This window comes from Rhyacophila brunnea, unplaced genomic scaffold (assembly GCF_057557595.1).
Source record: "Rhyacophila brunnea isolate RB1 unplaced genomic scaffold, BYU_Rbru_1.0 scaffold_4, whole genome shotgun sequence".
Lineage (NCBI taxonomy): Eukaryota > Metazoa > Arthropoda > Insecta > Trichoptera > Rhyacophilidae > Rhyacophila > Rhyacophila brunnea.
Genome location: NW_028233068.1, coordinates 31,400,103 through 31,646,509, shown reverse-complemented (window position 1 = coordinate 31,646,509; position 246,407 = coordinate 31,400,103). Strand labels below are relative to the sequence as shown.

Here is a 246,407-nt window from a genome sequence, read left to right as displayed (position 1 = left end):
TTTTGAAAAAAGTAAGCCACCCGGCCGGGAATCGAACCCTGCATCTCCACGGGTAAACGCCCCGCCCCAGTCGTCGCATTTATCCAATATGCTACGGTGTGAAATACTAATAGCGACAAATTTTAGCTATTGGTCATTTTAAAACCTACTCATCGGCGTTCTTCGAAATCAAGCTACTTTGGCAATCGATTTTTGTTTATTAAATCAAAGTAGGTAACTATTTACTATTACTTTTGATTACTAACCGACGTCGTGGAATTTCTCCAATATTTTTTAGAAGTAACTACTTGCACTTGCTAATAATTTATAATTAACTATTTCTTTTATTCAAACGAATAATTTACAAGATTTAAGAATATATCATTCTGATTATTGAACATTATATAATTTAGAAAAACACTTTCTGAGAAAGTATATTATATATATATAATATATATATATATATTTTTATCCGACATATTCTATAAAACTTGTCAAACTATATTTCAATAATCAAAGCCTTCAGGAAACGCACATTTTATAATAGTTTATTTAGTTTATCGTTACATTTAAAAATATTTATTTTTTAATGATTTGAAATACGAATTAATTAACTACAATACTTTAAATTGTAATATTTTGTTTTCATTGCCCCTAGTGGCACTCTGTAGTATTTTTTCCAAAAACAATTAAAACAATTATTTCATAATGTGAACCAACACAAAAAAAAATCAATCAAAGAATATTCCGATGACATAACCACTCCCAATATTGCTAACGCTCCACGTATATAAAACTGCCACTTATAGTAGGTAGGTACTGCACTTAACTTGGCAAACATAAGCTAAGCAACATACCGAACTAAAACATTATTGGTCGTTTGATGAATGGCATCAAACTGTGAGTGAAAAACAGATCTCATCAATATATTATTTGAATTAGGTACTTATCAAACAGCCCTAGTACTAATTTTATATTCGTAACTTTTATATTCATATTGCTAGTATAAAAACCACACAAGTCCTGAGTATCTAGAAAATTGTATTACTTTATTGAAATTGAAAAGACCCAATTAACCATATCGGAAATCATCAAAAAGATCACAGGATACATATTGAACTTACTTTGTTTATTGAGAGTCTAAAAATATAGAACAATTTTCTATTTCCAAAGCTACGATTGTAAAAAAAATACGAATCCAATATTCCGCACCACATGGAGATTGGGGCTTGGTCAAATTCAATATTTCACGGATGCGACAGCGGTGATTTATATTAAATACAAGAAAACAAAGTGAGAACCATGCTTTATTTTTTGTATCCATTGGTAGACTATTTTTATTAATATAGATGGGTAGATATTTCATTTGCTCAATTTGACTTTAAAAAAAACGGTTTATACGTATTTGTTGTGTAAAATTGTTCATACTATCTCTTCTTCAGTATCCATATTTTATCTGAATTCTTTTGATCTCCACCTTATATACTTGAAATTCTACTGTGATTGTATTAATAATTAAATAGTATGCACACGAACTTTATAGCTGGGTTTTGCTATTTGTATATTTTTAAATTATTAAAATACAATATTTAGTAAGATAAATAATATAAATGTCATCATACATCAATTAAATAATGATTATACGTAAACACTAATCAATTTTGATATACATTAACTCACGGACTGTCTATTTTAATAATTTATTATTAATATCCGAGTAGACAATAATTAATTATTGAAGATAGGCAGTCATTTGCAATATAGCTCTTATGAATTCTTGGAACGACTCGCTCTTGCTTGTCTTGTACATGAGATTCTTGACAGTGGTGTCTCAAAACTATTACTTGAGGTATTGAGAATTAAACGAGTATAAGTGATGTAATTAAATTATGAGTTCTAGCAATTTTCTTACCAACACATATATATTTGAGGCCCGATACTTTTGATTTTTTTTGTTCGTAAACGACATATACAGTGATTCTATGAATTAATTTTAAAATCTCTATCAAAATGAGATATAATAAATTCATTTAAAAACTGATATCTTTTTATATTACTTATTAGTTTTACTAGCGGCAACATTATTTTTATTCATGTTCAAATAGGGTTGGCATAATTTGTCAACACATTTTAATAAATAAATATAAGTATGTAATAATTTATTCGTTGTCCTTTTTTGTTACTGCACATGTATCACTTTGGAAAAATAACTCTTGATTTTAGTTGTAAGTAGGTATGTAATCTATCAAACGTATACTTTTTATATGTTATGTGTTTGAAGCATAACACTTTTTTCATCCTTATATAAAATCACTTTTTTCAAATGTATGATATCGAACGTCCGAACAGGATTCAAATATTATATAACTCTTTTGTATAAAAATTTCTAACCATTTAATTTCTAACAATCGATTATATCCCACGGATGTGGTGTATAAAATAGAATTGATGTTATATAGGTAACTTATAAGTAAGTATTAGCTAATATGAATGCTTTGGCCTTACGTCTTGTCCTCCTTAAAACGCTGTAAAAATTAACAAAAAGATCGATTGTTTTCTAAAGAATTTAAAAAACGCAATCGCATATTTCAATTATAAGATAAAAACAGAAGATACTTAATCATAATATCATATTCAGAATAAAATTACTATTGAATTTTCGAAACTATGTCATATGTAATACGTAAAAATTAATCTGTCCATATTATCCTGTTTTGTTCAAGATGACCATTCATCATCCATTAGCATATTGGTACAACTTCCTTTCAGTTTCTAATTATAATCCTCCCAATTACATCTTTCTCCCCCTTGTTTATTTTATTACTATGGACTCACAATATGAATTCACCTTCTCTTTTTTCTACCGATTTTGCCAACAATTGCCACTATAGCTTAGTGATTGTTGTATAATAAAATTTAAGTCTTATATTCAAAGATTACAAGGTGGTGCTTCAAAAATGAAAAACTACATGCCTCAGCTTGTAGTATCTTGTTGAAATTGCATCTTGCATGAAAATATGTAGGTACTTTGGTTTATATTTCACCGCAATTGCATTCTTGATCAATTCAGAGAATCCCTTTACTCTAAATACTCTACAACGGTGTTTCTATATCGCGTTGAGTACATATTAATGTATCGAACTTAAATAAGCTTATGAATTTCCTCACGCGGTAAATATTCAAGTACGTTGTTAATACGTCAATGTTATGTACCCATTTTGTGTCGAAAGATCGCGGTGGTTATGCCGCGTTCTGACATGTAGATTTATTTCGTTCAACAGTATGTTGAATGACAGTTAAAACTCTCTTAATAAGTGGGAATCATATTATTATGTAAACCTAATTTGAATAAAACTATGTTGAGGTCCTTTCTAGGTTTAGTCAATTCAACAGTGAATCATTATTCGAGTGAACTGGTTTCCTAGGCAAGTTGCCTACAGTAACCAAGATGCTAAAAACTCGCATCGGTACGTAAAACGTCGATATGACGTGGGAATATACCTATCATATTCTTTTTTCAACATTCAACATAAGTTGAGCAAAAAAAATTGACACGTGAGAATGCGGCATAGGACAACACTTTTAAAAGCATATCAATTTATTAAAACCTAAAAAATCATAGATATTTTAAATGAATGCATACCAAACCATATATTATGATAACTTACTTATTCGATAATGCATAATATTTTATAGTTGAATATTTTACTAGTTTTTATGGTGATTACTGATTACAAATAATCAAACATATTACGTCATATTATTACATCATGGATACCAATTTTCAGCGCCTATTTGAAGTGTTAATTAGGACGCCAGTGAGTGTCAGGGTTGAAATGGAAGCCTAATTTAATTAACTGTTGTCAGGAAATGAACTGAAGTACTTCCGTCGTTCCATTATTAGGATCTACATTAATCTAATCTAAATGGAGGCAATATTTATTACACAGTACATAATATACCTGCAGTAAATGATATAATATCTTTTTGATATTATAAATACATTTAATATTTTTTTAATTTGTACCGTATTTACATCGGGAAAAGTTTATAAGGTTAATGTCCCCATATTCCATTGATGAACAACATTTTAATCGGTTGGTTCAATTTATTCATTTTCTAATATTGTTCGCAGGCCGCAAGGGAACAGATGTGATGAATCACCCGATCATTATCTCCCGAGATCATACATATTACTGAGGTCACTCTGCATTATGTATATAACTCAGTATCAGAAATAGTAAGATTGTTTACACTGTATGCTGGCAACAAACCTTTTAAGATAGGGTGCTTAAAAATGAAAATGAGACAAAAATATACTGTCAGTTTTTTTATAGTCACAGTTTGATGTACATTCATCACTATAATATGCGCTACGCACTAAACCACATCAATATTGGTAATTTGGCATTATAACTAATCGATCACTGTTTTTTTGCAGGAGCGCGTCGATTTGTCACAATGGCGTCATATCCGGTAGGCGGCCGCAAATTGGCGCCACGCGTCGATAGCTAGACCATCGCTGGAGAGCGATGAGTCTCCCGCCGGAAACGGCCGACGGGAGAGGAAGCGACAGAAACAAAAACCCCCCAGACACAGAAGTCAACGGTACACCCAAAACGGACCCGCCAAACAAAAACTCTAGTGACCTGCTAAGGCTGGTCTACGAATTACCAGATGACTTCCAGGAAACCAAATGGGAAACGAAAAGTAAGAAGAGCCCAACGGAAGACGATGAAAGAAAAGATTATAAAAATAAGCTGATATCGGACAATGCAGCAAAGGGAGAAGAGATGCCCAGCAAGGAAAAGACGATAGACGAAGAAAATGCTCTCAATGCCGCAACACTTGATAGAAACAACACCGACGATAAATCGCGGCTAGAAGAAGACAATACAGATGAACAATCAGATAATGTCTTTATTAGCAAAGATGATAAGAACTCTTTAATACCTGGAGGGGCTAGTTTTATAAACAATGGATTTAAAAGTCAGACAATTAGCGTAACTGAATGTCCGAGTCCAATAAGCCTGGATAGTCCAACAAAAATTTCTTTACATAGAAATGCACTTTTACTTAATATGTCTCCAGCAAAATATGCTGACAGAGAAACACCTCAAAGTAACAATGGGAGGCATAGTTTTTCTGGTTCTTCAGCAAATTTTTCTGTTACCCCAAAAGGATGTCCACTAAGTCCTACACCGTACAGAAGTGGATCTTTAAGGCACCATTCTACTAGTCCTGTAGATGTATCTGTTTATCCAAATTCCGATGTGTCCGATGAGGATATGGATGCTTTAAATAAGACTTTACTTGGCAACCCAGATATCTTGGAGAAGTGGTTACGTGAAAAAGCTAGTCCAGAGATTTTGAGACGAGTACACGCCATCTCAGAAGCACCCATTGTGAATTCTGGGTCTAAAAGAACTTCGGTAACATCGGAACTATTCCAGTTATGGCTCGCTTCATCACCGGTAAAGGTTTGTTCATTCTAATATACCTTTGATGCAGAAACGCTTTCTTGTTTAATACACATAATTACACCAACAATATATATATATATAATACAAAATAAAAATAAGTTAATGCACCTTATAGAGGGAATATTACTGTTATAATCTTTGAGGTTAAGATTGTATTTTTAACCATACCTGATACTAAGAATATCATACTATGGGTCTCTACATATTAGAGGTTGTATTAATATTTTTTGATTTACGATAAATGAATGTTAGCCTCTTGCCCAACCCAATATAATAAATTTAATAATTTATAGTGCCATTATTATTTAATACCTATCTAAATTTTCATATTACGTACCACATTTCTAGTCTCCGGATACCACGTGGAAATAGATAAGATATATTATAACCTATGTTAAGTATATAATATGTATAAGTATATAATATGTATTTAGAAAAAAACGTCAAGTAATACTTTAGCTTTAAAAACCAAACCAATCATTACACGATACTCATAGTCATAGTGTATCTACCTAATGATATTATAAAATTTGGTATATTGAATTTTGAAGAAACCTATTAATTCAATGAATAATACAGAAGGATAATAATAATGAGGCATTCTTTATTAAGCAAACATCATTCAGGACACCACATATCAGAAAAAATATGTTATATAATAGGAATGTTTTTGAGGTATTCCGAATTATAATGTGAATGAAGTTATTATACCAAAGGTGTAATATCGAATATTGTTATTCAGCTACGTTTAACGTGATTTTTTTGCAAAAATAATAACGCTGATACGTCCGCATCTATTTTTACAATAATTGATTGTCACTCACGTGATTGGTAGACCAAGGGAAGGCAAGTGGCTAGGAAAGAAAAAAAATGAAATCACCACTGGGGTAAAATATTGTTTCTGGTAAATTTAGGTTTTTGAGTTTTCATTAAGATATTTATTTTTACTTTTATAGGCTATAATAAAATTCAAATAATTATTACTAACTATAGGGAATATACTTACCTCATATTATATGTTGTCATTTTTCAAGCCTGGTTTTAGAGGTTCTTGATATAATAGTATTATTTTATTATTCTGCAATACAAGCGACACACACACATTTTTTTTTTGGGGACAGTTTCGATGCTAAAATGTTGACAATACATTATATTTGCATGATTTATATTACTGTATATTTGTAATGTATTAGCTATATCACCCACTGTGGCCGCGCGGCATAAGCGTTGGACTATCACGCCGTGGGTCTCTGGCTCGAATCCTGGGTATGGCAAGTACACATATTGTTTTTCAATTTGTGTGTGAGTCAGGGTATGGACCTAATAGGTTGAGCAAGTGGCTGACATCCATTTCTCGTAAAAAACAAAATCTGTTAATACAAACCTCTACTCTGTGGAGGCCCATATGATCCTATTAGGATCGGACATGTTAAAAAAAGCTATTTCTCTCTGATGCAAGTACATTTTGATGCGAAAGAATTTGCATCTTTGTTGCGCGATCGCATAAATAAAACGCCCATATTACATCTCTTTCATGCGCGCCGCACGTAATCGCTTACTCACGTATAATACACCGGCTTTATCGAAATAGATACTTACAAACATATATTGATATTCAGAATTACTTTGCTTATGATTTGAAAAATGGTATTATTGGGCGCATTGACAAGAAATTGAAAGACGACACCGCCACCTGGTATTTTTGTCTAGTTTATATATTATAATAATAGAATTAATTTTCAGGCCGTCGATTATCTAGGTACACCCAATTCTCCTTACCGAATCTAACATTATCATAAATTGAGAAAGATTGTATTGGCGGATAAAATATAATAAAACTATTTTTTTACTAGATTTACCATTAGGTACATTTATAAAAAAATTTTAAACTTTTAATATAATAACTATATTTATAAATTTTAAATACAGCAGATGGCTTTTACTAAAAATAGCTGTTTTCCTGAAATATTATCCCATAATAAGTGAAACAAAATAATGGTTAACATAAAAATGAAAATTTTTATTGCAAGTGAGTATTTTATTATACCAGACTATAATAATCCGAAATATTAATTTACAAATAAGCGAATGACGAATGAAAATAACGGGAGAATTTAGTTTTTCGTCTCTATTTAAAATACTGATTATTACAAGTACGACACTACGTTTGGGTCCAGAATCTCCTATATATTATTATCTCCTATATATTATTATCCTACAGCTGTGCCCGTTTTTGCGAGCGATTGTGTGACTTATTCGTCATGTCCAATAGGTTTAAATGAAAAATTCAGTAGAGAAACGTTCTTTATTCAAGTATAAAAGTATGGAATTTGATAAATTTCGTTGCGTTTTAGGGTTTTTTAGGGTTATTTTGACTGTTTTACAATAGATTTTCGATCGGCACGTGACTTTTTTTACAACACATATTAATTAGGGAATTTATTTTTTCGATGTGTTTGCAACACTGAAAATATTATATTTCAAAATGGCGGCTACTCCGTCAATCGTAATGACAATATGATAAATAATGCCTTTGTATTAGAAACAAAAGATGTTTATTTAGGTTTTGGTGACTTTTAGAAACGGATACTACTCTCAATCAAGTGATTTGGCGAATTGTTTATGTTTTAGTGAATTTTTAATCCGGATATTATTCTCAATCAAGCGATTTGGTGCGATCTTAATTAACATAATATTACCCTTTCAGTAGAGGTTAAATAAAACTACCTAATACATGTGTACCTATATTATATTAAAACACTATACTTATCCTAATAATACATTCAATCGTTTGAAGTTGTTATTATAATATTAGATTCATATTACCGGCGAAGTATACCATGTCACATCAATCTGACAGCTGCTGTATGTTTATAATGTGTCACCGTCACCATTCTAATTTAAGTTGTGAAGCAAATACCTATTGTGTATCTACTGTTGATGAAGTTATACGCCAGGTAAGTGCATATGCTCCTGGTTTAAAACATCATTCTGGTTTTCTGGTCATTATGACATTATTTTAATGCAACACTTGACGTATATTATTTACGGTCACATTCATAACTGATATTATATTTTTAGACCGTGAAAAACAATATATCCGTACCAATATGGCAGAAGCATATAAGTCGTATTTTGGCGATTTTGAGATTTGAATGCCAATATATCAAAATATGCCTACTTTATGTTATGGCAAAAGCATATATCTCTAAAACCTATAGATTTCTCGTAAAACGACTTGGAAAAACAATACATGTCATAAAATGTCAAGCTCTAATAAGCCAAAAGCATATATCTCTGACATATACGTTTTTGCAAAATATAAAATTTCAAACTCTAACAAGGCAAAAGCATATATGTCTGACATATACGCTTTTGGCATACAGCTGTCTTTATTGAATTTATAAAATTAGCAATACAGAGGGATTTATTGGTAATGATAATTTCTTTTATTTTGTTAACTGTCAATTCATGGTGGAACTGCATTGTATCGTTGTTTTTATTTAATAAAACGCAATTTTTTTGTAGTACTTATTCCACTTTGATTACAAAAAAATGCGTTTTATTAAATAAAAATAACAAGGTAATGATAATCGTGGAAAACACTATCCCATAAACAAGAAAACAAACGAACGGGAAGAAGTTACTGAACACATAGAAAGCTTTCCTAAACATGAAAGTCATTATTCACGTCGTCGCACATCCAAAGAATACCTGTCTGGGCAGCTAAACATATGCAAAATGTTTGAAATGTATTGTTATATGCAAACGGAAAAAATATGATTTCTGTGTCATATAGTATGTATGCTTCAATTTTAAAAAACACCGGATATATATTTAAAGTACTTTGCAAAAACACATGAAAAACTTGTGATACATACAATATTAAATTAAAATGTGCTACAGATTTAAAAATAAAACAAATATTGGAAACCGACAAGTTTGCAAGTGGCAGATGAAGGCTATGAATAAAAAAAAACGATAAGACCAAAGCTCTCCAATATGAAGGTAAAATTGCTTTTTTAGCATTCGTCCTGCAGCAGTGTTTGCCAACGCCTTCTCTTAACTCAAGTATAGTGTACTATAAAAGGCAATTGTACACATATAATTTGACCGTAAGAAATTGCACATCGAACCAAGCCTCATGTTATATGTGGCACGAGGGAATAGCTGCAAGGGGAGCCAACGAAATAGCGTTTTGTGTGATAAGTCTTCTGAATACCTTAAGTCCAACTGTTGAAAGTGTTATTGCATCCTCTGATTCTTGTCCGGGACAAAATAAAAATAACATAATAACTGCAGCTCTATCTTACTTTGTAAGTACATCACCAACTATCCAGGTCATGGACCATAAATATTTGCTCCCAGGCCATACTCAAATTGAATGTGACACTGACCATTCACGTGTTGAAAAAACCAAGAAAACTTCCAACATAGAAATTAATATTCCCCATGATTGGTATCAGTTTGTTAGAACAGTAAGGGGCAAGAAATTTTTTATTGGTAAAGAGATGTCTCAGGATGAAATTTACAATTATTCAAGACTTCTTTCTAATCAACTGGTGAAGCGAAAAAAAATTAACACAGTTGTAGAAAATGTCGTTTGGAACAAAATTAGATCGTTCAGGTATGAGAAGGAGTTTGGTTTAATAAAATTTGAATATTCATTACATGAAGATGACCCATTTCTTCAACTTGATTTACGCCGTACGACAAGAGGAAGAAGGAACATTGTTAACATTAAGCAATGCTATAACGGTCCTCTGCCAATAAATCAATCTATGAAAGATGACCTCATCAGTTTATTGCATTGATAGATCCAGTTTATCAAACGTTTTATATAAATTTAAATACTTACCTGTTAATTTTTATATATAAATACTATAAGTAATACTCATAAACAACTGTTTACCAATATTATTATCACTGTTAGTTTAATTTTATCATGTTTTCATTTAATTTCCATGCTCTTGTTTTAATTTCATAAGTTTTCCTATAATAAAACATCTATTATTGTAAATGATATGTCAAAATGTTGAAAATATTTTTATGCCAAAACCTCATATGTCATTAAATGCTCAATAACTTATTGAATTACTTGATTTTCTTTTTTATCAAATATATTTTAAAACTATACTAGTTTTTTTATAATAATAACATTAAACTCTCCAATTTCCATCATATCCTGATTTGTGACACTTCTTTAAACCTTAAAAACCTTCTCCTGTAAAATGCGAAAAAATGACTTATATGCTTTTGCCATATAGGTACGGATATGTATTTGTCAGGTCCACGACATTATAAGCCGACATGTTAGCCACTCAGTCATTGTGGGTTTCAAAAACCTGAATCAATCCAAACCTTCATCAAACTGTTCAAGCAAAGTAATTCCATTCCTTTCGTTCACAAATTATGTTATCAAATTTGTGATAATATTTACCTAGGTACCTATTCAATTCATTATTATTATCACCATCATCCTCGATCAATCTACTGTTAGATGAAGTTCTCTCCAACCTAATTCTATTTATCTGGTAATATAGTAATTACGGTGAGTACGTAGATATGTATATATTAATGTATAACGATGGTATTTGAATTTAAATTGTAATGGATTTAATATATAACATATTTTGTGATAGGTACGTTGTCTTGACTTTCAAATTATTAAGTTATTTAAAATAATAATATTATGCACTATTCTGCTCACGTTTTTCAATTATGGTTGATAGTACCGATCAGTGTTACATTTTTCAAACTGTTTGAAATTGGACCCACTGAAGTAAATTTATTTATTATAAGTATTGAGGTCAATTATTCTGTTTCCCCAATTATGAAATGTGGTGATAAAACTAACTATTTTCACTCTCCAGGTTAGGTTTGGTTTGGTCTAAAAAGAAAGTTGTAAAATCTCATGTCCACCTCTGCGGCACATTTACTACAGATTTTTTTATGTTTACGATAAATGGATGTTAGCCACTCGGTTAACCTATTATGTCCATACTGGTACAGTTCGGTTATGAGGAATACAGCGAAAAACACATTTTGAAAATAGCTGAGATACTGGATTATTTGTTAGGTTAACCTAACCAAACCTAACATATCGGCTATTTTCAAAATGTGTTTTCCGCTGAATACCTCATAACAGAACTGTACCGCAGAATCTTATTAATTGCATTTTTCGACATTTATCCGACTGTCATTTATTTTATCAGCTTCACAATAATTCACAATAACAAACATAGACTAAAATATTTTTATTCGAACTTTTATATTCAAAGACAACGTAAACATAATTATTTTTAGGGAGGTAAATTATTAAAAATGACATTTACTATAGGTAATTATTACACAACGTATATAATATTATTTCATTTTATATTGTAAATATTTTATTACATAATATAAGTAAAATGCATGCGTGCGTATAAGCAAATAAAATAGTGAATTATGATAATTTCATACCCTAATCACACTATGAGTCGTCTACGTCGTATTATCCATTATTTCCATTCGCGTGGTTATATAGAAGAATTAATATGTATTACTATGCTTATTCGCATTCCACTACTGGATGAAGGTTTTATCAATAATCCTATTGGTCATATGAACTGCTATATCTATTAAAATTGGTGATATTAAAATTTACCTACCCATTTATATCGTCATTATTATCATGAACCAGGATCAATCCACTGCTCGATGAAGGCCTCTCAAAACTAATTCCATTCCTGTTTCATATATACATTGCTGCATTTATCAAATATTTCAATATAATATATTCATTTCATCGTTATCATCATTAGACCAGGTCAATCCACTGCTGGATGAAGGCTTCTCTAAGCCGATTCTACTCTTTTTGGTCCTATGAATAATCGCTATATAATATACATAATCTACCTATTTATAATGCCATTATCATAATCAGTTTATATCAATACACTGCTGGACGAATTCTTTTCCAACCTAATAATTACTTCCTCTCAGATCTATATGTTTCTTCTTTTATCAACATTTGTTTCGATATGAACGTCCCGCAGCGTGAAACATATTATCGCTAAAATTTTAATTCAAATTTTAATTTTTTTAAATATTATTCTATGGCTGCAAGCATTTTTTTAGACAATGAAACAAAACAACTTAATAGTTTAAATTTATTTTTTATATGGCTAACCTTCTTCTATTACATTATATTCAATCGCAATCAAATTGTCAGGTATTATGCTAGGTCTAGCAGCCTGGGATGGTATCAGATGACATCCTGAAGGCCAAAATCCATAATAGACTATACATATGACGCTAAATTTATATCGACAGTAACGACTTGCAAATTGTAAAAGTAACAAATCAGCGACATGCCAAACGGCGCCGTCTCTGCATACTTCACAATTTTATTAAAATCCAATATCATTTCATTAGGACGCCAAGCTGTCTGCAAGACCTAGCGAGACAGACTGGCGAGAGCCAGCTGGCTCAGCTAGTAATATATAAATGATACGTAGAATAGGTAGATTTAAGGAAACATGTCACAAAAACACTTGTGAAAGTGATACGATATTACTTTTGGCATTTTGTCAACTAAGCATTCATACGAAAAGTGACAAGCAATTATTCTTATCAACATTATTATGTATAACTATTAGGCTACTATTATAGTGATAAATCAGTGGACAAATACTAATTTCGTAAATCACACTGACATCACTAATGTGGTACGAGGCGTTTATTTTATTTTTGGATACACTTTCATTTGTCATATTGTGTTGATCGATCACTGCTGGATTAAGAGCATCCAATATCTCGACGATAATATATGTATTGATACCGAGAAGAAGGGTGGAGAACTCACATGTATGCTGGCAGCATTCTTCACGAGCATCACTTTGATTGAGGGTTGTGTGGACATCAGGACATATAATTCAAGATAAAACACGTCTTTGATTTGACAATTTCCCTGCGCAGGGACGTTTAATTACATTAACTTTTCAGACATTGGTTGGATTACATCATTAATTACACTTGCACAGGAGTCTTAGATTTAGCTATCGCACAGTCATTATATGGGAACACGTGTTTAAACACATTAGCCGAATCGGCGCGAAAGTGTTTTATCGAGGACGCGACACATGGTTCGCTTTATTGGATTCGCGGTTTGCTTTAAGGGCAACTGTATAGATTATTATTCACACGACAACGATAAGGGGTGTCACTTTTTCTAAGATATGATAACTTTTGATTGATTATTTTTAACGCGAGAATCCTAACTTAAACACGCGTTAAAGGTATCCGCCGCGCCGAGGACGGGCGGAGGAATGTTTTTGTCAGCTTCACTACCGGATTGGAACTGGACCTGACTTTCAAAAAAATATCGAAAAAAAATTAACGGCAAGGGGTACTTTCATGCCCTGAGGGCGCGATATCCCAGGGGTGTGGGCGGGTTGTTTGTCACAGCTTTTAACTGTAAATTTTTGGGCGCGCATCGGCCGGAGAGGCCCTTCTTAGAAGTTATCGGTCAAGCCGGGACACTATCCCGCACGGTAGAAGAACCAAACTTTCGGTCGGGGTCCTCCTGACTTTGATTAAATTGCGGATTCGGAATTTGAAATTGTCGCGCCGGGGTCTTTCTTTCGTCTGGTAACAGTATATATATGTAGTCTTTTGGAAATTTATTTAAAGCTGTTTTCATTTTCCTTAGAAGAGTTGAGAAGATCTGAGACTGCGTATGGTTTGCTACTAAGTTCTCTCCATCATTTTCTATGGTATGGTATACGCCAGGAGATGTCACGGAGAGTTGTGAGTTTGTGGTTGTAAAGACTCATCCTCAATATTGGGATACAAATTTCTGCGAATGCGTAGCACCAAAACCAGGAAATTACAGTACCTCGGACACATTATGAAACGACAAAGGTACATCATTGTTCAATATGTTATCAAGAAAAAAATGGTAAACGTATCAGAGAACGATACCGCATTTTGTGGCTTGAGAACCTGCGTCAATAGTACGAATGCAGCTCCACCGAACTGTTTCAGCCTCCGGCTAACAGACGATAGAGCACAGATCTCATATAAACCGAAAAAATAAATTGTAATGGTCAATTATATAAAATGCTATCATTTTTTCAATAGTTTCGATATGTAGAGATTTTACCCAATTCTACAACTGACATGTATATGCTCTAAAATGAGTTTATACAAAAAGCAGACGGAGACGTAAAAAATGTCAGTTACCAAGAGAGCTTCAATATATTATATTATAGACATTACGAGACACTCGTCCTTTCCTAAAATATCAAGTTAAAAGTATTATTATGTACCTGTACGTTTACATCACAGATTAATATACTTGTGTACATCCGGCCATATAATATCACCAGAAGTGTAATAATTGTGCTTTATACAAAATACAAAACGATATAAATGCTCACGCGCGTTTCCTTTTGTAAAGACCCACATAAAATCACATCTAAACGCAACCTGGCTGAACATATAATATTTACGGGGGTAGTCTACAAACACAAAAATGACACCCACCAATAGATATACAAAATAATATGGAGGTCAAAAGACTTATAAAAATGTATACCTATTTCAAAATACTAACCATTGCATTTTATCTTAATTTGACCAAAAACCGCAGATATGAAAATAATATATCTAGCAGACATCGTCATAGAACAGGAGTCACGAGCTTTCCTAAAATGTAGAGGGTCCTCCACATTTCCTCTCTATCAACAATCACACAAAAGATTTTGAAGGATGTCTACTCTGTTCCATGCAGTGATTCCTGTACTATATTAAAAAAAATATCTTTATGTGGCATATTTCAGTATAATTAATACACAATTTTAAACAAAAAATACGCTTTAATTATGTAATATATTTATTGATAAAGCATTTCATGCTTATAACATTTTAAATTGAACAAAAAATATTATTAAATGCGTGATTGAGTAGAACTTGTGTGTGAAATGATTTTTCCTATATAATGCGAGCTCTCACAAAATCTCGTCAAAGAAAATAGAAGGACCAGGGCGCTTTTATGAGTATATATTTCTGCAGACACAAAAAAATCTCTTGAAATTATTTCAGCGCGACGCGATGCACTTCAACGCTATGTTTTTTGTCATTGATTTTTTGAAGATTTATATTGTGTGTATTTTTATAAAGATATCCGTCTTTGTTAAACCTGAAGATATACAACCCACACCTATGTAGCGTTGCTTGCGTATATTTTGTTTTTATTAAGTTACACTCGTCACGAAATGTTCCGTAGTCCACCGGCAGCCAAAAAATACGACCAATAAATTCACGATAATATTATAATAATATGGTTTCTTTAATCTTAACTTCCCATGTAAGTAATAAATTTAGGTAGGTAACTATTTTTTTTTCATTGTTTTTGTACAAATATTCTTTCTATTATATTCTACACGTTTTTGTCATTTTTATACAGAAATTACGATCAATACCAATAGAAATATGGTTACCTAAGCACTTGGCTTCATCAAATCCTCAGTATTTTTTGAATTATTAGTTAGCCAACTTTAATAAATTTATATGAAGTGTATATAAAAAAAAAACAATAATATAATGAAAATATAATACGCGTGTGCCTTCTAAATATTGTATTAAAAATAACGTGTTTATTTGTTCACTTAAAATAGTACATAATAATATTTAAACACAATGTTCAAGCTTGTAGTGTGTGTATGTCGTTCATAATGTCTGTTTTTGTAAGACTTAATAAAATAATACGCAATCAATTTATTATTAATTTCAACATATCGATATGCATACTCACAGTACCTTTTTACAATATTTTTTAAAGAGAATATTATGATGTTACCTTCAAACTATTTGTCAGTGTCTTCGACGGATTTTTTTTCTTTAATGAAATCGAACCGATAAATTAAATATTCACAACATTGTAGATAAATTTCCGGTAAACCAACCAATATTTAAAGAGACACCTAAGGCTTTCCTGAAAAAACCGGGGTCGATATAAAATATAGTCTTCACGCTGTGAAATTAAATTAAGCCAGAAATCTGAAACGGAAGGACTGTGAACGTTTTGTTTGAAATCAATACCTTGAATAACGACTACACATATTTTATTATAAAAATAAACCTTCATCAGACCTTTGCAATCGAATTTTATTTTATTTCTTGTTGATATGGGTTTATTATTTTCACCGAATCAATGATTATAATTATTTAAATATTATAATAAATAACTGGAGTAATATTCTATTTCCACGACATGTCTACGTAGCGTAGAATTATTTCAAATATTTACTTATTATAAACACTATATTAATGTCAATTATTAAGATCTAATAACATATTATTGTTATGTTTCATCTTGTATTGGACAGTATGAAGTACCTAAATGAATTTTATAAACTTTAATATTAAATAAATAGTTAGTTAATTGCAAATAGGATTTAGTCTTGATAAAATCATATTTCGATATCTACATGCCAAAGATTGCATGAATAACCAAATGAAATTGAGATTAATCAAATAATATTATTTATAGATTAACCTATACCTCTTGATTGAATTCTCAATGCATTTCCGCCATGAATTAACAGTTGGCACCGTAAAAGAAATTAGTACTACTTAATAACAACAGTTGGTGTAAGTAAATAAATCATTAAAGATAATAAAACTAAATATAAAATATTTGAAAAAAAATACAATACAATTCCGGTGCATTTAAATAGTAATTATATATTATGTAGCTTCGGAAGGTTCTTTTGAAAGAGGCAAGAGAGCAAAACAGTTTTAATCGATTCTTCTTTTTCTGTCGTATCCGTGTGAGAGATGGGCCTAGATTCTACCAAACCATGCCAAAGCCTCCGTGATAGGCCCCGGTGCAGCTGATTAAAGTGGACAGACCATCACATGTTTTGCAGTTTCCTCGCAGGTTTAAGGAAAATCGGAGTATCCCTACTTCTTTGGTCCTAGTTTCTCAGATTCATATCCGATTCATCGTCCTTAAAACTGCGTGTCCAGGTTACAGCTTCTCTTTGTGGATCGAGGCATTGTAAGAGCCTGCACGTGGTGTCTGCTGACCAATCTTACTATTATCGGTAATACGATGCACTCAATTAATATGATGATTCATAGCTCTACAGAATCGAATCACCGAGTCACTGGAGTCGAAGTGATATCGATTGTATCCATAGCCCCCGCATCCTGAAGCGGCCCCCAGACTAGAATCTTTGACGCCCCCCCCCTCCTACTTATCGCTAATGTTAAAGTCAGTATGGCACTCTACAGCAGCGTTATCTACATGGTGATCGAAGAAATTAAGGGTATTTTTTAGCATTTCTTTACAATAGTAAAAAAAGAGCAAATTTGTGATGTGTATTTATCTCATTTATTTGGTCGATTAGACACGCCGGGCCCCCAGATGACTTTGTTTTAATTAGCTCACCAATATCTAACATATCACATATTGTGAGATGAACAATTGCAATTTAATATATAAGTATAATAAGTAGATAAGTATGTCATTTATTAATGTTTTATTTGAATCAATAATTTCGACACGATGAAATATAATAATATGTCGTTTATGTTACTAATTTTATTAAAATCTGCATTGATTGTGTTCAACACCTCAGTTTAGTGTGAATAATATTTTCAAAGAAAGTGTCTACGATTGTGTAGCGCCGTCAATCTTTATAGCTCTGTGTAGAGGCGTAGAGCCGTAGAGGCGTAGACCATCAGACGTGGGCGACATTTTGCGATGTTGACACAAAGTAGGTGCATGGCACCTTAGTCTAACATAAAAGGATTAAAATGCATTTGTTCAAATTCAAACCCACGTATCTGCATACAAATCATAAACTAACACGTCATACATTCAATGATTTAATGAATATACATATTATAAAGCTATTATAAAACTAGAAAAAATACTAGGTGACAATGCCGTCTATAAACAGTATTGTCGATGCACTCAATAATACTATTCATATAACAATAATATCATAAGCACAACAATAGTTATAGATAGCTAGAGAACACGTTGATTTGAATACTAATTAAGCGTGTAAGTGAAATGCATATTATAGTAACTAAGCGCAGCCTGCATGACAGGAATTCAACATGGGTTTTCCATATATATGATCACGCAACAAAGACACAAACTCATGAAAATTTACGTGCGTCAGAGTGATAGTGATAGATAGACAGAGAGGTAAATTAAGACAAATATTCAACAAAATATTACCTATATTATTAGAAGCAAAATGTAAGTGTAGTTAGTGTCTAGTAGCTTTTCAATTAAGAATGCAACTTATCTAGAACAAGTACATATTGAACGACAATAAAATCTGCTATCATATGATATCACTACGATAAGACATTTAATGCTGTATTACTAGTAAACAGTAGCTACATATCAATTATTGAGGAGGCATTTACTTGGTAAAATTCAATTGTAATATTTACCATCACCGATAAGGATCGGTCCACTGCGAAATGAAGTTATCACATAATTCATTCTACCCTTCTCAATCCTTCAATTTTATCTGCAACTAACATTCGCCAAATTTAGTGGATTCATCGATACAATGGGTTTTATGGAGGTACTGTGGTCGTGAGTTTCCCTTGACAACTGCATTTGTCCAGCTGTTTTACAATCACCTAGTGATATGTCCGGCCCATCGCCATTTCATTTCAGACACGGGCCATTTATCATTTAGCGTACTCTTGCCTGACTCCTCACCACCCATTGGTTTCTTTTGTGGGTCTTTTCGCTTTGTGCCAAATAAGTACTTTTCTATACCACGTTGTTATGTATAATATAATAATATTAAATTCTTCAAATTTAGTTTTTAATCGATAGATGTTTCAGTTGTAACTAACACCTTTGTTAACTATCTATGACTAACGTTGACTTACGAGATAGTTACGCGGCGTCTTACGTGGGCGAAGTCGATGCGAATGCGATAGCGACGCGGTTTGAAGCGATATAAAGCAAAGCGATGCGTAGCGGCTACGTTGTCCTACTTGGCCAATCACCAGTCGTCAATGAGCCGGCATCGCACATTCATCATGGACGCACGCAAGGGCCTTTTATTTGAAAACTCATATTTTAAATACAAAATTTTACAGAAATATCTATCACAAAAAAGTGGAACTAATATTGTATATTTATAAAGATACGTTCATGGAGAATTGCATCATTTATATGAAGATATTCAATGAGTATTCGCAGCGCGCCGCGTTCGTTCACGCAAAAATATCAAACCTAATAGTTTACTAAACTTAATTCAACAAACGAAAACGATTCTGATATATATTTAAATGGAAAGTAGTGTTACATTTATATAACATATATTATTATTAACTATAAATAAATTAAACCTGGGTATCCTGAGGAAAGTTTGCTATCAGGCTAAACAAGTTATAGCCGTACCTGCGAGATGTCACGTGGAATAACAAACCATACTTTTTGATGATAAATCGCGCGTATATAAAACATGTCGACGATCAATCCTAACATGTGCGAGGCTACAATCCCAAAACAAAATAAATTCGCAGAGCCACGTGAATGAAAACACTATACACTCAATTTATAGAAGCATCTTTTTACCTCTAGATAATGAGAAGTGTCTGAATATATCTTGTTTATCGTGATTAAATAACAGTTTATACAGCTATTATGATTTACACACGGTTTATTGATAAATTAAACACTCGGTAAGTATAAGTATGCAAGTCACCAACAAATTAAAAATATAATAATTACAAGATAAAAAGAACTTTTTATATACCTACAACGTTTTAAAATTTTCTGTTGAATCATATAAACTTGACAATTCTATTTATTAATAAATACTTTTTTGTACTTGATAGAAATACTGAATAAATATAGAATACTGAAATGTCATTTTGATATTTCATATTGATTTCCATAGTAACGCATGTAATAATTAATAATTTAGTTGCTAGGACTGGACACACAAGAAAAAATGTATACTGGACAAACAAGAATACGAGCTGATAAAAACGTGGTAAAATGAAAAAGGCAATATAAAAAAACATTATTGACAGTACAGTTATCCAGTTACTATGAATATTTAGAGTAGGTGCAACTTATATCGAAAGAGGAAAGACAACAAAATGGTTCCACTCGATCACTATGATGATCAATTAATTGTTCTGCAGAGGCGAGCCATCGGACGATAGTATTTCTATGAGTACCTACCTAGTTAGTGCTTTTAGTCACGCACTTTCACATAAAAACACGCGATTTATACCTCTATCCGCACCTCACATCACCACTCCACCGCTGTCAACTGACCGCTTTACCCACTCGTGATGATTTTTTGCATTATTGATGAGAAGTTTTATATTGTAACTTTGAAACATTTTTAGACATCGAGATAATACAACTTTATTCAATAGTTGCCAGTGTAGTCAAGGATGTACTAGGATGTACTTACGTGGCAGCAAAAAAACTGGGTGACGAGAAGACTGAAAATGGTTAGAGTTGTCAATTGACACTTAACTGGCTGTCGATGACGATAATGATAAGCAATAGTTTTACACCGTTGACCGTACACTTATGTGGCGAATTGCAAAATGCTGATCACATCCTCTAGGAGTATCTCCATATTATGTCGGTTGAAAGGGAAGAGCTCCTCAAGTCGGTCTGACCCTCAATTGGACCGGTCAACCATTGTGAATTGGTATCTACGAGGGAAATTTTCTCAGCTTTTGAAAAGTTTGCGGCATTTTACGGTGAGCGAGAAGGTTTTTTCTCATCGAGAAAATTGACCGTAAAACATTTTATCAAAGTTGGGATCACGCGCGCTCTAGTGCACCAAGGTCATGGGAAGTTGCTTTTGGAACACTTTCGGCACATAATTTGAAGAGCGGCTAACGTTCGTTATGACACGGTATACGCCTGCACCCACACCCGTGGAGACATCGGGTGGTGGAGGGAAAATCAAGTTATTAGGTATTGCGCCAACGTACACAATATTATTTTTCGTATTTCTCATTCAATCATCACTAAAAACTTTGCACGTGTGATAGTGAAAACACATGATTTTTTTTAGTACTTATTTCACTTTTAATCAATAGATTAGGACTGGTTTTGTCCGCCTCAGAGGGAGATTTTCAACTGAATACATTTTTTTAAAACAATATTTATCAATTATTAAAAATGTTAGCGTTTTATTAAATAAAAACAACAATACAATGCCGTTCCACCATAGTTAACAAAATAAAATAAAATACATGAGGCAGAATATTTACTTAATGTACTTTATTTACTTATTTACTTGTACTTAATTTTAGAGTTTTAAACTGTAATAGTGGGCAATATAAGTGATTATTGTGAAAGTAATTTAAAAGGTCAAAAATATTTCGCGTGATTTACTAATGTTTATATTTTGAAATGTACCATTTGATAAAAATAATTGGGCGTTATAACGATGTACAAAATTGATATTATATCAAATATGACGTAAGCATCAATAATCGTAATATATGTCGTATAAAGCGTAGAGAAAAGAAGTGACGTGCCGACGTGAAAACGAAGACGAACCCTCGAAAAGAGATTTTTACGAAGGGGTATAAACGCAAAGGTCACGTAATATTATGATTGCCACTTAATCAATATCGAGGCTGGGAAGGAAACCCATTAAACCAAATCTACTTCATATCTCTGAATCTTTGGATTCAATGCCGAACCTTTTGCTATCTGTCTATTATTAGCGGTCATTACAAAAAGAAAACATTTTGGTCAACTGCGTACTAGAAGTAATAGTAACTAATTATATCAATAATTATGTTTTTTATTTTTCAGTCGTACGTAATTTGATAAAGAAAAAAGAATGATAATAATCTTTTAATTTATGGTTGAGATTTTTAAAGGAACTGTAATTATTGTATAATTGTAAGATGAGGAGGTCGGATCTAGGGGTGGGGGCGATCGAACAGAGTTGCAGACACTGACCTTTGTGATGATGTATGATGGCTCCGTGGTCTGGTTTCAACTTTCGCTCGCGCGGTATTGTTGTTTTGGTTCACCCGGTTCGTACACTCCCGCACTTTGTGACACAGTTTTATGGATTGTATGTGAGGGTGTATGAATGATGATGATAGATTATGAATGAATCTGTACCTATTGAGTCAATCACTTAAACGACGGAAAGCTATTAGAAGCTCGCACACGCCCGCTGTCGAGATGCAACTGAATTTTCTTTGTAACACCGTCTCTCATCACCCGTAATTGCATATTGACTGTCTGGTGACAGGTGGGTGAGGAGATAAGGAGTGGAATGGGAACATAAATAGCCCAACCAGTAATTCTTTTGCAAATGTTAAAAAAGAAGGATCTTACATTATTATATCAGTGGGTTTCCGTACTGGGCGTTTATTTAGATTTTTTTAAATATATATATTACATTACCTATATTATTAGTAACAGAATATCAGAGGCATTGATACGAAATATAATCTAATAGTTGTCATAATCTATCCATCTACAGATGAACTGTATTCTATATAAGTGCGTTCAAGGGCTGTAATCATCCGTACTTAAATTTACCATGTATCAAGGACGCAGACAATAGTATGCGATGTGATAGAGGTTGCTAAGCAATGTAATGGGCTGGAATTTCGCTCGGCGAGTGGACAACCGCTGTACAAATGCTATCATACAGTGGTACTCAATGGGTACTAAACGCCTACAGGGACGCTCTAAAACCCGCTGGATAGACGAACTCATGATATTCGTGGATAGATGTACGTGGAAGCAAAGAGCTGGGGACTGAGAAAAGTGGAAGAAGCTGGGGGAAGCCTTCATCCAGCAGTGGATCGACCCCTGCGAGTGATGATGAAATATCTGAAATATATTATAATATCGTACATCTGCCGATAAATTACCGTATCGTTTGAAGGTTTTTCATCATTAGTCTACAAGTATATAATTAAAAATCATTTCAAAAAAGTTTTATCTACTCCGTTAAATTGTGTTTTTACAGAGCGTTGGAGCGGACCTTTTTTGAGTTCCTCCGCTCCAGCTCCGCTCTGGGACCTAATACTTGCTCCGGCTCCGCTCCGGTTAAAATGGTTTATCAAGTATTATATGTATAGAAATGTTATGAAAATAAAAAATAAGTAGTCTTAAAATAATCGTCATTTTCATTATTAATTATATTAAACAAACCCGACAGCAAATCGTCTCTCTTGCCTATTCTGTCAACATAGTGAGGTTATTTTTTATCACTGTGCTGCTATATTTCAAATAATTCCAGTGTGGCAAAGTGTCAAAATATACTCTTTTCATCGGATTTTAGGACGAAAATTTAATAATAATAAAAAAAACATCCGGAGCAGTGGACCACTACAAATTTTCGGTGCTCTGGCTCCGCTCCTGCTCCGGGTAAAATCCCATTGCTCCAGTGTTCGTGCTTCTGCTCCGAGCTCCGCTCCGGTTTTTTCTTCTTTCATCCTGTTACGCCTCAGCATTGGGGCATAAGGCAAGCACAATTGCACGCCATTTTTCTCCGTCCATCGCCAAATTTCAATTATATAGTATTATGCTTAATTTGAGATATTTTTAAAAATAAAATTGAAATTTTATCTTTTATGGTTTTTTGTTCGGGATTTCGTTAAATTTTAAAAACTAACTTAGTCTATATTTTTTCATAATTCTCCAATACTGTCACTACGTTCACATTAGCGTATACTTATTAATCATTAGTAACATCATATTATTATCTATTAAGTCCCATAAGTATGACTGACAAGTTAGTATCTATACTTATAACAGGAAAAGTATTTTCATGCGACGATTATATTTATATTCAGCTTTTCAGTAGGAGGCAAAAATTTAACAACATAAACATTCGCAACGTGATCTTTCATACCAATTAATTTGCCAGAATATCGGATTCAAAACATGTTGAACTTTTGATCAGGTAATTAATTAAAAATAACTGCCGATAAAATAAAATTCACACAAATAAAAAAGTCATTTTATATTTAAATTTAACCAAATTTATTTCAACACCTGACTGGTTATTATAAAAGCTCTAATTTGAACAAAATAAACTGTAAATATAAAATAGAGAAATTGTATTAACGCTACTAATTGATTATTAATTTCTTATAGGTCTATAATAAAAACACGAATAATATTATTTATTTCAGTAAGTAAAGTAAATTACCAGTTTTACTCCTGGGCATACACGGAGTGGAGGTTATATCATTAGACATTGTTTTGCAAGTTATGGTTGTTAGCCATTAGCCCAAGTCATTGTATTTTTTAACCGACGACACACTCCTTCAGATACGACTAGGCCACAGTGGATATACAACACTAAATATATTATAGCAGTGTAGCTGATATATATTAAGTAATGTTATGTTTCTAGATTTTTTTTTAATATTTTCCACCCGTGATTGCTGATCAGCCAACGCGTCGAATTATAATGTCGTAGATCCCAGGTTTGAATCCTGGGTCTGGGGTTATTTATCAATGTGTGTTTGGAGTCAGAATATGGACCTACTAAGTTGAGCAAATAGCTAACATCCATTTCTTGTCAAAATAAAAATATGTCAATACAAGCCTCCACTCCGTGGAGGCCCGTAAAATGATCTTCTTAGACTGGGACATGGTAAAAAACAATCTTACGTTACGTTATCAATATTCATGGGATGACCATTTCTTATTAAATAAAATACGGTCTTTCACTACATACAATACAACTATATTTTCTTCTTTCTAATACTACCAGCTTATGTAGGTGTCCGTTCTCTCTAGCATCTAAATCCACTCTATATCTACATCTACGCTGATGTCTTCTAGTTTTGGATGCTCAATGTTTTTAATCCGACTCCACGCTATCTTGTATAAGGTCGCCAGGGTCTTCATGTGCCTTTCAGCTTCAGGAATGTCAGTTTATTTATTATGTGCGACTCGTCTATCAGCTGTGCATGATCTAGCCACTGAATGCAGCCTGGGCTTGATGGACTACACAATATGCGGGCATCGGTACAAAGCTAGTTATTGTATATCCGTGTCTACCCTGATCGTGTCAGTGATGGGTACAAAAATACTATATAGAACGCTCTGCACAAATGAGCTCAGTACTCCTCACATATTTTTGGTCACGTAACAGGTTTCCGAGCCATTATTAGTGTTTATACAAGTTATATTATAAGTATCGGTTCAACGCCTTAGATAAGAACATAATGCATTCTTTGACGAAATGAGGTTTACTGTATCTGAAATTTGGATTTCTAAGCCACTCTCACAATTGATGGGGATCACATAAGTATACAAAACTTTTAACTCTATCAAATTATTTGTTATGCACCCTGAAAGTGTCACAAGTTCCAGTCCCGTCCGGCCTTATAGATATAATCATATATGTGGTTTTCTTAGTGTGCTGATTTGATTTTCAAAATCCACTAAAACTTCCCTGACAGTATTTTCATTCCAGCATATGACTTCACTATTTTCCGCATAGTATGCTGGCATTTGGCGCACTTTGACCAAATATTGGATATAGAAAGATGATTTCTACAAAATAATATCTTCCACAAGAAAAACGTGTTTCCCAATATTTAAAAAAAGTATCACATTATTATTTTCATTGCATACTTAGTATGCCATACTACCACAAGAAAGTAAATTAAACCACAATGACAGAATTATGGCATATCATAAAAATGTATTTTTTCGACTATGTCCTTCTATAATATACGTAGTTACAACACACCAAAATAAAAGGAGAAATTTTATGACAACATTTGGACCTGGAATATATCTACATACACGGTCAAAGATATTTGCATTGGAAAACCAATAAAATATAAAGTCCCTGTAATATCCGACATAAAAATTTATGCCAAAACCACGTAAGTAATATAAAATAGGATGTATTTGTACATGTAACCATTTAGTATACACGAACCTTTTTTGCACGTCGCAGTAACGCATACATTTTACTGTTTTCTAAAATGTATGGGTGGCACTTACAGTATTGGCTCTAGTATTGCGAGTCCCGAAGGTTGCTTAGCTCGTCATTTCTGTAAGTGTATAGCATACTAATTGAACTCGAAAAAGCTCTACTTAGATTGTTTGAAGTGGGTATTGAGCGCAAAACATAAAATGGGAAATGACAACATTTCCTGATCAAGTTACTGATTATTTTATTTTATTCTGACTGGCTTGTCGTTCACTGGCAGTAGTGACAGCGAATGTATTATTCACAATGTAACTCAGTGGCGACTAGGGAATCTAATCCCGAGCCAAAATTTTGATCCCTGGATTTCGGGATTATAATTTGACAATCCCGGGATTGGAATTTTTTTCCATTGTTAATATAAAATTTTTATATTTACAAATAACATTGATAAAATCGGTCAAAAATAAATCTGGTGTAATTTATATTATTTAAGACATTTATTGTTAATAGTGTATACGTTCAAACTTGGAAATACGTAAGTTTAACTGAGTAAATAATATTGTAATATAAATAATAATGTGATTTAATATGATATTGCTGTTTCTGATGGTAAAGACTTAATGAATGGGTTAGCGAGATTTAAAGGCCTTTAGGCTTCATAAATATAATTAGTCAACCAAATATGAAACTGCCGTAAAACGTATGAGATCATGGTGGAATTACTTTGTTAATAGTTCGAAGCAATGTTTTTTTTCAATCTTTCTCATTTTTATTAATTTATGTGAAAAAATAAAATGAATCGGCAACTTACACATGGGTATAAATCAAACTTCATTCAAACACAGTTTATTTCTAATGTAGTTATTTGTTATTAAAAGTATTTTTTCTGTTATATTTTCGTTTTAATTTTATTTTCCATAAAAATTGATAAAAAAATCAATCCCGAAAGTTTCGGGATTATGTTTATCAATCCCGGGATTCATAGGTATCGAAAATAGCTCGGGATCCCGGGATTGGAATCCCTAGTGGCGACTATTCGTTGGAGGCATTCAGGGTATGGATAATCGAAAAAAAGTGCACACTTATGAGAGTTAGTTGAATTTGATCTTCATCATTTTACTGCTTAACATATTAATAAGTAACTACTTACTTTACATTTGTCTTTTCTACATGGTGTAGTTTAGTATTGTATAATGTATATTTAGTATGCTTTTATTCACAATCATTTTTATTTATCAACCGGTCTCAAACCAACCGTTTACAGCAGAATAATAAAACCGCCGTCGTATCAGCTGTTTGTTATTCCCATACAAATCTCATTTTACAAATAAACAGTCTCATTTTTCTAATATGGGGTAAGTTCCTCGATAATAACTTTCTCACAAGTGAAATAGAATATTTATTATTTTTTACCACTAATCATATTCTGTGGTTAATAAATTATCTTAATTAAATCATTTATTTACAATAATATGTGAAGGCAAACGTTACAATTAGTAAGAAGTCTGTGACTGGTGTTACTAACAGTATAATTATTTATACTTACGGTTTATTACATTCGTCGTCGACATCGCTATATAAGTAAATTCAAGTCCTGGTTATTTATCACGCATTTCTCCTGCTGATGCACAATAATTATTCTAACTCACATTTGAAATATTTTTCACAAGTGTTCTTTAAAATTGCCTACTTAAGTTATTTATTATTTGTATAGAAAGAAATTAACATATATTGTACCTGTAGTCTCACTAAAATATGATGTATACATTACATACATATATATAAGAAATAACTGAAGTAAATTATTTCAAAGAACTCCCTTCGTAAATATTTCAAATGTGTATTAGAATAATTCTGCATTCAGCCAGATGATTGTCCAGTGCATTGAGTAAATGCATTAATTTTAGTAACGCTTTTAATGGCACCGAGCTATCTATTGACCATATCTGGTATAAAGGGTAATTTCTTAAAAATATGAAATTAAACAAATTTTAAATAATATAGAATCAATAAAATTTATAGGTATGGCAGATATTATCTAAAACTTTAAATCAAAGCAAAACATACACGAATCTATGAAAAAACCCCTGTTAGATATTTAACTGATCTATTTTTATACCCATGTCATGATTTATTTGTATATATATATATATTGAATAAACCATCGAAATAATAAAATTGAATAACTTTTCAAATATACAGCGAGCAATACAAACGGTTTTTGTAATATTGCATACGTGCAATACAAGTAGTGAGTGAAATTGTGAAAATGGTATGCGGAAAAAAACCAGCTAAAATCTATCTGAAGTTATCTCATATTGGCCCCTGTAAGATAATTGAATGGTCCGATGTCTTATATTAAATTGTTTTATACCACAACACTTCGAAAACTTATCACTATCTCACATTATATGCTACTTTTTCTAGCGGAGTTCCCTCTAAGGTGTTCTTTAGGACTCGTATCTCTCCATCACACGCTGAACATGGCTTGTTTAGTCATAGCGTCAGCCGTTTTATGAAGGCGGAAAGTAAGTTGAGTCTCAGCATCACCGGAATAACCAATCAATCATCGTTATGCTTAAGTATTCATACACCACCACCATACCGAAGGTACTTAAATTAAATTTAGATTAGATTTTTCAAAAGAAAGATAACCTTTTATCCAAAAGCAAAGAGAACGAATGTTATTATTATCATCTGTATAAAAAAACTTAAACTTCCCGACTCCTTCATGAATTATTATAAAATAAAAAGGTATGTTTGAGAAAAAATAAATATATTTTTATATAAAATCTAACGCACGAAAGGCGTAATTGAAATAATATTTTTTATAATGTATATATTCTATAAATAATTTTCCTACTTACATTTTATGAATGCTTTTCTGTAGAAATGGTTATAAAACAAGGTAGAAATTGAAATGGTTAGGAATACAGCCTACGGGCAAGTGAGAAAGCTTTGACTGGTTTGTAAAAATGCTTTGTTATCGAAAGAGCTTTTAGATCCTAAGCTGCTTTGAGCTCACAGTAATAAAGGAATTCATTTTGTATTATCTAGTTATAGACGAAAACCTACATTTTCAATCATAATATTGAAATATATTGTATTTGTCACCTGTCAATAAATCGTTATTTTTTTTAATATTTAATAAATAGTAATTGTCATCGTGACGAAGATAAGTAGTACGTTTAAATTATTAAAAACCTATATTCAGAACGATAGTTATTTGTAAATAGGAAATATTACGGACAGTATTTTTATTCTCTTGTCTGACCTCTAATATTTGAGCCAGAAGATATGAAAAAATTTGTATAGGGCTTCGCCGACCCCAAAATGTTGAGAATCACTAATTTACACCGAAGTAAGCAAAAATAAACTTTTTTTACAATTTCGTACTATTTGTTGATAAGTTCATAATAATAGTCAGTATTATTAATATATCAACATTCTAATTATTGAACATACATAATTTTGAAAACACTATATAATATTATAAAATATATTATAACCAATAGAAAAAATCAAACCTGCATCTCTCGGGTATCGCGCCCAAGCACATATACCACTATGTGACAGACGTGCTCTATAATTTATTTATTTACATGAAAGAAACATTACGATGTTCACAGCGTGCCATGAAAAAATAAATAATCATACAACTTCATAACAAACCGCGTTTTAATAAAGTAATACAAAATTTAAAAAAAAGGTGTGCACTAAGTGAGCTAAGTAGATCCAATTTTATTAATTCATAAAACAATATCTACATATTAAGCTTACACTCGCCCAACTAGTAATATTCAATATCCGAAGCGATTTACTTGAACACAGTTAATGCCCTCCCAATTGACATTACCAATAGCACTTTAATTTCGCTCCTTGGGAAAATTAAGCAAAAGACTTTCCGATTTCTAAGATAGTTCTTGCAGGAACACGGGTAAATGCTACAATGGTAAGGTATTCAAATACACTGCTGTATACATTAGAAAATACGTAGCTAAATAAATATCTCGTCTAACTTTTCACCCACGGATAGTATTCACACAACCTCAAATCAAGTAGCATCAAAACATTTTTTTCAATGCTCTCTATTGTAACTATCGTACCACGGTACTTCATCTGATGCGAGCCCTATACAATCGACAATTCTCAAATCCTCTTCAAACTACTAAGAAATAAGACTCATGAAGAGTCAAAAAGTATCAATAGATACGCAAAACATAATCCAACATATTGTGAAGTACCTTAATACAAAAATTGTATATAATCATATTAGGCGGCCATAGACGGACAGTTCTCGTAAGAGGTTGAACATGCCAGTTAATACGTAATGGCGGCCATACAGTTATCTTTGGTAGATAATCTGCTGCGCCCATAGACGGACACTTTTCGACCTGTCAGATGTGTGGCATGTTCAAACTGCCAGCGACCCCCCACTCCCGTGTTTTTGTAAAACTGTTGGAATTTCAACTAGCCGAAAGTTCTCGAGTGACATTAGATGTCGGTAACGTAAAGTAGAATATACCGCGCGATACAACTACGGCTGGTGTTGCTTGTTATAAAATACAAATTCATTTATTATTAAAAATATAATAATATTATGTACGCGGAGATCGCAAATATTATATTTTATTTATTTTTACGAGAGTAAAACAAAGTTATAGTTATTTATGTAAACATATTATTTTATACAATATAATATAAATGTTAAAATTTTAGAGAGCATTATAAATATTAAGTTATTGTGAAAATATAGACTAATAACTCAGTACTCAAATTTTATTTATTGTATGTAGTGAATATTACAAATTATTAATTTAAGACGTTCACAACATAAATTAATATACCTAATTGTGAATGACAATGTCGCTAAATCTAAATAAAATTTAAGCATATATTTTAATAATATCATAGTAATTCATTATTATACTGATGATTGATGTAAATATAATTTTGTGGCATGTTTAAATTTATTGTATATAAAATCAATACCTTTATAAATATTACCGTTTTCTTACTAAATTAATACTGTCCATTAAAGGGAATAATTTATTCAAAAGAAAAGATTATATTTTATATTATCCACTAGCGAAATCATGATTTATTTTACCAACGTCATAGGTGTGTATTTTATATCAATTTGTTTCTAATAAAAACAATTATAACCATAATAAATTCAAAGTAAAATTATTCGTGTATCATCGTTCAAGTATACCTTACCTAAAACTAATTGAAACAATACTCCTGTGTAATATCTCCGCGAACTTAACCTCCATAGTTTTTGACACTTGCTCTGTCACAGACAATAACTGTACGTACATGGGCACGTCTGTTGACAGTTCGACAGATTTAAATGGGGTAGTTAAACTGATCTGTGGTGTGGCCACTAACGTACAGTTATTGAACAGTTATTGTCTGTGCCATGTTCAACCTGTTACGAGAACTGTCCGTCTGTGGCCGCCTGCCACCATACAAACGTAATGCCAAGATTCACAAAAGATTTTTTTGTTTAAATCTGTGATTAAAACGTAACGTTAACATATTAGGTACTATGCATAAAATAGCTCGAAAATGAAAACGCTTGCTTTGAGAGATCGTAGACAAAGTAACAAAATCTGTAGAGATTTTCAATATAGAAAGTTTAATCTAGTCATAAAATTCTTTTGTATTCAGTCTTGCAAAACTAATCATGTTTTATGGGAGCAGTTTTATTGCGTCAGCTTAAAAATTGAAATGTTTTTTTAAGCGTGCGCCTAGCTGAAATGATACTTTATCTTAAAAAGCACTGAGATCTTAAAAAAGCTGACTATTCTAACTTAAGTGTACTTCCTGGGGGATGAAAAAAGCTTCAAAAAATATACTTACTACCCTTATCTGTCGTTGGGGACTCACTTAGAAAGCAGTTTTCCTGAGTTGAACGAAATGATTCCGTTAACTTATATTCTTTACTGAAATAAAAATGCGATACAAAAGAGTTAGGAAGATAAATATCTCAATTTAAGATTAAATTAAGGAACAAAAATGTAATACACCTATTTCCACTTAGTATGTATTCAAAGTAATCTACCCAACTTTACGGGAATCCTCGCTAAATTCAGCGACGGCTTCCTTGAAGTACAGGATGTGCTCGTTTCGAAAGAAAGTTTTAAATATTATGCATAGTATTTACAAACTACGAATTGTAAGTGTAATATAATAGTTTTATAGTACGAAATATTATATTATTAAATCTTGTGAATTATTGAATTAATAAACAAAAATGTTTAATATTAAAATTTTACTACTTTTTTGGACTGATCCTGACGCCGTCCAGAAATTAAGGTAATCAAATACCAAACCTTGACTCAAAATCAAAAAAGATGGTCGTCAAAAATGAAATTGCCATTCTCTTTGGTGGCTAATTTCGTTGAGATTAGATATAATGCAGGTGGTTTAAATGGTAGACCGCACTGACTAAAACCAAAAAATGTGAAATATTTACTATAATAGATAATATAATTTATGAGGTAATCAAAATTATGTACATGCTGAATTTCGCAAAATTTCTCCAAACCTGTCATAAAATTTGAACGAATATTATATGAAATATATATGATAATATACGGATGTCAATATATTTAATCGAATAAATTGCAAGCTTTAAATATAACCAAATAATATTAAAAATTAAAACGTACTTACATAGTATTTTTTTGGTTTAAAATTTTGATTGATTTTATGTGGGTATATCGTAGGATTCTTCTAATCAGTCAATATCTGTGGCCGTCGCTGAACGAGGCGACTAAAAACTCCTTGATTTGATGCTACAAGCCTTACAAGAAGTTAATTATTGAGATGGACAATCATCTGCAATCAGTAATAAAAGTACGTAAGCTAGACATCAAATCATCATCAAATGATCATCATCTTTGCGGGTCGCGGGTACAAATGACGCATGCCGAACGAAATGTAATTTGTCATATAAATCCATCATGTGTCCATTTAATGTTCTATTAGTAACAATAATAATACATTCATTGACATGTTTTCTTTTTCAAGTAAATGGGTAACGTTTTTAGTCATCTTTAGACGATTTAAGAATTAATACCCCCATCGCCATCACGAAACAAATTAACGTGTTCCCAGCTCGACATTCTCTCTCGATGCCAGCTAGGAACAGTTGTTAGCCATTCGTTTAATCTATTGAAACCTTATCCCGGATCAAATAATATGTATGTTTCGCCACCAGAATTCGAACCCGCACCTACAGCTTCAGAGACAGGCGATATAGCAACTACTCCTTCGTGAGGTCCTACTAATTTAACGTTATATGAATCGCTATCAAGAATTCTTGTACCAAGATGTCGTTAATATTTTAGTAGTTTAATCGTTTTACTCGCACCTCTTTTTACATTCTTTTTTCATGGTATTTTTATCGTAATAATAATGGAATACGACATAAAATGATTTGTACTATGAAGTAATTATACAAAAAATTCAATTGTTCATTTTTTTCGTGCAGAGTTACAATACGGCACTTGTTTATCTCTCACCTACCAATCCGTTCATTTTCGTGACGATCATTTGAGGCGAATGAGTGACAGCTCCTTAGTAAATGGCATAATTCAGGTAACGTCTCATTATTATTGAACATCCAATTTTCTTGCGCCGTAAGTCCCTATACGATCTCTGTTCATGGAGATCGATTGCGGCGTAAGCGATATCCGTTGGACGTCGGTAACGGGCCGCTGAGAGTCGTAACGACTGTCGGTCAGGATGTAACGACCGCGACGCCAGCGGTTACCGCCGTTAACGGCCGCTACTTGCATTATTAACGGACCGAAACGACTCAACGAGACAAACGGACTAAGACGCTGGGAAATGAGTTCGGAACGTAAGCCGAAAGAAACGATTCTTTACTGTAAGCTCATGTACAATGGAAGATAAATTTCTTCATTTCCTGTTTTTTTCGTTGATTGTGTGTTTGATGTATGGCCGCTTTTAAAAGGCCTTCCGTTATATCGTAAAAGAGACTCCCTTAAAAATAATGCACGTGACTCTGTCCATACTAACATACAATTGTATATTTTACAGACCTCTTAAGAACCATTAAAAATCCAGGAATCATAAAATATTGACAATTAAAAAAAAATGAAAAACCTCCGAAGCTTTACCTATTATAAAAATCCTAGAAAACAAGTGAGACAAAGCAGAATTCGACCTCATATCTTTCATTATACGTGTGAGTACTATATATTGTATTGAATATTATTTCTTCATTTGGCGTAAAATTAATCCTACTTAACACTTCTGAGAAAATATATTATAACCAATAGAAAAAATCTTTTTGAAAAAAGTAAGACACCCCACTCCGCAGAAAACGAACCTGCATCTCTCGGGTATCGTGCCCACGTACATAGTCCACTATGCTAAAGGACTAATACTGATATTAACTATTGGCTTTTTAATACTCACTGAAGCGCTTTCCAAATTGAGCTACCATTGGCGATCGGCTTTCGTATTTTAAATCACGTGATCACCGATGTCACGGATAAAGATTTTTTTGTTGTAACTTACTTGAACTTGCTAATAGTATTTAATTAACTATTTTTTTTATTCAATGAATAATAATACACAAGATTGTGTGTTCAATAATTAGAATGTTACATTCTTAAATCTTGTGAATTATTCATTGAATAAAAAAATAATAATTCTATGTTTCTATCGTTACATTACATAATATGGAAAACTATGACATATTTGATTTCTAATAAATCAAACTTTTCATTGCATTCTCTAATATCAACGATTCAATATTGTTCTAATAATTAATCGTCTATATTTCTTTAATTTTTTTTTTCAATTAAAAACTTGCATTTTGTTTATTTATCTGTGTTATTACTTAATCTAATTTTGGTATTTTATTATTATGAGTATGTCATTCTTATTTTTAACTAAAACTATATAAATTGTTACATTAATGTGCATCCGCCGTTTATGAACAAAGAGATAATAATAATTTATATATATTATAAAATATAGTATAATATCACTTTATTATTATATCTCCTTTATCAAATAACGATAAGTATATCAATTTTAAAAAAACACGAACTTTTTATTTTGACATTCCTTCTGAAGTGTTACGTCTCAGAGGCACTGAGCTATAAAACCTTTGTTCGTTGGATATTTACAAACGTAAACGATTCTTAATACACCATTTTATATACTTGTTCACATAAGTATGTATTATTATAAAAAAAAATTAAAAGTTGTCACAAAAAATTATTTTATAAGAAACATAACAACATTTAATATTCTGAACTGAAAGTTCAAGACCTGAAATATGATATACGTGTACTTTTTTAACAAATACGTATCCTCAGTGTTCTTTTATCTGGAAGGCGAGAGTAATATTAAAAGCAATATACGCAAACGTCTTTCAGTGCCAGTAGACAATAAATTTAAAAGAAAACTGACTACGCTTGAAGAAAATTTCAACTCCTTATATATTTAACTTAAGCGCTTCTCTCACTGGGATTTATTTAGTGAAATTGTCGCAAAATGCATTTCGTTCGATCGATCTTAGAATAGAACCCTTAGAATTTTGTTTGATTGTTCTTATTTGTGTATAATATCCGGTCTCTAGTATCCGGTAACTAGTATGTACCAATTATTCTTACCAATTTCGGTTATTATTATATTGTATTATGTATTATAATATATTGTCATTTGATATTTTGTCTCATTTTCCTACCGATTTATCTGCAATAACTCAAAGATTGAAATACTATCGAACTCCTTCCATTTTTATATGGTCCGTGTATATTGTCAACAATGTCCTTGGGTGGTTTTTTATATCTTTAATTATACATACATTATTTATTTTCTTTTATCATTTAGACTGTTTAATTTTCCATATTGACTATTCCACTGTAAGCGTCTATTCTTTTTCAATTTATTTAATTATATATTATATTATAGGATAATTAGTAACCATACTTGACTACTTAGTACTTATATCATACTATTCCAAAATAATTTATTTTAAATACTTTATATTGTGTTATGTAGTTATTATCAACCATAGTCCGCAAAAAGTTAGTTGCCTGTGATTGGTCAAGCGAAAATTTTGACAAACAAAAGCTTTGAAAAACTTTTTTTACTTCTGTCGAAACCATATTGTTTTCATTTAGGGAGGGTTTCTGCAAATTTAAAATAATACTTCAATGGCTCCAATAAACACAAATTACTAATTTAATGTAATCTGTAGATACCTGCTTTCGTTGTTAAAAAAACTTAAAAATATAATAACCTTTATAAACACTTCAACATCGAATGTTTTGAATAACAAGAACAACTGTGCAGTAATCAAATATATAAATAAGAAAGCATTCAAATGTATGATGTTTTAATTAGTTTCTTAAACTCATATATTAAAATCGTTTAAGTAATCTAGTAGCTCATTATTTGTTTTTATTTAAAAATATATTCATTTTTTCTATATATATATTTTAAAACTGCCTTGTGAGGCATAGGCCTAATATTTTATTTTTTCCCAAGAGTAAAAATTCAAGTCCCTATCTTGAGTTAACAGGCGATTGACTCCAGCTTTCAAATTGATTTAAATCGTTTATTTTAAAACATACTGATTTATTCAGAAGGCAAAGATATTTCAAGAAAACGCTGATATGACAGTTCAATCACTTTTTGTACCGAAATACTTAATACGTTAAGACTTTTTACACAAAAACTCACTTTGTTAAAAATACGTAATGATAATATTGTAATAATATTATATTCGTAAAAATGATATCTCAATTTCTCAAGAAAACCGGCTTAGAAGAAAAAATATATAATATCAAAAGATTTTATTACGTTATTACAATGCTATAGATATAAAAATTTAATTGTACTTGCAATTAGGTGTAGGTATGTTATTTTAATACAATCGTCATTGCTACACCGACAGTTAATACGACTAAATATTTCACATGAAAATTATTTATTTATTTTTTCGACAAATTATTTAAAAAACAGTATTATGGCGTGTTATTGACCAATATGCGATACTAATGGCGTTTTAATTATGAAAATTAAACATGATATACCGAAACAATGTTTAATTACTGATTACAATAACATGTATGTAAAACGAAATTAAATAATAATTATAAATTTAACCTGTTTTAACACATCAACAAAAATTAAATAATTTAATAAAAATATATCAATCTGTATGTACAGTGTCATCAAATCGGTTAATCACACGATATACAGCATCATGAAACATTAACACCCATTCTAGCATAAAGTCTACAGACCTGCGAATGATATTGCTAAGAACATTAAAAATAGTACCTACTTGCCAGTATAAACGGGTTGTAAATGACCCCAAAAAGAAGTAAAAATTAATTTTTGCATTGTATTGACAGCATACGCAGAAGAAAACATGTTGGAATTTTTCTTTGATTATCGTTCACAATGAAAGAATCCATAATATGTCTTTAAGTACAAAAATCAAAGAGAATCTAATATGGACCAGATTCAACTTCATTATGTGGACATACCAGTGAGGACTCCATATACTGGCATATTCTAGAATAAAGTGAGTAAAAAATACATTTCCCAGAAATTGGGATGTAGAGCTGTCATGTTGCCGAACTTTCAATTGAAAATCTAATTAAGAATACACATATAATGCGTAAGACGCAGTTTATTTAGCTATACTTTCCGCAAGAACGCTGAGAACTTGAAGAGGATGGTAGTAACAGCTCAAATAGCGAAGATAACGTGAAGGAACCCGACTTAAATCCCTACCGTAATATTGTTATATGTCAATGCATAGAACTTTATATTAAATTAGGCATTTGGTAATTTTATAAATGACCAAAGAAGTTATCCCAAATTATGGACAATGCAATTACAAAAATTCTACCGGTACCTAAAACGGGTAATAAGAGTGTAGTTAAAATTAGATTGTGAATCCCGAAATAGACCAATTTGGACGAACTTCGGACCAATTATCTCGTTAGTGAGTCGGTCAAATTTAATATGGTCAAAGGCATCGTTGTGTGGAGAGCAATGGGGTGCCCACAACTTAGCAATGGGTAAAATTTCATTAATTTTCTTTGTCGCATAAACGAATTACTTCATCATAAACCGAAATATATTTATTTATTAGTATTATGTAGTTATAGCGCAGAAATAAATTGAAATTAGCTCATCCGTATATGACAAATTAACAAAAATTAATGTTGCTAAAATATTATTGTCGAGAAAATAAATACAATGTAAAAGGCAATTGCTATTTTCGTTCATAAATGGATCATATTAGACTCTAAAGCGTGGAGGTCATATGAATTGGCTCTTCACGGGGAATGGCAATTAGTTACTGGCCCAACCCATTGAGAACTTGCTATGGATTTGGAATATATATTATTAACATTTATTTCTTACCAGACACGGAATCGAGCACCCAATATATTCCTCCATAGAGTGAATGATACATATAATAACTTGAGTATTACGACGAACGATTGTTAGCCATTCACCCAACTCATTAGACCATATCAAATGCTCTACCAACTATACCATCGTGAGACCTAATAAAAATAATTGTACACATAGGATCAGGGTAGGTTTCGCATGCCACTGATCGTTTTAAAAAAGGTGTTTTATTTTATTGAAACAAATCAATTAATAGTATGTACTTATGATATAATGATATGTATTTGAAATACTTTATCCTGATGATGGGTCATTATTCCAAAACAGTTAAAAACATCTCCAACTTTAAATATTGTTTTTATCGTATTTTTTACCACCAAAAAAACTCCAATTCAATTAATCAATATTACCTACAATAAGCAGGGAGCCTGATATATGTTAACTTTAAACTTAAAATATTATAATTATAATATAAATATTAAAATATTAACTTTAACTTGTATACACAATTATTTTATTTTATCGATTAGTAAAATATAAAGTATATCTTGTACCAGGAGATGTCGCGGATAATTATAGAGGCTTTCGAGATGTGGCTATATAGACGGACCTTGGACTGACCGGATGACAAATGTTGATGTTCTCAATCGAATAGAAAAGGACCGAAAAGTGCTGCGTAGTATCAAAACCAAAAAACTGCAGTACCTCAGCCACATTATGGGAGGATAAAAAAAGTACAGCCTTCCTCAATTTGTCATTCAAGGGAAAGCTTCAGCGGTAAGCGTTGCAGAGGACAACGCTGTATTTCATGGGTTAAGAACCTCCGTGATTGGTATGAGTGCAGCTCCGTCGAACTGTTCCGGGTTGCAAAATAATAAAGCAAAAATCACCCTGCTGGTAACAGACCTACGTTAAGGGATGGCACGATAAAAATAATTTATCTTCTTTAAGGGGGGAACATGCTCAGCGTAGGTCAAAATGGAGCTTTTATTCTATTTTCAAAGCATGATCCTGGACATACCTTAAACGTTGTGGATAATCTATTTATATAATTTTGAAGCCTTATTATCCTTTATATTTATTTTAAACATTTGATGACTGCATAAAGTAATTTTATTACATAAAATAGTATTCTTTTAAACCTCTCGCTCTAATATTTTAGAATATAGTCATATTTCAGTACATAAATGTGCAGTGGTGTTAAAATTTTTTACATTTATTAATTTTTAAATGCATTTATAAAACCATCGGTATAATTTATATCGACATTATTATAATGAAATATTTACGATAAAAAATTATATTGATAATCTCTGTGATCCCAAATTTGACAAGAATCGGGCATTTTATTATTCAAAAATGGGCAAGATTAACACATTTGAAGATAATTCTAAAGATATTTATTATAAGCTATGTCTTTGACTATTCAAGTGTGATAAACATCCTACGAATAATGATTGCTTTTTAATAATTATTGACCTAAGAATAAGGTAGTGTTTTTTTTGAAATATGCCATTTCTTTTGGCATTCCCCAGTGGTTAAGTTACAACATACGGCCGTAGCCATAAATTGACAAACTATAATTGAAGTAGGGAGTAAAATGATGTTTCCCAGTTTCGCCCTATTATGGACATGCAACCACGATTGTTGCACGGCCGCCTTCTTCCATGACGCAATAAACGCACTTACATGAATATATTCGAGTATCTCACTTCTTTAGTACTTGAAGAAAGAATTTAGAATAATATACTTACAACAAGAAACGCCACGAATGCTCTGAGGGGGTGAAGATTTGCATAAAAGTCAAGTTGATCTGTATCGACATTAGAATAAAAATAAAATTATCACACCAAAATTAATCAATACTGGTATCTTATAGAAATATATAACAAAGCAGCCTATCAATGGCAGTGGTAAACTTTAGTGTAGTGGTTAAAAATTCAACACTAAAGCAAAATATCGAAGGTTCAATTTTCTCTGAATGCAACGAATATTTCTTTCATTAATGTGGACAAGTAATTGTACCATACGCCCAGTCTCATTTATCTTAAAAATACAAACAAATGATTTACCAAATTACTATTTAAAGACCAATAATATATACGTCAAATTGTGCTACTACAGTGGGCAAGGTAAATTTCATTAACATATTTGCAAATTAGTTATTAATAGTGATATGAGTCGTATGGTTCCTATGTACGATAAGTTCACTAATAATATCAATATTGTTCCATTTTTATGTAATATAAAAACCAACGTTAAAATTCTCCACTAAAGTAATTTTATTTGTCATTAACCTGACCCGCATCACACCACACCCCATTTGCTGGCATAGTGAACTGTGTGCTGTATAGCTAGTAAAATTATTAAAAAAAAAATATAACGTTACTATAAAATCACTATATCAAGAGTTATATCGGTAGATTCAACGTAAATAGTACTAATGTAAAAAAAAAACTCCACATGTTCAATCTAAACAAGATAAAATGACCCTGTATTTTTATATAAATAAACGCTTAGTCGCATTCATCCAATACACGTTTGTAAATACCCTGTTCCAAGAAAGTTTAGTTGAGTACAAATTGGATAGGACTTGCTGCGGGCTAAAGGAAACTGACCAACCGCACCCTGTTGTTAAAAATACTCCAGTCTATAGAGTATACTGGGTAAGAGGGTACACAGATAAGATAAACAGAAAGGGATAAGAAAGGGATACTTACCTATTTACATAGTTACTATATCATAGAGTAGAAGAATAGACAATGTATTTTCTCTATATTTCCATAGACAATAAATTTTACATCATCATCTAAGTAGTTACCTAGTTCATTTTAGATAGACAATTAATGATATTAGACTAAAGGTAAAATCACACGAAATATATCTCATTTTCAGATACTTGTAATGGATATACTTGTATAAATGTTAGCCACTTATCTTTTCCCGTTGGTTATTGGTAAAGTTGATACAAGTTAGAGGACGGCAAATAGTTTCATGACATGAGCACGAATATTTCCCATGTATACCTTACAATTTTTCACTCGTACAAAATGCACAATAATTATTATCGTATTTAGGTATGTAGTGCATATGTTATTCCGATTTATTTTTCAATTAATCGTAGCTTGTGTCATTGAAAATATTTTTAATTAAACCAGATTTCAATTTTGTTTCATTGATAAAGGTGTCTGTTTAAATATCAATAAAAATAATAAATTAAATAATGATAAATATACTTACATACGCATTTATATATAAGCCAATCATAACCGCAACGTGAATACATCACCTTATTTACTTGTCACATTAATGACGATTAAATATTGTATAATTATGATATTTTTACTAATTTCTGTTATTATCAATTTTGAAAACTACATCGACCACATCCAAATTTCATCGGTAGAATGGATTTTGACTTGTGTATCTTTGGATGCATAGAAAATCTATGGATAATGTGTAAATTTTTGAACTCAGATCATACCAATATAAAGTAGGTAACTGAAGTGAATATATATAGATAGGCACATAAATAGTTATTTTCTTTACAACCCAGTAACCATCAATAATTGTGAAATGTATAACGAAAATAATTGTATGTATGGTTACTCTCATGGTGCGGCTTCAGTCAAAGGTTAACGGTGAAATTGCAGTACAAATTTCTATCCTGGGCGAATCGTATCTGATCACCATTGGGCGTAGATCCTCATACATAGGTAGTATAATATCCAAGAGAATCCCGTTCTGTCTACTGCCATGCTGCTACATGTCCCTTTATTATGAATTAGTGTACCTATATATTATTTCCTATTGCAAAAAATATGTCCAAAGTAGGCAGTTTTTTTTCCATCGATTGTAGCTTAAATTCTCTTGGTTTATTTCTTCTTTCGACCATGTCCGATCCTAATAGGATCATATGGGCCTCCAAGTAGTGGAGGTTTGTATTAACAGATTTTTTATTTTTACGAGAAATTGATGTCAGCCACTTGCTCAAACTATTAGGTCCATACTCTGACTCATACATAAATTGAAAAACAATTTGTGTACTTGCCAGACCCAGGATTGTCTTGTGGCTTAAGCGCCGGTCTATAGTGTCGTGGGTCCCAGGTGGTTTATTAGAGCATCTTAAAACCTTCTCATTAGTGACGTGAAACCTGAACGTGAGACGTGAACCTATAAAATGTTGTTTTCCGATACATTCATATTTCGAACTCTGTAAGTCCTCTAATGGTCCATTCCTTCAGCGTAGGTATAGGTTTCGATCGCGTAGGACGTAGAGTCTACCGCGTTGACCAACATAGATATAACGTAGCATGTGATTGCTCTACCTCGAGAAGATAATAGAGAATGCGAATATTCACATATTATGTTTTCTTATATAAATATACTTATGTGAGTTGAACCTATAACCATCGCATTCCTGATGATGTGCCTTACAGTTTAAGCTTGCAATTAAGTACTAATTCAGTCACTAATTAAGTCATTGGACGCTAAAGACGCACCTAGCGCGTAACGATCAGGCGGCCATTCGATATAATTAGCATGCTATTCAAATGTGGTAATTAAAAAGTAATTATCTAGTCAGCAGTCAATGTCCAACACAATTTTCTAATAATATGCAATTTTTGATGTTGGTAGATTCATATCACATTCGGTGTATACTTACTACTTATATACTTAAAATCTTAAAATGGATGTTAGTGAGTCGCTCAACCTATTAGGTCCATACTTCCAAACATAAAGTAAAAAACAATATATGTATTTGCTAGACCCATTATTCGAACCTGTGATACCCACGACATTATAAGCCTACGCTTAAGCCATCGTGGGCGTGTTTAGTGTATATAATGTGTATATTTCAAATAAGAAATGTTATCAAATTACATATTTATTGAATAAACAGTGTCACATTCTTTAATATTGAGTGTGTATTGATTTTCATAAAAATACATTTTTGATAAAAAAAAATAAAAAAAACACGTAGGTAGGCAGGTATATTTTGTCAAATGTATTATAAAATCGTAAAATAACGAAGCTATAATAATTATAATACATTACATTTAATTATGAGAATATTAATGAATAAAGCTGCTTTTTATAAATATTCAAAAATTGACTCAATTTGATTTAATTAAATTAATATAATTATTTATCTACAGAGATCGCGTTCACCAAACTCCCGTGCAAGAACACCATCAGGCACTGCGTCCCGCCTCCACCTTCGCCAGCTGGACGAAGGAGAACTCTTCATGGAGCTGATCAGGGATGTGGCGAACGAGCTGGACATCGACGTCCTTTGCCACAAGATCCTCGTCAACGTCGGACTGCTGACACATGCTGACAGAGGAAGCTTGTTCTTGGCAAGAGGTCCTCATCACGCGAGATATCTGGTGGCAAAGCTATTTGACGTCACGCAAGATACCGGTGAGTAATAATAAGAAACTTGTACGTGTGTGTCCATATATTTAGTTAGAAAATAAAAAGCTTCTCAAATTTATTATTTAATATAATAATATGCTATTGTGTGCTTTTTTCTTTTGATCATTTTTGTACTTAATCTTCTGTGATTGATCTTGCTTGTTGACACAAAAAAACAAATAATAATATTACGGAAAATCTACAAAGATACCTACAAATAGTAACATCTCGTTATTCATCACATTTTGAAATAAGATATAACGCTTATAATAATTATTATGGATGCGAAAAATTTATATTTAATAATTCATTCGCGTCGCTGTATTATTTTAACTGTTTTAAGTTTTCAGTATCTCCGTGTATCCAATGCTGTTGTGACATCTGCACATGTAATAAATACGTTAACATTGATGTTATATGGCATCCATTTTGTATTTCATGACACAAAAAACGAATATCATATCCGTTTCAGAAAAGAGCGGCAATATTTTTACTCTCGATTGAACATACTATAATGTACTACCATCGGTGGTAGAAAGTTATGGTTTCTGTATAAAAGTATAATAAATATGTAAAGGAAACATCCTTATATTTATTTATTTTGAATAACAACGCCACCTACTTACATTATAATATTATTCACAGTTGAAATCTAAATGACAATTTATTTCATTATAAAATTTTCCATAATATTGAATGGCGCTTTCTGCACAAAGCCCGTCCAATGAGTTGAATTCACAATGCTAATGCAATTAGTGTTGAATGTTACGCGTAGAATTTCATTTAAATGTTTATCATTTCAATCGACAATTTCAATATTTTTAACTGGAGTATTGAGCGGAAAAAATATACTCCATCATTAGTCGATTTGCATCTCATCGATTACTTTGGTTTAACAAACAGACAAATTTAAAAAGTCTACAATGCGAAATGAATAAAAAACAAATATTTTGATATCACAAGCATAAACTTCATTGTAATTTACATATAACGTCAACAGCTTACGTTTGTACGTATATAATTGTTATTCACACAATTGTATTATTGACTGACTGGTGATTATAATCATCTACGATATCAAATATATCAAAGGAAACCTTCTTGTATAAAAACGTAAACTAAACGCGTGGAAATTTGGGAAAAAGGAACTCTGGGAATATTGCACTGATTTTTATTCACACTCTCAAATGAGAAAGAACTCTTCGCATACACATCAACATCAAACTAAAACTTGCTTCAATGATTGTTATAAAATATTTGATAATCACATATTATATACCATTATACACTAATTACACGTCTACATTGACCTTGAGATACGTAGAAGCAAAGCCTATACCAGAGAAGGCAAATCTTTTTCGACGAATGTGTCAAATTTTATGTAAAAATTTCAAAAACACACGTCAGATTAATAAAATAAAAAAGCCAAAGTACTGATTTTCACGCGATGATTTATTGGAAATGAATCAAAAAAGATTAATAATGTCGTATGTTTTATAAATATTTAGTAAGACATATTAGTTTGTTTGTTGCCTGATGTCAGTTTATTCATTTGAAAACGTTTCGAAGTTGATTGAAGATGCTATTTATACGATCAACTAACATATTATGTTATATTAACACTATCGACCGAAAGTACTTGATGGAATTTGAATTTAAATTCTAATGGATTTAAGTTCAAATTGTTACGAAGGCTATGTTATGTTTTCGATTTGATTCGTTTCATCGACGAAAAAATTCGTTTGTAGTCATATGTTTGCCCAAAGATGGTAAAAATATTGATGTTCAATTTGTTTTATTGCTTATCATATTATTGCATAGCCCGTTTGAGCGCCGATAAGCCAAGCCATAAATTTAAAAAATTCAGTGGATTTTAGATACTTACATTAAGTATTGTGTGCAATATTCGAACTTTGCCCGCGTGTCACAAAAATGTCCCGCCTGTCAATGGCACGTATGTTTTTAGTTCGCCATCTATGGCTAATACCCTTAAATCCGTCATTAATTTTCAAAACAAATTTTATTATAAATCTAAATTCAATTTGTATCGAATATCTCCACCGGAAGTGTTGCAATACTCACGGGTTTTTATTCTATTTACTATACAAGTATTAAAGTTATACCATTCCCTTGTCATTTCTACGAGATATTTCATTAAGTGACCTTAACAAAGGGATTTGGTTAAAAGTTACAACTGAATCGCTTTGACCTTTAAGTTAATGGAATATGAAGCAATAATGTATTATATTATAGATAAAACGTAAACATTGTTGGCGTTTTAGCGTTATAATGTAATGCGGTAGAATAATTATTATTAACCAAAGGATTATTAAAAGCCCTGGAAGCGCTTTTGCTTTGATCTTAAACTCACTTTGTGAAAGCTTTTATTTTACGAATTTTTATCAAGGTGAAATGGAAATTGAATACGTTTTTAAAACAATGTTAATGTAAATTATTATTACCATAGGATAATATTTTTTCAAATCATAAAACAGTTGACTGTCGGTTTACCGTAGATGCGTTAAATGTCCGGCGGATTAACCGTAATTAAAAACGTACCAAACATTTATCATTATAATCGTTTTCGCACCTCAAACTAATAAATTCATAGTAAATGGTGGGAAAGATATCTACGTTTTATGGATTTTAATTATTTTTTTGTTCATGCTAACCCTACCTATTGAGAATCAATAAGTGGCCCACTATTTTACCACGTTTTTCTTAGCTCGTATTCATGTTTGTCCGGTGGTTGTTTATACAATACAAATTTTGCAATCGATTTTTAACTAACTTCCCAACTAGCTAGACATTCGAAACTTTTAGAATATATCAGAACACGATGCTAATGCATTCCTTTAATACTTTTAGCCATATTTAAGTAGAATTGAATTAATTGTCAGATAATTCTGTTTTGTATGAAAAGTTACCTTGGAAGAAATCCGTAATACAATCCACTATTATTGGTTAATAAAGGGGTGGTCCTAGCAGCTAAATTATTAATATATACGTGCGTTACTATGGAAATCAAAATGACATTTCAGTACTCTATATTTGTTTGTTTGTTGCAAAATAGCAAAAAAATGATTTGTTGACAATTTCCTAATTTGTCCTAAATTATTAATACATAGAATTGCCAAGTTTATATGATTCAACAGAAAATTTAAAAACGTGGTATATAAAAAAATTCTTTTTATCTTGTAATTATTTATTATATTTCTGTAAGTACTGTTGGATTTTAATTTGATAACACTTGAGTGAAAATATTATATATATATACCTAATTGTAATTGTACCTAAATTTTCAATAGGCACTTCCATTGATTTTTGCATTCAACGGTAAATCAATTATTTGTGGAATCATGTTTTCCATCCATCACAATAGACTGAATATCAACCGTACACGTGATCGTAATATTGATTCCAGCGTAGGTACACTTTCATTTAAACAGATACGTATATACCTCTGGTGCAGAAAATCATTTCAGCTGATATCTATGACATAATATTATGGTACTAATGTAATAAATTAATTTGTATTGATCAGTGAACTACCAATTATTATCCTATTCATCGATGCTCTAATCTTGCTTTCTAAATCAAACCTTTTAGGAACATCGCTCCGATGTTCCATATGAAGACCGCGCACATATACGCTTATATATAATACGATATAGGTATAGGAATGACCAATTCGTAGCGTGTGCGTATGTATATTGGCGGCTTGGACTAGCAGCTCGAGACGCATGCGATTTGTTGCTAGCAGCACCAATTGTTTTTTTTTTAAATAAAAAGTCATATTCCTCTAACGTACGAAGCTCCATTTGGAAACGTGTGTTTTGTGATGATATCACATCTACGTATTCGACACATTGCAGACGAGACGAGTTTAGATGGGCGAGTCGGCTTAAATTTGAATGACACATACTAGAGCTGCGACTTGCAGGTGTCCTTAAGAACATCGAGGAGTTAAAACGTTTATTAGCATTGTGGAAGATAGTGGAGATCGGTAAGATTGTATTTTTATGACAACATATCGTGGTCGAAATCTTGTTTAATTTAATTTTTTTTAAAAATACATAACACAAAGCAATCAGAAAAAAAACTATTTAATGGTGATTTCTACCCATAATCTACCTCTATAAAGTAAAATCTCTTATCTTACTTTCAGTCAGATTATTTCAATTCTACAAAATGAGAAAAGTCATTGACACATTTAATCTACTTACCTATGCGTGAAACGCTTTTGTAAGCAATTTATAGCAACCCTCATCTTAATGTACATATTGAATAATGCTTCGATTTACGAGATGCTGTTTCGTATAGGTACATTGAACGCATTACGTCGTGGAGAAATTACTAAAGATTTTTCTCTTACTCAATAAATTACATTGTAAAATGTTAAGTGATGAAAATTACCGTAAATATTAAATTTCTGCAACGAAGTAATGAATATAACCTAATTCAAATAAATTTACTTATTTACATAAAGTGAATAGGTAGGAATGTCATATGAAAAATCCACAACCTTATAACATAATATTTTTTAATTATTGATATACATATTCTCTTTAGCACTACAACAAGCCATGAGCCTAATGACAGTGGTATAGTGAAATAGTAGTATATTTATCAATAGAAGATAAAGTAATTACAAATACCTAAGCTTTGAGTAAATCATATAAATATGTTGTCAGTTGTGAACTCGCCGAGAATTGAGCTCGGCGACCCAAGGTGAAAGGCCAGCGTCTTACGCACTATACTATGAGAGTCGTTTATACCTAAACATGTATAACGTATTATATAGGTATTAAAAAAACAACATGATAAGACAAATATAATATATTTATATTATACAAAATCATAAAAAATACTAAGTAGATCCGGCCTTATCTCAAGAATTTATAAAACAAATTTCATTTAAACTCACCTTCACGCAAGTGGAATAAGTATATCATTATCCGAAGTGATTTGGATAAACATAGTTATCGGCGTTATCGCCCTTCGAATTGACATTACCAATGGCAAATTTCTACGCCCTGTGGCAAGGCTCACTATAGTCTTACTATCTCACGAAACTGTAAACTTTGATGGTATTGCTACTTATTGTTCATACAATGCAATATGGTAAACTGCATAAAAATATGATTGATGCATATTGAGATAAATGGTAATAATTTTAACGATATATGCAATCGAATATCTTCATTTATTGCGAACGCATTGAATTTGAAGATAATCAATAACTAGCACTACGATCGTAATTCACAATGCAGTACCACGGTCTAAATCAAAATATAGTCGGTACTGGCCCCGAAGAAACAAAACCGCCGATGATCACGATTTGATTTGTTAGATTATGACAAAGTCAATTATCGAAGAAAATAATGACAAATATTTGAATCGTAGATAACACTATTTTTCAGTATTGTAGTGACCATGTCCGATCCTAATACGATCATATAGACCAGTGTTCCGCAACCGGTGTACCGCAAGACTATGCGAGGTGTGCCGCGGCGCATTGCTCAAAAAAAAATACAAATAATTTTGTATATTATACAATACTTAGGTACTTAAAAGCCAAATTTTCGTACATGACTGGTAATATATTTGAGCACCTGTATTAACTTAATAAAACAATGCAAAGTCAGAATGAAATTATATTGTCGTGCTCTGATAAAGTAGAAGTAGTTCAGACAAGGATGTCTACAAATGTACCAAAGGACCTACCAGACCACCATTGAAAACAAACAATTAATTTTGGATCAAAAACATTTAACTTTGCTGTAAAATAAATTGTATCATTACTTTCATACAATCAATATAACTGGATTCGAAACATATTGCAACCAATGCTGAAAATTCTATAGAAGCGCTTTCTCTATAATTTCGAGAGGAATTGGTTGGATTGAGTAACGACGGGACGCTAAAACTGACCTTCGCCGATGTACCATTGGCTATATTCTGGATTTCGGTTAATAAAGAATATCCCCGGATTTCCGACAAGGCTATCGCAATTCAGCTCGCATTTCCTACGACATATCTAGGGAGATAAACACAAATTACAAATTTGCATTAATAGTAAAAAAAAAATCGCCTGCGCTATTTTACTACGCTACTATTAATATTTTAAAACATGCGATTGTAGGATACAATTTATTATTATTTTGTCAATATTCGATAAATAATAAAATTATTCTCAACCCTACAACTATCCATAATTCAAGTGGATGTATTAAGAAATACAAAAAATCGCTAAACATACAATCAATATCATTAATTTTACCTGGAACACCATTTGAAAAACGCTATTTTAGATTATCACACTGTCTTTAACTTGAATAACACGTATAGCTTAGTGGTCAGTGCACGTAGGCACAAATTCCAGGGGGCGCAGTTTCGAATCCTGCTGGCTGTCGTATTTTTTTCAAAAAGATCTTTTATAGTCGTTATATTTTATATTATAAAAAAATATATTAAAATAATATTATGTTTATCTGCTGTAATATTTTTATGCTAAGGTATCATTTAGTTCTACGCCGTAGTACACCGTAATATGTACGTATCCTAAAACTGTAATACTTTAATACTTCATCCGTTCCAAAAACCATAAAAATATCCCATTTGTAAACCCGACGAATGCTTTAGGAATACTAATAACAACAAAATACTGGTATTCGATGTTCGAATTTTGTTTATCGAGCGATATCGATTTTAGATGTGCGGGCATTCATATTCCGTATGTTTGTTGGTTTCAATCGAATACACGTCGAAATAACAGACACATCTTGTTACCCATTACAATTGGAAAAATAAATTCCACAAATATGTATGTAATTTATAAACAATATTGTCAGCTCGCTCAGGAAATTAAAAAAATATGCTTGTATAATAAATTATTGTTGTAATGAGAATTATGTTAGAAACATAATATTACAATCACGTCACGTGAGCTCACTATAAGCTTGCGTCATAAGCAAAAAGTTTGCAATGTTGTTTTACCTGATATTTAAAATATTATCAGACAGATACTTCCACCCCGTAGAACATTTTAAGCTGAAAACAAATAGTGTCAGTTAGCAAAACCTGACAAAATGTATCAGAGCTTCATGCGTAGTTTTTTTTTAAATTATTTTCTGATGCTGGATACACTCAAGGCCCAAGTCAGACAATTTTTTATGGTTATTGGTGATCACCATTAGCCGTCTACCAGTACAGTATCAGTATTTAACGCATTGAAGGCCGCCAACATTTCGTTGACTTGTGAAGATGACATGAAAATTTACACATTTTCGTGTCACGTCCTATCACGTATGTTTTAGTGGTTTAAAAAGGAGCTACAAATTAAGTGTTATTGACATAATGATAGTTTGTTCTTGTAGATTGTCAGTTTTTATTATTGAATGTTCTGTTAGTTCTAACATTAAAAAATATGATGAGGACAAGTAAGTAAAATAATGAGTTAGGAACAGTTTTCATAAAATCACCACATGTATATTTGTGCGTGAAACAGGATTCAAATACGTAGCTGTTTTGGAAAAAATATTATTTTCATTTTCATAGCAATGTAGCTATTTCTTTTAATTTTCAATAATTACTATAATAATAGTGAAAATAGAAGGAAAGAATGGGATTTCACGACATACACTATTCATATGAGTAGTCTTATCAGCTATTCTCGATTCACATATTATTATGACACATGCAAATTATTCCCAATAACTAGGCTATTTCAGGTTATTTCTACGGAATTTAAAACACCGGCCACACGTTTTCTCACCAATTACATAAGTTATTTTGTCCATATGTTCCTTTCTCGAGCAAGGTGAAGTTTTGTAAAGAAGAAGGTTTGTGAAGTAGGTAAGCACGTGCTAAAATAATTACAAGATAAAAAGAACATTTTATATACAACGTTTTTAAATTTTCTGTTGAATTATTATGCTTAATATGCTCAAACTTGTACTTGATATGAAGTAAATAAAAAACAAACAAATATAGAATACTGAAATGTCATTTTGACATTATTTTCATTTTGATTTCCATTGTAGTGCACGTATATATTAATAATTTTGTTGCTAGGACCCACTTAGCAACCAATAATAGTGAGTAGTAAATATTACTTTTAACGAATTCTTTCCAAAAATAATCCGAAAAATAATTCAATTCTGCTTAAAGATGGCTAAAAGTATTAAAAGAATCCATTGGCATCGTGTTCTGATATATTATAAAAGTTTTAAATGTCTAGCTAGTCGGGAAGTTAGTTAAAAATCGATTGCAAGATTTGTACCGGACAAATAAGAATACGACCTAAGAAAAACGTTGTAATAAAATAGATTTGATTATCGATTTTTTTCTCAGAAGAATCAAAAGGCTCCAAAAAAATTATTATCTTTTGTATATTTTTTTAGATTCACTGTAAATTTTTCCTTGGACGACCTTATTTTTCTAAAAATAAAAATATTTTTCCATCGACGAAAAATGATTGCTCTCGGTTTTTTTTTTTTTAGAAAATCTTGCATTTTTTCAACCAAATATATAATTCTTTTCGTATTACGACAAAAATTGGTAACACTGATCGTGACTAGTTTGAAATACAGTTATTCTTTTTGTGACCTTACTGTCATCTGCCTTTTATATTATATCCTCGGTATAAGGACTGGCTTCCTTAACGAGGGCGCTTCTGCCAATACACCATCCAAAACCATCTGTTCCTCTAAATTTTCTATTCCACTATCATAAATATTAACTTGTTCAAATAATGGTGAATAATCAAAAGACATTTCGTCATTATCAAATGAAGTTCACCGTTCTTACTATGTTGACACTGTTTTCATTTCATTCCATAATGTTATATCCTTCTCAAAACATTTTATCAATTGAAAATTATTGTTGATTTTACATAATGCCTACATGGTTTTAACAAATTTTCAATTCAAAACCTAACAAGGTACGGAGAAAGACACGGTATAGCCATAGCAGTTTTAGAGTATATGTATATGAGTATTTATGATTGTACTTATCTTGTACATCCCTGAGTTCTATACAGGGTGACAGAGTGAATATATAATAAAATTTACTTATTATATTAACACATAACAGAATATTTTTTTCTTTTAATGCCTTCTTCGAGCTTAGAATACTGGCAGTTATTTCATGCTATATGGAGTCTAGATTCTAGTGTCATATTATGTTAGGTATAATTAGAGAATTTTCTTTAAAATAACAACATGAAAATCGTGTAACAACGTGACATATTATTTGTTATTGAAAATAATTTCGATGTTGTAAAGAATATAAATATTAAGATTTCTATTTAAATATGTTGTAAATGACAAACTTTTCATCTTGTAATCTTGAAAATCTGGGCTATGGTCCGTCGTCCATTACGACGGCTAGACGTAACCATAAATCACAGATTTTTTTACTCTGTCAAAAGCAATGAGCCCAAATTTAATAATAGTGGTGTGGTGAAATGGCACACATTATCTACGACATTAAACAATCAGGAAGTAGCGGTCTAGGTGAACATTTCTGAGATGAACATAATATTTTTCAAGGAAGTGGTGCAGGTGTCGCATGCCCAAAATTTTGCAGCGAAATCAAAACGTTGGTATGGTTTCGGGAAATTTATTCACATACACTACATGACATTCATTTTACTGTATAGTTCGTAAATCTTGATAAGAACACAACTAGAGTTTCTTTCAACTTTCAATTAAAATTACAAACAAAACGGACTCTTCATACGGGCCATGGAATTATGCTCTACAGTCTACATCTACTTTGCAATGTTCATCAAGGTCATAGATACTATTATGCTTATCCATTCGTCAGATTTGTGGGTATGTGGAGATCATTTCTTATACAAAAAAAAACAATTCGGTAGTATCTACTTCAACTCAATTCGACTACTGGTATCCTGGCTTTCCTTATGGCTCTAATATGGATGGCGGGGTTTGAATTAAACTTAGAAACTTATATGAATAATGCTGTTTAAAAATAATATTGTGTCACTGAACACCTTGTGGTGTATGAATATAAGCCGGTAGTAAGTATCCAAGCAGCGAACGCATTGAGAACAAATTGTGTTCTGAGTACAAAATTATCGTGTTCTAAAGTCATTGTATACCATTTAGCTCAAACAGGAATTGATCGTCCGCTTGTGTGTTTGGTTCATGCTACTTGTATTGCGCTATTTACCCAACAGAGGCGCATGATGCGGTGTGATTGGATTACTGATTAAAACAACTGGTTGTCGGGAAATGTCAATGTTTTCCCGCCGTTAAATTTGTTCGTTTTATTTATTTACTGCAACACTAGCATATAGGAATTAGATATCTCGTGTTCGCAAATGGAACGTTGAATAATTAGAATTGTTATTCGCAATTAAATTATAGTATTAAAACCATTATTATACTATACAAATATAGCTTTCTAGTATAAAAAGACTTTTGTGTATATCAATATAGCATATTATTATAATAAAATATTGTTTATACCTATCCAGTCTTGAACTAAATTACACGTGCGGCACATTAAAATTTGACGCTGTCTATCTTCTTTTTCTTTTGGCCATATTTGCTTTCGGTTGAAGCACATTAGAAAAATCATAGAAAAAATAGATGAAGCGGGGTTCCAGCCCGTAATTTTTGCTTCCTGGAGAAGGGTTTTTTCTGCTAAGTCACTGACCCAAGATCATTGTTACAGATAGTTAGTTATTCACCCACTTAAGATAGATTTAAAATGAAAAGTGGACCAATATCCAAATTTCATTTTGTACTAAATTTGACAAGGGTTTAATAAAACAACTACAACTTTTTTTGCATGTTTAATATCAATATTTCAAAAACTCTTTCGTATATATTGAAACATTTCAAATTTTAAATCTATAATTAAATTTGAAGTGTTTTAAGAAATATCTAAAAATAATAATTTTTAACAATGATAAGCGGCGCTGAATTGACACCGATTGTCTTCAATGGGTTCTTCTTCTTGGTCGTGCACTCATGGCTGAGGATCGTGACCACATTTAAATTTCGCCATCCTTTGAGCGACCAAGACTTTCTATCCTTCTCGATCTTCCGCTTCTCTCAGGGCAGAATGGATGGTGCCCTTGGTCGCTCAATCGCGCAGACGCTCTTCCTCTGCTTCGCCTTCCCTGGAGGCTACCCAAAACTACCACTCTCTCCAGGTTGTCCGGTCCGCGCCTGACAATATGTCCAAAAAACTGCAGAATTCTTCTCAGACATAATTCGATACACCAGTTCAATAGGGGAACAACTCATAAAACATTGTTCCGAGATAATGGCGTTTGAATTTTTTGCAGTAATTCTTATTTTAATTTTAAAGCCTTGATTTCGATGGAAGTGTATATTTTTTTGTATTTGATTTAGTGGAATTTATTAATGCACAATGAAATTGTACATTTTAATAACGAATTAACAAATAATTTTGATTATATAATGGAATTACTGATTAATCTTAGAAAGGATTATTCGATTTTATGACACATTGAAGAAATTTTTAATTATCTTTTTTGCTGAATTATAAAGAGAAGATCTTTCTACATCAAATGGCATTCTTAACTCAAAACCTTTAAATTTTGAGTTGTTCCCCTATTGAACTGGTGTATCGAATCGTTAGGGTTAATAGCTACGCTATCTAAGATTTTAAATTAAATCACTTTGATTCATATAATAATATATTGTGACCAGTGGCGGCCGGTGATTTTTTGGATTGTAATTTTTGAGGGTGCGCTGGAAAATTTCTTTATTGAAAAATGAAATCAATTCGGCGTTGTTTTTGATTTGACAAAACGTTATTGACATTTGGGAAATTACCTCTATATTTTATATTTTTAATAAAACATGATTCGAGTTACTTACATCTTTATTGGATTAGTTTTAAGAAACGATTGTATCTCTTATAGTAGATAAATACCTCTTACTTTTAATGGAAGCCATCTTATTCTATATAAGTACATTAGGTATCTTTAGCAATTTGTACACTGTATGAATAATGATTATTATGAAACTGCACTTTGTGAAATAGTATTAAGATTTATTAGCTTATCACTAGAATTCATGAATTAATAATTTTCTATATTATAAATAACCGACATCATTTCTCATTTAGTCAACACACAGGATAATGAAATATTAATTTTCCAGAAATGCGGTAGGTAGCAAAATTATTTTTATCTTCACTGATTTAAACTGGAGTACACATAAATCAGAATATCTTACCGTCATTGTATTTCTTACCGATTTTAAATTTAGAAAATAATGAATTCAATTGTTTTTACTTTTACAGGCATTTTACATACGAGATTACTAAATATGATACTAAACATAATTTTACCGTGAACAGTAAGCTACAGCGTCTATAATAAAATAACAAACCATAATTCAAATCTGTAATTGCTCTCTACTCAGACCAATATGATGTCATTTTACCCGGTCGGCGCACGATATTCTGGAAGTTACGCATGGCGAAAACTATTAGCACGGTTTAAGTTGTTTTTTAATGGCTTTAGTTCATACAAAGCTCTGGGTTCATTTTAAGTAAACTAAATATATTGCCCGGGCGCAAATGATTTCAGTGACGATGACGTGTACGGTGCATAGTGACTGTATTATCGCCTATTGACAATATGGGCACATCGATTTATGGTTTGCATTACAATAAGTGAGCGATAATAATATTAAAAACCTATGAAGAAAAAATATGATTTACGATGTTGAACGATGTTTCATATCAATGCAAGCAGTGCAGTGCACTTGTATGATGTTAGACCAGCCGCCGCTGATTGTGACCAGGTTTGCTTATAAACTAATCGGTGCAATCATGCCACCATATCACCGTAAAAATTAAACGAATTTATGTATTTTCACTAGAGTACAATAATATATTTTTTTATATTGTGTACCTATGCTTAAGTAATACAGTCTTGAATAAAAAAAACAATTATAATTAAAATTCAATAGATACTAATTTTGTCAAATACTTCAAACATAATAAAACACCGTATCAAGAGGTGACAATTATTAGCTTCCCTTGCTACGTCATTCTAGCATAGTAACAATGGTCTCTGGTTGAAAAAAAATCTTGAAGGTTAACTCGATATACCTATTCGTTAGATTGTTAGAACCCTGATTAATGCACATCGTCTTCTTGGAACTATAATTATTACGACACTTTTACAGAATATTTCTCCGCAGCAACGACCTCGTCGTCTGTTTTGCATCACTTCTAGTCGCTAATAATTGACGTCTCAATCAATACAATCTGCCATTTTGATTTGTTTACTCGTGTGATTGCTGATTGCTTACACTAATGCTTGGATATTTTCAATAATAAGTTATGGTGAATTTGAAAAAAAAACTACTTCTGATATTTTTAAACTCTCGTTTGACGTACTTAAATCTAAAACAAACGTAGGGTAGATTAAATTACAAATCGGTGCAACATTTTTTGTAGAAAAAAATGTGCTGTCGCATGTAACAAATTTCACTTGACATGGGCCGCAGGTAGAATAGCAAAATATTACATCAGCGGGTGCGCATATGAAGATTTTTGCGAGCAGTCACTCGTTTCAGCTAGCCGCGTGACGTCACGCTCCCGACATAATCCCACCTGTGTGCGCGGAAGAGAGTTGCAACTTTCCCTGATTATATACATTATTACAGTCGAGATGATTTTCTATATGCGACCGGGCTTCATGTATCATGTACAGGTGATAAATAAGTAGACACTGCTAATTCCATTTTAACATAACTTAGTGTGTGAACATTTTCGTCACTTCCAATCCTCACACGAAGATAATTCGTCATCGTCATTCGGATGCTGGCATAAACTATAAGACCTACGAGCTTTCTTCTTTTATAAGTCACAAGCCTTGCGCAGTCACATATTTTCAAAGAATTTACATACTCCATTTATCTTAAAGATTTATTATACAAAATGTGTTTTTGTTCTATGTCGTCTTTTGTGTATGCTTTCAAAGCCTACCTCTTTACCCCTTTATAATACTATGTAAGTTGTATTTTACTGCAAATATTTTCATGAAGTTTAATATTGTCTCCATCTTCAGCATTGAAATAGTGCGTTACACTAGTGATACCAAGGCCTAGGGCTAAAATCCCATCGACTATGTGGAATGAAAAACTTGTTTTTATATTATGTATCTATAATATACCTAATAAATAAAATTGTAATGTATGCTTGTGATTTCGAAATGTTTTGCCTATATTCATGATACATAAGCACAAAAAATAGTCCTGTTCCTTTATAACTGAAAAACTCCTAGATCAATATTAAATTGCACAGTTTATGGAATGCGTTTTTCGTAGAAAATTAGTAGATTTTCATAAAAGGTTTTTTTCTAAACCCCTTCATGGATATCTTGCATTTACTATCAAAGTTTATTTAAGGACTTTGGCACGCAAACTACTCTACTTGATGCTAAGTCAAAGGAAATTTGTGCCGAGAGAGAAAACTGCCTCATTGAAAACAATTCGTTTACCCACGCGGGTATTGTTAATTTGAATTTGGCCAGGGCCTTTGAAACCACTATGAGTAGGTAAAATGGTCAGATAGCAGCGGTGGAGTGGTGAGGTGAGATGCGGCTAGAGAGGTGCGCACATACGTCCAACCGTAGTCTACTATCGCAGGCTTACCACAAGCATTTCAACACCGTTTTAAATTCTCTGAAGTAGTAAATTTTCTAAAATATATTCTTTTTGAAATTTCCAAGGAAACCCCTCAATGTTGAATTTGTAATAAATGTATAGTTTTGTTATATTAATTAATACATATGATTACATTGAACATCTCGAATAGGAAATATGGTCGACACCCCAGAAAAGGATAATATCTTCTTCTTTATAGGTACCATGTCCGATCCTAATAAGACCATAATATGGGCTTCCACAGGGTGGAGGTTTATATTAACAGAATTTTGTTTTTACTAGAAATGGATGTTATACACTTTCTCAACCTATTAGGCCCATAATCTTACTCAAACACAAATTTAAAAACAATATGTATGTTTTCCAGACCCAGGATTCGAACCTTGGACCCACGACGTTAAGGCCGATGCTTAAGTCGCTCGGCCGTCGTGGGGATAATATACATAAGCACATTTATTGAAAATATTTAAATAAAAAACCAGAAACATTGCGTATGGTTTTATTACATAATACTTAAATGTCAAAACACCAGCCAAAGACGGCGGCCATAAAAAATAGTACCCGCTACATATCAACGCGCCAACGTACAGAATAATATTTATTCAACCACACTAAAAAGTTTCAGGATCGTCATCAAATGTAATACTAAAATGTTGTAAGATTTATTCTTTTTACAATGCAAACTCTTTTGTAAATATATTTTTCTTGCTATTAAAAGACTCCGTTTTATACGCTTCGCTTAGAAATATTACTATGCTACAAAAAAGCGACGCCAAAAAGGTTGTGTTTCTTTTCTTGATCGATTATTTAAATATAAATTACGGAATACAGATTCCATTTACTGCCGCCATAAATGAAAGCTCTTAAGATAGGGCTTCGCCATTTCCGTTTTCTCTCTTCTATTTATCTGCAATATCTATTATAAAGCGCTCCTATTAGAATAATATTCAGTTCAGTATTATTTTTGAATTTGGAAAACGAAAAATGAGCATGGCGTTTTATTTTTACGATATATTTACCTAAGGGATATTTCAAAATTTTAACATTCGTATTATTTCGTAATATCTGAAATAGATAGATGTTATTTTGAATGTAACATCGTAAACAAAGTGTGAATTACTTTTATTAGCTCCTATTCATTCGTATGGTCGGGTGATTGATTATGTATTTTATGAATAAGTAAACAGTGACACTGTATCAATCAAGTTTTTCACATACGAATATATCTACATAGAACTCATTTCATCGTTATTATGACAGGTATACTGCCAGAAACATGTTACTTATCATCATTATCATCATCAGGGGTGCGACAACCCGGTGTGGGTCTTGGCCTCCTTCAACAGCTCCTTCCACCTGTCCCTATCCAGTGTGGCCGTTTTCCAATTCGGTACCCTCAGAATACGGCAGTCACTGGCAGCTCCATCCAACCAGCGAATCTTTGGCCTACCTCTTCTTCTACACCCTATTGGATTGCTGTACATCACTCTCTTTGCCGGTTCATTGTCATTCATACGGTGCACATGACCTAGTCATCGCAGTCTCCCAATCTTAATTGATTGAACTGCGCTGCAATCTTCGTACACCCCGTAGAGCTCAGCATTATATTCTCCTCCAATTGGTGCCGTCCCTGATCGGTCCATATATACGGCGGAGAATTTTTTTTCAAAAATGTTCAGGACTCATTCATTTCGCAGAGTTAATGTCCAGGTTTCCCATACATTTGTATAAGTATACCTATGGTTTATAATCATAATCACAATACAGGGATTTGTTAATTTCTGACTGTAAATTTAGAGTTTTCATTATTTTATCCGAAGAAGGGCGATGCAATGAAGTCTCAATATTCTACAGTTTTGAGATTTATAAATAATTAAATTAAGCCAATTTAAATTAAATAAAAAAATGTGTTTGTAATGTAAAAACAATATAGTTAAGATAATATTATATTAGTCAGACCAGCTCAAAATGGAATATTTTACGAACCGGAACGTTCGATAATTTTCAGAAAATATTTACATTGTTATCTAATTTTATGTAGGTATATTAGATTTATTGTTAGATTTTTTTGTTGTATGGCCTATCCATCTCAGATGGTCAAAATAGTTATTTCACGAGACAGAGACACAACATTATTGAATTTTAGGAATTTCATGAACTGGTTCGGCGCTCCGGTGCGCTCCGGTCCATTTCGAGCCCTCAGTTAGAAGTAAAAAAACTTATATGATTACGGTTTTTATTTCTTAGTTCTAGAACCCCCCTCCCAACAGGACATATTTTTTATTATTTAGTTTTATAGATCTATCGTGAAAACGCAATTATAAATTATGAAAGATTTATACTAACCAACAGGATCAATCACAGATGCATAATATAATATTGATGAGTACGAGATACAAAATAAATGAACGAGTAGTGGTCTCAATAACAGTCGTTCAGAGGAAGCATTATTGAATCCAACATTATAGTTATTAAAATAATAGAAATGAAAAATGACTACAAACAATAGTTCCTTATAGATTTCCTCTAAGCATTTGTAGATTTTCAATCGTTTACTTCAAGAAAATATTAAGTCAGCTATAGACGTAACTGCATACTTGAACGGTATATTTTCGCAATTTTATCACAATTAGTATACACGGCGGCCAAATATCCATCACACAGCATAAGGTATACATTACGCTTGAACCATGTCGTCGAATAACGTAAAAAAACCCCCGACTGATTCAGACTTGCGCAAGATTGCTACACACAAACTCAGTTATAACTGCACAAGTATACAGTATAGATAGAAATTCAAGCATTTCGTGTCGCTTGATCCGTCATAAGACACGCTCGTGAATAGGGGGAATGGGACAACTGGACGCCAGGACAATTGGACGCCGCACTGTCGTAGACACGTATACTGAACGTAGACGAGGAATTTTAATCAGTTTCTATCTACAACTTAGTAGTTTTAATTCATTTTACTCCTAACATAATGTTTTTTTATTGCGGATTAAGAATAACCATGCCTAAGGCTTTATATAAAATAAAAAACTCTTTTTTCGTTGGAACTTAAACATATGCACGATTAAATCATTATTTACGTCTGCATATTTCAATTCTCACCAACTATTAAATCATAATATTATAATCATTTAAATATGAATAATAATATTAAATATTTCTTTTAAGTACCTATAAGTACCTAACGTCTATTTATTTTAAAATTTCGTGGCGTCCAGTTGTCCCGGCGCCAAATCGTCCTAGACCCTGTATAGGTACTTGTATTTAAAAATGCGCAAGTATAACACACACCTATGCAGATACGTTTGAGGCAGGCTTTACACAACACAACTACATAATATAATATGTAAAAAATACTAATAAATATATTTTCCTCTTTTCCTCAGAGCTTGACGACGCAATAAGCAGAGCGCGAGCTGAAGAAATCCGAATACCATTCGGGGTAGGAATCGCAGGCTACGTAGCTCAATCAAAAGAGACCATCAACATCAGGGATGCTTACGATGACCCCAGATTCAACGCTGACATTGACGCAAAGACTGGCTACAAGACTAACCTGATTCTATCCATGCCGATCTGCAACTATGAGGGGGATGTCATAGGGGTCGCTCAGATTATCAACAAAACCAATGGCGAGTATATTATTTAAAATTTACTGCAATTCAGTTTTTTTTTAAATTGTGATAGGTACATGAATAATATTCAAGGAGTTCTATAATGTTGTATAAAATAAAAATGGTTTAGTAACAGCATTAAAATAGGAACAGCTATATTAGGGTATTTTTTCATTATATTCAAGTATTTAAAAATTGTACTTAAACACATTATGCCCCAGTGATGACTGCTCTCTTACAATATGAGCACACTTAGAAGTGGCGGGGGGAATCAATGATTTAGACATATTATATATAATCAATCTCTATGCAGAGTAAATAATATGTATACAAAGTTATATTATCATGGACTTTTGTCTCAAATGTATACATGTTTAATATGCATATGTATATAGGAAATATATAGGTAATGAGTAAGGCTCTAGAGCGTAGCACTTGTAGGGTATCAATAAACGGTCAACGTATCAATTACATTTTGTGATGATCACTACTCATTACATCTAGTCGGGATGAAATGATAGAGCTATTGCGTATAGTAGATGTATAAAGCAACATTTGCGGACTGTCAATAAATAAATACCACTAGAATGAAACATTCTCGCAGATAGAACAGGTCTGCTTCAGCTGTGCAGCGTGTTGTAAAACCTTGAAAAATTGCATCTGATTTTGACTATATGTGGTTTGGATGGTTGTGAGAAAAAACTAAAGCATACAGGTCAGCTACGACCTGACTGACACCTATATGGAGATATCATAATATCTCAATGCACAAAAATACGTTTTCGAGATGTGGTGCTGGCGACGACTACTGAGGGTTTCCAGGGTAAAACATATAACCAATGCCTGGATACTGAAAGAGCTGTGAATCAGCAAGAGACTATCCTCTCTGCACTTGCGTCTAGTTTTGAGTTAATTTAATTTGGTCATACTGTAGCAATATGCTTGGATAAAAGGGCAGAGGGTAAACACCGATATAGTGGAGTGGCCATTTTTTTTTTACTAAAAACGATAGTATCCACCACATGGCAGAGTATAGAGAAAACTGGAGAAAGCTGATCCAGAATGTCACAGTGAACAAGCTGACCTTTGCCGCGAACAAGACGGAAGCATTCCTCCTCAGGGGCAGTTCCCGAGTCAACATAATTCGACGGCTAACCACGGTTTGTTTTGGCCAGACCTCAGTGCGTTTCTCCGAAAGGGTTACGTATCTGGGAGTAATTCTTGATGACAAGCAGTCTTTCGTTCACCACGCCAAGATGGCAGTCTCTAAGGCCAATTCGGCCTATCAAAGAATGGCCCGAATGGCGGGCAGCGATTGGGGACTTAAGCCTAGAGCCCTTAAGGTTGCATACGGCGCGATTTTCATGGGTTTGATTGGGACATGGGATTGCCGGTTACGCCTCTAGTGTTTGGCATTCCCGAATAAACTCCTTAATTCACATGAGACGCGCACTACTAAGCGGACAGCGACTTGCGCTGATCTTGCTTACCAAAGCCTACCGCACAACTTCTAATGATGCGCTTGCCGTACTCGCGGGGGTGCTACCCCTCGATTTGCACGTCCAAGTCAGAAGATCGATCAACCTCATCTTGAAGATGATTAGCACCACACTCGCCGGTTTCCATTTGACACCCCCGCAGAGATCCGAGGACGTTCCTTACAGGAAGACTGTAAGCGACATTGTGTGGCATGGCAGGCAAGGTAGACGGCGTCCCCCAAGGGGCGGCACACTTACCGTTTCTGCCCAGATGTATTCTGCAGGTACCAAACTAGAAGACTCTAACCTTCGCACTGGATTAGCCAGTTCCTCACCGGACATGGCAACTTTGCCGCTAAACTCCACGAGTTTGACTTGATAGTAGATGGGCCGGGTTGTACCTGCGGGCATGACCACCAAGACGTTGAACACGTTATCTGGGATTGTCTGTTCATGGAACCTGAACGAGCGGAGCTGTTTGCCAGGGTCCGTCCTCACACGGGCCCAATTGGCCACGCAGATTTGATAGCAACCGAGGCCAACTTTGCGGCATTCGAGAAATTTACAGCGTCGTATGGGGAGCGGGATAGTCTTGATTCATCTGTAGACTCATCCATTTCAACTGGTAACACTCAGTATGCGAATACATAGGGCGCTTAACTTCAGCGGACAGCAGAGCCAGTCCAAAAAGATTTTTTTTTCTTCCTTTCTTAACTTTCTTCTGAAGCACTATGGTGCATGGTTTTAGCATCAGTCCCGTGCGGCTCCGTTTCGGGATGAAATGAGCACTTAAAATTACTTCTTTCAGACACGTTTATAACATCACGGAAGGCGGCCGTGCATATCTACAGCTGTACATACATGACATGGTAGTGGTGGGAAAACAAAGTAGTACCAATTTCGAAGTAATCACAATCATCAATCATGAGGGTTATGACGAAGAAGAGAGTATACCTTGTATAGCAAAAAATCTTTAATTGGTTTATATCTTGATAATATTTACAAAATAATATGCGTCCACGATACTAGATCCGTTTAAGTGTTTTATTTTTGTTTATCGACAGTTAACGGATTTATGTTGTCAACTAATTAACGATAAAAATATTAATTTTACATTGAATTTATTTCTTTAGTAGGGTCAGTGAAGACTCTGGTTAATAATGTTAAGAAGACCCTTAACTTGATTTGTAAAAATCAAATGGATTAATTAATTCTTCTTCTTCTTCGATGGCGCTACAGCTCAAGTCGAGCCCTGGCCTCCTCCACCGCTGTCCTCCAGCCGGAACGGTCCTCCGCACGTATTTTCCAGTTCCTGATTTTTAGTAACTGGTTGGCATCTTTTGTAACATTATCACCCCATCGTGTGCGTGGCTTTCCCACTGGCCTTTTCCCTCCTGGGTTTCCTTCGAGGATCTTCTTCGATATCCGTGACTCAGGTATGCGCTGGACATGGCCTGCCCAGTTTAGTCTCTGGAGTTTTATGAAGGTGGAGAGTTTTGAATCTTGGTATAAGCTTGGTATAAGGATTAATTAATTAATAATGTATAATAGATGTATAAATAAAAAAAATGTATACATGATATAAGTGAAAACGTATAAATCACCACGACATATTCAAAAACGAATACCAGTTTAATATAATGTTATCTACAAAATGAAACAAATATACACGTATAATATAAAAATGGCATTATATAATCATAATGTATGTAATTTATTGTAAATTCGAAAAAAAATATAAATAGGCTTGGATATAGAATTGGTATTTTTATTTATATGGGTTCACCAAAGATTTTATAAAAGATCGGGGTCGTTTTTTTCTGTATGATCCAATAGTATTGAATGTGTACAAAGAGTTATATAAAAATGAATTATGGGTTATTGTGACACTTGAAGTTGATCAATAGAGTAAGTAAATACATGACCCATATTTTTAAAGACCCAATTTAATATAAAAAATACTAATTTTAAAATGTTTTTTATACTCAATAAAAGTCGGCTGTTATCACAAATTTATCAATAATTTCAAATAATTGTATTTTCCGGGCGCAATAATACTTAAGAGAAGGTTGGTACTAAAAACTCCCAAAGTACAATAATATATTATATTATAAAAGCCTTGGCCTTGAACTCTATAAAGCTTTCGATATAATACACACACCAGCATTTTATTTCCTATACAGACTGATTCATCGAATATTAATTTCGTATTTTCGTGATTTTGACATACAAATAATAATAACTTATTTAATGAATTCATATTACATTCTCTGAATACCCACCAATATTGATCCATTATGGCTTGTTGGGACAATAGTTCTAATCTTGGGGAACTATCTTATCCTCTTGCTTCGTAAAAAAAATTATTTTTGCACTTATCTTGGGACGTTGGTCCATCATTCAAGTCATAATAGATTTAGTTGTTTCGGCAGGAATTTCGTAAGGAATATAAATATTTTTGGATGTAAATAATAACATAATAAAGTACAGTAAAAACAAAACAATGGTTCAGTTTGTCGATGGTGTGCGTGCGGATGTTTAGCCTTACTAATGTTACTAATTACCTCGCAGTTGGTGTGCCCATAGCGCTGACTACGGTATAGGTACGTATCCGTACGCATACAATCCACGAACCGAATCACAGTTTTGTTTTTACTGTAAATACACGTAATACTTTACTACAATATATTATTAAGTCGTCTTCCACATAGTGATTTTACTATAAAAATCTCTTAAGGGGGGACATGCTCGTCGTAGGTCAAAATTGAGTTTTTATTGTATTTTCAAACCATGATCCTGGACACTCCTTAAACGTTGTAGATAATCTATTTATATAATTTTGAAGCCTTATTATCCTTTATATTTATTTTAAACATTTGATGACTGCATAAAGTATTTTTGTTACATAAAATAGTATTCTTTTAAACCTCTCGCTCTAATGTTTTAGAATATAGTAATATTTCGGTACATGAATGTGCAGTGGTGTTAAGATTTTTTGCATTTATTAATTTTTAAACGCATTTATAAAACCATTAATATAATTTATGACTTATGACGAGATAATTTTAGTAAAATATTCACGATAAAAAATTATATTGATAATCTCTGTGATCCCAAATTTGACAAGAATTAGGTATTTTATTATTCAAAAAATCGGCAAGATTAACACATTTGAAGATAATTCTAAAGATACTCATTATAAGCTATGTCTTTGACCATTCAATTGTGATAAACCTAACCTAACCTAACCTAACCGATTTTTTTTTTATTTTTTTTAAACGGTACATGTTCAAACACGCGCGTTAACATCATTTTACTCCCTACTTCAATTATAGTTTGTCAATTTATGGCTACGGCCGTATGTTGTAACTTAACCACTGGGGAATGCCAAAAGAAATGGCGTATTTCAAAAAAACTCTACCTTATTCTTATGTCAATAATTATTATAAAGCAATCATTATTCGTAGGATGTTTATCACACTTGAATGGTCAAAGACATATCTTTAAATGAGTATCTTTAGAATTATCTTCAAATGTGTTAATCTTGCCGATTTTTTGAATAATAAAATGCCTAATTCTTATCAAATTTGGGATCACAGAGATTATCAATATAATTTTTTATCGTAAATATTTTACTAAAATTATCTCGTCATAAATTATACTAATGGTTTTATAAATGCGATTAAAAATTAATAAATGTAAAAAATCTTAACACCACTGCACATTCATATACCGAAATATGACTATATTCTAAAACATTAGAGCGAGAGGTTTAAAAGAATACTATTTTATGTAACAAAAATACTTTATGCAGTCATCAAATGCTTAAAATAAATATAAAGGATAATAAGGCTTCAAAATTATATAAATAGATTATCTACAACGTTTAAGGAGTGTCCAGGATCATGGTTTGAAAATACAATAAAAACTCAATTTTGACCTACGACGAGCATGTGGGCCGTTAAGGCAATTTCAGTTGCCGCAAATGCCATTTTTGTATACAAAATTAATATAAACCATGTCAATCTTTTCAGAGGTTGTATGAATAATAGTTGTTAGGTATTTTCTCATAATTGTCATACATTTAAGCTCCTTCTTAATGAGAGAAGGTTTTCTGGAATAAAACCGATTAATAATTAATATCATTTTACTATTTTCAAAATGTAAAACGACTGGTATTATTTCAATTGATTATAAAGCTTTAGTTTTGTATCTAAAATATATATATAAAAATGAATCACTTATTATCAATTAGAGATATTACGATTCTGATCGATAGTTTGCTGGTTCAAAACTCACTTTTATAGTCAAATTTATGTTTTGTTTAAACAATCAACATACTGTGTATTTTGATTCAGGCCTTGACCCATCATCAAAGAGATTAATTATTAATGCTATGGCTAAACACAAATCCGCATAAAAAGAGTCGTTAAGATTTTTGAAAACGGTGAAAGTCCATAACCTCTAACTTTGAGCAGAAATAGCCAAGTTAATGTAATCATATTATAATAATAGTTCTTAAAATATATATGAATTAAATATCTTCCTCTAAAGGCATTTTGTTAGTTCTGTTAGTTAGTTAGTAGATAGATATTTAAATTATTATTGTTTATTGTCTCATATTTAATTAATGTGCTCCTGGGTGAAATCTGTGCTGCATGTTTTGACAGTCTCTGATTCTGCTATAATTAAAGTATCATCTACATAACATAAAATTTTAAGCATTTCTTATACCCTTTCTTCCTCCTACCTCATCAATCTCATTTCTGGCGATAATATCTTGTTCGCTTATTTTATCCATTACATATAGAAATTTAATATATATATAAAACATTGTGTAAGATATGCTACTAAGTTGTGAAGGTTTAGCATAATTAATTATCCACAATGTGAAATGTAACTAAACAGAGTTTTTTTTTTACAATATTATTGATTGTAAACTATTTGCTCAAATCTTATCGAGAGATGGTAATAACGATTCCTATAATTAAAAACACACATACCCTGGGTATAGATATGTACACAGATTAATTGAAAGTTAACAAGGTGTGTAATTCATTAGGCCATCAGGGTTCGAGCCCTGGACGCCTGAATTACTTCTCCTACACTAGTAGTTTTCAAACTTCTTTAGTTTCACTCCACTCTTAATGCATAGAGATTCATTCACTACGCATCAAAAAAATCAACAGTTTATTTTAACTGTGTTCAGTTACCAATTATAAATAAGTATATTTTAACTTCTAAATTAGGTATTTGTCAGCGTTTTTCAACTTTTTTGAAATGTGTAGATTGGCGATTAACCGTTAGTAAGTGTATTCATATATGACTCCATACGAAATGTTTGCGATAAGAAAAGATCAGTTTAAATTTTATTATAACCTTAAAAACATACACCATACCATACAGGTGCTATCATTGTGATCGCGCATAGACTCATTTAATTAAGATTGTTTTGTAAATGTGTATTTTTAACAGCCTACCACACTTTCTCTGGAGATTGATCGAACCGCACACTTTTAATATAACTGGAATTTGGAATGGGTGGTAAAGCTAAACATTTTAATATAATAACAATGAATATCTTGAAGTTTAGATGTTTCATGAATAACATAATCATTAAAATGATTGTAATTTGTATGAAGGTTAATTTTATCAACCTTCAATCTCTTATTGTACAATTTCCTTCGTCTTCTCGTAACAATCTCTTTTTCATCCTGTAGCCCATAATAAGAATACAAAAACATGCCGCCCACTGGCTGATTTTGCTTTTTCAAACTTCCCAGCGTTTTCTCGGTATGGGGTATTTTCTGTACCCATGTACCTACTCGAGAAATCGGCATTTACCCGTGAAGTAAAGTTTTCCACTTATCAGTGATGTTTTCTATGTTCCATCTATTTTTAACGAATAACTATCCATAATAATGCATAATAATATGTTTGTGATAACAATTTTATTCCCTTCAATATTTTTACATTTTTTTCGGATTTTCTGATATTTAAATATTAAATTTTCATTTATTAGATTCTGAAAGTTCACATGCCCACATATTATACGAAAAATTATACGTTTTCACGTTAGTTATATGATAAATAAAACATCACTATATACTTTTCAATGCCAAGGATTCATTCTTTTTCAAATAGTTTAGCCATTGACAATAATATTATATTCCTTCGTTCAGGCATTAATTAACAACATTTTTTTTGTCAAGTCTGACAATTTCACTTATTTATTGTTTATTTAATCCAAGTGTATAACATTTCGATAGTTGGGTTTCTCAGTGGCTGGTTAGAGGTCGTGAATGATTTTGAGTTTCCCACAATAAAAAATAAAATATAAACCATAAATCACATCATTCGACTAAAAATAATTATTATCGAGGATGACACATAATAATATTAGTACCTTATTTTTTTGTGTATAAGTATGCACGTGTCTTCTTGTGTGGGTGTGTTATGGGCCCCCGTTGATGTTAGTTGTAAGAATTCTGTTATTCTTTGAATAATATGTTCTACTAAATTTGTGAGAAAAACGTATCTTTTGAAGATATTGCGTTATTTGTTTAACTACCTAATAGACACCCAAAAACCAACCCGCCTCGCATCACACTTGGTCTTTATCTAACGTATCACGAGGCTCTACGTTTGAATGTGAAGCATCAGCAGTTGTTTGTGCCTGGAAATGTCTCAGGAACAGATGCCCAAGACTGAGGTCACCACGCACTCAAGCGTGCTTTGATTAAGTCTACCGAGACAAAATTTAATCAAAATGCCCATGGAAGAGATGAGTACGGAAAGTTAACCAAAATAAATGATTCTAATTAATTTACATATATCATGTAAGAACAAACCCAAAAGAATACGGACATACTAAACTATGTGAAGATATCTTCACGTCCACAATGAGATTCCGTAAATTTTATTATTTTTAACGGTGTGACAGGTTCGAGCTGTTTCGAGGCCCCCTTTAAAATTTTCTGACGAATTGATTGCGTCATTTGCATCAGAGATAATCGTCCCTGGTTTTATTCTTCTTTTGTAATATAGGTACTGTATAATATCTACTTTCTTTAAATTGTCTAATATATAAATAGTGCGCCACTCTTCATATGCCTGCGTATAATTAAACTCTTTTGCCAAACAAAGTTACCATAATTATAATTACCATTTCAAATACACTCATATTATTATGTATACCTAGTGTTTTATTTTTGTTGCAAATTAGTCATCTTTAACTAACTTACATAAAGCCCATAAATTATTTTTTTATCAATTCAACATTACTAATTATACAGTTGCTTGATTGCTTTAACAATTCAAGTCAATAAAATATAAAGATATGTAATTTTAGTTAAAAGTTTTACTAATCATTCCAATGCATATATGCCAACAGCATTCATATTATATTATAGAATGAAAAAAGCAAAAATAATTTTGTACATTGAGAATTTCTGAGGATATAGAGTAGTTTAAAAATAAGCTGGCTTTGGACATATAAAAAGTGTTCCAACGCTTAGTAATTGTAAGGCAATGGCCATGTGTGTTTTATTTTGTGACATCTTTTCAGAAAGGCATTTCGCCCACAATGTGTTCGTTTACTTTGGTGTCACTACAAAAACAGCGGCGGTAAACATTTCCTCCATCCCGCCCTGTATGCACAGTAAACTATTTTAGGAATCACATATAGGTTAAGAAACGATACAATTCCATTGTGACTAAACCTTTCAGTAATTTATTAATCAATCAATTTTGAGGTTACCGCATAATACAATATACACAACAACGACGTGTCACTAGTGCTGACTCTACTTTAACATTCCCATTTCATTCATAATTTCGCCATATCGATGGATCCTGTATCGAAACCTTCCGACAAAACTGAGATCCGGGTCTTCTTTCAATAATTGAGTATCGTGATACTTCAATATTCATTTTGATAATATAAACAATAACATTGATCACAAATATATGTATATATATATATATCTTCCGACTTTAAAAGTCCCGAAGTTATCTTCCAATGGATGCTAGAGAGCTATGAGTTGTGATTTAATTTCAAGGGTTGGGAATAGTACACGATAACGATGTTATAATATACGACCAAGATGTCGTAGGACGTATTTACTGTATTTCGAAAATTTGTACATTTAAACAAAACCTTAATTACAGACGGTTGAAGTCTCTTCTAATTTATAAACAGCAAAATAGCACATTATAAGTTATTAAAATAAATCCCTTTTTTTCATTATATTAGTGATCACAGCTATTACTGCGAGTGTTATTGGCTGTTAACTCCTGAAAAAACGATGCATATTAGCCGAACCTCTGCGATCGGGTAGGCTTCTATTGGTTTTCAGTCGAATCTTGCTTGCCTCACACCCTAAACACGGCAGTAAATCACCCCACATCCCTTGACGTTGTATATTGTGCTGGCAGTAATATTTACATACCGACATAATATTAAGATAGTTCTCTGCTTACTACTCGGGTCTAGATTTTGATATGTTCAGGCAGCACAAAACATCTATATTTTGTTAGTTTTAATTGTCATATATATATAACTACTTGTGTAATGTATGCATGTTTATTATAAATTTAATTTCCATCAAATTAATATACTCATTCCGTGATAATATTAAGTATTCATATTGTGTTATGCTTATGATTGCACTTTTCGCAAGTCGTGTAACATTTCAATTGTAGTCTCCTAAATAAATTGTTAGTTGGTTCCCTTTTTATTCATCTTCCCAACATGAAAATTTTTCCAAATATCCGCTCGCATGCCAGGAAGTGTTTATTTTCGGTATGGCGGTTCCATATTTGCGGTCTCTATTTATAGATGGCGCCCCGCAAATATTTACAAAACATGAATAGCCCCTCCCCATGTCAACTCGGTATTCGCGCCACTGGGTGAACAGGAACGAATTCCAACCAATAAAAATATGATTTCATTAGCCAACAACACCCATTGATAATAATTAATGAAACAAAGACAAAAAAAAAATCATGTACCTAATTACCAAACGACGTCACGGAAACAACATTTTTGTTGTGACTTACGTGATCTTGCTAATATTTTAATTAACTATTTTTTTAACTTGTAATTAAGGTAATTTAATACCCACCTTGATTTATAATACAAAAGCCGATTGCCAATAGTAACGCAATTTAGAAAGCGCTTCAGCGAGTATTGTAAGAAGCACTAGTTCAAATTCGTCGCAATTATTTGATTTTAATTCGTTATATATTTCTCAGATGTGTTTTCATTTCATTTTGAGGTATTATATATAATATTCAGGCTATACTCGGTATGTTCATATGTTTGGTAAAATTTCGGGATGCAAAGATCGATTAAAATATACTTAACCGTTCCCATTTGACAGACACGAAAAGACACGCATTGATAATAACTGTTAGCATTTCAAGAAGGTCGATTTTTTACCATAAGATAGAAATGGTTTCACAGTAAATAACTGATAAAAATATTATAGTGAAATCTTATATTTCGCCTCAAAAATCAGTGCGATGTAATTGATACTATGCAAAATTGACATCTCAGATCTTCTAATTAGTACATTATTTGGTACATGACTGTGAAAAACACCAACCAAATAGGTTTATTATTGTAACTATCCTTTCGTCACATGAATATAAAAAACAATCAAAAAAACCATTATCCACGTGTCCAGATAGAAATGTTTGTATTACTGTGAACGTAGTGAATCCTTACAAATCGAATTAAAACGAATGATACGGAAAATAGTTTTGCAAAATGTATGTCATTATGAGAATGTGTGTTTTGGTTTTGTGTACAACTAATTAATTGCCCGTGTCATCGACTGCGTGACATTATGAAAATAAAATAATTACAAGATAAAAAGAACTCATTATATACCTACAATGTTTTTAAATTTTCTGTTGAATTATTATGCTCAATATGCTCAAACTTGTACTTAATATGAAGTAAATAAAAAACAAACATACAAAAAATATAGAATACTGAAATGTCATTTTGATTTCCATAGTAACGCACGTATATATTAATAATTTAGTTGCTAGGACCACCCACTTAGCAACCAATAATAGTGGATTGGATTACGGATTTCTTCCGAAATAACTTTTCATACAAAACAGAATTAACTGAAAATGAATTCAATTCTACTTAAAGATGACTAAAAGTATTAAAAGAATGCATTGGCATCGTGTTTTGATATATTCTAAAAGTTTAAAATGTCTAGCTAGTCGAGAAGTTAGTTAAAAATCGATTGCAAGATTTGTACTGGATAAACAACCACCGGACAAATAAGAATACGAGCTAATAAAACCGTTGTAAAATAGATATATATGTACGATATATATATATTATTTTCGATAAATTTTACTTTATTTGTTAATTTAACTTCGGAACTCTTTGAGATATCGAAACGAAAGGCAACTACCTAACCGAATAGAAAAGGGTGTGCAAGTTTGTTCAATACTGCTAAAGCAGTTTTTAAATATAACAGAACAAACAGATAGCCATACAAACAAGACAGGCAGGGGCACTAAATTGCGACTAACGATTGTAGTCTTAGTTATTGATTATTTTTTAATGCGGTGAAGTAACCTGTTCTCAGTAAATGAAGATTTTCGATTGTATGTTTCGTTTGGATCATTAAAACTAACGTATCACCGTGTATTTAAATATGAAATAAGTATCATCATTTTCTACAAACAGTTTATAATAACACAGTATGAGCAATAACTAGCACTATGATGGAAATTTACAGTTTCGTGTTAAAGTAAACATGTTCACGTATATTTAACGTGCACTCATATTAAGGACAATCGGCACGCTTTGTTATCATTGGATTTTGCGCTCTGACCGTCAAGTATCGTACTTCAACACCTTGGTCAATGGCTATGGATTTTAAATTTTATAATTATTAATCTGTTCTGTGGCTATAACGTATTGTGGGCACCAAAAAGCGCAACTGATCATAACGTATTTTTTAAATGGTGTTCAAAGTTTCTTTATGGAATTTTTCGGTTCATTTTTACGGCTCCAGGAGTCCTATCAATTCGGAGGCTCTATTCTACAAACCTTTTTAACCATATTATGGTAAATCTGGTCTGCTTGGAGCATATGTATATCCGTAGGATTTTGAATGATAGAATAGCATGACTACCTGAAATACATTCCGAACAATGTACTCCACAAGCATGGTTTGCACGGTGTTCTTATTGAAAAGGTGTCCGGCGGCATGTGTCTTAAATCCAAGATGGCGACCGCTTCGAACTTGTTCTATGTCAATTTCTAGTAATTTCCAAACTTTTCTTAAATACGTATTATGGATTTTTAAATATTGCTTATGCTTACTATAAGTACGGAAATGGAGATTTTTGAGTATCTTTGGGGTCTAAGCCAAAATAATTTTTAAACTTATATTAATTGATTTAAAATAATAAAATTAATTGTGTGTTTTTTTTTATATGATTACCAAGAATGCTGTTAGTTTAAAAGAATCTTTATCCGATTAATTCTATATAAAATGGCGTAAATTATCAACCCATAATAGTATATTTTTACGTATACTCTTAATCCCATTTGAAACTGAAATATATTTTTTAGACATTTATACTTTTAGTACATAACACGATGAAAACAACATTTGGGGGTTTTGTTTAATCGTTATGAAACTGCATCATTCTTTTTAAATACACTGTATACTATACCGTCAAGTGTTCCCATTTGAGTAGAATACAAACAGTTTTCCGCGACAATTTTCGTAAGAATCGGTGAAAGGGGAAGTGGCGCCGCGTCGAGCCGAGCGCGCGGATCCATTTTTTGCCTTTCGTAATACTTACTGCGTACACTGTTTACTTGCACTATTTGCATACCTATCAGGTACACTTTTGACGTGATGAAGAAATGGAGGTACTCGAATAAAATGTCACATTCAATGAATTGTGTCGATCAACGACTACTTCTCACGACTCAAACGTACAATCGCTTCCATTGAAATAGTTTTATCTATTCAAAAATTTTATCGAACATAAATTCGATTTATTTCCTTTTACATATTGTTACGCGACCTTAAGAATACAAGTTAAATGCTGATGAAAACGGATTATTTCCACAGTTAATATCTACGTACGAAAGAAAGGGGGAGAAAAGGGTAAAAAAAACTTGAAGTAATTTACCGTGTTCGATCCAAATCAGAGCCTAATATGGGCATCCACCGAATGGAGGCTGTAGTAACAGGTTTTTTGTTTTTACGAAAAAAATAGATTTTTGCTACATCATGTTCATTATTCGGTCCATGCTCTAAGTCCAAACAACGTGTAAACTCGCCAGACCCAGAATTCGAACCTGAGATAAGCGACCGTATAAGCCGACAGGTTACCCTTAAAATCAGATAAGTGTGAGCAATTGATTAATATATTGAAAATTACAAATTAAACATAAGGATTTAATTTCTACGGAAGTACGTGGAAATGAAACGCACGGGACTGATACTAGTAAAATCAGCTTGGAGTGACCTTCCTCCAGCAGTAGATATATTCTGACTAATGCTGATGATGGCATAAGGCAATGTCCACACATAAACAAAGTTGTTTTGTTAATACTCAATTTTCTTTTACATCTTCTGAAAAATTCTAATTTTAGACATATGTCCATAATTATTTCGTTCGAGATATTATTACATGTCCATAAGCCATGTAATAATATCTCGAACGAACTATTATGCGTGGTTATAAGAGAAGAATAAATTTTTTAACGATCAACTGGCTTCTAAAATTTTTTTTAATTTGTATTATTTTACTAATTTGTCAATAATAGTGTTAAAATGGTCACTATCGATGATTTTAAAATTAAATTACCAGTTAAAAACACATATATTCCAGAAAGGGGTGCAAAATAAATAAATTCTGCATACCCTTTTCGAATTGACTCGTTAGGCATCATCTAACAATATTTTATAATTGTATAAAATAACCATACATAATATAGCTCAAATATATTTCGCGTCGTTTATTGCCTACCTATATAAATATGACGCACAAACAAAAAAGCTTTTTGCCAAATTCCTTTGTGATCAATCAAAAACATTCTTTGAGTCAAAGAGTAGACACATCAATCATTGACAGTTTCCCATTCTCAAATAAATTTGCCACAACACAAAGTAGACACTTGACCTATTCGGTTTTTGTTGAAATTTGTCACTATGTATAGACTGGAAAACAAAGGAAGTAAGTATGTAACCAATTGTTTATATGTAATACCACGCAGAATAAATAGTTATTGTCATTGTCTTTTTTACTTTTCAGATTTAGCTCCCGTAAAGACTGCTGTAAAGACCAATATTTTAAAATGGTATTTATTTATTAATTAACAAAACATTGTGGATATAACGAATCTAGATTTAAGACGTGAGATTTACATTATAACATATTAATATTACCCTCACAACAGAGAAGAAAAAAATATATATAAAACACACAATTTTACACAGATAAATAAAATTTCAAAAACGAAATAAATAGCACGTTACTGAAAATGTCTATGTCTTTGCGGAGCGCATTGACTAGTCTTGCACCCTTCATGAATGGTGCCTGATAGGCTTAACATGAGGAAACGGTTCTGACCCAAAATAGATCATGGATGTGACCACGTCGATGATAATTGACAGGCGCATGTCTATTCAAATTCTTTAGGGCACCAGGATTGGAAACCATTCCTCGCGATAACTGGCAAAGGTTTCTTAAGAGCTGAACTACAAGATTCGAGAGAGTGAAAAGTAAGCATGCCTTGTAGAAAGGCAGTCGAAAAATAATCATTTGACGAATTATCGAAAGGAAAATAGTTATGTAAATGTTGTATTTAAAATATACAATATGTAGGTACGATTATTAGGGCACCCTTTCCAAATTAATCTCTTGCACGGCGTTACATCCCGGGGTGGGATTTGGCCTCCTCCACAACCGCTTTCCACTCACTCCGGTCTCTCGCCACACTTCTCCAGTTACCGGGTCTTCCTATATGAAGCCAGTCCACTTATACGGCGTCAGCCCATCTCCTTCTTTGACGGCCTCTGGGTCTCTTCCGTTGGGGTAGCCACCAAATTAATACCGGCATATTAATTAATTAAATCACAGTTTTTTAATATCTGGACAATGTCATACTCGATTGACAAAATTTCTACTTCCGATTCAAGATCTTTCCCGACACATAGTGTAATATAAATAAATTTAAATGATTTTTTAATGTTCTGTGACTACATTCACCATTGGCGACAGTGGCAGATATAATAAGCATCCACAAGTTCATAAATATATTTTGCCAACTATTTTGTTTCAAAATTTGAAGAACTTTAAATGATTCAATCACATGAAATGCTGCTTGTTCAATATTTTCGAGTGGAATATTATTTTTTTGTTGTTTATTTTGCGCCTCCTCTAGACGGCGCCCGGTTCCGTCGTATAATCCTACCTCCCTACGGCCGATCCTATCCTTACCGATAATAGGGTGTGACTATTATATAAAATATAAGGATAAACCATGTACCTAGATATTACATTAAATGCTTCAATAGTTATCTTATCGTACTTTCGTAGAACCTCTAAAATATGTAGCCAGACGACAAACATTCATTGGTTGAGACAATTCTAGAGTCGCACTTTGGATATCACGTTTACGCATACATACGAACATGCGATAGTAAAATACCATCATACATATTATATAGATGTTTCGGTACATAATAAAAAAAAATGTGTCAATATTATGATTTCAAACTAGCCACTTAAATTACCACATTTATTTCTTAAACCTAAACTCATATATGTTTGTAACATCTGTGAAGTACCTTCTTCGTAATGAGTAGTAACTACATTTTTTTAAATTAGTTATAATAATAATAATAATAATAATTGGTAGGCTGGGGACTCAAAGGGTACAAATAATAATAAATAAATATGTATTTATGCATGAAATAGATTCACGTGAACTGCATTGTAAGCAAAATTATCAGCAAATCTAATCTGACCATGATAATTAATATTTCCATTACACCAAACTGGAGGTATATAAGTGCAATATTATTCATTAGGTACATCCATAGTATTTGCAAGCCATGTTATGAATAATATTGTTATTTATATAACAACGTACCTATATATTTTGAAAATTTTGGCCAGGAAAATTCTCATCCACGATTGTGTTTGCAAAATTTGATTATAATATATCAATTAAATATGACAAACTTGACATACTAACACTATGTAATTGTAGGATATAACTTAATTTAAATAATGTTTAAAATAATAATGTAAAATTTATAATCACATAATATTTAGCTTTGAAGTCAAATTACATTATATTCGGTTCCTTGATATCCTCGGCGTCTCAATTTACAGTTTTCCTTTAAAAAAAATAGTAGATTTATGGAAAATAATAAGACAAAGTCTCTGAAAACACATATATTTATTGGATTAGGGATGATAAATGGAACGACTTTAAACGTAAAAAAGTTATATGGACGCAAGCCAAATTTTACAGAATATATCCGTTAACCAAACTATTGCTGACTGGGTCAAAGAATCAACGCGATAATATGTAGTTCTGAATAGTTTGGTTTAAATTAAATGAAAACAATTAGTAAAATTTTATCTATGCTCAAGCTTTTCATGTTCATCTTCTACGTAATAATAAGACTCATAGTATGTGTTTTATCCTCTTAATGTAACTGTTATGCACATGTATATTTTTCTGTAAATATTCCCTTCATGTGGTAATAATTATAATAAAGATAACAATGATTAATTCATTCAATCGTATAGCAGACAACATACAATTATTACACATAAATAAAACTACAGGCACAATAACAAAAACACATTGTAAGACATAAATCTCACTAAAGAGGCACCGGAATAGCCTTAATCAACGCCAACACGTCATCAGCTTTATAGATGATAGAAACAGGGAAAACATACAACGCCAGATTTCAACGATATGCTTCAGTGGTTTTTGATTTCTCCGAACTCACGGATATTTGAGGGAGAGTTGGGCAGCTGGAAACTCCACCATGGACTTCATGACCAGACCTTATTTCATGAACAGATTTTCTTTGATACAGGTGACAGAATCGATTCATCAGAAGATTTAAATGGTTACCTCGAAACAGCTTCAACCATTAACAAAACTATCAAATTTTTTTTTTAGACCATGTCCGATCCTAATAGGATCATATGGGCCTCTACAGAGTAGAGGTTTGTATTAACAGATTTTGTTTTTTACGAGAAATGGATGTCAGCCACTTGCTCAACCTATTCGACAGACTCAACCCATCGACAGACACAAATTGAAAAACAATATGTGTACTTGCCAGACCCAGGATTCGAACCTGGGACCCACGGCGTGATAGTCCAACGCTTAAGCCGCGCGGCCACCGTGGGAAATTATACCAATATCTAAAAAGAAAGTATTTCTTACAAATTAAATATCACCCAAAGCAAAAAAAAATCCCTGCTACGAGTACTAACATCAAAGCTGCTCATAATAAACAAATGAGTACCTATCTACTTCTACACAAAAAATAGACTATTATTATTATGTTTATCACTGTCATTCTCAATAATATTTTATTGTCAAATAAAGGATGTGATTTGTGGTTTTAATCGTGGAGGGCTCAAAATCAGTCAGGGAGTCGGCCTTCATTTTCCTAAACCCACAATTGTGCCCACCATTCAAGGTGGCAGACTTCCCTTTTAACTAACGCTTGTCTTACCGTCCAGAAACAGAGCCGAGAGATTATTACATCATACTAAAGTAGGATTTTCAAGTTTTTCTGTAATGCACGTTCAATCTGATAATATATTTAATTCACTTGTACATAATATAATATACGAAGACATTTTTTTCATTGGATACATCATCAAGTAATAAAATTATAAACACTAAAATATTCATGATGAGAAATAGATACTTACTAAATTGATAATGTTCTCAATTGAGGTATAATGGAGGGGATTCAGAATGATATATTCATTGTATGTGATAAATATAAGAAAAGATAATATTTTTTACTCTGGCGTGAAGATGATAAATTAGCTTGCGGGTTTTGGCAGATGCGGTCGATAATATTTTGGATTTTCATACAACTAAATCTGCGGTCCGAAATCACTTGCAGCTAATTTGATTAATAGCATTAATAACATTTTTCAGCTTTACTTTCATATATATAGTTGCAGTAGCGTGTAAAGGGGTGGATTAGCAGGGCAGCCGTCCGGGTTCAGGCAGAAATGGAGTTACGTTGAATGTGATAAAATATTGATTGTCAATTTTGTGTTTTGAGCTAGTCATAATCTTTCAGGGAGATGTGAGATATTTCAGTACCTTCTACTTCAAATCTTTTTAATTATTTCAAATATTATTTCCATAATCCGCCATAATTACAAAGTATGTATCTTCTAATATTTATAGTTGCAAATTTAGTAAATATATATACCTATATATTAAGTCAAGTGTTTAGTATAATCGATATTCAAAGAGAATATCGACGCGCAACTAAATAGTGCTCCCACCATTTCAAGGATTTCGCTCTGACAATTATGTTATACATCCAAAATTGTTCCACAAACATCAGTGCAGTATTCCCAGATCGCGGGAAATTTATAGAATAGAGAGCGGAAAAGGTTTATGGGAAATTACAGCGCGAAATGACCAACGAATGTGAAGAGCGACGATTCTCATGATTATGATATAAAATAATATTTTATTTTAAAAAAATCGCTTACTATATAAAATATTTTTATATAGATAATAATTATAGCTCATTAAATTGTTTAGTACTTATGTTTGGTTGTAATATTTTATGTTGAAAATTCACTGTTACGTATGTACATAGAAGCAGTATATTTGAAAGTTTTGTATTAGGTAACTATATAAGGGATTCATTCTCTGTTTCTGCCCCGGGCGCTAAAATACTTTGCTACGCCCCTGTTTAGTTGGGTTCTGTTTATGTCTATATGACGACGGTTTTCTCCAACCTCGTTAGGTGTATACTTATTTTACCCTCATGCAAGCAATCTTGCACCCTCTGCATTTATTTTGTTCACGTACCCAAATAAAATACTAAAATAATTATTATTTATGATTGTAGTTATTACCTAGTTTCCTCTCACACAAAAATGTTATCGTCATACTATGTATTACACCTTGATGCAATATATCCTAGTTATATAGTTAATGCAGTAGATACAATATGGCGGAAGCTATCTTCCAGCAATGAATGTACACAAACGTCCAAAGAAAACGAAAAGGAACTATAAAAGTTAACCCGTTGTACAAAGAGTTTTAAATTTTACCTTTATATTTTGAAGAAGATTTCAACATCGATCAAAACGGTTTTTAATGACCTTTTTGAGTTACCTACGTAACAGATATTCTTTACAGTCCAAAATGGTACCTAAACATATTTATTGAACGGTCAATATTTCTAATAAATAATAAATCATTGTACCTTTAAAATGTGTTAGCTTAAATAGTTGTAATCCCATATTATATTTTGTATCAATCAACAATGGCACATTAAACCGGATGAAGCCGGTTCTGATTACTATTAAGCTATGTAGAGTAAATACTATTAATGTGTTTTATTTTAATGTCAATGTCTTTCCACTATGAATTAACAGTGAACACCATTAAAAAATAATTATTATCGGAAAAGCAAACATCTTAATACCATTATTATGTTACGAAACTATAATCAGCTAATTCTGGATATATTAAATCTAGTCTTCAGCTCATTTTAGAGTGGGATATAAAAATCAGCCGGTTAATTGAAGAATATAGAAAAAAAATTACTAAAAAGAATATTCTCTCTAATAACACTATTTTAATAAATAATTACACCTTTCATCTAAAGCCGCCTCTTTAGATTGGAAAAAGCATCACGAATTCTGACACCCTCTGATGCGTGTAGAATCACCGACACTGCGTAGAAGTGTAGCTAATATTTTCCGGTCATTGGGCACACGTATGTCACTCTCTAGTCTCTACACACTGGTGACCGCGTAGATTCGTCTTGCTTGGCCCATGATGTGAAGGAGAGCATAATGATATTATGTTTCGATGCAATTGCAGTTAACCTACCATGATGACACCTATCTTTAATATAACATTATTCAGAATAATGCAACTAGGGACTGCAGTCCCGGATGGAATTGTCAATTTCGATCTTATTATTTTAATTGGAATAAATAATGAAATTGTTTCCAAAATTAATATCCAATATTTACACCTATGTAAATATAATTTATTTACCACACTATCATAAGTATGTAAGGAATTTATCAAAGCTTATCGTTCCAATAACAACGATGAGATGGAATAAGACGTTCATTATTTTATTTGATTTATAATTTAAACTGCTTTATAAAATATGGCAAAGTAAAAACAATTTTTCCATTAGTAAAACAGCTATGATACTCGTACATACTAATAATTGTTCTTAAGTATATATTTTAATTCATTATTTAGAATCTAGACACTTTCATCATGCATATATAAGTACCAAATACGTTTATTCCACAAAACATTGTATTTTAAATCTTTTTTTAAATCTGATATAAAATTGTATCTTTAAATCCCGAGATTCGACGTGACAAACCCTAATAGCAACGGTAAATATCAAGGGTCATAATATAGTCAGACCGTGACACGAAACTGTAAACTTTAATGATAGTACTAGTTATTGCTCACACTTTAGATGCAATATTGTAAACTGTAGAAGATGATGATTGTTGCATATTGAAATAAATGGTAAGTAATAGTTTGAATGAAATAATCAAGAATCTCCATTTATTGCGAATGAGTTACCGCATTCAATTCAAAGATAATCAATAACTAGCATTGCCATCGTAATGTCTGAATATTGTCGGCCTTGGGTAATTATTGTTTAAAGCTCACTAATTTCTTACCAAAGCTTACTATTAAAGCAGGATAAATTTTGGTAATTTTTAAAAACATTGTAATATAACGATGTTATTATCATTGTAATAAGAATACATTTCTTGGCACATCTATTCAACTTTGTTTACATCAGACATCGACAAATTATATGATAGTAAAATTTAATTAAACGTTAGATTATGAATAAAGATATTTCATACCCATTTACACATAATGTCTTTTATGTTCAAGATTAATAATTTTTGACAAAAATCTATTGTTTTATTTTCGGAACCATTGAGCAAATCATAAGACCCCAAGCGGTGACTGGGAAGACCGTTTATGGGCAGCGGCATTAGTCCTGCGGGGCTCGCTATTAATTCGGGCTACCCCGTCTGGTCGACGAGAAAGCTCGTATACTTTTTTTTTCATTTAGACCGTAATTAAAATCGTAGCGTATTTTTTTTATTACGGCCGTATGAACAGTTTTACGACCCGGTCATGACGTCACGGATCTAAGGAATGGGGAAATCTTATCTTTATCATTTGAAGCGTAGAGTTTCCCTTATGTTAAAATGAGACATTACCCCTTTTCGGCTAAGTTTTTCTTCCCATAGAAGAAGGCGTTCATAATAATAATGATGCTCCGTTTCACCATCATGTGTAATATAACATACCATAGTATCGTATATTTCAGCTGAAAGCCTCCAAGCTTTTTATCACCACTCATCGTATAAAATGCATGTTGAGTAGGAAGTACTATACATTCGGCGTGATAAAAATATTGACAGCCGAACATGTTGATTTTTAATGACTTCCTCAAATGGGAGAAAAAGAGGTCAAAGAAGAAAAAATCGACTCATTTTTAGTAGGTGCGTATAAATAATAAGTCTATAGTTTTAGATTCACACCGTTAAAGCGAAGTGCAATGGTATTAGAGAGGCATCTAGCGACAAAAAATTAACGATATTATTTAATATATTTTAACGATAATTTAAATATCCAATCAGTGATGTATTTACCTCATCACAAGATTATTCAAAGCATTGGGGTTCAACCAAATAAGAGGCTCTAAATACCAGGTCGATAAATATTGATAATGACATTTCTATTTTATAATAAATTATACCGTTCACAAAAAATATAGATTAAAAATAAAATCGCGCGGTAATCTCAAAAAAATGGAAGGAGAGCTAAAAAATGCTCTCGTCATTGATGTTGGACAGAAAAAAATAGGCGGAAAAGCTGATTATATCGAATAAATTATGGAAGGAAAATTTAAAAAAAAATAACTCTTGATTGCTTATGGTTGATTTTTTTAGAAACACTGATGGGACCCCTTGCATGATATTTGCATATATACTCAACATTTTTAGCTACGCAACTGTGACCAATTAATACATATCTAAAATGAACAATATTTTTTTTAATTCAACGGCAAACTTGTGCATTCGTCGAATAATTCTGTTCTGTTATTAGGTACTTACATATTATTTTATGAATATTTTTATCATTTAAATTTAGTTAAATAAATTCTCTTGGATGTATCGACAATACATATTTTTAAATATTTTATATATTTAATGATTTTTTTAATTAAATACATTTTGAAAATAAAGAAAATAAACATTGTACCTATAACTTTAATTTTTTTTAAATTTAAGTATATCAAATTATCCTTTAGTATTATTCCCATATTACTATATACATTCGAGTGTAGAAAGGAAAAGGGGCGTAACTCTCAGTTTTATTTCATAATAACGCTGTGCACGACTAAATACACGTTGTGTCCTAAGAATGTAAGCTGTAAATGCCGATTTATTATCTAACTTATTATTATTTAGCTAGCAATTAAAAAAAGAAGTAAGTGACGTGTCAAAATTACTTAACATCATTTTTGTAATTTTTTTTTAAATTAACTCAATAATTAATATAAAAACCAAAAAATCACGCACTTCAAGGTTAATTCTATTTTTTATTTTAACTTTGACCAAAAACCTTAACAAAAAACGTTTTTATGCGTCCTGTAAAATTTAATTTGTGTGGATTACTCCATTTTTCCTTTCCAAAATCGAATTATACAACTGACTTCGTTTTGGAAAGCTTACAACAAAATTCACTAAGCAACACATAATCATCAGAAAGAATATTTTTTTTTTAATAAATATTTGTACAACGTTTATAACGAATTCGATAGTCAATAAGGTGTCAACAATTAATTGACTTTTTATTATATATTCAAAATAATTTATTTTAAATGGATTAGTAAGCAACTCTCTAATAGATAGACACCTCAAAAATAATAACATAAGTGTACATAAAACTTTAAAGTACATACAGAACTAAATAATTCCATTGCGAAAAGTAGTCCTGGATTATGTATTATTCTACTATGTAAAGCAATCACATTAATTTTCATTGTATCTTTATCACGTCACATTTAGCTTATTGCCAATTTATATGTATCGTTATTGCGAGAAAATATACGTCCGAATACTTCTTCTAGTCTTTTTATTCGAACAACTCTTTCTCAACCTTTCTTCCGCAGCAATACCTTTGCATAGAAGTACAGTCACGGTCACAAACATACAGCTATAAACTACGATTGTTTACTTCTAGGTCCTAGGGGCGGTTATCCGCGGTCCGATCTGAGCGCCCGAAACCGTGATCCGAGATGACGGTCCAACGCTGCTTATCAATACAATGTCCGCAATCTGAGATTGTTGTGTGGACAAGTGGCTTATATAAATGTGAAGGTTGCTTCATCGGATCGTTACCTCGGACCACAGATTCGGACGTTCCTATCGGACCTGGACAAACGCTCCAAGAATATTGTGATAATCTCAAGAGTGGGGGAACTGTACTGAATATGAGATTTGTTCGTAATATTTGATACTCGACTTTTTAGAGAAAGGCAGTGTCATTCAAGATAGAGTTAATAAAATGCTTACAGTAGTTTCCTAGTAATCTGACTAGCATGCCTTGCGAAAATCTTTGGCTTGAGAAATGGTGTCATGGGATGGTTTAAAAGCATGTTATTTATTCTTGCAAAAATAGTTCCTAATATTATTGGGTATAAGAAGAATCCAATATTAGTGACCATTATCCTCAATTTTTCCAGAGCATGTATGCCTTAAAAATTAAAAACATGTACGATTCTTGTTTACGACTTGATTCATATTAAATCCAATTGTATACTAATAAGGTATGCAGAATTTCAATGTTAAATTTAATAGGTAATATCTCCAGCTTTTTAAAATCATGATTCAACAAGACGTGTCCGGTAATTGGGGCTGTTTCCTTATTAATTGATAATAAAGCATTGGAATATAATGAACAATAATTACACAGCGTAAAAAATAGATTTTACTCTGTATGATACTCGTATCATAAAAACGTAATAGAAATTATATACCGCGGAACCTCGATTTTACGCGCCCGGAATTCATGTTTCCCCGCTATTTGAGTGCAGTCCCATTTTATTTTAATACGATTAATTCCTGGTTGTCTTTATTTTTATTTTATGTCTGAAATATATATTTAAATTCAACTAAAATTTTCACATTCCATTACATATGTAAGTACGTAAATACAAGGCAATCATTGAAATTTTAAGTTGCAGACGCATAACCACATTTTTTTTAATTTAATTTTTATATAAATAGGTCATGAGGCATAATGCGCATTCCTTATTGTATTAACACGGCTGCAGTGTAGGGTATATGCTTCATAACTTTGCACTCCGACTCTATGATGAAAATTGTGTAATATATTCTAAAAATATTTTTTTTACATTTTATTTATTATCCATTTATTTTCTTATTAATACAAGTGAATAATATCATTTGATCTAATTTTATGCGAGGTAATCAGGGAAGGAGGCGTATCAGTGTAGTAAAAAGTGCAAAGTTATAAAACGTAGACTCTACAGTTATACAACTTAGTTTATACAACGTAGTTGATGGGCGATCTTTTATTTTTTTGACTTTAGCCATTGGTACACGTGGTATTTTTTGTCATTTTCCGGTTTTGCTCAAATACTACGGTCGCATTATCCGTTATTATTGTTTGTAGTTTTTACGTTTTGTTTGGTTATTAAATTAATTAAGTTGTTTTGTCTTGTTTTTTCTCATCCGTTCAAATAATATCATAATACAATCTTATTACGGTTTGATAATTAATTTATCAAACCTTAATATCAATTTATAATATTGAGAGAGTTTCACATAAACAGGCAAAACATGTCCACAAACCCCCATTTCCATTTTACCGCTGTTTACGTTGTTTTCAGTAGTACTTAAAAAACGTAAAATCGGGGTTCACTGTACCTGTTTTATGTAATTTCTTAATTATTTTGTGTAATGGTTGAGAACCGCTGTAGTAAAGCATAGACCCCAAAGACATAAAACATGCTTAACCCGGTCCGGCCCGGCATCCGGCCTTGTTTGCATTATGAAAATGTTCAGGACGTCGGGAAATGGACATCGTGGATCGCTTTTAATCAAAGCGACGCATTGAGGAGTGACGGAGGTCCGACAGTCAAATTGGTTTGACCTTTTTATGCCCTCCTTTCCACCTTCCTTCCTTTCTTTCAATAATGCTGTATCGCTGACTGCTGTTGCCAGTCTCAAGACCTGTCCGACGCCATATTAATTTCACATAGGTACACTGAAATCTCGATTCTCAGTGGGTAGATAATCCTTAGAATATACGTAAGTATACATTGCTTCCATCCTTTATAATCATAATTCCATTAAAACTTTTCCAAAACTAAAATAATACTTTTAGTATGAATTAATATCATAACACGCTTGTATAATTTACTCGGCAAAAAAATATATTTTGGAGGGTATATTGGATTTATTGGATGGAAATATATTACATATTATGTTACATAAGTGTAGAAATAAAACAACCATACCAATTATTACCTCCAATAATAAAAGGAAAAACCTTAACTTAATTAACTTATTCATCAAAATATTAACTGATGATTCTATTTACAGACGCTAATACTACGTATTATATTTATAATCAATGTATGTTCATGTATTATTAATAAATATATTGTAAATATTTACAAACAACATAATAATACTTAATATAAAATATTGTTTTTGGATGTTTCGCTTTTAGGGTTTTTGGTAATTCGGGATTTTGGCATTCGGAATTTCGACTTTCGAGATTTAAACTTTCGGGATTTTAGCAGTTATTTGAGATTTTAACTAAAGGGATTTTTGTCATTCGAGATTTTAGGCATTCGGGATTTCGACTAAACACGTCTAATTTATTGAGTTTTAATAAAAGATTGCTTTTAATTTGATAATTAGTATGTACCACTTGCCAGTGACATTGCATGGGGTGACGGTAAGTAAGCTCGTGCGAAAAGCGTATAGGTATAGGTACATGTGTATATTATTATTATACATGTTTCACTATATTGATAAGAAACATAATAAGTTCAGGATTGAAAGTGAAAAAGACAAAAGGAGCAATGTGCAATATTACCGAAGAACAAAATTAAATACAAATTGTGTTGGTTTGCAATATATAAATATTTTACTCCCCATATCAAACAAAATTGGTCATAGAAAAACTCTCAGGACTTTTGAGACGCTGGAAATAAAATTCAGGACAATTTAACCCAATAATATGTAAGTAATTCATTTTCACTCAAACGTCCCTAACAATGATGTATCTAATAAATACACTATCAATGACAAATATCCGCTTATATATTAGTTTGTTCTGCATTGTAAATAAGATTGGTATCTAAAAATTACAGTCCTGCACCATTTAATTAAAACTAAATAACATTTTATTCTAAAATAATCAATGGTGAAGGAGGTATCTTCGATGTATGGTGGCGGTTTTCCGAAAGACGTCACTGCGTAATACTATAAGCAAAATTTAGTAACAATTTAAACGCTCAAGTCATATCCAGTGGTGTAGTTGGGGCAGAGCGTGTGAGATCGGCGCTCTGTGGCTTTTACTTAACATGACAAACATTTAACCTACAATATTAGAATGCACAGAATTATGAATCACATGGACTCGAAATATATTTTTTCTTGTTTTATGGATAGAAAAATTTACGACTTACATAATTATTATATATTTAAAAAAAATATGGTATGAACATGTAAAGTAAAAATAATATGGGAAACTCTTGGTGCGCTATACGATAAAAGTCATAAATGGTAAACACATGACTAACTTATACTTATAAGTAATATTATGACTTTTTCTAAAATTCTACTAATTTTATGGAAAATATTTTTTCTTCTTAAATTGGTCACCAATATTTTTTTCAAATTTATTTGCATCAGATATCGCATACATTTTAGTAAGTATCTAGTAGTGGCGTGCGGTTTGTAGATGCACCGCACTCCGATAAACATTCGGTATAGTATTATGTAGTAATACTATACAGATATTTATTATGCAATCGAATGGTAAATTTTACCTGTATTAACTTCTAAACATTCTATATTAGTAATATTACGCATTTATTTTTAAAATATATCGGACCTACAAGGCTGTAACACCCCATTAATATAAGCCTTCATCAGCTGCTAGCTAGATTAAGTTAGTTACAATAGCATAAGTAGATAATATTATGTATGTAGCAAATAGTATGTATGCGTATTTTTCAACAGCATCCTTGCAAGCAAAGGTCACTGCTCGCCACTGGAATATAGCTATTAAAAAGTTGAATTAATGTGAATTTAAAAGAGAGTTATTGATTAATTTACAATTTCATTAATCAACACTCCGGGACTTTTTTTATTCATTACTACATCACTGGCCATATTCAACTGCATCAATAGACATTGTATGCAATCTAATCATCGTTTTGGTTGTCCAAACTCATGAATGCACTTTAAAACGTCTAGAACAAACTACGGCTACCGTATTATGAGCAGATCGGGTGAGGCAAAACCACTTTTGCAATTTCACAAACTACTCAACTTCGCTTTTATATTATTAAAACTTCAACCAACACCAAAGCAATCTTGAATTTATTTACTAAGTGAAACACATAATATATATATTCGGAAAAAGACGTTCATTTTATAAAAAGTTGATACTTATTTGAAAACAGTATAAGTTTTTTTTATTATTTCATGATACATAATATAAACTATATTTACAGACAGCTTTTGATTGGATACATCATTCATCGATGGGGTAGAAAATAGTTTTAGTCAATTATAGACACTGCACCAATACTAGATACTAAAATAAGGGTTTTTATACACTACCTACAACAGGTCAAAAATTTCAATTACAGTAGATAGTAAAATACATCGGAGAAACGGCCAGGCTTGACAAAATCACATAATATTGTATTGTATTATGACCTCACTGGGAATCAAACCAAATATGAATAATATTCGACTACGAAGATCGCCAAAGCACTGGAAACTTTACACAGATATCCCTGGCCGAGTTTTAAAATACTTACGATTCAAAGGTATCTATATCAAGATTTTATAAAGCATACCTACTACTTTCGAAAAAATCGTATTATATTAAATATGATAACATGTATATTATAAATTATAACGAACATGCTTTGTAACATTATCTATCAGCAAAAAGATATTTTATGTTATAAATAATGACTGAGGTAATAATTATCTTTATATTTTAATAAAAAGCTAAATATGACGATCCTGAGTTTCGCGAAGTGTTTTTATTTAACAATTATATTGCTGGCACGTGTATAATACCTCCCCAAATGACGCCTTAGATGCTTTTAATCCTGTTAGCCATTAAGCTAAGTACATAAAAAGGAATAAATAAAAACTACATAATTAGATCACAGAAGCGTGTTTGACCCATTTCAAGAGGAAATTTCCGCTTATTTTATAATATGTATAAAATATGCACATTATTTTAATTAACTTTTCCTAGAATTAGTATTTTCATTGGGAATGTTATCTAGAAATTATTAGATAAGTTTAAACAATTACCATTTCATCTTGAACTATCACGTTTCATTTGAAATAGGTAATTAATCGTAGTAATTTTTAAGTATTTTTTTTTATTAATAATTATTTTCGACACAGTTCATGGAAGTTGAGCGCACGGAAAATTAACCGCAGATGATATATTTCAATTCCAGAAGATTTCATTTTTGTTTAGTTTATAGCAGTGATTCCCAACGTGGGGCGTACGCCCCACCGGGGGGCAATTTGAATATTTTGGGGAGCAAAAAGGTCATCTTGAAAATCATTTGAAGACGAAGCATAGCACAAGGATCGCACTAATTTTCTTCCGAGTTGTACATGTAACGTAATATACATATTTACTTACGAAAGTTAAATTAAAAATAGTATTGCCTATGTGCATTTTTTATTTCAGAATTAGTTAGGTAATTATAAAGTGTTGATAGGGGGGTATGGAGGTTTTTGAAGCGTTGAAGTGGGGCTTGGCAGAAATAAGGCTGGGAAACACTGGTTTATAGTATTCTGCACTATGCAGGTACAGATAAAATGAAAAAGTTTAAGGAATAAGGGATTTAATTGGCTGTAAACTTTACTGATTCTAAATTTTACAACAATAGCAACAGACTTATCCATAAATAATCCCTATCCCTATAATAATTACTCTTCAATCTCTCGTATAACACACAGACGCTACTTTTTCGATATACTTCGATTTCTAAATATGTACATGAGAAATTTAATCTACAAATTGAATCTAACAGATATTCAAGAAATTTGGTATGCACTTAAAAAGATATCTAATATTAGATACCATCGACTTTTCTATGAAACTTGATAGATTCTGCGACATTTTCCACGCCCTGTCAAAATTGCATTTCGGTGACATTCGACCCTTTCGATACGTCACAGGGAAAATTTGACACCGCTGTTGACCACGTGATTCTGGACAATCGGCGTCAATTTGACACCGATTGTCCTTGATATTTTCTTTAGATATTTCTTTAAACCCAAAAAAAATACCCCCATATTTAAAAAAGAGTATTACAATTTTAAATATTTCGATAAACATACAAGTTTAAAAGAAATATTGAAAATAAACATGTAGGTAGGTAATAAAAAAGTTGTAGCAGTTTTAGTAACCTCTTGTAAAATTTACTACCTACATACGCAATTAATTATGGCTATTCGTTCATCTTTTTTCCTTATATATATCTTTAATGGGTTAACGCAGTGATTGCGAACCTATGGTACGCGTACCACTAGTGGCACGGAAGATTATTTTGCATGACACGCAAATATTTTGTGTTAAAGAGATGTTAGTATTAAAAAATAGTGACGACATAGCTATGCGTGTTTTCTTCGGCTTTTAATAATATTTACCAATCGATCCATAAAAATGACAGATCGCATTGTAGAAAAATAGCAGGCTGATACTATTCAAGAATAAGCATTACGTTTAATTTAAATTGCATAGGCCAGTCTTTACGTGATGTTATCGCAGACACAATATTATCGCAGTGACCGCATCAGGCAGCGGGAGAAGCGGCACCATGAACCTTGTCATTTTGATCGATTTACCAATGCTTGCAACTACTGTTAGCGAGAGAATACGTCATCGGATTTGTGTGTAAAAAACTAAACTAAGTAATACAGAAATACTCAATTATGATTTTTGAACTTTTTAATAGAATTCTTATAACTACTTTTTCCCCTATGAAAAACTGCTCGGCACATCAGACAGTCAAAAAATAATATTTGGGGAATTTAGGCACGCATATGTAAAAAGAACTTTTTATATACCACGTTTTTAAATTTTCCGTTGAATCATAATATTAACTAGACAATTATATGTATTAATAAATACTTTTTTTGTACTTAATAGAAATACTGAATAAATATAGAATACTGAAATGTCATTTTGACATTTCATATTGATTTCCATAGTAACGCACGTATATATTAATAATTTAGTTGCTAGGACCCCCGTATCAACCAATAATAGTGTTTTACTTTTTACGATTTTTTTCCGAAATAACTTTTCATACAAAACAGAGTTAACTGAAAATGAATTCAATTCTGCTTAAAGATGGCTAACAGTATTAAAGGAATGGATTGTCGTCGTGTTCTGATATATTCTAAAAGTTTCAAATGTCTAGCTAGTCGGGAAGTTAGTTAAAATCTTCAATCGTCCAATACAAATCTTGGACAAACAAAAAATTGTACTGGACAAACAAGAATACGAGCTAATAAAAACATGGTAAAATAACTAATTGCAAAGAAAATATAATCTGATAACACTATAATCTGTCAGAGTAATATGAGTATGATTATGTCATTTGTTTTGATTTTTCTGTCCTGTCATTTTATTTTTTAAAATTAAGAAACCTCGATTTATCAAATTTATGAGACATTTCTATAATGATTATATTTTAATCTATGCACATTTATGATTTCACATTATTTATATTTGCGTAACTACATTATGATAGTCAGATAGTACTTATCTATTTTTTGTCAGTTCATTTGTATCACTTACCTCTCTTTACATTCATACATATAGACAAATAAAACCGTTAATTTTGCAATTGTATAGTAATTAGTGAGCATTACCAAATATTATATTTGTTAGGCTACTTTTTTGACTTTCATTATAAAGTTATCGAATAGAATATGTTGTATAAAATGCTTCCCAACTATCTTTAAGATAACACTGGGGCATGATCATGGTCCATGTTTCATGCCGGTCTGCTTGAGCAAGGATTTTCGAAGTAAAATAATTATTTATCATTAAATTTTATTAAATTTAATAACAATTATATTGTCCAGATTTCTAATGTACAATTATCATGTTCGCTTCTATACCAAGCACATACCGCTCCCACTATATAATATAGTTATAATAAAATACATTTTACAACAAATAGTTTGCTCCATTGAAAAAACAAAATACTGCAATACAATTTAAATGTATAAAAAATAAAGCCATCCTCGCAAAAGTGACAAATCAACGAAAAACTCATATCATTCGTCGTAACCATGTTCCCATCTTAAAGAGATACCAAAATTCAAAATTCTCCACTTTCATAAAATGAGTGAAGTTAAACTGTTTAGCTCAAATTCTGGAATAAGGACGCCAGTCAGAAAACCACGGATGAACTGAAAAGAAGAGTAAATAGCAACGCAAAACTTCTTCTCAACATCGATTACTGCTTAGATTAATGATTTCGATGACTGAATAAAGGCTATGAGCTGTGATGCCATCGAAATAATTTAAAAATTAACAATATTTTCATCTTGATGATTTTTCGAATTAAGATTTCAAATAAAAATTGAATTAAATTAATGTTGGCATTTCAAAAATTATCGCTTATTTGAAATCGTCGAGTCGGTAATGTAGAAAATTCAATATGCTCCTCTGCGCTCCTGCCTTCAAATGCAATTTAAAGTTTTCCATGTATAGCGCAGCACAGCGAGACCGCAGGAAAGCCATTTTGATTGCGAAGCGAGAGTGTAAATTATATTTTACTTGGCGAAGAAGCAGAGCACTTGCGCCATAATATAAGATGCTTCGTATCAATTGTTTTCTTGGAGTTTTCAAAGAACAATATGAATATTCAAGAGCTTACAAGGGATAGGATGAATATTTGTTTCCCACCTCACATATACGGTATTATATTATTAAATCATTAAATAGGTAGGTACCTACTTATTCAACTATTCATTAAAAACGAAAAATGTAAGGAAATATATATATATACGCAAAAATAATGGCAAGCTGTTCTTTTAATGTAAAATACGTTCATTTTATTTATATGTTCGACACATACTGTTGTTTTTAATCTTAAGTTTTCTACTAATCCATTTAAGAAGTTTTTTGTGACCCAGGTTTCGTTTTTCACCATCTTATGGTAGATACTATGCGTGCTCACCAATGGTGCACACTTATGATAAATACAGCTAATTCTTGCTTATATAATAAATTAATACAACAAAATAAGGTAAAAACCAAAAAATGTTTAAGTGAAAAAAATGAAAAGTACTTGAAGTGAAACCCGTACCTGATAGATACCTACTCACTATTAATACATTAAATTTAGTAAGCGTATTAATTGTCATTACTGGGAAGATATATCCTAACTAGGGATTCCAATCCCGGGATCCCAAATCCCGGGATCCCGAGCTATTTTCGATACCTATGAATCCCGGGATTAATAAACATAATCCCGAAACTTTTGGGATTAATTTTTTTTATAAATTTTATGTAAAATAAAATAAAAACGAAAATATAACAGAAAAAATACTTTTAATAACAAATAACTACATTAGAAATAAACTGAGTTTGAATGAAGTTTGATTTATACCCATGTATAAGTTACAGATTCATTTTAATTCTTCAAATAAAATTGAGAAAGATTGGAAGAAAACAATGCTTTAAGTAATTCCCCCATGATCTCATACATTTTACGGCAGTTTCATATTTGGCTGACTAATTAGATTTATGAAGCGGAAAGGCCATAAGTACACCATGATTTGCTTTGCTATTTTAAATCTCACTTACCCATTCATTAAGTCTTTACTATCAGAAACAGCAATTTCATATTCAATTCACATTATTATTTATTTTAGAATATTATTTACTCCATTAAACTTATGTATTTCTTAGAGTCAACGTATACAACATTAACAATAAATGTCTTAAATAGCATAAATTATACTAGATTTATTTTTGACCGATTTTATTTGTAAATATAAAAATTTTATAATAACAATGGAAAAAAGTGCCAATCCCCGATTGTCAAATTGTAATCCCGAAATCCCGGGATCAGAATTTTGGCTCGGGATTGGATTCCCTAATCCTAACTATTCTAACCGATTGGTAGTCTTTCAAGAACTAAACAACAACAGTAATTAAAATATTAATTATAAAATTAATATTACGAATAAGGCTTGAAAGTATGTTATTTTTTGGACCTCGAATCAGTTGAAGTACAACTTCTAGACGCAGAGGGTTCCGATGAAATTTCTGAGGCCTACTTGAGTCCGTATGCATACGTGGTTTTATCCAACTGAAATTCTCTAATGTATGATTAGTATTGCATACCATAATTTTAAAGTTAGAAACTATCTTTCTATGGCTACGTACTTTTTCTAACTTGTGCGTGGTCTAAATGCGGTTGATTTATATGACTTTGACAATAGTTTAAGAAATTGGGAACATCAGGTGTTTGTTCAGCCCAGCATAGATCTAATCTGCCATACATGATGCAAATTGGGAGGGTGATAGTGCTATGGTCCAATTAAATTGATTCGGTTATCAATATATTTCACTTACGTGAGGCTAAATTTGGTTATACAATATTTTAAAATATAGTTTATTAGTGTGTAATTTATTTCATGGATTTGGTCCAAATCCATGTGCAGTGCCGCATGCAACGACGCCGAAACTCCTCTTCGGGTTTCTGGTCTGCCCGTCGAGCTGGTGTCCAGATTTAAATACTTGGGTGCCACGGTTGCCGATGATGGTGGTATTTCTAGTGAGCTTGGAATCCGCATGGGTGTGGCGGGCTCTGCGTTCAACCAACTGTATTCTGTGAGGAACTTTACTGTGAGTAAAGCTGTATTCTGTGAGGACCAAATGTCGTTTGTTTAACGCGTGTGTGCTACCTGTGCTCCTGTATGGCTGTGAGACATGGCATCTTACTAAGCTTCAAGAGTCTCGGCTTTTGAGCTTTGAGAATCGATGTCTCCGCCGAATCTTAGGGGTACATTGGTACGACCGCGTTACAAACACCCGAGTTCGTGAGCAGACACAACAGCCTTCGGTGATTGAAGTTATCACGAAGAGAAGATTTACGTGGCTGGGACATGTATTCCGGATGCCGCCAAAGAGTGCGGCACTTCGTACCCTTGTGGCACAGCCTCGAGGGTTCCATCGCCGTGGCCGGCCCTCCCTCACCATGCAGCGATGCTACAAAAGCGACCTACGTGCTGCAGGTCTGACATGGCGGGAGGCGCAGGAGTTGGCGATGGACCGAGAGAAGTGGCGCCAACTTGTGCTTGCCCTATGCCCCAACGTTGGGACGTGACAGGGTGAAAGAAAGAAGAAGAAGAATTTATTTCAACTGTATTTGTCACTAGTATTTTTATGTTTGTGTTACCTCATTTCTCTTTATATTATTTACCACATATAACGTGTATTTTGTTTTGTAAATATTGTATTATGAACGTATTGAACTAATATTTTTTAATGTCATTAAAAATAATTTTTTAAACCGAAATAATCCGTACTATTCATCTTATTTACAGGCTCCATGGAGTTCACAGACCACGACGTGGAAGTTTTCAGACGATATCTGACTTTCTGCGGCATAGGAATCCAAAATGCTCAACTCTTCGAAATGTCAGTGCAGGAGTATAGGAGAAACCAGATTTTGCTCAATCTCGCCAGGAGTATTTTTGAAGAACAGGTCAGTCAACATCTTCTATATTCAATTCATTAACAAGTTCTATATTCCCAACATCATTGAAATTTCCATAAGTATGATGATAATATCTTCAGCCAATCGTATTTTAATGAAAAACATATATCACTAGCTTAAATAATATTAATATAGTAGATGTTTAAATATATTTCCAAAGAATATAAAATGGTTACATTTTTATTTGTAAACAGAATATGACTGGGTTTATCTTGTCAACTATGTAATTAAATGAAACATTACATCAATGCATTTAGTCTTGTATTCAAATCTCAGTTGGGTAAAAAAATAATTATATACCTAGATTTGATCAATACATATTATATATTATAGACCACGTTCATATTAAAAGGTCGATGAAAATGTGTGTTTGCATTTTATTATGCTTCAGGAAAAATATCATTCGTCGGAAAATTATCAGGAAAATAATATAAGTAGTATCACTTCCCTCCATTTTGGTAAGTGAATAGCAAACTGTCACTTTTATTTTGTTGTCTGATTTTTCGTCTGATTCGGGATGGGGAGGTGAACAATAACACACCGGAATTGTTTTGGAAACGGCAAGGTATATTTTACGTTAATATTATATAATAGTTACATTCTTAATAATTTAATTCTACGGAGGACGAAATGTACGTGTTCGCGATTTAGCTGCTTGCAGCGTTCTCCACGCCATCTTGTATTCCGCTTTCAACGGTTTTTTTCAAGGCGACGTTGCAATATCTCCAACGGTCAAAATTATGGCATTGTTGCCAGCAGATATTCAACATTATTTATTTTCGTAATCAGCGCTTTATTATTTGTTGGGTTTGATACCGATTCGGGCCTCTCCAAAAACACAGAGACATCCCCAAATGGGGTCCATACGGGGGTGCCACAGTAGGTATAATATTATGTGGTACTGTTCGGTTATCAGGGATTCAGCGGAAAACACATTTTGAAAATACCCAATATACTGGATTATTTGTTAGTTTGGGTTAGTTTAGGTTACGTTAGGTTGGGTTAGGTTAGGCTAGGTTAGGTTAAGTTGGGTTAATCTAACAAACAATCCAGTTTATCAGCTATTTTCAAAATGTGTTTTCCGCTGTATTCCTAATAACCGAACAGTATCTATGTTTATGAAATAAAATAATTGTTGAAAAAAGCCTTGAATCTATATATAGTAAATATTATGCATTAGTACTTTATAATGTATGTAGTGGAATAAATACCTAAATCTTATTTTAGGTTACTATTAAATAAGTGGAAATTTTTTGAGAAAACCCATAATTGCTTTGTTCAATAAATTACAATTTAAGTTGTAATTTTCCATTAGTGTGCGATTTATTAGACAACCTTATAATACAAGATTAAGGCGTGATTTACTAGTGTTAGATACCGTTATTAAATTGTTTCAAAAATAATAAAGAAATACCTTTTAATTTTGTGGTTGGCAGACTTGTATTATTTATGGGACATTGCATTTCTTAGTTTTTGTAAATATTCTTTTTTCAAATATTTTATACATTATTACTTTGACATTGTTCATCGTTAGCATTCTTATGCCGATCGTAAATCGGTAGATAATCAATTCCATGTTATAACTACCGATTATATAATATTATCATCTTGTGTGACGTTATAAATCATTTAAATATTAAAATGATAACTACACACATATATAAAGAACATTACAAAAAAAAACAAATTATTAAAATTTTAATTTCACAGATTACTTCAGACTTAACAAGTAAAAATAAATTATACTCTTTCCCAGTCGAAAATCGTATTAAACTTAGTGCATTGCTTCTCCGCGAGCGATTACTTAAATACGTCTCTTTTCAAACGGAGCAGTAAAGTTAACCTTCACTCCCCGACGAAAAATGCATCATTTCAGTTTAATACAGTTTTCTTCGGTAGTCCTACACACCAAGAAATTGTTTAATGGCATTGTCGATTTCGTTGCAAAATGTATCATCTTAAAAAATGTATCGCGTAAACATACTAAATTAAATGTTGTTATCTGATATTAATAATATGTTAACTACATTTTTTTCGCCTGTACAATTTACCAGTATTAAACTGTGGCGGTCAACAACCCCAGGCCATGTCAGAAAATATTTTATCAAATAATGCTGTATAGCATTTATTTTAAGAACATTCTTTTATAAAATTTAAGATTTAAAAAATGGACAACGAATGTATATTGGCTCGTATGTTTATATATATATTGTCTTTTATTTCTATTTTTTTTTAATATGGGTAGGAGAGTTCTACAATCAATAATTTTGTTGATTAATTTCTTGCCATTCTCCATTTTGAAATGAGCTGCTGTCATTACAGTGACATAAATATATCTTAATTGCTGTAATTTCCGTAGCTCTACTGATACTATAATATATTGGATTAAAAGAATTTATAACAATAGCACAATTTGAATCTAATTTGCATCAAGTTAAATCGTTTTATACATTTGTGCCAATCTATTGAATTTTTAAAAAATCATCTAGCAGCACTGCTAAACACTATAGAGTTTCATTGATAAAAGGTAATGTCATGTTATTACATTACCTTTTAAAAATACCATTATTAAGAAGTGTTCGTAAACGACATCTATCAAAGATTTTTGATAGCTTATGGGATATGCGATATGGTAAAATAATCGACCTCTTGTAACTCAATATAATACGATTCAGGACTATAATCTAACCGGCATACACACAACATGCATGGTCACATAGCTTCACGGAAACCAGTACCTGCTCCAGTGGCGAGAAGCCGAAGTGAACGATAACATCAACACATTTTACGCTGACCTTGTTGATTTTATATTCCCTAAATAAGTGTGGTGGAATTTTGAAGCTAACATTGTATATTTAATTTCACATTTTTCTGTAGCTTTTATCCAAAATATTTTTTAACTGAGCTCATGTAGACATGTTGGATTTTTTACATCTACGCCTTCCATATATATTTTTTTATATGATTTAATTAAATTATGGTATGTTACCTACTATAATGGAGAGCTACACAAATGCTTTGTATTATCCACCTGAATGCGATTCCAAAACATTTTTAGTATGGTTGAATTGAAAAAAATAAAAAATGTCTCTGCTTTTGTATCATGGGATATATTATTGTCTATAAAAAACATGTTTTCAATATTACATGTGGACTAAGAAGTTATAAAGTTAAAAAAGAGTATGGTATTATATTGGCCTATTCACTGAATAACACTATGCTATCAGAATATTAAGGCACTTCAGCTGAGGCATGGTCTAAAAAGATCGTTACTAGGCGACGCGCGGATTGTGCAAATGCGCGAGCCGAACGAAATATAATTTGTCATAAAAATTCAACATGCTTCCTTTTAATGTTATGTTTATTATTATATTCGTAATAATAATAGTATATTCATTGACATGTTTTCTTATTCAAGTACATGCGGAACGTTTTTTAGTAATCTTTACACGATTTAAGAATATATTCCTCTGGTGCCATCACAAAACAAATTGACGTGCTCACATCTCGACTGTCAGTCTCCGATTGGCGATGACTGCGAAATTTCGTTCCACCTACTGTTGAAAATTACTTGCAGTTTCACTTATATATGCTCTTAAGTTGAATATATGTTAAGATATTATGTTAAGGTAAAAAAAAATCCTAAACACAACGTAAATACGTCCACATCATAGATGAAAGTTATTTTATGCTCATTGCGCAGATAATAAAATGTTTTGTTGACTTTTATTTTTTTAATAATAAAATTGCCAATTAGTTACAAGTTTATTTATTCTAGTATAAAATTCCAGGTTTCCGTTTAAAGAAAATTCAGGAGTGGCCTTCGGTTAGTCGTTATCAACTGAGGAAGGATTCCCAGGATCTTCTTCATCTTCAAAGCTCACGTCCGTAGCACGAACAACCATTACTCACAATACCTACGCTAAAATAATTATTTCGTTTTTTCAAATATATATAAATATACAAAACAGCTGCTATTATTTCTTTAGCAGCCTAGAGCTCTTTAATTTTGTCACTTTAAACTATTCATACAGTGTCAGAATTAGTTTTATAAAATTACAATCATAGTTTATGTTTCTGTATACAGAGAGAAATTAAAGACTTAACTTATTTAATGAAAATTATCATAAATTCACCAAAGGTAGTAGAAGGGTTTCCATTCTACAACTTTTGGTATAACTGAATATTATTTCGACGCGATATTTATGTATGAAACATTTCACAAAAGCCGCGTCCGCTGTCAAAAACCCACCGCCAGAGGCAAACAGAAATTAATTAAAAATTTGAGATTAAAAAATAAGTACATGATCATGGTCCGCTCAACTTAGAATCATATCTCTTTGTTCTTATAAAGAGTTTTCACAAAATCTGGCAGTTTGTATTTTTCTCGCTTCATTAAAAAAGCAATCAAAGAAAATTCTTCGTCCCTTCTGCACGCTGCGTTCGGAATTAAAGTAAACGTTGTACCGGGTGCGCTTACAAAATGCCTGAAATCTCTGAAATACCTAAGAATAAAATACAGACGGCAGCAACTTGCGTCAGGGAAATATAAATTTCAAGAACGTCGCCTTCCGAGGCGAATTGCACAATACATATGGGAAAACTGAAATTTGCATGACTCCACGTTAGTAATGTCACCTTAATTCAAAACGCAAATATCGAATTTTAAAATTCAATTTATATAGCAAATTGGTTATCGAGTGAAATATGTGTATTAGAATCATAATCGGTCCATTTTCAATAAAATCATTTGAAATAATTATGCATGCTTGTAAGGTTATTCAAAATGGTTATTAAAATTTAAAAATTTTGTGTGTACCGATTTAATTTTGATTTTTAATTTATTAATTATTAACTATGTACCTACCTAGTTATCTATATATTATCGTAATTATTTAAAAACATATTTTATATGTAAAACACATCATAAATTCATTATCGTCATATATATGAGAACTTTTACTTTGCATCAGTGTCGAGTAATATGATAAATTTGTGGTATTTTAGATTATCTCAGAATCGAATACAGCTTTAATTTGTATTTAATTAATACTGATCCAGCGAAGAAAAAGAAAATCCTCATCTGAGTGTATTTATTTCTGCATTAATGTTTGGCATTAAAATGAAATCGTAAATTCCGTACGATGAAATCGTAATCGCAACCAAAGAGTAAATATATCTATATTAGCATATTACTTCCCGATTTTTAAATTTTTCCATTCACTAGTTAGTTTTTTTTTAGCTTAAAACTAAAAATATAGATGTTAAAATTTTATTTCATGTTAATTAAAGTCAAAATAAAATCTTTCTAACTTATTGCTGGTGCGATTTACATACATAATAATATTATTTTTTTATAAAGGAAATGATTTTCAATAGTACGAGTTCTGTCCGAGAGACATTTTGCAATCGGCTCGTATATACAAAATAGTAATTATATTTTTTTAGAGATGATTATTTAATACTAAGAAAACTACAAAGCACGAAAGAAAATATGAATGAGTTGGAAGTTATTGATTGTTTCATATTATTAAAAACTTTCTAGATAAATGGAAAGAGGAAACTAATAAAATTATCAATGACGTACATTATTACAGTGGTTCCCAATCAGGTTCCGCGGAATCCTGGAGCTCCGCGAGAATTAGCATAAACTTTTTCGTAATTTAGCCAAAAAAGATACAAGACATATTTTAATGAATATAGAAATAATGAAGTATTTTTTAAATGTAATTTTATTAGATAAATAGCGTCAAAGTATCTCAATTGTAAGAGTTTAATTTTGGAAAGGAAACAAACTATCAGCAACCAAACTAAATGAACGGATAAAAATTAACGAACTGTGGAGCCAGTAATAAGCTTCGCCATTGTTCTGTTCCAACTGTTCATTTAGTTTCTGCGGTATAATGCTAACATTACAGTTATTTGTGAGAGTAAACTCAATGAATATAACCAAATATTCGCCTGCGGCGCTAATATTCTTTAAAAAATTGATGATATGACGTATATTAAGCTGTGTCCACATTAGCAACAAGTTGCTGGCAACCTCATTAAATTTCACGACAATTATCATAATATTAATAATATTAAATTTAATGCCTTTGCCATCAACTTGTTGCCAATGTAGACACGGCTTTATAATGTTAATGAATTCGTATATATGTTGCAGAAATAATAAAATGCAGAATGTAATAAAATTACACATAAATTAAGGTTACAGATAGTATAAGTGTCGCAATTTGATTCCGTTAATGGGAAACATTCTGGTTGGGTATATCACTGCTTACCTACTGATTTCACGTATACGTATATTGTAATTTATGCATCTAAATCTTAATATGTGTAACCCAGATTTTATAAAATGTTCCATGGATTCCGCCAACAAAAATAAAAGTTGAAAATCACTGACGAAGAATCTAAATTATTGTACTTACACTATTTATAGAATATATTATTATATTATAATATATATTACCAACACGGCAATAATAAAATATTTATAATAGTTTAGTACACGTAATTCGTTCGTCGTTCGCTCTTACTTTACAAAATAAATACATATAATATATTTAAACACGCTATTTATATTTTGATTTCTTAAATTTTGTTTCAGAATAACTTAGAATGCCTTGTGACGAAAATCATGACAGAAGCCAGGGACCTCTTGAAATGCGAGCGCTGCTCAGTTTTTCTCCTGGATTTGGATTGTTGTGAAGCTGTAAGTACACATATTATTATAATATTCTGTATATATCTATCTATCATCAACCGGGGTCGATCCACTGCTGAATGAAGGCCTCCCTGTAACTTATTCCACTCTCCTTGGTCTCTAGTTATTTGATTCTACATAAACTCACCAAAATTTATGAGGTCGTCTATCCAGCGGGTTCTAGGATATCCCTGTGGTCGTTCGGTGCCTAATAGTTACTTAAGGCTATCCTTCAGCTGGGGCATGGTCTAAAACTATCGTGACTACGCGACGCGAAGATTGTGCAAATGACGCGTGCAGAACAAAACATAATTTGTCATAAAAAGTCAACATGCGTCCATTTAATATTATGTTTATTGTTCTATTACTAATAATAATAATAATAATAATAATAATATATTCATTGACATGTTTTCTTTTTCAAGTAAATGAGTAACGTTTTTTAGTCATCTTTACACGAGCTAAGAATTAATTCCCCCGTCACCATCACAAAACAAATTGACGTGTTCACAGCTCGACTTTCGCTCTCCGATTGCCAGCCAGTCCGAAATTTCGTCGCACCTGTAGTTTAAAATTATTTGCCGTTTCACTGAAGTACCGTCTTAACAGCTCAGCAGCGATTGTGTTAAAAATTACTTACTATTCGTTTGGTAAAACCAGAACCTGATTAACGTTTTGTTCTTCAAGCATGTCATCGTACATACCACCGTATATTGATATTTCTTTCGTAGTTTAGCATTACTATTGTCTGTGGCTTTCATTTACAAGTCCTGCATTCTATTCTGGAGGTCAACTGAATCGTTCGTGAAGACAACAATGTCGTCTTCAAAGCGCAGGTGACTGGAGTATTCGTCATTAATAGTGATTCCACTGTTTGCCTAGTCAAGTCGCCTGAGTAGATCTTCTAATCTAGAGCAACAGTGAATAATTTAGGTGAGATTGTGTCGCTTTGCCGGACACCATAGCTAAGGCAAACTCAAAACGGAGTTTCTCTGTATTTTATTATATTCTTTAGACAACAGGCCCGCTTATTAAATCGAAGTAAGTGGGCGGCCAAAAAAAGAATTAAAATTATGAAAGGTTGGTAATCGTGTTCCAAAACAAATCTGCCGTGAAACTATAATATAAATTATAATGACATTCACCAAACATACAAATTTGTTCCTGCTTAACACATTCGTAGTACCTAAATATATGTCACACTACGCAGATTTTCTTAGAATATCTGCATAGCTTTCTATCAGGTGATACGACTTACTTCTAACATTTTACATTAGCCCCCACGTGGGTTTGTCAAATGCTACATGTTCCCAATAATTATCATGAGCTCTTAAAATATTCCAAAACTTGTACTTATTCAAATTCAAATCCGTCTATACCCATTTTCATGAACGAACATTAGGTACGAATTGTAACTTTAAGACATTCACAGCTTCAAATACAAAACTTCAAAAAAATTCAAAACACTTAAAAATAATAGACATACCTACTTATAACTCGTATCCGGAAATTTGTACGTAAACAGTTCACCGCAGGACACTTATTCGTGCGCCGCAGTACGTGAAATATGAGTTCGTGTAACATTTAATCTAGTGACGAGTTCTTCGTTGAACATTTCACCGTGGGGTATATTTTTACGTATGCTACAAGATGTGGAGATGTCTTTACTAGATTAGGTTAGATTAGGTTAGGGTTAATCTAATTGGAACAGTACTATTTGCAAAGTATCGCCGCATTTTGTAAAATACGAACGAATGTATTCCACGGTGAAATGTTCAACGAATAACTCGTCATTTCATAAAATGTTACACAAACTCATGTTTCACGTACTGCTGCGCACGAATAAGTATCCCACGATGAACTGCATACGTACAACTTACATGTAATCCTTATAACTAACTCAAAAACATGTGAGGGTATACGTCGTGTCAGCCACCTTAAGAATTTCTAAAACAACTTCCATCTAACTCACCCTAAATAAGCGAAATTATCGAAAACCAAAGAAATTCCATAATATTTACCTACTTTGGTACTAGGACTTGAGGTACTTTGCTGGAAATGGCAAGAAACTGGACATAATCTCGAATCGAAGAGTAGGTAATTGACAACTGGGACTTTATTTTCAAAGAAATATTGTTTCGGTACTAATTAATTAGGTACATATTTGACGAAGCTCATTCATATGATAATTATTATACAATATACGCGATTATCGAAATGATTTTTTTTCTATAAACAGGTTCGAGATAATATATTTTCTCGTCCCGAAAGAAATAAGTTTAGAGAAGTTACATGTTGAATGGAATTCCTGTTCATGATTGCAGGAGTGACGACAGGTCATTGACGTTTTTTATGTAACTCAAACGATGTATGAAATCAAAGACCGTGTTAGTTGTTTTTTCCACAAGGTAGAGCGCGTCTTGCCAAAAACGCGGCAATTTCGGTCACAATTACAAATAATAATACATCGATGCACACGTGTCATCGATCTGCTATTACTATAATAACAGTAAATAGATGATTTAGGAATACTTTTAAAATACATATGACTACTAGATTTCGTACTACTTAGGTACTCCAGGGATTCGTAACTCATGTGTTATGACCTAAAATTGAGACGATAAGACATATTGAGTGGTAATCTTTTTTTTTATCCAATAACTTACAATGCCATTGTTTTAAAAACATTTCAAACAAATGCGTTTAGAAAATAATAACTTCACAGCTTTCGGTATTCGCTAACAGTTTTGTATGGTGATTGGTGAGCCCCCACATACTGTATAAATATATAGATATATAGCACTTCCGTATTGTGACGCGACCTGGTTATACTGTGGCCATTGGTTTGTCACGCTGTTTCAAAACCGAGGTTCACATTTAAAAGATTTTATATTGTTACCAAAATACGATTTTAAACGTCAGTTGTGTTGTGCATTTTGGTCTGTTCGGTTTTTAAACGGCGGTGTATTTAATTAGACCTTAAAAATTATTAGGCTTATTCACCATGCTTAAGTTTATGCTTTTATACAAAAGTGTACGTTTTTAGCAAAACAGAAAAATGAACTATAGTGCCCACCACCACCCGTCATATATGCACAGCCGCTGTCTATCACGCTTTAAACGTGTCTGAAAGACGTGATTTTAAGTCCCGAGACGGTGCCGCATGGACTGATGCTGCAACCATTGGAGGAAGGAAGTAAATGAAAGAGAGGGAAAAACACGATGCAACCCAAAACCACCAAAGATTTCCGCTGAATGCTCAACATAAATAATTGTACCCAGTCAAAAATATACAATTTAGTCAAATTCGTCAGCAATATTAATATTAAATTAACCAAGTCTTTCGCCTTAGTAGACACATATTTTACCCACAATTTAAGTTATTCATAATATATTTTTAGAGTTTCGACACTTTGCGGCTAATGAAGCGTCTTCAGTGTACATTTGCATAATCTCGCGGAGTTGCTACCCCCAACACCTACATCACCCCATACTTCAATACGTCATCGTTATAAAAAAACCTAGTTTTTGGTCTTTCAATATATTTATAAATTTGATAAAAGTGATTTTAAATTGTGTTTTATTGACGATTTAAAACTTATTTCGTGATGTATGACATAATGCATAAATGCATAGCAGCTGACGTTATATAACGAAGCCTAAATAGTGAGAAATTAAGATTAACAAAAAACTACCGAGACAACTATTGATAAAATTAGCTGCATATCTTTTCGCATTACAAAAACAGATCTAGATTTTATTTTCAACGTAGGTCAAAATGGAGATTTTACGCTATTTTCAAAGCATGATCCTGGACATTTCTTAAACGTTGTAGATAATCTATTTATATAATTTGAAGCCTTATCATCCTTTATATTTATTTTAAATAGTTGATGACTGCATAAAGTATTTTTATTACATAAAATAGTATTCTTTTAAACCTCTCGCTCTAATGTTTTAGAATATAGTCATATTTCAGTACATCCATGTGCAGTGGTGTTAAGATTTTCTATATTTATTAATTTTTAAATGCATTTATAAAACCATTAGTAAAATTTATGTCGACATTATTATAGTGAAATATTTACGATAAAGAATTATATTATATATAAAAAATCTTAACACCACTTCACATGGACGTACTGAAATATGACTATATTCTAAAACATTAGAGCGAGAGGTTTAAAATAATACTCTACGTAATAAATTATGTAATAAAAATTCTTTATGCAGTCATCAAATATTTAAAATAAATATAAAGGATAATAAGGCTTCAAAATTATATCAATTGATTATCTACAACGCTTAAGGAATATCTAGGATCATGCTTCGAAAATAGCATAAAATCTCCATTTTGATCTACGCGGCGCACGCCCCCCCTTAAAAACAGTTAATTTTATAAAGTATTAACAGCTTATATTGTCAAAATAATCATTGAAATTTGAATATGAATGGCTTTATTAAAACCTCCTATATATTATTATCCTAAGAGATTTTGGAAAATACACCAACAGCTCATTTAAGCGACATTTTATTGTTATGTTTACATCTTCACTTCGAAATGTGCGCTACCGAATTATCTACCGATTAAATTGACCAAATTTGAGAAATATCCGATGATTTTCCAGAAACGTGACGTTTATAACCGATATTTTCTCATATAGCGTATACAATTCGCCATACTTCTTTTAACGCACAGCAGAATGACGTCTTCGTCGCTTAAGACCTTCTAATCCTTTATTTGACAAACAAAATCGATTATTTTTATTCAAATATCGTAATGTAGGCATTGGCGCACTTTTGTCCGGTGAAAAATCCATAATCTTGGTACAATTCACTACGTATAATATCTTCTGACAGCGGCGTCCGCCACTGTCCGCCATTTCATAGATAACGTTGATTTTTTAAAATACTTCTTTGTGGCTGTTCACTCAATCTTTTTTTATTGAATAATTACCTAGGCTACTAATTTCCATAGATCAGAATATAGTCATATTAAACTAACAAAGTTGCCATTGCAAACAATGAAAGAAATTAATACGAATTGTTATAGTCATCAAAATGTGTGATATTGTATAATATCTACCTATTTTTATCGTCCCTATCATCATCAATCTTGACCTATCCACTGCTGGATGAAGGTCTCCTCAGCCTTATTCTACTCCTTACTTACACATGAATTGTTATATTTATCAAAATCAGTGATATTCTATTATTATCTACCTATCTATATATATTGCCATTATTATCACGAACCTCAATAAATCCACTGCTGGATGAAGGCCTCTCTACGTTGATTGTATTCTTGACAGTATTGAATTTCTATATTTATTAAAAATGCTAATGTTATTTATCTACATATTCATATCTTCATCATCATCATCAATCCACTGCTGGATGAAGGGTTCCGCAACGTGATCCTACTACTATCGGTTGAACGAATTTGTGATATTATACCTAATTCTATCATCCTTATCATTATCGACCTGAACCAATCCGCTGCTGGAAAAAGACCTCCCTAGCCTGATTCTATTCCTTTCTGCCATTTGAATTGCTGTATTTTTCAAAATCCGTGATATTATATTTATCTACATATTTATATAGTCATCATCATCAACCAGGATCAATCCACTGCTGGATGAAGGGTTTCACAACCTGATTCTACTACTAGCGGTTAAACAAATTTGTGATATTATACCTATTTCTAACATCCTCATCATCATCGACTTGAACAATTCCACTGCTGGATAAAGGCCTCCCTAGCTTGATTCTATTCCTTTCTGTCATTTGAATTGCTGTATTTATCAAAATCTGTGATATTATATTTATTTACATATTCATATAGTCATCATCATCATCAACCAGGATCAATCTACTACTAGATGAAGGGTTCCACAACCTGATTCTACTACTAGCGGTTAAACAAATTTGTGATATTATACCTATTTCTATTATTCTCATCATCATCGACCTGAACCAATCCACTGCTGGATAAAGGCCTCCCTAGCCTGATTCTACTCCTTTCTGTCATTTGAATTGCTGTATTTATCAAAATCGGTGATATTATATTTATCTACATATTCATATCGTCATCATAATCATCATCATCATCAATCAGGATCAATCCACTGCTGGATGAAGGGTTCCGCAACCTGATTCTACTACTAGCGGTTAAACGATTGCTATATTTATCAAAATTGTTGATATTATATTTACCCATTCATAATATCGTTTTTATCATCATCAACCAGTATCAATCCACTGCTGGATGAAGGTTATCCCAACCTAATTCTACTCTACTTGGTCATATAAATTGCTATATTTTTTTTTTAATTTGTGATTTTATATACCTACCTATTTATAATACCCAAACCCTACCCAAAATAAATTTTGTTTCAATATGAATGTCCCGCACCGGAAGACTATGTTATTTAAGGTTAAATTTTAATTCAAAATTTGATTTTTTAAATATTATTCAACGGCTGCAAGCATTTATTATTTATATACTGCTAACCTTTTATTATCTAAATGGGTCCCGTGGCAGATTAATATTCATGTTATATTGGATCGCCATTTATAATAATCACATACATTGCTTTATTTCCGAATTTATGAGATGTATAATTATTTATCATATTTAAATGCACGTGTTTTAACGAAACATTTATATAACTATACATATTTTAATCTATTAAAATGTCAATGGTCGCAATCGGCGATTGCAAGCTGTTCTATTTGGCCTATCAGCCTGAGGTGGTGTCGGACGATATTGTGAAGGCCAGACTCTAGAATAAACTACGCATATGACCCCAAATTTATATTGACAGTGACGACTTGAAAATCGTAAAACTGACAAATCAGCCAAATGTCAAACTGTCTTGAGGTGAATGAAAATCAATTCCGAAGGGAAAACTCTATGCATACTTCACAATTATATTAAAATCCAACACCGCCAAGCCGTCTGCAAGACCTAGCGAGACAGACTGGCGACCGCCAGCTGGCTCAGCTAGTATGTACAATTGACAAATTTCAAACACAACGTTCATCTTTTCTGGCGCTACACACCGGCGTAAAACAAGACCACCTCAAGCAGACTCCATTCTGCCCGGTTCTCAGTTTTCATTTCTGTTATGCATCAAGCCACCTTTGTCAGTCATATTTGTTTACATTAAACTAAGAATACAAATTGCAGACAGTTTTTAAAATACACTTGTGGTTCTTCTTTTAAATCGTCGTTAATATTGTCCGATATATTTTTGTCAATATTTATTTTCTAGAAAAAATGCTCGTGGTGTTACGTCTTGTAACAGTTAAACTTCACAAGTTATAAGTGAAATAATTATTTTATATTCTCACTCCGCTGTCCTTTAATTATTTATCTCTGGTGTTTTGCCAAATCTCTATAGGTAATATCATTTTTGGAAAACTTCCAAATAAGCAATGGTTCTACTCGTATTGTAAACCTCAGCATCAAATAAATTATTGTCAAATATATAAATAGTGACATCTTATACAAAATGGTGGAACACTTAATTCTATGACAATTTTACTTTTATTTGTGGTTAACTTTTGATGTTTTTAGTTTTATACAACGACGTTTTCAATTGTGACGTGACCTGGCAGATAAAGACAGATTCAGGTCGGATTATCTTTCGTTTAAGTTACTTCCACAAAGCGAGACAGATGATTTTTCAATTTGTGAAAGTTTCTATGGAAAGTTTTTTTTTTGCTCTATTTTCACTTCTCGCTTTTTGAAAACCGTGACAGTGAGTCCTTCGGCAGAGACGTGGTGAACTATTGGCTGGGCTTAGATATTCAAATTAATTATGTGTCTGTTTCGCTATTTTACAACGTTTTTCTTAGCTCGTATTCTTATTTGTCCGGTACAAATCTTGCAATCGATTTTTAACTAACTTCCCAACTAGCTTGACATTTGAAACTTTTAGAATATATCAGAACACGATGCCAATGCATTTTTTTAAATACTTTTAGCCATCTTTAAGTAGAATTGAATTCATTTTCAGTTAATTCTGTTTTGTATGAAAAGTTATTTCGGAAGAAATTTGTAATCCAATCCACTATTATTGGTTGTTAAGTGGGTGGTCCTAGCAACCAAATTATTAATATATACGTGCGTTACTATGGAAATCAAAATGACATATCAGAATTATTTCTATCAAGTACAATTTTTTTTTTTTGATCGTTTAAGCTAGTCAAGTCAAGTTATATTATGATTCAACAGACAATTTAAAAACGTGGTATATAAAAAGTTCTTTTTATCTTGCAATTATTTTAAACTTTGTTTTAGTTTTTACTTGGTACCATTACGCGCACGTTTACGTTTTCGTTTTTTTTTTCAGTTTTATCTTATCTTCATTCTGTCGAATGAGAGTTATTTCACTTCAATTATTCGATTAATTGGTATGCCCATATTTTTCAATGGCGTGCTTTCTTTATGATGGGCACACTATGAGTAGTAACTTAATCCATCAGTCATGGTTGTTTTTAATCGGAATTTAGCACCTGCGTACTCATTGATTGTGCGTGCTCAGGTAAAACTCGTACGTTTGACAGTATATATACTGTATGTAGTAATCAATAACAATTTTTGTGTATCCAGGAGGCTCTCGTGGCATTGGGCTCTCATCTGGAGGCTCTGGGTTCAGTTCCGATGTGGTCTCAATATATTTATGTGTTTTTTTTTTTTTAGTGTTTATGCGATTGTTTCTATGATGATCTTTAAGGGTTCGATACTACTCCCTATGGAAAAAAATTGGTGTGTCGTAGAACTTGATATTTGGTAGTTATAAATAAAATTGGTATGTATAAGTAAATTTTGATTTGAATAATATATTAATTTAGATTCCCCACTACACACCAGTAAGTATTAATTAATAAAATTCAACATTCCCACTCCACGCCAGTGCGCAATACAAATATAACGGAAAATGCAACATTCGTTTGTTTTCTAAATCATCTGTTATCTGATAATGAGTAGAAATCATTTATTTCCAAAACTGAAATTTGACGTGATATAAAATGTTGAGTCAATAATAATATGTATAAAATTCTTAAAATACCTCTCATGATTTTAATATATATTATGATACCTAGGTACCACTTAAATCAGTTTTCACCCATGTTAAATACCAAGTCGTTTGGATGGTGAATTTCCATCTCCGAAAGTTTTATGTTTGAAGAGCTTCAGAAAGTTGCAAAGATTTTCCGAGGCTGACTGAATGAATATCAAAAGATCCCAAGACACTCAATTTAACTCTGTTTACTCCTTGTGTCGGATTTTCGTTTGTTTTGTGATAGGAAAACTGCCATAGAATATTTACACTCTCTATTGTACCATATATTACCTATTGAATTGTAGTGTAAAGAGTGCTTTACTTATAAGTATATGTATATCACGTTATTATTAAACGTACAACAATTATAAGAAGGTATTGAAGTGAACTAAGCCATGAAACAATAGGGACATGACCCTTTACTACTATTCAATGAGACTTAAATCCCGCTTCATTATAAAGATATAATGGGTCGTATGAATAGGTACCTATAGGTAATTTTCGTATAATATTTCCTTTATGTAATGGTGTGAACGTCTTAAACTTTAAATTTGCAATGTTCACTTCGTGTAAATAAATTTATTTGAATTTCAAACCATTAGACCATCATATGCCGTATATATAATAAGAATAATTTATGAACCACAACGTGCAACATAATATAATGTATATGTCTGGCGTTCGAACAGGAGTAAATTCTGTGTGCGAAAGGGTGACGGTTAAAATCGGAGAGAGAGAAATCTAGATCTATAAGTAATAGTGATTTTTTTACATTATTCGTAAACTTCGATTTCACCACAGGTGATATCATGGTATGATTTCATACTCTTTTTTCTTAACGAAGGTCGGCCACCATCGGGGCGATCATCTGCTACCCAGAATAGTTTGGTGGAACTGCACACGTGCAAATGACTCTTTTCCATTTCCATATTATTAATTTGTACTATCGAATGAACAGACGAATAATAAGGTTGTAGCGGTCCACACGTTACATATTAATGCACGTGCCCTGGATGAAGTCATTATGTCTACATTATCTATACAATAAACACTTCCCTTGCGACTTGCGTCTAGTGGTTCTAGTGTGCGACGGCATTTATTCACTCCTTTGTCAGCCTCACTTTTATAATACATACAAGTTATATCTGTATACATAGAAGAAGGTATTTTCAACATCTTTGTTATATACATAATAATATGTTTGCATTATTTCAGAGTCACCTGGAGCGGATAGTTGAGAGACCAAACAGGGTGATCCAAGAGCACGCGCCGCTCTCCAGGCGACAGAGCAACAATGTCGACGTGCAAGACATTTTGGAACAGCAGGTACTTCAAATACTAATATTTTATAAATTCCTTGTTGTATTACAAGATAAATGATGTTTGGTGACCTCAGCGATGTTTTTTTTGGACGATTGAATAGCAATAATACCTTCTAATATTTTCGGAATAGAAAATAGATTACCTACTACCTACCTATATCTATGAAATATATTTATATACCTACAGTATAAGTAACGCAATGTTGTTTATGGAAACTTTAGAACATAATAGTATACAGTTTAAATTATTAAATAAAAATGTTAAGTTTCGAATTACATCATTTTATCTCAAAGAAAAAACCATTTTAGGCACATCGTAAGAGAGTGATTCAGCTATACACCCACCCACCTTTTCAAGTACCCGCCACCATTCAGAATAATATAATATATATCTGTAATATTACTTTAAATATCACTAATATATTATTAATTGTCTTATTTATTATTTTACAAATAACTAAAGAATCCTATCAATACGATATATTCCAAGGTTCTAGAACAATTAATAACGCCTTATATAACCATAATTAACCTCCCATATAAAAATGAAATTTCTTTAAATAAAATTTAAGTAGTGGAAACAAAAGTTAATTTGACAAAATAAAATAATTCGGCTCGAAAAAATATAGATACAAATTTAAAATGATACTAACATGTAATATGCATATTTTAGAGATAGTGAGGAGTAAAATTAATTACGAAAATATTGAAATCTTCAATAGAAAATGTCGGTACCCACTTAGTTTAAAATTATTATTTGAAACTGTACACACAAAGAAACAATATTTATGAAGCAGGATACAAAAGTTCACCAACGCTAAAGAAACGTGTAGGTGGCAGAATTTAATCCAAACTAACCTAACTTTTAATCCACTTTATCTGCTTCTTATTTATTTCTGTATAAAATATTTAATTTTATCCAGCGATATTTCAAACGGGGAAGTCAATTATCTGGGATGTTTGTATGTTAATATTCGGGAAGTTATTTACATAGGGGAGTTTGTCCGGGGTTATTTAGACTGAGAGATTAATGTCAGGGAGGTTTTTTCCAGGTCATAGTTTCCCTGTTACCATTTTACAATAACAATAAACAATGAAAATCACTTTTGACTTACACGTACGGTGTTACCATACTAACAACATCTTAAAAAAATATTTTAATTATAAAAAATTAAAAATCATAGACATGACCGTACGTTCGATAAAGCTCGATTTAATATGATTAAAAAGGGCTTCAAGATAAATACATTTGTATTAAGCTGTCTTTTAATAAGTAAATTTTTTTCGTTAATTCTAAAGAATTTATTAAACTACTTTTCTATGATAAAAATAAGCATAAAACAATATTTAATAACTAATTATATAAGAGTGTGTTTAATAAACACACATTTAAAACAGTTTTTTTTAATTATCAGTTTGCTTAGGTATTTTTAATTTAAAAAAAAGAATATTATAGTAACGTATCGATCAATTAAAACAATTTAAAATCTAAATGATCATTAACTTTTATTAGATTATACGCTATCTATGGCCGAGCGGCTAACGCCTCGGGTTATAGTGTCGTGGGTCCTAGGTTAGAATTCTAGTTCTGGCAAATACACATATTGTTTTTCAATGTATGTTTGGAGTCATACTATGGCCCTAACAGGTTGAGCATGTCGCTAACATCCATTTTCTCATAAAAAAAAAAAAATATATATAAAACTCCACTCTCATCGGACATGTATAATTATGTTTCGTATTGTATTGCTAGATGTCCCTAATAGTACTATACTTCCCTTTAAACATGCCACCAATAAAAACAGATGAATTTTAACGAACAGAGAAAATAACTTGCAGTAATTGAAGAAAAAACATTGATTGGCAGGTCATTAGCGAAGCGACAAACCCATTGTCGTTCGAGGAAATAAATGTAAAGGTGTTAATAAATGTGGCGTGCTATTAAACGCTGAAAATTCCCTTAGATAATATTATAATCAATATAATCATCATCGTCATATCAGCCATTTCCTTGCCTTTTTTCTATTTGCCTTTTCCTACTTTTCTTGGTCGTCTTCTTCCATTGCCATATACTTCAACTTAACCCGATTATCACATAGGTTCAGCGGACTCTTAATCGCAATGTAGGTCTTTTGGTACAAGCGAATGATGAGATTTGTCCACCAATTATATGTTATTGGATCCCCACTTCGATGTATGTATGCACTGTATTAATATGTCCAATATTTTTGTTTGGTACCTAACGCATTTATTTATTTTTCGATCCCAAGAATTATTTTATGATACATGATTCTTAGTTAGGAATATTTAACTTCTACCGTTACTTAACTATTAGGTACTTTTACCATTACCCTAATAAATGTACCATTTTCATCAAATTACCAAAAGTTTATTTTTTAGTAATTAGTAGATATTATATTAGTAATATTTAAATGACGCGTGTATTAGAGCAGTGGTCCAAGACTTTTTGTCGCCGTGGACCGGTCAACGTTTGATAATTTTACCGCGGCCCGCTGAGGGGGGGACGTTGATTGTTTATGTTTTAGATTATTTTGATTTAATAATTTTAATTTAATTGTATTTAAACATGCCTTCAAAATAAAATACAGTTACACCAAAATATGAATATAAAGTGATTTAATATTTTAACTCACTAGAACGCTAAATCAATGAGAACCCTGAGCTTGTTTCTTTGCAACGAGACGGTTCCATCTGGGGGTAATAGGAGACTATGACACCCGAAGTGTGTTGCTTATGTCCAGTTTATTCCGTTGTTTTGTTTTGGTTCCTGTCATTGCAGAAAACCCCGCTTCACACAGATAGTATGTCGAAAATGGCAATAGCGGCTTTAGGTGACGTCTTTCAACTCCCGGTTAACCTCTCGTCCATGGAAAGTTGCACAAACCCGAGAGAAATACACCACAGTAAATAAAATGGTAATGATAATGTTCCTTGGGCGGCTCGGTACCAGTTGATCCACGAGCCGGGGGTTGGGGACCACTGTATTAGAAGGCTTCAGCTGCATGGGCTAAGGAGCCCTCAGCCCCCACTTTGTACGGGGCAAATACAATACTCCATGTGCGGAAGGTGGGCAGGAGGCGCCAAATAGTCACGAACCAGCCTTTCTTTTACCACTTAATAGTTCTTGTTGGCATAGATAATAAATAATATGCTTACAGGTAATACACACTAGTTTTAGATATATGTAATGAGATATATGTTTTTATTTGGAAAGTGCTTCAGATAGTTTAACTTTGTCGCAATTAGATAAAATAGTACATAATATAGCATAGTGGTCAGTGCACATGGGCGCGAATCCAGAGGGGCGCAGGTTTGAACCTGTTTGAACGGTGTCATATTTTTTCAAGTTATACTTCTTTGGGAGCGTTTGGAAAATCAGATCAGAGTGTATTTCTGGCGTGTGACATGTAACACATAATTTATTTTTTCACTCGAAAAAAATCGCACTAGATTGGATTCGAACCACGATTATTCGGTTATCAGCCAAACGCACTGTCTTTACGCCACAGTATGATAATGCAATCGTGACGATTATACAGTATGATAATATAGTTTTGAATTGTTCCGTTGCCTAGGAAACGAATTTATTATTGTTGGCCAAAATAAAATAAAAACAAAGAGAAATAATTAAATAATTTATTTAGTGATATAAGTTAAAGTGTCTAGAAATAAACTAGCGGCACTCCAATGACTCCACTACATATTTAGTTTATGTGAAAACTATTTTCTAAGTGTTTGAATATTTTTGGTTGATGTGAATTTTGACTAACGCGGTGTGCGATTATTTTATGTTGTTACGTCAACGCGCGTACATAAGTACACAATACACACACCGATTTTTTTTTCAAACAAGATATTTTGTAGTGGTTATATATTTTCTCAGAAGTGTTTGCAATTTATGTAAGTATATGGAGAGTCTTGAAGACGTTATCTAGATACCCAAATGCATTTCAGAATTGAGTAAACTGGTCCCGTAATTAGCGATAACGAACGAGACAACACAAAAATGGATCCCTAAAAAACAATCCACCCCGCACCACACCTAGTCTTAATTGGGCGTGAAGCATAACCTTACGCCTGGAAATGCCTCAAGAGCAGTTTCTTAAGACTGAGGTCGCCACATACCCGTGTGTACTTTGACTGAGTTAACTTAATAGTGCCCATGAGTAAGTGAAGCACTGTGAATAAACAAAGAGTGACAATAAAATTCAAAAAATCTGGCAAACGATAAATATGAAAAGATCACATATTCAGTGTGACGCAGCTTTTTTAAGCAATACAATTGGCCTCGGTGGCAACCAGATTGGATCACCCGATGGAATAAATCGCTGGTCCAACAAAGAGGCAGTAATGGCATAGTATTATCAATATTTTATTCTTCTCAAATCATTTTGAAGTTCGATTCCAACGTCTGCATAATAAGGAAAGCTGTTTCAAATGATTTAAGACAGAGGGGTAGTTGTTTTTAACCACGATGGCACCAACTGCGATACCTAATGAAACACACCACAGAAATACCTACCCAGACTTGAGAAAATAGAATATATTAGAGTATTGTGATTTGGTGTGAGAAGCCATTACCTTATACATTGGTCTACGAGTGCCAATGGGCATAAACCTAATAGGTATATATATATTCGATGTAAATGTAGATTGTTCTACTTCCCACTCATTAAGGTTTTTACTGGACACCATTAGTAGGAAGTGATTGGATAGAAGTGAAAAACAAATGGGATGACGCGAAAACGAAAGGGGGTGGGAAGACTGATTTATTCCCCGGCTGACATTATTATTTTTATGGGAGGTATCCATCCAACAGAGACGGGTCATGTCGTTAAGACTTCTTTTTAAATTAAAAAGCGACTGGCGACCGTTTAATTACTAAACTTTGTTTGTAATTTTCGAAAGATAATAAATTTAAGTTTTCGCGATAAATTTCTTTGTGTTTTTTAAAGAAATAATATGTCAACCTTCCTCTCCGGTTTGCTGATAAATCACATTTGTTTTCGAATTTTCCAACAAACGGTATTATTATTATCAATAATAATAATAGAATCAAAATTTAACACTTACAAATTTTCTCTGTGATTAAAGATTGGTTCTATAAATAAATATTTTTCCCAGTGCTTGAAATATAATGTTTTACGAACTGGAGCGCTCAATAATTTTCCAAAAATATTGTGCTCGATTTTTTTATTTATTATTTCAGATCGTTCAGTTGGTGAATTTAGTAATAACATACAATATATCTACAAACTTAATAGTACGAAATTCTCAACACTGTATGATTAATTATAATATATTATATATTTATATCAGTAATTCATTTTAATTATTGGGATAGACAATGCTTTGGTTACCACGCGTTGATAAAGGAGTATTTTTTTTTTTTGAGGTTCACCCAATTCAAAATAAAGTCTGTTTGCTATAAGCCGAAATTTAATATAAAATCACCTAAAAAAATCTCTCTATAAAAATAACATAAAATCTATTCACTGTTTATAGAAATATGATTTTACAATTTGTCATAAATATTAACCATGCATTCGACAAGTTACATATTTTTTTTTTAATTCTGTAAAGTAAATTAATTTTAATATTTTATCAACAATTCACGGACCGGAATGCAATTTATCGTTTTCACACAAGACGGAGCGACAATCTCGAGGATCCGCTCCGGTCCATTTCAAGCCCTTATTGTTGCCAAACGTAATTGATAGGTTAGACATTAAAAAAAATAGAATTCGTTGAATAAATTCTTTTAAACATCAATGATTCTAAATGAGTTGGATCATTTGCGTTTTAGATACGAAAAATAACAAGCTTAGATCGATGTAACTTAAAAAGACTTATTATTATTCTCATTTTAGATCATTCGGTCTGTGTTATTTAGATTTTTGCAAAAGTCCCATCTATCCATTTCCAGGTAGATCATGTCAGACGATGATGATCAGTGGTTGTTCGTCGTATTAGAAATTCTAATTTCAGATTCTTTGATTCCGAAATTTTCTAATCTTCTATTCTCTTCTCCTTCCCGTCTGACATCACATAATTTAATATTGACCGCTTCTAATGACATTGTCAACACCTATTTCTGCAAATGGATTTTAAATAATCGTGGCAACGTGCACAATATATAACATAATAATAACACTTTTGGTATGTTTGGTAATCAGTACTGAAATTAACTTCTCAACCTATACACCAATTTGACAAAAATTTAAGGATATTCGTTTTATGAGGGCAGAATTGACTTCGGGTGCCAGTGTTTTTTTTTATAACAATATAATCTATGAGAATCAAAATCACGCAATATTCTGCAAGTACAGTAGAATATAAATAAAAAATGATATTGCATCATCACTTGTAAATAAAATTGTGAATTTCGTTACGATAACAATAATTATTATAAATCTTTTTTCATTCAATAACAGTGAATCATAATATTGACACTGCGCACATTATTCGCAAAACGATGTTTGAATACAAATTTTGCCACCATGACCTACATATTTGCAGGAACACTCTTTGAATAATACCTACCTGCACGTAAAAATATTTTTTTTCTCTGCACACTTGAAGCTATAATGTAATATTTACCTGTTGCTTTTCACTCATCGCGCACTTGACGTCGAGCACTGGCTAGAACGATCACAACGTGGTCCGTGAATCCAGTAGTGGTTATAGGTACATGGAGTCCCGACGCTCTGACAGATTTTGAGGCCCCCTTACGAACATTATTTGTTTTTTTTGATAAGCCGTTCTTCTGTCTTAAAAATATTACAATTATTATGAAGCCAGAATCGCCCATCGAAAACGTTTTAACGTTTTAACGTTTAACCTGGTCGCCACCAAGGCCAATTTTATTACATTTAGAAAATTTGTGACGTCATACTATCAATGTAAAGATCCCTTTACGTAGATTGCCCGGAAGCTTTGTAATAGCTTTTGTTATTTACCATATTCTATTTCTAAGTATATGCTCCTGTCTCCCATAGGCATTTTTAACTTAAAGTCATGTAACTTCAGTCAATTAACACCTTAATGCATGGTGACCTAAGTCATGGGTAACTACTCGACATTCCCAGTCGTAAAAAAATGATACTGATGCTTTACATCAAACGTAAGCTCCCGTTACGCCCGATTAAGGCCAGTGGAAATTGATGGGGCCCATATATGTGATTTATTTTCATAGATTGTAAAAAATATTAATATTTATAAGATTTTTTTACTTTCTATTACGTGACCACATGCTTCAGCAAAAATCTCTATTATATGAATCGACTGGAATTGAATATCGCGGCTAGATTAAATAATTACCATGTTGTCTTTTTCATGTACCTATCATTTATTGACAAAAAGTGTACCTATACAGTATACAGAGTATGAACCCGACGGCTTGGTATTAATAACCTAACATAACATACTAACCTAACAGTACATGGGATCTGTATTATTTTTTACAACGTTTTTCTTAACTCGTATTCTTATATTTTGTCCGGTAGTTCTTTGTCCGGTACAAATCTTGCAATCGATTTTTAACTAACTTCCCGACTAGCTAGATATTTGAAACTTTTAGAATATATCAGAACACGATGCCAATGCATTTTTTAATACTTTTAGCCATCTTTAAGTAGAATTGAATTCATTTTCAGTTAATTCTGTTTTGTATGAAAAGTTATTTCGACACCATTATTGGTTGCTAGGGGTCTGGGGTCCTAGCAACTAAAGTATTAATATATACGTGCGTTACTATGGAAATCAATATGACATGTCAAGTACATTTTTTTTTGATCGTTTAAGCTAGTCAAGTCAAGTTTATATTATGGTTCAACAGAATTTAAAAACGTTGTATATAAAAAGTTATTTTTATCTTGAAATTGTTATGATCTACGTTTAAACTATCAACGACTTTTTAGCCAATTTCTTGTACACACAAGTGCAAACGCAGTGACAATATGTACATTTTTTTTAAATTACGACAACAAAAATACGACAACCTCGAACAGGGTATATTATGTCAACGCTGATGAAACACACAAATAAATAAAATGCCCCATCTATGATTATGGTTAGTTTACATTTAAAATGTATTTTAATCATTGTCCAACATATACTTCGATCATAATCGTACATAACATTGTTTCAATGGGAATGGGTAGGTACCTACTATTCGTTCATTATCAGATCAGTAAAAGGCCAGTGTCTTAAAAAAAATCGTTTCATTTAACTTTATTAACTTTGTAGATATTATTTTTTTTGCGTACTAAAATGGGAAATTTTATGTAATTCAATTTACTTTTATTAACTAAACATTAATCACCATAATAAAAAGGCCAGGTTAAAACAGAAGAGATAACCGGTGTTATAAATACTTTTAATTACCGCGATGTTAATTGAAAATTTACATTACAAAGTTAAGACATAAATATAATCACACTTTACCCGCCGGAAAACCTTTTTTCCCACCGCGGATTTTTTCCAGGTGACTTCTTAGAAAATTAGAAAACCGGTAACAATTCAAGCTGTTTCAGTACAAGAACATAAATACGACAACCGCTAGCAAACCTTCTTCGTACGGTTAACCCCGAGTCAGGCCAAGGCATGTAACTATAAATTTAGATTATAGTGCTAGTTATTCCTCATAATTCGAATGCAATATGACAAATTGTATGTAGAAAAATATTATTGTTTTTATTGAAAATAATTACAAGATAAAAAGAACTTTTTATATACAACGTTTTTAAATTTTCTGTTGAATTATTATGCTCAATATGCTCAAACTTGTACTTGATATGAAGTAAATAAAACAAACAATTAAACAAGTATAGTTGGTTAGATTTCCATAGTAACGCGCGTATATATTAATAATTTAGTTGCTAGGACCACCCACTTAGCAACCAATAATAGTGAATTGGATTACGGATTTTTTCCAAAATAACTTTTCATACAAAACAGAATTAACTGAAAATGAATTCAATTCTGCTTAAAGATGGCTAAAGTATTAAACGAATGCATTGGCATCGTGTTCAGATATATTCTAAAAGTTTCAAATGTCTAGCTAGTCAGGAAGTTAGCTAAAAATCGATTGCAAGATTTGTACTGGATAAACAACCACTGGACAAATAAGAATACGAGCTAATAAAAACGTTATAAAATAGTAATACGTTATCTAATTAATATGAATGAAATATGTAATCGAAAATCTTTCTTTACTGCGAACAGGTTACCACAGCGCATTCGAAGCTAATCAATAACTAGCACTACTGTTAGAATTCGCCATTTAGCGCTGTGGCCTTATTATAGACGACCTTGTTTTCAACCTATTGATGTTCATGATGATCGACTTTACAATCCATAACATCGCTAACATGCAGGATTATCTCGAAAAAATCTTACGTTGTTTTTCAAACTGGTTCTGTTATTCACGAGTTCGAAAAGAGATTCGGTGACTTACAAAAAAATAGTCGATTTTAGAGTACACGTATTTCGATTACAATCTCCATCACTGAAGAGTCCAGCGCAGGAAAAGAATCATTCTGGAATTCGCGCCTGGATAACAACTTCTTGATTTGAGTGGTAGACCACGGTATGTTTTGATACTGGGTAGTAGATCATATACTACTTGAAATTGGTAATGTCTACTCTTGACCACTGGTTCCTAATTATTTTTATATTGCGAATCTATCTGTAGTAGTCAAGTAACATGGGCCCATAAAAAGTGAAACTATATATAGAAACCTATTACCAATTTATTTGTAAATAAATTAACCCACTCCACACACAAACTTGTTTGATGAGCAATAATTCTTAGATCTATTCTAGGAAAAAAGCTGAATAAAAATTAATCATAAATCGACAAAGAAAATACATTTCAAAAGTTCTGAGAAATGCTGAACCAATGATAAAAATATTGTATTAAGTATATGTTTACCATTAAAAATCTTGAAAAATAGGTACTCATTTAAATCGTTATTTTATCCTCTTATTTCTGCGTCGTCTTCTAAACAATAATGTTCAAGTGACTTTTTTCTATCATTTAACCAAGGACGCAGCCTTAAAATACATCTTATTTCAGGTCCTTTTTACCCTCTATTTACTCTCTATAGCTATTTTTCATTCTACATGGTGTGGTCAAAGAATTTAAGTTTCCCCACAATAAATGATTCATGAGCTTTTAAGCCTACTTTTTTTTACCACTAGACGGATACTTCTTTTCTTTTTTCTTTTTTCTTTTTGCCTTTTTAATGGTATCTTAAAGAATCATCTATGTATAGAGAAGGCATGACATTTAGTCAACCGTTGCCGTATGTGCAAGATTATCATGAGTGCATATTATTTTAATAAACTGTTTCTTTTATTCAACAAATAATTCACAAGATTTGATAGCGTAACATTCTATATATTGAATATATAAAACTTGAGAACACCGCAAATATATACATACTATAAAAAAGAAATAAAAAAATACGACGTCCGACGCGTCGTTCAATAAAAGCAAGTGCAAGTACCTACGTTATAATTTGGTGAAATCCGAGCGTCGGTTTGTAATTCGGGTAATTAATGATAGTGCCTTAATTTAAAACACAAAAACTGATAGTCAATATTACCGCAATTTGGTAATCATTTCACGTAAGAACTAGGTACCAGTTAAAATCGTCGTAATTAAGTAGGATACCCGTAGCATAATTGGTTAAAGCACATTAGCGTGAATTCAGTGGTTGCAGGCTCAAGTCTCGTTGGACGTCGTATTTTTTTCAAAAAATGTTTTTTCCAGTATTATTCTCATCTTGTCAAATGGAAAATTAATAAGTCTGTCAGATTATATCTAAATAATAGTATAATGTCCAAAACTCCAAAGTACTAGTTTTGTGATTTACAGTTCGATATTTATAACAATGACAGATCTGTAAAGTAAAATAATCATATCCTGTTACTCAGGTCTTAACACGAATGAAACAAATAATCGCGTCGGAATATCTAATGCCTTGTCCACACTGTCAACAAGTTTCTGGCAACCTCATTAAATTTCACAAATTTGTTTGACCAAAATTTATTTAGTTTTAAACACTATATTGTCGTAATAATATTAAACTATCCATGTAGGTAGCTATTTTTTTTATTTTCTTTTATATTATATCGATAATACAGTCACGTCAATTGTTTTCATTATTTTGGGACTATTTTTAATTTGGTATAGAATCGCGCAAGCACCTGCCATTTTCGGCCTTTACGAATATAATCCACGTCGAGGCATAGGTATCGACGTCGATCTGCAGCAAATTTTTTCACGCGTGTCATTGCAACTGTAATAAGTAATACAAAAACATGACTGAAAAGTCTATGCTAGCATTCGCATAGATAACATTCCAATGAATATTTATTAGAGCACACTGCACAGAAATAATTAAAAAATAGCAAACAAAAATTACGATATAAGAAATCAATTAATTTACGTATATCGTTAATTTGACGCCAGTCAATTTAGTCGCCGAGGAGTGAATTCCGATAATTTCGCGACTATTGCACAACCTTAACACATTCTTGGTCCTAGATAAAACAATCATAAAATTTTTATTTTTTTAAAAACACTTAAAACACGAAAAAATATAAAATTATAACCAATAGAAAAAATCTTTTTGAAAAAAGTAAGATACCCGGCAGGAATCGAACCTGCATCTCTTGGGTTTCCGCCCCGCCTCATCCGTGAATTATTCGTTGAATAAAAGAAATAGTTAATTAAAAATTATTAGCAAGTTCGAGTAAGTTACATCATAAAAAAATAATGGAGAAATCCGTGACGTCGGTTAGTAATTGAAGTAGTAGGTACCTACTTTGATTTAATAAACAAAAACCGATTGCCAAAAGTAGCTTGATTTGAAAGAGCGCTAATGAGCAGGTATTAAAAGGCCACTAGTTAAAATTTGTCGCAATTAGTATGTCACCTCGTAGCATAGTGGACAATGCGCAGACGGGACGTAAACCCAAGAGATGCAGGTTCGATTCCTGCCGGGTGTCATTTTTTTCAAAATATTTTTTCTATTGGTTATAATATATTTTCTCAGAAGTGTTTTTCAAAATTGTGTATGTTCAATAATTAGAATGGTACATTCTTAAATATTGTGAATTATTCACTGAATAAAAGATATAGTTAATTAAAAATCATAAAATTATTGATCTACTTACCATATATCGTTTTTAATTACTTTTTCGACAACATTTTGAACAATCATGCATAATAATTATGTACTACGATTTTCAAATTTGAATATCTCAAAGCAAAAGATTTCTTTTAAATAAATAATTAATTAAAGAAAAATTTCCTTGAATAGTATGATGTTATTGTAATGATAGTTAGTTATATATCTCTGTATATACAACGGCGAATTGTTGATTTATGGGCATTGTACATTTAATGAGAAAACATAGTTTTAACCCTAAACCCTTAGTTTAACATGGATGCCTACATATTACATGGAAGTTTTAACATAACTAACGTCATAAAATAAAATAACATGGCCTTCTACTGATTTTCTCACCTAACCTATCCCTACTATATAATTTGGAGAAAATTGACTGAACTAGCAATAAACTTGGTACCATATTCAAAATATATCAAACATATAACATTATTATAGCAATGGCTCCCTGGTCATTGGTGGCATTTAGTCCAATTTATTAAAGACTCGACGGACAGTGGACACACAATCCGATTTTGTCGGGCCATATATAATTGCATTTAGAACCTGAATGCATCAAAGCATTCCGTATACGAATACCTATACATAGTTTGTTTAAAAATATTACTTGACTTGCGACTTCAACGTGGGACCAATATTGTATTTTTCTATAAATTCTGATATACAACAAATTACTAATATCTACAATGGCCGAGCGGCTTTCGCGTCAGCTTATAATGTCGTGGGTCGCAGGTTCGAATCCTGGTTCTGGAAAATTTACATTATATTGTTTTTCAATTTGTGTTTAAAGTCAGAGTGTGGACCTAATAGTTTAAGGCTATACTTCAGCTGAGGCATGGTCTAAAAAGATCGTGACTAGGCGATGCCCGGATTGTGCAAATGACGCGAGCCGAACGAAATATAATTTGTCATAAAAATTCAACATGCGTCCTTTTAATGTTATGTTTATTATTATATTCGTAATAATAATAGTATATTCATTGACATGTTTTCTTTTTCAAGGACATGTGGAACGTTTTTTAGTCATCTTTACACGATTTAAGAATATATTCCTCCGACGCCATCACAAAACAAATTGACGTGCGAACAGGTCGACTATCGCTCTCCGACTGGCAACGCGGCCGAAATTACGTCCCACATACTTACTGTTGAAAATTATTTGCCGTTTCACTTATGTACGCTCTTAAGCAAGTGGCTAACATCCATTTTTCATATAAACAAAATCTCCTAATATAAACCCCCACTCTGTTGATCCCCATAAGATCCAATTAGGATCGGATATAGTCAAAAGAAAGATGAAGATGATATTTTAATCAAGTATTTAAATAGGTTACAATAGGTACAATGATACACTGATTAACAATGTGTTTTCGTTTTCAGAGTGCAAAAGTCCGGTTCACATTGGTGTTTGAACTCGGTGGAGCAGAGAGATCAGCCGTGGTATCCAGACCGTCAGCCGAGGACTTGAAACGCTCCGTGCTGGCACAACTCGCCCTCCATGCAGCGCAGGGCGGAGGAATCCTCAATATCGGAGAGGCCCAAGCTGAAGCAATGCATTGGGAGCCAGGTGCCCCTAAAGCCAGGAACATTCTCTGCATGCCGGTTGTCAATGGGCAGAAAGACGTTATAGGAGTGGCGCAGTTGATTAATAAAGTAAGTAATTTGTACATTATGTGTGTATATAATTAATTAAATTATTTTAGTCGATAAAATACAACACAGTTATTCAAGCAAAACTAAGTAGGTATATAATTACGGTCGAATTACATAAGTCATTCTTACATATTATTATATCAAATATTTTATGAACATAAATCAAAGAATCTTATAACATTCCTTTTCAAATTAATTAATATTAAATTATACAATTTAGAAAAATAATATTTATATAAGTACCTACTACATTTGGGTAAATTACGTTATATTTTCAATTAAAACAATACTTGTCTTAATTTAATGAAAGAAAAACATGCTATTAAATTCGCTCTTAATACTCGTAAGTCACACACCCTTATTCGAACTCAGTATTATTATCATTGGCTCTACAATCCGGCATGGATCTAAGCCGCATCCAGAATATTTATCTACGTCTGATTGTCCAGTTTTAAAGACCCAGAGTACGATGCAGAACCATATTCAGAAGCGCACATCTTAAGATAGGCATTAGCTATCTTTAGAGGGTCGATAATGACATCTCAGATTACGTCGAATAATAACTGTATACGAACATAATAATACACCATATAGAAGGTAGTAAATCTACGAAGAAGGTAGTATCCAGAATGTAGTCAAGACACATAGAACTGTCGAGTTCAATTATCAATTCTGGGTGGTGTTTGTTACTAAGTGCGACGAGATAATCAAGATGGTTTTGAATCGCGCTCCCAGTTACGGTGCGGCGGCTCTATTCAAGCAGTCAAGCCACCATCTCAACTTGGGTATTCCTTTAAATCTTCCGAGTTCGTGATAATTTTAAATAATATTTTTGGTGACTGCGTCTCTTCTACTATCGCGATGTGACATCACAAGTATTCATTATTAGTGGCTCTACAAACATGTGATAGAACTCTGAAATGTACCTACGTCACTCGCCAGACGCCATTTACCTGGGGTGCAAATTTTCTTTTATGATCTTCCTCTTGAATACGTCAAGGGACATGTTATCATTAAATTTATTATATTATTATCTCGATGTTACTAATAATAAAATTGCAAGATTTCGAATGTTTGATTTCCATTTTTCGTAGACGTCAAAATAAACATTTTCATTATAAAATACAGAAATATACAACTCCCTACATATCAAACTTCCCATTATTAATTTGAATAGATGGATGAATAATAAAGCTATGTATCCATACAAGAAGCGATACAATTTATCTATACGTATATTAGAACCATTTAATATTCTTTATAAAGATATGAAGCCTAATAAAAATGCAGTCCTAGTAAATAGTTACGGACCACCCATGGAGATCCATTAGATATAAGTATAACTTAATACTATGGGGGACCACCTACGATAAGCAACTATTCTTTTAATATCAATGAAACTATCTTAATTACTATCTCCGTACATAAGTTTTAAAAGGTACATAAACCAAAATAAAAAATCGATATTCCTAATTATTATCGAAAACGCATAAAAATATACTTTGTATTTCGGATTAGATAGAGCAGTGCTTCGCAACCTTTTCCCACCCACGGCACACCAAAGGTCTTCCCAGAATTCCACGGCTCACCACACGTAAAACAATTTATACACCAAAACATGGACCCCATATCCTGAGATCTTTGGCGAGACCCCCTACCTATCCCTAAGGTTAAAGACAGCGTGATACTCTAAAATAGCGTTTTTCAAATAGTGTTCGAGGTAAAATTAATGGTATTGATTTTATGTTTACCGATTTTTCGTATAATTATATTATATTAATATAATTATAGTTAGTTGTCGGGTTAGGAATAATTATTTGTCGAGTATTTGACACAATAATAATAATTGTATCCTACAATCAGATGTTTTAAAATATTAATACTAACGTAGTAAAATAGCTCCGCAGGCGACTTTTTTTGACTCTACAATGGGAACTGAACTGCGATAGCCTTATCTGAAATCCGAGGATATTTTTTATTAAACGAAATCCAGAAAACAGCCAATGGAACATCGGCGAAGTTCAGTTTTAGCGTCCCGTCATTTATCAATTCAACAAATTCTTCTCGAATTTATAGGAAAAGCGCTTCTATAGAATTTTCGGCATTGGTTGCAAAAGGGTTTTGTCTCCAGTTGCAATTGATTGTATGAATGTCTTGATTGAAATTTATTTGGCAGCAAAGTTAAATGTTTTTGAGACGGATCCAAAATTGATTGCTTGTTTTCAATGGTGGTCTGGTAATTCCTATGGACCATTTGTAAAGATCCTTGTCTTAACTTCTTCTGCCGAAGTTCGAGCTTATTTTTGAATTCTTTTAATTTATCAGAAAACGTCAAGATATTTTCATTCTGACCTTGCATTGTTTTTTTAAGTTCATGCAGGTGCTCAAATATATTACTATCCATGTACGCAAATTTAGCTATTGCATCGCGGCACACCTAACATCGTCTCGCGGCACACCAGTGTGCCACGTCACACCGGTTGCGGAGCACTGAGATAGAGGAATGACATTGGTATTGCGGTCACGACACAATCACTTTGGATTAGTGTCATTTGAAAGTAACGAAACCAACACCTAAGTGAGTAGCCTACACTGCCACAAGAATCTGACACCATTACATCCATAAATGCTTTATAAAAGTAAATAACAGTAAATCTGTAATTTTCCCACTTTTCTACAAAAAATATTTTTAGTTCATGCACCTATTGTCTTTTCAAAGCTATCGTTTATATAAAGTTGAAATCTCTTCATACATTTTCTACAAGTACTTGATACCGTGGATTATTTCAGTTTACTAGTAAATAAAATCCTCAGATATTTTATTTTTTTATTTTTGATCTTCTTTTTTACCACGTTTTTCTTAGGTCGTATTCTTGTTTGTCCGGTGGTTGTTTATCCAGTACAAATCTTGAAATCGATTTTTAACTAACTTCCCGACTAGCTAGATATTTGAAACTTTTAGAATATATCAGAACACGATGCCAATGGATTCTTTTAATACTTTTAGCCATCTTTAAGTAGAATTGAATTCATTTTCAGTTAATTCTGTTTTGTATGAAAAGTTATTTCGAAAGAAATCCGTAATCCAATCCACTATTATTAGTTGCTAAGTGGGTGGTCCTAGCAACTAAATTATTAATATATACGTGCGTTTTACCACATTTTAATGCGTTTCAAATGGTTAGTTTACAGTTTATTAAGCTTAAATTCTGCCACCTGAGCCATTTTTTACGTTGTCTCTGTTTGCCGAAATACTTCCAAAACGGAAAAAAACAGTTAATCTATTGAATAAATTTCACAAATTTTCCGATCCCTGCCATATCTGAGATCTCCAATAGTCTCGTGCAAACACAGCGTATTATATTGGACGGGCGAGTGGATTCCGGAAATTACAAAGTTACTAGACTGGTGTATTGTTTCCGGGAAAATTGTGAAAAATAAATACTCACATTGTGTTGTTTCTATTGTTATTTGGTTTAAAGCTCTGGAAAACTTTTAATGGAAAGTTTTAAGTGAATCGAAAATTTCAAATATTCTCTCTAAGTTTGTTTGTGAAGTTTGTTTTGGAATGAACATTTAAAATTTACTTATACAATTTATTGTAATTAGTTTCGCCATAATAACAATAATATATCTAAAATAATTTAAATTATATTTTTATTATTATTATGTAACACTGAATATAAATTTAAGACGACGACTTTTAAATTTATACTGACTATTTCAGAATACTTCACTTTACTTCTTCTGGAAAGTAACAATGTCCTGAAAAGTTTTTTTTAATAATAATGACCCTAATAATAATGCACGCCACCACTATAAAACTTTTAGTATCATTGTATATCGGCATTAAAATACAATGGTTTGTCTGATACGTATACAAATGTATTTCGCATTATTTGATGACAATGGCTCAATTATTCAGATAAAATGTTAAAAATTAAAAAAAAAACAGCAGAAAATATATAAAAGTATGTGTTTGAATCCAAAGCATTGGCTTTATAGGTTTAATGATATAAATAAAAATGATTTCCTGCTTCACACATTTTTATTTTTTATAAAAAACAATGTTTTTTTAAATAAATATAAAAAATATTAAAAATTTGAATTAGTGGTGTACTACGGGTGTTTTATTTTAATTAACTAAATATTTTACTTTGATAAAATACCTCAAAATGTGTATACCAATAAAAAATATCGAAACCTCTTTTTGTTAAATGTTCACATATCGCGTGTATGCACACAGCCTGAAGGTACAAAATGTAAAACAAAATCCGGACCGACAATAATGATGTACATTTTATGGAAAAATATGTTTGTATAGAAAATAACAATAGATACATTATCAGTTTCTTATAATTGCAATCGAATTATAATATATTGATATTAAGAATAATTAATAATTTTCAGACATAGTTACGTAAAAACATGCAAATCCACATTTTTTCTGGGCACCAAATGTATATATATTCTCCGTTGTCCGTACGAAAACATAAAATTGTTGCCTTCTATAGAATTGCCGAGATGACTATTTGAACTTCAAAGAAATTCAACATTTGATTGTAAAATTTAAAAAAAAAATCGGTGTGTGTACTTATGTATGCGTGTTAGAAGTTATACTTTTTTGGCGTAACAAAACAAAAACTAAACTTGTGATAAACTAGATTCTTTGACTAGCTCTTAATTATCTTGTTAAATTAAATACTCAGGAAAAAGGACCGCTTATTGGAACGCCGTTGGTTTATTTCTATACACTTTAACTTATATTACTGAATTATATAATGGTTTCTAGTTGTTTTTATTTTTTAAGTACCAACTGTCACTCTGACGTTTAATAGTTTGTTTACGTAAGGAATTGCAAATGGCCGACAATAATAAATTCGCTGCCTGGGCAACGGAACAATTCTAAACTAATAATATTATACTGTATAATCGTCACGATTGCAGTATCATACTGTGGCGTAAAGGTAGTGCGTTCGGCTGATAACCGAACAATCGGTGGTTCGAATCCAATCGAGTGCGTTTTTTTTCGTGTAAAAAATATAAATTATGTGTTACATGTCACACGCCAAAAATACACTCTGATCTGATTTCCCAAACGTGCCAAAAGAAGTATAACTTCAATAATTCAAAACAAATAACAGTGATACATAATACACTTTGTGTTAGTAAAAAACGAATAAATTCTTGCATACCTACGCTCAAACAATAAACGATTTTTTTTACTAATCAAAATCTACTAAACTTAGGTACTATTCAATTACTATCCAACTTTGACGTTTCTGCGTTCACAATTCATCAAACCGTGTTATTTCACAGTTTTATTTTTATTTTGAGTTCATTTTACTATTTCATCAGGTTTCAATCAGGTTCGATTTTACTATTTACTATTTTCAAAAAGATTTTTTCTATTGGTTTTAATATATTTTCTCAGAAGTGTTTTCAAAATTAAGTATGTTTAATAATTAATTTTTTTATTTTTCTATCGTGTGCATATAATATATATATTTTCTTCTTCTTGAACTTTTCTTCATGGCTGATGGTCGTGACCACCTTAAAATTCCGTCATCTTCTGAGCAACCAACACTTTGCACCCTTCTCGATCCTCTGCTTCTCTCAATGCAGAGTGAAGGCTTCCCCAGTAAACTTCTTCACTCGGTCGCTCCAACGCGCTGACGCTCTTCCTCTGCTTTACCTACTCTGGAGGCTACCCAAAACCACCAGTCTGTCTGCGCCGAACAATATGCCCAAAAAACTGCAGAATGCATCTCAAACATATTGTCGAGAGCTGTTTCTTTATCTGTAGTCTCTGGATAATTATTGATTGATTCGCCCTGTGCTGTCTTCAATAAATACGAACCATATATAAGATTACAAAAACAGGAATTTACGATGATGATAAAACTTTGGGGTCAATTTTTTTTTTCTAATTTTGTCTACTGTACATTAATACGTTTTTGTGTAACAACGTATAATAAAAAAATGTGTTTGTACTAAGTAATTATTATTGTAATTTATATTGAAAATTACAATTTACTAGTCACTAGTACACTTACCTACTTACAAATTACATTAAAGATTTTATTTATGTATGTTTTAATGTCAATGATTTTGATATATAAAATTGATTATAAACACCTGTAGTGGAATGCATTCACTTATATAGTATTGATCACTGTATAGTGCGGTCGACTAATTTACGACAATTTCAATTCTACACCATCTCTTCCATAAGTTTAACGATTTTCCAACATACCGCATGTTAATAAAATAACAATAAGCCATTCCACCAGATTTCAATAGAACTATTATATAATTAGTAATCAGTAATCACCTACTTTAATGATAGCTATAAAATTTATCTATCGTCATATTCGGTGGAAGATTATCGTGTTGTCAACTTGTCCCTTATTAGGTACGCGTTGGCCATTTCAATAAGTTTAGTAGTCAATAACATAAAGCCTCGATTTAAAAAATAAAACTTTGTCAACATTAAAATATTTGTAGGTTTTACATTATGCTAAAACACAGAATAACAAAAAGAGTAAAAACCGATTTTATTTTTATTTATTTTTTACAATGGCTCTACAATCTGATGTGGATCTTGACTGTCTCCCTAGGAGGTTTCTCAACAACAAACAAAATACGATACCTTAGTATACAATGTGTAACTTATTCAGTTTATGCTCGAAATCCAAATACGCATCACATCACATAAATCACATAAAAAACTCGACAGACGAGGAAGTCGATCCCGCGACCTAATGTTTCAGTTACGAATATTCTGCCATTCGCCCTCTGTTGCCATTTATTTACACATTCTACGTGGCTGAAATTAAATTCATGAAGTGTAATGGGTAATAAAATATGGATGACATTTATCACTTTTATTATTTACATTAGGTACATTATTATTTAGTTGATATATTATTGGATGAATACCCACCCTACATATTGTATCCACTTCTCTCGACCCTTATTCAGAGCTTGGAATGGACCAGAGCGCACCGGAGATCAGCTCCGGTTCGTGGAATGCCCAAATTATCGCTCCGTCTCGTGTAAAAATTAAATATGGTATTCCAGTTCGTGAATTATTTATAATTAATTTAATTAACATACTTTATACTTAATTAGTTATTACTACGAAACTTCTCGGACTCATGGTAAAAAATAATATTTATGACGTGTCATAAACTCTTTAAGACTGTTATTCCATTTCACTGTCTGAGCTAAAGTATATAACAAAAAATTCAAACAGAGTTTTTTATGTAATATACGTACATAAAATTAGATAAATATGTTGATATTTTCTGAAAATTATCGCACGCTCTGGCTCGTAAAATTTTCCATTGCGAGCGCTGCCCGTAGCTTTTTGCTGTCACGTATTTCAGGTGAATTTAATCAATCCAGCCGGCTTTACGGTGGACCTGTGGCAATTGTGTGCCTCCTGGGTGCCACTGTATGACAGCATGTTTCCAGAGCATATCCATTCGCCGAGTAACATATCAATTCAATAGCATTTCAGCGGTTCGGCAACATTCATTATATCGTACCTATATTCTTGTCTAATTCCTTATCCATGGATTGCTGTTGTGATCATATCGTGTTATGGCTAACATGCACTCTACCATATAACGATTCGCTACTTTACATTTTTCAATCTCTCAATTTATCGTCATATCCAGACAATTGTCCCACATTAATATAATAAAATTTAATTGTGTATAGATAACGTCACATTCCACATGCTTTTTGCTATAGATGAATTAGATTATCTCCTTTATAATTGTAAGTAATTATACTTGACAGAGAATTAAATAAGCATCACCCGTGGAATTTTATTTTTATTGACCAGCAACCGTAAAAAATATATAATCTGGATCATTCTATAAAATAGAACATCCCACAGTTAGTACAGATTTTAAATATATAATTCTCATTGTTACAAAGCTGTAGTAAATATTTGTAACGTTCCACGTTTTCGTCATTTAAAAAAAATCCAGTCTCTAAATAAATGGATGACTTGGTCTCTTAGTACAGTTTGTCTCTTCGCTGAAACAAAATTGATTTACAAATGAGATTCGTAAGGTTGATCGAGTTATTGTGTAGCTGTATTTAAATTTTCTTTTTGCCAAGTTTGCTCGCTAGGAGATTTAATTTTCTTCATAATTTTATTAGCGGCGATTTTTTTCGTTTTAAAGTCGCCATTCATTTTGATCCAATTATTCTGGGTCAATTTGAATTAATGCGAAAAATTCTTTTGTTAAATTTTCTCCGAGTAATGAAATGGCCGTGATTTGAATAAAAAAATCTCACAAAAAAACATTTCTGAATTACTTGTACAACTGTACGCATTGCGAATAATAAATTATTCCAGCTCACTCTTAAATCCAACACTTTTTTTATAAATTTCTCATTCGCTAATCAATTTTTAAATATTAAATTCATAGTTACATAAATCTGTCATTCCGTTACCTTAGTATGTTCTACGTTATATTTTATTCAATTGCGTCTCTATGGTATGAAATAATAGAAAGATTGAATCCATAACCGTAAAATACAAATATACCATATAAATTAAATTAAAATAATTTCTCCAAAGAAAAACCGACGTATTAAAGAATTTATTTTCCAATTCAAATTTAAGATTCTTTCAATCCGGAATTCCATCATTCTTACAAAAGTTTAAATTATTTTTTATATTAATAAAATATTGAATAATAAAAGTCTCATACCTTTGAGCTGCAATAAAGTTAATTTTATGGATTGTTTTCAGTTTATTTCTTTTATAACCTTATTTGTTTTTACATTTACAGGCAAACGCCAGTCAGTTTACAGAAAGCGATGTCTCCATCTTTGAAGCGTTTGCTATATTTTGCGGTCTTGGCATCCACAATACGCAAATGTATGAAAACGCTTGTAAGCTGATGGCAAAACAAAAGGTAAGAATTTATCGTAATACATTTCAGTTAAACTTTTATAAAGCGAAGAAATAAATCGGAGTAATTGAAAAAACTGTAATTTCCATATAATTTATCGTTTATATTGTATTTGAAATTTCTCCGAATTTTTCGCCTGTGAAATTTCGTCCTGCGTTGTTTTTACTGAGTCTTGTGCAATTCGCCGATCTAAGATCTTCAGGGAAAAGAAAAAAAAACATTTCACCACCGACTGGACTAACCCAGATTGAATTTCATTCTAAATGTGATTTCTTGTATTTGTTCAGACTGTCTTCCTTTTTATACCACCAATATCAAGTCACGATATCTACACGATTGTTTTATTATTGATTAAATGAGATCTGAACACGTTTAAAGTTAAAATATAGGTGAATTGTATATTATAAACACAGAAACATACATATTAAAAATATCTTAGAAGATAACATTGAACCTTGATAGCATTGGTGGTCAGAGCAGTCGCCCTGCAAGCGAAAGGTTCGAATACCCATTCAGATATTTATGATTATTTATTTCAATAAAAACCTTGAATAAATAAGTGTTTTATGTTGATTTATATTAAATGGAAGCTGTCAAAATATTAACTCGTTTTAACAAAAGATGTCTCCGTGTATCACCCAAATTGATCGTTTAAATTTCGAAATTCGAACATTACTCCCAGAACAAAACTAACATTATTTTTTTTTCCTCTACAAAAGTGTCACGTAACTAAACTTTATACTCGATTTTATTCACTATGGAATTTATACGGCGCTCGACATAATTCAGTGAGTGATTCCGGTGGTAAAAAAACTCTACCGCAACTGACCATTTTAAAGAGTTATTAATTTTATTTATTTGATTACAAAGAAAAAGCACATTAAACCACAATATTTTAAAATGTAAAGAAGAATTCTATTAGCCATTAATTGATTTATATACGTACTCAGTTCACAGCAAAAGGCGAGTATGTCCGTGAATCTTTCAGTGGAATGGTTCCTAAGAACCGAAACTCTGAAATATCAAGTTTATCGCAGTTTAAAAGATTTTACGAGTAAGACAACTTTGGTTGTCTGGAATATTGCATAAATATTTTGTTATTTTTTTACTGGCGCCATTCTACAGTTAACTAAGATAAAGGGGTGAAATAAATCCATACATATCTTCTTTAGCACCCCAATCTTTGATACGAGTATTATTTCATACCCAATAATAAATAATTTATTAGCTCTGTTAAAGAAAAGTTATTGGAAACGTGGTTATTGTATAATATCCGATGTGTATTTAGTTCCAATAAATGTTATGTATAATTTTCTCTCGACTCCCTTTCTCGTTCCACCCCATGAATTAATCAAATGGGTATTTGTTTGAAATAAGTCAAACACCTTGCATTGCGTGACGGCTCTGTACTCCGTCTGGGTTTAAATTTATATGGAAGATGGTGAATACAATTAATAAATAACTTAAATAAATGAACTCGTCACCAAGTTTTCATTGAAGATCTTCTGCGTTTTTTTTTTTAAATTACGGTATCGTTTAACAAAACACTTCCTCAATCATCCTAGATAATATCTAACTTAACTAACTACCGTGGAATTCTACCAATGAATATCAGTAAATAAAATATATCATGTAAAAACTGGCTGGTTTGTTTTTTTTATTTGAAAAAAACTAGAATATTTGTGGTTGTTTTTTTTTCTATTGTAACACTGATACATTGGAATACTATTGGGCAATTCATACCGATACGGGTATTTTAAAAATATGTATAGAATACTGGACGAAGAGCGTGTCATCCAGTGCCAATACCTACTATTCAGCAGCTTATTATTTTAATATATATTCATGGCAATAATGTATACCAGTGGCGAAGGGTGGAGGTAGGCTGTTAAGATCCCACATAAATAGTGCACACTAAACTTTCAATTTAGAATACATATTACCTACCTACAAATGGTATTGATTAGTTTTTAAAATTCAATTAAACCCTGCGTAAACTAAGCCATAATAGATAATAGTCAAAAAAATATTCGTCTATCTTTAAAATGTCTAAAATTATGCCATGAAATCATACATAATTTAGAATATTTTATAAATAGAAGATTTTTTTTTATCTACTGTGGTTTGATTTAGGCAGGACTAAAAAACTAAATAACTAACGCCTGCGGTGGCCACGCGGCCAGGGTCTGGCAAGTACATATATATTGTTTTTCAATTTGTGTGTGTCAGGGTATAAACCTAATAGGTTGAGCAAGTGGCTGACATCCATTTCTCGTAAAAAACAAAATCTGTCAATACAAACCTCTACTCTGTGGAGGCCCATAATATGATCCTATTAGGATCGGACATGGTCGAAAGAAAAGAAGAAGAAAAAACTAATCAACACCATCTTCAGAACAAGAACAAATAAGTATGACTGAAAAGGTATGCACTATTTCTGTTAGATCGCCCATAGCACACCAAAACTATTTCTAAATATTTTGGTTTGATTTAGACTGAGTTAAATTGATTTTTAACTAACCAACACGGTCTGAAAATTGTAGCCTTAGTCCAATAAAAACAAATACGTATGATTGACAAAATTTTGTGTGCACTATTTTATGTCTGATCTTCACAACCTACCTTCACCCTTCACCACTGATGTATACGTACAACTGTATATGAGTCGCTTAGAATCATAACTCACATATTGCAATTTTGTCGTTTTTTAGTTAAATATGCCAAGTGATTCTAAATGAATTAATCTATATACCGAAAAATAGTTGAGTATTAAAAGTCAATTTAAACCATGTGAAAATCGTTGACAAGTTCATTCTTGGTGTAATATGTCGTATATTTCAAAGAATAGAGTTTTGTCACCAACGCCTTCCTAACCAATCGGGGAGCTCTATTTCTCATAGTATGCTGTATGTCTGCAACGTTAGGAGTATTAGGTATACATATTTAAAAAAAAAAGTTATTCGACTCTCTCACTCATTAATATTCTAGGGAGTTCAATACTGTTCTAATTACAAAAAATAGTGCTCTGTTGGTTTTTAGCGATTATCTCAAAACTTGATTTTTGGAATATGTGAGTTATGATTCTAAGCGACTCATATGGACAATGTACATTTAACCATAATTGTAATGTCCACACATGTAAATAAATAAATAAATTATTGAATTGAATGTTTTATACTCGTAGGTAGCGCTGGAGTGTTTGTCTTATCATGCAACCGCAACTGCTGATGACACTGGGAAGCTGTCAAGAGAGACCATACCTTCAGCGGAAAATTTCAACTTATATAGCTTCACATTTCATGGTAAAATATACATATTATATTATCAATAGCATAAATAATCCACTCACTATAAAATGAATATGGAACAAGTGTTGACAGACCGAATATTTAAAAAATAACATTCTATTTTATTTTGACATCTCTAATATATGTTGAACTAACCGTAATCATTACTTATTAAATAATTATATAGGTACGAGGGTGGGTCAATAATTCCTTAGAAAAAAGCATTAAAACAGTTTTTATTATTATTTTTTTTTTTATTTCTCAACATAATCTTCTTGGAGCTCAATACACTTGGTTAGACGTTTCTCAATTTTTTTTAAACCGTCAGAATAATAAGTTTTCGGAAGGTCCTCAAAATAAGCATTTGTCCGATCGATGACTTCTTCATTTGAAAAAAAACGTTGTCCACTTAGCCATTTTTTTAAGTTTGGGAAAAGGAAAAAGTCACTGGGGGCTAAATCTGGCGAATACGGTGGGTGGTCGACCAATTCGAACTTCAATTCTTCAATTTTAGCCATTGATCGTAAACATTTGTGAACACGGGCATTGTCCTGATGAAAGAGGATTTTTTTCCTGTTTAAATGAGGCCGTTTTTCTTCAATTTTGTTTTTTAGCTGGTCCAATAAAGATGCATAATAATCCCGTTATTGTTTTTCCTTTTTCCAAATAGTCAACGAAAATAATTCCACGTGCATCCCAAAATACAGTAGCCATAACCTTACCAGCTGAATTTACGGTTTTCGCCTTCTTTGGACATGGTTCGCCTTTCGCAATCCACTGCTTTGACTGTTCTTTCGTCTCGGGAGTATAGTGGTGTATCCATGTTTCATCTACAGTCACAAAGCGACGAAAAAATTCATCCGGATTGCGTTGCATGAGCGACAACAGGGCTTTAGAGGCCACCACCCTATTGCGTTTATTGTCGACTGTGAGCAAACGCGGCACCCATCTTGCAGAATTTTTTTTCATGCCTAATTTGTCATTTAAAATAGAAATGACGCTACCTTTTGAGATCCCTGTAACCTCAATTATCTCACTCAACTTTAATCTTCGGTCACTTAACACCATATCGTGGATTTTAATGATCATTTCTGGTGTAGTCACCTCTACAGGACGTCCTGAGCGTGGTTCATCCTTTGTTGATGTACGACCACGTTTAAATTCATTTAACCAGTTATAAATAGTTGCAAGTGAAGGAGCAGATGTGCCGTGAACTAAATCCAACTCATTTTTTATTTCCTTTGCTGTTAACCCTTTTATATTAAAATGTTTAATAACAGCTCTAAACTCAATTTTCTCCATTTTCCATTTTTCCATTTTCCACAAGCAAATTTTTTTTTTAAATGTACGAGAAACACACAACAACCCGACCAATCTGATTGAAACTTCGCAGCATACTGAATCGGTAGTGCCGCTGCATGAAAACAAACCGCTTACAGTACTAGTCGCGCCACCTGTCGGCTTTTCTAAGGACTTATTGACCCACCCTCGTAACATTATGATCACAAAATATTTTGAATAACGATGAATATATTATATGATAAAATATAAACTCGTCTTAAATACATCATCATCGTAGAGGAGAACTGTTTCTTTGCGTGTTACAACAGTATCAGGTTAATATAATATTATGAGAAAAATGACATTTATTTCAGAATTTATAAACAATTCTCCACCTTGTAATATTATGTTAAGTAGAATAGATAATCGTCGCCAAGAGAGATTGGGAATTTGGGTTATCCATTCGGATATCTTATCGTCCCAGCAATCAAAATAGACTGGACTAAAACTAGAACTAGAACAGCTCCTGTTCGTGAAATCGTTCGAGATTATTGCTCCGTCTCGTGGAAAAATTAAATATTGCATTCCGGTTCGTAAATTATTCAAATTTATAATTATTTAATAAAAATATATATTTTACATTTTATATGAAACTTATCAGAATCATAGTAAAAAAAATGTTATGACGTGATGTAAACCTCAATTTTCGTCTGCGACGCCGACAACATTATCCTCTGATCTTTCATACCAAAACACTGTTATTTTAATATTAACAGTTGTATAAAAGAAATACAACAACTTACCATAATTAATACACTATACATCTAGTACGTAAAATTGCCCATTTCAAGCGCTGTAATCGTCTAAATCAGGGTATCCCAAACTATGTTCCGCCGAACCTGAATAGGTGTTCCGCGACCATTTGGAAAGGTTTTAAAAACTACAACACATTTAAAGATCTTCTAAGTAGAAGTAAAATAAGTAAAACTAAAATAATTAAAGAATCTACTTCATATTGAAAGGCGTGTGATGATCAATATCCACTGATGTTTATGACGTCAAGTATCTAGATAGGTCATGGCTCCCACAAGAGGGGGCTGACAGGCCTCTAGCCTAGGGGCCTGGGCTTACGGGGGACCCGGCGTGAGAGATCGACCAGCCAAGTGAGATAACAGAGAAACACACATCACAAACATGCACTAATAGTAAAAAAATGTCTGTTTCACTTCAAGCATACTAACATTTACTAATAAGTGGTTTTGCCATACTGACAATTTTTGAATATTGTCGATATTTAACATGTCCATAATTATACATATCAACATAAAAGTGGGTGTATTAAAAATACAAAAAATCGCTAAATATACCCTTAATTTTACCTCGCCACTTTACGCCATTAGGAATATGCAACTATAGACAGTCACATTGCCTTTAACCTTAGCGATAAGTAGGGGGCCGCCAAAGATCCTAGCCTGGGGGCCCGTTTCGGGATGTGGGGGCCATGATCTAGGTACAGGCGGAGGACCATCTTTTCTCACACCGTGCGCATGAAAAAGATGGGGTATATTGTTTTTAACTGACCGGCTGACAAGTCTTGTCAGTTTAACGACAGTTGCCAAAATTGGCAGAACGGTTAGCTACGCTAATAAATAACCTACAAAATATACTAAGTGTTCCGTTAAAATTTCGGGGCTTGCAAAGTGTTCTATTGCGTAAAAAGTTTGGGAAACCCTGGTCTACATAATTGATATCCAACTGCAGCGGTTACCAGTGCACCGCGGAATATTCTAATATTTTCACTGAAGAAAACGATCACCTTCTATTTTTGGATGGAAAAGTATTATGTCGAAAACTCATAAAAACGAATTGATTGCAGCTTAATGCACCATGAACCAAAAAAGCTTGTAACCCTAGTTTTACTATATATACGATGATGGAAAATGAAATCACTTAGATTCAGAAACAAATACAACATTTAGAGCTTACCGCTATAAACCATATGTACCATCGTCTGTCAGATTTATCTACTTATCTTGAATTTTTTACGATGATAGATACCTGAATCGTTATCCATACTTATTTACGATGTCGCATATCTCTTGCGTGAATGGCCTTGATGTTAATTACCTACAGAACTCTATTCATGGAGCTTCTGAAGTTCCTTAAATCTCTCGCATCAGAAAAAAATATAAATTACAATCGTTTTTTTTTAACACAATAGCCAATTAACTATTCGAAAATAGGACGGATTTACTATGCTAATGATAATTATGCTGAACATTAGTTTCAACCATTTTTTTTCTAAAACTCATTTGTTTTCCAGATTTCGACCTGTCCGACGAAGACACATGTCGAGCAACATTGCGAATGTTTCTACAATGCAACCTCGTTCAGCAATTTCATATACCATATGATGTAAGTATATACTATATTGTCTAATTATAATAAAATTCAATAAATTATAATGGATCTAAGTTTTGTACTATTCCATTTGAGTCATTTTGTGCGACCCGGGTTTCGTCTTTTGACATCTTTGGGCACTATGCGCACTCACCAATGGTAAAGAGAATATTAAGAATTTAAATATCATTATCTATATATCATCAAATTTAAAATCCATCTAGTATCCTCGGGCAATATTAACATTAACAGTCAATAGACTTTTTTTTCTTCGGTGCTACATCTCATTGTGGAACTTGGCCTCCGTTACTAATGTCCACCACTGGATCTTGCCGCTCGCCAATCTTCTCTAACTTCTCGGTCACTCATATCCCTATTTTCATTCGCAAACTCAATTTGCTTATTTCCCAGCCAGCCTCTAGATCGCTTTCGCTAAATTACTCACCCGGGCAGGATCTTAGTACCCTGTCATCGGGCATGCTTTCCATATGACCTACCCGTCACAAACTTTACTCCATTTTCTAGTGTGGGTACAATTATTTCGTTCATTTTTTCTTTCAATGACGGCTAATTTCTAAGGTCCCTATTTTCCATCAATCACAACTTTTTTAAAACTGTTTTTCTTCACTCCTTCACCTGTTGATGTTTATTTGCCTAACCTAACCTAACACAACTTAATCAAAAATTGTTATATATAAATCTCCAATCTTTTATATTATCTCTCTGAAAATTACTGAAGTTATTTTAGCTGTATAATAAAAAAACAGTATATTTTCAATTACAGCGTACAAGTTTTTAAAAGTATAAATATGTTATTATGCTATCGTATTGTGTGAGGTACATTTAATAAAAAAGCTTGAGCTAAATCCATAGACAATCCATTAAGAATACATAAGAGAATGTTTCGGTACCGTCTACGACAGCACGATCTCTGTTTCCACATGGGAACACCCAGGACAAAAGCCTACGGCGTAGACCATAAAGTCAGTAGAAGCGTAGAAGCTGTGTACACGTAGTAAGCTCGTAGAGCTTCCCACAAATGCCGCCAGAGTATAAAGTCCCTCGTCAACGATATGCCTGAAAATTCTTCAAACGTTTAGCATGCGTATGATAAAACTTTGAAGTTTAGTCACGTCAGGAAATACCTCATATTTTTTCAATTGATTTGTATCTGAGTAAGGTTTTTTTCCGGCGCAAAGTATAGACATGTCAAAACGATATTCGCTTTGAATGAACGCATGACTGTGTTCTGACTATACTTAATATATTCACATGGGATATTAGTAGTAGTATTATATATTTAAAGGCTAACCTAATAACTTTTACTATTACCTATTTTTAACAAATAAAATAATTATTATTTATTTTTCTTGATATTTATTTTCTTGGTTCTTAGGCTCAAAGGGTTTTTTTATAAATTTATTACATAAGGAATTGTTGAATATATTCGTAGGCTTATAGTCGTAAACTTTTTAAATATTCTGATAAAACGTTATCTAATATTAAAGTATATACTTAATTATTGCGAAAATACTAAATTTATGAAAAAAATCAATAGTTGGTAGGTATATTATGATATAAACTAATAAGTAAGATGTTTTTCTACGATTATTAAAACTAATTTAAAATCTTATAACTTACTATTTAAATAAGCTGTGGAATGATAATTTTCATCTTAGTTTAGTATTGTGTCAGTGAACCATTTTATGGGTCATGTAGACGTAGCAATAAAATTGGGCCGACTAAAAAATGAAAATTGATCAATGCATGAAATGTAGACTTTTTTCACCCTATCTGCATCTATCTACTACAAAATAAATATTTACGTTTTAATTCGATTTTTTACATACAGTTATATTTTGTACTGCTAAATGCATAGTCATACATAAGTGGCATTAAGCAACGTTTAACTTTACATCGCCGAAAGCTACTATCTCTGCATTTTTCCATTAGCAATTAAATCAATTTCGGTGTTTGGGTATAATAGAAGAAAAAACACCGCATACCTGGAAGGTAAATGGGAAAGCTTGATACAGCTAAGACACACATTGAGTTGTAGTTCCGGTATCGAATTAATATTCTTGTAATTCATATTATATTTTTATTGTCATCTGTAGTTGCCATTAAACATGGTATGAATAAGTATGTCCTTCCGTAGGTAATTAATGCATTATTAATAAAAACAATATATATACCACAACACCCATTCCTTTAAAAGTGAGACACATTTTTGTAGTTTCCAAAGTAAATAAAACAGTCAAGTTCTGTTCTGCTTCCGTATAGGGCAGGTCTCTTGGATACAACAGGATTTGGGTTGAGCCTCAGCTGTGAGAGTCACTAACGTTGCAAAGATACGTGACTGCGGAAAGCTTCGCCCAAATGAACGCAATACCTTAGATCATTCAATTCAAATAATGGTTATATTCTTAGTCTGTCTACAATGGTTTTCAAAAAAATGTGTTTTCTGAACAACTAATTGAAAATTTTCCGTACAGAAATAGATTGTTAGCTATTATATAAGTGACTGCGTTGCAGATTAATTTGCAGAGAACTTCACACTACTGTTTTGACATTTAGTAAATTTGTATGGCGTAGAAAAGACATTCCGCCACGATGAATAGATACACTTAGGCATTATTATTTAGTCATGCTTCACACTTTGCTAAACAATTTCAAATGTCATAACAGAAATAATGTATAAAACTCCTTATATATGATATGACTGATATATTCCATTTTCATTTTACACAAATTTTTGTGACAAGTAATCTTGCATGAGTATGGACCTAATAGGTTGAGCAAGTGGCTGACATCCATTTCTCGTAAAAAAAAAAAAAACAAAATCTGTCAATACAAACCTCCACTCTGTGGAGGCCCATATGATCCTATCAGGATCGGACATGGTCGAAAAAAAAAAAAAAAAATATATACCATCTTGTCTTATTTGCTAAATTTCAGTTGTAAATCACTTTTTAGCTTTAACTGGCAATACTATAAAAATATCACACTGGTAATATTGTAACATACAACACTTCAATCATTCACACTTCCCTTTCAGCCATTTACGTACCAGTTACAAAGCGATTCGGATTACGAACTCTCGCTGTGTGTGCGTTTAGTATCTTTGCCATAAATGCCTCACTTCAAAGTAGGGACTCAAAAGAAAATATTTAAGTATTCAAGTAAACAAGGGTGTGATTAGATCTTCGGATTATTCATTCATTATGAATACCCATCTTTTGACTGTCCATACTTACTTATATGTTTTTAAATATTTGCGGATGCACAACAAACCGTTTGTCATAGCATTTATTCAAATTGTAACTTCTTCTTTTCAAAATATTATGCAACTTCCGTTTTAAGGAGTGCTATATATATACTCTACGTTAATCTCTTAAAACATTTGTATAGTTAAACGGTACATTACGAAAAGTTATATTATACGTCCTCTTCATGTTGAATAAAGTGCATTACTTTCAAACTCGCAAGCATAATCTCATACTTCACCTATACACCCCTGGGAAATTAAACGAAAACTTTTAATGGTTGGAAAACAGACGCCATGCAATTTACACAGTTTGAGTAAAATTCAGATAATAAAATTTCTTTTAACCAACACTTAAACGTCAGCATAAATGCAATGATATGACTATTATATAGTTATAGAATATTAGTTATTATGGATCCACATATTAAAATCTCACTTTTAGACTCAAGGTGTAAAAATTAATTTATTAACTCAGTTAGTGCTGACACCGCGACAGGCGCGTTTGCGTTCTTGACCATTCGATATAATTAACATGCTATTTAAATGTGGTAATTAAAAATGAATTAACAGCTCGTGTTAATATTAAAAATTACTTATTATTCGTTTGGTAAAACCAGTACCTGATTAACGCGTATATTAACAGTTAGGTATAGACCAGGAGCGTCCTGCCAAGCCCTACTTATTGGAAAGCAAGTGAAATTTAGAGAAAGATGTAGCTTTTGGCGACCGAATTTCAACGTCACCCATACAGACTACAACTCCGAACCCTACTAATCGGAAATCAGTAGGTACATTGTAGTAGCCTTTGGTGCGAACACTGTTACGGACTCTCGCTGGTCATATAGATAGAGAGAGTATTGGTATTACATTCCGGCACTACATCGGTTACATGTAAATTGTACGTATGCAGTTCATCGTGGGACACTTATTCGTACGCCGCAGTACGTGAAACATGAGTTCGTATAAACATTTTATCAAATGACGAGCTCTTCGTTGAACATTTCACCGTGGAATACATTTGTACGTATCTTACAAAATGCGGCGATAGTTTGCAAAAAGTACTGTTCCAATTATTAGATTAACCCTAACCTAACCTAACCTAGTAAAGACATCTCATAAAATTCGCCACATGTTGTAGCATACGTACAAATATACTCCACGGTGAAATGTTCAACGAAGAACTCGACATTTGATTAAATGTTACACGAACTCATGTTTCACGTACTGCGGCGCCCGAATAAGTGTCCTGCGGTGAACTGTTTACGTACAAGTTTCCGGATACGCATTACATCAGTGTTCGCGCCAAAAGCTACATCGATGTAGGCGCGAAAATTGCCTTTGTCATGCTTTCTGATAGTAGGGTTTGCCAATGCTCAGCCCGGGAGCCTACGTTATCAGGTGGGTATGTCTTGCTACATTGTTTTCCCATTGAAAACAGAATTAGTATACAAATCATCTGTCAATGAACAAAGTTCTAAAACCTAATAAATACAATCAGCATCATCGTAATATTCTTTTAATCAAATTTATAAAAATACCTCAAAAAAACACAATTTAATTTTAATATTAAGTAGTACAAATTAAATTACAACTAACCTAGTTATGGGAATACGAGTAATCGGTTCTGGTCTAATCCCCTAAATACGTAAATTTGGTGGATTTTAGTAGATAACTACTCTTGCTGAACAAGACAATAAGAAAATAAATAACTACAAGATAAAAAGAACTTTTTATATACAACGCTTTTAAATTTTCTGTTGAATCCAATGACATTAATATGGACGAAACATCTGAAAAAAATAATGACACTCACTTTTTTGTCGGGTCTGCCGAATGGCATAATCTGTTCTAACGCCATTTACAATAAAGGTGATATTGCTATAAATTCCCGATGCTTTTTGTCGGGTCTGCCGAATGGTTCGGTTCGAACGGGTTCGCTCAAATGAACATTGACACTAGAAACAGTGTTCTAATGCCGTTACAATAAAGGTGATATTGCTATAAATTCCCGATGCGTGATATCGCATAATAGAAATTGCGTGACATCTACCTATACATGTGCGAATGTCGCTATGCGCGAATTTACTTACTAGCTACTGTACTGAGTACGTTGTCCATTAATAATGTCATTGGTTGAATCATATAAACTTGACTTGACTAGCTTAAACGATCAAAAAAAAATTGTATTTGATAGAAATAATACTGAAATATCACTTTGACATGTCATATTGATTTCCATAGTAACGCACGTATATATTAATAATTTAGTTGCTAGGACCCCAGACCCCTAGCAACCAATAATGGTGTCAAAACAACTTTTCATACAAAACAGAATTAACTGAAAATGAATTCAATTCTACTTAAAGATGGCTAAAAGTATTAAAAAAATGCATTGGCATCGTGTTCTGATATATTCTAAAAGTTTCAAATGTCTAGCTAGTCGGAAATTAAGCTAAAAATCGATTGCAAGATTTGTACCGGACAAAGAACCACCGGACAAATAAGAATACAAGCTAAGAAAAACGTTGTAAAATGGTAACAAATTATGCTATTCGTACTCTAAAATATAATAATGGTATATTTCTTGGAATAATACGAGTAACAATGCGCATGGTTTTAGGTAGCGAGACTAAAACTAAACTAAACTGTACGATTGAAAAGAGAGTAGGTAGTTAAGTAAGACGCGACGCGATGCTGTAAAAGCATGACACAAAACGGGAAAGTCCCGCTAACTTTTCTCCCGACAACTTTTCATATTTGTTTGGCGGAAAATGATTATTGCACTCAGCCCGCGGCGGCCAACCGGGATCGCCCAAACTTTAACCGTCGTATTATTCTCTATCACAATATAGAGAGACAATCATTTGCAACACAAAATAGACTGCTGTTGTTTCTATTCGACTTGGTTGACGTACTTTTAGTAAACTAAAAAATGGCATTAACTAACGCAATGCCTCAAAACAAGGTTATTCGATCAACGCGTGCTTTTCATGATGACATAACACCCTCTAGATGTTTTTCTATTATAGTTTGTCAATACAATACAATAAAAATATTTCAATATCGGGTAATTTCAGCTTAAAAGAGCCATCCATGTTCCTTTATTGTCAGTTGATTCGTGATTTTTGATTCTTGAACAGAATGCACGAAAACAGTGTATGCTTCTTATTTTAAACCAACAATTTGGGATAGCGCTAGCAGCAACATCGCTATTGATATACAAAAAATATGGGGGGAAATAGCTAAAGGAACGATAAATTTTTAAATTGCGAGCACACGTACCTCCTCGCCACAGACTGGGCAGAAAACCACCCTACAACGCTACAAACGTCCTGGTTTGGTTGGAATATTTTACAGTTAGGTGGCTCGACCATCCAACATTACTCGACAGAATTGCATCAACTTCGAACGAAATCAGAATGTTAAGGTCGGTACTGACTTGAGCAAATTTGCATGGGCTTCATAGTATGGAGACGTACAACGGCCTAGTAAACAAAGTAGCACAGCGAGCGATCGACCGATAAATAATAGAGACATATTATTATGTCCAATAGTGGGCGTCTGTGGGTTTTATAAGAATAAAAAAGTTACATTAATAAATAATATTTTTTCTTGATTTTTCACTCAATTTTACATGTCTCCGTGTCTTACTTTTTATAAAATACCCAAATTACAAATACGTAACAATTTTATTTGACCGTTTAACATTACTTTAATATTTCATTTGTATTGCGAGTGACAATAGATACCTACACGCTACTAGTGCTGCAAGTAGAATGTCGCTCTAGTCCATATTGTATATAGTCTATACATTTTGTTTTTCAAGTTTTGGTCCAGCGCATGGACCCAGTTGGCTAAACAAAAACAAAAACAAAAACAAAAACAAAAACAAAAACAACAAACCCTCGTTTTTCAATTTGACAACTCATAATAATATTAACTTGTTGCGCTCAAAAATTACTAAACAGTAGCCTGATACTACGGATTATATTATCTTATTCTTTGGGGGTTTGTATAAATATTATAAATATTAATAATTCATTGAAATTCATTGGAGAGCCTCTGTACTATGTATTCCCATGGGCACCAGCTTTTCTGTGCTCACCGAGCTTACGTAGAGAATAACCGAGAATAAGTCTCGTGTGCTTTGTTTTGGCATCACTGTCTGACTATTCAGGGTCACCGTTTGTTGAAACATTTTATACTTTCATAGAATTTAGTCTTTAAATGTATTCATCATGACAAGAGGGATCGGACTTAGGAGGGGCCCGGCGTGGGGAGTCAACCAGTTAAGTAAAGTATACAAATTTGCTTAATTAATTTTGGCCCCCACGCTGTTGTGTGCGATGTTAAATAAAAGATAGGTAGGGATGTTTGTATACATCCATTTGAATTGTTGAGCTCACGAGTATCGACGCACAATAATCAAAAATTGCATTGCATAACCACATATTTTAAAATAATAATATTCTTGATGTGAAATAGAGTCGCAGGAAACAATTTCTTACGATCAGATTAATATTATTGACGTACCTACGTAGTTTTACCCGAAAACTACTGATATACGACATTATTAAAATATAAATAAGTAGTCAACATACTATAACTATGTACGTTTTAAAGTTTCGCGTTAATCCTATAAAATGTTCTATGCTTTTATGCTTTATGATATAATATGTAAGTACGAGTAGATGCCTATACTGACCGGTGAATTATTATTTAATATTTGGCCTGGTTTTGCCTTTCCTAATATTGTGTGGCATAATTTTGAAAAGGTATTATACACTTCCTATCAACTATTCAATTTGCAAGTCTTTACAATGAACGGGCTCGGGCTAATCTCGTGGGAGCGTTAAGCCGGATCAAGTTAATTTCATTAGGAATTAAATACTTGTGAACGTTTCAGTCACGATGCCCATTATAGGGAAACGTTTTCCGTGTATGTTCGTAAATTATGCAAAGTATTAATAATAGATTTGTCTTGATTGCTTACATTAGTTTGCCAAATCACCATAATCTCCTGGGGCAGTCTTAACAAAGATTACAGTTAAGTTAACGTTCGTATTTGAGAAGATTATGAAATAGCTCAATACCTACCAACCTTACTAATACTTAATTTTATCTTAATCTTTTATTCAACGAATAATTCACAAGATTTAAGAATGTACCATTCTAATTATTGAACATACATAATTTTGAAAAACAGCTTGATTTCGAAGAGCGCTGATGAGTGGGTATTAAAAGTGGCCAATAGTTAAAATTTGTCGCAATTAGTATGTCACCGCGTAGCATAGAGGTAATGCGCGGATGGGGCGTAAACCCGGGAGATGCAGGGTTCGATTCCCTGCCGGGGTGGCTTATTTTTTTCAAAAAAGATTTTTTCTATTGATTATAATATATTTTCTCAGAAAGTATTTTTCAAAATTATGTATGTTCAATAATTAGAATGGTATATTCTTAAATCTTGTGAATTATTCGTTGATATTGACGTTTTATATGAGTGCGTAGTACACTAAGTGCTAATTGATTTTTTAATCCCATTATCATATATGTTAAGCCCCGTTAACATGATTCACTTTCATCCCTAGTGACCCGTGTAAATGAACATTCATCAACGAATCATCGAAAGTGATCACCCGGAATCAAAATTGAATGAAGTTCAACTGGTTCTACTTTTGGATTTCTACGGATGATTCCAAAAATGTTGCGCCCCTGAGTATTGTCATAATATTCCCCATGATATTTCGTTGCATTACTCATGGTTTTATCCACCAACGCCTTTTTTCCTATTTCTCTTTCTCTCGATGAAATTTCTGCATTCATATAATAAATAATCACAAATTGTTTGAATTCCAACCTGCACCGTAATTTCACTTGACACCATTTTGGAATGAATTGAGTATTTTAATTTCGGTGACACGTCTAAATGAAAAATGAATGCCTGGATTCAATTCCCTGCGGATGATTGTCCGCGATAATCATCCGCAGTGACTCGTCTAAATGAGCCTTTATCTAAGTAATACCTAATAGGACCGTTAAAAAAGTATTGATACTTTCTTTCGTTATCAATATTGATATTTTAGGTTTTTTCGGAAATAAATCCCTCGTATTGAGTTCAGAAAAGTCATTATTCAGTTTCATTTAAGGCCATGGAATAGTCGAGATATCATCAGAATTCCTCCACGGCGACTAAATTGACTGCAGTCATAATATGCACGATATAATAAAAATATTAGTACGATTTCTCAATTTTTGTTAAGATTTAAAGGTTATCGATATTTTTTTCATTATTTTCGTGTTGTGATAAAATATTCATCGGTATCCTTTTTTTTCAAATGTCATCATAGACTTTCTCAGTCATGTTTTTGTAATTATATTATTAGGCACAATCGCAATTTAAACAAGTTGAATAAATCTGCAGATCCAAGCCCGATACCTATGCGCCCCATCAAATGTCGCAGCCGGAAAGGCTTAGAATGGGAGGGGCTTTCGCGATTCTAAACCCAATTAAAAAATACTCCCAAAAGAATGCAATACATACTTATTATCAATATAATTTCTAAGCGAATCAAAACACAAAATAGCTACTTGAACAGTTCTATATTATTGCGATTTGGTAGGTACTTATACTAAACGATTATAGCTTTTATGTCTTCGATATTTCGACGCAAACATTTGATATTTTGATTACGGTGGGTTATAAAAATAAATAACATCTGAATATATAAACAAATATATAAACGTAATGAATATTCACATAAACCTAATATTACGTTATTGCTTATATCTTTCGAAAGTATCATATATTTTATTACATTAAGCTGTTTGTTATGAAAATAAGCGTATCGAACCATTGCGATTTCTTGTGTTTTCACTCGTTTACCTCTGAATTCAAGGGTCATGATTTTTTATTAATTCAACTCCATGAAAAAAATCATGAAGCCATGAAAAAAATATATTTATTCCACAGAATTCGTAAATCTCAAATAGCATTTAATTTCAAAATGGCTTATTGAATCCATTTGTAGTGAGATTGTAGTCATGAAGCATATTCTCCTTGATTTTGGAGTAGGTAATGAGATTGTTTCATGTTAGATACAACATCAAAATTTTGACTTTTTAAGTGTCTTAAATTAAATATAATAGGTATGTATGTATATACTTTTCTCTGAGGTTCAATCCTTGTTCGAAAAGATCGTTTGTTGCAAACGCCAGCAGCTTCTTCCATACCGCTTTCTCGTGAAAGTCTTTGCAACTGACTAAATCCAAAAATAACTGATATTGTTTTTTCTGGATTTTAATGAATGCTTCATTGTTGGAGCGGAGTTTAAAAATGTCACCTGCCAATCTGTTAAGCTCTTCTGACACATCAGCAATTTTATAAATATTTAATGAGCTTTGATTATTTACCCAAACAATTTTCATTTTTACCACAAGTGGGGCAATTTACCTCGTTCCTTCGCCTCCGATTTAGTAGAATCCATTTCAAATATATTTCAACTCACCTATAACTGATTTTGTTATGTATATGCACATAGATCTATAATCTAGTACCTATCTAAAACTTACAGATAAATAAATTTTAAAATTATTAGCATTGGTTTTAATAAATCGGCTTTATGTAGGGTTTCTGAGCCAACGAATAACTTTTTAAGAGAACGGTTAAGAAAATAATAGGTAGGTAATGCCTTGTTAGGTTAGGGCTTATCAAACGTACTAGGGATAAGTAACCATAGATAAATCATAGAAATTTGGTAGGTAATCGAAAAGGAAAGTGTTGTTCAACTATTTAATAAGTAGGTAGGTATATCTTACCTTACAATTTATTATAATGACACTTTCAACGTATCCTAATTAGTTCACACGTATTTATAGTCTAAGGTTCGCACAGTTCCTAAGTAGGCAGTTTAGTCCAATTTCGTTGTGACAAGTTTGGCACTTAACGAGGGTGTGATCAGTGATCGATTAGCATGTTACCTGTAACACATGTCTCTTTCCCGTCAAATCTCTGGCACATGTTGCTACGTCATATCTTTTAACACAATGCTTACGGGCCCTTTTAATTAATTTTGTAATTAACGTGTTAATTTGCATTTGAAAAGTAATTAGCAAAAACACAATTTTGTGCGGCCCGTAAGCTATGGGTTAAGAACAAATTCAGGGCTCGAAATGGACCGGAGCGCCGTTCCTGTTCGTGAAATCGGTAAAATTATCGCTCCGTCTCGTGGAAAAAATAATTTGACCGATTATTTTTTCCTATTATATAGGTCATATAATAGAAAATCTAATACACTTATTTTTTTTATAATAAACACATACAATTTGATAACTATGTGAATATTTTCAGAAAACTGTAGACCGCTCCGGTTCGTAAATTTTCCCATTTCGAGCGCTGAACAAATTAATACTTCAAACGTGATAATCAAATTATATGGATGATTCTGAAATCCACAATTTTCATTCATTTTATTCGTCTCGTGGATGAATATTCAATGTGCAAATATGGCGGACTTTTGTCGTTTTCTCGAGAATCTCAAGAAAGAAAAATCACGTTTCACATGATTTCTCGAAAAACCTCGAGACGAGAATTCTCGATCACATCTTCTAGACTTGGCCTCTTGAACTATACGTATAATGTATTATTGTATTAGTAATACCGGGTAAACACATATTCGATCATTTAACAAATGGGTAGGTTCTAATTTATATAAGTTTTGTATTATTCAATTCGAGTATTTTTTTGCGACACGGATAGTACCTACCTACCTAATAGAGAAGTGCAAAACTTAAATCAATTAGAATTAAAATCCATATTTCATCAAGGAGGCACCCTCGGTCGATAGTATTAATTTTCTAAATATGTGGTATAATGTTGACATAATTATCCAAATATACTTATATTTTTTAAATACCTATGTCCAACCATTCCATGACTTACCCAAATGCGTTGATTCCATTTAATCCATATTTCTTTTATATCAATAATATCTGAGACTTTCTTTCACTCTGATGTTGATGAATTCGCGTTCTGCAATATTTTTACGTGAGCTCAACTCGAATCCGGTAACTTGTACGAACTAAATCACAATATTATGTAGATGGATACGTAGGAAAAATAACTAAGATGGTGATGCTTCAATTAAATTAAATTCGACAATAGATTATCATCGAGCATGTGAGAATGATAATTAGTAATTTACCTACCTGCTAAAACATTATTTTACTTTATTATCTTTCAACATTTTTTGTGACGTATGAAAAACGGAATGGTCTGGTACCTACGTGTTTCCTTAATGCTAGTAAAGTAAGACACTGCTTTGGTGGATATCCATCAATGCTGAATATTACAGAAATTTGATATCGATAGCATGACAACCAGATTCACTGTGAAAGCTGTTATTGTTTCAATTTATTATTTTTATTTTGAGAAACAGTGTCAGTAATAATAATAATATTTTCAATACAAATCATATAATAAATAATTTCAAGATTAAAAGAACTTTTTATACACCACGTTTTAAAATTTTCTGTTAAATCATATAAACTTGACAATTATATGTATTAACAAAAACTTTTTATTGTACTTGATAAAAATAGGTACCTACCTACCTGCTGAATAAAATGTAGAATACTGAAATGTCATTTTGACATTTCATATTGATTTCCATAGTAACGCACGTATATATTAATAATTTTGTTGCTAGGACCCCCTTAGCAACCAACAATATTAACTTTCCATACAAAACAGAATTAACTGAAAATTAATTCAATTCTGCTTAAAAATGGCTTCTTTGGCTTTCTGCTTAAAAGTATTTTTTTTTTTTTTTTTTTCTAGATGCCTTTATGGATACCTCGCATTTACTATCGAGGTTTCTTAAGGACTTTGGCACGCAAACTACTCTACTTAATGCTAGTCAAATGAAAATTGTGCCGGCTGAGAGAATATGCCTTATTGAAAACTGTTCTTCTACCCGCATCGGGTATTGCTGATTTGAATTCGGCCAGGGCCTATGATACCGCCTTGCAAAAACCCTGGAAAATTCTTAGTAGCGCAAGGCGGAGGTGATTCTGATGAATATTTTGTCGTATTCATTGGGAACTGAGGACTGCGATTTGTAGTCGAGTTTTTTCCCGTGGTAAAAGAAATGTCGCATTGGACTAATGTTCTAAGTATATACTTATCCTATCTTATATGATTGCAGTCACTGGATCTGAAAGGCATGAATCATCTTTACATGTCACCATTTATTATTTTTATTCTTTTTATTACATCAATACAGAAATTAAAAAGGGCATCTCTTCCGGCCTCGTTTGCCATGGTCCCCGGAAGGTCTCGAATGTCCGCATCTGCCATCTGTAATAAAAAGTCCAGGTTGTGCCGCTCCTTGCTAAAGATTTGACAATCTAGGAGTAAATGTAAGACGTCCTGGTCGCTTCCGTCGTCGCATGGACACTTTCCATCAGATGTTATTTTAAACCGGTGCATGTATGCTCGCATGACTCCGTGACCTGTAAGAATCTGAGTCATCTCAAAACACAGTCCCTTATGCATCCTGACGTCTCGTGCTGCTAAAATTGAAGGTAAAAACTTTCGGGTCAACTCCCCTGTCGATGAGTTTATGTATCGTGAGTTCCATTCGTTTTTCACCATGTCTGAAATTGTAATTTTCGCGTAGCTCAGAGGAAATTTGTCATAAGCTACCGCGGTCTTGGGTTCAGAGGCACCATGCCGAGCCAATTTGTCAGCTCTTTCATTTCCTTCTATCTCGGTGTGTCCCCTTATCCACTTGAAGTGCACCTCGGGGTGGCGCCGTCTCAGTAGAGCGGACTCGCTGTGAATAGAAAAGACAATCGGATTAGTAGACAACGGATTTCCAATTGCTTGGATTGAGCTTTTGGAGTCCGAATAAATACAAATACTATGGTTTTCGGTGAGCTTTCGCTGAATTGGATCTGAGCCTGCCCACTCCAGAGCGCATCGGATGGCATAGAGTTTGGCCTGCATTACCGTACAATAGCTGGCAAGGCGGTACTTACGCGCCGCTATCTCACCGCCATTAATGTATGCCACAAACCCTGCACCAGTACCGCCATCAATTTTGCTCCCATCCGTGAAAATCGGCATGTTATTGCATTCGTTGCTTTCCAACGTTGCAGGATAAGAAACCACTTCAGAAAATAGTCTAGCCGGGTGTGGCAGCCTTCTATAGTCCACCGGTTTTTCGTAAAGCCTGTCGTCAGGCAGAAAACCTGCGAGGCCCTCCTCGCCCTTCTTAGCTCTGTAAATGAGAGCGATTTGTTTTAAACGTAAATCTAGAGGCATAAGTCCTGCTAGAGCTTGCGTTGAATTGAGCGAAGCCGTTCGGTAAGCTCTGCATATTCGTATCGCTAGTGCTCGCTGAACCGTATTGAGTTTTTTTGCTATGTTTTTCCGTTTGGCAGCTTCATGCCATATGCTGGCCGCATACGTGATCATAGGCTCAATAGCACAAGTGTAGAGAATTCGAAGAGCTTCAGAAGATACACCCCATGTGGGTAGTTCTCGACGATCTTCTCTCTCTTCTCTCTATGCCGTTTCCTGAAGGTGTACACGCACAGGCCTTTGCTGATGATGTATTGCTGATTATGGAATCCAAAGAACTTGGTTCTCTAGAATCCATGACTAACAGCGTGCTGGAGAGCGTCGAGGCCTGGGGAAGGAAGGTCAAACTGTCTTTCTCCGCGGAGAAAACGAAGGCCTTATTCTTTACTAGGAGGCGCGTCTCTCCGCCTTCGCTGGTGATGAATGGGCAACCTCTATCTTTTTCTAGGGATCTTAAACTTTTAGGGGTTGTAATCGATGACAAACTAAATTGGTCAAAGCATGCGGACAGCATCTGCTTAAAAGTATTAAAAGAATGCATTGTCGTCGTGTTCTGATATATTCTAAAAGTTTCAAATGTCTAGCTAGTCGGGAAGTTAGTTCAGCGCTCGGAATGGAGCGGAACGCCCCGGAGCGCCGTTCCTGTTCGTGGGATTCTTAAGGATGGCGTTCCTGTTCGTTAAAACCTCGAAAATGGCGTACCGGTTCGTTAAATATCCGACGGACAGCGAGTCGTCTAATAAAATCCTCAAGCGTCATACTTAATATTATTACGTTCCGGGTTAGATTTAAAATTTACGAAAATGAATTGATAGGTACAAAGGTACAAAAACATAAATATTTTTTTTTATTAAAAAATAATTTTACTGGTTTAGAACCTCTGGATTTTCTATGACCCGTACATAATTTACTTAAGTTTTTTTGAAATAGTGATAGAGTAAGTGTAAGACAGCGTATTTGAGAAATAACCTTTTTTCAAGACAATACTTTTTTCAACGAATTTGGCCTTGAATGCACCAATAGACATATTACTCTTTTGCGTCAATGGTGATAAAACAATAAAATTGTATACAAAGAAATGCACTGGGGTAAGTAAGATTTATTGCATTGTCGTATGGGACAATAATGTATTTTGAAAAAAAAGGTTTTTATGATTGTAAGGAAATGTTGGAAGCTATTTTACATTGGAATGTAGATTTACTGTATTATTAATTTATAAAACGAGACACTTACTTTTTTGCAAGTTTAAACATATTATTTTAATACAGTTAAGGTTAAGTTACATGCCTAAATATAGTGAGTTAATAACGTAATAGTTATAATGCACACTGGAACTTTTAAATTTTTAAATGAAACACATTCAATACATATATTATCTTTACTGCAGTGGTAGGCAATTGTTTTTTGTAATGAAACTTTAAATTTTGTATCGAGACAACCATAATTGGCCGAATTGTCCATTTATCATATTATTATGTTAGCGAAATTTACATGGGTTTGACGCGTTCATAGTTTTTGTATTTCATAATGCAATCGAGGTCGTTCATTGGTCGTTTATCAATATTAAGTTGTATGCAGCCAATGATAAGCGTTTTCATCAGAGGAAGCGACAAAATTAGACTCCTTATTTTTCCAAATTTAATAATTTTGAGTTGTGTTTTTTATCTTCTATCATATATTTTTATTGTTTTAATTTTATATGGATATTTTTCGGGTTGAATGAACTGTGTTTTTGATGGTTAAACTAATATTATAATAGATTTAATAACTTAAATCAAATAATTCCATAATTAATATAGATACATATTCGTGAACATCGTATGCATGTTAAAAAAAATGTATTATTTAAGGTACGAGTACAATACGAAATAAAAATATTTAAATAAATCAATCAGAGTCCAATAGGATAAATATATGAAAAATTTCCCTGTATATAACAATTTCTATAACATTGGAAACCTATTAGAATAAATTATCCTACATGTCCACATGATGTAAATATTTTTTTTCTAATAATATGTACCTACACTTCTGAGGTTGTTTAAAATGATTCATATTTAATAAATAATGCTACATTTGTAAATCTTGCGTATTACATACTTTTTTAATTAATTTATTTAAAACCATGCCCTTGCTTTTTCGTATACGATGGATTTTGATTTGATTAAAAAATAGTTTACCATAATCAAAATATTTCGAATTTACGAAAAATCAGAGCTTTGAAAAAAGCGGCATGTATTTTGTTTAAACCGAAGAATCTTCACTCATATTTCTATCCACTCTTAGTTGCATATTTTTATTCAAACTACTAACGAAACCAATGGGAAATTGTGATTAGTTTGTCTATTGTTTCGTGTATTTTAATAATGTTTCCCACTCCAATTAGATTCATATACGTTTAGTTATTTATATTTGTATAATTATTAATGTATTTTTTAGAAAACGATTTCGTAAACTAAAATGACTCTATATTTGTATGTTACCACTAATTGTTATAGCCGATAGCGTATTGGGCGAAGATGATGATAAAAAAAGTACATCATGTAAAAGTAAAAGATATTTTTATATTACAGATATTATTATATCTAATATCACACATTTTTGGAAAATTGTCGAGCGTTCCTGTTCGTGAAATTTTCCATTTCGAGCACTGAGTTAGTTAAAAAAAATTCAATCGTCCAATACAAATTTTAGACAAACAAGAAAAAAATTATACTGGACACACAAGAAAAAATCCGTACCGGACAAACAAGAATACGAGTTAATAAAAACGTGCTAAAAAATAGTAAAGGTTACTACATAAAGATGTTAGACTGAAGAATATTACCTAACTAATTACAAGGAAATACAAAAACATAATAATCCCAAATAAGATCCGATAAATTACTATATTGGAGGTTGCGCGTTTGTGGGAGGCAAGTGAGCCGTTTTCTGTATAAATTATTTTCAATAAAATCGATGTGAATATTTTTTTTAAGTTATGTCCATGTGGTGACTCGGCAATCGGTAAAACTATTAGGTAGATGTACAGTTATGATTATTAGATTGTATTAGGTATATTGTGAAATCACAGACATAGTAAAAGAATAAAGAAACTATTGCCTACACACATAAATTATTCATTGTTCCAGGTCCTCTGCCGATGGATTCTTAGCGTGAAGAAGAACTATCGTCCCGTAAAATATCACAACTGGAGACACGCACTCAACGTAGCGCAAACCATGTTTGCCATGCTCAAGACTGGTAAAATGGAAAGGTATGAGTATAGTATTATGCATTACCAGAGTAACAGTAATGTAAATGTGATGGTTAAAGGCATGGCCCCCACAAGGAGGGGGCTGACAGGGCTCTAGCCTGGGGGCCCGGGCTCTTGGGGGGCCCGGTGTGGCGAGTCGACCAAATAAGTGAAATAAACACACATCACAAATTTGCTCTAATAGCAAAAAAAGTCATTGATTTTCCAGTATTAATGTTTATATTTTTAAATAGGTAGGTAAGTGGTTGCGTGATGTGAACGTGAACACCATTTGGCAAACGCTACTATAGAGCATCACACTGCCTTTAACCTTGGCGATAGGTAGGGGGGGCGACAAATATCGTAGCCTTGGGGCCCGCTTTAGGATGTGGGGGCCATGGTTAAAGGGGCTCAACCAATCGGAACTGATTGATTTTTAAAATAATTTAGAATAATAATAATATAGGAAAGAAACGTACATAATTTTAGTCACTTTTTATTGAGTACTAAATATACACAAGATATAATATGATTGTTTAATTCTTATACAGAAGATACATATAAGCAGTGAACCATTTACGTATATATATTATAATATTGGGGCCCTACTAAAACAACTTATTAATAATGCCAAAAACCAACAGGAATGTATTAGTGGCAAAAAATATTAAGGAGCTTCTGCTTTATAGAACAGTGGCAAAGAATACCCGCATACTTCACTGCACATAACATAATGATAAGTGGGTTGCTGCGTTGGGTTTTAGTATAGTCTATATCTATAGTCTAAGAGTATAGTACTCTTTGGAAAAGTGGGCAATTTGTTCGAGCTTATGCATTTGACTTTACCTGAAAATTCGGCTTTCGTCATTAACTTCAATCTATTTATTATTAATGTTTTTTGTAGTTACCTGTTAGAAATTTTTAGATCTTCCTTATTTCTACATAACATGGCGCTAGAGTGCGAAAATTATAAGTTGAAGTGTCATGGCCGCCGTCGTAGCGCTGCGATATATTATGAAAGGATTGTCAGTATTGTAGTTCTCGAAACGGCCACGCTTCACGTTAAACTTGACGCAGTCTAGTCATTTTCATAAAGATTGAGTGAGGATTATCGGACCGACAGTTTAATACAATTTATAGATGTTACTAGTTATTCGCGTTGTAATTTGAATATTTTCAGATGAAAGAATCAACCAATCTGCACCATTTACGACTTTTTAATGGCAAAATAAACATTTAATAGCCAACCTAGTCTTCGCCATTATGATCTGGTCATAGTAATTTACTTTTTTCCCACTTTGAATACCGACCAAAAAATATCTATTATTGTTTATGACAAAGTACCTATTTCAATGTATTATTTTCTACCAATTTATTGGCAATTGGTGATTAATCCTGTGGGTTTAATTAATTTTCTAGGTTTATGTCAGACCTTGAGATCTTAGGCCTGCTCGTGGCATGTTTGTGCCATGACCTGGACCACAGAGGGACCAACAATGCTTTCCAGACAAAAACGGAGAGCCCGCTGGCCATCCTGTACACCACTTCCACGATGGAGCATCATCACTTTGACCAGTGTGTCATGATACTCAATAGCGAGAGCAATAACATATTCCAGGTAATATCCTAACATCAATGGCATAGCTACAAATATTACCTAATCCACTTTGCAATTTAATCACGTAATCCCCACTCCGTGTTTTTAAAAGTAAGATACCTACCATAATTTTCCCTTAATATTTCCATATAATATTCTTAATAATTCATCTATTTGGTTATAGGAAAAATTCATTCACCAATTTTTCAATATCTTTTCCCAATTTAATGATAAATCGTTAATAAAATCTATAAGCTCCAATGTCGATGCTTTTTTACATTGAATATCTAATAATTGAAATAATTGCCTACAATGTGCACAACAGATATTCCGTAATGAAAACGTACCAACGACTCTATAATCAGCGAACTCCAGATTCAAGAGAGACTCTCCTCAGTTGGCTCACAGAGATGATGACAACCTGGAAAAACTCATAGAGTCGGGTCAAAGCTCGGAGAGGACGAGGAAGGGCTCATTTCAAATGGATGGACCAAATCAAGAATGCCACAAATTTTACACTAACAAAAACATGCTAACCTGTCACATCCACAAGTATGTGCACGTAGGCTAAAAGCCCTATCTATTAAGGTCATTAAAATCCATTCATTTCGTCAAAGCCGTGCTGTCCTATTTTATGCTTTAAACATGCTGCATGACGATATTCTTTATTATAGCGACATTATTTTTCATTTTAGGCCCTATCAACCGTTGACTACAAAAGCGTTATGAAAATTGTTGAGACAGCCATTTTGTCAACAGACCTGGCCATGTACTTCAAAAAGAGGAGTAAATTCCTCGAACTGACAGAGGATGGAGAGTTTGGTTGGCAGAGTGAAGACAAAAAAGAGTGTAAGGACATTTTTTATACAATCTTCTACGTTAATAGGAATAATTATAGTCTCGGACGGTACTTCAGTTCTTCAATAGCTTTCTTCCTCACATCCTACTTCAACCAGAATATATAAGAAGAAAACTTCTTATTATTAGTACATATTTTCAGAAAATATGCAAAAGAGGTGTGAAGTATAACACTAAAACCAATTAAATATTATATATATTTATGTATAATGTATGAAAAGTATGGAAAATACATCAAATAATGTACTTAATATGTATTAGGAAAAATCCTAAAAAGAAAGTTGGAGCTATCGGTCCATTTATGATTCATGCGAATTATTACTAATAAACTACGCTGTCTGAGACACTTCAAACTTTGCCAAATGTAAGGCGACCATCTTTGTAAATAATCAAGATAAAACATATTACTAACTTAATTATCGATGGCATCCAGCATTCAATATCAATTCGAGTATTATTGAAATTCTTGAACTTGGTGGATAGGTAATTAAATTATTTTTTTTTTTGTTTCTGAGGTTTTTCAAGATTATGTAAGTATTTTCAATAACAATGAATCTAATATTGTTATACCTTGTATTCATTAGGTATAGTAAAAATATTAAAATTATATTGTTGACTAACCTGCGACATCACCACAAAAGCTTCATGATTGAAGATTAGTTATTTTTATTACATACCATTAAAATATTATGAATTTCAGCATTAACAGTTCATTACCTAGGTACATATCACTATAATATTGTAAACCTATGCTTCAGCACATTCAATAACGTCCTTTAACTAATCGTCACATTGATTTACTGGTACCTACAGTAAAATGATTTACGATTATTAATATTGTTGGCTCTACACTTTCAGTGCTGTGTGGGATGATGATGACAGCGTGTGATGTGTCAGCAATCGCTAAGCCCTGGGAAGTTCAACACAGAGTGGCTAAACTTGTCGCTGATGAATTCTTTGACCAAGGAGATTTGGAGAAGCTTCAACTCAACCAACAGCCAGTCGCTATGATGGATAGGTGTGTACATCATTTAATACCTAAAAACATTTTTTTCTTCCTTTTCACTTTCTGGGTAAGTCAGTGTGAAGTTGCCTTTCCAAATCAAAGCAAACGCTTCTTATGCTTCACGGAAAAACTTCACTGCCACTCATACGTTATATGCTTCAAATCAGATGAAGACATACCTTATAATTTCATATCAATGTTTTGTGTAAGTGTGTAAATCTTCGGTTGCATCATTTTTAACAATGGCATTTTACATAGAGTACCAATTATCAATAAGCTACCTAATAATTAATAGCCAATGAACAGTCATATTGTATGTTATGTATACATTCGCCATTACAGAGAAAGAAAAGATGAGCTGCCTCAGATGCAAGTGGGCTTCATAGACGTAATCTGCATGCCGCTGTACAAAGTCTTGTCAGATTCGTTCCCATGGATTCTTCCACTGTACCAGGGTACGGTAGAAAACAGGCAGCGGTGGCAGGACCTCGCTGAAAAGGTGGAGATGGGCCTCACGTGGATTGACCATGACACCATTGATAAGCCTGTGGAAGAATTTTCAGGTTCAAATAATCATTTTGTTACTATTGATAGTGTATATGTTACACCGAATGTGCGAAATTGACTATTACATGAAATGGGCAAAATTTTGGCTAATTCATGTAATAGTCAAGCCTGTTGCCTTATTCATGAATTAGGTCATTTTTCTGCTGAGTACATGAATTCGCCACGGTATGGAATTCTTGAACTGTCAACATGACAGAAGAAAAAGTAAATTTAATACGGATGGTTTTATTAGTTATAATTGGACATAATATAATATTATTATTATTAGGTTAGGTTAGGTTAGGTTAGGTTAGGTTTTGTAATTCTGAATTAAATTATTCAACTGAATGTCCATTTTGAGGTTAGCTATCAAGTGTCAACAAACTATCACAAACATTCAATCGACCATTGCACAATTGATACCCAAGCACGAATCAAATCGCGAAAATACTTTTCAATAAAATTCTTCCGTTATCATATTATTGATTGGTATATTTTTATATTATAATCAATCTCATTTGACACATTTGTTTAGTTGCAAAAAACACCACGGAGCGCGATCAACTATTTTGACCATAGATAATATAAATGTACATTTTGACCAATGCATGAGAATTGATACATTTAGTTTAGTTGCAAAAAATACCACCGTAGCGCTACTATCTAATTTGTCCAAGACATGAAGTAGGCAGAAAAATTACTGCCGATTTCACGCACTCTCCAGATATTTTGTCTAATTCATGAATAAGGCAACGGGCTTGCATTTTTCATGATTTAGGCAAAATTTTGCCCATTTCATGTAATATTCTATTTCGCACATTCGGCGTAACATTAATCATAATAATCCTAATCATAATAATAATCAACATAATTAATCCTGTATTATCATGGAGACTATAACTCAATGTGGGTCCTAGCCGCCTCCAAAGAATTGGCCACTTTTCCCCCCATTCTTTAGCCCCAAATATGCAGTATGTTTCCGCTCTCTGTCACTGTACACAATCCAACCATTTCAGTTTCGGTCATCCGGTCCAGATGTGCCGTGAGGGATATTGCCGTCTATGTGTGTAGAAAAAATGCCATCATAAGAGTCAGCGCTGACATAACCACAAGACGTTGTGTTTTTCCCACATATGCCCCTTGCCGGCGTTCTTTACTGACTGTCTCCCACACCCATGGAGGAAGTATGGCGGGGCCAAGCGCGAGATCACACGTTTTAATGAGCGGAGACTAATCTACTAATTTTTTCTGATAACTTACCAGGATTATTAGATTTTGAATATAGTTCATTCATAGTAGTTTTAAGATCTGCCGAACTTTTCTAAGTATCAATTTTCTTCTGTCATGTTCTCAACCTTCTGTCTTACACTCTGCAGTAGTTTTACAAATTGAAGATGTAATTAACAAAAAATTACATTTAATAACGATTAAATGTTGTTAACATCCTCTAAGATTAAATTTTGAATCAATGATGAACATTCATTTATTTTGTAGTCATATGGATGTTATTAATGTTATACTTAATTAATATTGTCTAACATAAGCAAGTTGAAATTTCTACATTCTAGTCTAGCACATTCAGTATGACATAGCAAATAGTTTTCACACCGTTTCTGTTTGGCAGAATAGCCAAATCCATTCATACTACCTCCAACAAAATGTTATTAATACTACTGTCTCTGTGAACAAAATTAAATTACTTAATGATTTCTGAATTTACAGCTTCATCAGAAGTTATTAAAGATCTGGAGTTCACCGTCACGACTCTGAACTGCAGTCATTCGATGGACCAAGCTGATAAAGAAAATCACAGCTATGCAAGTTTGGAGCCAACATCCACAAGACCACGGTTTCAATCGCTGAGGAAAGGAAGGTCTCTGGGGAAAGCCGTCAGATCCAGATTGTCGAGGCAAGATTAAATTCAATATTATATATTTTTTTTTTAAAAAAAACCTCTATATTCTACCATTTTAGGATAATCACAAGAAACCATCAAGCACATTTAGAATGCAAATAGAATTTAAATAGATATTTCCTAAACAATTATAAAAAACGAAAAGGAAAATAAAATTTTCTTAACGTTATTAAAATGAATTAAAAATCATGTATAAAGTTAGTCATAAAATATAGACATTGCAGCTGATAAACGACTTTCCAATCAACCTCCCATTTCATTCTGTTTAACTAACAAACGGAACTGGACTTGATATTTTATGAATATACCTACATAATATGATAGATAGAATGAGAATCGAGAAAAATATTTAAAAATGTAAAAATGAAGGCTACTTTAATGTAACACGAATTTTGTTACAACTATATCTCCAATGTGATATGATTTGCACTTGATTTAATCATTAGCATTAGTAATGTTTTCTTCAACATCACTTTTATATATAAATTCTCCATCTGCATAACGACTGTGTTTAGGAAAAAGGGCGTAACCCTCGATTTTTTGAAAAGTGCTTTTATTAGATATTAACAATGTATACAATTAAATACACGTTCTGTAAAAAGGAAGTAAGCCGCAAATGCCGATTTATTATCTAAATTTAATTTTTAATTGAACTTTAATTAAGTATTAATTTAAGGAAAAAAGCATTTACCCTCAATTTTAATGATTTTTCAGTAATAACTTCATTAATTATTAGTAAATCGAAAAGATATTACACCAAATCATCAACCATCTTGCACCCAATGTCTGTGCCTATTTTTTTTATTAATATTGAACCAAAATCATTCAAAGAATGTTTTTTGCTTCTCCTGTAAAATTTGATCTGTGTGGGTTACGCCCTTTTTCCTAAACACGGTCGATAATATAAGAAGGTTTTTTTTCTATATTATTAGGAAACAGATCATTTTATTTAATAAACAATAATTAATAGTAAATATATTTTCCAGGTCATTGTATAACACTGAAAGAAGGCATTCAAATAATGAAAACTCCTCAAATACGACTATTGCTGAAGAGAACTGTTCAAAAGAAAAGCAAGTGGCGCTGATCCCGGCCAAACAGAAACCGACAAAGCATAAGAGTAAACTGTGTGAACTTTTGTGACAATTTGAGATTGAAATGCTTGTGGTCATGTAACACTACCGACATAAGAAAATTAATTATAGTCCATCGTTTATGACAATTTCAAAATACATTACTTGAGGCGGGTGATGTCTTAAGTACTTTCACTTTCCTACATAATATTTATAAACTGTTTAAATAACAGTTACAAAAATCATTATCATCTCGGTATCCATATGACTACTTTGAAGGTTAGTGTTTTTAGTTTTCTTGCGACTGATTTTGTCAGTTTATTATTGAGCATTATTGACATACAAACTTTATTTTTGCCAAATATTAAACGAATTACTTTGAAAATATTGTCAATTCTCAGTGTAAAGCCATTGTACAATCAAATAAAATAAGACAAAAGCATCCACATAATTAAATAATAATCAGGACCCATTTCATAAATTGATAAATACTATGTAAATTATCATATTTTTTGTCCAATGCTGAATATAATTTACATAACATAGCATTATTTCTATTGAATATATTATATTAACCTGGAACTACATATTAACCTTTTCTAGTCACGATATTACTATGGTAGTATCTGACAGGCCGCAGATTTTTAACGACACACATTGAATTTAGAGCGAAGCTTTACTAAAATCGGTGTAAAACGGATAATTTGTGGCTTAGAATCACATAATTATTCAAACAGATGTCACTGTGTGTTTAATTTTTTAGATTATGCAAATCAATCGACGGTGGCTAGTAATTTGAGTTTAAAGTCAGACGAGATAACTCGATAAGATTTGTATGTGCGGCCTGTCAATCACGCCCTCATAGAGCAAGATAACTCACTGAAGGCATAGAACTGGTTAAAACTATTAAAATACACAATTTCACTTGCCAGGCACTTGCAATGCTTTACCCATTAAGCTGGATACTGAAATAAATAATTTTAATGAGTAAATTGCTCCTCCGGCAACTGAAAATTGTGTATTCGAATCCCACTTGATGCTAAACAATTTCTAATAATTGGTATATCTGTTTCCGAAGCTGTTGCAAAATATGATATAATTGTTTTATTTTATACAATAATTTACAAAATTATTAAATTAATAATATTATGTTTAGCTATCATGTGGAATGTTCTTATACATAAAGGTTTTCTTCGACATCTTTGGTATGAAGACAATTCATTTTTATGTGTGTTGTATTTGTTTTGACATGGAATTTCATAGGTACCCAGTGTAATAAAAAAACATAATGTCTCAATAATTTCAATACCTACCTCATATTTATTTGAAATAGATTTATAACAGCTTGACGATTTATTTTGTCTATTAATGTGGTATTCAGCTACTTTCAAAAATCTCAAAATTTAAGAAAATGTGAAGTTTTAGTCAAGTAATCTTAAAGTAAGCGCGTGTATATAATGATTTTTTTTGTAACCTTATAGCCAGTTGACACTTGCATAAATTTACTGGCGGTAGTACATATTGTCGCGACCATATCGAAAATCGAAAAACACGGATCAAAAAAGTTTAGCGGCTTCTGAATTTTCACACGATAGTTAACCTGCCGGAAAAAATATGAACTACACCGTGCAGAGCATTTTGAAATTTTTCAATATACATAACCTATCAAATAGCACCATACAATGACAACAATGCGTCTCACTTACGCTTGAAGAATGTGATGAATGTCAGCGAGACGGTCAGCACTTTTGCGTGTAAACAGTTATCATCGCAATAGTTTAATTTACACACTATTGTTGCCAGGAAATCCGTGCATGTGTAAATGGGCTATAATATATTATTGTATTCAACACAAATGATAAAAGCTATTTCTAACACATAAATCTAGTCCTCACATACTTGCAAAACAATACCTTAGTTTTCAGGTATGTTTTAAACATTGATTCCTGTTTCTAATCATATATAAGTCAGAATTTTATTTAATTTAACTTTAGTGTTGAAAGTGTACCCATTCAGTTATTTCTCTAATTAATCTTTAGAGAATTCATTAACGAACAATCACACCAGTCTGAATTGCTTATAAAAAACAAGGAAAAAAATGCAGTTGAACTCCGATATTACGTGTCCTGAATTCATGTTTTACTACTATTTGTATATAGTTTCTGCGGTCTCGTTTCATTTTAGTAAGTATTTACATTTAATTTCCGCAATTCACATCTGAAATATTCAAAATTCAATTGAATCGAATTTATTTGAACACATTCACTGTTCAATGCAACCATTGATATGAATTCCAGGCATATGTACGTGTTTCTAATTATAGACATGTCTACAGTACCCAAAACCAACATTACGCAACGCGATTGAATAAGTTTTTCTGTGTTTAAACATGTTCAAATAATGTCTCAGCAAAAAAATATTGTTAGTTCAAGAGAAAAGGAACGTTCTCTAAAAAGCGAAAGAACACGTTGACATATTAATACTCCTCCAAACCAATTTGTATAATTTGCAACAAAAAAATATTTTTTAATTACTTATCTACATTTTCTCTGTACCTACGTACCTATTTTCATTTTTTTCTCTATCCCTTCAAAAACGTAAAATCGGAGTTTCACAGTATATCTAACTAAGTAAATTAAACAAGTCAGAGTGTACAGTCACGGTCATAAGTAAATAAGCATACATGCAGTTTGTATGCTGCTATTTTTTTCAGCATATTTGAAGTATGACATGCCTACTCTTCAGCTACGTATTAGTTTTCATATAAATTCTCAATCCAATAATTTCATACTATTTATAGAGATGTCACTTGTAATTTTATTAAATATATTACATTATATTATATTTTAGCAAAATCACATAATTGTTTTTTTTTTTAATTCAAGGTAAGAGTCATCATTGAGTATTGAATCTTTGACACACCTTCATTATGACCGTGACTGTATGATACAAAAAATAAAGAAAATTGTAAAGTGGGTACATTTTAATATTATTATATTATATAAACATAAACCAAAATAAAGGTGGAATCAGATGGTTCTAGTTATAATTTTTGCATTATGTTCAAATGAGTAATCTCTAGTCGTGAATAATTATTATTATTAATACATCTCCATATTATAAAGAAGTGAACAAATAATACCAAACATTTTTAAAGAATCGTTTTGTTAAAAAAAATACTACCGTAAAAAATTTGACTTGATGTTTTCACATCATAATGAATAAAACTATGAATACGTACTGGAAATAGTCATATACAATTAATTAATAGGATAAGATATTTAATATATTCCTATCTTCATGAAACGAGTATGGTTACATACAATATTAGGTATACTGAATGTGAGTAATTCCTTTAAATCAAGATTTAGTCATTAATGATACTGGTTGTGCATGTAAAATTTAGATTTTTTATAATTAATAATAACATTAGTTATACCTATAGATAATTAATTGGTGGAGGTAAAACCTATGCTTATTTTATGTGAATTATTTATTAGACCATTAAACGATCTAAGTATATGATTTATAATATTTTCTATTTTCTGTGGTGGTTAAATATAATAATTTGATAATAATCCCACATCCAATCTTTATTTTACATTTTTAAACTTCTTCCTGTTATAAATAAACAAATAATAAGTCTTTTGTAATAAAGTTTTGATGTTTTTAGAATCATTCATGTAATGATTGTAAGGTATAATGTATATTTCTATTTTTTGTCTTCAACTACCCAGACCCATCTCATATCCATTTATGTATAGTCCCTATATGACCAGACCATGTAAAAACACAGTTTTTCTTTTAATTTACTCATCTTGTATAGTAAACATAATTGGTTGTACATGCTTAAATTTTATTTGGTTTAAATGAAATTATTTTTAATTAAATTTCAAATAAGTATCACCTTATCGAATTCATTTTTAGAATCCTATTTTTACTGATGATATTTTATTGATGAAAAATAGTAAGTATGTACCACATTATATTTATATGGTCTGGCTATTTCATCCTTATAGATATAGAAGGACGATTTGTACCCCCTACCACCAAGATGAAGGTCATATGTTTGAAGTCAATTTCCTTGCAATTATTAAATTTTATGAATGCAGTGTAAAATATTCATTAACAACTGTCTACCTATAAATAAGTATACAATGTTTGTCACATATTATTGAAATGTGTCATGATTTCTATCAAAATACTATAATAATAAAATATTATGTACCAAAGTATAAAACGAATTTGTTGTGTATAATGCTTGTATATAATATTATTTCAAATTCAGTGTTTTCTAAACCAAAAATACATTTTTAAATTAAATAATTATTGGATGTGTGTTTAAAATTTCAACACAATATTAGATTATTAAGTAGGTAGCAAATAATTTTTCGACTGACTTATATTATATTATTACATGTACACTTTGTCATAGACAAAATTAGATTAGGTATGAAAATCATTCTTGGATTACATAATAAACACATAATATATTATTAGGTACTGACTTAATCACATAAATTTCGTGATAATGATTACGATGGACGAGTTAATTAAATGATTATAGTTTTTTAAAAATCTTCATTCAATTACAAATCAGGCTATGACGTAACAAAAGGATTCCCAAGCCTATGCCCTCGAGCTCCTTTGCGTGAGCCCACGGACTCATTTGTGCATTATTTTCAACAAATGAACATAATAAAATCGAAATACAGGCCGCGACTCACTGATGCGAATTTAAATGACTGTTTAAGAATAGAAATAGGTATGACATACATTCTTAACCACTCAAAATTGATTGAAGAAATCCAATGCCAAAGACCCCACTAAAAATTTAAAATTTCATTTGGTTTTCTTATATATTTTTTGCATACAACGACATTCATATATATTTTTATTAATAAATTACATATTTCTGACTATCTGTTTCATTATATATATGTAGTATTATTAAGTTAAGTAAGTTTCATTGGAAAAAAATGTGCCCGTTATTCCATTTTCGGCTATCAATGTGCTTCTGATGAAAATAACATTGGGAAAATCCTGTAGTAACAGATCAAGAGACATCCTTCCAGACCTTCTGGAGAAGTAGAGACATCTAGAACCTTCGCAAAAAAAAGTTCGCAATTTAAGACATCATATTATTATTACACAGAATCCCATCGTAATATTACATATTATTTTATGGTCATTATATTTATTATTAAAATTTGGTTTATTAAATTTTCTCTAGTGTAGGTATTCAAAAGTTTATTGACTAATATTCATAGTTGTAATGTTTTTTTATATCCATTTAAAATCCTTTTTATTTATATCACATCTGCTTTCAGTGTGGTCATCATATTATTATTGAAGCTCGAAAAAATGTCTTTAATTGCAAGCTTTGTATTTTTCCGCTAGGTGCCTCTGATTCACCATAAATAAGTACCTACCTAATAAAATTTTATATGATTATTTTTGTTATCCATCTTCTTTTGCCAAGTTTTGAATCAAGCGGATTTGCTCAGATCTTATATTATATTTTAGGAAAAATAAAACTTTGAAATTTTATCTTACTCCCTCGAAAATGACTATTTATATATAAATTCATAACACTACTACTACTTCACCATGTTCGATCCTAAGAGATTCATATGGATCTCCACAGAGTGGAGGTTGTATTAACAGATTTTGTTTTTACAAGAAATGGATGTTAGCCACTTGCTCAACCTATTAGGTCCATACTCAATAATTCTGATAGTGGTGAGGAGTGTCATTTCATCAGTAATTCCTAAGTAAAAAATATGTACACATTACAAATGATTTGCAAAGATAATTTATTTTTAAACAGATAAAAAAATGTTAGTTTTCTCTAAAAGGCCTAATAATAATAAAAATATAATTATTAATCATATGATAATTAAGTCAGAAACAGACTATTATTATATCACATGAGCGTGTAAGCTCGCACCACTGATAAAAAGCTTGGGATGTCATTTTATTTAGTATTTAAATATATCAGAACCACACTGAAGAAACCTCACGCATATCACAACACACCAACCTCAACATCAGCGTAATGAAAGAATGTTTATTTTCTGAATATTTACACATTTTAGAGTCTCGTGATCTCACGTCTCATTTATTTAATTGGTTGGGTGACATTGTGGGAACGACAAATGACAGATAATTATCACTCTCTTTTTATTATCAGCCCTCGTAGTCCAGCGCATAAGGCACTGACCTTTTATCCATGGGCCCCGAGTTTGATTCTCGGTGAGGTCACAATATATTTATGTGGTTTTCTCAAAGCCTTGATGTTTGTGATTGTTTCTCTTCTATTACTAAATGCGCTACTGTTTCATTACACTACTGTCATCGGGCCTCATGGCCTATTGTAGTGTTAAAAATAATATATAATATGTATACTCACTTATATTTATATATATAATTTTTAATAAAAAAAGAAATCTTTTTGTCGATTATCAGTTTTTATTATAGAATGTTCTTGTGGTTCTAGCATAATATAACGTGATAACAATCTGTTTCTGGCGTTATAGTCACTATCAAATTTTTGATTTTTTGGCATAATAATAGTAATAGTGAATTTGCAATAAAACCAAAACTAACAAAAATAAAATTAGTACATATTAGTAGTATGTACGTATTTAAAATTTTTATAATTCATCAAAGGTTTTTTTGAAAAAAACCACTATCCTCCTTAACCTGCCAAATTGCATTCATGCATCATTGTTCAGTGAATGCACTACGATAGGCACTTTACTGCGATAGGTATTGGTACCTACTTTGCTCATTGGTATAAATATTTGCAGCTTCCCTATATATATATACATATTATTTGAAGTTCAGTTAAATTTATTTCAGATGTGCAATAATATTTAATTTGATTGATTTAACAAATTTATTATATAGGTACGTGAGATATTGTTTCTTTCTTTCGACCATGTCCGATCCTAATAGGATCATATAGATATTATTATAAAATATTATGACCTTTGAGTACCGAGTACCTATGGCTAGGGTAGGGTAAAGAAAAGGTATAAATACAATGCTTGGTGGTACCATTACCGTATAGAAAGAAAATGTTGGTACCGGAATCGTTTTGAAAGAAATATATTATAGATTCTTGCAAAGTATCATGTTATTATGGCAGTATCTGATAGGTCGCAGATTTTTACAACACACGTCGAATGTAGAGCAAAGCTCTTACTACAATCAATGTAATACCGAAAATTTGTGACTTAGTATTTCATAATTATTCAAACAGATGTCATTGTGTTTTTAATTTTTTAGATTATGCAAATCAATTGACAGTGGTTAATAATTTAAGTTTAAAGTCGGAAGAGATAACTCGTGAAATTTGTATGTGCGGCCTGTCGATCACGGCCTCATAGAGCGAGATAACGCGCTGAAGGCATAGAACCAGTTAAAACCAGTTAAAAAGCGTCCAAGCTTTAAAAGTATCGATAACAATTTGACATCCCACCTATGGTACCTTTTTCAATGTATTCCATAATGAATAATTAGATATTACTGAACTAAGTATATTAGGGAATTTAATGACTTAAACTCTAATACTTCATCACATTTTGTGCTATTCTTGCAAATAATATTCATACCTCAAAGTATCAATATTTTTTTACAGTGCATTTTTTATGAGGATACATGGTAGAGCCCACCACTTTTTCTAGATTCATTTGAAATTTTAAATGTCATTTCGTACAGTTATGTATACACACAATTATTTGCCTTCGTGACATAGATAAAATATCAATATTTTTTCATCCCAATCACGCAGTATACCCAATTTTTTTTACACCTCTACCAATGGTTAGGTACCTATTTCATTAGGTATACAGTAAAACCTTGGATTGCGAGTAACTTGGTCTCAGTGGCGAAGAGTAGAGGAACAAAAGACAATGTCTTATTTGTTTTTATTTAATTAAGAATACGTATTACAGAATATAGTATGGTTGTTAGTTTTTTTTAAATTCATTGTGCCCTGCCTATCCCTAACCATAAACAATTAAAAATATACTTCTATCTATAAAATATCTAAAATTATGTATGGTTTAATGGCATAATATTAGATATTTCATAGAATATTTTTTGACTTTTATCTACTACGGCTTGGATTAGGCAGAGTTTAATTGGATTTCAAAAACTAACAAACACTATCTACCTACACATTGTAATCTTAGTTCAATGAAAACAAATACATAAGACTGACAAAGTTTAGTGTGCACTATTTATGTCGGATCTCTAAAGCCTATTTCTACCTTTCGCCACCACTAATTGGTCTACAAGTGTTTTGTACGATTTTTTTTTTTAATTTAAATTTGAACTTAATTGATGAGTGTAGACTTGTAATACAAGCAAAATTTTATAGGAAAGCACCACTCAAGTAAGGTCAGAAAATGCTTTGATATATGAGTGCTTTGGATTACAAACACGTGTCCAGAAGGAATTATATATTCCAAGGGTTTACTGTATTGCAAAATTAAGGAGGTATATGTAGGTTCACGTGAATTAAACTACATAAAATAATACAGTAAATCATCACCGACGATAATAACAAAAATTACATGAAATTTTATACTATCACCAGTAGGTACCTTCAGTTTTATCATAACTTGGATATTATTGAGTGGTTGTTTCGAAATAAACGTGGTATACTATATAATTATAAAAATATATATAATATGATTTATATTGTAACCACACACTGAAACTTTTCTAATAAATGACTTCAACTGGCAATTCCTACATACCAATATTATATTCTATAACAGAATACAGTACAGGCATCTTACAAGTACCTAGGTACCTGCATATTAAAAAATTTCAAGGTTATTTTTCAATCCTGTAAGTTTAGTAAATTATTATTAAAATATTTTTTTAAATTTATAAAATTTTAATTATCTCAATGGTTCATCTACTACAATATTATAATAGTAAATATTATTATGATAACTATGATAATTATCAATATGGCAATATATAGGTTATATATTTAAAAAGATACTATTTATAGTTATAAACTTAGTAAAATTTAATGTGTCTGTTATGTTGAATGATGAAACAGTGATACAATTGTAAAGGAGAAACTGTAATCCGTCTGTTTATTTATTTTTTATTATGGAAATGTAGTTTTCTTGAATTATTCTATGAAATAAATTACTTCGAAAAATATAAAAGTTGCTTCTTTCTGATATTCAAATCCCACATCCTAAATAACATACATGCGCATTACATTATAAATATTCGTCTTGATATATAATATCTGTCTGCCTGTAGCGCATAAGAGAAAACAAACATAAATGTATAGAAGAGAGTGATACAGGAGAAGACATATTAAAAGAGGTAAAGCCTCAATGACATTGATCTACTTTACAAGCTGCTTGTTGGCGAATTTAAAAGCGGGCGAGTCAGCTAGTGCGATTGTGATGACGACACACAAAACTTTCCACTCGCTCAGAAGCCAACAAGCTAGCGAATTCAAAAATTCATTTTTGGTACTATTTTGACAGGACGTATTGAGTAGTTCGTCTTTTTACCGGGAGGTCGCTACTATTGCACTACTGCGTAGACGCAGTAGGCCCACACGGCAGCATGTAGCGTGTAAAGTTGACCGGCTTTAAATTTTTCTTGGTAGATTGTCTGCTTGTTAGCTTGTTCGATGATGACACTGGGCGAATTTACAAGCAGATTGTAAATTCGCCAACAAGCAGCTTGTAAAGTAGCTCAATGTCATCGAGGCTTAAATGCAAATTCTAAATTCAAAAAATAAACACACGCAATTATTAATAAAGGAATCATTTATTTTATTCGGTTTCTTAAAGAAAACAAATGATAGGATACCTACTCTCATAATGATTTGACAGATGCTTACAGTACAGTACCTACTAGAGGTTTTCCAGTAATAAAGTCAAAATTTAATTTTAATCAAAATAGTTGCAGAACACTATGAGCACTATATAGCACATCTATGAATTTGACAGGTGGCACCACCACGGGCTAATTTTTTCTAGTTTACAATATTATGACAAGAACATAACTTGAGTCACTTCTAAGAACTGCATTCAGATTACCATTTTATTGAGACTTGGAGAGGATATTTTTCACTATTTTCACATTAAAACCGTGATTCACTAATTTATTGGAGATTTTTAAACTCCTAAATAGAAATATAATATAAAAATGTATGTTCATATTTATTTTCTCTTCTTCTATTTATGTAATTATTGAATAACTGATATTTTTTAATAATTCCATCAATATGTAAATATGTTTTTGAATATTCTGCAGTGAATCCTAACTCACGGGTGTAGCGCACCGCTTGACATGGGTATGTTTACTGCAGTGGCGCACCCAGGGGGGGGGGGGGCCAGGGGGCCTTGGCCCCCCCCAAAATATGAAAATCATCAGAATGATTTTACACATTGAAATCGAAAGCCAATAAACTATACCTTGGGCTTAGACAAACAACACGGCAAAAAATGATTTGTAATTCTCCAGAACCCTTTTTAGTAAAATTTCTTAGATTTTAATTTCTAACACAAAAATTTCGAAACACTGATGTCAGGTTTTTTTAGAAACCCGTTCCCTAATGAAATTCTCGGTGTCCACCCGAATTCTGGAGTGGTATAGGTCAGGGGTCGGCAAACTCTTGAACCAAAAGAGCCAAATATGAGTGGCATTACGTTAAAAAAAAATTTGAGAGCCATACATATATTTTTATAAATATGATTTATCATTCGCTGCTGACTAGATAATGATTTTTAATTACCACCTTTAAAATGCACGGTAATTACATTGATCGGCCGCCTGGCCATTACGCGCCGGGTGCGTCTTCAGCGTCCAAAGTATTAAATGAATTAATTACATTTTATAATAATTGTTTATTTATTAAGTTTAGTGAAGAATATTTCCCGAATAAAACTAACGTAAATACTTAATATTATATGTTTTTATTGTTGACATTATAAATATAATTTGTACAGAATATGAATTACATACAATTTTTACGTATTCCTTAAAACTAATGTTAACAATGACCTTCCTTGCATTTCTTTGGAGAGTATGTATGTTTGGTAAGTATGTAATTCGTAGTTTTTAATTTCAGGCGCTCATCGGTTATTTGGCTGCTCTAAATGCTACTTATATTGTTCATGTTTTAAAATGATTGTTCACATACATATTATTATGTAGACTCGAATATGAGTTTGGAAAGCTATTCCATAATATGTCTTGAAAATCGTAGTATCTACTTTATGTAGATCTTTTAGAGCGCCCCACTTGCGTGAAATAAAATTTCATTTTTCTCTCTCCAAATCCTCAATTTTGGAGGCAAGACCTACAAATGATCTCCCTAACTATTTTCTTGTTAAATCCACCAATAAAATTTTATTTGAAGTGTGCTCATGTCAATATCAAATGGAGAAAATTTTGATTTGTCGACTTTTGCAATGGGCGGATTTTAAACAACAACAATCATACCTTTTGCATCAACCATCACAGAAGAAAAATTAGGCTCGCGATAATGTCATTATATAATATAATAAGTGTACAAATCAATGACAAAAAATAAAAATTGTGAATTTTGCAAAAGTTTTTGTAAAAATTGGGAATTTGGCAAAGAGCCGCACGCCAATACCAAAAGAGCCACATGCGGCTCGCGAGCCGCAGTTAGCCGACCCCTGGTATAGGTGATGGCTGGGGAGGGTTGACAGGGCTCTAGCTTGGGGGCCCGGGCTGTGGGGGGCCGGTGTGTCGGGTTGACCAGATAAGTGAGATAAACACACATAATAAATTATCTTTAATAGTAAAAAAAGTCGCCTGCGGCGCTATTACACTTCATGACTATGAACATTTTAAATTAAATAATTGTCCAATATATTTTCAGATAATTATGTGTCGATACTCGACAGCTCCATTATTAAAGTAGATGTATTGAAAATCGACAATAATTCACTGTATAAGTACCCTCAATTTGAACTAAAACACAATTTGAAAACATTAATGTAGTGTTTCACACTGTCTTTAATCTATGCGGTGGATAGGGGGCCCGTCAAATACCCTAGCCCAGTGGTCGGCAAACTCATTAGTCAATAGAGCCAAATATCAACAGTTCAACGATTGAGATTTCTTTTGAGAGCCAAATTTCTTAAACTAAAATTATATGCGTAGGTAGTAAGTAGGTACACTGCTAATTTACTTAATAAACTTTAGTTAAAGTTTTAAGTCCTAATTAAATTATCGGTGTACACTGAATCAAACTGAATATCATACCTAATAATGATCTTATTTATTAATAAAAATTAAATTGTAAGTCAGGTATCCATGAAATTGAATCATGACAATGACTGACAAACTCAATGTGAATAATGGCCTTGCATCTCCTTGTAAAGTTTGGGTAAGTCAGGTTCGTATGTTGTTGATTTAATTTTAAGCACGATTCCAGATTCTCATCAATATCTCTCTAAATTTGAATGCGCTAATTTTTCCCGACACATAAATAAAGGTCGGTAAGCCATTTAAGTTTTGAATAAACGCGAAGTCTCGGTCTATTCAACATTACATTTACGGTTATCCTCTTCCATTTTCTTTGCTTCTTCTTTGTAGCCATGTCAAAAATGGCAGAGAGCATATGTGGCAGAGCCGCACTCAAGGGGCCAAATTGAGTAGGTTGTGTATAATTTAAAAGCAATAATACTTTTTTTGTCCATTTTCAATTAATATGTTGAAACCTCAATATTAAAAAACCAAAAATCTGCGATAAACATTCGGCGAAAAGAACGACTACACCCACTACGGTGGTGGTGTAAATCAAAAGAACATTTTTTTCGGTGGAATTCGGCATAAATATTGTAGCTCTCTAGACAAGTGTTCCTCAAACTTTCGACATCTGTATACCCCTTCTATAATTTTCGTAACACTGAGTACTCCTCGTCAAAGAAAAATGCATATAAGTACTTTAATAACAATCAAAATATATTCCTTTTGTAGTACATAAACAAAATAATAATATGTAACGAAAAATAAGATTCATTCATAATAAAATATAAATAAAAGTTATATGTATTATAAAAAATAACATTCATTATAAACCATGAGAAGGATGAAATTATTTATGTTGAAACGAAAGATCATCATAATTTGGTTCCCTGGTTATTAATTTTAATCTGAGATGCGGTTACACACCCAAAGGCTGTTCCTTTTTTTTGACTTAATGTCTACAAATGCTGAAAAAGCAACTTCACATAGATATAAAGTTGAAAAAGGCAATGTATTTCAGGAATTTCTCTGTTAAAACTGGATACACATGTTGCATTTGCAACCTAAATGGTGTTTAAGAACACTCCTTATATTTAATTTGCAAGAATCCTTCTGAAGCTAATAATTCCAACAAATGCTCTTCTTCCGCATGCGATAAACCTTCTATCATGGATGTTGTATTAATGCTTGTTGCACCAGGCGTAGCCATAACCCGGTGCAGCGCGTACCCCCACCAAACTCTTCCAGTACCCCAGGGGGTATGCGTACCACACTTTGGAAAACATTGCTCTAGACCAAGCGGGTAGCACAGCCGATATTATTTAAGTAATGTTTAAGCATACTAGGTACACATGTCCAGCATGGTCGCTGTTCACTTCCAATCCGCCAGTCGCTGATGACACGCTCAACGGTTACCGCCACTATACCTCCAATTTAATAAAAACTAGGAGAAACTGTACAAATATATCGCCGTGTATTGTGAAATTATGTAAAAGTATTTATATGAAGAAGAAAAAGAGCCTATGGGACTAATTTCCATTCTCCTCCTTCGGCCCCCCCCAATAATAAATCCTGGGTGCGCCACTGGTTTACTGTACCTTCAATTGAAACAAATCTATAAGAAAATGTGAGAAAATAATACTTTCATTGTCATATTATTATGACTTATTATCAGAATTTAATAGAATTAGAGAACCATTTCGAAATGGATGGAAGACATTATTTTTAATATCGAAATCGATGGCATATCTCATGATATGGTAAGAAACAAGAAGCGATAAGAATTCTTATTGGCGTTGTACGATGACAGTATACTCCACTCTAAGGGAACGCACATAGTAAAAGACGCAATAAAAAATCAAAGTTTAATTGCTGTAAGTCGAAATTGAAATCGTTTAAAAAAAATTATAATGAAACACCACAAAATCTTATTATTTTTTGGAAAAATGGGGCCAAGCCACCTATACGACATGCCAAGTTTCTTATTAAACTTTTGATTATTTTTATTATTATATTGATGTGAGATTGCAAAGGTTTTGGGAACTAGGAGCGGTAGGTGGGACGCTCTGTAAGAGGGGGTGCATCCTTAGTTTCGACGACCAACGCAACTGCTGTTCGTATAGGTTAATCACTCAGATTGTAATTATTCGCAACTCTGCATGTGTCGTTTCTGGTCACCAAGGACGTCAAAGGGTAACAGAAGTAAACTAGACATTGCAAAACCGACAAAATCATTCAGCTGAGTTTTTTAATGGAAAGATATGTTCGTTATTACTAAGTTTAAGTAGCTATTCCAAATGATTCTCCCCGATTTACCGCCCTTCGAATACCTGCCGCCCCCAAGCGACGTTCAATCTGCCTACCCCCACGGGATGTCACTTAGTACATTACTTCCCGAAGTTTATAAAAAAATATTTCAGATAAAAATTGTAGACAACTGTTTTCTACAAAATTGGTATTAACTATTTTTATCGTTGTACCTACTGGTGAACAGATATTGTGAAAAAACCGTTTTTGTGCGCCATTTTTCCAAGATGGCGGAGTTATCCGGCGTGCGCCAAGGTCGAAATCGAAAATTTGGAATTTTTATTAGGACCACAAACTATAAATAAAACATACAATCAGAACAACCGTACCTTTTGTTTGGTAAAACTACCCTGCTACTAACTGGCCTATTATATTGGATCGGTATTGGTACAATAATTAATTGACAACCCATTTCAGTCATGGCAATGCAATAATAAAATGCGGATTTGATGATTTTTCACAAAATCCCCGCATTCTTTAGTTCTTGCATTAAATTTACAGAGTGAATGTAAAACTATATTTGTCTCCCTTTTTCTTATCGGATATTTCGTTTATCATTACTCTTTTTTTACATTGTAATATATTTTTAAGCAGGGGCGTCTGCAGCAATATAGGCTAACGGGAAAAAAATAATATTACCATTTAAATTTGGTAGCGTAATAACATTTTTTTCATAATTAGGTTATTACATAAATTTAGTATGACCAAAATATTTATTTCTTAGTTTCACATAAACACGATGTTTTAACTTTTGTTTTAGTTTCAGTATGACAAGTTCACACCGACCAGACGAAACAGAAACGTCATGTTTTTCCAAAAAATATGAAACTTGGGTGAAACAATTTTCGATCATTTCGAAGACTTCTCCGAAAGCTTCACTATTATTTGTCATGAGTCGGATACTACAAATGATTTCTGTTTTATTTTAGTTGTGCATGTTTAGTGTAATAAAACTCGGAGACAGTCGTGTTTTTATTTTTCAATACAACGCCTGGTATTTTTCGTCTAGAATAGATATTAATTATTTCGTGTAATATTTAATATTTATGGATCGATAGTTGATAACTAGGTATGTACAATAAATATCCCGATACTTTTGACAGAATAGTAATTATTATTGTCACTTTTATCAAAATAAAGGGCAGACAAAAAAGGATTAGCAGGTATGTTTGTTATAAGTATTATCATGTAACCATTTCGATAAAGATAAAAGTTTAATTTCACTCTTTTTGCGTCTTTCATATTCCTTGAGTTCTTGAGAAAAGTGGCTGATCGATGTTAGCTGGACCACTATATACCAGTTTATTGAGTTAACTGCGGCGTTTTGAAGATAAATTGACCGTTTATATGACACCTAGTCGTAGGTACGTGTTTGCTTAGGCAATTAATTGTGAGGTCTAGTATATAATATATAAGTAGGCACATATCATATTCATGGAATATATTATAAAGTTTGTCTTTTTTCTATGTCACTTTAAATAACACATTTTCTTGGATTTGCTTTAAAATATTTTAAAGCAAATCCTTTTAAAATTTGTGCTGATGCTGGTAATCAAATTATCACATGTATTAATGTTTTTTTAGTACCTAGCTATTATTATTATTTTTATGGAATCAATAAATGTTATAATAATTCTCCAAGAATTCAAAACGTGCAAATTTTTTAATTCAACCTCAGCAACGGATGAAGTACGGCCCTGCAAATATTTGTAATGTCATTTGGTTTCGGTCAATTTGGTGGCTGGCGTAGGTCGCTCGTCCCTCGTCGCTGGTCGCAGCGTAGACAACACACAAACAACAAATTCCTGACACCGAATCGCTATTATCGTAGTATTTTTTCGGATAAATAATTTTTTTTAATTTTCGTGAAATCGTCCACAAAACAACTAAATGCGGGATAAATTTAATTGCCATAATAAAAATTCATTTGCCTTAATTTTATACGTGTCATTTAGGTTGCGAAGTAATTCGCTGTGAAAATTTGTCTAACCTGGATATTATTTTTGACAGCTCGATTAGCTAAGTACTACTGAAATATTTGCTCGTGCCTGTGATGAAAGTGGCGTGTATTTAGCACTCGTGTATATAAAACATATTGTCGAAAATGTCCGAGACCGACAGTTCAACCGTTGGGGAAGACATCGGACCCGACAATAGCGGCAGCCTTTTGCAAAAATGTTGCTGGGTTTGCTACGCCACGGAATCGGATGACACGCTCGCATCTTGGGTACAGCCATGTAATTGCAAGGGAACCAGTAAATGGGTAAGTTAATTTTTTTTGTCATAAAAATATCGATACCTCACCGTATAGGTATTTACGCCATATATTTCATAAATAAGCAACTTACGCAATTTTGCTATTTGTTGAGCATTCATAAATGATTGGTACTGACGTAAACACTATCAACATTTGCATATTTTTTTTAATATGAAAATTGTTAATTCTACGCATGTACGATATCTACATAAATACTTAAATACGTACTACTTACTTGAAAAGTTAAAGATAGGTATTGTACTCCATATTAACGTTTCAAATTATTGAGACCAAAAACCAAATGACAACCTGGTACTTATTGTAACACAAAACAAATAGGTTATGTTAGGTTTTTTTATCTCAAAACTTATGGAGTGATCTTTACCCTTGAAAATATTGATGATTGATCTGTTTTCGGCCATAATAATACAACAAGTACATATTCATTTATATTAAGTGTTTCTAATGCCTACGATGGTTGAGCGGTAACGTTGTAATATTGTGGGTCCATGGTTCGAATCCTGGGTCTGGCAAACAACATCATTTTCAGTATTTAATTTAATTAACTGGGCTAACGTTAAATATGCGTTATTGGAATTGAGTCATGACCAAAAGTACTTAAAAACCATTTTAATAATGCCACGGTTGAAAAATTTTGGTCGAAGTTATACATTGACCAAGAATCAAGTCAATAATTCAAAGAATTGTCAATAATTGCTTTGTTAATATTGTCGATTTTTCCTATTACTGTATACTGTGAAAGATCATTCAGTGTAATGCACTTCATAAAAAACAAATATCGAAGCCAGTTGACAGATGTAAACTTAGAAGAAGCCATTCGGCTCGCATTGGAAAAAAGGAGTATTGAGGAATTTCCATTTGCATTATTTTTAAATAAATAGATATGTACTGAAATGTTCAAAATTAAATGGACTTGTCTATAAATAAATGATCCATTTTTTAGTAAATAAAATTTAGCTTAAATTTTTTCAATCAACAAAAGTGAAATTTGGTGCAGCCACCAGACGGTTGCATAGAACTGTCAATGTCAATTGTGCGGCCACAGTTAAATTTCACGTGAGAACCACTGGTATGGATCTAATTGCTTGAGCAAGTGGCGAACATCCATTTCTCGTAAAAACAAAAACCTGTTAATACTACCTCCATTCTGTGGAGGCCCATACAATCCTCTTAAGACCAAACGTAGTGATGTAATGTAATTTCTAAATATTTATAATAGAAAACTAAGATAGACATTATTTTGTTCATTAACACACATTCGAAACATGACGTTTGTAAACGTCGTATTTTGTGAGATGTACTGTGGAACGGAATACGACACGACATTTATAGAAGTCGTATTTTGGTTTAAAACAATATGTTCCCTGCTACTTGTGTCACGGTGCGAACATATTTCCATTAGATAGTGCCGTACTAAAGACTTAACTTGTGTTAAATATACCTACAATATGTAATGGTATTATAATTTATAATACCAACATGGTGGGGGTGGGGGTGCGGTATGATCTACTTATTTGAAGTCTACTCAAGATTCTGACATCTAATTACATGCTGAGGGGAAAGAAGTACTTAGGTATAGGGAGAAATTTTCAATACATGCCAATTTGAGTAGGTTCCTCGGGATCTATGCTAATAGATACTTGATGTTGTTACTTACAACTTCATGCCACAATATTCTAAACTACAATCTAATAGTTTCTTATCTTCACCTAATAATGTGTCTGCAATAATAAAATTATATAGTCTGCCGAGGAACACCTTTGGTATTCTTAACACAATGCTTACGGGCCCTTTTAATTAATTTTGTAATTAACGTGTTAATTTGCATTTGAAAAGTAATTAGCAAAAACACAATTTTGTGCGGCCCGTAAGCATTGGGTTAATATTCTACAGTCAGTGCAAATCAATATCAAAAATATTCTAGGTAATCGTCAGTAGGTAATCTATGTTCTAAGATGACTTGACATAACTCACTTGTAATAATATTCTGGATTTGTATGATAGAATTTCTGCGGATTAGTCAATTATAAACATTCGACACACTTGACATAACCTTCATCTTTGCTTCACGTGATGTATTCAAATTTAATTTTAATATTGTTCGATTGCCATGACTTCTTTGGCAATCCAAGTCAGTTCATATTGGCATAGGTCTTTCTTATTTTACCAATAAGTACCTAAAACTTGTTTACCTCAAAGCTGTTGGTGTTTAACCATTCATGAATATTGTGTTTTATTAATATTTATCATTAATGTGCTCTTGTCATGTTTGTAATAATAATTACGGGAAAATTCTCTCAACACACCTCCTTACAGTTTTCATGTTCATATTATATTATAAGAAGATAACAATGTTGTATGAATAAAGTAATTCTTAGCCTGGTCGCACATACAAAGTTGTCTCAACTGCAAAATGGCCATAAATCAAAACCCAGCCAGCAATATTCCATCTCTCTTTCGCACGCACAGCTGGGACAGTGATTCAACAGTGACATCAAATGTCTGACCGTGAAGAGCAGCGTCTGCGCTTGCGCTGCTATAAAATTTGCTATGTTGGACATTGGAGTGAAATTTATTACATGCAACAGATTTTTTTTTACCAAAAATTTCGCATAGATACTATGTGCAGTATTACATTACGTTACATGTGTTTTGTGAATGACCAACAAAATGACATCAAAAATAAGTTTTAATCTACAATAATTACATAAACTCAATGCAATTATAAAAATAATTGTTTTAGCTTCATATAAAATAAATGCTTCAGCCCTAATATTCTCAGAATGCCTGCAACATGTAACACATGAGTGCACTCGGTAAATGTCAATTATATTTGGACTAAGCGCATAATTTAATATTCAACCGTATTCCAGGTGCACCAAGCCTGTTTGCAGCGCTGGGTGGATGAGATGCAGAAAGGCAACATAACCCGCAAAGTGCCGTGCCCGCAGTGTAAAGCGGAGTACATAGTGGTGTTTCCGTCCATGGGGCCCCTGGTAGCCGTGCTGGACAACGTGGAAGAGATCACCCACAAGATATGCCCCTTCCTCACGGGCGGGGTCATGCTGGGATCCATCTACTGGACGGCTATCACGTACGGAGCTGTCACAGTCATGCAGGTAATCTTTTCTAATCAATATAATTCCTCTCAGAATAGTTTTACGTGTGGTGTGTGTGGAATTCTGAGAAGACCTTTGGTGTGACGCGGGTGAGAAAAGGTTGCGGAGCACTGGTGTAAACCATTGGATTGAATGGTGATTCTAGGCCAGGACGGCCCCACCAAATAAATCGCAGAGCTCAACGTGTTAAGCATGCTGCAATTGAGCCCCTCCACTGCTCCATAGAAGATATAAAAATTATATCAGACTACTGTCTATAAAAATTTTACCCATCTTTACAAATTGAGACTTAAATCAAACATTTTTTCATTAGTCAATCATTTTTTTTTTTTTTTCGACCATGTCCGATCCTAATAGGATCATGTGGGCCTCCACAGAGTAGAGGTGTGTAGTAACAGATTTTGTTTTTTACGAAAAATGGATGTCAGCCACTTGCTCAACCTATCAGGTCCATACCCTGACTCATGCACAAATTGAAAAACAATATGTGTACTCGTCAGACCCAGGATTCGAACCTGGGACCCACGGCGTGATAGTCCAACGCTTAAGCCACGCGGCCACCGTAGGCAATCATTACATGTTTTTTATTAGGTTGCTGTGAGCAATAATTATAATCCAAAACCGGTTTGTCTGAGGTATGTGAAGATTAATTTGTAATAATTTGGTCTGTTAAAATAAGGTGGCAGGGCACAAAGAAGGCTTGGAGATGTTGGAAGCGGCCGACCCCTTGGTCCTGCTGCTACTGCTCCCGGCTGTCCCAGTGGCACTCATCTGTGGGCGAGCACTCCGCTGGGAGGATGCGCTACTCCTGGCCCTCCGCAGGACCTGCCGCAAACTGCCTTTGCTCACCATGCTCTTGCCTTTCGGAGAGTGAGTGCATTGCATTGTATTTCATTTCATTCAACAAAAACAAAAGTTATGTTATGGTGGATATAAATTCTATCAGGTAACTTTCCGAAAATTTCAAACTAATAGCGACTGTACACGTGCATTGATTTACTGGTACCAATAATGTGTATATTAAACTATCGCGATAATAACTGTTTACACGTAATAGGACTATCTTGCCGATCTTATTCTTCAAATAAAAAATAAAAAGGATTTCAAGTTATACACATTTATATTTTTTGTAAAAATCGATGTTTTTTAAAATAGATATAAAAATATTAAAACTATAAATTAGTCAAAAATCTCTTAGGTGATGCTTAGAAAACTTAATATACTAAATTTTAATAATAAATATGACCATAAAATATATGTAATAATAGAGTGCGGTCCGATTCAACAAATTCACATTTTATTACATTTTTTACAACTGTAAGTTTATCTTTGACTTAAAATAAAAAATATTTATCTTTATAATGTTTTTAGATACATATTTATTCATTAATACAGTTGAAATTGTAAATTATCCAAAAAAAATCTCAAATTGCAAGCTTCGTATTTTTCCGCTAGGTGCCGCTTTAAAAAAGGCTCAGTGAAGACTTCGCCTTAAGGGTTGATTGGCTAATAAATACAGGCATATTTTTGAAAATTAAAAATTCAATATGAATACCTAATAATTTTATACACAAAAATTTTGTTTATTACAAATATTGAATTGTTTAAACCTCAATTATTCACTATCAATTTGCAAACATAATCTTGATAATTGATTTCAAAATTTGTTATGCTACATATTGCTAAATATATACTATTCGGCGGCTCTCGTGGTGCAGTGAGTAAGGCGCATGCCTTCCACCCGAGAGTTCTTGGGTTCGATTCCCGGTCAGAACACACAATATTTATGTGTTTGTCTCAAAGCCTGGGTGTTTGTGATTGTTCAAAATTACTAACAACCACCTTGTGCGAAAAAGCAAGGACATGGTTATTAATAATTCTAAAAAAAAAAATATACTATTATTTACATTTATGGTGGAGTAGTGGCAGAGGGTCTATTTCTGATGCTTGAAGCTGCAGGTTCAAATTTTGCATCTGGCAAATTGTTGTTTTTTTTTTAATATTCATTTGATCTTGAGTTAGGACCAGGTTGTTCTGATGTATGGCTTACACCCATTCTTTCTAAAGAAAGTCTATTAATTTGTATTCCACTCTGGGAAACCTCATAAATGCTCCACTTGGGAGCAAAAATGGTAATTCAGATTTATTGTAATATGAATCTGTCAATTAATTTGGTTAGTATGCTCTTGGAAAGATGCAAGTTTGAATTTCAATTAATTGTTCTATAGTAATTTACATATTATGATGTCAATGTATTCATGAACGGGTAACGTTGCAGAATTGAAGGGGAAACAGGGCCGAGTCGACCGCTGGAGCAGTTGGCGTCTACCAACCCGTCTGAAACGGTGATTGTGCAAGGGCACGCCTCCCCCACCCGCATCCTGTGCGGCGCCCTCCTACTGCCCACCATCTCCATGCTGGTCGGCAAAATTCTCTTCGGCTCCGTCAAGAACAACTTCCACCGGACCATTCTGGGCGGACTGACCTTCATCGTAATCAAAGGCGCTCTGAACATATACCACAAGCAAAAGTTGCACGTCAGAAGGTCTACGAGAAAGATCCTCGACTACAATCCGGAGAATTTAAAGCGCTACGCGACCGCCGGCCCAGCTGACGGCCGCTCTTCCAACGGTGCGGCGGGCTCCAGCGGAACTTCCGATAGGACTATGGGAATCAATGTAGAATCTACTATCTTCGTTACAGACCATAGAGTGGTGTGAAATGCCGACACTCATATTATTATGATTATATATGAAAAATTGTGAAGTTTGGTTGAAGGGGTGTGATGGTTGGTAATCGACAGAGACCGTTCGTCAATTTGATTCTTTGCAGAAATTCAATGCATCGAATCTTCGCCTGACCTGACGAGATGTGCAGAGTCTTCCGGATTTTCAACAAAACTCACATCGCAACACTAGCACCACAGGCTGAAATTTTTGGATTCAATAGATAATCTCATTGCAAATCAAATATATAAAGTGAGCGTTACGGTCTTCGGAAGAGATATTAATACTTTTCTTTATCTGCAATTGAAATATTTATATTACTCAAATTAGGGCCAATCATTAAATAGGTAACTGTGGCATTCAGTAAATGGTCAATTCTGTAGTAAGATGGCAAAACATGATATATCCGTTTTTTTGGCAAATTGAGTTACGTACAACTTCAGACTCGTCTCAATATCTACAAGATATCAAAATAAAACATGTCTATGTCAGGTTGGGAAAAATAAGCTGTGTCAATATGTGATAATATGTTCATTGTTTGAATAACTTTCAAAGTTTAAAATTGCTCTCCTGAACAATTTAGAAAAACAGATAAATCGTGTTTTGCCATCTTACTACAGAATTTAAACCTAAAATTCTTGTGATATTCTAAATGTGATTAATATCTATATAATCTGAATCACTTATAGAATTACTATCTCTGTAGCGTTACCTGCTGACGAATAGATACCACAAACAGAAAAACATTATTTTTTGCAATGAGACCCCCCCATCGAGTGCACAATGTCTACATTCAAATATTTGGCTACAGTGCTTATATTATAATAATAATTTTGACTCAATCTGTACCCGGAATGTAGCTGTTTCTTTTTCCTGTAAATTTATTTACCTACAAGTACAAAGCAAATTATGACAGTTCAGGCGAATCCGACACAATATGGTTTGTTAATTTTCATTTATAATTATTATCATCAAAACATTAATTTCTTAACACATATGACATTTCAAGGCAATTCTATTACCAGCCGTGCCTACAATCTTTGAAAATCAATTTATTAACAAAAAGGTCACACTTAAATTATTATGATTCTTGTATAGATAGGTATATAATTATATTAATATCAATTATCCATATTCCTAGTGTGTACTTAAACAATCTCATCTAACAGATTTATCACCCGACACTGTTTCGTTTTGAATTTTGAGTGATTTTTCAATGAAAAATGTTTTTAAGGCGGAGTATTATGCCACTAGCGACAGAATAATATGTGCATTTTAATATAGTTTACTGATACATAATTACATTTTAAGTTTAGTGTTTTAAATAATCGAAAGGTATCTAAAAACATTGAAAAGAAAGAACAAACTTACAGTTACAAAAACTGTTATAAAATGTGCATTCGTTGAAGACTTTGCAGTAAAATATAGTTGAATAAGTTCTCATGAATATATGGTCACAATCAACGTTCCCTCTAATTTTTCTATTGTGTGTGCGGTTCATCAACGCATCTGAGCAGGGTTGGTGTCACCCGGTGCGGTAAATTTACACCCCCCCCCCTCCCTCAAAAACACGCATACAATTTTTCAGTAAAACTTATATTTTTAAGATATTTATTAATTTCAGTGATTTTATATTATAATAACACTAACCATGATAATTTTTCAAGTAAATAAAAAAAATACGAAATAAAGAAAATAAGTAGGTATTCGTCGATAAAATATATTAAATATTAAAATTGCAGAACTTTTTTTTATGTTTTTAAAATCTATATACTTACATATTTGTATGTTGGGTTGTTTTTGTTCAATATAAACACTTTTATGCTAAATAAACATTTATAAAAAATGAACAAGTGTTGGTTTCGTGCATTCGAGCAAAACCTCAGAATAAGGTAGAGATGGTCTATTTTTCGGCAAAATGAAGCCGTGTTACTAGCGTATAACGCACAGTAGAACAACGTTATTATGATCAACTTAACTAAGAAACGTCATACTATTGTGTTGCTTCTCAGTACGACTGCCAAATTTAAACAAAACATAGTTAACCATGTTCTATTTAAAATAACTAAAAATAATTACCACTAACTTTATATTTAACACAAAAACAATACACTTCAGCAACACATGTTCAGTTCAATTTTTTTAAATTCAGCCGTAGAAATTCTATCTTACACTAACGCATAGAGCGGAAATATAAGCGTGCCGAATGCTTACTCACTCGAACTTATAGTTCGTCTTTGTTCAGGCCTTGAGAGATATTTTTGTGTGACGAATGTGCAATAAAAACATGTGTGCGGACATATTTAGGTAGGTGTCCGCGCGCACACCTTAGAGGGAACATTGGTCACAATATGTACTATTTTAATTTATTTTCTTTTCAATGTTTTTAGATATGCCGAAAGCGAACTTACTCGCCGTAATTACACCGACTCTTACGCTAATTACTATCAATTAACTAATTGCGGCATAGAAGAGGTTATTAAAAGAGTTTGAAATATAAATAATCAGTAAAATGTATTAAATTGTATCTTTCCTATTTTGTCACAAGATGACACCAGTAGATCTACTGTAGCACAATACTTAACGTTAAAAATAATCATTACATTATTGTTTCGTCGCGTGTCCAAAGTCATTCCTTAAAGTTTGTGAAAAACCTGCTTCCTGTACAGACGTGCGGTGTGTTGTAAATAATATATTATTAATGTAGGGTATAAAATTTATTTATTTTGTATTAAATATTAATTGTATGTACAAAATAACTCATCTGTGTTATAGTACTGAAAATTTTAGGTATCAATTTACAATTATTTATTAATTTGTGTTATTTACTAAAGAGGGCTTAAAATGTTTCGTATTTAGATATTTTATATATTGCAACTATTGTAATGCCTCTTCCATTATTGAGTGTTTCGACAAAATATGTAGATATTTCTTAAGACTCGCGATTTGACCATTGTTATCGCCCAAATTAGCTACGAAAAGAAAATAAGTTGCCACTCTCAAGTAAAAATGTAAAGAGTTTCCATTTTTGTTTCCAAACGGACCGTATGGGCCTCAATAGTGTTTTTACAATAGCAATATGTAAATATAAAGCATGCATCAGTAAAATTTTGTATTGTCTTCTTAACAATGTATAAACATATTATACTATTCATATCGTAATATATCATGTTAATTTTTTCAAGCCGATTAGGACAAGTTTTCACTGTATGTATTGGCATTAAACGTTTAAAACAGTATCCATCAAGACATATTTAATTTATTGTCCATTAATGAATAACAGTTTCAGCCACTACTTTTCATTGAATAAGAGGAATAAGTCATAAACATGTGCATGATTTATCAATTTTATTATGTCCTAATTGAGTAAATCTTTTTTTCTTCATTACATATGTTATGTATTAAAATACAATTTCATTTACACATACATATAATATAGTTAATTCAGTATTCATATTATTCGTATGCCATCTTTAGAAAAGGTTCAGTCATAGGCATTAAATTGATATTGAATTGAAATGGTTAACAATAATAAAATTGCGATTTATTATATATTTTTTCTTTTATAAATACGTAACATTGTTAACTGTAGCAAGATATGACACTACCTGATAAATAAAATAACTCTTTTTTTAAATCTTTCTTGCCAAAATATGTACGTAGCATCCTTCAGTATTAACCAGGCTTAGTTTACCCATCGGAGACAATCGGTGGCAATATGGCTCCGCTGTTATAAGATATATGACATTTATTATTATAGAATCTATTTTTATTTGAATTTGTCAAAATAGTCATAATAGTCATCAGCTCGGTAGGTGTGAGATGTTTGAGAAACTAAAAAACATAAAATGGCCCTCCATCTTCTAAAAACTTGCTGAAGAGTATTATTATTTATAGTATATAGTATCTTTATATCTGTATATTATAGTATCGATCTATAGTATATCTTTTATCATTTAATACTATCATGGACTTTTATTTTTGTATAAAAAGGCTAAAAAAAAACCCAAAAAAACTATACAATTATGACATGTTTTTTTGATTCCACTGATGTCCAAAGTTAACTTAAAATATAAACACATAATGGAAGAATCAATACCTATTTCAAAGATTTATTTGAATTAAATCAATACTAAATATGTAGAGTTATATCAATTTTAGTAATCAGTGTACCTTTTTAAGTGATCCTGCAAAATCCAACTTGTCTCCAATGGGTTAATAAAATGTCTATCCATTCATACCCTGGAAAAATTTAAAAGTTCAGTAGGTATGTAATATATATTTTTATAACAAGATAATGAATTGAGGTGCTCTGAATTAAATGAATGAAATCAACTTCAAAGTTAAACATGCGCTTGCAAATTGAACAACACAGTAAAACCTCGTTAATACGAATTCCACGGGACCGAAAATCGAAAAAAAATTTCAATTACGAATTATGAAATGTATGGGGGGAAATATAAAAATTTTGAAAAAAAAAAATATTTTCATTAATATTGTTTACGGTCAGAGGTGTGCCTACCAAATTTCCGGTTCCATCTGTGTTAATGGGTCATAAAATGTCAGGATTATTTTTTTTTCCTAATAAAAATAAGTAATTTATGATGTTTTAAGAAAAGTCTCACAATTTTCAATGACTAGCTCATGAAATAGTGTACTTACGATTGATTGAATATTTTTATATGCCATGACCTGAAATATTTACGAAATTCGAATTAAAGGTATGGTTTTATATGAAAATAATGTTCAAATGTTCAAGGGACATTTTTCTTGAAAATTTCGAATTACGGCGAATTTCGAATTATCTGTGCTCTTATTAATGAGGTTTTACTGTATGTAAATTATGACTCGTTCTTAAATGCTCCTTTATATGAAAATTAATGATATTTCTTAATTTTTAAGAGGACAAGTCGACCGAAAACATTCAAATTATATATGGTTGCTATGAAAATATTAACATTTTATACATCTGTATAATGTTTTAGACTTTCACGGTTGTTTATTATCATAATAGATTTTTGGGTTGTCACGCATGTTCTTCCTCCTTTCCTCGGCGTTTTGGGCTTGTCTCTTGAGAATGGCTTCTGTATCGAGCCCGAAACGTCAAGGCAAGAAGGAAGAAGAACACGTGGTGACAACCCAAAAATCTATTATGATTTTATACACCATAGAAATGTAAATTAAATGCTTTATCTTTTCATACAAAGCAGTTACGTGTTTGAAGCTGTTTTATGCAAAAATAGGTATGTGATTATTATTTTTAAAATTATGCGTCACTTGTACTCATTTAATCCTCAGTATCTTAATTATCGATCATTTAATGATGAATATTATTAACGTTTATAATATTTTGTACTATACATACTGTTAAATAATACTTTTGATTGAGGTTGCTCAGTAGAAATTTATTTTAAATCATTCTTACATTATGATTTGTACCTACTACTATGCCTAAAAAATAGAGCCTTGCCATTAACACATACCTTTAAAGCATAGACTATTGAAGAAGTGTTAAGTGATCAGTTCTTGTCGTGTGTTGTGGGGTCAATGACATTATTAATGGACGACGCACTCAATACAGTAGCTAGCAAGTAAATTCGCATGAATAGGTAGACGCACGCAATTTCCATTATGCGATATCACGCATCGGGAATTTATAGCAATATGACCTTTATTGTAATGGCCTTAGAGCAGTGTTTCTAATGTCAATGTTAATTTGAGCGAACCCGTTCGAACCGAACCATTCGGCAGACCCAACAGGAATTTATAGCAATATCACCTTTATTGTAATGGCATTAGAACATATTATGCCATTCGGCAGACCCGACAATAAAGTGAGTGTCATTTTCTTTTCCAGATGCTTCGTCCATATTAATGTCATTGTGTGGGGTAGTCTAATATAGTAGAAGACATCCACTCCCACATTCGTTGTGAGATTACGATTTTAACTAGAATGTCTGTGATTCACTTCACTTTCAGTTATATTGTTAATTCACTGGCAGACAGTATGATACATTATTTTTAATAGTTTTTTTCTTTACACGAAGAATAATGGCGTATTATATCCTGTTCTGATTCATTAATAGTAAAAAGTATCCAGAAATATCACCGGGCCCTGGGTAAGTCTTCCTTCAATTAAATGACTTTGTGGTCATTTTGTTTTCCAATAGTTACGTAATATAATAATGGAAAGTATTTTTTTATTACAATATAAATGTATCTGATTAACGAACTTAAATTCTATTATTTTTATTGATATGGGTGCTGTAATATGTATATATAATATATATAGAATGAATTTTCATAATTCAATTTTTTACTGTAAAAGACATGTACATTTGCTTTTCAGACAAAATCCACATACCCACTCTTCTGTTGAAAAAAGTCCATTGTTTTTATTACCATGTTTTATACATAAAAAAATTAATTAACAACTTTATTCTTTCCACCTTTATTGGTGGCATGCATTAAAACAGCTCTTGCATATTTTCCTATGAATACCAAAACATTTAAATCTTTAGAAATACACTTTACTAACTATTTAATTGTAAATCACAAGATTTCACCTCATTTCTAATCTCATAATCCATCACTAAAAAGTCAACTGTCTACCTTAGTCATGAAATTGACAATACACCATTTCAAGAAACTTAATTGTCTCGGGATCCAGAATTAGTTGAACTAATCCAATAATTGATTTAATTCCTGCCATCGACATACAGTAATTTTCTTTGTTATAATAAATGTGCCTCGGTATGTATTACTAATAAATTAAGTAACATACCCAAAAAAGATTAGTTATAAATTTAATAATGATAAATTAAACAGGCAAACATTTCGTTTGACGTAACAACATACACAAACTGTTTGAAAGAATTGTTAATGTTTTGGCATACATATTTTTTAAGCAGATCTCCTTAATTCACAAAGATTGATTCAATCATTGTGGTTTTCCATACAATATAATAATAGTTTTTTAACTGACCGATAAATACAATAATTCATACCCATTTCAATCATGCATAAACTCGCAACATCCAAAGATTTGACGCTTCTTAAATACATTACAGTTAACTCTCGATTTACCGGGGTGGTATTAATGGGTCTTATTTCTTATCAGCGCGCGATTGTAATCTGTAAACGTTAAACATGTGCAGTAAAATTCAAAATTGCATAACCTACCTTTGAATATTTTCATTGGTATTTTGAATTATCTGTGGAATAGATTTTTCCCATCTGCTCCTGGTAAATCAAGAGTCAACTTTAATTTATATATAATGAAAAATAATTTATTACGAAATAATATTTAGAACTTTTCTAATTATCAAAATTATGATACATATATATTTATAATATTCGTAATAAATACTTGTGAATATTAATTTTGGACTTATCATTGTGTACAGTTTAATTTAATTTTGTCACTTCAATGCAGTATCTGTAACGCTTAGTATATTTTTAAATTAAAACTAATTGAAAAGTGTGGGTTTTTTTTATTTACCACTATTTTTTCATCCCAACATAAGCACCTAGTTTTGTATATACCATATTTTACCAAATGCACCTTTTCCTCTTTTTTACCACTCTCCTTACCTCTTCTTCCCTGAATGATTTTAAATGCTCATCACAATACTTATCAAGATAATTCAACATTTTTAGTCAGCGTCGTAGAACATTAATTTTGTCACGAGCCCCACAGCGATTTTTGCGAAGCAAATGCCCGAGGCGGCTCGCTCAGTCAGTACGCGACTAATGAAATACATCAAGAATGTACGAGTAGACAAGCAAGTCTATTATAAACTATCTACCTGTAATAAAGCGAGGTTCTTGCTATGACTACGGTTGATGGTGTTCTTTAATTGATTGATTGATGTATTTCAATGAACTTTTAATTGACGCACTATAATTGACCTAACAATATAATATTTTATTATAATACTAGCTGACCCGGCAAACGTTGTTCTGCCATATAAATTATTTCTAGTGAATATTTTGGTTTTTAAATAAAAAATAACGAATGTATCGTAAGTGTGTGGGGATGGGATCTATGACAGAAAGAGGAATAGAGCGCTGTAGACGATGACCGCCGATAAAAACAAAAAAACATCAACCATTCATTTTCTCAATTCAAAATGAGTAATGATGTTCATAATGAATGAATTACCTGTGACAGGATCTCGTTGTTTAATGTTTATGCAATACCCGTCTTGTCCCTTCCAGAAAATTAGCGGATATTGAGAGCGTCCTATGAACGGTGTGTGTCAGCGATGAACTCCAGATTATTGTTTCTTCTTCGAATCACGATTTCTCGCGTCGATGTGCGGTCGCCAACCATGATTCCAGCAATGTCGTCAACAACAGTCGCATTGAATCGACGTACGTGGTGCTCTCCAGCTGGTGTTTTATCAGGATTGATGACAATAGCGTGATTGTCACTTTGCAATTGGTGCATGTGTGCTTTGAAGAATTTCAATAATTCATTGTGCTCATTCAACAGGGCGTCCAGTTCGCCGACGATGAGCCTGGCATTAGGCGAATTGAGGCTATTGTAGCCGCAACGTGCATCCACATGATTGATGTCCTCACCGCCGCCGCGCCCATGAAGTAGATTTGTAAAAATGTATGTGGTTCGTTTGGCATTGGCAGCAATGAGCCTACTTTGTGGTATACTTGGCCTTTGATTTTGAACGTAGAATGGAATTGTTGACCATTTGCCGCAGTATTGTGAACTATTTCTGTTGCTCCGGACGAAGTCATTTGGAAGCATGAATTGAATGTTCGAATGGACTTCAGGAACAGGTTTGAATCTGGAACCGTGCCGATGAGCAAGCCGTTCAATGGTTCTGGTGGTATCTCAATTTCTGGTAGTTGCACTTTTCCTGATGCGCAACACATCCCGGCTGACTCATGTTTGAATTTGAGCGCATGACAATGGGGACATTCTTTGTCCATAGCACCAATCAGCACTTTCGGATGAGCGGAATATTAAATATCTGGCTCGTACTCGAATGCGAGACGAAGGAACGAAGCAGATGTAAATGTTCGATGTACTTGTTGGCGTTGTCGGTCATTTGCTCTGCGTGTATTAACTACGCACCGGCGCGCTTGGCTCCGTTCCAATTGTCGTTGTTGATTTTGTTCAGCTCGTGCCTCTTGTGATTGAGATGCACACAATTGCGACATGCTTACACACACGATTTTGTTACCTTGTTGGATTTGTTCGTCTGTTCTTTCTGCTCTACTATTTCGCATGTTTGTTGCTTTATTCGTTCGACGGCCCAAATGGGCCCCCTTGCGTCTTGCTGGGATTGTGCACTGTAATACACGCACATAAAAATAGATAAATAAAATAAATCGTACAAAATTTTGCACGCACTGCATTGTGGTATGCCGAATGAAATGTCAAAATGACGCGACGCTTCTCTTGAATTCTTCTCGGACGTAGCGCCATCTGTCATTCAACAACATTAATAATTTCGTTCTGTTTGAAATACGAACGACGGTTAAATTTGTTCATACAAAAATAATAAAATCGCGATTAAAAAATGGGAGGGTGGGGGTAGGAGTGTGAAAATTTGGGGTTATAGGTATTTTTTATGCCAAATAATAAAAAAAATTGTCAAAATAATAAAAGAAAATTTTTCTGGATAGAGATACCCTAATCACCTAGCGGTATGAAATATACTTGTTGACCTATTCTCATACCTAACAAATATACATAAAAAAAATCATAAAAATCGGTCTAGCCATTTCGGAGGAGTTCGACCACAAACATCGTGACACGAGATTTTTATATATATAGAGATTAATACAACACAAAACTGATGAACTTCTGTGAAGTAACCTTACGTCCGCAGTAAGATACTGCAAATTTTTTAAAAGCAATTAAATTGCACTTTGTGGTGATCTGTTTGGATGACCTTATGGCCCAACAGCATGTTGGATTGACTTAAGCACCTTTTCCGTACACATCTTAGGATATTCCCAGAGGATGTGGTATGCATCGTATATTTCTCCACCACATGGACATGTTGGTCGGGTAACAAGTCTAAGCTTATAAAGGTTGACATCAAATCCCCCGTGTCAAGTCAAAAATTGACTGGTGTAGTAGTCTGGAGTCAGTGCGGTTATCTCCAATCGCCATTAAACATTAAGGAAAAACAAGTATGTGTCCCTGTCCCAGTTTGATGCTGTCAGATCTTCGACGCCGCAACCAACGTCATAAGACGTATTGTTCGTTTCCTCAAGGATAGTTTCTCACCAAAGTTTGGAGGTGGCGCAAGGTGAAAGTCACCGACTACCTCATTCTACATCGCTGTTGTCATATCAGCTAGTATCGCTTGGCCCCCCTCCCATGCTGTCTTATTACCCGTTTGAACTATTGAACAGACCATTCACACATAATGTGAAATACATTACCGGTAATATTCAATAATTTGGGCAGGAAATGGAAAGAGTGGGAGCTACCAAGCCATACAACAGGCACTATTTTCACACACCTCGCAGTGGCACTAAAAAGATATTTAAAATGTTTTAATTTGCTTAGTCTCATCAAGATTCTTTTTTTATAATGCAATTATGTCATATTATATACTTTTAGAATTCAAATAATTGTAGGGAGCAGGCAGTAGCGTGCAGTCCATAAATGCTGTAGATGCGAATCATCCCCAGAAATAATCAAAAAACTACATCCAATAATATTATACATTTATTGCGCAATTCTATGGCAATCTTCAAATGGATATATGTATAGCGGTAATATTTTTAGCATATGACAGAGCTACCACTCTGTAATGACACACACTAAACTACTTCATCAGCCGCCCGCGCACCAAGATTAATTTTGTTACAAAACCATCAGTGGATAATGTATGTAACAAATACAAGTATGCATCGTTGTGCCTTCAAAAACGGCTATGTGAATAAATTTTACAAAACAGGTTTTATGCACCAAAAATTTTATAATAATTCCTTCTATACCAAGGAAAAAATATAATGATTATGATAATAGATATTCTGGAATTGCTTTAAAAAATATTATGATGTTATAGGCGACAGGCATTGTAATTGACATTGCGCTCCTGTAAAGTTTTGAAAAATACACATAGGCGAAGGCGCAACAACGGTATATAATAAATATTTTTGTATTGTTTTCAACAGCATCCCTTCAAGCACGCCACTGGTAGTAAGACGCATGGATTTCTCTTGCTATCTCTACTGTGCAAATCAAAAAATTACAGATTTAATCTATTATAAACAATTTGTAATGAAGCTCGTCAATATCTTTGGAATATTTAATAATAGATTTTATATATTTCTTATGGGATCCACCATTGTATTATTTAAACTGGTAAGTGGCTTGTTGTTATCAGTAATTTTAAAAGAATTCAATTAAATTGATAGATATTGATACCCACCTGTATTTATCTTATCTGATAGATAGGAATATCTATAATAACATACATAGGTACTTTATTGTAATAATATGTATGTGCAGGTAAAACAAATATTATGGGAAATGATTGAATCACATACCCACACACATGAATATCCAGCAATATTTCTGCACTACATATTCTAATCTTTTGATAAGACCATATGATAAAATTAACCTGCCAGGCTTTTTTGCATCATAGCTTATTATAGTCTATTTTCAACAAACAGTAATCAGTATTGTTTTATCTAGCATCTAGCTTATGATTCTAATAGTGTAACTCCATTTAAACTAGTTAAGTTTTCCAACCAAGTTATTGTGAGTGTACATTTGAAAAACTCTGTATTTAAAAGACATCATAATGAACATATTTAGGTCTTACTATTATGATTAAAGCAAATTATACTTATATGCGATTTAATATATTGATATCGAGTATGTTTAATGTAAGCATAGATAAAATCTAGTATGCAATATGTGTGATAAAAAATATGTGACAAATAATATTGCTACACTTTCATATACTCTTTTCGATAAATCCCTTTATTGTTTTGAGTTAAAATTAAGAATAATTATTGAACAGCCTCATTTAAATCAGTGCCTACTTTGAAATATTTGTTTTAAAATTTTTCAACTCAACAAAAATAATGGCGAAGTTTTTTAAAAATCTTTTCGATAAAAAAAAGATCTCAAAAAGTAAGCCGGACTTAACTACCGATGATGAGCATAAAGAATTTTCTGCTCCTTATGACACAAGAAGAAAGTTGTCAATCTCAAGATCGGGGAGAATGAAACAAAATCTCAAAGTTCGGGGCGCAATCAATGATCTGTATGGACAAGAGGTTTGTTAATTATATTTTTTGATGAAATACATGTTTTCAACTGCCAACTCACATCAGATGTCGTTTTCACAACAGCTTAATAAAATATATTGTCTTTTGAACGAAGCATGTGGTTTAAGCTGACCTTCATCCGCTACATTAGCCTCCAGTGTACATACATAATATATCCATATTACCAACTCAATATGAATTTTAACGTCCTTTCGGTGAAGGCTCTAGAACAGTGGTTCTCATGTGCGGCCACCAACATCATTTTCAGTATTTAATTTAATTAACTGGGTTAACGTTAAATATGCGTTATTGGAAATAGGTCATGACCAAGTACTAACTTAAAAACCATTTTAATAATACAATGGTTGAAAAATTTTGGTCGAAATTATACATTGACCAAGAATCAAGTCAATTCAAAGAATTGGCAACACAGAAAACAAATATCGAAGCCAGTTGACAGATGTAGACTGAGAAGCAGCCATGCAGCTCGCATTGAAATAAAGGAGTATTGAGGAATTTCCCTGTGCATTATTTTTAAAAAAATAGATATTATGTACCAAAATGTTCAAACGGTTTTTATTAAATGGACTTAATAAACATAAATAAATTGAGCCATTTCTTTAGTAAATAAAATTTAGCTTTAATTTTTTCAATCACAACAAAAGTGAATTTTGGTGCGGCCACCAGACGTTTCCATAGATCTGTCAATGTCAATTGTGCGGCCACAGTTAAATTTCACGTGAGAACCACTGATCTGAAAATAAATTCCGGTGACAACTTCACTTTATTAACTCTGTACGGATACAGGTACCACCGCTTCCTCTCTTCATACCCAGACAGTATACACCCTGTGTGGACTGCGGCTGTGGTTATGTCCGCCTGCTAGCCATTGTGATGTGTTGCACCGACTATAGATCCACCATCCATCCATCCATATTGTCCGCTGAGTGAGGACACCACATGCTAACATCTGACATATCATTCAATAATTTTTGTACTGTGATGAGCTTAGTTCTAAATTCGAACACCAGACGATTTATGATGGTATATATATAGCTATCATATCAGCGAAAAGCCTGTGGATTGAGAAAAAAAAATATTACACAATCATAATCAATTACATTTAATTCTTTTAATTTGTAGTCGAGTTAAATGAATATTTTTCGTGAATAGCCGCGTACTGACTGAGCGAGAAGCCTCAAGAAGCAAATGCTCAGTCAGTCAGTACACAACTAGCCTGAGGCAAACGCATGCTCCGTCTCGCCCAAGCGTTGCCGTGGCCGATCCAAGCATTGTCGGTTTTTGTCGATGCTCAAAGGTGCCTCGGCAAGAAAAGAAAGAAAAGCCGGGAGTTGAACCACCCCGTACCGGATCTGAAAAAGAAGATTGAGTCCTTGGTGGGATCATACAGAAGAGAAAAATCAAGTCATCTTTCATACTTATATTTTTTAAACCCAAAACCTTTTAGATTTTTGTTTCTTTTTCTTTATAAGTCGACGAATCAGTAAAAACGCAGTAGCTGCGACAGCAATTTGCACGCGTGGCCTCATCTTGACTTCGCGAAACTAAATTGCTCGGACGTCTTGTGGCTCGGCTTTGCTGCGCAAGGCAGCCTTGCGTAACGTTAATTTTGTCGCGAGCTGCCTCGCACAGCGATTATCGCGAGGCTGCTCACTCAGTCAGTATGCGGCTAATAACCAAGAGTATTGATTAATTTTCTGTACCTACCAACTACTGTTATACATTCTTTGTTGAAGGCCAGAGTAATTAAATAAACATTTTTTATAGTACTATTTCTACTTTTATCAAAATAATATGTTGTTTAAAATTTTAACATAACCCACATTAGTAAAATAATCAATATTGAAACAACTTTTCTGTTTCACGTCCAGTTTATTTGAAACATCAGAACTTGAACTTGAACAATCTGCATGCAGTTGAATGTTTAAGAGTTAGCAAACCATTTCTCCAAAATAATGTAAGTACCTACCGACCTATAATATAATATAAAATCTATTTTCAGGCACGGAAAGAAAAAACCAGTATCGAATATCATGTCCACGGTAAACACTACCACCAAAAAGAATACCAAGACCAAGTAGAGCCTGCCCAAAGTCATTCCGTCGGAGACATACCGGATGAACAGTGGATGGATAGTAGTGTAATCAAAAATGGCCTAGAACATCACGCCGGGCAACCGATGTTCAAAGAAAACAAAAGGAAAGATCCTGGTAGTATTGCAAGAAATAATAGCTTCGAACAGCTAGACATAGATAAAGAAATTGAAAAGGTTTTTAAACCGGTCGAAACAGATTTCTGAGCATAGCAATATTATTGAAAACATACGAGCTTTGTTAATTTGTAACATATTTATTTATTTGAGAATGTTTTGATTTGATATGAGGCATATTGCCTCAGTGTCACATAAGTGATTACTTTGTTATAATAGTGGTACAGCTGAACAATTAAGGTGCACAAATCCCCCTGATTTCTTCCCGTGCGCAGGAAGTAGGCAGGCAAATAATATGGTAGCTTACGCTGAATGTTTAGATCGTGTCTGTTCAATCATTTTGTCTCACTCGGCACCCCTCTCACTCCCTATTGTTTCCTACCCAAACTATCGAGTTTAACTTATAATGTATAATAATATGTTATCAAAACTAGTGTAACAGAGATGACATTCCCGGTGGTCCTGTGTGTACCCTATTTTTTTAGTATCATATAACTTATTTTATTTAACCTACTATGAAGGTTTCTTAATTAACTTTTTTCACTGCAGCCAAACATGTTAGAAACACAATATGTGAATTTGACCAGCCGCAGAATTCGAATCTGAGACCTAAAGATGGTTTAAGGCAGGTGTTCTTTCAACTACTATACTACAAGCACTTGTTCTATTCCACAAGGTTTCATTAATAATGGAAATGATTTAATGAATTATTTGAGCGTAGTTTGATTAATAGGTACTTAATTATCATATCTAAAAATTTTCAAATGCAACTGTTGTGATTAAAAATAAATTATTGAATGATAATATTATTTTTTTACATGTCACCGATTACTATAATCGATCATTGATATATTGTAATATAATTATTGTACACATAAATATTTGACTGGGTTTTTGATGATTTTGACATGGGTACCATTATTGTATTACAATATAGTGACTTATAAAATACCCCATTATTGGTAGATGCTAGTTGAGTCTTTGATAGTACATACATATTATTACATACTTACTGTGTAGGTACTAGTTTTATCAAAATGATACTTTATCTTAGGCTCCATAATATATATTTTTAAGGCTATACTTCAATTGAGGCATGGTCTAAAAAGATCGTGACAGGCGATGCGCGGATTGTTAAAATGACGCGTGCCGAACGAAATATAATTTGTCATAATAATTCAACATGCGTCCATTTAATATTATGTTTATTACTAGTACTAACTAATAATAATACATTCATTGACATGTTTTATTTTTCAAGTACATTCGTAACGTTTTTTAGTCATCTTTACACGATTTAAGAATATATTCCTCCGACGCCATCACAAAAAAAATTGACGCACTCACACCTCGACTGCCGGTCTCCGATTGGCGACGAGTGCAAAATTTCGTCGCACCTACTGTTGAAAATTATTTGCCGTTTCACTTATGCATGCTCTTAAGGTTATCTTACAACATAGGTACAGAAAGATATTATAATTTATCATTCAAGTATTATCATTAAAATAGATGCACAATTTAGATTAATATGAATGAAAATATATTTTTTTAATGCTGAATACATCAATCAGACTTGCTGCATGGAATTAATATTTATTATTGAGAGAAATGAATGACACATATTTATTTTTTTTCAACTTTTAGTACATAACAAAAGTGCATGTTTTCACCCTAAAATACAGAAATACACCAAAAGAATCAGCTACAGTCTGTCATTATAAATTGATAGATTGTTTATTTCCAGAAGTCCGTAACTATAGGTAATGTGTTTTTAGCAGAATTACTAGTACGGGTATGGACGGACAAAAACCATCAGAAATATGTACATTAATAACCAAACACCCAACTCCACTTATAATTATTATTATAAATGCATAAATCATTATGAATGTATAATATAATATGTAATACTTTATGGTATTTAAAATGTAGCCGTATTATGTATTGTAAAATTGATCAGTAGTCATTAATGTTCAATGGTACCTACTTATAAGTTAATCTGGCTTATATTACAAATGAGAATGACAGAAATGTGAAAATAATTTTAAGATATATTAAAATAAAACTATTTATTTAAACAATAAATTTTCCTGTCTTTTTTACCAGTAAATTTTAGCCATGAAGTTTTATGTATTTTTAATTATGTGGACATAAGAAAGATAAATTTTAGCTCTATTAGATGTACTTACTTAAATAAAAGTAAATTGAGATGTGATCAAAATGTTAGATTTACATGGGATTCCTAACCAAGATTCCCTGAGTCATGAGAATTCTTAAAAGCATGCAAAAACATTAAACCTTTTTAGTATAATGTGTAGAACAGAAAAGTTTTAGCACCATAAATGGCAGGTCAGTTCTGCACCTTGGGAGTACAAACAACTGATGCTCCTGATGCCTAGGGTTATCAAGGACACACAGGTATAAGTCAGAAAAATACATGGCCAAATATATTATCTTCTTGCGATTAGACAGCATTATGTGAGCATACCTAAGAAGAGGTTAGTTGGATAAAGCCATGGATAGTATCCATACAGCCTCAAGTAAAGCAGACTCGAAAATTTCCTTTGAACTAACTCTACCATAAACCCATACTTGAACTGATGTGGGGCCCAAATAATCGACCCACTCTCAAGCCGCCTTCGAACTTAGAAGTTTTTAATAAGGTGACATCCGAAAATACCCAGGAAGTACGCAAGTGGAACATTTGTAGTGCCTTTTTACAGATAGTCATATAGCCACTAAACGTCAGTTTACTGTCAAATGTAATGCCAAGATCTCTTACAGATGACAATGAAAAAAATTACTTGTGAGGCTCTAGTAAACGATACAATATTGCATTTATCAATATTAAAGTCCAGTATAGGTAATATAATATTATCTATATTAAATTTGAGTTGACGACAATCGTCCAAGGTGACAACTTCTATGACGAATTTCAAGTCATCAGCAAACAAAAAAAAAATTAATGACCATTCCTGTCAATTATAAAGGTCATAAACAACAACTGCCCTAAGTTTGAGCCCTGAGGGACACCAGAAAATGTTTTGAATGTCTGTGACTAATAAATGCCATTCAATACACATTGTTGACAATTCCTAAAATATCTTCAAAAATCAATCTGACAGTCCAATTAGTTAAAGTTTTTCCAACAGGATATCGTGATCGACTCTGTCAAACGTTTTTTTATATAGAGAGTCAACCTGATGGCCTCTATCTAGTGCTGACGACATAATCTACAAATACTATCAGGTTAGTTTCTGTTGATCGACCTACTCGAAATCCATGCTATTCATTTATTATGATTCAATTCTTGGAGAAATCATGGTGTGCATTATCATCTCAAGAACTTTTGCTAGTGCATAGAGAACAGCTACCGGCCTGTAGTTTTTCATTGAACTCTGTACCACTCTCACGAATTGGAGTAGCCTTTGATATCTTCCACACTTTGGAAAGATACCTGTCTCCATTGCGAAATTAAATATATATGAAATTGGCCCTTAGACAAAGTCAATACAATCCTTTAAAAAAATGTTAGGACAGTAGCAAAAAGCGCGCATTCTTAAGTTTTTTGATAAACCTACACATTACCTTTATCAATTGGGAAGATGTCGACGGATTGGGCACCGTATGATTATTTTGATATTGAGGCAACATTCAGATTTGGAATACTACTTTTGTAGACGGACCTGAAGTGACGTCAAACATTTCTGCCACTCCATATCTAGTCACCTCTCCGCAACTCCAAGTCGTGAAGTCCAAGAAATGGCAAATCCACCATCCCTTAATGATTTAATATAATCCCAAAACGATTTAGGATTTTCCAAATCCAAAAACCGCACACAGAAATTCCAGTTCAATCTTTGACAATTCCGCCGCTTCATGCTGAGTTCAGGTTAAAATCTCCCATCACAATAATTCTCCTATTCCCAATTACTATGATACTACATAGATAACATTGTTTCAACAAAAAGTTTATATGTCTTGCTGGAGGAAAATACATGACACAAACATGGATAGTCTCCATTACAGGTTAGTTTAGCCCAAAGGTCCTCGTACTCCAAAATATGAAAATGTTCAGCCAGTAATCCTTTCATATTTCTAATTCCCAAAAGACAGCGTCAACCCTGCATATGGCTTGTTATGGAGTCTTGGTCCCTTATAGACAGTGTATTCACCACTGCAACATTCACAACTAAAAACACTGTCGTTTAAACCACGTTTCTGTGATCATACTCTGATGTCGTAGTCATCAACCAAAACATGGGTCGAATTTTTTTTGATTGTTTTTTTTGTTTTTATCAACAGGTTCAACATTTACAGTTTTTATTTATTGATAGCAGTATAGACTATTTTATTGACGAGTCTGTTTATTGAGCTGCCCATTAGTTCAGATTAGGACATTGTGGATGTATGTGAAGATAACTCGTGTGTCCGAAGTATAGGCATAAGAAATACTCTTTAGTGGAGGATGTATTAACAGATTTTTGTTTTTTTGGGTATGAATGTTAGCCACATACACTGAAGAACAACATGTGAATTTCTCAGACCCGGGACCCATGACATAATAAAACGATGCAGCAGCCGCTCGCCCTTCGTAGGCATAAAAATAGTAAATGGCGACATCATGTGACTGCTGAACAGCAATACTTTACCCGCGTATGTCACTGTCTACTCACTGGACCCCTAATAGCTTACCTTGAAATTTTACAAAATGTTTCAAGGACACCGTCAAACAAAAAAGATTGAGAACCATTGTTTCATAGAAATATTTTTTGTTATATAAATATATATTTTTAGGACATTGTTTTATGTTCTAAACAAAATGTTGCTAGGTATAATGTAATGTAGATGTTATACCTAATAAATTAAGGATTGGTAGCGAAAAATGTATGTACATACATAGTACTAAAATAAAATGGTGAATTTTTCAAAATAGTGTGTTTTATTAATAATTATACTAATTACAAAAGGTTCTTAAAAGTAATAATGAGAAATTAACACTATCCACAGCAATGAAAATAAATAAATACACGACTGCAAACTATGTCTTCAGTTTCTTTTTCTTTGGTTTTATTGGCAGCGCACTGGCCATTTTGAAAACAGTGCTGAAAAATAAAACATTCACATTATTAAATGTTGTCATATTTATCCACAAGATTACGATTTACTTTACGATTAAATGAAAAATAAATTATTAAATACTAGCAGAGCCAGTTGGCAACGGACAAAACCAAGAATAGTGTCGTTTATGTATTATTTTTTTTTGTTTTTTTCTAATAAATTTTAGGACAATAATATAGGAGATTATCAGCGAGTGCTCCAATTAGAAAAAAACTACCCTATTGGGGAAGAATTGTATTAAGTATATCTCAAAAAAATATATATATAAGTATATAAAATATACTATGAATACTTACTGACAAGTTGTGCAGATTGGGCTGAATTTACAAAAAACTGAAAGAAAAAATACATTAAGTAAATGTTTTTATTAATTTTAATAAAAAAGGTTGTTTGGTTGGTATGTGGCAGAGACACTGTTATACATTATATGCACGCACCACTCATTGAATTAAAGTTTATTCAAAATATACAATATTTATGTGTCACTAACCACTTAAACAGACTGAGCATACAAATCCTATTGTGATGAGTTCTCTGTGGCAAAAACAAGCAGCCCGGTAGTCAACTCTGCCCGGAGGAGGTAGGACTAATTTTTTTCTGACAGGCCCTTCCGGTAAAAATACCCACTGAAAGAATATTTTGTTAATCAGTATTTGAATTACCAAGAATTAAAAACCGTTCAGCAGCTTTATTCAAACCTGCCGCGAGTGTTCCAAAAAAATGGTTATATCCGTGACAAATAATATCCTTATTCCATCTATGTTCAAAAAGCCACAAATTCTTCCGCTATTTTCCGCAGCCTCTGTTGGTCGGGAAATCATTAAATTCGTAGAATTCTTACCGTTAAATAGTATAAATAAATTGTATTAATTACATTGTAAATATGGTTAAAAGATACTTCTTATTCCATACAATATTAGTTTCATAAAGGTTCATTTTAAAATTGATAATGATTTTGTATTATCAAATATCATAAAGTTCTTTGATTCTTTGATTTTCATACAATAACAGTAAGTATCGTGTTAATTATACAATCATCTCTACTGACTGACATCCTAGGGTGGGAAATATGTGGAGATAATATCGTCACTGTTCTGGCAGAAGACACTAATTTGAAAAAATTACATATTGAGTTAGTTATACCAAAATGTTCCTTATTTCAAACTTTACCGTCTGGAAACCTTAATAAATAAACAGTCTTTATTTTAAAATCATCCTTTTTACGATTACTTAATAAACTCACATGATAGACCATTTCAAACATTTTAACAACTTCAAAGTCAAATTACTCAAAACTAGTATTCTTCAGTTAGTGTGTTAGTGTGCCAGAACAGAGACGATATCATCACCCTATTAAAATATCTGTCACCTGCAATCATTTTATAATTTGAACCATATGGTTAGGTACATATTCGCAATACTGAAATTACACAATGAGATTCGTATTCCCTAGTGCGCATGCGCAATTCAAAAAAATGTAAATAATTTGCTATAACTAATTTACAATGTTGCACAATTGGTGGATCTTCCCACAATAGATTACCATGGCATTCGATTCGAGTTGTGCCGAATAACCAAAGTAACAACTACTCGCGACGCCGATGCGGTAACCGCTCAACCATCACTGGTGTGGGTTTTAAATAAGTCTCGAAACGCAATGTCTACTCAAAATATTTTACTTTTATAATCCTATATGGGTATTGGCTTCCTTCAACAGCCGCAGCCGTTTCTCTCCAATTTTCGACACCCAAGATCTTCAATAAAAAATGAGCAGTCAGAAATGTAAACCGCTGGAGATGATGCTTTAATAATGACCACATCCAGGCAGTGACGATTCACATATTTATATGAAGTCAAATAATTGGGACAGGGAACTGGCAGGTGGTATCATTTTATTGTAATATTATTGAATGGAATTCAGTAATTACTTGAGTATTTACATAGTCCCTGTGTGGAGAGCACATCTCTGTCATGCGCAGGAAATATCAAAATGGATAATGTTTGGAAAATGAGGTGCAAAGTAAAAGTGATATATTACAATGTGCTACAACTATGTATGTAATATTAAAATACCAGTAAATATTGTAGAAGTCCTTCCAAAGCAGGGACCTTCAGGTAAAGTCCGCCGGTTATGTCGCATCCCTGCTGAAGTAAACTGAGATGCTTATCAAGAGAGCAGACATCTATTAGAACTTGTTGTTTCTGTAAATAGTCCAATAAAACCACACTTATTATAATCATAGAATAATGACTATTGTTTTTTTTCTACCATTATAATATCGCTGAGTGCTGTAGCAACAGAATGGGTTATTTAAATCCTAAGAGATTTTCTTCAAACACTACAACAGGTCACGAGGCCCAATGATAGTAGTGTATTAGTAGAAGTGTAACGATCACATAGGCTTTCACAACACCCAGGCTCTGAGAAAACCACATAAATATTTCGTAACCTCGCCAGTCGACCAACCAGTGCCGTACAAAATAATAAAATTCATCAACAGTTAACACCAGTGTCAATCCAGCTACAAATGTAACTGCATAATTGCGTATTATTTTTGCACAAGTATACATGATGGTCATATATCAGTGATACATGACCCGCGGCTCAAAATGACAGGTACTTCATCACCAAGTGTTTCATTGGTAGGTTTAATACAAAGTTCCATCATGCAAATATGCACATAATGTAGAGTGAGATATTTTATTCTGATATGTCTCTATTAAATTTTATATAATAAAATTTATGTCTAGTCTAGTTATAATATATCATTATTTTTCAACACTTTTACCACTGCGGACCGTGAGAAATTATAAAATGGATAAATTGACCCCTCTGACAAATAGGTTGTGCACAACTGCCATATACATAGTTGTTTAACAGTTTAACTCGCTATTTCCGTGATCGTAATAACTAAGTTCGACTGTATATACTTACGATATTGAAAATTTAAAACAAAATTATTAAGAGCATTGCAACCCCTTCATGACTTTTGGCCCATACTGTACAATCAAAAAACATGCAATATAATCAAATACATATTCATGTACTTGTGCAAGTACACCACTTAAGGATGCAGTTACGTCTGTAGCTGACTTCATACAAAAAAAACTCATCATACCTGAGCTGTGAAAAAAACATTCATATAATTGATATATTGAGCAGCAGTATCGCTACTTCCAGTTATTACTAAAACTCTGCTATTCAATTTCTGACCGGGGGGGATGAGTCGTTTCGTCTGAAATCAAAATCATAAGCAAATCTATTAAACTATCTGAAGGCTTAAAGTTAAACAACACAATATCTACAAAAACAACTCTAAATCATCGTAATGGTTGATTTTACTTTTGCGATGATCGCATTCAATCGAATTGAATGTGTGCATAGCAGATACATTGCATTGTACTCATCGAATCGTTTTGATTGTGAAACAAATATTTTTTTATTATTATTATACCTGCATTAAAATTTATTTTAATTTGAGCAGTTGCTTAGATAAATAGCAAGACAAAAAAATGTTTCTCGTAAAATGTCAGCAAGTTGAAAAAAATGTCTTATTTATTTCTTACAGGTCTGCTGAAAAAACTATTTTAAAATGTTATTTTTTATTAGTATAAATCGTGGGTATTCAGCGAAAAAGCACTAAGTCAAAATTTTGCTGTTTTGACTTAATGACGAGGTAATCTTATTAAGAGTACGCTCTATAGTCTACAAAAACACACACAGTCATATCTATAAAACTGGCGAAGATAATTTATGTTATAAGTCAAAAAGACATACATCTATTCAGAGAAAAGGTACTAAAGGGACTTAGTGCATTTGCTTCCCTCATTCTCAGGCTATATACACAAAATTCTGCGTGCGAAACTGCACTCAGTCATACTCAAAGCAATATCGCAGAAATGAATTTGCCTTTTATATATATAAAAAATGCTAAGACCGTCCTAACTTTCAAACTCGATTATCTCAAAACTAGTATTTTTGACTTAATGCTTATTCGCAGAATACCCACGAAATACAACATTTTATTTATTTTTGCTTATTTTATATATTTTTTTATTTTTGCAATAAAATTCGCGGCGTTCAAGGTACCGCCATACATACACCTACCAGCAGTAAAAAGGTTAACAAATGAATGTTAATAAAATCATCTTTTTTTTATTCAATACTGAATACAGAATATTCAATTATGTTAATTAATTCTTATGTCTTCTTTCTTCTTCTAAAGCCTTAACCACCCCTTAGTTGTAGCATATGGACACCAAGAATCCCTGTCACTCGCCAGTACCTTCTTGCATCGTTCCATCCTGTAGCTAAGCCATATACACTCAATAGATAGTATTTAGCAGCCTTCCAGAACACCGGAATCCGGTTGGCTTGAAGAACAGGCAAGCCAGATTGAGGTTCTTCTGTACTATTGAAAATACATAACATTGAAAAACCTCAGAAAGCTATATTTTTCTAATAGCTGAGGTGTTTCAAAATTTGTAATGTTATATTTGTTGAAAAGACTCACTTTTTATATTCAAGATTATCATTAGTATGTCAATTTTCTCTGAAAGTGTAATATATATTATTAACCCTTGTTACACGGCAACTGACTTTAGTCAGCCTATACGCACAGGTCATTCGCGCGGCAGCTGATTAAAGTCATTTCGATTTTCGTTTGCCTAGTACGGCTTTCGCCCAGGCGCGAAAGATTCAAATGTTGATTTAGTTTATTCAAAAATCATCTTTCTCCTGACATCTGTCGATGTATAGCCTAAACTTTTGTTCTATCTAATTTAAATAAATATTTTACGGGAGCGTGTCTCGGATTAAAAAAATATCACTCACCAGGTCACTTCAAATTTGCCGCGTATATGGTTCGGATCGCTACTCAGTGCAGTGCGCCGAACACGTAACCATACGAGTTCGCGATATAATAATATGTTTTATTGTTTTTTAGTGATTGAATAACTATTTGGTGCGTAAAATGTTAAATAGAATATTCGAAAATTACATTGATCACAGTGAATTTAAAACATTTTTACAAAAGGAATGCTTTTGGAGGTTGCATTCATTCGTCTAGCCGCTAGTATATTATCCGCGAGTTAATAATTTCGGAAAATAATTAGAACAAGGTGTAATTTAAATAATATATGAGTCGGTGATTTAATATTTCTCTTTATTGATTTATTAAACTTTATTGTTTAATAAACTTGTGACTTTTTAGGATCTATTTGTGTATGTTTGACTGACATTAATTAAGATTTATTTGTGCTTGATATCACAACTCGCACTGTTGTATTAAGCCGGGATTCGTAATGCTTTGAAAGGGTTAATTAAATTGTACCTAATGAGTTTTACATTTGGAATGACGGAATGGTGTATTTTAACAAATTAGTGAAATAAATAAGTGATTACTGATTACCCTAGCAATATAACATAAGGCCATGGCAATGGTTCCTGCCAGCAGCGATTCTCCAGGAGGTTTTCCTTGAACATCTTCATCCAACCGAACCAAATCACCCAATCTATAACAAATTTTCCATATATTTTTAAATGAAAATTCACTGAGATATCATTCAAGACTTCAAGCCAAAGTTTTGTATCCTGTTTTTAACAATTATTTTTGATTTCACCACTCGCCACGTCTCCACATCTATTATGCGGGCATATACGGTAGCGTAATGAACATCAGGCGCCTTTCAAAGTGTCCCAGGAACAACTTTCCAGGATATTAGTTGGTGTGCACTGGAGTGTGCATGATTCCTATGCTCGATGAGAAAAGACCTCGCTCAGCGTAAAATTAAATGCTGCAAACTTTTTGAAGGCAGAGAAATTTTTCTTCATAGATACCATAAGTCACAATGGTCGACTGGTCCAATGGAGGGTTGGACCATATTCGTTAATTAAATTATTTCATTATGTATGCACAATTTCAAGCAAGAAAGCTCGTTTCATTTGAAAAAAAAATTGTGCCAAGATTACCGATAGACGAAGAAACATACTACTATAAACCATATAAGAGTGAAATTCGATAGTTTGACAGAAAATATGACGTGGTTAGAGAGATAACGAGCAAGGAAAAACAATGCAATAGGTTTCATGTAAGAGTAGTCAGAAATAATAATGGTAACTATAATTAAAATTACCCTATGTAATTCATGCGCACTAGGAGAAATCACAATCTGCGCAATTTTAAGGTTAAGTTATTCCTCTACAATTTACCATCTAATTATTATAGAAGACCAGAATTTTTAAGATGATAGAAAATTTATTAATTGCTCATAATGAAGTGTTTATGCTGTGATAGCATTAACACCAATATCAGTCAAAACATTCAACTGTATCACTGGTAAATAAGAAAAGATTTAGCTCAACTTTAAGTAGCCACTCTCTATTTTTACAGACAGAACAAAAACACTATTCATAATAATATTATGTGATAAAAGATTTGGGCAATACTTTATTTCATTTTTAAATATTTTCAGCTGGCAAATTTAGAAAACATTAGTTTACCAGTTGAACAATATTTTTCATTCCATATCGAATAGGTAGTTAAATTTATAAATACATAGATCTGTCTGTATTTCTTTTTGTCATTGTTTCTCAACCTTTTTTTGGGTCTAATATTTTTCTGTACCCCCCTCCCTCCATCCATATTTGGTCAGGGGGAAAAAATAATACAATAATCATTAAAATTTGTACTGAAATTACCTTTGTTTCCTTTATATCAACTTGAGGTCTCATAGCACAACTTTATAAGACTTTCATGTAATTTAATTTCATCATTAATTAATACATTCACACCAAATGGCTCCTTCACCTAATGTGTGATATTTATATCAAACATATTTTTTTTTATATATATACCTATCTGTAGGCGATAGCAAGAAGGTGATAAGTTTTAAAAATCGAAAAATGAGTTAAAAATGGCAAATGTACCATAATACACATAGGTATGCATATTTATATCAAACATATTTTTTTTATATACCTATCTGTAGGCGAAAGCAAGAAGGTGATAAGTTTTAAAAATCGAAAAATGAGTTAAAGATGGCAAATGTACCATAATACACATAGGTATGCACAAATGAGAAAAAAGATAAGTCAAATCAACACCTCTGAAACAGAAACATTGAAGTTCCCATACAAAATGGTCTAATAATTATCTTCTTTTGCTGTCCTGAAAAGTAGCAATTACTTTCGCACACAGACATATCTAACAGATAAAAGATATATCTCGCATCACAGATAGCACTAGCAATCTTTTTCACTCATAATGATACAATACTGTCTCCATAATTATAGAATTTTCAGAGAAATTTACCAAGTATTGGATTGTATTATAATAATATGATAGTCTTATGAAACTATATATTTACTTATTGATTTTCAATCGCTTTCTTATCATTTAATTTTGACCATGACCCGTCTATTTCTAGTTTGCTGCGGCCCCCAAAAATTGAATTATGGTCTATGGTCCCCTGCTGAGGAACACTGGTCTATAAAATCTCATCAAAAAGGCTAACAAACAAACAAATTCTATTAGATATATTTAAATAACCTCTGTTTGATTGTTCTATCCACCAGTGTAAACAATTCATATTGGCCATCTAATTGTCTGACATCCAAGGGCTTTCCAGGAGAAGGGTACAGGTATTCACTGAAAACAAATAAATATTAGACAAGTACACAAGAAGAAACGTCTAGCGAATTAGACAGTTCAAGCGCATGTGCAATGTGTATCTCACCTCCTATGTTGATGACAACCCAAGACGGCTAATTTATTTTGTGCTTTTTGCATCAAGTGCGAGTTCGCAAAGGCAATCACCGAGTCAAGACAATTCACCAAGAGTTTTGGATTCTCTTGAATGAAACGCTGATAAGGATTCGTGTCAACAACGATCACCAATAGGCTCGTTTCGGAGTTTGCTACAAAAATAAAACATCAACATTATTTTACTAAACATAATCTGTATATTTCGTAAGAAATTGGATATACAGTAGGTAAATATGATTTACAATCTTGGCTTTCGGATGCCATATTCTTGTGATAATAACTCCAAACACTTATAAAACAATTAAACCGTCGCTGCCGTATTTTAATAACAATCTTAATATCTAATATCAATTTACGCGGTCGGCATAGCGATCGCTGTCAAAAATATTATCTATGGTCAAAAACGAAAGATTCAAAGATAAAACATATTATCTATGAACTAAGGCCACATTATAATTATTCCAGCCATATTGTCTATGCAAAAAGTTCGATTATCACCCATGTCAGAACCAATAGTTTACATATTTTCATTTTAATCATTTAATCATTATCTTGTAACGGATTCTAAACAAAGAGATTGCAGACTATTCTAAACTACAATCGGTGTGTTAAATTAATCGAAAATGATCAGGTTTTATATTATCTACCTAACTAATTTTTAATACTACCAATCAATTTTATCAATTTATATTCGATTTCGTCTTAGTCAAATCGTATCAAAATTAAAACTATCAAACAGGTAGGTAGGCGAATAGAAAAACCTTTGGTCAAAAGTAATTTTTAAAAAACTTCATATTAACTAAATGTGTACATATTCGGTGAATTACAGACGAATTCTGGCACCTCGGAGGGTAAAAGATCAAAAATGGTTGAAATCCATCGAAAGGTCTGCGGACTTGGGATGCCCCGCGCGAAGAAAAAGTCCAAAGGGTGAAGACTGGACGTCATCTGACTTGGGTGCCAATGGAGCACAGGCTTTAAAATCATAATTTTATAAATAAAACATGGCTGCACAGCAGTGTTGCCAACCGTACTATAATTATAGTATTTGTACTATATTTTTGGCCCGCGTACTATGAACGATATAAAAAAGGTATAGTACGCCTAAAATACTATAATTTTCAATTTTGGAAAAAAAAAAATTTTACTGTGATAGCAGATCGTAAAAACTACAACGAAGTGATCATATATTATTTTAAACCTTATGCCAGCGCTCCATTGGCGAGCCAAAAGTCCGACGACAATAAGTCTTCAGATTTTTCTACGTTCTGCTACTGGCCAACAGACGTTCAACGAAACGAGTATATAATTAATTTGACGAGTAAAACAGTCGACTTTGACAGCATAGATAATATACGTATATCTGACAGTTAAATCGTGATGGCGTTAAATGATACCGACGTTTTATGTTTTTTGGGTTATTAGGTGGCAGATAATGTAATAACGAAGCAAAGGGTACACAAATACTGGGTGAAACATTGGATAAGGAAACGAACGACATTATCCCACACAAATTTAATACGAGAATTGCGTTTGCAACCGAGCGATTTCCGCAATTATTTGCGAATGTCGGAGGATGTATACACAGAACTGTATAATTTGGTCTCCCCATTTATTAAAAAAAAAATACTATGATGAGGGAAGCTATTTCTCCTCATGATAGATTATGTGCAACCCTGCGATTTTTGGCTGCCGGCGGAACATTCACTGACTTGCATTATAGAACTGCGATTGGAAGACAAACTCTGGGCAAGATAATTCCCGAAACTTGCCAAGTCATCATTGACGTTTTGAAAGGAGAATATTTCAAGGTGTGTATTATATTATACGTAATCTAATAAAGTTGGGCAAATTTACAAATATATCATTAACAAGTAGACATTGGTTGGTCTTATAAAGTGAACGTTTAGTGGATTGTTTTACCTATATAAATCATAGACGGCAACATCATAAGAATGGCAGACAAGATGCATTTGAGATAGGTATATATATAGTCACAAATAAGGCCATCGTTGACATGCTAAATATTCAATAGACCATTAGAATGCTGTACCTAGCCAGGACTTTCCATATAGGCTGTAAGCAAGCTGCTTAATTATTCCTGTTGAATGTATTGTAATACTAGTCATATTCTTCGAAAAGCAAGCATGGAATTTGATTTCTAAATGAGGCCACATAATAATATAGGTTTGCTAACATAGCTCAAATACTTACCATTTGTTGTATCGCTTAAGCTAAGGTTTATAGGCATAAAAACAAACAAAAAAACAAATATTTTTACAAGATATTTATTCATACAAAAAACATTAATTTATTATACCGGCTTTTGTACATTTTTGCTTAATATACGATAAACTGGTTGAGTATGAACAGTAGTTGCTGGCATTATTTTGTCACTTTGTCCCATAAAGGCAACTTCATGCATCAGCTTCTCGGCCAGCAATCTTTGTCCCTGTGACATCGATCGTAGTTTCATGGCCATCATTTTGCCAAAAACATCAAATTCATCTTCAGTCTTGCTTAGTTTGTCGGTGATTAATTCTAACACTTTGTTGGCGCTATCATTCGATTTTTTTCGTTTGAACGATGGGGGTTCTGGTGCTCTATTGAGATTCGACCTTGGAGTAGTCGACAACGTGGATGTTGAAGGCGAATATTCTATCTGTAAATAAAATGTTGATTATTTTTTGTTGCAGTTCCCTGACACGCACGAAGAAATGGATACGATTGCAGAAGAATTTAATAGTAAATGGCAATTTCCAAATTGCCTGGGCGCAGTTGATGGGAAACACATTGCAATCGTGCCACCTGCAGGCGCCGGCTCCCACTTTTATAATTACAAACATTTCCACAGCATTGTTTTGATGGCGATTGCAAATGCTAATTATGAATTTATTTATGTTGATGTTGGAACAAATGGACGTATTTCTGATGGAGGCGTACTGAGAAAATCTGATTTTTTCAAACGTTTAGACGAAGGCAGATTAAAAATACCTGCACCAAAAAAACCTACTGCTAATTCTGATGCACTGCCATTTGTTTATATTGGCGATGAAGCCTTTGCATTACGTAACGATTTCATAAAGCCGTATTCACAAAGGCAATTAAATCACAGTAAAAGAATATATAATTATCGGACATGCAGAGCCAGGCGAATTATAGAAAATGTTTTTGGCATTTTAGCTGCTAGATTCCGCATTTTTCAAGCTCCAATAAACATGAAAATTGAAAATATCAATACAGTTGTATTGGCTTGCTGTGTGCTGCACAACTTTCTTCGTCGCAAATCAACACATACTTATACTCCTTCTCATGACCTTGATAGGGAAAATCCTGAGACAGGTTTAATAGAGCTCGGACTGAGGTCACAGGACACCTTAGCGCCTTTGGAAGCAACGACTAATCGGAACTCGACTGCCAATGCTAAGAAAGCGCGAGGAGATTTCGAAAAATATTTTAATACTACCGGGGCTGTCACATGGCAAGAAAGTATGATAAGCAATAGATAAATTAAACCAATGTAACAATTTGGTTAAAATGTTTTACCTCAATACAATCTTCGTTGTTTAACGAGTTGGAGTAACTCTCATCAGGAGACATGTTTTCCAAATCGTCCACCATGCTGGATATTGAGCTCGATTCTGTAAAACAAAATGTAAATTGTTAAAATACAACATAATACTCAAACTTGTTTTTTATTATCTCTCCCCTAAGTACCCATTCCTTCATACGGTTAATATTGATATTGGTATAATTGGTGTAATCCAGTATATCGGGTATTTTCAAAATGTGTTTTCCGCTGTATTCCTCATAACCAAACTGTACCATTAATTTTGATTGATGATTGACGATTTATTGATTGTCTCTGAAGGAACCTAACTCGAGCGATTTTTGATTTTATGATCATTTCTTTTCTTCTTCTTTCGACCATGTCCGATCATAATATGGACCTCCACGGAGTGGAGGTTTGTATTGACAGATTTTGTTTTTACGAGAAATGGATGTCAGCCACTTGCTCAACATATTAGGTCCATACTCTGACTCATACACAAATTGAAATTCAATGTGTACTTGTCAGACCCAGGATTTGAACCTGGGACCCGACCACGACTCAATAAGCCGCGCTTCCACCGCCATGATCGTACCTATATATTATTATTTCTTACCTACCTCAGCAAAGAATAAATAATTTTATTGTGACTAGAAATGATTCATAGCTGTATGTTTTAATTGCTTAATAGTAGCTAATCTAATGCGATGTCACTTTCAGAGCTAGGTACGACAATTTCATAATCTGCACGTGTATAATAAATAGCTTTAAAGCATTCCTACGTACCTTCCATTTGGTCGTTCAAGAACTCCAAATTTTTATAGTACCACAGTTTGGGTAGATAAACTGCGTCTGTGCCGGCTCCGCTTCGATATGATGTCCTTACTTTATTTCTCTCCTTTCTGTAACCCGACCTCAATGTCTGTATTTTCTTTTTAACATCGTCGACCCTTGCCTGCGGCTCCACCTTGATTAAAATCTCCAAAAGTTCCGCATACGCCAAGGACTTGGCATCACGATTCTTGTATAGTGGGCTGGTCGTCTTCCACAACGATGGGTTGTCTTTAAAACAACTAATAAAATCTTCCAAGAAACTTTTCGAATGCGCTCGTAGATCTACCATTGTTGTTATCGATGTGAGATGTCCGAACACTTTGAATGACAGTTAAAATAATGATGGCGCTGTCGTCCATCGGCATAGATATAAATAATGTGACGGTAAAGCGTGGTGAACGTACGAATTTCAGCGGCTCGGCGAGTAAAATATCAAACATGTTTGAAATCCAACGAGCCTGGTCTGCGGATTAAAAAGTCCGCAGACCTGGGGTGCACCACGCGAAAAAAAAGTCCGAAGACTGTAAATCGTCTGACTTGCGTGCCAATGGAGCGCCGGCATTAACTTCCAAGTCGTTTTTTTTCATACAAAATTTTATGAGCACCACATGCCGATAGCCTGAAATGATTCATTATTTTCCTATGTTGCTTAGAGAACCTTCGTACACCGACTGGTGTAAAGTATCGTATTACCATAATACCGTACAGTAGACAAAGGGTTATTAAGTTGACGATTGTTTCTTTCCTTAAAGAAATAATAATAATTATAATGTATTGTATCAATGTGAAAATATAAGTACAGCAATGAATCCGTTCTACTCGGGGAGTCCCAATCGTTTTTTTTCTAATTCAGATGGAATACGGTGAATTCCCGGACATACATACTGAAACTAAACAGACTAAACTCCATTTTCTTTTTCTTTACTTCCTCAAAAGCTCTTCAATTATTGCACAGACAACATCGTCGCGTTAGATAAATAAAATTATAAGCCGATAATTGAATAGTGTTTAGATAAAAAGCTAGTAACTATTACCGGTGCAAAATTTATTAATATTGTGGTGATAATAATAATTATTTGCAATACCATTTTGGATTTACCAAGGGTTGTGTAGTGGTAGTAAATGAATTTTGAACTGTTCTGAGTTCGAATTTGTATCTTGTTAACTAGTGATTTGGTGCTAATCTACATAAGAACAACAGCATATCCAGAAAAGGTAGGTGCTTACTTTTTTTATTAAATTAATTATTTTAGACAAATTTAATACCTATATTATGCTCTGGAGTTTGATGATTGGCAAAATTTCGTTAGGTACTTAGTATTGAGTGAAATAATAGCAATATTTATTATAACTGAATTAATTATTTAACTGTGGAACCATAATATTATATTATGTACCTTTCTACTCGGTTCGTCCTATTTTCATAGGTACCCCTTACTATTATTTGGTGTGAAAATAAGCTTAGGTACCTATATGATTTTTTTTTCAAATTAAATCTTAGGATCGAATATGGACAGCGATGGTTCGAGTAGATAAACGACGCCCCAAAAATAGTTAAGCCAGCTAAAAGGTTGCAGAAGTATCGTGATGCTTGGGAAAAAAGACCTGAATTCAAGGGATGGCTAACCAAGGATTATCAATCTAAGTTCAAAGCCAGATGCAAACTATGTAGCGTAAGTTTTACTCCGGAAATACAGGTAATAATGGGTCATTCTAAAGGTAAAAAACATCTAGAATTATTAAAATTAAGATACCATAATACTCAAAAAACTACACTTTCAGATTTTTTCATAGATACTAGTAAAGCCGCGAAGCAAAAAAATACCAACTGTGCAGAAATTCAACTGACGGGTTTTTTCGCGGAACATAATATATCATTTAAAGTCGCTGACCACCTAACAATTTTATTAAAAAATATTTTTTCTGATTCTGCTGTAGCCGATACGATATCACTCGGGCGAACAAAATTGACAGCTATACTAAAAAATGTAATTTCTCCAGTATATAAAGACAACTTGGCAAATATTCTTAGACATACTAAATTTAGCGTATTGACTGATGAGTCCACTGATATTTCTTGTCAAAAAACGTCGTGCATCGTAGTTAGGTTTTACGACAAAACCACTGGTAAAGTAATAAGTACATTGTGGGAGTTGATTCAAGTTTTTTCAGAAAATCAAAACAATGTAAGCGATATCAGTGCAACAGCAGAGCATTTGTACAATTTATTAATTTCAACATTTACAAGTAGAACTATTCCGATGGAAAATATTATTGGTTTTGCATCTGATGGATGCAACGTAATGATGGGAAAATACAATTCGGTGGCGTCTCGGTTTATGGATAGCTGCCCTGGGATCATCATTTTAAAATGTATTTGCCATTCTGCACATCTTTGTGCCAGTGAAGCCTCCAAACGTCTCCCAAGACGCTGTGAAGATTTAGCCCGAAATATTTACAACCATTTCAAAAACAGTTCCAAACGTCAACATCAATTACGGGAATTTCAGAACTTTTTGAATGTAGACGTACATAAAATGTTACATCCAGCACAGACCCGCTGGCTATCGTTAAACCAAGTCGTTAATAGAATACTAGAGCAATGGGATGCTTTAAAGTTATTTTTTACCCATTCATGGTTTTCGGAACGCCTTATTGCGACCGAACATATTCATAATGATCTTAATGATCCATTTATGAAATTATACTTTCTCTTTTTGCAGTGGATTCTCCCGAAATTTACTCGATTTAACGAATATTTTCAGTCGGAGAGAGTTGTAATTACCACTTTACAAGAAAAAATTGGCCAACTATATCGTGATATTTTGATTTGTTTTATGGATAGAACATATGTAGCAGTTACTGACTTAGACCTAATAAATCCAACAGACAGCACAAAATACATAAACAAAGTCAATATGTATATGGGAATTCAAGTTCTTAATCTTTTAAATTCACCAGAACTTAGTAACCATAATGATTTGAAAAATGACTTCTTCACTAGATGTCAGGAATTTATGATAACGTCATGTATAGAGATCAAAAAAAGATTTAAATTTAATGATCCCGCATTAAGTTTGCTTAAATTGCTAATACCAAAAAACGCTACATCAAATGAGTTTAGAAATTCCTACCCTTCAATAGCTCCGCTGTTAAATATTTATGTACGCATTGTCCCATCGAATAATCTTATTTTACAACAGATGATAGATGATGAGTGGAGGAAACTTCCACTTTGTATTGCGATCACAGATGTTATAAAAAATGAATCGGAAGTTGACGTGTTTTGGACTAGTATTTTAAAATTAACAAATGATTTAAATGAACTAGAGTTTGAAAATATAGCCACGTTTGCTCTTAGTGTAGTAAGTCTTCCTCATTCGAATGCCGAATGTGAAAGAGTTTTTAGCAAAGTAAATTTAATAAAAAATAAACAAAGGAATAGACTGATTACATCTACATTAAATGGTACATTACTATCTGCAGAATGTGTCAAAAAGAGCGGTAATTGTACTAATTTTCAACCTGATGCATCAATGCTTAGTAAAATTAATAGAACAATGTATTCTGGTGTTGATAGCGAAACAATTGAAGATGACGATTTTATAATTATTGACAGTTGATCCCCTGCAATATAATATAATATTATCTAAATAGTTAGGTGCTGTGAATCGTGATGAATCACCATTAAATTTTATAATACAATATAATTTGTATTAAATTTTTGTAACAGGAAGCATATCGGCTGGATGCAGTTCTACGTTTTCATGGTATGTTATTGTCTATTTTATATAATTATGTAAATGTATATAATAATAATTATGATTGTATCTATTATTAATACGATGTCTTTCGCAGGTGTTTGGGAATAAGGAGGTACGTATATATTTTGAAACGATTGTAAAAATCCTTTATGTTTGTTAAGTATTATATTATGTTATTTTTTATAGAGAAAACGTAAATACCTCTATTAAACTGACCTATTAATTTTGGTACGTTTTGCGACTAGACGGAATTTTCTGTATGGAAACGCAACCGACTAGGCGTTTTATCGACGAGCAAAGCGGACAAATTACGACAATACCAATCTAAATAAAAAATCTTCACAGCAATATTGTCCTGGCCAGGCTTGCCATATTGCTTTGCTGTGAAGGTTTTTTTTTTTTATTTAGATCGGTTTTGCCGCAAGTCACAAGGTAAACTCTCAAAGAGTGCTGTGGAATATGCCTCATGGGGAAACCACAATAAAAAAAACGCGCCATCGTACTTTACCTCTTGGGTGGTTGAGGAAATTTGTACACAAAGACAAATAATATTTTTTTTACGAAAAAAGTTTTAATTAAGTAAGTACTTTATTTATTTTTATTGGAGGAAAATTTTTTTGAAGTTATCTAAAAATAGGGCTTTCTAGGATTTTTTGGTCGCGTACTATATTTTTTCCTCAAATACTATAATTTTGGAGGCTCTGTACTATAATTCCACTTTCAAAATATGGCAACACTGCTGCACAGGCCAGAAGTCACATCTTTTACAGCTTGCAGCACTGAGCAGAAACGTCAAAAATTGACAGATGACTCCCGAAATGTCAACAAGCAAAATAGCATAGCATGGTTATATAGCGCAATATCTCTCAAAATCGCCCATTCCGCAATCGACAGTTCTGGAATCCGGACAGTTCTTAGATCATTGAGGCCATAGACTAATATACTTTTATTGAGTCCATGTTGCTCGTTGAGTGATTAAGTGATCTGTACGGTGATAGCATTTGTTGCAATATTGGCTACTGAAAAATAATCTCAAGTGCATAATTATCGACACTATACGGTAATAGTTATTATAAATCCATTGTGCAATATTATGTTGTTTTTTTATCAATGAAATTTGGCATGTCTTAATACTCATATTATTATGATAATAATAAAATTGTGCATAATCCAATCTCTTCATTATACATACCTAGCAGCAAACGTAGATTTTTTTTTAAAATCCAACAATACGATCGAAAATTGTATATAAATCTATTTTACACATTATGTTATCAATAAAGGCTAGTGGTTCTCCTCCAAGAAAGTAATACAAAATGTAGAATGATGTCAGATTTTTCTGGCAGTGCAGCGACTCATTTAGGTGTTGGTATCGTTACTTTCAAATGATACAACGCCATTCCAAAGTGATTTCGACGTGACCGCAATGCCAATAGTTCAACTGAGTACCTCTCGCAAGCTCGAATTACTATTTTTCCGAAACGATAAAGAACACTTAAGAGTCACTGTCTCTTATTTCAGCTAAGGATGGTCTTGTAATCTTTTAATGTTTCATGTAGGTATGTACTTATGATGTTTTAAAAAAATATATAATAACGGGAGGATTTACAAATTTGCCAAAATCATAAAATACAATAAGATTTTTGTTTTTCAAATTCAGTAAAAAAACTCCGAGTAGACCAGGGGTGGGCAAACTGCGGCCCGCCATCATTAATTGTACTTCTTATTACGAACAACTTTTTTATAATTTTTTAAAAAATATTGACAATAGATTAAAATTTGAAGAATTTGTTGTTTCGTAAATGTATTATCTCAGTACGTCTTCCTTGCGTCTTGTCTCATACTATGTAACCACTATTTTCTACGTTGAATATCGTGACACATTTAAATACTTTTAATTCCGCGTTGTAAAGAAAAAAAATATATATGCCCATGATATGGTAAAAAGTTTGAATGGATTTCAATTAAAACTCAAGTAATTCCTTCGACAAATATCAAATAACAACGTTGACCACCTTCCAACTTTGAAGATGCTGAATATAATATCAGAATATAAATTTGACGAATATGGTAAAATTATTAAAGCTCGGAATGACGATTTTTCACAAAGATTGGGTGACTTCCAAAAAATTGAGACAAGTTTAGCAAAAGTACACGATCCATTTTCAATAGATATTGATAGTGTACCGACAGAGCTACAACTTGAGATTATTGATCTGCAGTGTGACACTGATTTAAGAGAATTGCATCGTCGTGAAGAAATCTCCAAATTTTACAATGCCCTTAATTCAGACAAATTTGACCAACTTAAAGATTATGCAAGAAAAATGTTCGTTATTTTTGGATCAACCTATATATATAGTTTTGAGACTATCAACTACAAAATTAACACCTGAATTTAAAAAAAATGTAGGTACTTACAACAGTTTCATTCTTCTCATTATTTTTTTTGTATTGTTTATTTTTCGTGATAATAAAAACTGTATATCTAAAAATGGTATTTTACTTGCGGCTCATTTTGAATTCTCGAATTTGGACCTACATCCAAAAAGTTTGCCCTCCCCTGGAGTAGACAACAATAAAGACTTAGTTAATCGACTATCGAATGGTAAAAGGTTTAGTTTATCTTTTGATGAATTGACATCAGTAAGAAACTGTCATTATTTAAATCAATGGTAATATTATAGTACTTTCTCCATATCGTCATTTTGGTAAAGGTCTTTTGAGGCAAAAAACCAAACCAAAATCTAACAATCTACTTATTTTTGGGTTACAGTAAATTGTGCTAGTTTTTTGGTTTGGTTTTTCATCTCAAAAAACCTCGATCACAAAAACGATATGGAGTAGGTACTATAGAATCTTCGGTAAAATTTCTGCTCATTGTCAAAAGTGCCAAATCCAATGAACCTAGTTTTACTTGATAAATGGACACAATGATAAAATATTTTTTTATTAAAATGTCAATTAATAATACTCCAAAAACATTATTTCAGATAATCATCATATCAATTTAGCCGGTCTCCAACTTTCTTGAAACATGGCTCAAACGTAAGTACAAACTGATTTTTTTTCATTAATGAATGATTTTGAAACATAATAAATGAAAATATGATACCTATAATAGATCTACCAGTATAAATTGTCCTCTGAGTGAGGGCACAGCATGCTAACATTTTGTATAACATTCAGATTTTTTTATACTGTGAAAAGCTTAGTTCAAAATTCAAACAGCGAACGATTTATGTTTGTATATATGTTGTCACCTCCGAAAGGGGGGGGGGGGTGATGGATGAGTGCGCTGGACCCCCCTGATGATGTAATGTCATGTCAAGTCACGGTGGTATCGTCTGCTTCTTCTTTCGGGGACATGTTTATGTTGATTGACAACGCGGAAGTACAGGCGAAAACAGGGCGTTTATTGTTCGGAATATAAATACAGTAAAGTACAGCGTACAAAATATTTAACAAAAATATTTTTAAAAAAATAAATAAATTTGAATTGGCGGGAGACGCCGACGGCCGCGGCCGGCGTCCTGAGAGACCAAAAACCGAATGAAATAATCCCTTTTTGGAGAGCAGGTCAACTCTCAGCAAGAATAAAATAAAACAAATTCTGTCACTGAAAAATGACAAAAACACTCTGCATATTATGTACCTGGCTTATTTCTGAGAATTTCGCTCACCACAGAAATAGTCAGCCAGACCTTTTTTTAGGTACCTGCTTTGAAAAGGGCTGTATTTCTTTGCTAGGTAGGTACATATTTTTAAATATTTGAACTGGGTACAAATACATATTTTTTCAAAGTAATCTCAAATCAGATATTCTAGGTGCTAGGTACATTGTATGGCTGGGAACTTTGCTTTCAATATTTATGTAGGTAAGTGTACGAATTTAATACCTATTGGTCAAAATTGGATGAAGGCTAATGTAGGTAATAATATTAAAAAATGATATTAATAATTACTATTTGCTTACGGGCTAGAAATTTGCCTCGCAGTCGATCTGTTCATGTTTGCATGAATCAACCCAATGATGATTCAGGCCTCATGGCCTTGGATCCTCTGAGGATGCCATGGTTTAGGCGGTATCAATGTATATATACATAGTAGGCATATAAAATAAAGATTAATACTTCTTTATTTTTTCAACATGCAAGCACGAGACATGTATCTATACTTTATCATCATCATAACCGTGCGTCCGTGAATTTCTGATGTTGGGTATGGGCCTCTATATGTGCTCTATCTTAGATATCCTCTTGATATTTGGTTATTGATTTGTTGGTGTCCCCACACTACCGTTACTTATATATTTGGTTTTGTGACAACTATAATAAGAGAGAGTCTTATGACTTTTTAGTAATGTAGCAGATTCTGCAAAGTTTTTTTTATCTTATTGAATTGGTAACCACAGAAAAATTAATATGTTGTACGTTGGCATTGAAACATGCCGACGTCTTTGGTAGTTATTTTGATGAACCTATGTATAATATCCATGTATGGCGTGAACATGTTGATAAGTCTAAAAACATCAATCCTCTGGGCAGCGATTTGTATGATTGGCTTTCTGTGAATTTGTGCTTTCCATGGTCTCTGGGCTTTAGTTTCTGAGTCAACTGAACTTTTTATGCCTGTAAATACAGATCTTTCTTCAAATTTCACTGCACACAGCTCATTGGAATGTTCAATTGCTGGGCATAGCGTCGAATTGATGTTCCCGGTTTGTTGACACATTCTGATTCACTGCGTTGCTGCACAATTGTAATTCAATCATTATTTTCATAATATATTTCTACACGATTTATACCTACCCGTTGTTGTACTGTATAGGTTTCCATAACTAATTTACCAGAATATTATATGTGTTTAATTGAAATGACAAAATGGGAGCAAATTTTTTTAGTAGAATTTTAACAACCCATCACTGATTTTAACCATTGGAAAGGTTAACTATTTCTCTATAATTATATATTTTTACATTTTAGACAATCAGCCAGGGACATACAACAAATATATCTGGAAAATCTGGGCGACCGAGACTGGGACATGTAAGATTTTTATAATTTACAAAAATTATATTAGGTATGCTTTCTGTACTATAGATATATTATATCCATACATAATCTTATTTTATTGGATATTATCTTTCACATAATAAATGTAATATTGTAAACTCTAATCTTTGTCAGTTGTCTATATCTATCGCGATACACATAAATATAGGGTGGGGGCTAGTGTCACTCTTATCATTTTGATTGATAATACTATGGAATATATATTTTTTCCTAATATGTTTATTCTGTCTTTTCGTATTTTTTGAAAAATATACCAACCAATTTCCACTACTCTCTTTATCATTTCGGGCAATATTGTCGTGGTTTTTCATAAATATTGTCCTTTAGTTATGGTGTAAGGCTTATTTACATTTAAAAGAATGCCACAAAATAATCAGAAAAAAGAAAAAATGCTAAAGAAGAAAACTGCATGCTCGCATTTATAAACCCATTTTCACTTAGTGAACAAAATGTAATGCAGATGCCTAGTAACATATAAATGGAACTGATTGATTTAAAAACAAATTCATTATTGAAAATGAATTTTGATGAGCTTTTTCCAGATCAAAATGCTTCTGACATAATTAATTTCTGGTGTTCATTACCCTGTGAACATTTCCCAGAACTAAGAGAATTTGCAAAAAGTTAATGTTGCTTTGGATCGACATAAAGATATGAACAAGCATTTTCATCCATGAAATTAATTGAAAGCAAAACAAGGTCCCGAATAACTGATTCAAATTTGTAGAATTCTCTGCTGCTCTTAGTAACAAATTTAACACCAAACGTTGAAAGGCTAGCGAAATCCAAACGCTCAAAAGCTCTCTCTCTCTCTCTCTCTCTCTCTCTCATCACACCCAACAACTGTGGTCCAGAGTTATCTTCACCAAACGAGACTCTCCGGCAGCTGTAGCACCATCAGCGGGGTGGGGTCCACGACAGCGATCACCCTCTCGTTAAAGAGATCATTTCTGACTATTGTAGACTGGTGCTCCATTAAACGTGTGTTTTTTGAACTGGAATAAATTAATTAATTTAATTGCGTGATTGAGTTATCCCTTTTCCTCCCCTAAGCGAAGCAGATCCTACCCTATCCCTACTTTCCAACCCCAACCGTGAACGTAAGAAGGTAGAAAAGGTGCTCGAGTTGTACGGCGCATCTGAACTTGTCTGAAAAAAATTGGCGCATGGTATGCAAAGGGTTGGCCACCCCTGAATAGCGTCACTGACAAAAAACGTTTCACATCTTTTGTTTACAAAAAAATAGTGTTCAATGATGTTTTCAGCAGGATTACCATTCCATATAAACTTTTAGTGGATGTAACGATATTTGATGAATGCATTTAGGATTATCCGTTGCCCAGAAATGACACATTTTTCGTTGACGTGGTGCCAGATGATTATGATATTTATCACAAAATTTCCACCGAGTTACAATAATTGACTTATTATTTTTAATAAAAATTATAATGATCTCAGTTTGTATTTTTCTATTATAAATTTCACACTTTACCATAATAAAATAAATGGTAACGTGATATTTTCCCCACCTGTATATAAACATCAGTGGCATGCGGTGACTTGAGATCGGGTATGCGCTTCATTATAAGCAGTATTATTTATCAAGCCTTCAATTGAGCGATGGTTTCTACTGAATTGTGACCTTAATTTTTGCAGTACAATGTGAAAATAAGATATTAGTTGAATTTATTTTTATAAAAAACAAATCACACAAATTGATTTGGTGTACACATGTCAACATAATATTCTTTCACTTTTTCAAGAATGTTCCTTTTTTGAGCTGATTATTTTGAATTGATGTAAGTAAACAGAAAAAACAAGAAAGAAAGTGTTAAAATTATGCTAATAAAAATGAAAAATGTGTGTAATGACCATAATATATGAATCGAAAATGTAGAATGATAAACAATAACCACCTTTGATTGGCTAAAATAAAAGATTTTCCACCAATCAATCTGTGTTGTCTAACCTTGGCGTTGTTCACTACAGACATGATTATAAATAGAAATGTGTGCGTGCATCTGCAATTCATTTCAATAATTGCGATGCATTTAAGTGAATGTGTTAAAATAAATTGAATTTTTAGTTTTAATAGGTATTTAGAAAATAGAGGGTCTTGTACGCCTTCACAGTAATAAAGTTTTCACATTCTTTTATTGAATTTACTGTATTTTTTGTCAGTGTGCATTTACCATTTTTACATTTACATTTGTGAGTGTGTGCAATGCCTGAAGATGCCGAATGGCGAAACCCGGGTCGCAAAAAATGACTCAAATGGAATATTACAAAACTTTAATCAATTAGAATTTAATATTTTAAATTGAATTTTGAATTTTCAGACTTAAATTGCGGGATATAAAAATGTAAAACTGGCAATTAAATGTACCAAAATGAAACAGGACTGCAAAAAAACTATTAGTAAATAGCGGGAAAATGTAAAATCGGAGTTTCACAGTACCTACTTACTTTTCTAAAATGCAATCATAGTAACAACATACTGCATGGGTAATAAAAATACAGCAAATTAAACATATAAATATTGTGTATGAGATTTCACTGTGTTTTTCCAGGTTCACTGAATCCGACTATCATACTATAAAGTTTAAAGTTGCATATGCTATTTATGGTCCACCAGCAATAGAAGGCGATTTGAGTAACATTGCTAACGATCCCGGATATACCAAAGAACAATACGATAAAATTTCACCTATTTACGAGAAAATTAAATCTTTTGGTAAGGAACTGTTTACGATACATATACATAATTAACTATTTTTTCTATTCAACGAATAATTCACAATATTTAAGAATGTAATATTATAAGTATTGAACATACATAATTTTGAAAACAATTCTGAAATATTGTATTATAACCAATAGAATTTTTTTTTATTATTATTAGCAAGTTGCAATTATTAGCAAGTTGCAATTATTAGCAAGTTCAAGTAAGTTACAACACAAAAATATCTAGGAGTAATCCATGTTTTCAAAATTATGTATGTTCAAGTATATTTAATTTTAATACCTACTATTTTGTGAAGCATCTAGTAAATGATTGCATGGTTGAAATCCAACATGGCAGCTATTTAACAGTGGATATCAGAAGTTGATTAATTATCATATTATGTCAGATATTACGCAAAAAAATTAGTTCAGCCTAGCTCTGGCAATAGAGTAGATGGAAATTTATCAGTAATTTGAGTATGTGCAGTAGTAAGGTTCTGCCCTGTGCTAATAAGGGACGTTCAAATTCAAAATTTTCAACAGATATTTACCGGTTAAGTGCCCAAAGCGTCTTTGGACGCCCTAATTACACCAATTCTTATGTTAATTACTATCAATCAACTAATTGCGGCATAGAAAGGATTAAGCAAAAATAGCTTTGTAAATATTTCATTTAAAATAAAACATGAAATAGCTTACACAATTTGACTCAGCGAGGATTATAGCTTTATTGACCCCACACATTCAGAGGGAAAAAAATATTTTTAGAATATTTTACATCATTTTCATCTAGAGGCGGAGTGCAAAGCTATGAAGCGGCAACTCTAGTAAGGGGTTAATACAACCTCCACTCTGTGTAGGCCCATATGATCCTCTTAGTGATGTATGTAAAATATTCCTCGGGTCTACTAGTCCATACTCTTTTGTTAGTCGGTTACGAGTATTGCACAGAACTTTTAAAATGTGATATATAGATTGCTGTCATCTTGGATTTCACAAAAAGGAAATCTGATGTTTTGCAACTTGAATCTACTGATAGTACAATATCTTAAAATATAGGTGAATAAAATTGACACATATTTTCAGGTAAATACTCGGACAAAAAACGTATATACATGTCTATTTTATTTGTATGTTTAATTCCTGAAAGTGACAAAATAACTAATATACAATTTTGCGATGGAATGGAGGTGGAAGATATTCGTGTCAGCCCAGTGTTCAAAATAAGAAAGTGTATCAATGCACAGAATACGTCAGGTAATTATTTTTATCTGTGATTTAATAAAAATGGTAGTTAATCTTATTATCATTTGAAATTGGACAACATTATTTTACACTCGGCTCCAGCCATACTGACCGTGAAATTTAAAAAGTGTCAGATGTTTTTTACCAAGTATTGCAGCAATACCGCTTTACATTGGTTATTTACGTTAGAAAGACCCCTGCGCAACCTCAATATTGAGAGGTTAATGAAGATAATTATGTGCCTAGAATAGGTACATATGTAAATTTGATATCCAAGTGCGATTGCACTAAGAACATATTTTTAAAAATGCTGAAATATTCAATGGGCATGTCTTCATATGAATACGTGTATTAAATAAGGCTCTAAGTACCAAAAAGTAGTATTGCCTGTAGTTACAAAATACCGAGTCATTGCAGTAAAATTTCATGAAGCAGACCTTTTGAAAAATGTAGTTTTACAGTGAAGCAATCACGGCAGCTTCTATAATTTTAGGAACTCGCAAGTGTCAATACACCATCGTCAGCTATTTTATATTGAATGCCGTTGACCACTGCAGTGCTACTAACATCATTATAAATAAAACACGCCAACGGATTTACAACGTCGACAGGTTTAATTATTTTGCTGTATTTTTTTGACTTGCTTGAGGCACTTAGACTATAGTTGAAGTTATTGGAGTTGGTATGTAGAACATTTTTCTATAAAAATGTCAGTTTTTATTTTTTTGGTACTTAGCGCCTTAATTAATACACGTATTCATATTATGACAGTGTGTTGAAATTAGTATTATTTTCAAACAAAAAAGTAAGTGTGTTCTTATTGAATATCTTTAATTTTATAGGAGGTTGTTGTATATTCTTGGATGACATTGGCCGGGAGTACCAGACATGGAATGATTATTTAGAAGCCAACAAGATGCCCAAAGGTATTATCATTGCACCTCGAAATGGAAGATATTTTGGGGGCCTGATTGTTGTAAGTATTATAAAAATCAATATACAAGATTTCAGTTTTCTACCATAATTTTTACCATAGTTTAGTAATGTGAGATACTATAAACTATACCAAAATATATTGGAAGAGAAACTTATATGCAGTGCTCGAATCAATGTTCAAATACGATAACACATCTTTAATCTTCCTACACGCATTTGTATTAAAATTTACAGTAGGTATGCATAGGTTGTCAGCACTGCCACTGTATTACATATACTTTTTTTTTTATTTATTTGCTGGCCCTTAAAAATTATAATATTGATTTCTCTTTTAATCTAAATGTGTGGAGTACACTAATTCTCTATGAAAAGCATCTTTGCCTAGGCACTTCACTCAAATTACAGAAGGTATTTTCATATGAGACGTAGAGTTACAAAACCTGCTCTGGGCGATTTAAAAAAAAAATAGCTTTGAATGTACACAGGAGTTCTTTCGTAAGATCTATCTTCTGTTCTAGGTAAGAGTTGTAAATTCCTCTCTGTTTCTTCAAAAAATCAAAATAGGTATCGAGGTGACAGACTAAAGCCGGTCTGAAAATAAATTTGTTCTGGTAAAACCCTCTCTGTGTAACCGGCCAATCAGACGCCGCGATTTAAATAATGACTTCACGAATGCTTTAATCTCTGTACAAACCGTCAAAACGTTAAGTGAGGAAGGTCGTAATTTTGCTCTGACTATTTTACTATTTTTTATTTTCAATAATGAATGTTTCCATAGTTAGTGTGACAGAATCTCAACTAGGATAATCAGTCAGGTAGCGACTGACAAAGACCGCTATTGGGATAATTAAAATGCATTTATTTGAATAAATACAGCTTATACATTGGATTTGACATTTTTTTATACTTTTCCATATGTAACGGAAGAAATATAACATCTAAAATTACACTTAAATCATCATAATATGCCCAAAACAGTTTTTCGTGATTTAGCCATTTCGGTAGATCGCGTAGGATATTTTATCATTTATAAATTTGCCTCTCAAATTTTTTTTATTGGACTCCGAAATGAAAAACTATCCAGCTGTACCGTCAAAAATTTTCAAAAAGATGGCCCTTCATCAGAAATTGAATTGATAGAATTTCAATGTGATTTGTCGCTTAAGAGCGTTGCCTCAACTCTAGAATCTGTATGGCCTTTCGTCCCAACAGAAAAGTATACAATTTTAGTTTGAATTGCGCTCAAAATGAAGGCATTGTTTTGTTTTACCTACTTATGTGAATCAACGTTTTCCACTATGAAGGTGGTTGAAAGTAAATATAGAAACTCACTCGCAGACTTTGTACTCACAGATGTACATCTTGATAATTATTGCATTTGGATGGGAGTGACAAGGTACTCACCGAAAATTGGAAAAAATGTGGGGGCAAGTGAATGCCATTCTTTTCACTAATTATTTTTACTTTTACTCACACTTATTTCAGGATATTTTTCAATTATTATTTTGTGTAAAAATGAATAATTTGAAGTACGCATATTATGTTTTATTGGAAGTTCGATGTCCTAATTTATTTTAAGTAATATAATATTATTATGAAAATTTTACGAACCGGAGCACTTGATAATTTTACGAAAATATCAACATGTATGTTTTATGTATTTTATGAAAATAAGTATGTTAGATTTTTTTTGTTATATGGCCTATCTAGTTCAGGCGATCAAATTATTTTTTCCACGAGAGCGATAATTTTGGGGATTCTATGAACCGGAGCCCTGTGTATGGTATGATAAAGGACGATGATAAAAAATTATAAAGGAGGAATATGTATAAGTAGCTCGCCAGACAATTTCAATCTCTGAAAGTAGCTCACATCCATTATCCAGATTTCGTTATAATCAACAGTTTTATATGAGGATGAAAAAAGACGTAGAATAATGTATTGATGAATGCTATGAAAATATGTTTACTTCAAAGTATTTTTTTTTCCGATTATATGGACTACCTTCATCCCTAATTTGTCTGGATAATCGAGACTTTACTGGAATTATGTAATCAAATAATAGTAAATATAAAGTTATATTCACAGTATTTGCACTTTCGTATTAGGTAGGTAGTGTATTTTATTCCCAATAATGAAACAATGAATTATTTTCCATAGACTAAAATTTTGACATGATTCATATTCACAGGAGAAGATGGAGGTGCAATTGGAAATTGTAATGTCGCCAGCATGCTCATTTATGGCTAGAGCTCGCAAAGCAGGTGAAACAGCAGGAACAGTGGTGGCGGCAGGTGCAGTGGGGGTGTTGGGCTTTTCATTTTTTGCCCCCGTGGCGGCCGGCGTGGCTATCACCGCGGGCATTGCGTCAGCGGTGACAGGCGTATTTGGTGTCGCCACTTCTAGTGCAACTTTGGCCGATCGACATCAACACGGCCAGGTTCATTATCTGATTTTTAATGACAATGTTTTCAGTGCATCCATCTTGCTCATACTCTGCTCATATTTACATATTTTGTACCCATTATAAGTTCACTAGCTGATTTTATACCGACAACATTTTCTCTTAATAATTCATAAATATTGGCATCAATGGTGAATGTTGAGGAAGTGAATCGCATCTCATTTTCATGTATTTATAGTGTGTTATTGTATAATATCTACCTATTTTTATCGTCCTTATCATCATCAACCTGGACCAATCCACTGCTGGATAAAGGCCTCCTCAACCTGATTCTACTCTTTTCTGTCACATAAATTGTTATATCTATCAAAACCAATGATATTATATATATCAGTGGCGAAGGGTGGAGGTAGGCTGTTAAGGTTTGCTATAAATAGTGCACACTAAACTTTTTTAGTCGTATGTATTTGTTTTTATTGAACTAAGACTACAATTTACAGATGGTGTTAGTTAGTTTTTAAAGATCAATTAAGCCATGCCTAAACGAAACCATAATAGTTTTGGTCTAATTTGAGCAATACGACAAAATTGTGCACACTTTTTCATTCATAGTTATTTGTTTTCGTTGGATTAAAAATACATATTACAAATATTGTTGGTTATTTTTTTTAAATTTATTAAGCCCTGACTAACCAAACTATAATAAATAAAAAATATTATTCTATTTATAAAATATTCAAAGTTATGTATGATTTAATTGCATAATTTTAGATATTTTATAGATACACATGTATTTTTTGACTATTATCTATTATGGCTTGGTTTCTCAGGGTTTAGCTGAATTTTAAAAACTAACCAACACTATATCGACCTTGTTCAATGAAAACAAATATGTATGTCTGAAAAAGTTTAATGTGCACTGTTTATGGCGAATCTTAACAGCCTACCTCCACCCTTCGCCACTGATATATATATATAATGCCATTATCATCTCGAGCCTGAATCAATCCACTGTTGGATAAAGGCCTCCTCAAGTTGTTTGTATTCCTGTCGATCATATGAATTTCTATATTTATCAAAATTGTTGATGTTATATCTACCTATTCATATCGTCATCATCCTCATCAACCAGGATCAATCCACTGCTGGATGAAGGTTATCTCAACCTAATTTTACTCCGCTTGATCATATGAATTGCTATATATTTATCAAAATCAGTGTTATTATATACCCTATTTTTTATAATGCCATTATCATCATCTACCCACTGCTAGATGAAGGCCTCTCCAAGTTGATTGTATTCCTGTCGGTCATATGATTTGCTTTATTAACATTTGTTTCAATATGAACGTCACGAACCGGGTAACGTTTATTGTCTTTTACAATAATTGAAGGCGTCCTCCTAAAAGGGGTCTATATGCAAAAACAAAATTGTTCAGGAGAGGAAAAAAACGTTTTATTCAATCATGCGAGTTTTGGAGTATATCTGTGATAATAATCATGTTCAGGAAAACACTCTATCATTGACAAATTTTTTATTTTTTTTATTTTGGATAATAAAATAAATCATATTGACCCCATCAGCATTATAGTATTGCTAATATCTCAAAAACTATGACAGATAAAATAATAAAACTTTCCAATAACGTGAGCAATGTTTTAGTCAATAAAATCTCTTTTTGACATGATGTATTATATAGACCCCTTTTCGGGGGACGCCTTCAATTATGTGATCAAGGACTAAATTTCAGTTCAAATTTGATTTTTTAATATTATTTTATAGCTACAAGTAGTTGTTTTTGTTATAGACAATGAAATAATACAATGTTTAAGTGTATCTTTTATTTTACACGGCTAATCTTCTTTTACCTAAATGGAACACGTTGGAGTTTAATTATTCACTTTTATGATAATCAAATTTAGGTATTGCATTATATTTGAATAATTGAGATGTATAATATATCATATTTAAATGCACGTCTATAACGAAAGATTTATATACCTACAAATAGATTGTATTAAAATGTCAGTCGTAGCAATAGGTGATTACCACCTGTTCTACTAGGCCCAGCAGCCTGTGTTGGATTTGAACGACATCATGAAGGCCGAAATCCCGAATAGTTATATGACTACGCATATGACCCCAAATTTACAATGGCAGTAACGTCTTACAAATCTGCAAAACCCTGAATAATATAAACATTTTATATACGTACTTTACTAAAATGTAAACTAATTTATATATAGATTTGCAAATGTGAAAATTACAATGGGTTACTCACTATTTCGATGCCATGACTGCAAATAATTTTCAAGGCACATACAAGCATATAATATAAACATAATATAATAAAAGTAGACTTACCCATTACTTTATTTTATCAGCTGTCAAATTGCAAAACCTTTTTATCAATATGGTTTAAAAACGCCAAACATAATATTTTATTTTATTTACACCAGTATTTCCCACCGTGGGGCATACGCCAATTTGAATGTTTTGGGGGGCTATGTGCAAATCGTTAATATTTGTTACATTTTTTTGTTCTTGAAAAACACATTTTCGAAATATTTTTTTTGATATTGCAACCCTGATTTTTTGAGAAAAAGATAGCAGCACTGTTATATTTGTACGTTTCCTTAATATTTTTACTGAAAAATGGCAGGAATATGAAGGAGAAATTTGAAAAAAGGTCAACAATATATTTATTATTCTCTTGTTAGGTAACTATAAAATTTTGATAGGGGGCATGGAGATTTTTGAAGCGTAGAAGTGGGGCATGGCACAAATAAGGTTGGGAAACACTGATTACACCAATATCAACTCGAAAAATATTGCATGATTGCTTTTGTTTTGAAAATAAGTAGAATTGACATGAAATTTGAAAATAATAACATGACATCAGTGACAAATAGTCTTGCAGTTCGAGTGTTGATTGGCTGGACCATGGCTGAGCTCTGATTGGTCATTGAACTAGCCTTGTGTCATTGCGACTTCGTGTGTGACCGTACTATCATCTATTGACGTGACTGAGTATTTCTGATGTATCTAGTGGTCAAGATCGCTGTATGGAACATATGAATATAATATTTACGTCTGTTATCTATGATTAAGACTGAGTGTGGTGCGGGGCGGATGGTTTGGAGGGTCGTTGTTTGTGTTGTTGGTTTTTTAAATAAATAAGTTTGATCACAATAATTTTCAAGAAGCAGTCTCACTATATAGATTCGAAATGATAAAAAAGACTTGACAGCATTGTAATGATAGTATTCTTTATTTGAAATGTTATTGTTATGCAGAAAATCAGTCTGGCTGACGCAGAGGCAAGAATGTGTTGGCTGAACATAGGCGCTTGTGCAACGGGAGTATTAGCAGGAGCTGGTTCACAATTACTCTCCAATGCTGCCAGTAAGGGTGTAGTTATTGGAAATGTAAGTACCGCAATCCCCTCTCTATATAATAACAAAACAAATAACAGCATACGATAAGGTTGGGAGAAAAATACCTCATTCATTTAATTTTATTTCTATTCCAGGGGTTAAAGCTAACTCATGATGCAGCTATATTAGCCGCCTTAATATCAGGAAGCGCTGGATTTATTAACAGTCTCTTTACCTTAATTATGAGGGTAAGTTGTTAACAAAATTATCACATGAATTAAACATTGGAATCTAGTATGATTGAATCATCTGTTGCCAAACTGTTTTCATCTTTGATTGCATCCTATTTTGAAATGGAACTGTAACCAAACCTTAAGATCCCCATACCTTGTTCCAAAACAATATTTTTTTTTTAAGATGTAAGAATGTAGCATCCATTATTGTAATTACACAATTGGATAAAGAGAATCAAACATATTAGAAAATTTCATAATTTTTTTGTTCCCAGTAGGATTTGACACATTTTGCTTGCTGGTAGAGTGGTTTATCCCTTAAGCTATCCACTCAAGTGTCCTTCTTGTGGATGATTTCTAATAAATACTCAGTAGAATGAGGATGCTGTCCAACAGTATTAAAAATAGAATTTGTTATTGTATTATAAATTTCATATTATAATTTTAAAATGTTGTTATAGTTCAACGAAACGGGAGAGACTCCGACGACACTAGAATTGTTCCAATTGGCATCATCAGCATTGTTCCTCACCAATTCTTTAATGAACAACAAAATGGCATCTACCATCATTACTGAGTCACAGAATGGCACAATAGTCAGCTATCGGTCGACACTTCGCAGTGGTCGTCATAGGTAAATCCTTATTTGTCATCACTCACTTCATACTTCGATCCAGTAAAATCCATACATTAAATTTTTACCAATGTACATCATGGTAAATACATTTTACATTTGATTATTACGTATGATTATGAAAGCATCTGTGAAAAATACATTTTCAAAAAACACAATGATTTATGAGAAACAAGAAGGTCTATTCTTTTTTTTTAGTACAGTGGAACCCCGATCTACCGTTCTCGCATAAATCGTTTTCCTGCATGGATTTTTGATTTTTGAAAGTCCCGCCAAATGCCCATAAGAACAATGTTAAATAATCCCGCATTAACCGTTCCCCGATTAATAGTTTTCCTCTATCTATCGTCTAAATATTATGGTCCCGTCACAAATATTATCCCGATTGACCGTTTTTATTGAATATTTTTCATTTTGCTTTCGTAGAGTTGTTTATGATACATACATACAGATCTTTCAGTCGCGTCGCTTTGTTTGCCAAGGTCGGTCGGCGCTCAGTCTTGCCTCGCATCTCGTATCACGAATTTTTATTAGTTGCAACTAAAATTCCCCCCATGTAGAAAACTAGAAAGAACTAGCTGAGAAACTGAAAATAATTCAAGACGTCGAAAAAAATCCAGGAGAAAAATGAGTTGCCATTTTTTATATATCCCGCATCTATCGTTTCCCGCATGTATCATTCTTTTTTCAGGGTCCCTTGAAAACCGTAGAATCGGGGTTTCACTGTATAGAACTAAAAATGAATGTGTACCTATATGTAATCGCTAAATTCAATTACAAGTTAGTTACTGTCTCTGTTGAAAAATAATGTTGATTACATCTTCTATTAACACTATGTGGTCAGGCGCTTCGACCAATAGAACTTAGCGTGTAGCCGGCGATTTTTAACGATTTGTGCAAAAATATAGTACATACACAAAAATATAGTATATTCAAGAGAATCATCGCTGACACTTTTATTAAAAGTTAAAAAAAATATCCTGATTACTTGATAATTTTATTATATTTATGAACTAAATATAAATATCATATCTGCATTATATCTATCAGTTGTCAATTTAGTAATGCACTCTGCATGTTCTCAATCTGAATTTATGCAAATATTCAACTCATTATATATAAAAAAATAACATATATATCATGGTATATCATATAATTCTAAAATAGATAATAAACATGCAAAGTCCCACATTTTTAAAATCCTCTGGAAGTTATTTTGACCTTCGTGACATGAAATATGCTTACAATGCATTTCTTGTCACTTACACTAAGATCGGCAGTATAACAACTCATAACTTTTAAGATTTATGACCCGCTTGTCTAAAAATGGTCTGCTTTTGTGGAGGTGGCAGCGGGTTTGGTCACTATTCTGTGTAAACCAT

The 246,407-nt window shown here is 32.6% G+C and overlaps 6 protein-coding genes across 6 annotated transcripts in view; 4 read left to right on the top strand and 2 right to left on the bottom strand.

Annotated features, from left to right (window-relative positions):
* The first annotated feature begins 4,717 nt into the window (after positions 1-4,717).
* On the top strand, positions 4,718-169,089 carry LOC147067264 (cGMP-specific 3',5'-cyclic phosphodiesterase-like). The gene is made up of 16 exons (XM_085954983.1): positions 4,718-5,459; positions 43,999-44,263; positions 62,340-62,585; positions 98,243-98,403; positions 105,026-105,130; positions 115,411-115,521; positions 129,119-129,391; positions 138,208-138,333; positions 141,515-141,632; positions 145,222-145,313; positions 163,060-163,184; positions 164,583-164,781; positions 165,456-165,609; positions 166,477-166,636; positions 166,967-167,187; positions 168,893-169,089. Exons 1-16 carry the CDS (start codon positions 4,773-4,775, stop codon positions 169,087-169,089), a joined length of 3,240 nt encoding a protein of 1,079 aa, XP_085811109.1. The 5' UTR covers positions 4,718-4,772.
* Positions 169,090-186,500: 17,411 nt separating this feature from the next.
* On the top strand, positions 186,501-193,333 carry LOC147067263 (E3 ubiquitin-protein ligase MARCHF5-like). Its single transcript, XM_085954840.1, has 4 exons — positions 186,501-187,004; positions 189,893-190,138; positions 190,818-191,008; positions 192,417-193,333. The coding sequence occupies exons 1-4, from the start codon at positions 186,846-186,848 to the stop codon at positions 192,856-192,858; spliced, it is 1,038 nt and encodes a 345-aa protein (XP_085810966.1). The 5' UTR covers positions 186,501-186,845; the 3' UTR covers positions 192,859-193,333.
* Positions 193,334-212,108: 18,775 nt separating this feature from the next.
* Tfb4 (transcription factor B4) lies at positions 212,109-220,628 on the bottom strand. Its single transcript, XM_085954266.1, has 9 exons — positions 220,491-220,628; positions 220,220-220,400; positions 220,033-220,131; positions 217,894-217,996; positions 215,602-215,718; positions 214,556-214,684; positions 212,973-213,108; positions 212,779-212,815; positions 212,109-212,466 (listed from the first exon to the last, which is right to left on the bottom strand). Exons 1-9 carry the CDS (start codon positions 220,510-220,512, stop codon positions 212,403-212,405), a joined length of 888 nt encoding a protein of 295 aa, XP_085810392.1. The 5' UTR covers positions 220,513-220,628; the 3' UTR covers positions 212,109-212,402.
* A 1,899-nt stretch (positions 220,629-222,527) lies between these two features.
* LOC147067261 (uncharacterized) lies at positions 222,528-224,700 on the bottom strand. Its single transcript, XM_085954268.1, has 3 exons — positions 224,585-224,700; positions 223,795-223,889; positions 222,528-222,910 (listed from the first exon to the last, which is right to left on the bottom strand). The coding sequence occupies exons 1-3, from the start codon at positions 224,589-224,591 to the stop codon at positions 222,563-222,565; spliced, it is 450 nt and encodes a 149-aa protein (XP_085810394.1). The 5' UTR covers positions 224,592-224,700; the 3' UTR covers positions 222,528-222,562.
* A 1,098-nt stretch (positions 224,701-225,798) lies between these two features.
* On the top strand, positions 225,799-228,255 carry LOC147067260 (uncharacterized). The gene is made up of 2 exons (XM_085954982.1): positions 225,799-225,847; positions 226,134-228,255. Exon 2 carries the CDS (start codon positions 226,336-226,338, stop codon positions 228,253-228,255), a length of 1,920 nt encoding a protein of 639 aa, XP_085811108.1. The 5' UTR covers positions 225,799-225,847; positions 226,134-226,335.
* Positions 228,256-229,204: 949 nt separating this feature from the next.
* LOC147067259 (uncharacterized) overlaps positions 229,205-246,407 on the top strand; it is an 18,687-nt gene continuing 1,484 nt past the window's right edge. The window contains exons 1-10 of the mRNA XM_085954095.1: positions 229,205-229,456; positions 231,390-231,444; positions 233,382-233,444; positions 236,042-236,205; positions 237,282-237,452; positions 238,283-238,416; positions 240,568-240,816; positions 244,078-244,209; positions 244,314-244,406; positions 244,853-245,025. Coding sequence (XP_085810221.1) covers positions 231,434-231,444; positions 233,382-233,444; positions 236,042-236,205; positions 237,282-237,452; positions 238,283-238,416; positions 240,568-240,816; positions 244,078-244,209; positions 244,314-244,406; positions 244,853-245,025 — 1,190 coding nt within the window. The 5' untranslated portion in view covers positions 229,205-229,456; positions 231,390-231,433. The remainder of the gene's footprint in view (positions 229,457-231,389; positions 231,445-233,381; positions 233,445-236,041; positions 236,206-237,281; positions 237,453-238,282; positions 238,417-240,567; positions 240,817-244,077; positions 244,210-244,313; positions 244,407-244,852; positions 245,026-246,407) is intronic.

What these genes read in the sequence shown, in the direction of transcription:
- LOC147067264 (XM_085954983.1), top strand. Translation starts at nt 4,773, where the DNA reads ATGCCCAGCAAGGAAAAGACGATAGACGAAGAAAATGCTCTCAATGCC. An exon ending in AGAGCAATAACATATTCCAG is followed by an intron (nt 164,782 to 165,455) that starts GTAATATCCTAA and finishes TTTTCATTTTAG; the next exon opens with GCCCTATCAACCGTTGACTA. An exon ending in GAGTGAAGACAAAAAAGAGT is followed by an intron (nt 165,610 to 166,476) that starts GTAAGGACATTT and finishes CTACACTTTCAG; the next exon opens with TGCTGTGTGGGATGATGATG.
- LOC147067263 (XM_085954840.1), top strand. Translation starts at nt 186,846, where the DNA reads ATGTCCGAGACCGACAGTTCAACCGTTGGGGAAGACATCGGACCCGAC. An exon ending in GCAAGGGAACCAGTAAATGG is followed by an intron (nt 187,005 to 189,892) that starts GTAAGTTAATTT and finishes ACCGTATTCCAG; the next exon opens with GTGCACCAAGCCTGTTTGCA. An exon ending in ATGCTCTTGCCTTTCGGAGA is followed by an intron (nt 191,009 to 192,416) that starts GTGAGTGCATTG and finishes GTAACGTTGCAG; the next exon opens with AATTGAAGGGGAAACAGGGC.
- Tfb4 (XM_085954266.1), bottom strand. Translation starts at nt 220,512, where the DNA reads ATGGCATCCGAAAGCCAAGATT. An exon ending in GGCATCCGAAAGCCAAGATT is followed by an intron (nt 220,401 to 220,490) that starts GTAAATCATATT and finishes TTATTTTTGTAG; the next exon opens with CAAACTCCGAAACGAGCCTA. An exon ending in ATGTTTTTTTCACAGCTCAG is followed by an intron (nt 214,685 to 215,601) that starts GTATGATGAGTT and finishes GACTATTTACAG; the next exon opens with AAACAACAAGTTCTAATAGA.
- LOC147067261 (XM_085954268.1), bottom strand. An exon ending in ACAACGAAGATTGTATTGAG is followed by an intron (nt 222,911 to 223,794) that starts GTAAAACATTTT and finishes TTTTATTTACAG; the next exon opens with ATAGAATATTCGCCTTCAAC.
- LOC147067260 (XM_085954982.1), top strand. Translation starts at nt 226,336, where the DNA reads ATGGGTCATTCTAAAGGTAAAAAACATCTAGAATTATTAAAATTAAGA.